Source organism: Hibiscus syriacus, unplaced genomic scaffold, assembly GCF_006381635.1.
Source record: "Hibiscus syriacus cultivar Baekdansim isolate YM2019G1 unplaced genomic scaffold, ASM638163v2 tig00000778_pilon, whole genome shotgun sequence".
In the NCBI taxonomy this organism is placed as follows: domain Eukaryota; kingdom Viridiplantae; phylum Streptophyta; class Magnoliopsida; order Malvales; family Malvaceae; genus Hibiscus; species Hibiscus syriacus.
In genome coordinates, this window is record NW_024061825.1 from 1,167,506 (window position 1) to 1,409,186 (window position 241,681).

At 35.1% G+C, this 241,681-nt stretch overlaps 11 protein-coding genes, 2 long non-coding RNA genes and 12 pseudogenes across 14 annotated transcripts; 19 read left to right on the top strand and 6 right to left on the bottom strand.

The window, feature by feature from the left end:
* Nucleotides 1-52,356: 52,356 nt before the first annotated feature.
* Nucleotides 52,357-53,201, top strand: LOC120219362 (auxin-responsive protein IAA14-like). Its single transcript, XM_039216179.1, has 3 exons — nucleotides 52,357-52,654; nucleotides 52,746-52,956; nucleotides 53,039-53,201. The coding sequence occupies exons 1-2, from the start codon at nucleotides 52,429-52,431 to the stop codon at nucleotides 52,889-52,891; spliced, it is 372 nt and encodes a 123-aa protein (XP_039072110.1). The 5' UTR covers nucleotides 52,357-52,428; the 3' UTR covers nucleotides 52,892-52,956; nucleotides 53,039-53,201.
* Nucleotides 53,202-68,453: 15,252 nt separating this feature from the next.
* Nucleotides 68,454-69,424, top strand: LOC120114434 (uncharacterized protein At2g34160-like). Its single transcript, XM_039135361.1, has 5 exons — nucleotides 68,454-68,795; nucleotides 68,870-68,918; nucleotides 69,025-69,087; nucleotides 69,164-69,231; nucleotides 69,336-69,424. Exons 1-5 carry the CDS (start codon nucleotides 68,523-68,525, stop codon nucleotides 69,405-69,407), a joined length of 525 nt encoding a protein of 174 aa, XP_038991292.1. The 5' UTR covers nucleotides 68,454-68,522; the 3' UTR covers nucleotides 69,408-69,424.
* A 239-nt stretch (nucleotides 69,425-69,663) lies between these two features.
* On the bottom strand, nucleotides 69,664-71,747 carry LOC120114442 (annotated as a pseudogene).
* An 18,311-nt stretch (nucleotides 71,748-90,058) lies between these two features.
* LOC120114450 lies at nucleotides 90,059-100,508 on the top strand (annotated as a pseudogene).
* A 534-nt stretch (nucleotides 100,509-101,042) lies between these two features.
* Nucleotides 101,043-119,149, top strand: LOC120114489 (annotated as a pseudogene).
* On the bottom strand, nucleotides 105,189-107,197 carry LOC120114458 (annotated as a pseudogene).
* Nucleotides 113,624-115,348, top strand: LOC120218849 (annotated as a pseudogene).
* On the top strand, nucleotides 115,621-117,051 carry LOC120218860 (annotated as a pseudogene).
* Nucleotides 119,150-119,229: 80 nt separating the features above from the next.
* LOC120114529 lies at nucleotides 119,230-120,017 on the top strand (annotated as a pseudogene).
* A 219-nt stretch (nucleotides 120,018-120,236) lies between these two features.
* On the top strand, nucleotides 120,237-121,858 carry LOC120114517 (1-aminocyclopropane-1-carboxylate oxidase homolog 1-like). The gene is made up of 3 exons (XM_039135401.1): nucleotides 120,237-120,863; nucleotides 120,961-121,282; nucleotides 121,362-121,858. Exons 1-3 carry the CDS (start codon nucleotides 120,334-120,336, stop codon nucleotides 121,608-121,610), a joined length of 1,101 nt encoding a protein of 366 aa, XP_038991332.1. The 5' UTR covers nucleotides 120,237-120,333; the 3' UTR covers nucleotides 121,611-121,858.
* On the top strand, nucleotides 120,263-132,509 carry LOC120114549 (annotated as a pseudogene).
* LOC120114481 lies at nucleotides 122,821-124,236 on the top strand (annotated as a pseudogene).
* Nucleotides 124,362-125,106, top strand: LOC120114538 (1-aminocyclopropane-1-carboxylate oxidase homolog). Its single transcript, XM_039135407.1, has one exon. It carries the CDS (start codon nucleotides 124,576-124,578, stop codon nucleotides 125,089-125,091), a length of 516 nt encoding a protein of 171 aa, XP_038991338.1. The 5' UTR covers nucleotides 124,362-124,575; the 3' UTR covers nucleotides 125,092-125,106.
* On the bottom strand, nucleotides 125,328-136,168 carry LOC120114559. Its single transcript, XR_005515405.1, has 3 exons — nucleotides 136,051-136,168; nucleotides 132,752-132,756; nucleotides 125,328-125,364 (listed from the first exon to the last, which is right to left on the bottom strand). It is a non-coding gene; the product is annotated as an uncharacterized LOC120114559 (long non-coding RNA).
* Nucleotides 133,518-134,927, top strand: LOC120114469 (annotated as a pseudogene).
* LOC120114500 (1-aminocyclopropane-1-carboxylate oxidase homolog 1-like) lies at nucleotides 135,035-137,604 on the top strand. 2 transcript variants are annotated; one of them, XM_039135395.1, is made up of 4 exons: nucleotides 135,035-135,520; nucleotides 136,374-136,643; nucleotides 136,741-137,062; nucleotides 137,142-137,604. In XM_039135395.1, exons 1-4 carry the CDS (start codon nucleotides 135,267-135,269, stop codon nucleotides 137,388-137,390), a joined length of 1,095 nt encoding a protein of 364 aa, XP_038991326.1. In that variant the 5' UTR covers nucleotides 135,035-135,266; the 3' UTR covers nucleotides 137,391-137,604. The 2 variants fall into 2 exon arrangements, with proteins under 2 accessions (XP_038991326.1, XP_038991320.1); XM_039135389.1 differs by lacking the exon at nucleotides 135,035-135,520 and having other exon boundaries at nucleotides 136,000-136,643.
* A 17,223-nt stretch (nucleotides 137,605-154,827) lies between these two features.
* Nucleotides 154,828-155,214, top strand: LOC120219373 (ethylene-responsive transcription factor ERF096-like). The gene has a single exon (XM_039216189.1). It carries the CDS (start codon nucleotides 154,828-154,830, stop codon nucleotides 155,212-155,214), a length of 387 nt encoding a protein of 128 aa, XP_039072120.1.
* Nucleotides 155,215-171,702: 16,488 nt separating this feature from the next.
* Nucleotides 171,703-172,266, top strand: LOC120218870 (ethylene-responsive transcription factor 1B-like). The gene has a single exon (XM_039215774.1). The coding sequence runs from the start codon at nucleotides 171,742-171,744 to the stop codon at nucleotides 172,264-172,266; it is 525 nt and encodes a 174-aa protein (XP_039071705.1). The 5' UTR covers nucleotides 171,703-171,741.
* A 2,411-nt stretch (nucleotides 172,267-174,677) lies between these two features.
* LOC120218881 lies at nucleotides 174,678-176,108 on the top strand. Its single transcript, XM_039215782.1, has one exon. It carries the CDS (start codon nucleotides 174,678-174,680, stop codon nucleotides 176,106-176,108), a length of 1,431 nt encoding a protein of 476 aa, XP_039071713.1.
* A 422-nt stretch (nucleotides 176,109-176,530) lies between these two features.
* LOC120114566 lies at nucleotides 176,531-178,764 on the top strand (annotated as a pseudogene).
* A 2,988-nt stretch (nucleotides 178,765-181,752) lies between these two features.
* Nucleotides 181,753-183,625, top strand: LOC120114580 (serine/threonine-protein phosphatase PP1-like). Its single transcript, XM_039135432.1, has 5 exons — nucleotides 181,753-181,994; nucleotides 182,362-182,921; nucleotides 183,018-183,239; nucleotides 183,354-183,433; nucleotides 183,485-183,625. Exons 1-4 carry the CDS (start codon nucleotides 181,820-181,822, stop codon nucleotides 183,375-183,377), a joined length of 981 nt encoding a protein of 326 aa, XP_038991363.1. The 5' UTR covers nucleotides 181,753-181,819; the 3' UTR covers nucleotides 183,378-183,433; nucleotides 183,485-183,625.
* A 460-nt stretch (nucleotides 183,626-184,085) lies between these two features.
* Nucleotides 184,086-186,555, bottom strand: LOC120218890 (annotated as a pseudogene).
* Nucleotides 186,556-188,866: 2,311 nt separating this feature from the next.
* LOC120114588 (malate dehydrogenase-like) lies at nucleotides 188,867-191,537 on the bottom strand. Its single transcript, XM_039135442.1, has 7 exons — nucleotides 191,427-191,537; nucleotides 190,704-190,862; nucleotides 190,404-190,579; nucleotides 189,775-190,040; nucleotides 189,541-189,676; nucleotides 189,349-189,460; nucleotides 188,867-189,056 (listed from the first exon to the last, which is right to left on the bottom strand). Exons 1-7 carry the CDS (start codon nucleotides 191,467-191,469, stop codon nucleotides 188,962-188,964), a joined length of 987 nt encoding a protein of 328 aa, XP_038991373.1. The 5' UTR covers nucleotides 191,470-191,537; the 3' UTR covers nucleotides 188,867-188,961.
* Nucleotides 191,538-206,278: 14,741 nt separating this feature from the next.
* LOC120219380 lies at nucleotides 206,279-206,899 on the top strand. Its single transcript, XR_005525298.1, has 3 exons — nucleotides 206,279-206,328; nucleotides 206,555-206,639; nucleotides 206,880-206,899. It is a non-coding gene; the product is annotated as an uncharacterized LOC120219380 (long non-coding RNA).
* Nucleotides 206,900-213,039: 6,140 nt separating this feature from the next.
* On the bottom strand, nucleotides 213,040-219,222 carry LOC120114599 (casein kinase 1-like protein 10). Its single transcript, XM_039135453.1, has 14 exons — nucleotides 218,576-219,222; nucleotides 218,454-218,494; nucleotides 217,643-217,712; nucleotides 217,377-217,525; nucleotides 217,194-217,289; nucleotides 216,903-216,973; nucleotides 215,114-215,175; nucleotides 214,941-215,004; nucleotides 214,764-214,848; nucleotides 214,490-214,616; nucleotides 214,237-214,310; nucleotides 214,075-214,138; nucleotides 213,805-213,929; nucleotides 213,040-213,688 (listed from the first exon to the last, which is right to left on the bottom strand). The coding sequence occupies exons 1-14, from the start codon at nucleotides 218,649-218,651 to the stop codon at nucleotides 213,407-213,409; spliced, it is 1,386 nt and encodes a 461-aa protein (XP_038991384.1). The 5' UTR covers nucleotides 218,652-219,222; the 3' UTR covers nucleotides 213,040-213,406.
* Nucleotides 219,223-241,681: the final 22,459 nt, after the last annotated feature.

Below are 241,681 nucleotides of genomic sequence, written 5' to 3' on the forward strand. Positions count from 1 at the left end.
GAATTTTTATTTTAAATAATGTTTGAATTTGTTCTAAATTCTTAACTGATTATCAGGAAAAATTGAGCGATAAAAGGGTAGAGTATGAAGGTACGGCTTCATCCCATGCTTCTATTAATGCGGACGAGATTGAAAATCAAGTTATTGCTAAAGTTTTTGGTTCTGAAAGATATGGTCGAGTTCGTTCTCAGGGATCATTCGTTACTCCAACCAAATATTTTGGATCCAACTCGTCTTAGTACATGTCATCACACAGTCAGTCTTCTCAACAAGAATTTAATTGATTAAAACAACAATTGAGTCAATTTGATGAAAAAATTACTCAAATGAAAGCTGAAGCTGAAGCGAGAGAAGCAGAGACAGAAGCAAAGAGAGCATCGAGAGAAGCAAAGAGAGCATCGAGAGAAGCAGAGAGAGCGAGAGAAGCAGAGAGAGAAGCAACATTTTAGAAAAAAATATGCAGAACTTCAAAATAAAATTGAAGCTGTGTAGCATATGATGCAGCAGAATCAAATGATGACTTCATCATACTAGGTGTTTTCTTAGGTTAATGCTTTGTTTATGTTATTAAAAAATGTTGAACTACATTATATTTAACTTGGATGTTTGTAAACTTTGATTTATTTATGTTTTTATGTATTATTACTTAATTCGAATCGTAATTAAATTTAAGATGATTATTGGATATTGTTAAAGGTTAAATTTGGGTAATACAAAATAGGAAGAAGATATGTTGAAAACCAGTTTCGATTAGCGGCGTTTTAGGGGCAAAACGCCACTAACGGAGTGCATATTTGGTGGTGTTTCCTCCTAAAAATGCCGCTAAATGACCAACCTATTACGGCAATTGTGCACGGAACGCCGCTAAATGTCAAATCTGTTGCGGCAGTTGTCACTAAAAACGCCACTAAATAGCGAACCTGTTGCGGGAAAACACCTATAAATATCAAACCCATTGTGGCGTTTGTGTCCAAAAATGCCGTTATACGGCGAACATGTTGCGACGTTTGTATACTAAAACGCCACTATATAAGCTGACCTTTAGCGGCATTTTAGTATACAAACGCCGTTACATAACTTGGCTTTTATTGGCTTTTATTAGTAGAAAATGCCACTAACAATTTCGGCGTTTGTATTAGCGGTATTTTTTGTGGCTTTTTTTTTGCATGGGCATCATTTTTTGGCGCTTTTAAACGTCGCTATAGACCAATTTTGTTGTAGTGATAATAATAATATATATTATTTTATAATCTTTCGTATCAAATATATTTTTATTTTTTAAAAATTATTTGATTAAATAATGGATTATCTTGTAATCGAGAGAAAATAATATTAAACCATTAAATGATTATTAAAAGGTGATACTAGATGTCATTGAACTATTACCAAAGATTGTGATTAACTAGCAGTATATCATAAAAAGGGAATAAAACATGTATCATTTTATTATTCATCACATTGTTAAAAATATATAATAATTATAATAGTAATAAATTATTCATTCACTTTTACACATTTATCGGGTTAATGTTCGATTTGGATTATTTTCAGTTCGATTTTTTTCCGGTTCAGGTTAATATCGGTCCAGGTTACTTTTGGATCGGTTTATATTTAGTTCGAGTTACTTTCAGTTTGAGTTACTTTTAGTTTGTGTTATTTTCGGTTCGAGTCAAATTGTATATGGAACCATATTAGTCCAACTAAATTTTGGATCGATTTTGGTTTAGTTCATGTATGGTTTGGATTTAAGATCAAAATTAGTCAAGTTCGAGTCTATATCGACTATCATATCAAGTAAATTGGTTCGAGTAATTGCGTTAATATCAAGTAAATCGGTTAGGATCAAATTTTCAAGTCTAAACAAATTGAGTCATGTTAATTAAAAATTCAAATATTAAAAAATAAAATAATTATTTAATTAATTATTGAGGGCTAAATTTGAAGAAGAAACCCAAGGTGGTGGCGGACACTACTTCGACTCCACAGTGTTCGACGGTGCTAAAAGAAGAGACGAGAATCGCAGGTACGTAGTTGTTTCAATAGCGTTTACGGCTGATTTTAGAACGATAACTTTACGTAATAATAATATGGCTGATCATACATTAGTGTTGAGAATACAATCGGCAACTTCAAGAATGTCGGTTTTGATGTTACGCAGATAGTCGTGCTGCGATGTTGAAAAGCCGATTTGCAGACACTATTTCCAAAGCTCAACAGACGTTGAACAGATCGAAAACTGTTAATCCCCTGAAGAAAAAGCAGCAAAGGAAAAAGATCATCGAAACTGCAGAACCGAAGACTCGTGTTGGACTGAAACAACGGGAGAGAGATAGAGAAACTGCTCGGACCGCATTGGAAAGCATGAAAAACACAGCAGGGATTGAAATTAATTTAGATGCTGAAAGGGAATTCAATTTCCTCGTAGGATCTTCTTCTTCCTTAATCCATCGGAAGAGAGATAGAGAAGCTGCTCGGATGGCATTGGAAAGTATGAAAAACACAGCGGGGATTGAAATTAATTTAGAGGCTGAAAGGAAATTCAATATTCTCATAGGATCTTCTTCTTCCTTAATGCATAGGATAGGTGGGTAGTTAGTAAGGGTAATGCATTGTATCTTGACGTGGACCTTATTGGAACATTTTTTTCTGTATTGTCAGGTGTTTTGTAATATTTTCTTCCACTTAAGTTTATAAGAGAGATTTTATTTTGGCCATGACTGATTATATTAATAGAAATCATATTTACTAAGTAAAAAGAAAATAATGAATATTTCTATGTTGTATTATCATCAATGAAACATTGTTTTTAACTTGTACATTCTTATACAATTCGACCCCTCAAAAAACATTAATTAAAGGTGAGAATCATCAAAAGATAATTCATGGATTAAGTTGTTAAAACTAAAAACTAATGATGTCAAAATAAAAAATTTAACTTTAAATTTTGAAACAAAGAATATAATTAAACTAAGGAGGACCGACAACATAATTACCCAATTTATTTAAACAATGCACGAATCCAATCTGAATTGTCCAATCCCTAGCGGCTCAAGATCAAAATAACACCATTTTATAGGCTCTTAGTTACCCAAAACGACGTAGTTTTAAGGTAATATTTAAATTCCTTTTTTTTCATTTTCTCTTTTTTTTCTCCTTTTCTCCCGATTTGCGTAAAATTAAAGACGAAAATTATTTAAAAATTTTGTTAGGTTTCTTTTATGTTATATGTGTAATAAACTTGTTATCCCGCTTTCACAATGTTCAACTTTTCTCGTAAAATATGGTATCCTTATATTTCCAATTTAATTTCTAAATTGAATTTTGTAATTTTATTGTTGTTCTCAACTTCTCTCGTTTTAATATCTTTATCATTATCATCGTAATCGTCACAAGGGAAAGGGATTAGGTTAATTTTTTGGTCGGGTCAACTTTCGGGTCAGGTGATTACCAGATCAGAGTTTTTCAGGTTAGGTCAATATCAAATCGATTAATTTTCGGGTCATATTAATATCAAATAGTTTAGTTTTCGGGTTGAATCAATATCATATCGGTTGATTTTAGGATCGGGTCAATATCGATTGGGTGATTTTTGGTTCGTGTCAACCTTTGGATCGACTCAATTTGAATTGTATGAATCTAATCGAGTTTATATAGAATTATTGATATATTCTTGTAAAAATATGTCTTTTTATTCGTCAATCTTATCATTTGACTCAATTTTAACACTAAATCATTGATTATTTTGAATTAAGTTATCATTTAGAGACGACAACTTAACCCAAACTCACTCCTATAAAGCATATTAGAATTTATGATCTGAATTTTCTATTGATGTGGTTCGAAAGGTTTATAGTGGGAACTATTTGGTAAAGAAATAAAATTTTCTATTATAAATATAATAGATAAGTGAACGTTTTAATGTTTTTATTATAAATATAATAATTTTATTATTTTTCAATTTAATTTAATTTTATTTATTATTCAAAAATAATTTTCATCGTTTGAATTAAAGTAAGCTTTCTTTTATACGTGTTCATGAGGAGTTTTCTTTAATTTTGGTGTCTAGGCTGCCTTGTTGTTTTATATAATTGTCTTTCGATGCTTTGTGGTTTGAGTTCTGATTGTTGTTGTTATTATGTGTGTGGTGAGTCCGCTAGAATTTTTCAATACGGCTAGGAGTTATTTTTTTTTTTTGTCAAATGGATGGTGTATTTTCAACGTATTTGTACCAATTATATTGAAGTATAATTTCATTTATATAAAAAAATTATATATCAATATAATAATAATAATATATATTCTTTTATAATCTTTCATATCAAATATATTTTTATTTTTTACAAATTATTTGATTAAATAATGAATGATCTGTTAAACGAGAGAAAATAATATTAAACCATTAAATGATTATTAAAGGTGATACTAGTGGTCATTAAACTATTACCAAAGATTGTAATTAACTAGTAGTATAACATAAAAAGGGAATAAAACATGTATCATTTTATTATTCATCACATTGCTAAAAATATATAATAATTATAATAGTAATAAATTATTCATTCACTTTTACCTATTTATCGGGTTAATGTTCGATTTGGATAGAATTTATATTATTTTAAGTTTGATTTTTTTCGGTTCAGGTTAACATCAGTCCAGGTTACTTTTGGATCGGTTTATATTTAGTTCGGGTTACTTTCAGTTCGAGTTACTTTTAGTTTGTGTTATTTTCGGCTCGAGTCAAATTGTATATGGAACAATTGGTCCAACTAAATTTTGGATCAATTTTGGTTCAGTTCATGTATGGTTTGGATTTAGGATCAAAATTAGTTATCATATTCGAGTCTATATCGAGTATCATTTCAAGTAAATCGGGTTCGGATCAAATTTTCAAATCTAAACAAAATGAGTCTTGTTAATTAAAAATTCAAATATTCAAAAAATAAAATAATTATTTAATTAATTATTGAGGGTTAAATTTGACATTTTATCTAAAATTTAAAGCAATACATGTTTTAAACAAATTGAAATAGTTCGAATGAAAATGTATTTCTTGAGCTTGAAGAAAAAAAGTATTTTAAAAGGGTTTCTTGAAATATTTATAAACCTAAAATCCTAATTGTCATCGAAAAATCATTAAACCCTACATCGTCAGAAAGTTAATTATTGCCATGCAGAAGATGAAAGCAATTGTCGATACACAATCTTCCGACTTCAAGAATTCCAAGCGCAGACCAGAGGCGGTGGATGGAGTCGGTGGTTCGTTGAAGAAGAAACCCAAGGTGGTGGCGGACACTACTTCGACTCCACAGTGTTCGACGGTGCGAAAAGAAGAGACGAGAATCGAAGGTACGTAGTTGTTTCAATAGAGTTTACGGCTGATTTTAGAGCGATAACTTTACGTAATAATAACATATGGCTGATCTTACATTAGTGTTGAGGATACAATCAGCAACTTCAAGAATGTCGGTTTTGATCTTACGCAGATAGTCGTGCTGCGATGTTGAAAAGCCGATTTGCAGACACTATTTCCAAAGCTCAACAGACGTTGAACAGATCGAAAAGTGTTAATCCCCTGAAGACAAAACAACAAAGGAAAAAGATCATCGAAACTGGAGAACCGAAGACGCGTGTTGAACTGAAACAAAGGGAGAGAGATAGAGAAGCTGCTCGGATCGCAGTGAAAAGTATGAAAAACACAGCTGGAATTGAAATTAATTTAGATGCTGAAAGGGAATTCAATTTCCTCGTAGGATCTTCTTCTTCCTTAATCCATCGGAAGAGAGATAGAGAAGCTGCTCGGATGGCATTGGAAAGTATGAAAAACAAAGCGGGGATTGAAATTAATTTAGAAGCTGAAAGGGAATTCAATATTCTTCAAGACACTAAAATCCGCCCATCATAATACATACATATATATAATATCATATTATAAATTATTAATCCTTGAATTTCTGTTACAGGCCCAACAATAATGGCCCAAATCACAAGCCCTACAATAGGGACTCAAGAACCGTTCTAAAAATCAGGGTTTCTAAAAAACCCTAGCACACCGTCGCTTCTTGCATCTCATCCAGAAGCCCCCGAAGTCCCCTGGTTCATCACGTCTTCCTCAGCCGCACTTCATGGATCCAATGTCCCCGTCAACGTCAACAGCTCCGAAGCACCCGGCGAACGAAACCCATTCGTCACCAACAAACACAAACAGATTGCATTAGTGTTTTATTCGGTTGTAAATACCTAAAAATAGGATTTTTTTATTCCTATAAATATATGTAATCAGAACCCAAAAAACAGGAAAAAAAGAGGCAGAGAAATTCACAATAGCAACCAAAAAGAAGGTCCAAGCACTTGTAGAATATTTCGAGAAGGAAATAAAGGAGGTAGTTTTTTTTACCTTGTTCTTTTCTCCGACTCCCTTGCATGTTGTTTTCCGTCGCTTTTGGTTCAGATCGGACCCAAAAAAAAAACGTTTTTAGCCGAGGAACAAAAAGGGAGTTTCGGATCTTCTTTTCTAGATCCACAGTCCTACGAGGCTAGTTTTGAAAAAACGTTTAGATTTTTGAGTTGTGGGTAAAAAAAATAGTTTATAAAAATACATTTTTTTGAGATTCGTCGCCGATGAACGACGGCCGGCGCCGTTCAACGAAGGCAGCGAGGCGGCGCTGGAGACCGGTTTCCAGAAAATGTGACCCTTGTTCTTCAAGCGAAGAACATTTCAGAGAAATGTTTAGAGAGGGGGGGTGTCCCTCGGCTTGGAGAAGAGAGAAATGAGTATTTTGAAGAAAATTTTGAGTTTTATACTTAAAACATCCGCGTGTTCCTGTCTAAAATAGGGTAAACTACCCTTTTGATCCCTCGTTACCTTTAAAAGAGTCGTTTCCCCCCCCAAATCGAAATTAACCCTTAATATTGCTTTGGAATTTTGACCTCTAGCTTGTAATTCTTTCAATTTAATCCTTTTTCGGGATTTTAATTTTAATTATTTTTTATATTACATTATATTATTTATATATTTTATATTATTATTAGTTTTTATTACATTCGTATATATATATATATGTATTATTAGGATATTATTATTCTACTCATATGTTATATTATATATATATATATATGTATACATCTTGCATTTTATCCTATTATTTCTTTACTTTTTTTATTATTATATTTATCTTCATTATTTAGTTTTTTTTCTATTATTATATACATATTTTCTTTTTCTCCCTCTCATATTTAGCTATTATATATATATGGTGTTAATATTATTATATGTTTTTACTAACTTTATTTATTTTACTTTATACGCTATTATTTTACATTTTTTTTATAATTTTTCTATTATTATTATATATATTTTTTCCTCCCTCTCATATTTAGCTATTATATATATATGGTATTGATATTCTTATATGTTCTTATTAATTTTATTTATTCTACTTTATACGCTATTATTTTACATTTTTTTTATATATGTACATATGTACATTTTATCTAACTCTCATTATTTTACATTTGTATATATTATTTTATTTCACTTTTATTATGCTTTCCCTATTTATTTTTTTTCTTTTTCCATTTTATTGTGTCTTATTCTCTTATTTCTTCATCCTTGCATTTTTTTACCTTATCATATGTTGTCATACTTGTCTTCATTCTTATTTCCTTCATGTTCTATATCTCCATGTTGATTATGTTACCTTTAGTGTATCATTTATTGTTATTTTGTTCTTCATTTCGTTTTCTTTATTTTTCAATTTTAATTTATTTTCATCGCCTTTTCTAATACATATTTTGACTCTTAAAGGGTTCATTTTCAAATCAATCAATTGTAAGTAGTCGAGATCGCTATTTTACCTCTTAATTTAAATTTACATTTTTTCTTAACCAAAGACAACTGGAAATTACGTAGTACCGAAAGGGCAGTTCAGGGGTGCTAACCCTTCCTTAACTGTAACCGACTCCCGAATCCGACGCATCTTTGGTAAAACGCAGATCAGGTAAGAAATAGGGTATCCGATCAACCCATTTATTTTTAAATAAATGATTGGTGGCGACTCCAATCCACATTTTTCAAGTCGAAGCCCAATCCCGGGGCCCAATCGAAATACGGTTGCGACAGATTGGCGACTCCGCTGGGGACGTAAGTGAGTCAGGCTAAGGTAATTTCCAGTTGTCTTTTTAACGAAAATGGTAAGTTTAAATTTTAAGGTAATATTTCGATCCTTTTTACTTACTTTTGATTATATTTTCGAGTAAATAGTTGGACTAATCGTTTTCTCATGATTTCAGACTTCAAAGTTTTTTTCCATTTAAGGCTCTATACCCGAGCTCCAATTCCTATTTTAAGTGGGGGTGAAAGCGACGCCTTCGTGTGAATTTATTCACCGTGCGGGCCTAGCAAGTAGCCTTCGGGATTCATATATCTTATGTCTTCGTGTGAATTTATTCACCGTGCGGGCATAAGGGAATGTGTCCCCTCGAGTTTAACTTAGTCCATACAAGCCTGTGATGGGTTTAGGACTAAGGGTCTGGCAAGCCCAAGGGGGCACCGACAAGGAGAACTCGGGTACCGTTTTTTAAAACCTAAACCGGGAGACCATGAAGAATTAGAGCCTACCCCGAAACCACGTTCCAAAACTTAGGATATTTTTACCCTAACCATGTTTTTGTTGCGCTTTTTCCTTCCGTCATTTTTTTTATTTGTATTTTTATTTTACTAACGTTTTTGCCTTTGTGTTTGTTTTCTAGCATTTACATCATTACAAGAGGCTATTGATCCCTAAAAAGCATTTGTTATACACAAAATAATTCGAATTAATGGACAAAGGTGTTGTAATACAAGAGATTGAAAACGCTGAGGCACGACTATGGTCCGAGAAGGCTCAGAAAGAGAAGGGAGACAGCCTTCAGGGAAACTATGTGTCAGAACTGGTTAGTTATGCCGCTGTCAGCTTGAAACAGAATAATGTCCAAGAGCTGTGAAACATTTGGGACAGTTGGAAGAATGACAGAAAGCAGAAATTCAGCCAACGATATGGTGATATCGCCCTCTTGCTCCATGTCAAGACTGATGAGCCCTTACTCCGAGCATTAATTCAATTATGGAACCCTGGATATAGTTGTTTCACCTTTAACCAGGAAGACATGGTGCCTACTATCGAAGAGTATACTACTCTACTGCACTACGAAAGCATCAAACTAGAAAGGGCATATATTAAACATATCAAGAGTCAGCCCTTCAAGAACGGACTGGCCAAGATTGCAGGGGTTGATGAAAAGTGGGTGACTGATCGACTCCGGCACAAAGGTAGCGGGGAAGGAATCGAGTGGATCCATATAAAGCAACTAATGAAAAACCACCCTGATGAGTGGAAGACTATAGACCTTTTTGCACTGGGTCTGTACGGTTTGATCATATTTCCGAAGGCTTTGGGGTGCATTGACGCTGCCGTGGTGGAACTATTTGAGCAACTTTCTAAACGAGTTAACCCAGCACCGGCCATCTTGGCCGAGACCTTTCGATCGCTCAACCATTGCCGAAGAACTGGCGGAGGAAGATTCACCGGGTGCATTCAGCTCCTTCAAGTCTGGATTCACAGCCACTTCTGGAAGACTGACGGGGTTGCCTACCGCCGTTTCAGCACCACCTATTCACCTCTAGGTGAATTTATTACCTTAAAATGGCATGAAGGCGCTTCGAAAGAAAAATGGATGAAGGTCTTTACGCATCTTCAAGACCAAGATATCGTCTGGAGAGCCCCTTGGTTATTCCTCAGTGATGTTCTTTTTCGATGTGGTGACTCCGACACTGTGACCTTACTTGGACTTTGGGGAGCAGTCGGGTATGCTCCGCTATTAGCACTTAGACAGTACGGAGAACGTCAGTTTGTCCCAGCAACATGCGGGTTGGCTAGGTCAGAGTTTGAGTATCACGGCGACAGCTATAAGAAGATGATCAAAGAAGCAGCTGATTCGTGGAGGAAAGTATTCCGGATGGATGTTGTAGCTGCCAGAAGCATGCTCACTCCGGATTATGTGGAGTGGCGAAGATTAAGAAAGAATGACAACATCCCTGTGCCAGACTGTGATGACACCCGGACCATGGAAGAACACCTCATGCATGTCCCTTCTGAACTCGAGATAGCCAAGACCGAGTTTGAAGCCGTGAATAATGAGCTGAAGCAAAGGATAAAGGAACTTGAAGCTGAACGTTATCAGTGGAAGCTTGATGCTGACTCTCAGAAAGATCGGGCAGAAAAATTGGAAAAAGAACAAAAAAGAGTCCGTTTTGAGCTCGAAGACTTGAGAAAGGGGTATCAAGATAAGGTCAAGGATAACTCCAAGTTGAAAGTAACCTCTGAATACTGGAAAGACGAAGCTCATAGCCTGAAAAGGAAGTTTGAGGGGCCTGATGAGAAAGCTTGGAGGGAACAGATGAAGACTGCCCAAAGACGCTTGGCAGATAGTCAATATCAGAACCAACGCTTGAGAGTTCGGATAGCTGACTTAGAAAAACGACATGAGAAAGATGGCAAGACAATAGCTGAGTTAGAAGCTATTGTAGATGGGTTCAAGAGGCAAGCAAACGAGCTTCAGATGGTGCCCTTCGACGGAGGATTACAATGGCGTTTCCGTTGGGAACAAGCACAGCGAAGGGTGAGGGCCCGAGACGCAACCATCCGAGATTTCCTGGATCAAGTGCAAAAAGCAGCCCGTCATCTTCACGGCCTAGCAAGGGAAGCTGGTGTGGTTCGACAAGGCATTCTACCAGTGACAGAGGAAGGCAGAAGACTTGTCAACCTACTGGAAGCTGTTCGGGGTCTAGAGGACTTAGTTCGAATGTACCTTTAATCTGTTTTTATGTCTCTTAAAAGATAAGACATTTTTGTCTGAACAAGGGTTATTTATAATAATGAACACTTTTCTGGATCAATGCCTCCAATTGCATACATCATGCATTGCATTTCTTGCATTTTATATTTCATGTCTGTTTATTTTATGTTTTTCCATGTTTTTACATTCGTATTAACTAACAGAACATCTCTCAGACACCGAGCTTACCACCACAAGCATCAGATACACATCACCCGCACAATACTCGAGCAAAAAAGAGACAAATGGAAGCCATAATGGAGAAAATCGAAGAGCACATGGCAAGACTTCAAAAGGAACTAGAAGATAAGATGGCTCAGAACAGTGAAAGTACTATTGAGTCCATCAAGAAAAATCAGGAGTCCTTGGTCGACCAAATCGTAGCCAAGTTGTCAGGTCTACAGCAAGCTAGTGCATCAGGGGGCATCTCTTCCGAGGGGGTGGCCATACCACCAACCCCGCAAGTGGTTCTCTCACCCGGAATATTACCCGGGGACGCATCTGCTACTAAAGGGAAAGCAGCACTACCCGGGGACTCATTCGCTACCAAAGCGAAAGTTGCACCTGTTGTGAAGATACAAACTTCTACAATCATCCCTGATGATCATCCGGATGATTATCATGTCCCAGACTTTGACGAGGAAGATAAAGCTAAAAAGATGGAAGAAAAGATAAAAATATTAGAAGATCAAATAAAGATGGTCCAGGGAGACCATGATTATTATGGAGTGGACGCAATGGAGCTGAGCCTAGTTCCAGACTTGGTGCTTCCACCAAAGTTTAAAGTTCCTGAGTTTGAGAAGTTCGACGGGAACAGTTGCCCTTCAGCCCATATTACTATGTTCTGTCGAAAGATGACAAGATATGGCGGGAATGACCAACTCCTGATCCATTGTTTTCAAGAGAGCCTGTCCGGTTCAGCTATTCGGTGGTACAACCAGCTTAGCCGAACTCATATCAAGACGTGGAAAGACTTAGCCAAGTCTTTCTTGGAGCAGTATAAGCATATCAACGATATGAGACCAGACCGGGTCATGTTACAAAGCCTAGAGAAGAAACACAATGAGAGTTTCCGACAGTACGCACAGAGATGGAGAGATTTATCTGTGCAAGTTCATCCACCCTTAGATGAAAAGGAAACAAGAAAGCTGTTTGTACAGACCTTGAAGGCACCTTACTTCGGGCACTTGGTAGCAATCACGTCGGGAAGTTTCTCAGATTTAGTCATGGCTGGTGAAATGATCGAGTTGTCCATTAAACAAGGAAAGATTGAGGGAGGACACTCCAGTAAAAAACCTCCCATGAAGAACAAAGAGCGAGAGATCAACAATGTAAACACCTACAGTGTCAGCAAGGGAGTTACGATCTCAAGCTCAAATTCCACAGCAGCTGTACCATCCGGTACTTCTAGACAGAACCAGAGAGAACCAAGAAGAGAAAGGGAAAGGGAGCAGTTTGACCCCATTCCCATGACGTATAAAGAATTATACCAACAGCTCTTCGACACTCATGCAGTGTCGCCTTATCCTATGAATCCAATAAATCCCCCTTACCCGAAATGGTATGACGAGAGCGCTCACTGCGAATACCATGGCGGTGTGCAGGGGCATTCGATTGAAAGTTGTCTCGCATTCAAGAGACTTGTGCAACGAATGCGTAACAAGAATTGGATCACTTTTAACTCCGGAGCACCAAACGTCGCCCAGAATCCCTTGCCCAATCATCAGGAAACAGGAATCAATGCCGTTACTACCGAAGGGGGCAGGAAGGTTAAATCGAGTGTTTCAGATATCAAATCTCCTTTGGCTTGGGTATGGAGCCAAATGGTGAAGGCAGGGCTTCTTGCACCATATCCAGATACGACAGAAAATGAAGATGGCAACCATTGTTATTACCACAACGAAGAAGGACATAAAGTACAAGATTGCCCAGAGTTCAGATCGTTAGTCCAACTCATGATAAACCAGAAAGAGCTGGAGTTTTACGAAGAAATTCTAGATTCTTTGGAAGCAGATGTTTGTGCCATCGGAGAATCATCAGATAGAAAATTTGGTAGGGGTAGTCCTTTGATAATTACCCCTAAGGCAAGCATGACAGTAACAACACCAGCCAAGGTGGTAATCTCCGCACCTCGGCCTTTTCAATATAAGGACAATCGGCAAGTGCCATGGAAATACGAGTGTCAGGTGAGTACTTCCGGAGGAGGTAATAGTAAAGTGGGGCAGAGACCACTGGAGCCGTTCAAAGAAGATGTGCTAGTCGTCAATGAACCTATAAAGGAGGAAGAAGCTAAAGAGTTCCTCAAGATCTTGAAGCACAGCGAGTACAATATTGTAGAACAGCTCCACAACTTACCTACACGTACTTCAATGCTAGCACTATTTTTAAGTTCGGAAGCACACCGAGAAGCGTTGTTGAATGTCCTTAATCAAACGTTTGTGCCACAAGACATACCGGTCAGCAAGATGGATCGACTGGTGAACAATATTCAAGCTGATAATCTCATCTCGTTTTCAGATGATGAGATTCCATCAGGAGGAAGAGGCCGAACAAAGGCGTTACACATTACTACCTACTGTAAGGGGCACGCTTTACCAAGTGTCTTAATCGATAATGGTTCAGCCCTGAACGTGATGCCTTCGATTACATTGAAGAGGCTACCAATAGATACCTCTCATATGAGAGCTTGTCAGAATGTGGTCCGAGCATTTGATGGGACCAAAAGAGAGGTAATCGGAAAGATTGAGGTACCATTGACCATCGGACCAGCCACCTATGATGTTGAGTTCCTTGTGATGGATATCATGCCGTCCTATAGTTGTCTTTTGGGAAGGCCGTGGATTCATCAAGCAGGTGCAGTACCCTCCACGTTGCACCAGAAAGTTAAATTTGTCATTGACGGGGCCTTAGTAATCATCAACGCTGAGGAAGATATCGTGGCAAGCGTGACCACGGAGGCTCCATACATCGAAGTAGACGAGGAAGCAGTAGAATGTTCGTTCCGCTCCTTGGAGTTTGTGAATGCCACATTCGTGGCGGAAGGAAAGAGAATCCCAAGACCTCGACTCTCCAAATGCACAAGGATGGAGATCAAGCAAACCCTGGGCCAAGGCGCCAGAACTGGGAAAGGTTTTGGGAAATATTTGCAAGGGATGTTCAATCCTGTCCTTCCAATCTCAAAATTAGACCAATTTGGGCTCGGTTTTCAGCCCAGTTATCATGAAAAGAGAAAGGAGATCCAAAAGAACCGGGAGAGAAGGTTGGCCAGATTGACTGGAAACGAACTCCAATGGAAGCCTATGACATTCCCGCCGCTCTTTAAAACATTCAAATCAGGTGGTTATGTGTTTGAGACCACCATATCCGAGTTAGAAACGGCTCTGGAAGATCTGAACGTTAATGCCATGACCACAGAAGATGTTGACAACGGAGATGGATCCAGGATATGCCCTCTGCCACATGGGTTTGTACCTAGCAGTTGGTCGGTGGAGGAACTACCTGTGGTTTACAAGAATCTTTCAGAGTAATATTTGAAGTATCCCTATTTGCCTATACCCGGGGCAATAGGTGATCTTTTGTAAGGGTAAATAAACATTTGGTTTAAGTTTAATAAAAGATGCATTCTTCTTTTCCAAGGCAAACAAACCTTTCTTTTATTTTTGAATTCATTCTCTATCTCCTTCATTCCAGTACTTCATTTCCAGTTACTCTCAAAGTTAATTCTTGTCCGTTCCGTGTGGGATATTGTCCTCTCACACATGCATATCTTCTTCCTTTCAGGTTCCCAGATAACGATAATGTGGGCACTGATGATCCTGATCCAAAAGTGGATTTTGAATCAACCATTTGTCTTGAGGAATTTGAGGAATGCAATAATGAAGAGGAGTACAACTTGCCTACCGAATTGTTGAGAATGATAGAAAGAGAAGAAAAGCAAATACTGCCACATGAGGAGGCGATCGAAATCATAAATTTGGGCACTGTGGAAGATCGAAAGGAGGTTAAAATCGGCACAACTCTTTCAACTGAAGCAAGAAAAAACCTGATAGTCTTACTTCAGGAGTACAGAGATGTGTTTGCTTGGTCGTATCAAGACATGCCGGGACTAGACACAGATATGGTAGTTCACAAACTGCCAATCAAACCAGAATTCAAACCTGTGCAGCAAAAACTGAGAAGAATGCGACCAGAAATGCTCCTTAAGATCAAGGAAGAAGTCAAGAAGCAATTTGATGCAGGTTTTCTCCAAGTAGCCAAATACCCGGAGTGGGTGGCCAACATAGTGCCTGTGCCGAAGAAGGACGGGAAAGTACGCATGTGTGTCGATTACCGGGACCTTAACAAGGCAAGTCCCAAGGATAACTTTCCTCTTCCACACATAGACACTCTGGTGGACAATACGGCCGGGAACGCCTACTTTTCATTCATGGATGGATTTTCTGGGTACAATCAGATCAAGATGTATCCCGAAGACATGGAGAAGACCACTTTCGTCACAATGTGGGGAACTTTCTGTTACAAAGTGATGCCTTTCGGATTAAAGAATGCTGGGGCAACATATCAGAGAGCTATGGTGACCCTGTTCCATGACATGATGCATAAAGAAATCGAGGTTTATGTCGACGACATGATTGTCAAGGCACAGACCGAGAATGAACATGTCAAGAATCTGAGGAAGCTCTTCCGGAGATTGAGAAAGTTTCAACTGAGACTAAACCCTAGCAAGTGTACCTTCGGGGTAACATCTGGAAAACTATTAGGCTTTATAGTCAGCAGGAGAGGCATACAGGTCGATCCTGATAAGGTTAAGGCTATCCAGAATCTACCTCCACCACGAACCCAAAAAGAAGTCCGAGGTTTTCTGGGCAGACTAAACTACATAGCTCGGTTCATCTCTCAGTTAACAGACAAATGTGACCCCATCTTTCGTCTCCTCCGAAAGAATAGCCCTGGAGCATGGGATAAAAACTGTCAGATTGTATTTGAGAAGGTAAAAGAGTACTTATCTCGCACTCCTGTCCTGATGTCCCCTATCCCAGGAAAACCTCTGTTTTTGTATCTCTACATATTCGAGAGCTCCATGGGGTGTGTCCTGGGTCAACACGACGAGTATGGGAAGAAGGAAAGATCCATCTACTACTTAAGCAAGAAGTTCACCGATTGCGAGGTCCGATATCCTCCTATTGAGAAGGTTTGTTGTGCCCTGGTATGGGCTACAAAAAGACTTCGACAATACATGTTGTATCACACCACTTGGTTGATTTCCAAGTTAGACCCACTAAAATACATGATGGGTGTACCTGCTCTATCCGGAAGGTTAGCCCGATGGCAGATGCTTTTGTCTGAATTTGACATTGAATATGTGAGCCAAAAAGCGGTAAAAGGCAGCGCCATATCCGATTTTTTGGCAAGCAGAACTGATGAGAGCTATGAGCCGCTGGACTTTGATTTCCCAGACGAAGACTTAATGGTCGTATCTTTAGAGGAAGCAAGCATTTCAACGGACAGTTCCTGGAGAATGCACTTTGATGGGGCATCAAATGCACTAGGACATGGCATCGGGGCAATCCTAGTCTCCCCAGAAGGGAGTCACTACCCATTTACCAGCAGACTGAACTTTGATTGTACCAATAACATGGCAGAATATGAAGCCTGTGTCTTGGGAATTCGGGCTGCACTGGGGCAAAATATAAAGACTTTGCGGGTGTATGGAGACTCAGCCTTAGTAATCTATCAGCTCCGAGGAGAGTGGGAAACCAAGGATATAAAGCTGTTAGAGTACCGAAAACTAGTGTTGGATCTGCTCGAAGAGTTCGACGAAGTCACCTTCCACTACGTGCCTAGAGAAGAAAATCAGATGGCTGACGCTTTAGCTACATTGGCAGCCGCATTCAGGGCTGGTGGGGAGTCTGAAATGATGCCAATCAACATGCAGTTGTATGAGTACCCAGCTCATTGTTACCAAATTGAAGAAGTGAAAGACACAAAGCCTTGGTATTACGACATTCTGCAGTATATCAAGCATCAGAGTTATCCAGAAAAAGCCACCGAAACCGATAAGAGAACCCTTAGAAGGTTGGCAGCGGGATACGTCCTTGACGGAGAGGTTTTATACAAGAAAAGCCATAATCAAGTTCTATTAAGGTGCGTCGATGCTGAAGAGGCAAAAATGATAGTGGAAGAAGTACATAATGGAGTTTGTGGAGCACATGCAAATGGGCATATGATGTCAAGACAAATAATGAGATGCGGATATTTTTTGTCCACACTGGAAAGTGATTGCATCAACTATGCCAGAAGATGTCATAAATGTCAGATTTATGGAGACAAGATAAATGTTCCACCTCATCCGCTTCAGGTAATGACGTCACCATGGCCTTTCTCTGTGTGGGGCATGGACGTTATCGGGCAAATCCATCCGAAGGCTTCGAATGGTCACCGTTTCATTCTCGTAGCAATTGACTATTTCACGAAATGGGTAGAGGCTGCGTCATACGCCAGTGTCACTCAATCCACTATTTGTAAGTTTCTGAAGAAAGAAATTATATGTCGGTATGGTCTACCTGAAAGGATTATCACCTATAACGCAACAAACTTGAATAACAAGATGATGAGTGCTGCTTGCGAACAGTTCAACATAAAACATCACAATTCCACTGCTTACAGACCAAAGATGAACGGAGCAGTAGAAGCAGTAAACAAAAATATTAAGAAGATAGTGGAGAAAACAACTGAAACTTACAAAGACTGGCATGAGAAGTTGCCTTTTGCTTTGTTCGCTTATCGAACCTCGGTACGAACTTCGACTGGGGCAACTCTATTTTCATTAGCCTATGGAATGGAAGCGGTGCTACCCATTGAAGTCGAGATTCCGTCCCTCAGGGTCTTGTCAGAAGTTAAACTGGATGATGCAGAGTGGGCACAATCCAGATATGATCAGCTTAATCTGATAGATGAAAAAAGACTCAAAGCCATTCATCACGGTCAAATCTATCAGAAACGAATGATCCGAGCACATGACAAAAAGGTGCGCCAAAGAATATTCCGCGAGGGAGATCTGGTGCTAAAAAGAATTTGGCCAGTCCAGAAAGATGTCCGAGGAAAATGGACGCCAAATTGGGAAGGACCTTACGTCGTGAAAAAGGCTTTCTCCGGAGGAGCCCTCGTCCTAGCTGAAATGGACGGACCTGAACTGCCACATCCCATCAACTCGGACGCAGTCAAGAAATACTTCGCTTAGGATGAAAACCCGAGAGGGCGTCCTAAGTTGAAAAAAAAAAGGAAAGAAAAGAACGTTTAGGGTGAAAACCCGAAAGGGCGCCCTAAATTGAGAAAAGAAAAAGAGGAAAAAAGAACAAAAGAAGAGAAAATAAGGTGGGTTCAAGATGAAAACCCGCAAAGGGCGTCTTGCAACCAAGGATGAGTCCAAGTTGAAAACCCGGCAAAGGCGATTTGGATATTAATAGTGGAAACATCCCGGCACAGGAATCTTCTACAAACTCAATAAATCGGAGAAATGTCGCACTCTCCCGAACGTTGTCGCATTTTCAAAAACCCTTTGGCAAAGGCTGCATTCAAGGTCACCAAACGACTTTTCAGCTCAGAAGTGCCCACATTATCGAGATCTAAGACGTTCATTTACACATCATCGTGTATTCGTTTTCTAGAATGTTTGCCATATATTATTTGTTCTTCTCCTCCTTCATGAATAAAGATCATCTTTCCTTTCGAGCATCTTGAATTAGATTTAAACCTAATGGTTTATTTATTTTTTATGAAAGATAATCGCATATTACTGTACAAAGATTCATTGAAAAGTACAGGTACCCAAAAGCCGATCAAGGCTCATGCGCATGTTTGAGATAGTTGAGAAGCATCTTCAAAAAAAAATCATCAAACATTTGAAGAATTCAAGATCAGAGATTGGAACTTCAAGCTTTCAAAATCAAGAGTCAACAACGACAGGCCACCGGAGATCGAGATTACTCTCCAGAGCTCAGAATAACATATGTTGCATACGCATTTTAGGCATACCTAAGAGCATGAAATCCATAACATCACATATATGCATATCTTTGCAGGTTTTACCCATAGCCAATTTCAACTTCACAACGAAGGATATTGGACTCCAGACAACGCAAGTTCAACTTCACGACGAAGGGACCGCTGGTTGTCAACAAACATTTCTCAGATTCAGAGTCAATTTCAACTTCACAACGAAGGATATTGGACTCCAGACAACGCAAGTTCAACTTCACGATGAAGGGACCGCTGGTTGTCAACAAACATTTCTCAGATTCAGAGTCAATTTCAACTTCACAGTGAAGGATATTGGACTCGAGACAATGCAAGTTCAACTTCACGACGAAGGGACCGCTGGTTGTCACCAAACATTTCTCCAATTCAGAGCCAATTTCAAAACGAAAGATATTGGACTCCAGACAACGCAAGTTCAACTTCACGACGAAGGGACCGCTGGTTGTCAACAAACAATTTCCCAATTTCGGAGCCAATTTCAACTTCATAACGAAAGATATTGGACTCCAGACAACGCAAGTTCAACTTCAAAACGAAGGGACTGCTGGTTGTCAACAAACAATTTCCCAATTTCGGAGCCAATTTCAACTTCATAACGAAAGATATTGGCCTCGAAACAGCACAACTTACTTGGATCTAAACTTCACAACGAAGGATTTATACTCAGAATCTTCCAGTTTTGACTCAACCTCACGACAAGGGAGTCATTTCTTGATCAAATTTCAACTCTGTGACAAAGGATAGTTGATATGGACGAAGTTTGTGTCTTTTAATCTTTGCTCTATTTTCATTACACGATAATGAGCAAAGAGGGGCAGCTGAAGACACTAAAATCCGCCCATCATAATACATACATATATATAATATCATATTATAAATTATTAATCCTTGAATTTCTGTTACAGGCCCAACAATAATGGCCCAAATCACAAGCCCTACAATAGGGACCCAAGAACTGTTCTAAAAATCAGGGTTTCTAGAAAACCCTAGCACGCCGTCGCTTCTTGCATCTCATCCAGAAGCCCCCGAAGTCCCCTGGTTCATCACATCTTCCTCAGCCGCACTTCACGGATCCAATGTCTCCGTCAACGCCAACAGCTCCGAAGCACCCGGCGAACGAAACCCATTCGTCACCAACAAACACAAACAGATTGCATTAGTGTTTTATTCGGTTGTAAATACCTAAAAATAGGATTTTTTTATTCCTATAAATATATGTAATCAGAACCCAAAAAACAGGAAAAAAAGAGGCAGAGAAATTCACAATAGCAACCAAAAAGAAGGTCCAAGCACTTGTAGAATATTTCGAGAAGGAAATAAAGGAGGTAGTTTTTTTTACCTTGTTCTTTTCTCCGACTCCCTTGCATGTTGTTTTCCGTCGCTTTTGGTTCAGATCGGACAAAAAAAAACGTTTTTAGCCGAGGAACAAAAAGGGAGTTTCGGATCTTCTTTTCTAGATCCGCAGTCCTACGAGGCTAGTTTTGAAAAAACGTTTAGATTTTTGAGTTGTGGGTAAAAAAATAGTTTATAAAAATATATTTTTTTGAGATTCGTCGCCGATGAACGACGGCCGGCGCCGTTCAACGACGGCAGCGAGGCGGCGCTGGAGACCGGTTTCCAGAAAATGTGACCCTTGTTCTTCAAGCGAAGAACATTTCAGAGAAATGTTTAGAGGGGGAGGGTGTCCCTCGTCTTGGAGAAGAGAGAAATGAGTATTTTGAAGAAAATTTTGAGTTTTATACTTAAAACATCCGCGTGTTCCTGTCTAAAATAGGGTAAACTACCCTTTTGATCCCTCGTTACCTTTAAAAGAGTCGTTTCCCCCCCCAAATCGAAATTAACCCTTAATATTGCTTTGGAATTTTGACCTCTAGCTTGTAATTCTTTCAATTTAATCCTTTTTCGGGATTTTAATTTTAATTATTTTTATATTACATTATATTATTTATATTTTATATTATTAGTTTTTATTACATTCGTATATATATGTATTATTAGGATATTATTATTCTACTCATATGTTATATTATATATATATATATATGTATACATCTTGCATTTTATCCTATTATTTCTTTACTTTTTTTATTATTATATTTATCTTCATTATTTAGTTTTTTTTCTATTATTATATACATATTTTTTTTCCTCCCTCTCATATTTAGCTATTATATATATATGGTGTTAATATTATTATATGTTTTTACTAACTTTATTTATTTTACTTTATACGCTATTATTTTACATTTTTTTTATAATTTTTCTATTATTATTATATATATTTTTTCCTCCCTCTCATATTTAGCTATTATATATATATGGTATTGATATTCTTATATGTTCTTATTAATTTTATTTATTCTACTTTATACGCTATTATTTTACATTTTTTTATATATGTACATATGTACATTTTATCTAACTCTCATTATTTTACATTTGTATATATTATTTTATTTCACTTTTATTATGCTTTCCCTATTTATTTTTTTTCTTTTTCCATTTTATTGTGTCTTATTCTCTTATTTCTTCATCCTTGCATTTTTTTTACCTTATCATATGTTGTCATACTTGTCTTCATTCTTATTTCCTTCATGTTCTATATCTCCATGTTGATTATGTTACCTTTAGTGTATCATTTATTGTTATTTTGTTCTTCATTTCGTTTTCTTTATTTTTCAATTTTAATTTATTTTCATCGCCTTTTCTAATACATATTTTGACTCTTAAAGGGTTCATTTTCAAATCAATCAATTGTAAGTAGTCGAGATCGCTATTTTACCTCTTAATTTAAATTTACATTTTTTCTTAACCAAAGACAACTGGAAATTACGTAGTACCGAAAGGGCAATTCAGGGGTGCTAACCCTTCCTTAACTGTAACCGACTCCCAAATCCGACGCATCTTTGGTAAAACGCACATCAGGTAAGAAATAGGGTATCCGATCAACCCATTTATTTTTAAATAAATGATTGGTGGCGACTCCAATCCACATTTTTCAAGTCGAAGCCCAATCCCGGGGCCCAACCGAAATACGGTTGCGACAATTCTCATAGGATCTTCTTCTTCCTTAATGCATAGGATAGGTGGGTAGTTCGTAAGGATAATGCATTGTATCTTGACGTGGACCTTATTGGAACATTTTTTCCTGTATTGTCAGGTGTTATGTATTCTTTTCCTCCACTCAAGTTTAAGGAAGTTTTTCACGAGACATTATACTTTTGCAACGGCTTTATGATTAGAAATCATATTTACCAAGTAAAAAGAAAATAATGAATATTTCAATGTTGTATTATCATCAATGAAACATTGTTTTTTACTTGTACATTCTTATATAATTCGACCCTTCAAATTCGATATCAATTGAAGATTTGATACTATTATCATTATCATTATCATCATAATCATAATTGTCACAAGGGAAAGGGATCGAGTTTATTTAGAGATCAAATTCGATATCAATTGAAGATTCGATTTTTGTTCGATCTTCTTTGAACCCTTTTTGATAATTTTTCTTTTAGCATCACTCTATAAATTTATAGTGATAAACCCTCTTTTTAGAACATGAATAAGGAGAGAACCAGTATTTTATTTCTCCAAGAAAGTAAACATGGAAGTCTCAAGAATATTATTATTAAAATCGTTCATAATATCGAATTTAACCGTAATGTTTAAACAAATAGCCATTTTAATCCATATTATTTTTGAATTATTTTATCCATAACATTTTATTTCCCCCCAAAATAACCACTTTTAGATGACAACTATTAGTTAACTAACAATTAACACAAAAACTAACTTAAGAGAGTCAAGTAGGATGAAATGTTGACATAGCAAAGTCTTGTATGTTGTATGATAAATCAGGTTGTATAAGATATGGTTTAATTTTGTTCGGGTGTATGGTAAATCGGGTCGGGTCGAGTCGGGTCGAGTCAATTTTCAGGTCGGGTTAATTTTCGGGTCGGGTGATAATTGGATCGATTGTTTTTCGGGTCGGATCAATACAAGGTCAGTTGATTTTCGAGTCGAGTTAATATCAGACCGATTAGTTTTCGAGTCGGTTGAAAATAGTGAATATTTCTATGTTGTGTTATCATCAATGAAACAATGTTTTTACTTGTACATTCTTATACGATTCGACTCTTCAAAAAACATCAATTAAGGATGAAAACTCTCTAAAATATGTATAATAAATAAACTTGTTATCTCGCTTTCACCATGTTTTCTTTGCATTTCCAATTTGATTTTTAAACTCAATTTTGTAATTTCATTATTGTTCTCAACTTCTATAGTTTAGAGACTATTTTCAAAGCCCAATAGACGTTGACAACTCAAAAATTATTAATCCTACGAAGACAAAACAACGAAGGAAAAAGATCGTTGGACCTGCAGAATCGAAGGCGCGTGTTGAATTGAAAATACAACGGGAGAGAGATAGAGAAGTTGATCGGATCGCATCGGAAAGTATGAAAAACACGGCGGGGATTGAAATTAATTTAGATGTTGAAAGGGAATTCGATATCCTCATAGGATCTTCTTCGTTAATTCATCGGATAGGCGGGTAGTTAGTAAGGGTAATGTATTGCATCTTGATGTGGATATTATTGGAACTTTTTTTTATTATCGAGTAGAATGTAGAATTTTTATTTTAAATAATGTTTGAATTTGTTCTAAATTCTTAACTGATTATCAGGAAAAATTGAGCGATAAAAGGGTAGAGTATGAAGGTACGGCTTCATCCCATGCTTCTATTAATGCGGACGAGATTGAAAATCAAGTTATTGCTAAAGTTTTTGGTTCTGAAAGATATGGTCGAGTTCGTTCTCAGGGATCATTCGTTACTCCAACCAAATATTTTGGATCCAACTCGTCTTAGTACATGTCATCACACAGTCAGTCTTCTCAACAAGAATTTAATTGATTAAAACAACAATTGAGTCAATTTGATGAAAAAATTACTCAAATGAAAGCTGAAGCTGAAGCGAGAGAAGCAGAGACAGAAGCAAAGAGAGCATCGAGAGAAGCAAAGAGAGCATCGAGAGAAGCAGAGAGAGCGAGAGAAGCAGAGAGAGAAGCAACATTTTAGAAAAAAATATGCAGAACTTCAAAATAAAATTGAAGCTGTGTAGCATATGATGCAGCAGAATCAAATGATGACTTCATCATACTAGGTGTTTTCTTAGGTTAATGCTTTGTTTATGTTATTAAAAAATGTTGAACTACATTATATTTAACTTGGATGTTTGTAAACTTTGATTTATTTATGTTTTTATGTATTATTACTTAATTCGAATCGTAATTAAATTTAAGATGATTATTGGATATTGTTAAAGGTTAAATTTGGGTAATACAAAATAGGAAGAAGATATGTTGAAAACCAGTTTCGATTAGCGGCGTTTTAGGGGCAAAACGCCACTAACGGAGTGCATATTTGGTGGTGTTTCCTCCTAAAAATGCCGCTAAATGACCAACCTATTACGGCAATTGTGCACGGAACGCCGCTAAATGTCAAATCTGTTGCGGCAGTTGTCACTAAAAACGCCACTAAATAGCGAACCTGTTGCGGGAAAACACCTATAAATATCAAACCCATTGTGGCGTTTGTGTCCAAAAATGCCGTTATACGGCGAACATGTTGCGACGTTTGTATACTAAAACGCCACTATATAAGCTGACCTTTAGCGGCATTTTAGTATACAAACGCCGTTACATAACTTGGCTTTTATTGGCTTTTATTAGTAGAAAATGCCACTAACAATTTCGGCGTTTGTATTAGCGGTATTTTTTGTGGCTTTTTTTTTGCATGGGCATCATTTTTTGGCGCTTTTAAACGTCGCTATAGACCAATTTTGTTGTAGTGATAATAATAATATATATTATTTTATAATCTTTCGTATCAAATATATTTTTATTTTTTAAAAATTATTTGATTAAATAATGGATTATCTTGTAATCGAGAGAAAATAATATTAAACCATTAAATGATTATTAAAAGGTGATACTAGATGTCATTGAACTATTACCAAAGATTGTGATTAACTAGCAGTATATCATAAAAAGGGAATAAAACATGTATCATTTTATTATTCATCACATTGTTAAAAATATATAATATATAATAGTAATAAATTATTCATTCACTTTTACACATTTATCGGGTTAATGTTCGATTTGGATTATTTTCAGTTCGATTTTTTTCCGGTTCAGGTTAATATCGGTCCAGGTTACTTTTGGATCGGTTTATATTTAGTTCGAGTTACTTTCAGTTTGAGTTACTTTTAGTTTGTGTTATTTTCGGTTCGAGTCAAATTGTATATGGAACCATATTAGTCCAACTAAATTTTGGATCGATTTTGGTTTAGTTCATGTATGGTTTGGATTTAAGATCAAAATTAGTCAAGTTCGAGTCTATATCGACTATCATATCAAGTAAATTGGTTCGAGTAATTGCGTTAATATCAAGTAAATCGGTTAGGATCAAATTTTCAAGTCTAAACAAATTGAGTCATGTTAATTAAAAATTCAAATATTAAAAAATAAAATAATTATTTAATTAATTATTGAGGGCTAAATTTGAAGAAGAAACCCAAGGTGGTGGCGGACACTACTTCGACTCCACAGTGTTCGACGGTGCTAAAAGAAGAGACGAGAATCGCAGGTACGTAGTTGTTTCAATAGCGTTTACGGCTGATTTTAGAACGATAACTTTACGTAATAATAATATATGGCTGATCATACATTAGTGTTGAGAATACAATCGGCAACTTCAAGAATGTCGGTTTTGATGTTACGCAGATAGTCGTGCTGCGATGTTGAAAAGCCGATTTGCAGACACTATTTCCAAAGCTCAACAGACGTTGAACAGATCGAAAACTGTTAATCCCCTGAAGAAAAAGCAGCAAAGGAAAAAGATCATCGAAACTGCAGAACCGAAGACTCGTGTTGGACTGAAACAACGGGAGAGAGATAGAGAAACTGCTCGGACCGCATTGGAAAGCATGAAAAACACAGCAGGGATTGAAATTAATTTAGATGCTGAAAGGGAATTCAATTTCCTCGTAGGATCTTCTTCTTCCTTAATCCATCGGAAGAGAGATAGAGAAGCTGCTCGGATGGCATTGGAAAGTATGAAAAACACAGCGGGGATTGAAATTAATTTAGAGGCTGAAAGGAAATTCAATATTCTCATAGGATCTTCTTCTTCCTTAATGCATAGGATAGGTGGGTAGTTAGTAAGGGTAATGCATTGTATCTTGACGTGGACCTTATTGGAACATTTTTTTCTGTATTGTCAGGTGTTTTGTAATATTTTCTTCCACTTAAGTTTATAAGAGAGATTTTATTTTGGCCATGACTGATTATATTAATAGAAATCATATTTACTAAGTAAAAAGAAAATAATGAATATTTCTATGTTGTATTATCATCAATGAAACATTGTTTTTAACTTGTACATTCTTATACAATTCGACCCCTCAAAAAACATTAATTAAAGGTGAGAATCATCAAAAGATAATTCATGGATTAAGTTGTTAAAACTAAAAACTAATGATGTCAAAATAAAAAATTTAACTTTAAATTTTGAAACAAAGAATATAATTAAACTAAGGAGGACCGACAACATAATTACCCAATTTATTTAAACAATGCACGAATCCAATCTGAATTGTCCAATCCCTAGCGGCTCAAGATCAAAATAACACCATTTTATAGGCTCTCAGTTACCCAAAACGACGTAGTTTTAAGGTAATATTTAAATTCCTTTTTTTTCATTTTCTCTTTTTTTCTCCTTTTCTCCCGATTTGCGTAAAATTAAAGATGAAAATTATTTAAAAATTTGTTAGGTTTCTTTTATGTTATATGTGTAATAAACTTGTTATCCCGCTTTCACAATGTTCAACTTTTCTCGTAAAATATGGTATCCTTATATTTCCAATTTAATTTCTAAATTGAATTTTGTAATTTTATTGTTGTTCTCAACTTCTCTCGTTTTAATATCTTTATCATTATCATCGTAATCGTCACAAGGGAAAGGGATTAGGTTAATTTTTTGGTCGGGTCAACTTTCGGGTCAGGTGATTACCAGATCAGAGTTTTTCAGGTTAGGTCAATATCAAATCGATTAATTTTCGGGTCATATTAATATCAAATAGTTTAGTTTTCGGGTTGAATCAATATCATATCGGTTGATTTTAGGATCGGGTCAATATCGATTGGGTGATTTTTGGTTCGTGTCAACCTTTGGATCGACTCAATTTGGATTGTATGAATCTAATCGAGTTTATATAGAATTATTGATATATTCTTGTAAAAATATGTCTTTTTATTCGTCAATCTTATCATTTGACTCAATTTTAACACTCAATCATTGATTATTTTGAATTAAGTTATCATTTAGAGACACAACTTAACCCAAACTCACTCCTATAATGCATATTAGAATTTATGATCTGAATTTTCTATTGATGTAGTTCGAAAGGTTTATATTGGGAACTATTTGGTAAAGAAATAAAATTTTCTATTATAAATATAATAGATAAGTGAACGTTTTAATGTTTTTATTATAAATATAATAATTTTATTATTTTCAATTTAATTTAATTTAATTTATTATTCAAAAGAATTTTCATCGTTTGAATTAAAGTAAGCTTTCTTTATACGTGTTCATGAGGAGTTTTCTTTAATTTTGGTGTCTAGGCTGCCTTGTTGTTTTATATAATTGTCTTTCGATGCTTTGTGGTTTGAGTTCTGATTGTTGTTGTTATTATGTGTGTGGTGAGTCCGCTTGAATTTTTCAATACGGCTAGGAGTTAATTTTTGTTGTCAAATGGATGGTGTATTTTCAACGTATTTGTACCAATTATATTGAAGTATAATTTCATTTATATAAAAAAATTATATATCAATATAATAATAATAATATATATTCTTTTATAATCTTTCATATCAAATATATTTTTATTTTTTACAAATTATTTGATTAAATAATGAATGATCTTGTAAACGAGAGAAAATAATATTAAACCATTAAATGATTATTAAAGGTGATACTAGTGGTCATTAAACTATTACCAAAGATTGTAATTAACTAGTAGTATAACATAAAAAGGGAATAAAACATGTATCATTTTATTATTCATCACATTGCTAAAAATATATAATAATTATAATAGTAATAAATTATTCATTCACTTTTACTCATTTATCGGGTTAATGTTCGATTTGGATAGAATTTATATTATTTTAAGTTTGATTTTTTTCGGTTCAGGTTAACATCAGTCCAGGTTACTTTTGGATCGGTTTATATTTAGTTCGGGTTACTTTCAGTTCGAGTTACTTTTAGTTTGTGTTATTTTCGGCTCGAGTCAAATTGTATATGGAACAATTGGTCCAACTAAATTTTGGATCAATTTTGGTTCAGTTCATGTATGGTTTGGATTTAGGATCAAAATTAGTTATCATGTTCGAGTCTATATCGAGTATCATATCAAGTAAATCGGGTTCGGATCAAATTTTCAAATCTAAACAAAATGAGTCTTGTTAATTAAAAATTCAAATATGAAAATTAAAATATTCAAAAAATAAAATAATTATTTAATTAATTATTGAGGGTTAAATTTGACATTTTATCTAAAATTTAAAGCAATACATGTTTTAAACAAATTGAAATAGTTCGAATGAAAATGTATTTCTTGAGCTTGAAGAAAAAAGTATTTTAAAAGGGTTTCTTGAAATATTTTAAAAACCTAAAATCCTAATTGTCATCGAAAAATCATTAAACCCTACATCGTCAGAAAGTTATTGCCATGCAGACGATGAAAGCAATTGTCGATACACAATCTTCTGACTTCAAGAATTCCAAGCGCAGACCAGAGGCGGAGGATGGAGTCGGTGGCTCGTTGAAGAAGAAACCCAAGGTGGTGGCGGACACTACTTCGACTCCACAGTGTTCGACGGTGCGAAAAGAAGAGACGAGAATCGAAGGTACGTAGTTGTTTCAATAGAGTTTACGGCTGATTTTAGAGCGATAACTTTACGTAATAATAACATATGGCTGATCTTACATTAGTGTTGATGATACAATCGGCTACTTGAAGAATGACGGTTTTGATCTTACGCAGATAGTCGTGCTGCGATGTTGAAAAGCCGATTTGGAGACATTATTTCCAAAGCTCAACAGACGTTGAACAGATCGAAAACTGTTAATCCCTGAAGACAAAACAACAAAGGAAAAAGATCATCGAAACTGGAGAACCGAAGACGCGTGTTGAACTGAAACAAAGGGAGAGAGATAGAGAAGCTGCTCGGATCGCAGTGAAAAGTATGAAAAACACAGCTGGAATTGAAATTAATTTAGATGCTGAAAGGGAATTCAATTTCCTCGTAGGATCTTCTTCTTCCTTAATCCATCGGAAGAGAGATAGAGAAGCTGCTCGGATGGCATTGGAAAGTATGAAAAACACAGCGGGGATTGAAATTAATTTAGAAGCTGAAAGGGAATTCAATATTCTCATAGGATCTTCTTCTTCCTTAATGCATAGGATAGGTGGGTAGTTCGTAAGGATAATGCATTGTATCTTGACGTGGACCTTATTGGAACATTTTTTCCTGTATTGTCAGGTGTTATGTATTCTTTTCCTCCACTCAAGTTTAAGGAAGTTTTTCACGAGACATTATACTTTTGCAACGACTTTATGATTAGAAATCATATTTACCAAGTAAAAAGAAAATAATGAATATTTCAATGTTGTATTATCATCAATGAAACATTGTTTTTTACTTGTACATTCTTATATAATTCGACCCTTCAAATTCGATATCAATTGAAGATTTGATACTATTATCATTATCATTATCATCATAATCATAATCGTCACAAGGGAAAGGGATCGAGTTTATTTAGAGATCAAATTCGATATCAATTGAAGATTCGATTTTTGTTCGATCTTCTTTGAACCCTTTTTGATAATTTTTCTTTTAGCATCACTCTATAAATTTATAGTGATAAACCCTCTTTTTAGAACATGAATAAGGAGAGAACCAGTATTTTATTTCTCCAAGAAAGTAAACATGGAAGTCTCAAGAATATTATCATCAAAATCGTTCATAATATCAAATTTAACCTTAATGTTTAAACAAATAGCCATTTTAATCCATATTATTTTTGAATTATTTTATCCATAACATTTTATTTCCCCCCAAAATAAGCACTTTTAGATGACAACTATTAGTTAACTAACAATTAACACAAAAACTAACTTAAGAGAGTCAAGTAGGATGAAATGTTGACATAGCAAAGTCTTGTATGTTGTATGATAAATAAGGTTGTATAAGATATGGTTTAATTTTGTTCGGGTGTATGGTAAATCGGGTCGGGTCGAGTCTAGTCAATTTTCAGGTCGGGTCAATTTTCGGGTCGGGTGATAATTGGATCGATTGTTTTTCGAGTCGGATCAATACCAGGTCAGTTGATTTTCGAGTCGAGTTAATATCAGACCGATTAGTTTTCGAGTCGGTTGAAAATAGTGAATATTTCTATGTGTGTTATCATCAATGAAACAATGTTTTTACTTGTACATTCTTATACGATTCGACTCTTCAAAAAACATTAATTAAGGATGAAAACTCTCTAAAATATGTATGTAATAAATAAACTTGTTATCTCGCTTTCACCATGTTTTCTTTGCATTTCCAATTTGATTTTTAAACTCAATTTTGTAATTTCATTATTGTTCTCAACTTCTATAGTTTAGAGACTATTTTCAAAGCCCAATAGACGTTGAACAAATCAAAAATTGTTAATCCTACGAAGACAAAACAACGAAGGAAAAAGATCGTTGGACCTGCAGAATCGAAGGCGCGTGTTGAATTGAAAATACAACGGGAGAGAGATAGAGAAGTTGATCGGATCGCATCGGAAAGTATGAAAAACACGGCGGGGATTGAAATTAATTTAGATGTTGAAAGGGTAATGCATTGCATCTTGATGTGGATATTATTGGAACTTTTTTTATTATCGAGTAGAATGTAGAATTTTTATTTTAAATAATGTTTGAATTTGTTCTTAATTCTTAATTGATTATCAGGAAAAATTGAGCGATAAAAGGGTAGAGTATGAAGGTACGTCTTCGTCCCATGCTTCTATTAATGCAGACGAGATTGAAAATCAAGTTATTGCTAAAGTTTTTGGTTCTGAAAGATATGGTCGAGTTCGTTTTCAGGGATCATTCGTTACTCCAACCAAATATTTTGGATCCAACTCGTCTTAGTACATGTCATCACACAGTCAGTCTTCTCAACAAGAATTTAATTGATTAAAACAACAATTGAGTCAATTTGATGAAAAAATTACTCAAATGAAAGCTGAAGCTGAAGCGAGAGAAGCAGAGACAGAAGCAAAGAGAGCATCGAGAGAAGCAGAGAGAGCATCGAGAGAAGCAGAGAGAGAAGCAACATTTTAGAAAAAATATGCAGAACTTCAAAATAAAATTGAAGCTGTGTAGCATATGATGCAGCAGAATCAAATGATGAATTCATCATCCTAGGTGTTTTCTTAGGTTAATGCTTTGTTTATGTTATTAAAAAATGTTGAACTACATTATATTTAACTTGGATGTTTGTAAACTTTGATTTATTTATGTTTTTGTATTATTACTTAATTCGAATCGTAATTGAATTTAAGATGGTTATTGGATATTGTTAAAGGTTAAATTTGGGTAATACAAAATAGGAAGAAGATATGTTGAAAATCAGTTTCGATTAGCGGCGTTTTAGGGGCAAAACGCCACTAACGGAGTGCATATTTGGCGGTGTTTCCCCCTAAAAACGCCGCTAAATGACCAACCTATTGCGGCAGTTGTGCACGAAACGCCGCTAAATATCAAATCTGTTGCGGTGTTTGTCACTAAAAACGCCGCTAAATAGCAAACCTGTTGCGGGAAAACACCTATAAATATCAGACCTATTGTGGCGTTTGTGTCCAAAAACGTCGTTATACGGCGAACATGTTGCGACGTTTGTATACTAAAACGCCACTATATAAGCTGACCTTTAGCGGCATTTTAGTATACAAACGCCGCTACATAACTTGGCTTTTAGTGGCTTTTATTAATAAAAAAATGCCACTAACAGTTTCGGCGTTTGTATTAACGGCATTTTTTACGGCTTTTTTTTACATCGGCATTATTTTTTGGCGCTTTTAAATGCCGCTATAGGCCAATTCTGTTGTAGTGATAATAATAATATATATTCTTTTATAATCTTTCGTATCAAATATATTTTTATTTTTTAAAAATTATTTGATTAAATAATGGATTATCTTTTAAACGAGAGAAAATAATATTAAACCATTAAATGATTATTAAAAGGTGATACTATTGGTCATTGAACTATTACCAAAGATTGTGATTAACTAGTAGTACATCATAAAAAGGGAGTAAAACATGTATCATTTTATTATTCATCACATTGTTAAAAATATATAATAATTATAATAGTAATAAATTATTCATTCACTTTTACACATTTATCGGGTTAATGTTCGATTTGGATTATATTTAGTTCGATTTTTTTCCGGTTCAGGTTAATATCGGTCCAGGATACTTTTGGATCGGTTTATATTTAGTTCGAGTTACTTTTAGTTTGAGTTATTTTCGGTTCGAGTCAAATTGTATAAACCTAAAATCCTAATTGTCATCGAAAAATCATTAAACCCTACATCGTCAGAAAGTTATTGCCATGCAGACGATGAAAGCAATTGTCGATACACAATCTTCTGACTTCAAGAATTCCAAGCGCAGACCAGAGGCGGAGGATGGAGTCGGTGGCTCGTTGAAGAAGAAACCCAAGGTGGTGGCGGACACTACTTCGACTCCACAGTGTTCGACGGTGCGAAAAGAAGAGACGAGAATCGAAGGTACGTAGTTGTTTCAATAGAGTTTACGGCTGATTTTAGAGCGATAACTTTACGTAATAATAACATATGGCTGATCTTACATTAGTGTTGAGGATACAATCAGCAACTTCAAGAATGTCGGTTTTGATCTTACGCAGATAGTCGTGCTGCGATGTTGAAAAGCCGATTTGCAGACACTATTTCCAAAGCTCAACAGACGTTGAACAGATCGAAAACTGTTAATCCCCTGAAGACAAAACAACAAAGGAAAAAGATCATCGAAACTGCAGAACCGAAGACGCGTGTTGAACTGAAACAAAGGGAGAGAGATAGAGAAGCTGCTCGGATCGCAGTGGAAAGTATGAAAAACACAGCTGGAATTGAAATTAATTTAGATGCTGAAAGGGAATTCAATTTCCTCGTAGGATCTTCTTCTTCCTTAATCCATCGGAAGAGAGATAGAGAAGCTGCTCGGATGGCATTGGAAAGTAAAAAGAAAATAATGAATATTTCTATGTTGTATTATCATCAATGAAACATTGTTTTTAACTTGTACATTCTTATACAATTCGACCCCTCAAAAAACATTAATTAAAGGTGAGAATCATCAAAAGATAATTCATTGATTAAGTTGTTAAAACTAAAAACTAATGATGTCAAAATAAAAAAATTTAACTTTAAATTTTGAAACAAAGAATATAATTAAACTAAGGAGGACCGACAACATAATTACCCAATTTATTTAAACAATGCACGAATCCAATCTGAATTGTCCAATCCCTAGCGGCTCAAGATCAAAATAACACCATTTTATAGGCTCTCCTTTACCCAAAACGACGTAGTTTTAAGGTAATATTTAAATTCCTTTTTTTCATTTTCTCTTTTTTTTCTCCTTTTCTCCCTATTTGCGTAAAATTAAAGATGAAAATTATTTAAAAATTTTGTTAGGTTTCTTTTATGTTATATGTTTAATAAATGTTGCGGAAGACGGCTATCGGATAGAGCAAAATCGCAACTGATAATTTGAGAAAATAAAAATGAAGATAAAAGAGACACAAAATTTACGTGGAAACCCCATAAAGATTTAGGGTAAAAACCACGGGCAACGGTAGAAGAATTTCACTATGAGAAAATAGGAATTACAACCTCTCTCGATCTACCAAGGAGAAAACAATGATAATTCTCTCTCGGTAAAAGGAGAAAACAACTCTCAAGAAACTCTCTAAATTCTCTCTAGTATTGGAAGAAAGCTAGAATGCTTTGGGATGATTTTGAAGCTAAATGAGCTAGGGTATTTATAGTTTAAACTTAAGGACTAATCTTATAAATACCCTAAAGTTTAGTGACTAAAGTTTATAATTTACCCATTTAATTTTCAAACATTATTGCACCTAATTTTGACATTGTTGCACCTAATTTTGACATTGCAATATTAGGTGCCTAACTTGAACCAATTTTCCAAGCTTTGACATTTCAATAATCTCTCACTTGAAGATTTGATTGGAACAATCATATCTTCACACCATTCTTTCTACCTTGTACCATCATGTTGCTTACGTCTCTGACAGGCCACAAGAGGATCGACACCAGGTAAATTTATCAGCATTGATTGCCTTCGTCATGAAATCTGCTATGTTGTCTTTGGTATGGATCTTCTGTATATCTACCGTTCCTTCTTCCACCTTTTCACGAATGAAATGGTACTGAACTCGTATGTGCTTAGTCCTTGAATGAAATGTTGGATTCCTTGCTAGATGCAAGGCGCTTTGACTGTCACAAAACAGAGAGACATACTCTTGATTGTGCCCAAGCTCCTCCAATAGCATCTTCAACCAAATTGCTTCTTTACTGGCTTGTGTAGCTGCTACATATTCTGCCTCTGTTGTGGACGTAGCCACAACTGACTGCAATTTTGAAACCCAACTTACAGCTCCACCAGCAACTTTGAACATATATCCTATAGTAGATTTGCTTTTATCCAAATCCCCTGCATAGTCAGAATCTACATACCCATTAATTAGTAAGTTTAATCCTCCGTAACATAATGCAATATTTGAGGTCCCTTTGATGTATCTTAGGATCCTCTTTACTGTATTCCAATGCTCTTTGCCTGGATTCGCCATGTACCGACTAACCACTCCCACTGCTTGTGCAATGTCTGGTCTTGTGCATATCATAGCAAACATCAAACTTCCCACTGCTGATGCATACGGTACTCGAGACATCTCCATCCTCTCTTCTTCACTGCTAGGACTCATACTGGAGGATAATTTGAAGTTAATAGGAAGAGGGGTAGAAATTGGCTTACAATCTTGCATGTTGAATCGTGACAAGATCTCCTTCAAGTAATTCTTTTGTGAAAGCCAAATCTTCCTATTACTTCTGTCTCGGTGAATTTGCATCCCTAGAATCTTGTTTGCTGATCCCAAGTCCTTCATTTCAAATTCCCTAGCCAGTTGTGCCTTCAATTCTTCAATATGATCTTTGTTGGGTCCTGCAACCAACATGTCATCCACATACAACAGCAAAATAACAAAATCATTATCACCAGACCTCTTGAAATAAGCACAAGGGTCTGCATTAAGTCTGTTGTATCCAAGGCACAAAATGAAGGAATCAAATCTCTTATACCAACACCTCGGCGCATGCTTTAGACCGTACAGAGATTTGTTCAACCTGCAAACCAAGTTCTTCTTTTCGTCTTCTTTAAAACCTTCAGGCTGGAGCATATAAATCTCTTCTTCAAGATTTCCATGAAGAAAAGCTGTTTTAACATCTAGCTGTTCCAGATGTAAATTCAATGTAGCACACATTGCCAAGACTACTCGAACTGTTGTTAGTCGAACCACAGGAGAAAAAATTTCATTGAAATCAATACCTTCTTTCTGAGCATATCCTTTGACCACCAGTCTTGCACGATACCTCTCCACTTGATCGTCACCATTTCGCTTGATTTTGAAAACCCATTTGTTACCAATTGGCTTCCTTCCTTGTGGTAGTGGCACAAGGTCCCATGTATTATTTTTATGAAGGGCTTCGATTTCTTCTTGCATCGCCATCATCCACAGTGAAGCATCTGAGCTGTTTATTGCCTCCTGGTATGTTGATGGCTCATCGTCCTCTGTTAAAAGGCAGTATGCAATATTACCTTCTATAACATAATCTGAGTGCCAATTGGGACGTCTTCTCACACGATCTGATTGACGAGTTGTTGGAGCTTCAGAACTCTCTGGTTCTTGTTCATCATGTGCTGGTTCTGCTTCAGAAGAATCTCCTTCTTCAAACTCTTTTTCCACATGTATCTGAGTAGTCTCTGACTTTTGAGCGCTATCATCGTCTTCTTTTCTTTGTAGTTTATCTTCTACAAAGATAACATCCATGCTAATGATCACTTTGCGGGCAGTGGGATCCCACAAGCGATACCCCTTTACTCCATCAGCATACCCCAATAATTTGCATTTTCTGGATTTTGGATCCAGCTTTGAAATTTCTTGGGCGTTGTACATCACATAAACAATACTTCCAAATACATGGAGGTTTGAATAATCAATTGGTTTACCAGTCCACATCTCCATTGGTGTCTTCAGCTCTATTGCAGTTGATGGAGCTCGATTCACCAAATAACAGGCGATATTGACTGCTTCTGCCCAGAATGATTTTTCTAGGCCTGCGTCCCTCAACATTGCTCTTGTTCTTTCTAACAAGGTTCTGTTCATCCGCTCTGCCACTCCATTTTGTTGAGGAGTGTTCGCCACTGTGAACTGTCTTTTGATGCCTTCTTTCCTGCAAAAGTCATCAAATTCTTCGCTTGTGTATTCTCCTCCATTATCTGTTCTGAAACACTTGATCTTATTTCCAGAATCAAGTTCCACCCGCGCTTTGAAGTTTTTGAAAGTTAAAAACACGTCTGACTTCTTCTTAATAGGGTGCACCCAACATCTCCTGGAGTAGTCATCAATAAATGAGACAAAGTATTTTGCTCCACCTAGGGACGTTACTGGTGCTTGCCATACGTCAGAGTGAACCAATTCTAGAACACTTTTGCCTCTAGAATTTGATGTGTTGAATTTCAACCGGTGCTGCTTACTTGTTATGCAATGCTCACACAAAGGAATTGATACCTTTGTTAAGCCTGGAAGTAGCTTTGCTCTACAAGGACTTTCATTCCTTGTTCTGACATGTGTCCAAGTTTCTGATGCCATAGCATTGCCGAATCTAAACTACATGAGGCAACAGAGGCTTCTGCTTCTACCAAAGTCTCTCCCTTCAGCATGTACAAGTTTGCAGCTATTTTTTCGCCCTTCAGTACCACAAGCGCTCCACGGAACACTTTCATGATTCCTTTCCGTGTTTCAATCTTGCTTGCATTATTATCCAACAATCCGTAGGATAATAAATTTTTCTTCAGGCCTTTCACGTGCCGCACATCTCGAACAACTTTAATTGTTTCATCATACATCTTCAATTTGATGGTTCTCACGCCAACGATCTCTAAGGCATGATCATTGCAACTATACACAGATCCTCCTGAGACAGGTTCATAATGATGGAACCATTCTCTTCTTGAGGTCATGTGATATGTTGCTCCCGAATCAATGAGCCATATGTCTGCAAATCGTTTTCTTCCTTCCACGGTGGTTGACGCTTCACAGCATAGAGCATCCCCATTATCTGAAGTGTTTGCGGTATTGCCTTGGATTGGAGTTTTTATTTAGACTCCAACAATCCTTCTTCAAGTGACCCTTCTTTCCACAGTGGTAGCACTTTAAATTCTTCTTGCTCCTCGACTTCGATCTACCATGTTTATGACTGCTGCTTTGGCCACGTTCTGTTGATCTCCCTCTCATCGTTGTCAACGCTTCTGCTTGTTGCAGATTTACTTGTCTGTTTTCCTTATTCTTGCACCGATTTTCTTCTGTAGAACAGCAGCTGCAACGTCATCGAAGACTAGACTGGTGACATTACTGTTTGTCAATTTGATGATGAGTTGATCGTACGAATCCGGTAAACTTTGAAGTAGAAGTTCAGCACGTTCTTGTTCTCCTATTTTACAGCTTAAGGATGTAAGCTGAGAAAATAAGGTGTTCAGTGTATTTAAGTGCTCCGTCACTGAAGTAGATTCTGGCATACGGAGAGTGTACAATTTCCTCTTAAGGAAAATTTTATGTGCAACGATGTGGCCTCATACAGTTTGGTGAGATGATCTCATATCTCCTTAGCTGTCTTTTTCTCCTCGATACTTGACAATACTTCATCTGCTAATACTAGATGAAAGTTTGCCATAGCATTTCCGTCCATTTCGATCCATTTGTTGTCGTCTGTGAAATCTACTGGCCTTTCGCTGATAGCTGCTAGACAACCGTCTTTCCTCAGGATGTCCTTCATCTTCAATTTCCACAATGAGAAATTTCTCCCATTGAACTTTTCAATATCAAATTTCGTTGCCATTGTTTCGTTTACGGATAGCTCCCACTATTTCACTATCGTGAATAGTTCTCTGGAACCTTCAAAGAATGGGTAATAACTTCTTAATTTCTTATGTTGGAGGATCCACCTTTTGGTGGTAACCACAAAGACAATAAGCAGATATTACACACTCTAATCTAGCTCTCATACCAATTATTGCGGAAGACGGCTATCGGATAGAGCAAAATCGCAACTGATAATTTGAGAAAATAAAAATAAAGATAAAAGATACACAAAATTTACGTGGAAAACCCCTAAAGATTTAGGGTAAAAACCACGGGCAACGGTAGAAGAATTTCACTATGAGAAAATAGGAATTACAACCTCTCTCGATCTACCAAGGAGAAAACAATGATAATTCTCTCTCGGTAAAAAGGAGAAAACAACTCCAAGAAACTTTCTAAATTCTCTCTAGTATTGGAAGAAAGCTAGAATGTTTTGGGATGATTTTGAAGCTAAATGAGCTAGGGTATTTATAGTTGAAACTTAAGGACTAATCTTATAAATACCCTAAAGTTTAGTGACTAAAGTTTATAATTTACCCATTTAATTTTCAAACATTATTGCACCTAATTTTGACATTGTTGCACCTAATTTTGACATTGCAATTAGGTGCCTAACTTGAACCAATTTTCCAAGCTTTGACATTTCAACAATAAACTTGTTATCCCGCTTTCACAATGTTCAACTTTTCTCGTAAAATATGGTATCCTTATATTTCCAATTTAATTTCTAAATTGAATTTTGTAATTTTATTGTTGTTCTCAACTTCTCTCGTTTTAATATCTTTATCATTATCATCGTAATCGTCACAAGGGAAAGGGGTTGGGTTAATTTTTTGGTCGGGTCAACTTTCGGGTTAGGTGATTACCAGATCAGATTTTTTCAGGTTAGGTCAATATCAAATCGATTAATTTTCGGGTCATATTAATATCAAATCGTTTAGTTTTCGGGTTGAATCAATATCATATTGGTTGATTTTAGGATAGGGTCAATATCGATTGGGTGATTTTTGGTTCGTGTTAACCTTTGGATCGACTCAATTTGGATTGTATGAATCTAATCGAGTTTATATAGAATTATTGATATATTCTTGTAAAGAATATGTCTTTTTATTCGTCAATCTTATCATTTGACTCAATTTTAACACTCAATCATTGATTATTTTGAATTAAGTTATCATTTAGAGACGACAACTTAACCCAAACTCACTCCTATAAAGCATATTAGAATTTATGATCTGAATTTTCTATTGATGTGGTTCGAAAGGTTTATAGTGGGAACTATTTGGTAAAGAAATAAAATTTTCTATTATAAATATAATAGATAAGTGAACGTTTTAATGTTTTTATTATAAATATAATAATTTTATTATTTTTCAATTAATTTAATTTAATTTATTATTCAAAAATAATTTTCATCGTTTGAATTAAAGTAAGCTTTCTTTATACGTGTTCATGAGGAGTTTCTTTAATTTTGGTGTCTAGGCTGCCTTGTTGTTTTATATAATGTCTTTCGATGCTTTGTGGTTTGAGTTCTGATTGTTGTTGTTATTAGTGTGTGGTGAGTCCGCTTGAATTTTTCAATACGGCTAGGAGTTATTTTTTTTTTTTTTTGTCAATGGATGGTGTATTTTCAACGTATTTGTACCAATTATATTGAAGTATAATTTCATTTATATAAAAAAATTATATATCAATATAATAATAATAATATATATTCTTTTATAATCTTTCATATCAAATATATTTTTATTTTTTACAAATTATTTGATTAAATAATGAATGATCTTGTAAACGAGAGAAAATAATATTAAACCATTAAATGATTATTAAAGGTGATACTAGTGGTCATTAAACTATTACCAAAGATTGTAATTAACTAGTAGTATAACATAAAAAGGGAATAAAACATGTATCATTTTATTATTCATCACATTGCTAAAAATATATAATTATAATAGTAATAAATTATTCATTCACTTTTACTCATTATCGGGTTAATGTTCGATTTGGATAGAATTTATATTATTTTAAGTTTGATTTTTTTCGGTTCAGGTTAACATCAGTCCAGGTTACTTTGGATCGGTTTATATTTAGTTCGGGTTACTTTCAGTTCGAGTTACTTTTAGTTTGTGTTATTTTCGGCTCGAGTCAAATTGTATATGGAACAATTGGTCCAACTAAATTTTGGATCAATTTTGGTTCAGTTCATGTATGGTTTGGATTTAGGATCAAAATTAGTTATCATATTCGAGTCTATATCGAGTATCATTTCAAGTAAATCGGGTTCGGATCAAATTTTCAAATCTAAACAAAATGAGTCTTGTTAATTAAAAATTCAAATATTCAAAAAATAAAATAATTATTTAATTAATTGAGGGTTAAATTTGACATTTTATCTAAAATTTAAAGCAATACATGTTTTAAACAAATTGAAATAGTTCGAATGAAAATGTATTTCTTGAGCTTGAAGAAAAAAAGTATTTTAAAAGGGTTTCTTGAAATATTTTATAAACCTAAAATCCTAATTGTCATCGAAAAATCATTAAACCCTACATCGTCAGAAAGTTAATTATTGCCATGCAGAAGATGAAAGCAATTGTCGATACACAATCTTCCGACTTCAAGAATTCCAAGCGCAGACCAGAGGCGGTGGATGGAGTCGGTGGTTCGTTGAAGAAGAAACCCAAGGTGGTGGCGGACACTACTTCGACTCCACAGTGTTCGACGGTGCGAAAAGAAGAGACGAGAATCGAAGGTACGTAGTTGTTTCAATAGAGTTTACGGCTGATTTTAGAGCGATAACTTTACGTAATAATAACATATGGCTGATCTTACATTAGTGTTGAGGATACAATCAGCAACTTCAAGAATGTCGGTTTTGATCTTACGCAGTTAGTCGTGCTGCGATGTTGAAAAGCCGATTTGCAGACACTATTTCCAAAGCTCAACAGACGTTGAACAGATCGAAAACTGTTAATCCCCTGAAGACAAAACAACAAAGGAAAAGATCATCGAAACTGCAGAACCGAAGACGCGTGTTGAACTGAAACAAAGGGAGAGAGATAGAGAAGCTGCTCGGATCGCAGTGGAAAGTATGAAAAACACAGCTGGAATTGAAATTAATTTAGATGCTGAAAGGGAATTCAATTTCCTCGTAGGATCTTCTTCTTCCTTAATCCATCGGAAGATAGATAGAGAAGCTGCTCGGATGGCATTGGAAAGCAAGAAAAACACAGCGGGGATTGAAATTAATTTAGAGGCTGAAAGGGAATTCAATATTCTCATAGGATCTTCTTTCCTTAATGCATAGGATAGGTGGGTAGTTCGTAAGGATAATGCATTGTATCTTGACGTGGACCTTATTGGAACATTTTTTCACGAGACATTATACTTTTGCAACGGCTTTATGATTAGAAACATATTTACCATGTAAAAAGAAAATAATGAATATTTCAATGTTGTATTATCATCAATGAAACATTGTTTTTTACTTGTACATTCTTATATAATTCGACCCTTCAAATTCGATATCAATCGAAGATTTGATACTATTATCATTATCATTATCATCATAATCATAATCATCACAACGGAAAGGGATCGAGTTTATTTAGAGATCAAATTCGATATCAATTGAAGATTCGATTTTGTTCGATCTTCTTTGAACCCTTTTGATAATTTTTCTTTTAGCATCACTCTATAAATTTATAGTGATAAACCCTCTTTTTAGAACATGAATAAGGAGAGAACCAGTATTTTATTTCTCCAAGAAAGTAAACATGGAAGTCTCAAGAATATTATCATCAAAATCGTTCATAATATCGAATTTAACCTTAATGTTTAAACAAATAGCCATTTTAATCCATATTATTTTTGAATTATTTATCCATAACATTTTATTTCCCCCCAAAATAACCACTTTAGATGACAACTATTAGTTAACTAACAATTAACACAAAAACTAACTTAAGAGAGTCAAGTAGGATGAAATGTTGACATAGCAAAGTCTTGTATGTTGTATGATAAATCAGGTTGTATAAGATATGGTTTAATTTTGTTCGGGTGTATGGTAAATCGGGTCGGGTAGAGTCGAGCCAATTTTCAGGTCGGGTCAATTTTCGGGTCGGGTGATAATTGGATCGATTGTTTTTCGGGTCGGATCAATACCAGGTCAGTTGATTTTCGAGTCGAGTTAATATCAGACCGATTAGTTTTCGAGTCGGTTGAAAATAGTGAATATTTCTATGTTGTGTTATCATCATGAGACAATGTTTTTACTTGTACATTCTTATACGATTCGACTCTTCAAAAAACATTAATTAAGGATGAAAACTCTCTAAAATATGTATGTAATAAATAAACTTGTTATCTCGCTTTCACCATGTTTTCTTTGCATTTCCAATTTGATTTTTAAACTCAATTTTGTAATTTCATTATTGTTCTCAACTTCTATAGTTTAGAGACTATTTTCAAAGCCCAATAGACGTTGAACAAATCAAAAATTGTTAATCCTACGAAGACAAAACAACGAAGGAAAAAGATCGTTGGACCTGCAGAATCGAAGGCGCGTGTTGAATTGAAAATACAACGGGAGAGAGATAGAGAAGTTGATCGGATCGCATCGGAAAGTATGAAAAACACGGCGGGGATTGAAATTAATTTAGATGTTGAAAGGGAATTCGATATCCTCATAGGATCTTCTTCGTTAATTCATCGGATAGGCGGGTAGTTAGTAAGGGTAATGTATTGCATCTTGATGTGGATATTATTGAAACTTTTTTTATTATCGAGTAGAATGTAGAATTTTTATTTTAAATAATGTTTGAATTTGTTCTTAATTCTTAACTGATTATCAGGAAAAATTGAGCGATAAAAGGGTAGAGTATGAAGGTACGTCTTCGTCCCATGCTTCTATTAATGCGGACGAGATTGAAATCAGTTATTGCTAAAGTTTTTGGTTCTGAAAGATATGGTCGAGTTCGTTGTCAGGGATCGTTCGTTACTCCAACCAAATATTTTGGATCCAACTCGTCTTAGTACATGTCATCACACAGTCAATCTTCTCAACAAGAATTTAATTGATTAAAACAACAATTGAGTCAATTTGATGAAAAAATTACTCAAATGAAAGCTGAAGCTGAAGCGAGAGAAGCAGAGACAGAAGCAAAGAGAGCATCGAGAGAAGCAGAGAGAGAAGCAACATTTTAGAAAAAATATTCAGAACTTCAAAATAAAATTGAAGGTGTAGCATATGATGCAGCAGAATCAAATGATGAATTCATCATCCTAGGTTTTCTTAGGTTAATGCTTTGTTTATGTTATTAAAAAATGTTGAACTACATTATATTTAACTTGGATGTTTGTAAACTTTGATTTATTATGTTTTTATGTATTATTACTTAATTCGAATCGTAATTAAATTTAAGATGGTTATTGGATATTGTTAAAGATTAAATTTGGGTAATACAAAATAGGAAGAAGATATGTTGAAAATCAGTTTCGATTAGCGGCGTTTTAGGGGCAAAACGCCACTAACGGAGTGCATATTTGGCGGTGTTTCCCCCTAAAAATGCCACTAAATGGCTAACCTATTGCGGCAGTTGTGCAAAAACGCCACTAAATATCAAATATGTTGCGGCTTTTGTCACAAAAACGCCGCTAAATAGCGAACTTATTGCAGAAAACACCTATAAATATCAAACCTATTGTGGCGTTTGTGTCAAAAAACGTTGTTATACGGCGAACATGTTGCGACGTTTGTATACTAAAACGCCACTATATAAGCTGACCTTTAGCGGCATTTTAGTATACAAACGCCGCTATATAACTTGGCTTTTAGTGGCTTTTATTAGTAGAAAATGCCACTAACAATTTCGGCGTTTGTATTTGCGGCATTTTTTGCGGCTTTTTTTTTTTGCGTCGGCATCATTTTTTGGCGCTTTTAAACGCCGCTATAGGGAAAAAAACGTCCCTATAGACCAATTCTGTTGTAGTGATAATAATAATATATATTCTTTTATCATCTTTCGTATCAAATATATTTTTATTTTTTAAAAATTATTTGATTAAATAATGGATTATCATTTAAACGAGAGAAAATAATATTAAACCATTAAATGATTATTAAAAGGTGATACTAGTGGTCATTGAACTATTGCCAAAGATTGTGATTAACTAGTAGTACATCATAAAAAGGGAATAAAACATGTATCATTTTATTATTCATCACATTGTTAAAAATATATAATAATTATAATAGTAATAAATTATTCATTCACTTTTACACATTTATCGGGTTAATGTTCGATTTGGATTATTTTCAGTTCGATTTTTTTCTGGTTCAGGTTAATATCGGTCCAGGTTACTTTTGGATCGGTTTATATTTAGTTCGAGTTTCTTTCAGTTTGAGTTACTTTTAGTTTGTGTTATTTTCGGTTCGAGTCAAATTGTATATGGAACCATATTAGTCCACTAAATTTTGGATCGATTTTGGTTTAGTTCATGTATGGTTTGGATTTAAGATCAAAATTAGTCAAGTTCGAGTCTATATCGACTATCATATCAAGTAAATTGGTTCGAGTAATTGCGTTAATATCAAGTAAATCGGTTAGGATCAAATTTTCAAGTCTAAACAAATTGAGTCATGTTAATTAAAAATTCAAATATTAAAAAATAAAATAATTATTTAATTAATTATTGAGGGCTAAATTTGACATTTAATCTAAAATTTAAAGCAATACATGTTTTAAACAAATTGAAATAGTTCGAATGAAAATGTATTTCTTGAGCTTGAAGAAAAAAAAGTATTTTAAAAGGGTTTCTTGAAATATTATAAAACCTAAAATCCTAATTGTAATCGAAAAATCATTAAAGCCTACATCGTCAGAAAGTTATTGCCATGCAGAAGATGAAAGCAATTGTCGATACACAATCTTCCGACTTCAAGAATTCCAAGCGCAGACCAGAGGCGGTGGATGAGTCGGTGGCTCGTTGAAGAAGAAACCCAAGGTGGTGGCGCACACTACTTCGAATCTGCAGTGTTCGACGGTGCGAAAAGAAGAGACGAGAATCGAAGGTACGTAGTTGTTCAATAGCGTTTATGGCTGATTTTAGAGCGATAACTTTACGTAATAATAATATATGGCTGATCTTACATTAGTGTTGATGATACAATCGGCAACTTCAAGAATGTCGGTTTTGATGTTACGCAGATAGTCGTGCTGCGATGTTCAAAAGCCGATTTGCAGACACTATTTCCAAAGCTCAACAGACGTTGAACAGACCGAAAACTGTTAATCCGCTGAAGACAAACAACAAAGGAAAAAGATCATCGAAACTGCAGAACCGAAGACGCGTGTTGAACTGATACAACGGGAGAGAGATAGAGAAGCTTCTCGGATGGCATTGGAAAGTATGAAAAACACAGCTGGGATTGAAATTAATTTAGATGCTGAAAGGGAATTCAATTTCCTCGTAGGGTCTTCTTCTTCCTTAATCCATCGGAAGAGAGATAGAGAATCTGCTCGGATATCATTGGAAAGTATGAAAAACACAGCGGGGATTGAAATTAATTTAGAAGCTGAAAGGGAATTCAATATTCTCATAGGATCTTCTTCTTCCTTAATGCATAGGATAGGTGGGTAGTTAGTAAGGGTAATGCATTGTATCTTGACGTGGACCTTATTGGAACATTTTTTCTGTATTGTAAGGTGTTATGTAATCTTTTCCCCACTTAAGTTTGGTCTTGGCTTTATGATTATATTAATAGAATTATATTTACCAAGTAAAAAGAAAATAATGAATATTTCTATGTTGTATTATCATCAATGAAACATTGTTTTTTACTTGTACATTCTTATATGATTCGTCCCCCAAAAACATTAATTAGATGACAACCATTAGTTAACTAACATTTAACGCAAAATCTAACTTAAGAGAGTCAAGTAGGATGAAATGTTGACATATCAGAGTCTTGTAAGTTGTATAATAAATCGGGTTGGATCAGATGTGGCTTAATTTGTTCGGGTGTATGGTAAATCGGATTGGGTAGAGTCGAGTATTAGGTCGAGTCAATTTTCAACTCGGGTCAACTTTTAGGTCGGGATTATTGGATCGATTGTTTTTCGTGTTAGATCAATATCAAGTCGATTGATTTTCAAGTCGAATTAATATCAGACCGATTAGTTTTCTAGTCGGTTGAAAATAGTGAATATTTCTATGTTGTATTATCATCAATGTCGTAACGTTTTCCGGGTGGAACAATCGTTTAATTGTTTAAAACAGTAACAACTTTAATTTTTGGAAAATCCGGTGATTTGGAATTAATTTGGGTAAAACTGAAAAGAGTCGCCATCAACCTTTGGGTTAGGTAGGTCGAATACCTAAAAGCGTCTTTTAAAAACAATTTTAAGAAAAATCATTTTTTAAGACAAAAGCTGATCTGCGTTTACCAAAGATTCGATTAAAACGAGTTCGGGAGTCGATTACGCGTGGGGAAGGATTAGCACCCCCATAGCGCCCAAAATTGGTACTGTGTCGCTTACACGTTGTCGTAATGATGGAAATCTTGAATCAAATATAAAATTAAATTATGATCAATTTATTAAAGTTAATTAATTTCTTCAAAATAATTTTTTTTTTTAAAAAAATCCTTCTCGATAAGATATCTAAAAAATATGAGCTCAAATGATTAAAATAAAACAAACAAAAATTTAAGGGATTAAATAGAAAAAATATACATTTAAATGACCAAAATAGAAAAAAATAGAAATTCGTAGAACATAATCACAAATATAAATAAAAGAGTTTCTACAGTGTAATCTAACCCAAGATATAAAATTATGATATTAAATAAATGTTTTCTTTTAGCTAAACTAATATTAAGAATCAAAGTACTAACTAACCTATCAAATCAAAACCCCACTAATTCTTAATAATTACATTCTATTCTATTTTATAAGGAAAAGTTAGCCTAATATGAACGTAGAACTTTGTGTCTTCAACATTAATTTATGGGGTCTATATGATATTATTTAATAATGTTTAATTAATTAATTAATTATATTATATGACATTAATGTCAAAATTGGAAGATAATGGCATGTGAACTGTCAGCAAGCATAATTTTCAATTCTCAAATATCATCAAATCTAACATTATTTTATTCATATTTTTTTTCTCTTATTTTTAATATTCTAATATTATAAACTATAATAAAAAAATTATTGAAGCTTAAGGACCGCATAAACTATTGAAATCAATCAATCTATTGCAAATTCTTAGATCAAATATTATAATACCTATACTAAAAGTGAAATAATCCAAAAATAAAAACCTTAAAATAAAATAAACAGAAAATTACAAGGATTAATAATAATAACCTAATGCTAGATATTGACTAAAATGAATTATTTACTAATATAGTATCTAAATTCGAATATTAATAAAAATTATAAATAAATAAATTAGGACTAAAAGAAACATGCAGAAAGTTAAAAATCAAATGTATAAAAACAGAAACTAATTACACTACTAATTAGGATTGAAATTAAATTCGGGTGGAGACAAAATTGGAACCATACAAACATTTATTCATGAACCAAGTTAAAATGCGCATAAATATGACTCTCAAATTAAAACATAAAACTAGAATTTAGGACTAAAACAACTTATAAACAAATCATGAAAAACTCGAAGACTAAATAGCCCAACACTATAATTGATACCCAAATATTAAAATGACAAAATCAGGACAATAAAAAAAACCTTATTTCTAAAATAAATCTATTAGTGACTAAAGTAAACACATGGTGAAATTATAGTGATCTTAAAAACATTAACCCTATAAGCCCTAAAGCTTTAATATAAAACCTAAACTAAAACTAAATTTAAACCTAATGTGTAAACTAAACTCTCAGCCGCATACCTCTTCTCTACTCTCCACCCCATGCGCCGTTCATCTCTCTTCACTTCTGGCTCGACCGAGAGCCACAAAGGCTCACGTCGACTGCCCCCAAGGTATCGTTTGATTCCTCTTTTAAATCTCCCCCCTCTTTTCTTTACTTAATATTTTTTTATATTGAAATCTATGGATTTTGCTTATGATTTTCGTATATGGTTGCTTGCTTTAAAGAAAATGTTAAGACACTTAATTAACATCTGGTTCTACTGCTGATTTCGGTTTAAATAAAAGAAAACAATAAATAAAGAAAATGATATATACCTTTAAAGGAAAACTTTGTTCGTATTCTATTTTTGCATGAGATTTATCTATTACAACGATTATGCTTTTCTTCAATGGATGCCGAGTAAACTGTTACAAGCGATCTCTCTAAATTTTCTTTGCACTTGTTTTTTCATCACTGAGCCCCCTTGTACTGATTTTTTTTTTTTTTTTTTTTTTTTTTTTTTTTTTTGCCCCCTTGATGTTATGGTTCTCCTTTTATGGTTTCCATCCCCACCGAATCCCCTTGTTCCTTTCCTTTTTTTTCTTACGTTTTGGTAAGATGTTGATGGGTTAGGTGAGATTTGTTGGATTTGCTGACTTTGGTGATGGTTTAGGTAGAATGTAGTTGCGTGGGTCTATAACTTCCACTAACAATTTTTTTTTAGCCTTCCATCATGCAGATAAATCCAATTGAGGATGGTGCCCATATCCTTGAATCTTGTCACTACTAGTATGGTGCACGTGATTACGGCTTGTTGGTGAATGTCGTGAAAATGCTGGGGAGAGTCTCGGGTCTGTATGTGGCATGCATCAAAATATTAATTAAATAATAAATATTTTTTTAAACCAGGTAAAAAAATGGGTGTCTACAGCTGCCCCTCTTTGCACATTCTTGTGTTACAAGAATAGGGCAAAGATGAAAAAGACAACCAGTTTTTGTCCGATCTTCCTTTTTTATTTAGCGTTTGATTTTGATATCCTCGTTGTAAAGCGTTGGATTGAACAAGTTCTTCTCATTATGAACTTCTTCTCTTGTTGGATGAGTTCTTTCATTATGAACTCTTTCACTGAAAATGTTGATCCACCTCCTTCTGTGATGAAATCGAACCAAGGTTGAACAAGTTCTTCTCATTATGAACTTCTTCTTCCTCTTTGGATGAGTTTTTCATTATGAACTCTTCACTGAAAATGTTGACCCATCTCTTTCTGTGATGGATTTGAAGGAACAAGTTCTTCTCATTATGAACTTATCCTTTAGATGAGTTCTTCTCATTATGAGCTCTCCATTGAAAATGTTGATGCGAAGTTGAACAAGTTCTCTCATTATGAACTTCTTCTTCTTCGTTTGATGAGTTCTTCTCATTATGAACTCTTCACTGAAATGTTGATCCCTCAAGCGAGGTGTCACTGATTCGAAATGTATGAATCGAGTGATAGGTCGACAGCTCTTCTCATTATGACTTCTTCCCTCTGTCGGATGAGTCTTCTCATTATGACTATCCATTGGAAATACTGATCCTTCAGCAAGGTGTCACTGATTCAAAATGTCGTGAATCTAGTGATAGGTCGAACAAGCTCTTCTCATTACTAGAATAAGTTGCTTGTCCTATTACCTTTTGGCTCCCATTGGCATAGGTTCCACAACTGCCTTCCCTCCAAAAAAGCCCTTACCAAGAGGACATATGCCACTATCCCAATTCCAAGCTCTCTGCAAGAATTTATACAATATATGATTCAAAGCAAAACAGGTATCTGAGGAACACAAAGGACTTATGTCATACCGGCAAAGCGGGAGTCTAAATATTAAGAATGATAGTTAAGTGATCAAAATAGAACCAAAATGATAGTTAAGATATTAAGTGTATAATTTACTCAAAAGTTAATGAAAATTTTGTTAATAATAGAAATTTCACAATTTTACTGAGACTTAATTTTAATTGGATTTTTTTAGAGATAGTGAGTCTAAATATTTTTAAACATAATTTTTTTCGTACTTTAATATTAAGAATGTAAATAAATACTTGTACCCACAAATTAATTTTCATTAAAAAAACTCAAATCTACTTATCTTGTGTGACGGACGACACTTTGAACAAATATTATTATGTAATTCCCTTCAACACATTTAAACATAATTAAAGTATGATTAGAATTCCTCTTTTTAAATTTAGTCGGGACTTACGTTTCTGTCTATATGCAGAGATTTTTATACAGTGATTTATTTGCAGGGATTACTTCTCATTACAGAGGTGCATATGAATGACTACATATGTAGACTGTTCAATTATGTATTATTTATTTATACATGCATTGTATTTTATCTTTATTTTTAATTTTCTGACTGTCGGAGGTCTTCTACGGAAGCTGCTCTCAACCTGGCATTGGGGGCAGCCTACTAACCTACCTCCCCCTTACCCCATTACATATGGGAATAGAATTTGTTGTTGTTGTTGTTGTAAAGTATGATTAGTACAATATATTTATAAACATATCATTTATATATTTAAAAATACATTTAATAATTTATATCACGTTAATATCTAATCGACAAACAAAAAAAAATAACACAATAAGCATACACGGATTTGAAATGAATAGATGAGATATAGATAGGTTAGAAAGGAACAAGGAGATGGGTTGGTAAGATATTGACAAGGCAAGTGCACAACTAGGGTTAGGGTTGTTTCCTTCTCGTAGGGATGTGACATGTCCCTAAGTCACCACATTGCCTTCAAAGCAAGTGCCTTCAAGAATGAGTGATGTTGACCCAAAGCTAGGCCAATTTGACCTAAAATTCTAAGATCGAGCACAATGATTTCATGGATGTTCGGACATCCACGATTAAATCGAAAAGAATATTTTAAACATATATTAACTTAAAATCATCTTAGACTATAAAAATTACCCTCAAATAGTTATATTATTAGTTTAACCCAGATTTATAAAATTGATTCAACTAAAAATTTTAAATAAAATTTGAACGATAAATGGTAGTTATTAACTCGATTAACATAATTTTTTTTAACTTGATTTGATCAGTACTTACCTTAAAAAATAACTAAAAAAAATGGTATTTTGTTCTCACTAAGAGGACAAGTTTTGCATCAATATGTCATTAATTGCCATTCCGAGGGGTAGGCAATTGGCCAGGCGTCAAATCAAGAAAGTTGTCTTTTAGCTGCAATTGATCTAAATTTTGATTTTTCTTTGGCCTTTCTCGGTTGTTTTGGTCAGTAATTCATCAACTCTTTTAGTAGTATTTAATAAAATTGGATGGTCATGGTCAGGTCCGACTTAAGATCAAGAAATCTTTCACCTGAGACCCATCCGATCAAAATAAGATTTCTTCTGATCCGAACTCGACTTGATATATAACTTAAAAACTCGATTTGATCCGAAATAATAAAAAAAATATTTTATTCAAAAAAAATAATGACTTAATTAAAAAAATATAGAGAACATTATTGTAATTATTTTAAATATAAATAAAATTATAATTTTTTTAGTCGGGTCAGGTATTTTACCCTAAATCTAAACTCGACCCGTCCGACCCGAATATCATATTTAAAAACCTTCCCGATCCAATTTTTTTAAAAATAACCCCCGATCGAGTCGGAACCCGTTGAGTTCGGATCCCATGCCCATCCCTAGTCTCATTTCATGCCATGAATTATGATTCATGTGAGATTATACATAATGGAAGGTTCTTTCATATTATACAAATTAGCATAATTAATTAAATTGGGTCTTTCATTAATTATATGCTTCTCCCAACAACTCTAGAAAAATTGGAAAAAAAAGCTTCTTAAATGCATGTGATAGTTAAACTTTTGTGACTTCTCATTATACCTACTGATGATAGTGTTCAATTTGAAAAGAGTTATCAAAATAATTAGTGGGCATGACCATTCTTTCTTAGATTAAGTCTCTGGTAAGTTTTAGTAATTAATCGTGAATCTTTTAAGTGGTTTTAATGATTAAGAAAATTTTATATTTTTTATGATATAGGTACGAATAATGAACTACTTTGGTTAAAGATCCAACGTCCCATCTTCCTCCACGTGTTGACAATCCATGGATGATGATGTGACATACACATGCATCCATACAAACCTCACCCCACAGTCTTTTATATTTGAGGGTTTCTCTTTTCTTAAATTCTCTCTCTATTTCTTAACAAACATAAGATAGTCACAGAAATCGCCACCATGCAAGGAACCGAGCGTGATTTGAACTACAAAGTGACCGAGCTGTGTCTAGGGTTGCCCGGTGGAGGTGGTGGAGGAGCCGCCGCCGCTGGTGGTGAAAATGAAGTGGAGAGTTCACCAAAGACGACAGGGAAAAGAGGGTTCTCCGGCATGGATCTGGACCAGAACCTAGGGAATGGTTCAAAAGAAACTTCATACACCAAAGATCCTGCAAACCACCAGCCAAGTATGTCCAAAAAATAAAACCACGCACAATTTCTTACATCAACATATGTTGTTTTTCCATGTTTATAAGTATATAATGGTTGGTTTTTTAGGGCACAGTATCGGTTGGCCACCAGTTCGGTCTTATCGGAAGAGCATAATGGCCAACCAGAAGAACAACAGCGAGGAATGTCAGAAAGCTGCTGCCCTTGTCAAGGTCAGCATGGATGGTGCACCATTTTGCGTAAGGTGGATCTGAAGCTGTACAACGGCTACCAAAATTTATGTGATGCCTTGGCCAAGATGTCAGTTCCTTCACCATGGGTAAACTTTACATACATTCGATAATGATAATTCTATTTTCACATCGTGTCATTATCTGATTCATTGACCGATATTTTTTTAGAAGCGAATTACGATCTCAAGGATGATAGACTTATGAACGAGAGCAAGTTGATGGATCTTCTCAACAGTTCTGACTATATGCCAACCTATGAAGATAAGGATGGACTGGATGCTCGTGGGCGATGTACCATGGGAGTATATATATATATATAATATATATATATATATATATATATATATATATATATATATATATATATATATATATCCATGTTCATGCATGTACATCTAGCAGTTTACCTCAACTTGGGCCCTATATGTACGTGTACCTATGTTAAGTGGTTGATTAAGGTTTAAACTAATTTTTTGCAAGATGTTTGTCGATTCTTGCAAGCGTTTGCGTATAATAAAGGGATCGGAAGCGATCGGGCTCATGATTAGAGCAATGGAGAAATGCAAGAGCAACCTAAAGCACTAAAGTTCATGGAATTAGGGCAACTTGTCTGGATGGTGTCTGTGTATTTTATGTGATGTTTTTCATATATGTTTTGGCAATATACAGACACGCAAATATTTGGGACATTTGTGTAATGAACAAGAACCAATGAACTTGAACTCAATTGTCTGGCTTTTTTTACTGCTAATGGGGGGAGAATTTTTTAATAATTTATCACATGTTTTTTCATAGTTTGTTGTCTGTGTGTTTTATTCTTCCCCCTTAGTTTTAATTCTAATGGTGTTTTTTTTGTTATATTTGTCTAAATTATTCATAATCTTTTTAACATACTATAAAATTTATTTCGAAAAAAAAAACATACTATGAAATATTAAACACGTTGAAATGTATAATTTTTAGATTATTGTATTGAATTTTCTGTATATATATTTGTGTTGGAATTTATTAAAAATTTAGGAGGCCATGAGAGATTGGGAACATTACCATGTGCATGTTGATGGGGCATTTCATTAATTTCCATTAATGCATTTTTTAAGGCAATTTTGGGATAAATAAAATATTAAATATTTTTATAATTTTTTGAAAATATTTATATTATCTAGATTTCTCTTTACATATAAATAGATGAGTACTAAATACTTAAGCATGTTCGATCAACCACAATGTCAATTAAACTAAATTTGAATAAAAAAAATGAAATAAAATTTAATTAGTGAAAATAAGATTATATAAATGAATAGAACTCATTAAACGACCTTAGTTGTTAATGAGAGTGTTTTTTTCATAAAAATTACAGATTCAAACAGTTATACCTGTAGAATGTGCACGTTGTTACTGACTAAGAAAAATTCTTAATAAATATTATGTAATAATTTTAGACTATTAAAAAAATTATCACAAATGAATAGACTTTTTAATGTCATAAATTACAAAATCTTAATTAATGTAATGATTAGAATTAAAATTAATTGTTATAAATATTGAATTATACAACTAATTTAAGTTTAACGAGAATAACACATTATAAATACTAAATTTTATAATTAATTTAGTTTCAACAAACTCATTACAAAATCAATTATTATAAATATTAAAATTAACGAAATAATTTTTATTATTAGTATTTGAGATGGGGTTTGTATAATAGTTGTTTATTTTATGAATAGTGAACCGATTTATTGGATCTGATAATTTATTTTTATATAATTTGTGCAAATTGGTCACGTTATATATATATACATGTACAACCGAAACATTGTGGGGCACCCAAATCTCTCTTTAATATAATTCTCACTATTTAATATTATATTAAATATTATTTTATGAATATAATTCTCACTATTTAAATATTATTTTTATCTTTTTCTAAGCCAAAGGTCTCAGTAATCGCAGACGGATATAATATTTTATATTAGAAATATAAACTTTTAAAAAATTATAACCTTAAGATACGAAATTAGATGATTAATTATATATATATATAATAGTTGAATTATATAAGAATTTAAAAATTTATGAAGTTAAACCGCCTTCTGCACCCTCGGTCCATATTATGGGATGCAAATGGAATATGATTATACATATGATTAGAGCACATATGGAATATGATTATACATATGATTAAAACACATGAGAGATTATATTAATTTGTAATTTTTTTGAATTAATCATTGGTATCCGATTTATTGACCGATTACTCTTGATCGGGTATTACAGAGACGAAGACAACCCTCTTAACCCAGTTTGCTCCATTCGCAAACGTCAGAATTCGAACCCCGACTTTGTTTAAAGGATTTAGTGTCTCATCCCACTAGACGAATTTGTTGTTGGTTAATTTGTAATTCTTAAATGGCCTGCAAGTCAGCATTGGTGGATGACCATATTGCTGAGATGAAAGCCAAGACTGAGTAGCAATACCTTCTTATTTACTGTATTTGATTTGAGGCAGAGAAAATAACTCTTTTGCATTCCGCGCCACCTCGGCCCACCACTGCTTCCAACAAGGTCCGATCCTTTCGCCCTTTCTGCTGACACGATTAACGGACACTCATGAGTACTCAAATATCATGTTTCTAACAATTGTGCATGCATACCAGCTATATGTACTTAACATGCATCATCAACAAGAGCTGGAATATCATGTTCAAAATGATGTTGCATGCATATCAAAGGAAGTTAACATTATGATGCCGGAACCCTCGACTATCATCGACGCATACATATTCATGTTCGAACATGGTCAATAGAGACAAATTACAAGAGTATAAAAATCAGAAAATTTTCAAAGGAGAACATGGCCTGTAGAGACAACAAAATATATCTAGTAATCTTCAAATTGATGGTGCAGACAAACATAAAAGAAGCAAAGAACATCTAAGAAATGATTCTAAGAAATCTTACAACCTTTTCGTTCCGGAAGGAGTCCAGCACTTTCAGCTTAAACCGGAAGAACAGAGAAATCACCGAATTCAAAATTAAGATTTTCTTCTTTACACCACATCCTACTAACAAGAAAGTGATCTAGTTCTAGTGGAAGATCGATTGGGTTTCAACGACAGTCGCAGCCAAAGTCAACGAAACCAAGGGTTTGAACCACAAGATGAATGAGAGAATGACAAGGCCTTCCATTCCATTCCCCCTCCTGGCTACAAGGTTGGTTCTGTTTATCATTTTGGAATTGTTAAGCACATCATGCTGATAATGTCGTTAAAGAACCGACAAAAGCTTAAACAAGTGTCGGTTTTTCAACAGCATTGGAATAGATCATGGCTGCCGATGTCGAAAGGCTACAACTAAAACATTGCAGGAAGGTGAGAGGAAGCTCAAGGAACATTGGACGGGTTGACAAATGTCAACAAAATCGAATTTGAATATCGGATAAGACATTGACATCTTCAACTACGATCAAACTTAGAACAAACATCCAAGGTACCTCAATGCCTCATTTATCTAAATAGAAACCAAAAGGGTAAACAAATCTCATTTCCAAACAAAATTTAGCCTCAAATATCTTCACACTAACCGCCAGATTAAGCATCCAAGCTTGCAGGAAAGAACTTCACTTCAGAGGAATGAACCTTGAAGAGTAAGTAGCACCGATACCAGGTCTACCGTGCTTAACCGGCTAGTATGAAATGGAGAACTCGGCAAGGTGACTAATCATTTCAGGCTTGATTTCAACCTGATTGAATGTCTTCCCATTGTAGACACCGATGATGCTACCGATCATTTCAGGCACAATGATCATATTCCGGAGGTGGGTTCTCACCGGTTCCGGCTTCTCACCAGGTGGAGCCTCCCTTTTCTGGTATAATACATCGGAGCAAAGATTATGTGAGCATAATAGTTTAGCTTAAACAGAACAATTAAACACAAATGATTTCGAATCGGGATAATATGCTCAAAAACTAGATTTACAACGAGAATTCAGCAACATACACAACAAAAGATCAGATGATGTTCATTATACTAAAACAACTTTAGAATCTGAAAGAGCAAAGACAATAACAAATTACCGCCTTTCGAAGTTTCTTAATTAAAGCCATAGGCTTCCTCTTGAGACCTCTCTGAAACCTACAATTACATAACAAAAACAATGAAAATGAAAATTCCATTTCATATTATTCAAGAAAATTCCATTTCGTATTGAATTTTGATTTTTGTTTCAATTATATCATTGAACCGTAAAATCATTAACGGCACGATGTCATAGTTGATGGTTGCTGTTATAGACACCTCACCAAAACGACATCGTTTTGATCCAAATGTTAATGATTTAATGGCTCAATACTATAATTGAAACGAAAATCAAAGTTTAATCTTATAATTGACAAAATTAAAAATTCAGTGCAATAAACGATAAACACCTAGGATGAGCATGAGACTTGAACCCGACAGGTTTAGACCTTATCGGTTTAGATTTTTGAAAAAGAATTCGGGTTCGGATCGAGTTGTTTAGAGATTATGTTCAGGTCGGGTCGGGTTTGAGTTTAGGGTGAAAAATATCCGATCTGACCCAAAAAATATCTTATATATTTGGGGATAATTGCAATAAGACCCCTCAATATATTATTTTTCCAATTAAATTTCTATTTTTTATTGAATAAAATTAATATATTTTATTTTTTAAAAAATATTATTTTGGATCGAGTTTGGATTTTATCTCAAAAAGTTGGGTCGAGTGTATAATTTTTAAATTTGATCAGATTGACCAAAACTCGATCTAAACCCGACCCATATTCATCCCTAACAACGCCTAAAGTTCGATGGTATCTAACGAAGTTTACCCTTATTTTTAATACAATATCTAAATTATTCAGAATTACTTTTACTCAAAAAAATTAATGTTTAAACATGCTCGAGTATATATATTTTTATATATTATGAACATATTATATTAATTTATGTCCTTTTATATAGTGCATTAACAACAATGTCAATTGAATTAAATCCCAATTAATATATACAACACCCCAAATAATCGAAATTAAAAATAAAAGTGTTTCTATTATTCCAATAAAATTTGTTGAACCATGTTTTATAATATTTTGATATAACAAATTATGAAAAAAAAGTTTTTGGACTTGATTGAATTTATTCAAAGTTTTCAAAAATAATTCAAAGCCCATTAAACTATAATTTAAGCACAAAATTATTTTTCTGGGTACGTAGTACCGATACTGTTCTTACAGTATCGATACTACATGAACAATATCGATATTGTTCATGTGGTACCGATACCAAAGGTAAGAGAAGTATCGATACTCTCTAGGTAGTATCGATACTACCGATTGTTTCTCAAATTGCTCAAATTCTAGAATGCAAAATAGGTACCGATACTCAAAGGGTACTCAAAGGGTACCAATATTACTTTACAGAGTGGTATCGATACCATGAAGCATAATATTGATATTGGTCAAACCCAATGATCTTCAACGGCTAGTTTATTTAAATATTATAAAGGTAATATCAATACTCATTAAATGAGTAACGATACTCCATGTCCTGTGCAGTTTTAGTTTGTAGAAAATTAATCCCCAAGAGCTCCAAAACATCCCCAACAGCTAGAAACAGCCACAAACTCATTCCAACATATAAAAACTCATTCAAACATATAAAAACAAGTTGTGAACACTTGAAGAATGTTGGACAACACCTATCCAAGCAATAGAGATCAAGAGAAAAGCTATTTCACTCTTTATCTTTCCTTTTCTCTTGTACATAAGTGTGTTTGAGCTAATTGCATATCTAATTGTTTTTCTTGTGAGCTTAAATCTTGTAAACACTTACCTTTGAGAGGTTTTTTGTTTACTTATTTTAACCTTGTAAAAGGGAGTTATTTTAGTTTAGCCATTGAAAAACTAAGGGTTTTGTAAAGATTACTCTTGAGCCTAGAAAACGAAAGAACAAATTAGTGAATTTGTTCGAAAATCCTTAGTGTGAAGCTAAGATATTGGATGTAGACTTTGTTTAGAAGTCGAACCACTATAAATCATTGTGCAAAATTTCCTATCATTTCTCCTCCGTACCCAAAATTTTTCAATTGGCCAATTCACCCCTCTTGGCAATTATTCGATTATTCAATTGAGTTTCATCATTCCCAACAAAATTGTTTCTAACATCCATGAAGCTAAATTTCTTGAATGATCTCTTCTTGGGCACTCCGGAAGCCGCCACCTCCGTATCAACATCTGCCTGTCGGGAAAAAGAAACGATTTTCTCCACCGTAAGAACAACAAAGAAGACGGTGAAGAAAAAGATGGAAGTAACTAACTAACTTACCATGGTCGAAATGCTTGATTCCTGAAGCTGTAGAGTTTAGGGTTTGTTTGGTAATGGTGAAACTAGAGAGAATAGCTTTGATATGATGCTTATGCATAAAGGCTGAAACCCTAAAATAAGTGACAACTTTTATTTGGATTGGGCCTTTACCATGATTTTGTTATTGTTTTGTTAGATTTGAGGCAAAATGACACCTATCTTACATGGGTTTGGGCCTAGTTCAATATTTATGCACGAACAATTATTTTTGGGTAAACCAAATCAGATATCATCGAATTTTAAGCGTAGTTTATACCACTGAACTTTCTATTTTATTAGTCATAGTATTGAACTTTGATTTTTGTTTCAATTATATCATTGAACCGTAAAATCGTTAACGACACGATGACACAGTTGATGGTCGCTATTATATACACCTCACCAAAATGACATCGTTTTGATCCAAATGTTAACGATTTAATGGCTCAATGCTATAATTGAAACGAAAATCAAAGTTTAATCTTATAATTGACAAAATTAAAAATTCAGTGCAATAAACGATAAAACACCTAGGGATGAGCATGAGACTTGAACCCGACAGTTTAGACCTTATCGATTTAGATTTTTGAAAAAGAATTCGGGTTCGAATCGAGTTGTTTAGAGATTATATTCAGGTCGGGTTGGGTTTGAGTTTAGGGTGAAAAATATTCGATCTGGCCCAAAAAATATCTTATATATTTGGGGATAATTGCAAACTCAATATATTATTTTTAATTAAATTTCTATTTTTTATTGAATAAAATTAATATGTTTTATTTAGAAAATATTATTTCGGATCGAGTTTGGATTTTATCTCTAAAAGTTGGGCCGAATGTATAATTTTTAGATTTTATCAAATTGACTGGAACTCGATCCAAACCCGACTCATATTCATCCCTAGCTAAGCCTAAAGTTCGATGGTATCTAACGAAGTTTACCCTTATTTTTAATACAATATCTAAATTATTCAGAATTACTTTTACTCAAAAAAATATTTCATATTTAAACATGCTCGAGTCTATATTTTTTATATTATGAAAATAATATTAATTTATGTCCTTTTTATATAGTGCATTAACAACAATATCAATCGAATTAAATCCCAATTAATATATACAACATCCCAAATAATCGAAATTTAAAAAATGTTTCTATTTTTCCAATAAAATTTGTTGAACCATGTTTTATAATATTTTGATATAACAAATTATGGAAAAATGTTTTTGGACTTAATTGAATTTGTTCAAAGTTTTCAAAAATAATTCAAAGTCCATTAAACTAGAATTTAAGTACAAAAATGTTTTTTATAGGTACGTAGTACCAATACTGTTCTTACAGTATCGATACTAAATGAACATACCAATATTGTTCATGTGGTATTGATACCAAAAGTAAGAGAATTATCGATACTCTCTAGGTAGTATCGATACTACCAGTTGTTTTCCAAATTGCTCAAATTCTAGAATGCAAAATAGGTATTGATACTCAAGGGGTACCGATACTACTTTACATCGTGGTATCGATACCATGAAGCATAATAACGATACTGGTCAAGCCCAACGGTCTTCAACGACTAGTTTATTTAAATATTATAAAGGTAGTATCGATACTCATTAAATGAGTAACGATACTCCCTATCCTTAGTAGTTTTATTTTGCAAAAATTAATCCCAAAGGCTCCAAAATATCCCAATGGCTACAAACGGCCACAAACTCATTCCAACATATAAAACAAGTTGAGGACACTTGAAGAAGGTTTGACAACACCTATCAAAGCAATAGAGATCAAGAGGAAAACTCTTTCACTCTTTATCTTTCCTTTTCTCTTGTATATAAGTGTGTTTGAGCTAATTGCAAATCTTTTAATTGTTTTTCTTGTGAGCTTAAATCTTGTAAACACATACCTTTGAGAGGTTTTCTTGTTTACTTCTTTTAATATTGTAAAAGGGACTGATTTTAATTTAACCATTGAAAAACTAAGGGTTTTGTAAAGGTTACTCTTGAACCTAGAAAAAGAAAGAACAAATTAGTGAATTTGTTTGAAAATCCTTAATGTGAAGCTAAGTCTAGAATTATATTTTGATATAACAAATTAAGGCAAAATATTTTTGGACTTGAATTAAATTTATTTAAAAGTTTTCAAAGTTTTCAAAAATAATTCAAAGTCCTTAAAAGTGAAATTGAGCACAAAATACGTTTTTGTACAAGTAGTACCGAAATTGTTCTTACAGTATCGATACCTAATGAACAAGTATCGATAATGTTTATATGGTACCGATACCAAAGGTAAGGGAAATATCGATACTCATTAGGTAGTACCGATACTACTAGCATTGCTCAAAATTCCAGAATGCAAAAATGCTATCAATACCCAAAAGGGTATCGATACAACTTTACATAATAGTATCGATACCATATGTGTAGTACCGATGCCATAAGGGTCAACGACTAGTTTATTTAAAATAAACAAAGGTAGTACCGATGCTCCCTTTAGGATTACCCGATACCCCTTGGTCTGGGCAGTTTTATTTTACACAAAATTGATCCCCAACGGCTCCAAACCACCTCCACCGACTAGAAAGGGCCACAACAACATTCCAACATATAAATACAAGTTGAGGACACTTAAAGAAAGGTTAGAGAACCTATCCAAGTATTCAAACACAAGAGAAGAAGTCTTTCATTCTTAGTTTTATTCTCTCTTGTAAATATTTGTTCTAAAGAGCTTAATTCTTATAAACACCTATCTTAAAGGGTTTTCTTGTTTACATTATCTTTCCTTTATTGTAAAGGGGTTGGTTCTATCTTACCGAGGGAAAAAGATAGGGAGTTGTAAAGGTTATCTCTTTATCCTTGAAAAAGAAAGAATAAATTAGTGAATTTGTTAGAAAATCCTTAGTGATGAGCTAAGGTAGTGGATGTAGACTTGGTTAATAGTCGAACCACTATAAATCATTGTGTCAATTGTTTTGACTTTCATTTTCGTTACTCCTTAAACTTTTTTATCAATTCACCCCCTTGCAACATTTTCGGTTGTCAATTTGAGCCTCTTAAAATCCCAACACTAAGGTAGTGGATGTAGACTTGGTTTAAAAGTTGAACCACTATAATCATTGTACAAATTTGTTGTAGTTGGAGAAGAAAGGGAAGATCGAGGAAAGGAGAAGGATTCGAATGGACAGAATTGGGTATGGAGGAGGAATTAGGGTTAGGGATTATGGAATGTGATTTAGGAATTGGAATGAAAGATAGAATTGAAATACGAGGAGAAATGGGATTGAGGTTACCTGGGGCGTGGAAACAGGCCGAAGATGACCAAAGCAAAGTAAAGAAGCCCAATCCGAGTGGCCCAGTACTTGCAACAGCAAACAAATGATATAGATCAGTCTGCTATGCAGTTTGTTAGCATAGAATGCCAGCTGGCATTCTTAGATTCTCTGTACCAGCTGTAACTAAATAAAACTGCTATGTAATCAACAATTTTCCTTAGGCAATGAATGAATGACTGATTTCTTCTCTCAATTCTCTCATTCTTTTCTTAAACCTCGTTCTATTTCTTCTATTCCATAACAAATTGGTAATTAGAGCAAAGATTCTGGAAAAAAAATTTGAGGGCATGCCAAAGAAGAACCAATCTATGGCAGAATCGAATTTAGTTGGGATTCAGAAACATATTACAGATCTTGCTTCTTTGGTGAAACAAGGTCAAAATGAGACTAATCCACCTAAATGGTGGGAGAATCAAGAAAACAGGATTACTGCATTGGAGGCAAGGATGGCCACGAATCACGGCTATGTGGAAGATATACTGAAGATCTTAACTGGCAGAAATGGTGAACAAGAGCAATCTGTAGGGGATCAGGTATACACTCCTAATAGCTCTAAAGATGGGGAAAAATATCTTGTTTTGGTGACTGTAGTTAAGGATAAATCAAGATTCTCTTATAAAACTGATGAACCCGGAATTTTGAAGGATAAGCCTGATGCTTGTTTAGCCCGTAAGAACAGTTCTAGGCCTGAGAATTAAATGGGTGAAAACAGTCAAACTAAACCTAGTATGTTGGGGCTGGAAACTGAAAATAGAGGACCAGGGGGTTCATTTAGCAGTTCAGGGAGTATATGGCATAGACCAAAAATTGAACTGCCATTTTTTGAAGGACTAAATCCTAGGGGGTGACTTTAAAAGTGCCTTAAGTATTTTTCCCTATGCAATGTTTCTGTAGAACAAAGTGTTAAGATGACTACTACGTATCTCACAGGAAAAGAAGAAATATGGTTTGATGGCTATATTATGCAGAAGCATCATGTAACTTGGCATGAGTTTGAACCTGATCTTTGTCATAGATTTAGTGATAGATATTTTTCTGACATTGTGGAGGAATTCACTAAGTTAACTCAAAAGGGATCTGTTGAGGATTATCAGGAGAAGTTTGAGGAGTTACAACCTCATATGCTTTTGCAGAATCCTACTTTGACTGAGGAATTTTTTGTTTCTTTTTATTAGTGGACTCAGAGATGATATTAAGCATAGGGTCAAGGCTTTAGATCCTAAGAATTTGTCTGAAGCAAGTAAGCAAGCTAAGCTCTATGAACTATCTGTGGAGTTTGAGAATAGAAGATTGAGGCCTTCTTTTAAAAACCCAACCTACCCAAACCCCACTACTGTTGCTAAACCATCTTTACTGCCAGCAAATACAAATTTTGTAGTGATACAAAATCCTAAACAGACTCTTATTGACTATAGAAGGCAGAATAATCTCTGTTTTAAATGTGGTGAAAAATACATTCCAGGTCATCAATGTAAAAACAGACAACTGAATATGATTACTGAGGAAAGTGATGCTCCTACAGTGGAATTTTTTCCTACATATTCAGAACAGTCTCAACAACCAGAAGAAGAAACCTTGGAAATCTCTATGAATGCTATTACGGGTTCTATTGGTCATACTACATTGAGAATCCAAGGCACTATTCAAGGAAAACCATTGAATATCTTAATTGATAGTGGCAGTACACACAGTTTTTTGACCTCTAAATGGGCTGATACTGGCATTCAAATTATTACCCCCTATCCTTTGGCCATTACTGTGGCTAATGTCCAATACTATTCAGTACTGCTAGATGCAATAAAGTACAGTGGCAAATGCAGGGACATACTTTTTTCCATGATTTTCGATTGCTTAAATTGGGTGGAAGTGATATGGTTTTAGGGGTGGATTGGATGAAGTTATTCAGTCTAATTTTAATGGACTTCAATAATATGACTTTAAGTTTTGATCATGAAGGAAATCAGATTTGTATTCAAGGACAACAGCCCTCAACTGAGCTGCAGTAGATTTCAGGGGATACTTTACTTAAAATGAGTGCAGGAGATTCTGATATTTTGGGTTATATTGTCCTATTGACTATAGCAGGACATCCTACTTCTATTCCTATAGAAGTACAACATGTACTGGACCAATACAATACAGTTTTTGCTGAACCTGAAGGTTTACCTCCACAGAGGTCTCATGACCATACAATTCCACTTAAACCCAATGCCACACCAGTAAATTTAAGGCCCTACAGATTTCCTCATAATCAAAAAGTTGAGGTAGAAAAACATATAACTTCTCTGCTTTCTTCTTCTGTTATTCAACCTAGTAGGAGCCCCTTTGCCTCTCTCTGCCTTCTTATTAAAAAGAAGGATGACACATGGAGATTTTGTGTAGATTACAGGCAATTAAACAATCTGACTATCAAAGATAAGTTTCCTATTCCTATTGTAGAAGATTTATTAGATGAGCTACATGGGGCTGTTTACTTTTCAAAAATTGATTTGAGGTCAGGTTATTGGCATATCAGAATTAAACCAGAAGACATCTACAAGACTGCTTTTCGAACACATTAAGGGCACTATGAATTTAAGGTAATGCCTTTTGGCCTTACTAATGCTCCTGCTATATTTCAGGCTCTTATGAATGAATTATTCAATTCTTTCCTTAGAAAGTTTGTTTTAGTTTTCTTTGATGATATATTGGTCTACAGTAGTAGTATGGAAGACCATGTTAAACATTTACAGTTAGTTTTGGAAGTTTTGCAAAGGAACTAATTATTTACAAAACTCTCCAAGTGTTTTTTTGGTCAAACTAAGGTGGAGTACCTAGGCCATATTATATCTGCTGCAGGGGTTTCTGCAGACCCTAGTAAGGTGGAAGCTATGTATACTTGGCCCAAGCCTAAATCTCTTAAATCTCTTAGAGGATTTCTTGGGTTGATTGGATATTACAGAAGGTTTATAAGAAATTATGGCATTATTAGCAGACCATTGACACATATGTTAAATAATGATGGTTTTCAATGGACTTTTGATGCTTATACTACTTTTAAAGCTCTTAAAACAGCTATGTGTTCTGCTCCAGTATTAGCTTTACCAGATTTTTCTAAGCTCTTTTATTTAGAAACATATGCTAGTTCTGGGGGTGTGGGGGTTGTTCTTTCACAAGATGGCATGTCTATTGCTTATTTGAGTAAAGCTTTGAGTCCTAGACATTCAACATTATCTATTTATGAAAGAGAATATCTTGCTATTCTCTTAGCTGTTTCTAAATGGAGACACTACTTGGAGAGTAAACCATTTGTGATTAAAACTGATCATGAGCCCTTAAAGTTTCTTCTGGAACAGAAACTAACTACTACTATTCAGAAGAAATGGCTGACAAAACTATTGGGATTAGACTATACTATACAGTATAGGAAAGGAAAGTCAAATGTGGTTGCTGATGCTTTATCTAGAAGATGGGAGGATCAAGCTCAATATTTGGTTATGGGGTGACAGCTTTGGTGCCTACTTGGGTTCAAGAAATTGAATAAAGCTATCAAGGTGATTCTTTAGCTCAGAATTGGATTTCTATTCTGACTATTAATCCTTCTGCTGACAGTAAATGGAAATATTCTAAGGCTGTTCTTAGATATGATGGGAGAGTTTATATTGGGGCTACTGGAAGCCTTAGGGTGAAGATTATTCAAACACTACATGATTCTGCTCAGGGGGGACATTTTGGGACACAAGCTACATATTACAGAATCAGGTCAAACTTTTATTGGCCAAACCTAAAATCTATGGTTGCTACTTATGTAAGATGTTGTGAAATTTGCCAGCAAACTAAGGTTGAACATGTAGCAAAACCTGGTTTGCTACAGCCCCTACTTGTTCCTAATCAAGCTTGGCAGATTATAACTATGGATTTCATTGAAGAATTGCCTACTTCCTTTAAGAAAAACTGTATTTTGGTCATTGTGGATAAGTTTACAAAATACAGTCATTTTCTGCCCCTATTACATCCTTATTCTGCAATAGAGGTAGCTAAGCTCTACTTAGACAATGTCTATAAATTACATGGTCAACCTCAAATGGCTATCTCTAATAGAGATAAGACCTTTACTAGTTTGTTTTGGAAGGAATTGATGAAGCAATTGGGTACTAAGACCTTTTTCAACACTGCTTATCATCCTGAGATGGATGAACAAACAGAGAGGGTAAATCAATGCTTGGAGCAGTATTTAAGGGGTATTTGTTTATATCAACCTAGACAGTGGGCTAAATGGTTACCCCAGGCAGAGTGGTGATACAACACCACTTACCATACTGCTTTAAAACTGACTCCATTTCAGGCTTTATATGGGTACAAACCACCTATTATGGTTTGGCCTACAGATACTACTCTACAATCAGTCAGTGAAATCATGCATAGCAGAGAACATATGAGGCAATTAGTTAAACATCAGTTGGAATTAGCTAGCAACAGAATGAAGCAGCAAGCAGATAAAAGCATATCGGAAAGAGTTTTTACTATTGGAGATTTGGTTTACCTCAAATTGTAGCCATATAGGCAGTCTTCAATTGCCCTACGAAAAAATTTGAAATTGGCGGCTAAATACTTTGGCCCCTATAAGGTACTGGAAAAGATAGGGGAAGTCGCTTATAGATTAGACTTACCAGCCTCATCGAGACTCCACCCAGTATTTCATGTCAGTCTCTTGAAGAAATTCATCGGAGACTCCTCACGTGCTGCAACAGATCCTCCTGCAATAGAAGATGATGGTCAGTTCCGAATCAAACCCTTAAAAGTTATTGGGAGACGAATCATAAACACAAATGGAAAACCAATCACTCAGCTTTTGGTTCGATGGCAAAATCTGGATGAAGCAAATGATACTTGGGAAGATTATTCGGTGTTACGAGGTCAGTTTCCTACATTTGATCCTTGGGGACAAGGCTCATCTCGTGGGGTGGGTATTGTTGTAGTTGGAGAAGAAATAGAAGATCAAGGAAAGGAGAATGATTCGAATGGACAGGATGGAGGAGGAACGAGGAGGAACGAGGGTTAGGGATTATGGAATGTGATTTAGGAATTGGAATGAAAGATGGAGTTGAAGCACGAGGAGAAATGGGATTGAGGTTACCTGGGGCGTGGAAACAGGCCGAAGATGACCAAAGCAAAGTAAAGAAGCCCAATCCGAGTGGCCTAGTACCTGCAACAGCAAACAAATGATATAGATCAGCCTGTTATGCAGTTTGTTAGCATAGAATGCCAGCTGACATTCTTAGATTCTCTGTACCAGCTGTAACTAAATAAAACTGCTGTGTAATCAACAATTTTCCTTAGGCAATGAATAAATGGCTGATTTCTTCTCTCAATTCTCTAATTCTTTTCTTAAACCTCATTCTATTTCTTCTATTCCATAACAAAATTTTCCTATCATTTTTCCTCCATACCCAAAACTTTTCAATTGGCCAATTCATCATCTCATGGTCGGTTGTTCAATTGAGCTTCATCATTTCCAACAAAATTGTTTCTAACATTAGTATATATATATTAATTTCTTATTACCATTTACATTTATTATTCCAACATTTCATACTCTAAATTTAATTTATTTTAATCCCAATTTTTTTTCTCATCAACAAGTTGATCCAAAATTCAAAATTATCTTAATTATTAGTTACTCATCAAAACTGAACCCAAAACGTTCATTTAATATCATTTTACGATTTAATTGGAAACTACTATTTTATCCCACAAACTTTAAAACTTTACGATTTAATTGGGAACTACTAAACTCATTTTAGTCCTTGTTTTAATTGGACACGTGGCAGTTATTAATTGGAAAATACCTTGTAATTTCCCTTATAAAATACATTCCCATTTCCCAAATCACAGTTCACAAGGCAACAACTTTCTCTCCATAACTGAAAACCCGACTCTTTCCCCGCCATATTCAACAGAAGAGCGAATCGAGTTGATTCAATGGAGTCGAACATTGCAGCTGAACGAGTTGAATCAGAGAGCCCTAAGGCAAAAGAAGAAGCCAGGACCGAGAAGACCATCATATCCGGCCAAGACTTCAACTTCGAGAACGGCAACAACCCAGTAGTTGCTTCCATCATTTCTCCGGCGGAAACTGTCGAATCAGCCCAGGAGATCAAGAACATGAAGAACGATAAGAAGAAGAAACAGAAGAATGAGGTGCAAGTCTCCAACACCAAGAAGCCCTTCATCTTCTATCTGAATCGTGCCAAGGTAATAATAAAAAAAGAAATATTCCTTCTTTATGGGGTTTGATCCGATCTGATCCCATGATTGCTTTGTTGCAGAGGTACATCCATGAGTTCAACGAGGTTGAACTTTGCGGCTTAGGAATGGGTACATTTTCTTTGATTCTTTACTTCAATCTATCATCAATCCTGTTATGTATGTATGTATGTATGTCATTGGAATCTTTGCTGATCCTTCTTGTTATTGTACCCAGCTATTCCTACTGTTGTCACCATAGCTGAGATTCTGAAGCGAAATGGATTCGCAATCCAGAAAGGTAAAGAGAACAGTGTTGGTTTAAAATACCTTGCTCTCTACAGGTCCCTGATTCTGGTTGTTTCGAAATGCAACAGGATTAGCGACATCGACCGTGCTCAGCACCCATGAGGATCGAAAGGGTCGTCAAATCGAGAAAGCTAAGGTTCATTACCGACTGATTCTGCATAATATAGCATCCTATTTTGCATGTCTTTCTTGTTTATGAATGGCATATATGCCTAACTCTCTGTATCTGTTTATCTGAAGATTGAGATAGTGCTGGAAAAAGCTGGGAAATTTGAGGCCATCAATGGAGTTGTAACCCCCAATGAAAGCTGATGATCACAAAGCACAAGAAATTAAACCAACAGCATTGGTAACTCACTTGTAAATAGCATTATGGATGATATTTCCATGTATTACCTTTCTGTCTCTGTATTTTTCCTTTTATCATACTCTGTTGTCTTCCAGTATCAATCTAATGTACAGTTTACGCTAAAGTTTGAAAAAATAATTGTATTTTGTGAATATCATTGAGCCAAATTCATACAGAAGCAGGAAATTGATAAAATTGTAAATATAATCAACTAGGGCGGGAAAAGAAACAGTGTTTTTTCAGATAACATTTGGAAGGGACTCGAGAGCTGCACGACATTGCTCATCCTTGATGGCAAGGGTAGCAGCATTGAAGTGACTCCGTCATCTGCCGAGAAGTTCCTTTTGCGCATTTGCTCCAAACGATTCATCGCTTTTTCAACCTCCTTTTCCCGTAAAAGTCCATTGATAACGACATTATATGAGATGGAATCGGGTAAGCAGTCCTTTTCTTCCATTTCCGTGAGCAATTTATCAGCCACCAGTGGCATACGGTTCTTGCACAGGCCGCTGAGCATTATGTTATATGTTACAACATCAGGAGACAACCCTTTCTCGGAGATTCGATTAAACATTATCCGAGCTTCTTCCAATCTTCCAGCTTTCCACATTCCATCAATAAGTATGCTAAAAGGTTTGATACTGGGCTTGTGATCAGTACTTTCAAGGGAACGGAAAAGATCAAGAGCCTCGTCGATATGGCCATGCTTGCATAGCCCATCCAACATGACAATATAGTAGATAATGGAATTTACCATAAACATGCATCTCGTCGAACATCTTCTGTGCAGAGCTCACTTGCTCTGCTTGAAAAAGCATTCCCATGAGTGTGTTGTAAGTAGCTGCAGTGGGCTTAATTCCGTCGTATTGCATTTTCTGAAAGAGTTGAAAAGCTTCATCAATCTTCCAACTCTTGCAATAGCCACTAATCATTATATTGTAGCTAAAAGCATCAAGCTCAAGACCTTTATCAACTATTGAACCAAAGAGATTGGCTGCCTCGCCTAACTGACCGTTTAAACACAATCCATTCAAGAGTGAATTATAAGTTCGTATTTCTGCCTTTGCCCCCTTTCGAATCATCAGATCGAATATACTTTGAGCTTCCCCAGTCTTTCCCTCTTTGCATAGAGAATCTATCAAAGTTGTGAAGGTTACTACATCAGGAGAAATCCCCTTTCCAACCATCAGATTGAAAATCTTCATAGCTTCTTCCCACATCCCTACTTGGCAGAAACCATGAACCAAAGTGTTATATATGACCAAATCCGGAGTCAGTCCTTGACTAACCATTTCGTCGAAGACATTAACAGCTTCTTTCAACCTACTCAAACGACTAAATCCATTGATCAAAGAACCATAAACAACAGTATCCGGAATAATTCCTTTCAAAATCATTTCCGAAAACAAACTCGCTGCCTCGTCGACCATCCCATCTTTACAAAAAGCATCAATAACGATACTATATGTCATCAGAGTCCCTTGGAAATTACTCTTTTCCATCTTCCTATGCAACTCAAGAGCCATAACCGGACGTTCAATGGAACAAAGCCCATTAATCAGAATCCCATATACAACACCATCCCCTTGAAACCCTCTTTCAGACATTTTATCAAAAACCTTAACTGCATCCAAAACCTTACCATCCCCACACATACCCTTCAACAAAATACTAACGGTAACCAAATCAGGCTCGAACCCCCTCTTCATAACATGACCAAAAACACAAAACCCAGAGCTCATCTGTCCTAACTGACAGCAACAATTCAACAAAATGCTTAAAGTATACAAATTCGGCTTAATTCCTTCAACATTCAACTTCCTATACATCGAAAACACATTCGGATTGCGTTTAAGCTTTGAGACAAAACCCAATACGATATTAAACGTCTGAATCAAAGGGGAAGGTTGGGTTGCTATTAGCTTGTCGAAATAAGTGAGTGCATCGCTGAGGGTTAGTTTACCTGATTTACATTGATGCCTGACGAAGTACTCGAAGTCTTTGGGACCCGAAAGGTGGGGGTTTTGGAATCTGGGTTTGTTGGGTATTGATGAAGAGATTAGAAGAGGGTCTTTGGCGAACAGAGAGGAGAGTGAGCTGAGGGCTCTGATTGTTCCTTGAACTGCATGGTTCGAATGAGTTTTGTTCTTCAGCAACATGAGAGAAAGTGTTGTACTTTGTGTAACAAATCCCGGGAAAGGAAGGTGATTTAGTTGACAATTGGAATAAACAAGACGAACTTCCTTGAAGAAATTTTATTCGAAAAGTTTCCTTCCAACTTGGATTTTCTGAGGCTCCGAGTTGGGGCATTTATGGGTCGGTCGCCGTCTTCAAAATGTTCAAAATTACTTGCCCAGCTTACATTTTCATTCTTTTGGATTTAGTATCCACCGTTAGTAAGATTATATATTTATTTTAACTAAATAAAAATAATTTATTAATTAAATATTAGATAAATTATATAAATAATTATTAATATTTGGTTATTTTTTCTCCTGTTTTAAAACTAACGAATTAATCACTAATATTATAATTTATAAATAATCGATCACTTATTATCAATATACGTTATTAGAAATACATAATGCTAATGTAATGTATTAAACTAGTAATCTAACATCATTTTATCACATAGGACGACACATATCGATAATTTGACTCTTTAAAACTCTCGACGGTCATTTTAAAAAAATGGTTGAAAAACAAAATTAGTTTTGGGTTCTTCTCGACTCATTTTCAACTAAATTGATCGTCACTTGTTGAAGAAAATGTTTGATCATGCTCAAATGATACAAATATAGAAAGAGAGACGACAATCGTTATCGTGGAGGTAAGTGAGAAAGAAATAAAAAATAGAAATTAGAAATTAAGCAGAAAAATTAATAAAAACGATTAAAATTACGATAATATTTGATCAGAACATGAGATACATACAAAGAATAAAAAATAAAGGGGGAATAAGATAAGTACGTTCTTTAGTCTTCTTCTTCTTCTTTTCACACAGTCTCGTATTTACATTGTTTGTGGAATCTATACAACACTTTCTAGCTTCAATTCTAATAGTATCTCTAACAATATAAAAAATCTCATCCCCCGAATAAATCTTCCATCTAAAAATGAGATAATTTCTCTCACTCCAAACATAGTAAATATGGGCACCCCAAACAATCCTAAAGACATAACCTAGCAACGACTTACCCCTCATCTAAATGTAAGCCCAAACTAGCTCATGCTCCTAATTCAATGTTGAAGGGCACTCTCCCACTTGCATTGAGAGAAGGGGCAAGCAAAAAAGAGATTACCTCTCGACTCCAAACCAAAACAGAAAACACAAAGAGAGTCAATAGTAATACCCATCCTTAATAATCTATCATTGGTATTAAGTCTACCAACAATAATTAACCAAGTAATGACAAAATGCTTAAAAGCATGCAAGAGAAACTTATGTCTAATCTTACCCCAAATCCGAGACACTTTAACTTCCTGATTGCTTAGAACCGAGGCAAATGTAAAGACAGTTTTATCCCTAATTTTAGATAGTTTTCTCAAGCTCCAATTAGCATTGATCTTACAATCACTGTTGAAAGTTTGACTGCACTTTAGGTGTAGTGTTGAAAAATTGGTAGGCAGCGAATTCGGTGCAGCAATTTTGGAAAATTTGGCAATGATAAAATTGTAACTTTAGTCACTAAACTTTAGAGTATTTATAAATTAGTATTTAAGCTTCAACTATAAATACCCTAACCCATTTAGCTTCAAAACCATCCCAAATCATTCTAGTTTTCTCCCAATACTAGAGAATTTATAGAGTTTTCTTGAGAATTGTTTTCTCCTTTTTATCAAGAGAGAATTATCATTGTTTTCTCCTTGTTAGATCGAGAGAAGTTGTAATTTCTATTTTCTCATAGTAAAATTATTCTACATTTGCCCGTGGTTTTTACCCTATATTATTTAGGGGTTTTTCACGTAAAATTTATGTCTTCTTTATCTTCATTTTTATTTTCTCAAATTATCAGTTGCGATTTTTCTCTATCTGATAGCCGTATTCCGCAACAAATGGCATCAGAGCCAGATTAGAGTGTGTAATATCTATTTATTGTCTTTGTGGTTGCCACCAAAAGGTGGATCCTCCAACATAAGAAAGTAAGAAGGTATTACCCATTCTTTGAAGGTTCCAGAGAACTATTCACGATAGTGAAATAGTGGGAGCTATCCGTAATAGAAGCTATGGAAAAAAATTTGATATTGAAAAGTTCAATGTGAGATATTTCTCATTGTGGAAATTGAAGATGAAGGTCATCCTAAGGAAAGATAGTTGTCTAACAACTATCAGTGAAAGGCTGGTAAATTTCGCATATGACAACAAATTGATCGAAATGGACGATAATGTTATGGCAAACTTTCATCTGACATTAGCAGATGAAGTATTGTCAAGCATCGATGAGAAGAATATAGCTAAGGAGATATGAAATCATCTTACCAAATTGTACGAGGCCACATTGTTGCACAATAAAATTTTCCTTAAGAGGAAATTGTACACTCTTCGGATAATAGAATCTACTTTAGTGACAGAGCACTTAAACACACTGAACATTTTTTTTCTCAGCTTACATCCTTAAGATGTACAATAGGAGAACAAGAACGTGATGAACTTCTACTTCAAAGTCTACCTGATTCGTATGATCAACTCATCATCAACTTGACAAACAGTAATGTCACTAGTCTAGTCTTCGATGACGTTGCAGCTGTTGTTCTACAAGAAGAAAATCAACGCAAGAACAAGGAAGACAGACAAGTAAATCTACAACAAGCAGAAGCATTGACAACGATGAGAGAAAGATCAACAGAACGTGGCCAAAACAATAGTCACAAACATGGTCGATCAAAGTCAAGAAGCAAAAATAATTTAAAGTGCTACAACTGTGGAAAGAATGGTCACTTGAAGAATGATTGTTGGAGTCTAAATAAAAACTCCAATCCACAAGGCAATTCCGCAAACACTTCAGATGATGGAGATGTTCTATGTTGTGAAGCATCAACCACAGTGGAATGAAGAAAAAGATTTGCAGATATATGGCTCATTGATTCAGGAGAAACATATCACATGACCTCGAGAAGAGAATTGTTCCATCATTATGAACCTGTCTCAGGAGGATCTGTGTATAGTTGCAATGATCATGCCTCAGAGATCGTTGGCGTGGGAACCATCTAATTGAAGATGTATGATGCAACAATCAAAGTTGTTCGAGATGTGCAGCATGTGAAAGGCCTGAAGAAAAATTTATTGTCCTACGGATTGTTGGATAATAATGTAAGCAAGATTGAAACACGAAAATGAATCATGAAGGTGTTCTGTGGAGCGCTTGTGGTGCTGAAAGGTGAAAAGATAGCAGAAAACTTGTACATGCTGAAGGGAGAGACTTTCCTAGAAGCAGAAGCCTCTGTTGCCTCATGTAGTTCAGATTCTGCAATGCTATGGCATCAGAAACTTGGACACATGTCAGAACAAGGAAATAAAGTCTTTGTGAGAAAAAGTTACTTCCAGGCTTAACAAATGTATCACTTACTTTGTGTGAGCATTGTATAACAAGTAAGCAGCACCGGTTGAAATTCAACTTGTCAAATTCTAGAGGCAAAAGTGTTATAGAATTGGTTCATTCTGACATATGGTAAGCACCGGTTACATCTCTAGGCGGAGCAAAATATTTTATCTCATTTATTGATGACTACTCCAGGAGATGTTGGGTGTACCCTATTAAGAAGAAGTTAGACGTGTTTTCAACTTTCAAAAACTTAAAAGCGCGGGTGGAACTTGATTCTGGAAATAAGATCAAGTGTTTCAGAACAAATAATGGAGGAGAATACACAAGTGAAGAATTTGATGACTTTTGCAGGAATGAAGTAGTGAAAAGACAGTTCACAGTGGTGAACACTCCTCAACAAAATGGAGTGGCATAGCGGATAAACAGAACCTTGTTAGAAAGAACAAGAGCAATGTTAAGAGCTGTAGGCCTAGAAAAATCATTTTGGGCAGAAACAATCAAAACCGCCTGTTATTTGGTGAATCGAGCTCCATCAACTGCAATAGAGCTGAAGACACCAATGGAGATGTGGACTGGTAAACCAGATGATTATTCAAACCTTCATGTATTTGGAAGTATTGTGTACGTGATGTACAACTCCCAAGAAATTTTAAAGTTAGATCTAAAATCCAGGAAATGCAATTCTTGGGGTATGTGATGGAGTAAAGGGGTATCACTTGTGGGATCCCACTGCTCGTAAAGTGATCATCAGCAGGGATGTTATCTTTATAGAAGATAAACTACAAAGAAAAGAAGACGATGATAGTGCTGAAAAGTCAGAGACTACACAGATACGTATGGAAAAGGACTTTGAACAAGGAGATTCTTCTGAAGCAGAACCAACACATGATGAACAAGAACTAGAGAGTTCTGAAGCTCCAACAACTCGTCAATCAGATCGTGTGAAAAGACGTCCCAATTGGTACTCAGATTTTGTTATATAAGGAAATATTGCATACTGCCTTTTAACAGAGGATGTGAGCCATCAACATACGAGGAGATAATAAACAACTCAGATGCTTCACTGTGGATGATGGCGATACAAGAAGAAATCGAAGCCCTTCGTAAAAATAATACATAGGACCTTGTGCCACTACCACAAGGAATGAGGCCAATTGGTAACAAATGGGTCTTCAAAATCAAGCGAAATGGTGACGATCAAGTTGAGAGATATCATGCAAGACTGATGGTCAAAGGATATGCTCAAAAAGAATGTGTTGATTTTAATGAAATCTTTTCTCTTGGGGTTCGACTAACAACAGTTCGAGTAGTCTTAGCAATGTGTGATATATTAAACTTACATCTAGAGCAACTAGATGTTAAAACAACATTTCTTCATGAAAATCTTGAAGAAGAGATTTATATGCTCCAGCCTGGAGGTTTTGAAGAAAAAGAAAAGAATAACTTGGTTTGTAGGTTGAACAAATCTTTGTACGGTTTAAAGCAGGCGTTGAGGTGTTCGTATAAGAGATTTGATTCCTTCATTATGAGCCTTGGATACAACAGACTTAATGCAGACCCTTGTGCTTATTTCAAGAGGTTTGGTGATAATAATTTTGTTATATTATTGTTGTTTGTGGATGACATGTTGGTTGCAGGACCCAACAAAGATCATATTGAAGAATTGAAGGCACAACTGGCTAAGGAATTTGAAATGAAAGACTTAGAATCAGCAAACAAGATTCTAGGGATGCAAATTCACCGAGACAGGAGTAATATGAATATTTGACTTTTACAAAAGAATTACTTGAAGAAGATCTTGTCAAAATTCAACATGCAAGATTGTAAGCCAATTTCTATCCCTATTCCTATTAACTTCAAATTATCCTCCAGTATGAGTCTTAGCAGTATAGAAGAGAGGATGAAGATGTCTCGAGTATCGTATGCATCGATAGTGGGAAGTTTAATGTTCGCTATGATATGCATAAGACCAAACATTGCACAAGCAGTGGGAGTGGTTAGTCGGTACATAGCGAATCCAGGCAAAGAGCATTGGAATACAGTAAAGAGGATCTGAGATACATCAAAGGGACTTCAAATGTTGCATTATGTTACAGAGGATCAAACTTACTAATCAATAGGTATGTAGATTCTGATTATGCAGGGGATTTAGATAAAAACAAATCTACTACAGGATATGTTTTTAAAGTTACTGGTGGAGCTGTAAGTTAGTTTCAAAATTGTAGTCAGTTGTGGCTACATCCACAACAGAGGCAGAATATGTAGCAGCTACACAAGCCAGTAAAGAAACAATCTGGTTGAAGATGTTATTGGAGGAGCTTGGGCACAATCAAGAGTATGTCTCTCTGTTTTGTGACAGTCAAAACGCCTTGTATTTAGCAAGGAATCCAACATTTCATTTAAGGACAAAGCACATACGATTCCAGTACCATTTCATTCGTGAAAAGGTGGAAGAAGAGATGGTAAATATGCAGAAGATCATACCAAAAACAACATAGCAGATTTAATGACGAATGTGATCAATGCCGATAAATTTACTTGGTGTCGATCCTATAGTGGCCTGTCAGGACGTAAGCAACAAAAAGGTACAAGGTAGAACGAATGATGTGAAGATATGATAGTTCCAATCAAATCTTCAAGTGGGAGATTGTTGTAAGTTTGACTGCACTTTCGGTGCAATGTTGAAAAATTGGTAGACACCGAATTCGGTGCAGTAATTTTGGAAAATTTGGCAATGGTTAAATTGCAACTTTAGTCACTAAACTTTAAGGTATTTACAAGATTAGTCCTTAAGCTTCAACTATAAATACCCTAACTCATTTAACTTTAAAACCATCCCAAATCATTCTAGCTTTCTCCCAATACTAGAGAATTTAGAGAGTTTTCATGAAAATTGTTTTCTCCTTTTTATCAAAAGAGATTATCATTGTTTTCTCCTTGTTAGATCGAGAGAAGTTGTAATTCCTATTTTCTTATAGTAAAATTCTTCTACCTTTGCATGTGGTTTTTACCATATATTATTTAGGGGTTTTCCACGTAAAATTTGTATCTTCTTTATCTTCATTTTTATTTTTTCAAATTATCAGTTGCGATTTTACTCTATCCGATAGCCGTATTCTGCAACAATCACAACCCCATAAATCATCATAAGCTGCAAGAACGAAAAGACAAACAAATAGGCTCTCATGCTTTACTGCTTTCAAATATATTATATTCGCTCCACAACAGCTGCTTTCTTTTCGTGATGATTTTATTGTGCGGTAACCTAATACAAAATTAAAAAAGAGAAAATAACCTCAATGACAAAAAATCCCAGATAATATACAATTTTGACCAACTTTTTTTGGATTTGCGAAAATGACCAACAAAATCGCAATGCGATCTCTAATTCGCGTTGCGATAGTTGAAAACCGCGTTGCGATTTTCCATTTCGCGTTGTGATAGTCCAAGTTGTCGTTGCGATTTTCCAAATTCGTTGCGAAAATTCGTTGTGATAGTTAAAAAAAAAGATTTTGTTTCTTAAGAATTTTCTCTAAAAAGATAGTATCTGCGCGGACGTGTCGAATACACGTATTACCACGACCACGACCCGAGACGAGACGAGACGGTAGCGGCGGCGGCGCGCGAGAGTCCCCCTTGTTCTCTTCCACTCAACAAGGAAGTGGGAAATTCAAGCCTTAAATACCATTCCCAATAGTGTTTCCAATACTATGTGGGATTGAGCATTACCAACACCATAAAATCTTAGTTCCCGACCACATATCAAAACCATTTGATTATTTCAGATTCATTCGATTAAAGAACAAGAAAGATATATACCAGACCACAGATTTGAGATCTCTTTCCATTATCACTTGAAAGGCATGAGTCATATCTAGTTCACTGCTACTTCCCTAACTTGACTTTCAAAAATAGTGGAGAATGAACATAGACAACTATTGTTAACTCAATCAATAACAGACGACACCGCAAATCAATCCCTTGAACCAATCATTTTAGCGATTAATCTCCAATAAGTTACTCTTGATACTCATGGATAACCATCATAAGACGCATTAAAACCACCGATCAAGTAAGATTATCTAATACTTTCACATGTTCCGCTACCATAATATTAACTGAATAGAAATGTTTCGAGGAGAAAACAACTGCCTGTACTTATTTACTATATTCTATTAGCATTTTCCTATGCAGAGATTTAGAAAAATACACATATATCAAAGAAATGCATGCTCATTACATAGTCAAGGAAGCACTAAAACAGATGCTTATGTATGCAGTTTAACAGTCCCTTTATATTTCGGTCTCTTTGATTAGTAAGTGGTGGTCGGGAACTAAGATTCTATGGTGTTGGTAATGCTCAATCTCACATAGTATTGGAAACACTATTGGGAATGGTATTTAAGGCTTGAATTTCCCACTTCCTTGTTGAGTGGAAGAGAACAAGGGGGACTCTCGCGCGCCGCCGCCGCTACCGTCTCGTCTCGTCTCGGGTCGTGGTCGTGGTAATACGTGTATTCGACACGTCCGCGCAGATACTATCTTTTAGAGAAAATTCTTAAGAAACAAAATCTTTTTTTTTAACTATCACAACGAATTTTCGCAACGAATTTGGAAAATCGCAACGACAACTGTAGACTATCGCAACGAATTTGTAAACTATCGCAACAACAACTGTAGACTATCGCAACGAATTTGGAAAATCGCAACGACAAATGTAGACTATCGCAACGCGAAATGGAAAATCGCAACGCGATTTTCAACTATCGCAACACGAAATGGAAAATCGCAACGCGAAATGAAAATCGCAAAGCGATTTTCAACTATTGCAACGCGAATTTGCGATAGTGGAGATGCAATACGAATTAGAGATCGCATTGCGATTTTGTTGGTCATTTTCGTAAATCCAAAAAAAAATTGTCAAAATCGTATATATCTGGGATTTTTGGTCACTGATTATTTTCTCATTAAAAAAATGATGAGCTTAAGGTTCAATTGAAAACGTGATAAAAAAATTAGGAAGAATATGACATTTTAAGTTTCGTCTAACTTAAATATTAAGAATTTTATCACATTTTTTTAATTGCGCTTAAGAATATTGTTTTCTAAACTTAAATTAGGTTACCGTCTCTGAAATTTTATTTTTTTCATTTACCGTAAAATTGACGTTGAAAATTAAACTACTGGAATGAAAGAAATAATACATATAACCCATGAAGGTAAAGAAAATGAGAATATATATATATATATATCAACAATTACCAAACCCCTTACTACAAACAAATTTTTTATAAATTAAAAGATAAATTTAATGATAGACTCAAAAATATTTTTAAGAATAGTTAGTGTCTTCGTTAATTTTTCCATTTCTCTTCTAACCATCTACCTCTGCAACTGTCTTCATTTCTGTTTCTATATTTGTGTTATCGAAGTTTGATCGAACTTTTTTCTTCAACAAAAAGCAACCAATTCCATCAGAAAGAAAGGTTAAAGTATATAAATGTTTAACTGGACTATACGACATTATTTTGATGAGCCTCTCGATAATTAAAATTTATAAAATGGTTCGTTGATTATAGATTACTATATTTTGGAGTCGTTCATAATTATTTATATATTCTAAATTCATCAATTTTATTTAAAATTGACTGACCTTGTATGCTAGAGGAACGTAAAAATAGGCAGTAATATGATAAAATCTAATCTTAAGATTTTTAACGACTATACGACTCACAGTTTTGAGATTAAATTTTATCATATCTCAATCAACAATTTAACATCTACCTTAGATGAACATAAAAATGAGTTTGAACATACAAATAATTAGGTGGCTATTTTGTAACTAATCGAGAGACTCAATAGAACACCATCCTATAGTCGAAATATTATTTTATAACTTTTAATAGTTACAAGACTCAACAAAATAATATTCTTTAATCGAAGGTTCATTTATATATTTTTTATCCCAGAAAAAATATTCAAGAAGAACCCAAAGGTTTAACATACCATTATCTTCAATAACAATAACGGATGATCAATTTATTATAAATTAATAATGTGACAAAACTATTATCCATTTATATAGTTTACCGACATTTTCAACCTTGTAACATTGAAAATAGCATTCATCTTCATCCTCTCCGTGCAGCTTCTCTTATTACTCCTTCAAACTCCTCATCGCCAAACATTTCACCAGTAGTAAGTTATTTTCAAAACTTTAATTTTAATATTTAAACTGCCAATTTTTATCCATTTTAATATTTAAACTTAAATTTTTTTTTCAAAACTTAATGTGAAATTTTGAAATGATAAACTTTGAGTATATTTTTGAAAAAAAATAAAAGTTTATGTACTAAGACAGACTAAAATTAATAGTTTAGATATTAAACACTAAATTTTCCCAAATTTTTAATAGAATATTAAAATAAAACATAAATTAAACATTAAATTTGATTTTGAAAAGAATATAAGATTAGATACTTGAACAAACAAAAAATTATAGTACAGGGGAAAAACACAATTTACCCAATAATTTATCAAGTACATTCTAATTTTATACGAGAGATTCTTTAGATTTGAAGAATTCAGAAACGTTTGATAGATTGCGTTCTAATGAAAAACGCTGGAAAATGAGAGGTCGAAGCAGTAAAGCACACTCTATTCACCATTGCCATAGGAATCAAGATCTGACAGAAAATAATAATGAAAAACAAATTCACTTACATTAGCTACGGTTATCGTTTCCGTGGCCTGAAAACCCAGTTTTCTTCAAGAAATCGGAGACGATCCAACGCATCTGTTTAGACAGAGTAACATGGTGGATTAAACAAAAAAATCTGTCGCAAAAGTTGAACAGAATCAAGAGAATTAATCGACCGTGATTATTCTGTCCAATCAGATGAACCGGATCTGAAATTTGAATTCTTCAATGCCCACAGAGAACTGAAAAAGAAAACATACAGAATATGAAGAAAATTTTCGGAGAAGAATGGAGATAGACGTCTATGGTTTAGGGTCGGGGGAGGAGGTTCACGTGTTGCTTGTATTTATATATGAAATGAAGGGCTGCTGGTGGAGAGAAACCCTATCTTTTGAACTAAATGATCTGACGGATGAAAATGGCTTTCCCCTCCTTTTGTGAGATAGGGTTTATGATGTTCCTGACCGTTAGATTAATCATAATCTTTTTTTTTTTTTAAAGTTGGTCTAACTTAGGGATGAGCATGGGTCGGGTTTTTGGTCCACCTGACCCGACCCGGGAACAATGAGTCATCCACTCAAAACCTGACCCGGCTCGGCCCGACCAAAACAAATTTTTACCCGACCCAACCCGATACATAACTTAAAAACCCGACCCGAAATAATAAAAAATTATTTTTATTCAATAAAAACATTGTTTTAATTGAAAAATAATATATAGATATTTATTATTATAATTATTCATAAATATTTAAGGTAAAATATATATATTTTTTGGGTTGGGGCGGGTATTTTTCACCCTAAACCCGAACCCGATCGACTAGAACATCACATTAAAAAAAACTGACCCGACCCGACCTGAACCCAATTTTATTTTTAAAAAAATCCGACCCGATCGATTCGGGTTCGAGTCCCATGCCCATCCCTAGTCTAACTAACCTTTTCTAAATTTATGTGATTATATATTTTATCATTATTATTTATATATTATATTATATTAATTTTAATTTAATAAAATTATTTTAAAGTCCTTAAAATTTGTACAACCTTCTAAATAAGTCTTTAAAGTTCAAATTATGTTAAAAATATCATTCAAACATTTTAGAACAATTTTTAAAGTCATATCTTTCTCAAAATGTTAAAAAAATATCTTTTAAAACAAGCTTTGACCAGAAGTTCCAAAACTCTATATAAGAGTTTCGAGACTTTACTACACAATAGGCTTTGGAGTTTCGAAGTTTCTCAAAAGTTTTGAAACTTTCACAAAATGTGTTGAAAAGATTGAAAAGTTCAGGGACTTATTTGGGAATATTTTATGAATAATGGTTAAGTAAATATGCGATGAAGTAAGGGTAAATTGGTATTTGCAAATGAAAGATTTTTATTTTTCCTTTATAAGGAATTAAGCACGTGGAAATGAGGGAAAGAGAGAGAGAAGTCTGGAAACTTGCTTCTTCTTCATCCTCTCAACGTGAGCTCTTCATGTCTAAGGTGAGTTTGATTTTTAGTTGTTTTCTTGCAATTAAAAGAATGGTTTTGATTGATGGAGCCTTAAGAAAGATTATGGGAACTTAAAAGGAGATAGAAAATTAAAGATAAGGAAGTTATGGAAAATTTAAAATAAGGGGTGATTAAGTGAAATTATGGAAAGAAGTTAGTAAATGAGTTTTGAGGTTAAAATTGACTTGTCAAGAATAGAAATAAGAAATTCGAAGTGTTAAAAGTGAATTTGGAACATGTTGATTATTTGGTATGATTCTTGAATTCAAGTATAATAGTTATATGGGATGTTATGATGAGTTAAAGTGAAATAAGTTAATTTGTTTAAGTTTAAAGGCATTAAAGAAGAGTAAAATAAAGAATTTAGTTGGGTAATGGTTGATTTCGAGTGAAACAAGTAAATTCTGGGCTAGCGGTATCGGTATTGTTCATTCAATACCGATACTTCAAAGAGAAAAGAAGTAGTAATTGGGGTAGGGGTGTCGATACTGGTTGAATGAATATCGATACCCAAAGGCGAAAATTCATATAAATGTTCATAAGGTATCGATATCAATGAGGAGGTATCAGTACCATAGTATAGTAGTATCGATACCATGTTAAGGGTATCGATACCAGGAAACATCGAATCTGATATTGGTATTGATACTAGAGGGGTATCAGTACCATAGTATAGAAGTATCGGTACTGTGAGGGTAGACATATACTACTTAAGTTGGAAAGTAGAAATTAGTACTTTGATTAGCTTGCAATAGTACGAATTTTTTGCAAGTAATTCGAGTTCTGATATTTATTGAATTGTGTATTCGTGTAGATAACGATCGAGAGCAAAGTCCGGACAAGTCAACAAGTAATAGTCATCAAGAAGAAATAAGGGATCGGTATTGACTAGTGAGGCCAGGTGAGTGCATACTAATGATATATGGTGTTTAATGGATATAAGACTTGTGACGAGTCTATTTCCTATAGTAGTATGCATGAAGTCATAAACATGAACATGTGTTTGATATGGGTATATGTGTTATATGATTATTATATTATTTTGTATGCATGCATGACTATATATGTTGATATGTTTTGTATGTACATGATTTATTTAAAATACTATTATGTGATAATAGGAGAACATAAAATAAGTTATGTAATTATATGATTATAAGAGACAAGCCATGTGACGAGATAATGTGATACATAAGAATGTAATGTAAGTTATGTATAAGTGATGAGTCATGTAGATATATGTATATGAGAAGACTTAAGAGAACAAAAATATAAACCACAAGATAATAAATTACGAGACTCTATGAGAATAACATATAAATTAGGGGACATTAGCATAATTATAATACGAACCTCTAGGAGAAGCATTACATGAAAGTTTTATATGATTAAAGAAAACTATGATATATGAGCTATATAACGAAGAACCATAAAACCCTATGAGAATGTAAGGATAATAAACCATGTAAATTGGTATAAAGGGAAAATGAGATAAGATAAGTAGCATTTACTTATAGGATTCATATAAGATTATATGAATATTTAGCATAAACTATACAAGGAAGACTTGGGTGTTATATGATTTAAGTATAGAAATGAACATAAGATATAGCTATATGCAATTATTATATGATATGAGTATATGACATTACTATATGGTATAAATAGGACATATAAGATTATATGCATGTGTGATAACATGAGGAAGTGAACTAAGTTCAATGATATTGAACTATATGAGTATAAGTATATGTGATATGTAACATATAATAATGAGCTATATGAAAATAAGAAATGTGCTTACATGATCACAATATATGAGATATGACATGAGATATATGAATGAAAGTTATGTGATATGTGAAAATGAACTACGTGCCTATGTGAAAATATGAAATGATATAAAAGAGAATGCCCATGTTATGTGAAATGAGAGCTAGAGGTATAGTTGGCATGCCAAGAGTCGAGGGTTGCCTATATTCTTCGGGACATATAAACAGGTTACCTATGTTATTCGGGATATATGGATAGGTCATTCGGGATATAGTTGACGTCCTTCGGGACATAGTTTTCACATGCCACTCAATGAATTATTATACGAGCTGTGGTGACAGCATATGTGTGCACAACTTCAATGTACTCGCATATATTTAGTTCTCACATGTGTATATAGGCCAATAAAAGATATGATATAAAGAAACCTTGTATGATACTATGTGCTTGTTTTGTGATATGTGTGGTGTAAAGTGTTACCAAAGTTTAAATACAAGATTATATGATTTAAAGGGATTAATGATAATGAGAATGATAATGGCAATGATATGATTAGGACAATGTTGATGTATGTGCATGTATATAGTTGTAATATGAATTATTATATGATGTTAATATTTGAAATGTGAAATGTTCATGCATAGTTAAATATCTGAAGTTTGATCATAAGTGTTATATGCATCACTAAGTCATAGACTTAGCGTGTGAATGTTTCACACGTAGGTTCCGAGAAGATTAAGGAGCAAAGGGGAGCAAGACAGGTCAGCCTCTCCTTACCAAAGATCATATCAGAAAAGAAGTGATTAGTATGTATTTTGTTTTAATGAATGTAGTTGACATGTAGTCTAACGATTTGAATTGTATAAGCTCTGATATGTTTTGTAAACTAATTGATTTTAATTAATGTAAATTATTTATTTTCTTGAATTATGAATTTAAGTTTTAACCAATTTATAAAGGAAAACGCTTTGAAAAGTCAGTGTGACACCTTGGACTCGGATCCGGGTCGGATACGGGTTGGGGGTGTTACACTTGAAGTTTCGAAACTTTGGGCTCCAATGGTCATATTATTTAATTAATCTTTCGTAGAGTTTTGAAACTTTCCTCATAGTTTTGAAAATTCCTCTGCATGTAGCCATTAATGTAAAAATTTAATGCTTCAAATGGATCTAAACTCCCTCCAACAACCATAAATGGCTAGAGTTCGAAGAGAGCACATAAAAGGGGTATTCAAATAGCCAAGTAATGACAAGAAAGTTAGTCCAACAATCAAAGAGCAAATATAGCCAAATTTATAATCTTTTGTGTTTTTCTTTCATTGAACACTATTTCAATCATTGTATTTTTCATTCTAGTATTCTTGGGTGTGTGAGAGCTTCAATTTGCAAACAACTTATCTTTGTGAGGATATTTAAAGTTTGCTTATTTGTATTTACTTATTGGGAAGGGTTAAACACTTAAGACTTTAGGGTATAAGTCTTAGTGTTGTATAAGGTTACACATTGTCCTAAAAATTTATAACAAATTAGTGAATTTTTTGAAATCCTTAGTTGGGAAACCAAGGTAATGGATGTAAAATCTTTTAAGGAAGTTGAATCACTCTAAAATCCTTGTGACAATTTCTTACTTCGTTTAAAAGATTCCAATATTTTTTTTAATTTGCCAATTAACCTCTCTCTTGGCTATTTTCCTTGATCGACTGACTCAACAAATTGGACTCTGGAACACACAGACTGGATAATGACAGGAGAAGATCAGATTTCACCATTGAACACAAAGTTGCAACGTTGTTTCCAAAGCCTCCAAATCATAATACCAAATAGATGTCTCTAGTGATAAGTATACTCCCCCATATATGCGAAAAAAATTCATATCAGAGTTTAACCAATCAATAAGGAGAAGGGAAAAGAAACTCTCTGAAAGATACGGAAGGATATCTGGGACCAAACCATACGGGCAGAGGTACATTCATGGAAGATATGAATGGTAGTTTCGTTACTGGCTCCACAGACCGAGCACCTAAGGTCCGGCGCGATGCCACGTCTCGTTCTTTCCATGACTGTCTTAAATAATTTTTGACATTTTTTTACATAAAAAGATTAAAAATTACTTCACCCGTTCCATAATTTATGTCTTATATTGACTATGCACATAGTTTTAAAAGTTATATTTGACCAATGAAAATGATAATATAATCTCTAAAAAGTTGTTGATAGATTTAATTGGTTTATTTTAATAAGTAAAAAAACAAGACATATAAAAGTTAAAAAAATATAAATGTTATTGTTTGTTGATTTGTCAAATAAAACATTTTAAATAAGATAATTTTAAAAACGAAAAAACACCAATCAATGGGATAATTGAGTACTAACAAATCGTAAAATATACAATATATCTAAATCATTAAATATTCTTGAAGAATGTAAAAATTCGACTAAAGGACCAAATTAATAGCCGTTGACTTAATAAATCTATTATTTAATAAAAAAAATAAAAAGTTCAAGGGTTAAAAGAGGTGAAAAAAAGAGTTAGAATAACCCCTTTTTAAAAAATTAAGCGCAAAAAAATTGTTAGTAGGCAAACTTTTTATTCGCTATCCTTACAACCCTATTATTCCTCATATACAAATAAGGCATAATGGCATTTGTTGCCCTCAAACCTTTGAAAAGTATCATTTTAGCCCTTAGAATTTTCACCTCTTTTGGCCCTCAAACTTCGAATTTTTTGTCAAATTAAATCAAGATATGGAAAAAAGTAACAAACTTGTTAAGTTTTCATTAGTTATTTTATCTTTCTGTCAATGTTGATATCAACTCTTTTGTCATTTTCCGTAAGAAGATAAAAAATAATATCTGAAAGTATTTTTTTTATTAAAGCTAAGGTGTTATCAAAATTGTAGATGTTCTTAGTACTTCTCCATCGTTACTCTATTGTAATCATTGGTGTTCGAACTTATAATCTCTAGAAATAACAACGATTCTTTTAATCATTGAGGTAAGTTGGTTCGTGTTAACATCTGAAAGTATTAAAACATTTTAAAATCATAATAAAATATAAAAGTAAATGTTTTTAAATTATTAAAAGTTATTAAAAAAGTTTAAAAGGCAAAATAACTAACATAAGATGAATGCACATGTTACTTCTTCTATTAGTTAATTTAATTCGATAAAAAGTTAATATCATTAAAAAACCTTAGCAACCATCTCTTTTTTCGTTTTTGTTGATTGACGGTGGTAGTCTTTGTGTTGGTTTTTGTTGTCTATCTCTTTAGATTTTCTTTTAATTTTTTATATCACATCTTTATTTATTTTTTTTAGTTTACTACAACTCTTTTTTTATGACACGTTTTCTTATACATTTATGATACGTTTTTCTCTATCTTTATGACACATTTTCTTATGTCTTTATGACATGTTTTCGATCGTTTGACTATTGTTTTAGTTTATTTTTTAAGGGTTGAATTTGATATCGACACAATTGATCAAGATGATCCTTATTTGTTATCATGTTGATCTTCTTTACTTTAGATCTTCGAATTGAATTTGGATACACGATTTGTGTACGTGAGTAGTTTTTCACTCCACTCCATTCTAATTTGCAGCAGGTTATCGATGGTATTTTAGTAGCATTATCCCCTTTTTTGTTTTGTTTGTCAATACAATTAGATCTGTTCGTATTTATCTTTTATTCGAATTTTGGTTAGATTTTTAACTTCTTCTTGTATGGTCATTGTGTAATCTTAAGTGGTTAGCTTTTGTGTTAATAGTTATAGAAAAATGTCATTGTTATATGATTAGTTTGCATTTATGATTATAAATATTCATTATAAATTTAGATATTTCACCTTCCTAATAAAAATATTCGTTTCTATTAAAAAAATTAGCAAAATATTAAATGTTTTAAGGTAAAAACTTTATTTTGACAAAAAGTTAAATGTTTAAAAGTAAAAGGTTTAATATAAAAAAGTTATCAAATTATATCATTTTCTCTATTTGGGTGCTTTTTTTGTTAATCTATATGTCTAAAGTTTCTAATATTATACTTTTAAATGTATAGTCTGTCACGATTGTTAAGTTCTTCCATTAAATGACACATAGTGCCTTTGTAAAAAAATATTTTATTTAAATAATACTTAAAATATTATTTTAAAAAACTTTTTTTCTTCATGAAATTATAAAAAAATCCAAAAATTTCTAAAATCTTAATTTCAGTCTCTTTTCCATCATCGACCGTCATCAATGTCATCAATCAATTGAACACCCAATATCCGAAATCCCGTACTCAAACATCTAATTATAGTGAAAATCCATATGTTGCAAGGTATTCAATTAGTTGTAAAATAATGGATTTTTGTCGTGGTTGGTCGGTCGGTCATATGTCATTGGGTGTTCGGTCGATAAAAAACGTTGGTGGTAGTTGCGGTGGCAAAATATTGAAATTAAGATTTTCAAAGATTTTAAACAAAACATATGTTTTAAATATGAAGGATTAAATTTATTGAATTATTTTAAATTAGAATCAAATCGATAGAATAAATAAGTTTTAAGGATTAAATTTATTAGGCTTAAGGGTGACATTTTCCTATGTAATAGACTCAATTTATCATTTTTGCCCTTATTATATTTTCGCATCAATTTAACCCTTAAAGTTGCTCAATTGCATTATTATATATCTTACCCCTAAATTATAAACTATAAGTTGATTTTAAGGTTTATGGTTTAAATGTTATATGGTTATTCTTTAGGGTTTAGAATTTATGATTTCAAGATTAAGTTAGGGTGGGGTATAGAATGATGCAATCGAACAACTTTAAGGATTAAATTGATGTGAAAATATGATAGGGACAAAAGTGATAAATTGGGTCTACAGGGGTAAAAGTTACCATTTTTCCAAATTATTATTATACCAGATCATATTAGACGTTTGTTTCAATTTATTGGCATAATGACATGTTTGTAAAAGGGATTTAATTGAGTAACTAGATCATAATTTAGAAAAAGGTGACCCATTTGCAACCCAAATAGTAATTAACTGACCTGAAATGTATTTTACCCTAACATTTTTAACCCTCAAACTTTTTAGAAGGAAATGACGAAATCTTAAAATAAGAAAGAGGTCAGTGTCCTCTCTCTTTTTGCTCTCCATTCTCTCTTTGGCTGCTTTTCTTTGTATCTATTTCGTTCTCTCACTACAGCTGCCATAGCCTCTATTTGAACCGAAAGGATCATTTCTATCAATTTCTATTACATTATCAGGTTCAACTTTCCCATTCGATCTTCACGATGACGCCTGAGCCATTTCCGTTTCTCTTCAATATGTTGAGGGTTTTCTCTTAGGGTTTGTTTTGACAGGGGTTTTGGGGGTTTTCAATATGCTGATCTCTGTTTTTTTATTCAAGGGATTAATTTGGTCTTATTTAGATAGTTTTATCAATTTGGGTCGTATGGGTTGATTCATAAGATTCTGTTTGGTGCATTTTTGAGCTAAGATTATTGATTTTATTTAGACTTGTCATATGGGTTTTAGTGATTTTGTTTTTTTAATTTTTCCGATTGTGGTTGTCGATTTTGGATAATTAAATTCGTTTTTTTATGTTGTTGAAATTTTGATAACTTTGGTATCGGTAGAATATGAACCTAAAAATCGTGTTTGTATCAGTTGGTTTTCCGGTAATCTTGTTAGTTTTATTCGTAAACGGACGTGGAAGTTTTGATATAATTGTAGTTTTACTTTTGTATTTTAGGATGCTTAGGTTAGAAAATTGGATGGTGGGTTTTGGCCTATTAGGAAATGGTGTTTCTAATGATTTTATATTTCTGAGGTACAAGACTTACTAATTTCGAGTGCTTGTGACTGTAGCGAGTGGTGTATCAAGGAGTGTGAGAAGGATTTTTAAAGGACCAAAATGGCTGGGGTTTCAAGTGAGGAGTCCGGAGTGGGAAGGTCTGCGGAGGGGACTTCGAGATCAGGGGAAATGTTGGTAGAGTGGCGATCTTCTGAGCAGGTTGAAAATGGAACACCTTCGACATCACCCCCTTACTGGGACTCTGATGACGATGATGGCAGTGGTATGCTTTTAGAACCCTTTCATTTTATGTTGATTGCTCTTTATTATTTTGAACATGTTTTTGTATGCTATATTTTATCATTGGCCGTTATAAAGTTTATTGACGTGTCTTAGATTGAAACTTCTATGTATAGTTCCAGTAATTTAAAATCTTGGATGGACATGGTTAAAAAATTGCCTTGCATTCAATTTTGGATAGTCATTTGCACGCCTTTTGCCTGTAATTTTAGCATGGATGGTTTTGTCTTGTTTATTTCCGTTTTCATGTGAGGTTATGTTTTTCAAGATCTAAATTGTTGATTGACGATTGGTTATAGACCATTAGGTACCGAAGCCTGGTTCTCATGACACATAACCTCTTAAACGACAAATTAAGAAGATATTTCTGTAACCGTTGCTCTCTTCTTTTCCTCCTAACTTTTATCTCCGGTAGCCTTAGGTATTCAAGTTGACAAGATAGTATGGAGGGATTTTGAATTTTTGCTCCCAGACTTGTAAAATTGAAGGACTAACAATATCTATTCTAGAAATTGGATACTAGGGCTAATAAATCATTTACTTAGATTTTTTTTTCTTTATTTTTTCCTTTTCTCTTTTAAATGTCTTCTGGAGCTCTAGGAGGCGTTATTGACTAGAAACTGTTTCTCCCGGTGCATAATATTTAGAGAAGTATTTTGCTTGTTCAGGACTTTTTGATTGTACTAAAACCTCAAACTAAATTGAGCAGGGAACATTTAAAGAAGTATTTTTAACCAGTGCTTTTTGTATTGCCATTTTAAGTAAGAACCATTTGGAATATATTATTGTTTTCTTCTTTTCTTTTTATGATCAAAATTTCTAAAGCTGAGTTCATTTCTTTTATAGGGTTGAAACCTCCTGACTTATATGGAAGTATACGTGGAAGATAGAGAAATTTTCACAGATTAACAAAAGAGAACTTCGCAGTAATGTTTTTGAAGTTGGTGGCTACAAGTGGTATGGAATTTCAAATAACTTTGATTGTTATGCTTCTACTTTGTTTCTCTATTTCATAATTGTTATTCTGGAATTCCTAGTCTTTCCCATCATAGTGGAATTTAATGGGGATTATATGTTGTACACACAAACATATAAATCTTGTTAGCTTAATATTTTCATAAAAAACATCTTTTTATCAAGGTATATTGTCTAGTTTTGTTTTGAGCCATTTGCCATGGTTTACAGGTACATTTTAATTTATCCACAAGGCTGTGACGTTTGCAATCATCTCTCTCTGTTTCTCTGTGTTGCTAATCATGACAAACTGCTTCCAGGTTTAATATTAGCCATAAACTACACATTAGATTTATTGTCATTACTCTTCTCTTAAGTTGTTGTATGTAATAGGGTTCCTTGCTTCTATTCTGAGACAGGTTGGAGTCATTTTGCACAATTTACAATAGCCGTTGTGAATAAAGATCCAAAGAAATCAAAATATTCGGGTTGGTTGGCCCAAATTTAGTTTAATAGTGCTAATAGAAATCGTGAGCTATGAGTAACTTGCAATCGGTTTGCAGATACTTTACATCGATTCTGGAAGAAGGAGCATGATTGGGGCTGGAAAAAGTTTATGGAGCTATCAAAAGTTTATGATGGATTCATAGAATCTGACACACTTATAATAAAAGCTCAAGTTCAAGTCATCAAGTAATCAGTAATTTATTATTATGTTGCTTCGACTCCATTTTTCTTGTCATACCCATGTCTGGATTCAGTATTTGACACATTCATACAATGATATGGGGATATGAGTGTGACTCTACAAGGGCCTTCCAAATGCATGCAAAACATGGAAAAATTAAACATACCCAAATTAGACACATACCTATATCTGACACTCATACCCAAGTTTGAGTAGCAATGTAGCATTGATTTATGATAAGCAAACTTCCGCCTATAGTTCTTCATACAATGCTTTCATGATTTTTCCTTTCTTACTGTTATTAGGTAACCTTTATGATTTATAGCTAAGCAAATCCTTCCAATTATCTTTGGCCCTTTATATAAGTAGTAGCAGCGCATATATAAACTTTAGATTCAGGGATGGCACCAGGGGGTTGGCAGCGGTCTTGGGCCTCTTGCCCCCCCCACCCACAAATGATGAAATTACTCTGTAGTACCTTTAAGTTTGTAACATTTTAAATGAGTACAATGTTAAAATTTTATTTTGCACCCCTCAAAAATGATAGTTTTGTGATTTAGTCTCTTTAAAAATTGATTTTTTTTTTAAATTAATACAATATTAAATTTACATTTTCGCTTCCTAAAAAGTTTTAACTTCCACCCCCCCCCAAAAAAAAATCTTTCATGGCTTCGTCCCTGTTTAACTTATCAACCCAAGTAATCCCAGTTTTAGCAAATTTAAGATTCAGGGTGAAACTGTACAGTGATAATTGTTTCAGTCTGCCTTTTTATTATATCTTTTATGATGGAGTTGGTTTGGTAATGAGGTTATTATAGTCAAAGAGGGTTCCTTATTTTGGAGTTATGGCCTTGGGATGTTGCAACCAAGTTGATGTGTTGTGTTACTTTTTATACCTGGTTTAATTGTTTCTCCTTCATGATCAAATTTAATGCTTTGATTTGTCTTTGTAGGGAGAAAGCAGACCGTCCTTTCCGTTGCCTTGATTGTCAATATCGGAGAGAACTTGTCAGAGTATATTTGACTAATGTAGAGCAAATCTGTCGTCGTTTTTTGGATGAGAAACGACAAATGCTAGGGAAGTTGATAGAGGACAAAGCTAGGTGGTCAAGGTAAATGCTTTTCACTTTGTACTTTTAATGGCATATTACTCATGTATAACACTGAGTACAGGTTTTGACTGTTTTTTTAGAACATATGCTTGAATGCTTTCCAATTATGGGATTTTCTAATGAATTGGTTACTTCCTATTACCATTGCCTAAATTTCTGTTTAAATTTACATTTTCTTCAAGCCTCAAATTCCATCTTGCCTTTACGTATCAAAGGTGGTTTCATTTTAACTTGGGGTCTGTTTGTTTGGCTGTAATTGGTTTTCTGGAAATTGAATTATGGAAAATGAATTACATTTTCTGGAAAATATTTTCCGGAAAATGTTTTCCAGGAAAATGAATTACATTTTCTGGAAAAAGTTTTACGATATTTGGAATATGTTGTTTAAACCTTTTTTTCCACTAGTTGATGAGTTTTTAAAAAATTATTTATTACAAATATTAAATACAATAAATAATATTATTATCATAAAACTTAATATAATTATTTTTAAAATATTAAAATAATTTATTTATTATTAAATATTATTTTTATAATTTTATTAATAAAAATATTAATATTGGTATATTTTATTGAAATAAAATATTTTAAATTATGTTAATTATTTATTAAAGTAATAGTGTTATATTATATTTTAAAAATATTAATTAGTATATTTTAAATATCTTTATTAAAATATTATTAGATTATTATATTAATATTAAATATAAAAATAATATTATTCATTATTAATAATTTAATAATATTATTTATATGAAATTAATAAATAATATAAATTTTATTAATAATTTATTATATATTATTAAAATAAAAATAATATCTTATATTATTATAATATAATTGATTATTTTATTATAATATTAAAAATAATATTATATTAGAAATATTAATAAATATATTTTAAATATTTTAATAATTAATATTTTGATTAAAATGATATTAAAATATTTTATTAATATTAAATTCATAAAATAAAATTATTTTGAGTATTTATTCTTTGAAGTGAAAAGTTCGGAAAATGACTTACGGAAAATCAGACCGTAAGTCATTTTTCAGAAAACACAGAGGAAATTCTGTAGACCAGAAAATGTTTTACGTTGACCAACCTGTTTTCCTCCAACCAAACACTGGAAAACATTTTCCGGAAAATGAATTACGTGAAACAAACACGGGATTTCGGGGAAAACCAATTCCGTAATTGGTTTTCTCCCAAACAAACAGACCCTTAGTGATTTTTCTTTTTTAAGGGCATATATTTGGTGATTATGTTTCTCATTGGGTTATCACCTGATATCTTTTTGTCGCCTTTTTTCTGCAACTATTTGTTTGCAATTATTGCAGCTTCTGTGCTTTCTGGTTGGGGATTGACCAAAATGCCCGGCACCGAATGTCCAGAGAGAAAACTGATGTTATTTTGAAAGTAGTTGTGAAGCACTTTTTTATAGAGAAAGAAGTAACATCTACATTGGTAATGGATTCACTTTATAGTGGGTTGAAGGCTCTAGAAGGCCAGAGCAAGAACAAGAAAGCAAAGTCAAAATTATTGGGTGCTGAAGAAATTCCTGCTCCAATTGCTTATGTGGAAAAAGATATGTTTTTGTTAGTGGATGATGTGCTACTACTCTTAGAAAGGGCTGCTTTGGAGCCCCTACCTCCAAAAGATGAGAAAGGTCCTCAGAACCGGACAAAGGTAAGTTTCTGTATTGATGGTAGGTTATAATAAGAACATTACATAGTTAAAATTTTGAACTTCTTTTAGATTGGTGAAAACATATTCAGTAGAATTTTTTTACTTCTATTTCACATGCAAGATTTCTTTCTTGCTGTTGATGAGAATTGATGCTTTTGCATCCCTAGAAGCTAACACTGTTCACGTGTATCTATGGGAAAGATGCTTCAAGCCCCTGACTGGCATATTTATTTTTGTTTTCCGTTTTGTTTTGTTTACAGTAACAATAAACAGAGTATTTCCCTGTACATTAATTTGTTTTTGGTTTTTGAGTATGAGATTTGCGTTTCAGCTTTTCCTTTTTCACCTAGTGTTTTCATTTTATTTAGGATGGAAATTCTGGAGAGGATCTCAACAAGGATTCAATTGAGCATGATGAAAGGCGTCTTACTGAGTTAGGTCGCAGGACAGTGGAAATATTTGTTCTCGCTCATATTTTTAGGTACCATATATTTTTTATTTTGCATTCAACAAATACTGGCATGTTATTTATAACTAGGATTAACTCATATATATATGATGACGATGATTCATGCATAAGGATTTAACCTTTTCTTGTTATTCATAATAAAATAATGGACTTGTGGGAGTGTTAAGTATTGGCTCTCTGATAAGGTGCTCCATTTGCTTTATGAAAATCATCAGAGAAAAGGATAAAAGTTGTTTACTTGCATGAAATTTTTTGATTGTACCTCAACATTTTTTGTGGAATGATGGCTTTCAAAGAAGCAAATGGAGTAAATATTTGATAACAGTTACAGTTTAACTTCAATGGATCTTTTTCACTTCTATTTTTCTCGTGAACACTTTTTCTGTGAAATGCAAATATTAAATGTTTTTTAATATATATATATATGTGTGTGTGTGTGTGTGTGTGTTTGTCTGTGTTAATATGTAAACTGACCATTGAGGTATACTGCTTTTCATGATTTGATACCTAAAAAATTTCGATTAGGTACTTGAATTTGTGTTCCGTCAACAAAGTTACTCAGGTGGCTATTGTTGTTGCATAAATGCTTATATGGGATGATCAACCAATAGTAAGTTGTCAAAGTTAATGCCATATTAGCAATTTATTTTTAATTTTTAAAATAAAATAAAATAAAATATATATAAATTTAAATTTTAATAGAAAATAAAGAAATCTGGAAAAAAGGGAGAGAGGAGAAAGGATTAGCCAAACGTTTGGATATGACATATGTGTTGGCAAGATCAGCGGCAGGTCAGGAAAGAAACAATGGAAATCCGGAAAAGTTGAAAAGAGGAAGACTGAGAGAAGGGTGGCATGAGGAGGGGAAGAAGGGCAAGTCATCCGCTGGCCTGCCTGGTGCTGTTGGTCCCCACTCCATTTCTTTTGGAAAAAATGTTCAAAACAGATTGCTTACTATTTTAAGGTTTTCTAATTTCTCGTATTAATGTGTAAAAGTTTCCATGTGTCATGTTGTTATTGTAGAACAATGACATGCTATTAAACTTCTGAGTTCTGAGCACTAGACTAATGTGGTTGATGAAGTACAGTTTGGATGTGTAATTTTACATTTTTTTCTCTATAGGTAGCAAATCATGAAATGGGGTATAGTCTTGTCAATTTATATATTAACCCATAACAGAAATCAACTTGTGATAGCACGACCTATTGTTCCCAGTAAATTTAGTTTGAGCAGTTCTGAAGTTGCGCTTAGAATTTTCTTAATGCTGACGAAAATGCATCATGGATCCAGTTTTATTTTATTGCTATTGCATTAAGATTTAGTTTAGTATGCAGTTTCTCTTATGAAATCAATGCTATAACTTGGTCACGAGGACTTAGATTTTGCTTTCTTTTACACAAGGCATCCCTATATGGCTATATCTGCATGATGTGTCCGGTTACCATGAAAATTCTCTCCAGGATGGTGACTGCACTAGTACAAAAGTAGTTTTTCTTTTGATGCGAGAGGGAGATATACTATATCTTATAAAAGTATCAGCTATCTCTCTAGAAACGGGACATTTTCTTATTTTCTGATGTTTTATGTGCACGAATTTAGGTGATGGTGCAGTTGGTCATGAGTTTATGAACCATTTTTATTGCGAGTTGAATGGAAAGATTGTATTCTTAATTTCCACGTTTCAAACTTCTGTTCTGCAATCTCCAAGAAGTATTAGTGGATGATACTGATCCTTCTTTCTACCCCTATATGCTCTATTTTTGGCTTATTATATACAGCAACAAGATAGAAGTTGCCTATCAGGAGGCTATTGCTTTGAAAAGGCAAGAAGAACTCATCCGTGAAGAAGCTGCATGGCTGGCTGAAAGTGAGCAGAAGGCCAAACAAGGAGCATCTGAGAAGGAGAAAAAGTCGAAGAAAAAACAGGTATAATCCTTTTTGTTTTCATATTTATTTTATTTTTGGGGGACATGTTAAAGCAGACATCACGATAAATACACTATCCTTTGACCACTTGAGCCAAAAAAATTTATAAAATATGGTCGACATATTTCAGACTTATTTTATTGTGTTTTAATTTTTTTTTCTAGTGATTATCAGAATGATCCTCTATTTTACTTTTGGAAGCAATTTCAAGCGTGTGTATAAGTTTTCCCTTTTGTTAGGGTGGAGAAAAAATTGTGAAGCTATTTTTTTATTCTGAATGCATCACAATTTCTGATGCTTACATTCTGCAGGCTAAGCAAAAGCGTAATAATCGAAAGAGCAAAGATAAGGGAAAGGAGAAGGCTTTTGTGGTAGCACAGGAAAAGCACCTAGAAGGCCAACCTGATGATGAAAAGGAAGCCTCTATGATGGTGGAGCAGCCAGTGCCCGAAAAGGCTGATGTTCTGGGTGATATTTCTGATGTTTCCGACTCGGTTGATGGTGCCACTGAAGTTATTCAGCCTGACTCAGAAGACAAAGATTATAGTCTTGTTAATTTTGAGACAGATACATCAGAAATTCATCAACCGACAGAATCCAGTGGCATAAGTGGACTATCATGTGTACAAAATGAAGTAACTGATAAAAAGAGCTCATCTATGATGGATGATAGTTCATCAACTCATTTAACAGACTCGGTACCATCAGTGGTAATGAATGGGCCCTCTAAAGGGAACTCATTTTCAAGCAACCAAAATAAAAAATCACCTAGCAGGTAAAGTGTTGCTCAGGTTTCTTTCCATGCTTAAAATGATTAGATAAGGTGTTTATCTCATCTGGCTCTAAATTTGTAGAGGAAAGAGCCAGCGAAGTAAAACATCAAGCGGCGGCAATAATCACATTACAGAATCTGGTAATCAGTCTTCTTGCCCTGCATTGGATGCTGAGGACCAAAACGAATTTATTGAAAGTTGTAAGGTTGGTGAATCTGAGTCTGAGGCTGCTGTTCCTTCATTGTCTGATCAGACGAAGTTGGTTGAGCAGGCTACTGTTAAGAAGGTGGTACATTCATATATTTATGTTCTCATTAAGCTGTTAACATTTTTGTTTACAATTGTACTACTTTTCCAGTTTTACGAATGATCGACATTTTTCTTGTCAATGTAATAGGAAGAAGTTTTGCCACAAAAGAAACCAAGCATCCCAGATGCAGTTGATATAGAGAGACCTAAAGAGAAGATGGTTGCTAAATTATCCTCTCCAAGAAGCCCTCCCAGAAATCTGCTCCCTTCTGCTCAGTTCAGGTCCGAATACAGGAGTACCAGCAGTGTAGGTTCTATTCCAGTTAGGACGATTGATCAACCGGCATCTTTGACTACATTCCAAATGAATGGTACAGTAAAATCTGAGACTCAGAAGGCTGCAACATCTAGACCAACTGAAAAGCCTATAACCCCACAAGAGTCTGTGATGTCAAGGCCATTGAGTGCTCTAGTTCCTGGTCCAAGGCCAGCTGTTCCTGTTGTTTCTATGGTTCAAACAACGCCTTTTCTAGCTCGTTCAGCGAGTGCAGATAGCACTTTAGGTCCCTACTCTTCTGAGCCATCTGCGGCTACTAGTTATGTTACTCAATCTTACAGAAATGCCATGATGGGTAATCATGTTGCTTCTAGTTCATCTGGTTTTACACATCCTATCTCCCCTAGATCAGGAATCAACACATTGCCAGTATACTCGCAATCACCTGCCTTGGTACCTGGACCAGCGTATATATCTCATAGCTCTGATAGGATGCAGCCAAATTCTGTCCAATCAGGCTTTTCTTTTGGCATGGTTGATCGGGATATCCTGCGAATGCACCCCAGTGGATGGACAATTCTCAGAGAAATGGCGTAGAAGTATGCACCCTGTTCCTTCCTTGATTAGTGAGATCCAAAATATTAACTTGTATAAGTCCATGTATAATGGATCCCGGGAAAACTTCTCAGATGAGTTTCCGGTTGGTACACCTGGACGTCTGACCCAAGGTGTCTCAGCAGACGAGTTTCCTCATCTTGATATCATAAACGAATTACTTGATGACGAGCACGATGTTGGGAGCACAGGTAGGGCAGGAACAGGGTTCCATGCCCTTGACAATGGGTCACACTTATTAGCCCGCCATTTTCTTTTCCATCCAATTTGGGCATGTCGGGTGAAATGGGATCCTCATGTGGCTCATGCAGGCTTGAGCGAACACAGAGTTACCATGAAGATGGGTTCCAACGAAGTTTCAGTGGCTCATCTAGCAACCATTTCGATACACCGAGGGAATATACTCCACAATCGAATCACCAACCTTATGCCAATGGACAACATGATGGATCAGTCCAAACTCAATGGCCGATGACTTCTTCCAATCTATCATTACTTCAGATGAGGAATGCAGAAGGTGATGGTTACCCCTACTATTCAAATCCATCATGTGGTGTCAATGGGTATACGACGGGATTCCGACCTTCAAACGGACACTAAAAAAGGTAAGCGATACAGAGTTCAACTGTGAATTCGATCGTTTCCTGTTCGATGTAATAATGTGTTAGTTGGGTCTTAGATTTGGAGTGAGCTTGTAGGCTTTTCAGAAGGAAAAAAAACATATTGCAAGTGTTATTGCTCTCTTTGCATCAAGCATTTCTAGTTTTATTAGAAATGAAGCTTTGGCTTAGATTTTTCTTATAAAAATTTGTTTATTATAAGGTATGCATGCATTTTGCACGTTTTGAAAGGATATATATATATATATATATTTATTTTCTATTGAATTTTCTCTGCTGGTGTTTGATTCTGGGTGGGAAAAAGATACTGCGAGCTAATTTGAAGGTTGACTGATAAATGTAATAAACTATTTTATTGAAATTCGATTGAACAATTTGAAAATAGTAAAAAAAAGGTCAGGCCTTTTTGTTTTTGAAACAAAAATTATTTTTAAAAGTATTCTTCATTTTTTTAAAATTAAATCATTTTTTGGGCATATTTTCATGCTTAATTTTTATTATAATAACATTATGGGAAGCAAAATCCTTGATATCAAGTCATAGCAGCCTCCTTTCCTATACATTTCTCAAGACCCCATTGGAGCTTTATTTTTAAAATTTTCAATTAATAAAATAAACATGAATTCAACAGTCAAAATCTTTCAAAAAATAATATAGAATAAGCCTATAACTAGTACGAGTTGGTGAAATCACTAAACCCTACCAACAACAACAACAACAACACAGACATTAGCAGCAGGTTGCTCAAAGAAACCCAGATTCTTGGCCTCCTGCAACTACGAGCACGAATCTCGGAGGGGAAACCAGGTGGGATTCTTGTACAATTAGAAGATTATCTAACGGGCTTCACTTTGCACTCCAAAGGCTGGAAATCTATTTTCTACAATCCCCCAAGGCCGGCATTCTTGGGAACAGCCTCGGCCAAGTTGAACGACACATTGTTGCAAGGTGCGAGATGGAACTGTGGGGCTCTCCAAGTCACGTTCCCCAGGCTGTGTCCTTTGGTCTATAGGTTGACGTCGAGGATGTCTTTGCTTCAACGGATGTGTTATGTTTACCTTTCGTTTCAGCCCTTCTATTTCTTTCCCATGTGGTGTTTAGCTACTGTTCCTCAACTTTGCCCCTTGCATGCCATTCCATTATACCCCAAGGTATGTTTATTTTTCGACTAATCTTCTCCTAAATGTTTCAAATTCGTTCATTTTGTCCATTTGCTTTAACCTAGGGAGGATGGTTTTGGGTCTAGTTGATAATAAATCAATTTAGGTTTTAATAGTTTTGGCAAACTACGCATTTAGTACTTAAATCACCAGTTTTGGTCCGTTTTGGTGTCTAAATTTTTATTTATTTTTAAAACCATACCTAAAGTTTAGTTTTTATTTCATTTAAGTATCCCGCCTTTGAAAATTTTAGCTTTTATTTTATTTTAGTATATCAGTTCAAAATTTAACATTAAGTTTTGAAAAAAATTGAAAGTTTAGGTACTAAAATTGATCAAAACTCATGGTTTAGGTACTAAACGCGTTAAGTTTTTAACTGATTGTACTAAAATGAAATAAAAATGAAACGTACGGCATGATTTTGAAAAAAAATAAAAGCTTAAATACTAAAACGGACTAAAACTAATAATTTAGGTATAAATGTGTAGTTTACTCTAATAGTTTTAGGTTTGGTTCGATTTGGGTTCATGAGGTCATTTGGGTTTGTGGCTCGATTTTTCTGCAGGAACGAAACTATGTAGTATATAATTTTCCGGGTCCAATTATTTTTTAGGTCCTTAATTTTAAAACTAGGAAAATTTATGCCCTGGACCCTCATTTTTCAGTGTAAATACTTCTAAAGTCCCTGCTAATTTGAAATTAGGCAAATCAGGGCAACCTCATTTTTTGGTTAAATACTTCTTAGGCCCTTATCAATTTCAAAATTAAGCAACTTAGACCTTGACTCCATTTTATTACTTTTTATATTTCGCATAATACCAAAAAATATTATAACATTGATTCATATTCTTTTTAGAGCATTTTACCATAACATTTTATTTTCGGACAAAAAGACCCATATGTGGATGAAAACTATTATTTAATAAACAGTCAATACTTCAAAATAGGGACTTTTTTGCCCTAAAATAAAAATATTGGGGGCTAAAATGCTCCAAAAAAGAATAAGGACCAAAGTAACTATTAATCAAACGTTAGTCTTTTTATCTTAAAATGAAATATTTGGGGATAAAATATTTTAAAAAAAGAATAGTTTCCAAAATGATAGTTTAATCAAACGTGAGAGATATTTTCATCTCGTTTTAAGTCATAACGGTGAATTATCCTCTGATAGATGAGATGATTTTCCGGAGGGACGAAAGTCGGATTCCGACTTCGGTTACCATTGAACACTTTCGTTGAAACGGTTTTTTGGTATGAAAAATATTTTATTTTGAAAAACATTTAAAAAAAACTAAATTGTTATGGATCATTTTAAGTTAGACATCAACGAATTCTCAACTAGATATAAATTAAAGTTCGGTAGTCGGTTGTATCTAAGGAAGATCACGTCCTTAAACTATGACTTTTATTTTAAATTAATCTCTAAACTTTTGAATGTTTTAATTTTATTCTCAAACTATGATTATTATTCTAAATTAGTTTTTAAACTTTTTAATATTTCAATTTCATCCTTAAATTACGACTCTCATTCGAAATTAGTTCCCAAACTCTTAAACATTTTTGATTTCATCTCAAACTATCTGTATACATTAATTACATTACTTGTTGATAAAATCGTTAAGCCAATCTATGTTACTATATGTTTGGGGGAAAATTAGGTTAAACTATAGTCGAAAGAAATTATATATTTGGATAAATTTTTAAAGATGAAATTAGAAGTTTAGGGACTAAGTTAGAATGAGAATCATGATTAGGAATGAAATTGTAATATTTAAAATTTTAAAACTAATTAAAATTATAATTTAAAAATAAAATTAAAATATTTAAAAGTTTAAAGATTAATCTAAAAGGACACTTATAATAGAAACATGTGATACTTATTAAGACTTGGATTGATTGTCGAATTAACAATATTTCATTCCTTCCGTTCCGTTGTTTTGATTGTGTTTCGACTCGATTGAGTTACGAGATATTTTTAACGAGGCTCGCATTTTCTTTCAAAAAAATAAATAATATTTCATAATTTTTTTCTTTAAAAAATTCAAATGTGAAAGTACAATTGTACAAATTTTAAGAACTTATATCGGTTCGAAACTCTATGAGGAACTTAATGCAGTTACAGAAAATCAAGAGGGATCAATATATTGAACAATATTATTAATATTAAATATTCGGAATATTATTTTTATTCTTAATATTTATAATTATTAATATTTATATACCTTGCATGTATAGTGCATATCCCGTTTTGAATAAATCAAAACATTGTCATTATATATATATTAAATACATGTACATATGCGTTTACTCTTATATGTATGCCCGTTGTTAGATCGAATCTAAGTTATAGTATCGATATCTTTAAATAATTGAATATCCTTATTCTCATTAAAGTTGGTAAAATAATTAATTAATCGTATTTGTTGATGTAAGTTTTTTTAAATTTTGTCTTATTTTGTATGTGTTTAACAGGGATATCAAAATAAATTATATTCGAACGTATAAGTTTTATTACAAGGACAACTAATTAATTAATTAGGTAGCGATTTAGGACGTTGTTGGAGTGCTAATTCTTCCCCTCGAGTAACCGACTCCCGAACTAAAATTTTTGATAACCCAAACTGTAAAATTGTTTTAATTAAAATTAATATTTTTTATTAAAATGACAAATATGTTTTTGGGTGCATAATCACACCCTAATCAAAGATTGGTATCAACCCCACAAACCGACTTTGTTGTTTTTTTTATAAAAAAAAACTCGAGTCCCAAATTATTTGAGGCAAATAATTTTCTACAAAATCCCAATTTTTTTAATTGACGCCAGATTTTAAAAGGAACGTCTCGACATAGTGATAACACATAATCTACAGAAGCAACTGTTTGAACTCAGAACTTTTAGAGAGAACAACATTCTATTTCATCACTTGATAGGTTCAATCAAATTACATATAAATATATTTTTATTTTTTAAAACAATGTGTTTTGAGAAAAAGTATCGATGAAAGTATATATGAGTCAAAGAATTGATAAAAGAAAAAAAATTACAATAATAAAACCAATTGAATAAAATATAAAATTGAAGGACTAAATTATAAAAAAATACATTTGTTATTTAAGCTCTATTGTGATAGAGAAATAGAAGTGAGTATTCGAGATGAGCCAGCAAATGCTATGATACTCGGATTTTCTGCAAGTATCGTATACAAGTATATTCAATAGTTTCTCATGTATTTCTAAGATCGGACACAAGAAATTCAAGAAGAAAAAAAATGACGGTACAACACCGGAAACGGGCTCGGCACCAAGCCGGAAAACTAATAAGTGGATGCCTCGGTTGTCATCCAGAAGGGAACAAAGAAGGGGACACAAATGATGAATGCTAGCTTCCCATTATACCAGTCAACATGCTATGATAAAAAAGAAACCATGTAGATTTCAGGAGTGCTCAAAACCAATGATGCTATTCATTTCGCATGTAAAAGAGATGGAACTTGTAATGAATGTACAGAGAAACATGTACACATACTTCTTTTTATACAAATCGATCGGAATTATATACGAAAGAAGTATACCTTCGGAGGCGAAAAGGTTAATCGAGTCGAAGATTTGATTACGGGAAAGCTTTTCGATGCGTATGTTGGACCTTTGGAGGTGAATGCCCTACAAGTCTCTACAGGTATTTGTAAGCTTTTAGACATTCGTAATCAATCGATGTACGCATTTCCGTATTTCATTTGCCATTCCATGCAGTCCTCGAAATCGAAACTGCTTGCGCAGTCCAGTAGCGTGTTTTGCTGATGTTCGTAACGACATATATAATTCAACCCTACGAGAAGTTCACAGATAGCTGCTTCGGTCTTTTCTCTATCGGCGAAATACAATGTCTGGAGGAGGAGAACGTTTGTCCGAGCACCGATTTGCTGCTGCTCGAAATTCCGCTCACTTTGCCATCGGATCATGTTGTGTGCCAAGGGGGCCAGCCAGCTTAGTATCCCGTCCAGAGTTCCTTTCCAATCGTGAGCCAATGGAGCATCGTATATGGCCAAGTTCTTGACATAGGACTTCAGATTAGTCCGCAGCAACAGTCTCAAACTCGTCGGTAACATCTGGTACAGATTGTCTCGAGCTTCTTCGCCAACCAAATGAGGGTAGCGCTGTAGCTTCTTGATGATGATTATTACATTGGAGTAATGCAAGGCGAGAGCAGAGCCTCCCACAGTGGAGGGTGAAGCATATATAGCTAACCTACTTTTAGGACCAAATTGTGCATTATTCAACACACTATACTTGGACTGTCTGTGATTTCCATTCAAAGGAACACCAAGTTGAGACCGTAGAAATGGGGACGCATTCCGTCCCTCTCTCATCAGCCCATCATTTGCGGCACTACAACATCCCGAAATCTGGCTATGTCGATCAACGCTCCCATTTTCATCGTTGTCATCATCATCATCGTACCTTGAAACCGAAGAATTCAAACTAAGGCAATGTGTTAAAAACCTCCCAGGACTAGTCCCACAGTGGAAACCGAAATCCTCAACCCGAAACAACCCGACCTCACCCTTTCGAGAATCAATCCCCTTATGCTTCGAACAGACTCCCTTCTTCTCCATCACTCCAAGCTGACCACTCCCAACACTACTACTCTTACTAAGACCCCGTCTCAATGGCTTCGAAACTACAACTGCCCCTCGATCACGAAAACCGCCATTAACCCTCCTACAGTCACTATCCTTTTCCAAAGCAGACTCCCCAAAAACAGCAAGAATCCTAGCAAAAATAGTACAAACAGTCCGAGCCAACAACTCGACAACCTTATCAAATGTCTGGTTCCAGAGTGAAACATTCTTAAGATGCCTTACATCTTGTCTCTTCCAAATCAATTTTTGCTCGAAAGCTCTCTTGCTTTCCTCATGTTGGCTCACATGAAACTTCTTACTAGCCTGTTCTAATTCATTCAAAACCTCCATTTCAGTATACAAATTCGCAGTGGGATTAACAAAGCTTTCCATTCTCTTAACCATTCCATCCATATCTTTGACTAAAACCCCAATTCTCTAACATCAATAACCCCACTCGAGACATCACCATAGACATGCTCGAAACCTAGTAAAGCAGGTTCATTACATTTCTTGCCTAGTCTAGAGACAACATGGGCGACCCTGTTTAACTCGTCGAGCTTTTCGGCCAAAGCAAGGGTGAGAAGATGCTTCTCATCGGAGGAAATCAAAAGGGAGATGCCTTGGGAGTTTAAGGTCTCGGATTTGAGCTTGTAGATCTCGGGCTCGGACAGGGATTTGTGGAGGTGGATGGATTTGGACATCACATTGGCGACTTCGAAAGACAAGATACCGACAGTTTCGTGTTTTTTGGGTGTTGGGTTGTTGTTCTTTTTGGAAGAAGGGTCGAGGAGGAATGCATGTTTGAGATTGGAGCTAACCTGGTTTCCCATTTTGAGTATCCAAGCTTCTGCTACCATTGCCGGATAAAGTTTCGACCTTTGTTTTTCTGCCTTTGTGGGTTTCAACTGCTGAAACTGGAATTCTCCTCGAGCATTTAAAAATGGGGGATTTTGAGTTCGTTTCAGTTTTGAGCTGAGAATTAAAAGACAGGAAAAGGACAGGGTTGAAAGAAGAGAGGTGTGGATGTTTGAAATGAAGGTGGTGGTATTTTTTTTTATAATCCTTTAATCTAATTTGCTTTATTTATTATGTAAAGATTTAATCTTTAATCATTGTTAAGAAGGTATAGTCTTTTGTTTCTTTGTATAGTCTCCGTAGTTAAATAAAATATTATTTTTAAAAGATTTTAAATTCAAATAGTTATATATGTGGTGTGTTTATATGTCGTTAAAAGTCAAGAGAAATTCTGAACCTATATTAAATTATAATTATTGTAAGGAATTCAGATTCGAATAATTATATACGTAAAATGTAAATTGTCAATGATTAATGAAAATTAAATTGACGAACAACTTATGAAACCGAAAACATCTACATTATTTAAATAAATCCCATGGTTATAAAGCTAAATAAATTTATTTTTAAAATTTAAAATTTAAACTTTATTTCTATATTAAACAAGACAATAAAGTTATGTTAGCAGCATGGGATAGGTAATTGAGATAGTACATTCATGGCATTCATTACATTGAAGGTCCACTGTTGTTTTAGGTTGATATCACCACTTAAAAGGGGAAGTTTTACCGTGCGATAATCTTAATATAAGGTTAAGGAAAGACGTTATCGATTTTGTTATTATTTTTTTAACAAATCCGGTAAAAAATTACCTAAAACATTATTATTTATACCTAAAACATTAATCTTTTTTTAAAATTTCTGGTAAAGTATCCAATAATAACAAAACCTGTAGAAAAAAATAATGTTTTAGGTAGCGCTTTACCGAATATGTTAACAAAACCGATAAAGCGCCCAATAATAACAAAACCGGTAGAAATAATAATGTTTTATGTAATTGTTTTTATAGGAATTGCCCATCTAGCTTAGTTGGTAGAGCGTAAGGCTCTTATTCTTGTGGTTGTGGGATCGAGTCACACGGAGGACAATTTATAACGGAGGTCTTTCACGGAAACTGCTCTCAACTTGACGTTAGGGGCAGCCTACTACCCTACCTCCCCTTATCCTATTATATATGGGAATATGGTCAGCTATGTAATTTTTTTATAGAATTTATTAAAAAATAATAACAAAACCGATAATGTATTTTATTAACCTTATATTAAAGCTGCGCGCCCAGAAGGTGATACCTCAATAGTACTACATATCAAGTGGATTTAACCTCTGTTTTGAAAATCGGACGGATCGGTCAGTTCAACCGGTTCAACCGGGAACCGTTGCTTAGTCCGGTTCAATCTAAACCGGTTGAACCGTGTGAACCGGCCAGAACCGTTCGAACCGGACTGAAAACCGAAAAAAACCGGGAAAAACCGGGATTTTTGTTTTTTTTAAAAAAAAAATTAAACCAAACAACGTCGTTTGTTAAACGAGCCAAGTCGAACTCGAGTATTGCTGAGCTCGACTCGAATTTGAAAACTTTAAAAGTAAGCTCAACTCAAGTCAAATTCACAAGCTAAAAATTATCAAGTTCAACTCAAACTCGAAATATAATATTGAAACTTGAACTCAAAAAGGCTTGAACTAAAAAAAAAAAAAATTAGAAGCTCGATTGAAGCCTAAAATTCGAGCTTGATTGAAGTGAAAGAATAGTTATATAATTATAGTTATATAATTTTGTTATGATTTTTTTAACCCCAAATTTATTTTTTATTATAGTTATATAATTATATTTATTATTTAATATGTTTTACCTTAAATATTATGTTGTTTGAATCATTTTGTTTCACTTGATTTTATGGTTTTTAACTTATATATGTTATGACTTGCTTTGAATATAACTTGTGATATAAAAATTATTTTTTATTAAATATTTTTGGTATTTTTATTTAATTTTTTAAATAATTATGACGTCGTCCGGTTCTTTCGACCGTCGACCGGTTCGACCGGTTGAACCAATGAACCGATAACATGACCGATTCGCTAACCGGTCCGATTCTAAAACCATATTTAACCCACTTTTTAGGTCAAAAAGGGAAGCAACCCACACAAACCAACCTGTAGTTTGACTTAATTTCCAATACAAATGTACCACATATTTTCCTTACATAGAGCATAATAGCTTTGACGTTGGTTTACATGCACACATGAAGGAAGGGGATTAGCATCCAATCCATTAATTTTAAATATATATATTAATTATTTTTAAAAGTACAAGTACTCATTTTTTATTAGTCTAGAGTGATTATAATATAACATATGTTTAGAATGTTTTAAGTCATTGACAACGTACATATATCTTATAGACATAATTACTCGAACTAGAATCGTTAGAGGGCGTTTGGTTCAGGTAATCTTGGATTACCGGGGCAATGGAATGTCCGGGAATTGATTCCCCCTTCCCTTAGGTATTTTTACATTCCCAACGTTTTGGAATAAAATGCCCTTATTTTTTTTAAAAAAATATCATTCTTCTGTCATTGAATAAAAAGAATTCTACGAATGTTAAATTGCAAATTTATCCTTAAACTATTTTAGATTGACAAAAAAAAGTTCATAATTAGAATTTATATGAAGTTTAGGGGTTAAAATAAAATTTTACCCTTTTATTAAACATATTATCTTTTTAATTTTGTAAAAAAATTATATAAATTTTATGAATTTAATTTTTTAAAGAAAATATATAAATTATAGTAGAATTCAACTTATTAAAAAACAAATATATAATAAGGACAATTTGGTAAAATATACATTTCAATAATCTTTTATTCATTTAACCAAACACTGTAATATTACATTCCTACTAAACGAACCAAACACAAAAATACAACATTCCCAGTAATCTTATTCCAACCGGTAATCTTATTCCCACCGATAATTTTATATTTCGTGAACCAAACGCACCCTTAAAGAGAACAATATTTCTTTTTATCATTGAATTCACATGATGAATTCATAAGGACTCGTTTTTAAAATGTAAAATTATTTGTGAATGATGGTCAAATTAAATAATAATGAATATAGAAAAAATAGATTAGAGTCAAACCTAATATTATTTGGAATAAACTATAGTAAAAGTCGTTTTTGTTTCATTTCCTTTCGATTTTGACTAGGTCCGATCTGACATATTAAGGACTAGGCCAGAAGGTGATGACAAGAAGATAAGTGGGGGCTCATATTTAGATTTCTTTCATCATTAAAATGGGTCCCACTAAATTATATATTTTCGAGTTTTTAAATAAAAAATGATGTTTAAATTTTTTAAATTATTGAGGCCCACTAAATTACCATATTTTCGAGTATTTAAAATAAAAAAAATATGTTTAAAATATTTTTTAATTATTAAACTTAAAAATAATTTTAAAAATGGGCCCCTCTAAGCTTGGGGCCCTAGGCGGTCGCCCCCTGGCCTATGCCAGGGTCGGCTCTGATTTTGACCAACCAACTTATAATTGTTATATTTCAATCACATATGTTATTGGTTAGTTACAATTTGGTCACTGCAACGCCTAGTCACATTCAGTGGCGGATCCATAAATATTTAATTTTACACAGATTTATGACCGTTAAATGAGTGAAAATAGACAGTTGAGATTAACTCATTGTTTTTTTTTCTCCAAGTGAATATCTTCTTATTTTCTACTATTAATCTCAACCTTTAATTTCTCTCATCCAATGATCCTCAAAGAATGTAAAACTAAAAGAGTTATACACAGTATAATTGGATCATGTCCCTTTATATATATATATATATGTGTGTGTGTGTGTATTAATTCTCTACCCGGCAAAACCCAATCAAATAGTTCCTTCCTAGAAAGGGCAAATGTAGGGTAAGGGCCTATGGAGAATGTTGGGTGTGGGACTTTCTTTTCTTAATTGGTTTAGAATGTAGGGTAAGCACCTTAATATCTATAATTCAATTTTATTTCCTAAGACCAAGAGATGGCTTTTTGAGTGTGTATATATAAAAAGTATTAATGAAAAAAAATCATTTGTATATCCAAATATTTATTATAAATAAAAGTAAATGGTTGGAAGATAATAATAAAAAAGACAAAAACATATATATTTACATTAAAAATCACAATCGAGAAACATTATAAATAAAAAGAAGAAGAATTTTATTATAGTCAAACGAATTAAAAGAGAGAAAAAAATAAAAATCTTTATTTTTATTCTAATTTATTTCTTCACTAAATGAGGTGCACTATAAACTTTTTATGTCATATAAAATAAATTTCAAATCACAAACTATAACACTAATAAAAAAAAGGTAAATTATGCATTTAATACCTAAACTATCAATTTTAGTACCTAAACTTTTATTTTTTTAAAAAAATCTTACATAACATTTAGTTTTCATTTCATTTTAGTACCACTGTTAAAAACTTAATATTTTTAGTACCTAAACTATCAGTTTTAGTCCATTTAGCACCTAAACTTTCATTTTTTAGAATTTAACAAACAGAAACTAAAGTTTTTAACGACGGGTACTGAAATGAAACAAAAACTAAACTTTAGGTGTGGTTTTGAAAATTTTAAAAGTTTAAGTATTAAAACAGACAAAAACTGATAGTTTAGGTACTAAATGCATAATTACCCTAAAAATTAATTGTCGTAATAAGGGATAGGCACATGATCTGAATCCGACCCAATCGGGTTAATTTTTTTAAAAAAATTTGGGTTCAGGTCGGGTCAAGTTTTTTTTTTGAGAATAGGTTCAAATCGGGTTCGAGTTTAGGGTGAAAGAATTCCGACCTGACCCGAAAAAAATATAAAATACCTTATATATTTAGGGATCATTGCAAGAAAACCCCTCTTTATATATATATTTTAAATTAAGTCCCTATTTATTAAATAAAATTAATAATTTTATATTATTTCGGGTCGGAGTTGGATTTTATCACCAAAGTCGAGTCAAATTTCAGGTCAGATTAGATTTCGGGTGGAGGTATAAAATTTTTGAATTGTGTCGAGTTGGCCGGAAATCGGACCCAACCCGACACATGCCCATCCCTAGCCGTAATGGATGAAAAACTGAACAAGAACAAGCCTCGTGGGTTGGCCAACCTTGACAAAAACAGGTGAAAGTAAACAAGCAAAAATTGACAAAAACAAAGGCCTGGGGATGAGATTTCAATTCAAATTCCAATATTTATCATTTCATTTAAATGATATAAAGAAGAAAAAAACATTATTAAAAAAAGACAGAAGTGAGTCATGGCGATGCTAACAGCTTATGATCTCCATATGTAAAGGGACAGGCCGACCGAGTTCAATGTTGGGGCTAATGTTATATGACAGCTATGAACATATCCCATGTTTCTTCCTATGTTTTTGCTTTTGTTGGTTCCCCTTACATCTATTCAATAATCTAATTCATATAAATCTTTTAATTTTTATATTCGATTTGATTCGTAAATAAATTTAGCTATGATTTATATACTTATATTATGTTCGAAATCGTTCTTAAGGGCCCCAAGAGGTTGAAGGGACAGGACCATTTCCCGACCCTTCGCTCCTCATTTCATATTTAAGATTTTATAATTACTACGAGACCTTAAATTCTAAATCTTAAATTTTATAAATGTGAATGTGAAACTTATTATAAAAGATATCCGAATTCGAGTTAAACAGATTCTTAAGATAGGGTTAAAAGATGTAAACTAAAGAAACAACTCGAATAAGTTAATAGTTAAACCATAATTTCAAAATTATAGGGATCTAAATGATAATTTACCCATTCAAATGGGGGCCATAGTGTAACGTATAGTCAAACCTAAGTAGTAAGCAGAGTTTAGTGGACAAGTTACATTGTTAGGAGAATCAGCAACATAAATAGTTAGTTGATGGTTACAAGTTAAACTATACGATTATATGATATTAAATATAATTAAAAAAAATTAAATGTGACAAAAAAGTATCCATAAGAAATACAAACATGATACATATACACATAAAATACAACTTGAAAATACGGATAAGTTCGTAGCTAAACAATAATTTCAAATTTTTGACAGGGATCTAAATGGCAGTTTGACCATTCTTTATTTGTTCCAATCAAATGGGGCCTATATATAGTATAAACATGGTACACAAAACCCAAAAGAAATAACTCGAATAATTTCATAGTTAAACTATAATTTAAAAAATTATAGGGATCTAACTAACAATTTGGCCATTCTTGAGCTGTTCCAGTCGTATGGAACCATAGTGTAACTTATCGTCAAACCTATGAAGTAAGCAAAGTTTAGTGGAGAAGTTGCATTGCAAAGGAGAAATCAACAAAGCATAAAATGGATGGTTACAAGTTATACACACGATTTATGATATAAATATGATAAGAATAATTAAAATATATTTAAGAAAAACAAGAATCGAGTTATCTTAATAGTAAATAAATTGTTATTATTCCTTAATGTTTTGGGCTCGAGCGATCACGAATCTAAGGGGTGTGAGCGTTCAATATCAAATGGTTGAACATATACTGCTAGGGATGACAACGGATCAGGTTAGAGTCAGGTTTTTTTATCGACCTGATCCAACCCGATATAAATTAATCATTTAATTAAAATAATAATAATTTTTTAAAATAAATTATATTATTATCCTGGGGTCGGGTCGGGGTTTTTCAGCCTCCACTCGAATTTGACCCAGCTTCAACCATTAAAAAATTCAATCCGGCCCGACTTGAACACACACATATATATATTAAAAAATTCGACACTGTCAGGTCGGGTTAGATCGAAACCCGTCAATTCGAATTAAAAATACGTGTGAATTAAGATTAATGAAATTTTATGATGATTGGTGTTTGAAAATCTTTATCAAGTGGGGATAACATTGTTTTTTAGTGTTCCCCAAAAGATTAGAATAAGTTTAATCTTTTTGACTGATTGGATAAGCAAATGGATAATTGGATTCATAATAATCAGAAACTCATCAAAGTGTAAACCACTTCTTAGTAATTAATCAATCGGTCAACGTTTTCTCTTTCATAATCAACAAATCTTTGAATAAAATATCATTTTATGTGTATTTTTCTATCTGGATCGAATCGAGTTCGAATAAATAATTAAAGAAATTTTATAATCATTTAAGTTTAATTAAGTTCAAAATAAATAAAATTTTAAAATTTGAATTAAAAGAAGAAAGAGTGATGATAACGTTTTAATTAAAATTTGAGAATAAAGAATCCCATTAATCAATACTTTGGAATTAATTAACATTTTCTTTATTAAAAGATTTTCAGTTGAAAATTGTTTATGGAATATGGGTTCATAACGGCCTTTTCAGGCCCATAAACGAAAGGAATTGGCAAGCCCAACCTCCCTTAATAAAGGCAATTCACCCCAACAAAAATATATATTAATGTGTTGAAGATGAAGCTGCATATTCAGCCTTTAAATTTGGTCAGTTTACTTCATTTGTAGCAACCAAATTTAAACGCCGATCGCCCTGGTTTCGTAGCTTACCATTTTACGTTCCGAGCCAATGTGCTCGTTAGTGAAACGACGGAACTTTTCATCCTCACCCTCACCCGCAAAACCGTCGAGCACCGGCTCAACCCCGACCTGTTCAGCTCAATCGTCGTCGCACTTTCACGAGCCAAGGCTCAGTCGACACGTGGTTCGGCTCTCGTCACTGTGTCCCACGGCAAGTTCTTCTGCAATGGCTTAGACCTCGATTGGGTCAATGCCACGGCTAGGTTCAATAAAGAAGCTCAACAACGCTTCGACCGCCTGCTCGACTCCCTCAATCCCCTTATCCTAGCCTTCATCCCCCTCCCCATGCCGACTGTCGCAACCGTCAACGGCCACGCCGTAGCTTCCGGCGCAATGATCTCGTTCTGTCACGATACGTGGTCATGAGACGTGACAGAGGCGCGCTCTGCATGAGCGAGTTGGATAGAGATATTAGGGTTCCTGAAATCTTCATGGCTTTTTTAGGGAGAATGCGCGATATGTTGTTGCGTGGGTTGAAGATAAAGGGCGAGGAGGCACTGAAAATGGGGATCGTGGACGCCGTCCACGACGGCGAGGGAGGAGTTAGAAACGCCGGAACGAAAATGGCCGGTGATTTGGCCAAAAGTAACTGGGATGGTGAAGTTTATGTTGAAATGAGAAAAGGGTTGTTTCCTGAACTTTGTGGCATGCTGGAAATGACGTCCAATGTTATTGCAACTCCAAAACTTTGATTTATATACGAGTTTATGTTAGTCGTTGAATACAATAGTCATGTTGGTATCAAACAATTTCAATCCAACAAATTTCAATATTAAGATAATTATACTAATCAAAATCTACACGTTTTGATTCGATAAAATTCTTTATACATGTAAAAGTCTGAAAAAAGTATTGATGAAGTTCCTGTTAAATTGCTTAGATGCTTAAGCCTTATGGCAGTTGTACGTATAGATGTATACATAAATGGTAATGATTAACTGTTGAATGATTTTTAAAGAGGAGTATGAACCTAAGCCTTTGGCTCAAGTGGTTAGGCCATGATCCCTTGCTCAAAGAGCAAGGCTCGAATCTCCTTTTACCTGAATCAAAGAGTGTTAGGTATGCTCCCTGGGCTAGAATATAAGGAGAGGTCTTAGGGTCACAAAATCTTGAGGGACTTATGGGATCCAAAGAGGACAAGACTGAATTAGGCTATAAATGAACCATGCTTGTAGGAAAGCTGGATCATGGTATCATGATGCTTGCATGATGAGGCATGGGGCTTTTCATATGGTGATGGGTTGTGATACCTTGCTCACCGCTGTGTTGTAAGGTATCCCTAGGTGATGTGCTAGACAACGTAGTTGCCTCAGCCCTCAAGCAATTTTCCTTTTCTTTTTAATATTTTTCTTTAATTTTACCTTTACCAGTAAGAAAGCGGATGATATAAAACTCGTATCTTCTCGATATTTGATTGTTCAACAACACGAACACTCATACATCTAAAAGAGCAGTAGATGATAGGAGATTTGGGATCTTCTTTTTCAATGAAAAACTGTTTTCTAGCTTGAGCTTTGAATATGAATTCTGGAATTTTGTGCTTGGGCTAAGGCGTGCCTTGCTTGTTTCTTCTCTTACATTATGTGTTCGTGTGTATAGGTTCAATGAATTAGGTGACGATGGGGGGCCAGCAGCGAAGGCATTGAAACCAAAAATTCAACATCTTCTCAAAGACTGTATCAGCTCATACCGGGTTGCAAGTGCCAAAATTCGATGTAAGAATTGCTATATTTCATCACTGAGATAAACTTATTTATATGTCATGTTTTTCTAACGTCATAACTCTTGGAGCTGTTATTTAAAGATAAAGTATCTAGTTGCTGCTTCTGTAGCCTTTAAAGGTGCCGGGGGCATCCTCTTTACATTTGACAGCGGTATCGGAGCTTATCTTCTGGTTCATTTATGGACTTATGTATCATTTTTAGTTCGTAGTTCGATTATCAACAAGTCTACTGATGTATTACACTATTCTACCCGTGTAGGTTCTGCAACAAATCATTGTTACTCCTATATAGTATGACTTCTACAACTATGACACAGAAAGAAAGAATTTGTTATACTTTTCACCAAATTCACACAGGTTCGTAGTCGATATATGTTCCATTTCTCCCTTCCAGTTATACATTTCATGTCGGCAATCCGTTTCAAATTATATTTTTCTAACTAAATTCCCGTTCTTCAGAACTTGGCGCTGTTAGGGGCTTTATTCTTTTTTCTTTATTAGCATGAAGAACTCAATGCCCAAGAGACGATACAAGAAAAATGCTCCAAAAACAAAAACATATTGAAGAGGAACATCTAGGTTTTTTTCGATCTCTGTCGACCTCGGTGAATCCACATATCTATTCATATGTGCTTGCACCATGACTTTGTTCCTTCAAGATTACGTGGAAGAAGAGCATGTTATTACCTTGACTGCATGATAACGTTAACTACAAAGTTTAGTTCATTGTTTTTTAATTTCCAGAAAGGGTTTGATAATTTTGATTTTAAATCTGCTGCATCTTTTTGTTTTACCCTTTTTCTTGGAATCTTTAAATCCTGGATTCATATTGCTTATTGATGTTATGTATCATAAAACATACCAACGTTGGGATCATTTCAAACCCCTGAATCGTTTTCGTTTAGTCGAAGTACGATCGAGAACACGAGAACCGTTCTCTGTAATGCTTTAACATCGTGAGTTTTTATCGGGTCTGATGTCTGGTATGATGTGAGAGAAGTTTCAGTAGATTTTGCGGTGTCGCAAAGCACCGTTGCCTCTTCCAAATGCACACTTGTGTGAATGATGTTCGTCGATTGAATTTGATTGACATGATTGTTATTATAACAATATCATTGGCGTGTTATCTTCAACGATGAGTAAGATTGGTAAGATTAGTCAAATTAGTGATAAGAATATGTCCAAAGCTAAATAAACAAAATCATTCACGTGTTAAAATTTATATAATATAATATCTTCAACGTGATTATCATGGAAAAATGAAATCACAAACATTTTCCTTGTTTATAATTTCTCGTCACCATCACTCTTTTTGTTGTTATCTTTAGTTTCCCCTTCTATTTATCCTAATTTTAGTGTTTGTCGTTCAGGCATTCACCTAGACTGTTTATACAGAGGTTACATTCAAATACCAGAGGAAAACAAATGGCGGTAGCCAAGGCAGGTGAAGTCATTTTCGAACGAGAATATGATCGAGCAAGTGAAATCAAAGCTTTCGACGAGACAAAAGCCGGTGTCAAAGGGCTTGTAGATGCTGGAACTTCTGAGGTACCTCGAATGTTTCATCAGCCACCGGATACTTCCGGGGAAACTTATGTTCCAACTGCCTCCAGTATACTATCCCTGTTATAGATCTTCAAGGAGTGAAGGAGGATCGTAGCACTCGGAAGTCGATAGTCAAGAAGTCCGTACTGCATCAAAGGAATGGGGTTTTTTTCAGATCATTAACCATGGAATACCTGTGAGTGTTCTTGAGGAGATGAAGACTAGTGTACGTAGGTTTTTCGAGCAAGATGTCGAGCTCAAAAAACAATTCTACACTCGTGATTTTACGAAAAAAATTATTCATAATAGCAATATCCATCTCTTTACTGCGCCAGCAGCTAACTGGAGAGACTCAATTTGTTGCATCATGGCTCCTGATCCTCTTAACCGGGAAGAGTTGCCTGAACCATTAAGGTATATACATATATAAACCCTGAAATTTTATGAACTTTTTACCAGTATGATTTTGGTGTAGGGATATGATGGTGGAGTACACGGACCGCATCATGAGTTTGGGTCATTTGCTCTTTGAGCTGATATCAGAAGCTCTGGGGTTGAACCTGATCATCTGCTAAAGATAGATTGTGCAAAGGGTCTCAGTCAGCTCTGCCATTACGCTCCGGCTGTCCGCAGCCGGATTGACTCTAGGGACAAGCAAGCACGCTGATAATAGCTTCCTCACGGTGCTTCTACAAGACCATATTGGTGGTCTCCAAGTTCTTCATGAAAATCAATGGATTGATGTACCTCCAGTCCCCGGGGCTTTGGTCGTTAACATAGGAGATCTTCTACAGGCAAGTCCTGAAAATTACATTAAACAATCAGATTTAGAACTGAACGACTGATCGATTTATTTTCTGATTTGTCCTGCTTTTATTTCAGCTTATATCGAATGACAGTCTTGTAAGCGTGGAGCATAGGGTGCAGGCAAATTCCGTCGGACCTAGAGTATCGGTGGGAAGTTTTTTTGTCACGAGTTTTCAACCAAACCCGAGATTGTATGGACCTATAAAGGAGCTGTTATCGGACGATAATCCTCCGAAATACAGGGAAACTACTGTAATCGAGTATATGACTCTCTTCAAAAAGAAAGGCCTTGATGGAAAGTCTGCACTGACGCCTTTCAGGATATGAACCAGCACTCTCCAAGACAAAGAAGATTATCATGTATCTGTGTATCTATGCTGCATGTACCCTGTTTATGAACATACTGTTGCTTGTTGAATGGTCATTTTAGAATTTCAACTTTTACCCTATGTCTATTATATATAATATTTATTGCGTCTGCAACCGTGATAAACAAGCAACCGGAAACATGTTCATGGTATAGAAATGTGGACAATATAATTCATGGTTGGACTTTGAGGTGTGCAACTGGTGCCAAGTTGCATCACAAGATTACAAAAATGAGGCCTAAAAGACCCCCATTAATGGTGGTGTGATATTAACCACTGCCCATATCTTCATGGGGTCCCCAAAGATAATAACATTGATACCTATCATAAAAAAGTAAACACCTCATAATCATTCATCTCCTTCCTCCTCTTTGTAATCCAACAAGAAATGGAAACAGTCAACATGGCTGGGTACAATAGAACAAGCGAACTCAAAGCTTTTGACGACACAAAATCCGGTGTTAAAGGCCTCGTCGACGGTGGAATCACAAGGTTCCTCAGATATTTCATCAACCACCAGGTAAACTCAAGAAAATCCCAGTTTCAAACGATTCCCAGTTCAGTATACCGGTCATAGACCTTGAAGGAGTGAAGGGAGATCCGACTACTCGAAAGGAAATAGTGGATAAAGTCGGGGACGCGTCAAGGAAACTTAGGTTTTTCCAGGTGATCAACCAGGGAATTCCTGTTAGTGTCTTGGAGGAGATGAAGGATGCTGTGAGGAGGTTTTATGAGCAAGATGTTGAAGTGAAAAAGCAATACTATACTCGTGATTATACGAAACCGGTGGTCTATAACAGCAATTTCGATCTGTATACTGGTTTAACAGTCAATTGGAGAGATACATTCTTCATCTTTATGGCTCCTAATTCTCCTAAGATGGAAGATTTCCCCTCTCAATAATTGTTAGTGCTACAAGATTTGAATAGTCTGTAGCACGAAAGTAACTACTCGAACGATAATATGCAAGGAGAACAATATTTGTTTCTACTATTGAAACTATAGGACGAATTCCAAGTTGAAATTAGGGGCAAGTTGGCCAGTAATAATTTAGGCACATGTGAATTTAGTAATCTAAAAGTGACAAGTTTGATTGGCCAAGTCAACTACAGAGCCGTGTGGACCTTGGGCACGTCGCTTGTCTTCTTCAGCTCTTCATCCTATTTGTAACAAATACTTTTCTTTGATCAAAAACAGCCTTACTACACTAACAAATTCAGACAATATCAACACGATGGGCTCAAAAACTGGTGAACTTCAAGCAGATTACGATCGCCAAAGTGAAGTAAAGGCTTTTGACGATACAAAAGCCGGTGTAAAAGGATTGGTAGATTCAGGGATCACAAAAATCCCTCGTATCTTCATTGATCAAGACTTTGTCCTCGAAAAACCCTCCGATTCTTCCAATTCCCAGTTCAGTGTTCCAACCATGGACCTCCAAGCCATCAAAGAAGACTCAACTCGTCGTGCCGAGTTAATAAAGCAAGTGGAAAGTGCTTGTGCGGATTGGGGTTTCTTTCAAGTCATCAACCATGGGATTCCAGCCAGTGTTTTGGATGAAATGATTGATGGGATCCGTAAGTTTCATGAACAAGACACTGAGATAAAGAAAGGGTTTTATACACGCGATCCATCTCGCAAGGTGTTGTATCTAAGCAACTACGATTTGTTCAAATCCAAAGCTGCTAATTGGAGGGACAGCTTGGGTTGTGTCATGGTTTGTGACAATCCTCTTCAACCTGCAGATTTGCCTCAAGTTTGCAGGTAAGCTGTTGTAGATTGCGCTACTCGAATTCAGGTGCGAGTTTCCGGACTTATATTCGATATAATCGATTTTTTTTTTTTGTAAATTGTATTGCAGAGATATAGTGATGGATTACACCAAGCAAGTAATGACATTGTCATTCACATTGCTTGAACTCCTGTCCGAGGCTCTTGGGGTTAACCCTGGTTGCCTTAAAGATATGGGTTGCGCTGATCTTATGTTCCTTATGGGGCATTATTATCCTCCATGTCCTCAACCAGAACTAACAATGGCAACCACTAATCACAAAGACAGTAACATCATCACCGTTCTTCTCCAAGATCAAATGGGTGGTCTGCAAGTTCTTCATCAGAATCAATGGGTTGATGTTCCCTGCAGACCCGGAGCTTTGGTTGTTAATGTTGGAGATCTTCTACAGGCAAGTTCATCCCCATGAATATTGTATCCATGACATGGTAATCATTGTATTCATGTTGTTTCTTTGTTATAATCCACAGCTCATCTCGAACGACAAGTTCAAAAGTGTGAATCACAGGGTGTTAGCGAAACGAACAGGGCCTAGGATATCGGTGGCCTGTTTCTTGAGGATGTCGGAAAATGGATCGAGACTTTATGGACCGATCAAGGACTTGTTGTCTGAGAACAATCCCCCGATCTACAGAGATATCTTGATCAAGGACTATTTGTCGGAATACTACTCGAAAGGGCTCGATGGTACCGGTGGACTTCCGAATTTCAAGCTGTGAAAATCGGTCTACATAAGATCAGTGCAGCCAAGAAACTCGAGAATTGCAGCAGAGATAATGGTTCTTACTTCTTAGTTACTTTTTGAATAAATTTTTATAGATATGGTTATAAGTGTATGATGTTCTGCCTTCTAATTATGGTAACACGATGTATAATACATAATTACACACTGACTTTGCTTTGATAATATGGCAAAATTTCGGACACACTGCTATCACTATATAACAAGCGCAATTACAAAGACGGAACGCTGTTTAAATCCCTGCTTTCAAGTCATCGTACATAGTACATACATTATAACTCAAAATTTAAACATGGTAAAAGGACCAAACTCGCGATTTGTCCAAAACTTTTACCCACCGAGCATTGAGTTTAGTTCAGGGGTCGGTAGTTAAACTGTTGAAATCATGAAAATGGAAAGTGACAATGCTTTTTTGCTGGTATTACCAAAGCTGTATAGTATTTTTTTTATTTCTCTTTTGATTTCTGGGTTTCTGCAAATTCTCAACTCTGGGAAACAGGGAAAGTTTATCATCTGAGCTGCCAATTTCAGTTTCTGGGTCTTTCTTATTCTCTTGAAAAAGTACTTTTTTTAATGAGCTATGGAGATTTAGTGAAATAATTTCTTCTAAAAAATGAGGGCATTTCCCGGAACTCCAGGGACATTGACAAGCCTAGTTTTGAGGATTATACAGTGTGTTTTTGCAGCTGGATCAATTGCTTCCATGGCTACGGCTCCAAGCTTCTCCACCATCACCTGAATTTATTTTACCAGCAATTTTGTTTTCATAAATTTCTTTAGTTTTGCAGAATTTAGCCAAGCAGATGATCTGTCAACATTAAGTTTTGTTTAGATGCTGAAATGATGGATTAAGATCTAATTACTGAATTAATCTTTCATTGAGGTTGCTAATAAAGCATTTCCAAAACATTTTTGTACATATTGTTATCTTCAACGATGAGTAAGATTGGTAAGATTAGTCAAAATTAGTGATAAGAATATGTCCAAAGCTAAATAAACAAAATCATTCACGTGTTAATTTTTTTTGGATAATTACACGTGTTAAAATTTATATAATATAATATCTCCAACGTGATTATCATGGAAAAATGAAATCACAAACATTTTCCTTGTTTATAATTTCTCGTCACCATCACTCTTTTGGTTGTTATCTTTAGTTTCCCCTTCTATTTATTCTAATTTTAGTGTTTGTCGTTCAGGCATTCACCTAGACTGTTTATACAGAGGTTACATTCAAATACCAGAGGAAAACAAATGGCGGTAGCCAAGTCAGGTGAAGTCATTTTCGAACGAGAATATGATCGAGCAAGTGAAATCAAAGCTTTCGACGAGACAAAAGCCGGTGTCAAAGGGCTTGTAGATGCTGGAACTTCTGAGGTTCCTCGAATGTTTCATCAGCCACCGGATACCTCCGGGGAAACTTATGTTCCAACTGCCTCCCAGTATACTATCCCTGTTATAGATCTTCAAGGAGTGAAGGAGTATCGTAGCACTCGGAAGTCGATAGTCGAAGAAGTCCGTACTGCATCAAAGGAATGGGGTTTTTTTCAGATCATTAACCATGGAATACCTGTGAGTGTTCTTGAGGAGATGAAGACTAGTGTACGTAGGTTTTTCGAGCAAGATGTCGAGCTTAAAAAACAATTCTACACTCGTGATTTTACGAAAAAAATTATTCATAATAGCAATATCCATCTCTTTACTGCGCCAGCAGCTAACTGGAGAGACTCAATTTGTTGCATCATGGCTCCTGATCCTCTTAACCGGGAAGAGTTGCCTGAACCATTAAGGTATATACATATATAAACCCTGAAATTTTATGAACTTTTTACCAGTATGATTTTGGTGTAGGGATATGATGGTGGAGTACACGGACCGCATCATGAGTTTGGGTCATTTGCTCTTTGAGCTGATATCAGAAGCTCTGGGGTTGAACCCTGATCATCTGCTAAAGATAGATTGTGCAAAGGGTCTCAGTCAGCTCTGCCATTACGCTCCAGCATGTCCGCAGCCGGATTGACTCTAGGGACAAGCAAGCACGCTGATAATAGCTTCCTCACGGTGCTTCTACAAGACCATATTGGTGGTCTCCAAGTTCTTCATGAAAATCAATGGATTGATGTACCTCCAGTCCCCGGGGCTTTGGTCGTTAACATAGGAGATCTTCTACAGGCAAGTCCTGAAAATTACATTAAACAATCAGATTTAGAACTGAACGACTGATCGATTTATTTTCTGATTTGTCCTGCTTTTATTTCAGCTTATATCGAATGACAGTCTTGTAAGCGTGGAGCATAGGGTGCAGGCAAATTCCGTCGGACCTATAGTATCGGTGGGAAGTTTTTTTGTCACGAGTTTTCAACCAAACCCGAGATTGTATGGACCTATAAAGGAGCTGTTATCGGACGATAATCCTCCGAAATACAGGGAAACTACTGTAATCGAGTATATGACTCTCTTCAAAAAGAAAGGCCTTGATGGAAAGTCTGCACTGACGCCTTTCAGGATATGAACCAGCACTCTCCAAGACAAAGAAGATTATCATGTATCTGTGTATCTATGCTGCATGTACCCTGTTTATGAACATACTGTTGCTTGTTGAATTGTTATTTTAGAATTTCAACTTTTACCCTATGTCTATTATATATAATATTTATTGCGTCTGCAACCGCGATAAACAAGCAACCGGAAACATGTTCATGGTATAGAAATGTGGACATGATAATTCATGGTTGGACTTTGAGGTGTGCAACTGGTGCCAAGTTGCATCACAAGATTAAAAAAACGAGGCCTAAAAAGACCCCCATTAATGGTGGTGTGATATTAACCACTGCCCATATCTTCATGGGGTCCCCAAAGATAATAACATTGATACCTATCATAAAAAAGTAAACACCTCATAATCATTCATCTCCTTCCTCCTCTTTGTAATCCAACAAGAAATGGAAACAGTCAACATGGCTGGGTACGATAGAACAAGCGAACTCAAAGCTTTTGACGACACAAAAGCCGGTGTTAAAGGCCTCGTCGACGGTGGAATCACGAAGGTTCCTCAGATATTTCATCAACCACCAGGTAAACTCAAGAAAATCCCAGTTTCAAACGATTCCCAGTTCAGTATACCGGTCATAGACCTTGAAGGAGTGAAGGGAGATCCGACTACTCGAAAGGAAATAGTGGATAAAGTCGGGGACGCGTCAAGGAAACTTAGGTTTTTCCAGGTGATCAACCAGGGAATTCCTGTTAGTGTCTTGGAGGAGATGAAGGATGCTGTGAGGAGGTTTTATGAGCAAGATGTTGAAGTGAAAAAGCAATACTATACTCGTGATTATACGAAACCGGTGGTCTATAACAGCAATTTCGATCTGTATACTGGTTTAACAGTCAATTGGAGAGATACATTCTTCATCTTTATGGCTCCTAATTCTCCTAAGATGGAAGATTTCCCCTCTCAATAATTGTTAGTGCTACAAGATTTGAATAGTCTGTAGCACGAAAGTAACTACTCGAACGATAATATGCAAGGAGAACAATATTTGTTTCTACTATTGAAACTATAGGACGAATTCCAAGTTGAAATTAGGGGCAAGTTGGCCAGTAATAATTTTGGCACATGTGAATTTAGTAATCTAAAAGTGACAAGTTTGATTGGCCAAGTCAACTACAGAGCCGTGTGGACCTTGGGCACGTCGCTTGTCTTCTTCAGCTCTTCATCCTATTTGTAACAAATACTTTTCTTTGATCAAAAACAGCCTTACTACACTAACAAATTGATGCAGGAAGATCCGAGACAGATGATGTTAAGCTGTCAAATTGCACCTTGATGGCGCTGAGATACCATGAATTGACAGATCAGCGCAAAGGCGGGAATTGATTGTGACATGTTCCTCATTGGGGTCGTTTTGAGTATGTTTCAGTCTTTTGGCCATAACTTTGGCTACAGGTGTCAAAATCGCGCATAAGACCCCAATCCGGAAAGCTCTTTTCGACGCGCACGCTCTCCACATCGAGCTATGCTCATTTGGCCTTTTTTGCAACCTCAAATTCTGCCGTTTCCCCCTCCGAATCACTAGATTTATATATTTTTTACTATTTATAGTAATATTTCGATTGTCAATTAGGAAGTCAATTTAAATCTGATTTAGGCCGGATTTTTTGGAGTTATTTTATTTCAAATTTCAATTTAGAGTGATTTTCGGGATTTTGCTATTTTTGGCAAAATTCGAATAAAGACGATTTTTGGCTATAACAGTCCGGCTTGTGGACTGATTTTGGGATTTGGGATTGTTTGATTTTATAATATTTTATTAAACCCTAGAGACTTTTTTTTTCTCTGGTTTTTTTTTGGGCGAATTTTCTCTTGTGAATCATCTGTTGGAGCGCTTGCAGGATAATCACTATTCTGTCTGGCGTCAGTTGGTGTCAGAGCTTCAACATCTTCCTGGGAAATTTCCCCAGTTTCAATGGTTGGAGGTCATGGTCGTGATCGTCGTGAGCAGGTTTTGAATGAGGAAGCCCAACGCCGTGATCGCAACGTTCAGGATGTGATGATTGCGGATTTACAGAGGCAAGTCGCAGAATTAACCTAGCGCCTGGCGGCGTAGGATTTCGAGGATCGTGAGGCCTCTGATCACGATACCAATTTCGCTTTCGAAAACCTATATCACAATCGTGCTCTATTCCGGGAACACCGTAGTCGGGAAGAGTGTCATGGAGACCTCGGTTTTCGGGTCGATCTCCATGAGTTTTCTGGTACGTTATAGGCCGAGGGATTCGTGGATTGGATTAATAAAGTAGAGCGTATTTTTGAATATAAGGAAGTCCCCGTTCGTGTGAAAGTGAAACTGATCGCCATCAAACTCAAGGGCAGAGTATCTGCGTGGTGGGAACAGTTTGCGACGTTCACGAGAAAGACAGGGCAAGGCCAAGATCATTGATTGGGAGAATATGAAGAAGAAGATGAAGGGTCACTTCCTTCCCTTCGGCTACACGTAAACCTTGTTTCAGCGACTTCATGCATTGAGGCAGGGCGCACGATCAGTCGATGATTACACGGAGGAGTTTTACCAATTGGTCGCCTGGAACGATTTATCTGAGACGGAGGAGCAAATGGTGGCTCGGTATTTGGGGGGTTTATGCCAGCCCTTACAAGATGTCCTCAGCCTTCATTCACTGTGAAGTGTTTCGGAAGCTTACCAGCGTGCACTTGCTGTTGAAAAACAGCAAAACAGGAGACCAGTGATCAGGAACGATCACAACAGTCGACCAGTTCGTCCTCAGGATTCCCGTCCTGCTCAACAGCCACCGTAGGGTAATTCTAACCCTACTATTAGATGTTTTCGTTGTGGTGAACAAGGGCATAGGGCGACTGATTGCAGGAAGCCTGCTAGTCAAAAGGGCAAAAATTTGTTGATTGAGGAAAACGCGGAAGACGAGACTGAGGAGATTGGCGAACCCGAGTATGATGATGATGAGACTGATGATGTGTTGTATGGACATGGTCATGAGACTCTGGTCGTTCGCAAGAGTCTACTTACTCCCAAGGGCGATTCAGGGGACGATTGGTTGAGAACCAATATTTTCCACACGACCTGCACAGTTGCAGATAAAGTCTGCAAAATGATCATTGACAGCGACAGTTGTGAGAATGTAGTGTCCGAGGAGGTTGTCCAGAAATTGCAGTTGAAGACGGACCGTCATCCTAAGCCATACAAGCTGTCATGGCTAAATAAAGGCAGTGAGGTAACAATTGATAGGCGATGCCTCGTGTCTTTTTCAATTTGTAGAAAATATTTTGATAATGCCTGGTGTGATGTTGTGTCTATGGATGCGTGTCATATATTATTGGGTCGACCCTGGCAGTATGATCGCAGTGTCATTCATGATGGACGGAAGAATACATATTCCCTTAGCATCAAGGGAAAAAAGATTGTGTTGGCACCCCGGCGGGAAGGAATCACTCCTACCCCAGTAACCCATAATACTACTCTGCTTTCTATGTCCAGGTTTTTAGATGAGATTGAGCATGGTGACGTGGTCTATGCCTTACTACCTTGCGAGAACAATGCAGTAGACGTGGATGCAAATTTACCAGTAGAAGTACAGCGGCTGCTAGCAGAATTCTCTAACTTGATGCTAGAGGATCTTCCTCCTGGGCTACCACCTATGAGGGATATTCAGCATCAAATTGACCTTGTTCCTGGGTCAAGTTTACCAAATCGACCAGCATATCGCCTCAGTCCCAAGAAGGCTGAAGAGTTGCAGCGACATGTGGAAGAGTTGTTGGAGAGGGGCTATATCCGAGAGAGTATGAGCCCATGTGCAGTCCCTGCTCTGCTAGTGCCAAAGAAATATGGTTCTTGACGTATGTGTGTTGACAGCCGAGCGATCAACAGAATTACAGTTAAGTACCAGTTTCTAATTCCCCGTCTAGATGATATGTTGGATCAACTATCTGGTTCTAAGGTCTTCTCAAAAATTGACCTTAAGAGCGGTTACCACCAAATCAGAATAAGACCTGGAGATGAGTGGAAGACGGCGTTTAAAACGCCACAAGGGTTGTATGAGTGGATGGTCATGCCTTTCGGGCTATCCAATGCGCCCAGTACGTTCATGAGATTTATGCATCAGGTCTTGCGGCCCTTTATGGGGAAATTTGTTGTAGTTTACTTCTATGATATCCTCGTTTATAGTCCGACATGGACTTCACACTTCGATCACCTCCGTGCTATTTTTGAGATGCTGAAAATGGAGTGCTTGTTTGTCAATCAAAAGAAGTGTTATTTATTCACTACTTCTGTGACTTTTCTTGGTTTTGTTGTGTCTACTGATGGTGTTCATGCAGATCAGTCAAAGGTAGATGCAGTCTTGGAGTGGCCAAGACCAAAGACCTTACATGACATCAGAAGTTTCCATGGCTTGGCTTCTTTTTACCGCCGATTCATTATAAATTTCAGTACTCTGATCGCCCTTATCACATAGTGCCTCAAGAGGCGTGATTTCCATTGGTCTGAGGAGGCAGAGGCCAGTTTTCAACTGGTCAAGCAAAAGATGACCGAGGCTCCAGTTTTGGCACTTCCAGATTTTGACAAAGTGTTCGAGGTAAATTGTGATGCATCTGGCGTTGGCATTGGTGGTGTTCTGAGTCAGGCAGATCGTCCGGATGCTTTTTTCAGTGAAAAACTATCGGGATCAAAGAAAAATTATTCCACTTATGATCTGGAGTTCTATGCCATAGTTGAGTCCCTGAAGCATTGGCGTCACTACCTAGTACAGAAGGAGTTTATTCTGTTTACCGATCATGAGGCCTTGAAGTACATCAATGGACAACACAAGCTGAGTAGACGTCATGCCAAGTGGGTGGCATACTTGCAAGAATTCACTTTTACGCTGAGGCACCAAGCAGGGAGTTTGAACCGCGTCGCAGATGCCCTAAGCCATCGTACCTTACTTCTCACCACCATGAGTGCTAAAGTTGCAGGCTTCGAGACGTTCACAGATATGTATGCAACTGATCCTTCCTTTGGAAGGATATTTCAGGAGGTAACTGAGGGTCACCGTCATGATTTTGTTTTGCATAATGGGTATCTGTTTCGTGGATTACAGTTGTGCATTCCAGATTATTCATTAAGGCATCAAATTATAAGTGAACTCCATAATGAGGGACACTTTGGCCGAGATAAGACCTTGGCCCTTATCTCTTCTTACTTTTATTGGCCCAAGTTGACTAGTGATGTGGCCCATTATGTGGACCGTTGTTATGTGTGCCAGCGGTCTAAGGGAGTTCTCACCAATGCGGGCTTGTACACTCCCTTACCTGTTCATGAAGCTCCTTGGTTTGATGTCAGCATGGATTTTGTACTAGGCTTACCCCGCACCCAAAGGGCCTCGGATTCTATCTTTTTTGTGGTTGACAGGTTTTCCAAGATGGCTCATTTTGTAGCTTGCAGAAAGACTATGGATGCTGACCGGATTGCCCATCTCTATTTCAAGGAGATTGTGCGTTTACATGGTGTTCCTCGATCCATCACTTCAGATCGTGATACTAAGTTCATCAGTCATTTCTGGAAGAGCCTGTGGGGGAAACTGGGAACGCAGTTGAATTTCAGTAGGGCCTACCACCCCCAGACGGATGGCCAGACCGAGGTGGTGAACCGAAGTTTGGGAAACCTCTTGAGGTGTTTGGTAGGAACGAAGCCGAAGCAGTGGGATTTGGCATTGCCTCAGGCAGAATTTGCCTACAACAGATCAAAAAACAGAACCACAGGTTTAAGCCCATTTGAGATTGTCTATGGTCAGAACTCATCCGGGGTGCTGGACTTAGCCCCTATTCCACGTATAGGTCGTTTCAGTCCTAAAGCAGATGAGATGGCAAAGTATCTTCGGGGTATCCATGAGCAGGTGAAACAAACCATTCATGAGAGCAATACCAAGTACAAGACTCGGGTTGACAATCATCGTCGTCATGTGCTTTTTGATGTTGGTGATTTTGTTTGGGCTGTATTAACTCGTGATCGTTTTCCTGTTGGTGAGTATAATAAGCTTAAGGATCGGAAGATTGGACCTTGTGAGGTCGTGCAGAAGATCAATGATAATGCTTACAGGTTGCGCCTTCCCAGCCACTTGAAGACTTCTGATGTCTTTAATGTGAAGCACCTGAGTCATTGTTTTGTGGATTTTGATGACACTACTCTGAACTCGAGGACGAGTTCTTTCCAACCCGGGGTGACTGATGCAGGGGGATCCGAGACAGATGATGCTGAGCTGTCAGATTGCACCTTGATGGCGCTGAGATACCATGAATTGGCAGATCAGCGCAAAGGCGGGAATTGATTGTGACATGTTCCTCATTGGGGTCGTTTTGAGTATGTTTCAGTCTTTTGCCCATAACTTTGGTTACAGGTGTCAGAATCGCGCATAAGACCCAAATCCGAAAAGCTCTTTTCATCGCGCACGCTCTCCACATCGAGCTATGCTCCATTTGGCCTTTTTTTCAACCTCAAATTCTGCCGTTTTCCCCTCCGAATCACTAGATTTAGATATTTTTTACTATTTATGGTAATATTTCGATTGTCAATTTAAATCCGATTTAGGCCGGATTTTTTGGAGATTGCTTATTTTATTTCGAATTTCAATTTAGAGTGATTTTCGGGATTTTGCTATTTTTGACAAAATTCGAATAAAGACGATTTTTGGCTATAACAGTCCGGCTTGTGGACTGATTTTGGGATTTGGGATTATTTGATTTTATAATATTTTATTAAACCCTAGAGATTTTTTTTTCTAATTTTTTTTAACGAATCTTCTCTTGTGAATCATCTGTTGGAGCGCTTGCAGGATAATCACTATTCTGTCTGGCGTCACAAATTCAGACAATATCAACACGATGGGCTCAAAAACTGGTGAACTTCAAGCAGATTACGATCGCCAAAGTGAAGTAAAGGCTTTTGACGATACAAAAGCCGGTGTAAAAGGATTGGTAGATTCAGGGATTACAAAAATCCCTCGTATCTTCATTGATCAAGACTTTGTCCTCGAAAAACCCTCCGATTCTTCCAATTCCCAGCTCAGTGTTCCAACCATAGATCTCCAAGCCATCAAAGAAGACTCAACTCGTCGTGCCGAGTTAATAAAGCAAGTGGAAAGTGCTTGTGCGGATTGGGGTTTCTTTCAAGTCATCAACCATGGGATTCCAGCCAGTGTTTTGGATGAAATGATTGATGGGATCCGTAAGTTTCATGAACAAGACACTGAGATAAAGAAAGGGTTTTATACACGCGATCCATCTCGCAAGGTGTTGTATCTAAGCAACTACGATTTGTTCAAATCCAAAACTGCTAATTGGAGGGACAGCTTGGGTTGTGTCATGGTTTGTGACAATCCTCTTCAACCTGCAGATTTGCCTAAAGTTTGCAGGTAAGCTGTTGTAGATTACGCTACTCAAATTCAGGTGCGAGTTTCCGGACTTATTTTCGATATAATCGATTTTTTTTTTTTTGTAAATTGTATTGCAGAGATATAGTGATGGATTACACCAAGCAAGTAATGACATTGTCATTCACATTGCTTGAACTCCTGTCCGAGGCTCTTGGGGTTAACCCTGGTTGCCTTAAAGATATGGGTTGCGCTGATCTTATGTTCCTTATGGGGCATTATTATCCTCCATGTCCTCAACCAGAACTAACAATGGCAACCACTAATCACAAAGACAGTAACATCATCACCGTTCTTCTCCAAGATCAAATGGGTGGTCTGCAAGTTCTTCATCAGAATCAATGGGTTGATGTTCCCTGCAGACCCGGAGCTTTGGTTGTTAATGTTGGAGATCTTCTACAGGCAAGTTCATCCCCATGAATATTGTATCCATGACATGGTAATCATTGTATTCATGTTGTTTCCTTGTTATAATCCACAGCTCATCTCGAACGACAAGTTCAAAAGTGTGAATCACAGGGTGTTAGCGAAACGAACAGGGCCTAGGATATCGGTGGCATGTTTCTTGAGGATGTCGGAAAATGGATCGAGACTTTATGGACCGATCAAGGACTTGTTGTCTGAGAACAATCCCCGATCTACAGAGATATCTTGATCAAGGACTATTTGTCGGAATACTACTCGAAAGGGCTCGATGGTACCGGTGGACTTCCGAATTTCAAGCTGTGAAAATCGGTCTACATAAGATCAGTGCAGCCAAGAAACTTGAGAATTGCAGCAGAGATAATGGTTCTTACTTCTTAGTTACTTTTTGAATAAATTTTTATAGATATGGTTATAAGTGTATGATGTTCTGCCTTCTAATTATGGTAACACGATGTATAATACATAATTACACACTGACTTTGCTTTGATATGGAATAATATGGCAAAATTTCGGACACACTGCTATCACTATATAACAAGCGCAATTACAAAGACGGAACGCTGTTTAAATCCCTGCTTTCAAGTCATCGTACATAGTACATACATTATAACTCAAAATTTAAACATGGTAAAAGGACCAAACTCGCGATTTGTCCAAAACTTTTACCCACCGAGCATTGAGTTTAGTTCAGGGGTCGGGTAGTTAAACTGTTGAAATCATGAAAATGGAAAGTGACAATGCTTTTTTGCTGGTATTACCAAAGCTGTATAGTATTTTTTTTATTTCTCTTTTGATTTCTGGGTTTCTGCAAATTCTCAACTCTGGGAAACAGGGAAAGTTTATCATCTGAGCTGCCAATTTCAGTTTCTGGGTCTTTCTTATTCTCTTGAAAAAGTACTTTTTTTAATGAGCTATGGAGATTTAGTGAAATAATTTCTTCTAAAAAATGAGGGCATTTCCCGGAACTCCAGGGACATTGACAAGCCTAGTTTTGAGGATTATACAGTGTGTTTTTGCAGCTGGATCAATTGCTTCCATGGCTACGGCTCCAAGCTTCTCCACCATCACCTGAATTTATTTTACCAGCAATTTTGTTTTCATAAATTTCTTTAGTTTTGCAGAATTTAGCCAAGCAGATGATCTGTCAACATTAAGTTTTGTTTAGATGCTGAAATGATGGATTAAGATCTAATTACTGAATTAATCTTTCATTGAGGTTGCTAATAAAGCATTTCCAAAACATTTTTGTACATATTGTTATCTTCAACGATGAGTAAGATTGGTAAGATTAGTCAAAATTAGTGATAAGAATATGTCCAAAGCTAAATAAACAAAATCATTCACGTGTTAATTTTTTTTGGATAATTACACGTGTTAAAATTTATATAATATAATATCTCCAACGTGATTATCATGGAAAAATGAAATCACAAACATTTTCCTTGTTTATAATTTCTCGTCACCATCACTCTTTGGTTGTTATCTTTAGTTTCCCTTCTATTTATTCTAATTTTAGTGTTTGTCGTTCAGGCATTCACCTAGACTGTTTATACAGAGGTTACATTCAAATACCAGAGGAAAACAAATGGCGGTAGCCAAGTCAGGTGAAGTCATTTTCGAACGAGAATATGATCGAGCAAGTGAAATCAAAGCTTTCGACGAGACAAAAGCCGGTGTCAAAGGGCTTGTAGATGCTGGAACTTCTGAGGTTCCTCGAATGTTTCATCAGCCACCGGATACCTCCGGGGAAACTTATGTTCCAACTGCCTCCCAGTATACTATCCCTGTTATAGATCTTCAAGGAGTGAAGGAGTATCGTAGCACTCGGAAGTCGATAGTCGAAGAAGTCCGTACTGCATCAAAGGAATGGGGTTTTTTCAGATCATTAACCATGGAATACCTGTGAGTGTTCTTGAGGAGATGAAGACTAGTGTACGTAGGTTTTTCGAGCAAGATGTCGAGCTTAAAAAACAATTCTACACTCGTGATTTTACGAAAAAAATTATTCATAATAGCAATATCCATCTCTTTACTGCGCCAGCAGCTAACTGGAGAGACTCAATTTGTTGCATCATGGCTCCTGATCCTCTTAACCGGGAAGAGTTGCCTGAACCATTAAGGTATATACATATATAAACCCTGAAATTTTATGAACTTTTTACCAGTATGATTTTGGTGTAGGGATATGATGGTGGAGTACACGGACCGCATCATGAGTTTGGGTCATTTGCTCTTTGAGCTGATATCAGAAGCTCTGGGGTTGAACCCTGATCATCTGCTAAAGATAGATTGTGCAAAGGGTCTCAGTCAGCTCTGCCATTACGCTCCAGCATGTCCGCAGCCGGATTTGACTCTAGGGACAAGCAAGCACGCTGATAATAGCTTCCTCACGGTGCTTCTACAAGACCATATTGGTGGTCTCCAAGTTCTTCATGAAAATCAATGGATTGATGTACCTCCAGTCCCCGGGGCTTTGGTCGTTAACATAGGAGATCTTCTACAGGCAAGTCCTGAAAATTACATTAAACAATCAGATTTAGAACTGAACGACTGATCGATTTATTTTCTGATTTGTCCTGCTTTTATTTCAGCTTATATCGAATGACAGTCTTGTAAGCGTGGAGCATAGGGTGCAGGCAAATTCCGTCGGACCTAGAGTATCGGTGGGAAGTTTTTTTGTCACGAGTTTTCAACCAAACCCGAGATTGTATGGACCTATAAAGGAGCTGTTATCGGACGATAATCCTCCGAAATACAGGGAAACTACTGTAATCGAGTATATGACTCTCTTCAAAAAGAAAGGCCTTGATGGAAAGTCTGCACTGACGCCTTTCAGGATATGAACCAGCACTCTCCAAGACAAAGAAGATTATCATGTATCTGTGTATCTATGCTGCATGTACCCTGTTTATGAACATACTGTTGCTTGTTGAATTGTTATTTTAGAATTTCAACTTTTACCCTATGTCTATTATATATAATATTTATTGCGTCTGCAACCGCGATAAACAAGCAACCGGAAACATGTTCATGGTATAGAAATGTGGACATGATAATTCATGGTTGGACTTTGAGGTGTGCAACTGGTGCCAAGTTGCATCACAAGATTAAAAAAACGAGGCCTAAAAAGACCCCCATTAATGGTGGTGTGATATTAACCACTGCCCATATCTTCATGGGGTCCCCAAAGATAATAACATTGATACCTATCATAAAAAAGTAAACACCTCATAATCATTCATCTCCTTCCTCCTCTTTGTAATCCAACAAGAAATGGAAACAGTCAACATGGCTGGGTACAATAGAACAAGCGAACTCAAAGCTTTTGACGACACAAAAGCCGGTGTTAAAGGCCTCGTCGACGGTGGAATCACGAAGGTTCCTCAGATATTTCATCAACCACCAGGTAAACTCAAGAAAATCCCAGTTTCAAACGATTCCCAGTTCAGTATACCGGTCATAGCCCTTGAAGGAGTGAAGGGAGATCCGACTACTCGAAAGGAAATAGTGGATAAAGTCGGGGACGCGTCAAGGAAACTTAGGTTTTTCCAGGTGATCAACCAGGGAATTCCTGTTAGTGTCTTGGAGGAGATGAAGGATGCTGTGAGGAGGTTTTATGAGCAAGATGTTGAAGTGAAAAAGCAATACTATACTCGTGATTATACGAAACCGGTGGTCTATAACAGCAATTTCGATCTGTATACTGGTATAACAGTCAATTGGAGAGATACATTCTTCATCTTTATGGCTCCTAATCCTCCTAAGATGGAAGATTTCCCCTCTCAATAATTGTTAGTGCTACAAGATTTGAATAGTCTGTAGCACGAAAGTAACTACTCGAACGATAATATGCAAGGAGAACAATATTTGTTTCTACTATTGAAACTATAGGACGAATTCCAAGTTGAAATTAGGGGCAAGTTGGCCAGTAATAATTTAGGCACATGTGAATTTAGTAATCTAAAAGTGACAAGTTTGATTGGCCAAGTCAACTACAGAGCCGTGTGGACCTTGGGCACGTCGCTTGTCTTCTTCAGCTCTTCATCCTATTTGTAACAAATACTTTTCTTTGATCAAAAACAGCCTTACTACACTAACAAATTCAGACAATATCAACACGATGGGCTCAAAAACTGGTGAACTTCAAGCAGATTACGATCGCCAAAGTGAAGTAAAGGCTTTTGACGATACAAAAGCCGGTGTAAAAGGATTGGTAGATTCAGGGATCACAAAAATCCCTCGTATCTTCATTGATCAAGACTTTGTCCTCGAAAAACCCTCCGATTCTTCCAATTCCCAGCTCAGTGTTCCAACCATGGACCTCCAAGCCATCAAAGAAGACTCAACTCGTCGTGCCGAGTTAATAAAGCAAGTGGAAAGTGCTTGTGCGGATTGGGGTTTCTTTCAAGTCATCAACCATGGGATTCCAGCCAGTGTTTTGGATGAAATGATTGATGGGATCCGTAAGTTTCATGAACAAGACACTGAGATAAAGAAAGGGTTTTATACACGCGATCCATCTCGCAAGGTGTTGTATCTAAGCAACTACGATTTGTTCAAATCCAAAGCTGCTAATTGGAGGGACAGCTTGGGTTGTGTCATGGTTTGTGACAATCCTCTTCAACCTGCAGATTTGCCTCAAGTTTGCAGGTAAGCTGTTGTAGATTGCGCTACTCGAATTCAGGTGCGAGTTTCCGGACTTATATTCGATATAATCGATTTTTTTTTTTTGTAAATTGTATTGCAGAGATATAGTGATGGATTACACCAAGCAAGTAATGACATTGTCATTCACATTGCTTGAACTCCTGTCCGAGGCTCTTGGGGTTAACCCTGGTTGCCTTAAAGATATGGGTTGCGCTGATCTTATGTTCCTTATGGGGCATTATTATCCTCCATGTCCTCAACCAGAACTAACAATGGCAACCACTAATCACAAAGACAGTAACATCATCACCGTTCTTCTCCAAGATCAAATGGGTGGTCTGCAAGTTCTTCATCAGAATCAATGGGTTGATGTTCCCTGCAGACCCGGAGCTTTGGTTGTTAATGTTGGAGATCTTCTACAGGCAAGTTCATCCCCATGAATATTGTATCCATGACATGGTAATCATTGTATTCATGTTGTTTCCTTGTTATAATCCACAGCTCATCTCGAACGACAAGTTCAAAAGTGTGAATCACAGGGTGTTAGCGAAACGAACAGGGCCTAGGATATCGGTGGCATGTTTCTTGAGGATGTCGGAAAATGGATCGAGACTTTATGGACCGATCAAGGACTTGTTGTCTGAGAACAATCCCCCGATCTACAGAGATATCTTGATCAAGGACTATTTGTCGGAATACTACTCGAAAGGGCTCGATGGTACCGGTGGACTTCCGAATTTCAAGCTGTGAAAATCGGTCTACATAAGATCAGTGCAGCCAAGAAACTTGAGAATTGCAGCAGAGATAATGGTTCTTACTTCTTAGTTACTTTTTGAATAAATTTTTATAGATATGGTTATAAGTGTATGATGTTCTGCCTTCTAATTATGGTAACACGATGTATAATACATAATTACACACTGACTTTGCTTTGATATGGAATAATATGGCAAAATTTCGGACACACTGCTATCACTATATAACAAGCGCAATTACAAAGACGGAACGCTGTTTAAATCCCTGCTTTCAAGTCATCGTACATAGTACATACATTATAACTCAAAATTTAAACATGGTAAAAGGACCAAACTCGCGATTTGTCCAAAACTTTTACCCACCGAGCATTGAGTTTAGTTCAGGGGTCGGGTAGTTAAACTGTTGAAATCATGAAAATGGAAAGTGACAATGCTTTTTTGCTGGTATTACCAAAGCTGTATAGTATTTTTTTATTTCTCTTTTGATTTCTGGGTTTCTGCAAATTCTCAACTCTGGGAAACAGGGAAAGTTTATCATCTGAGCTGCCAATTTCAGTTTCTGGGTCTTTCTTATTCTCTAGAAAAAGTACTTTTTTTAATGAGCTATGGAGATTTAGTGAAATAATTTCTTCTAAAAAATGAGGGCATTTCCCGGAACTCCAGGGACATTGACAAGCCTAGTTTTGAGGATTATACAGTGTGTTTTTGCAGCTGGATCAATTGCTTCCATGGCTACGGCTCCAAGCTTCTCCACCATCACTGCTTTCTGGTATTTACCCTGAATTTATTTTACCAGCAATTTTGTTTTCATAAATTTCTTTAGTTTTGCAGAATTTACCCAATCAGATCATCTGTCAACATTAGGTTTTGTTTAGATGCTGAAGTGATGGATTAAGATCTAATTACTGTATTAATCTTTCATTGAGGTTGCTAATAAAGCGTTTCCAAAACATTTCTGTACATATTGTTTGTGAGGTAGAAAGCATCTGCTTTCTTGCTGTTTATGGCAACAATGAGTTGAGAACAGAGAAATGTAATTAATGAGTTGATTTTTAAAAATAATAATTAAATAATCTTTTGGATTCCAAATGGAAGGATTTGTTGTTTAAGCAATGGATAATGATGCCCATAATCATGGTTATGAGTCATTTGAAATCACTGTATTTGTATTTTTCTCATGTTGGTCCCTTATGATTTAATTTTCTTATTTTAATCCTAAAAGTATAAACAAATGGATTAACAATTGTCGACGACTTTAATATTAGTATAGTAAATTAGTAATCACAATATTTTTCTAAATAGTTTCTCATAAAATTATCTCCCTCATTTTTTTTCACCATTATCCCATAATTTTGCCTCCATTCCCTACCTCATTGTGCTAAAAAAATAAAATTATAATAGAGAACTAAATCTACCAAAAATTATAGAGAAAATAACTTCAGTGACAAAAAATGCCTTATAATATATGATTTTAACCAACTTTTTTTGGATTTGCCAAAATGACCAACTAAATCGCAATGCGATCGATAATTCGCAACGCGATCTCCGGTATCGCAAATCAGTTTCCAGATTCGCAACGCGATTCTGACTATCGCATTGCGATTTTCCGACTATCGCAATGCGAATATGTAAATTGCAATGCGAGTATGACTATCGCAACGCGATTCTGACTATCACAACGAGATTCTGACTATCGCAACGCGATTCTGACTGTCGCAACGCGAAGCTGACTATCACAATGCGATTTTCAAAGCGCCATTATTATCACAACGCGTATTTTTTTCAAATTCCAAACACGAATATTAATATATCGGAACACTGAACCGTCCAAAGTATATCCCGTAATCGCAACTCATAACCTAAAACCCTAAATCACAACTCAGTCTCATCTCCATCTCTCACTCTCTAAGGCGACATCCGTCCCCAACTCCGACTAAATCAGTCCCCATCTCCGACGAAATCCGTCTATCTCCATCTCTCAGAGCCACCCTCACAATCATTCACGGTCAGAAATGGAAAATCAACGAAATCAACCACCGATAGTTAGTTTTTTTTAATTATTTTTATTTTGAAATTTTTGCATTATTATTAGGTTTTTCATATTGAAATTGATTATAAGTTTACTGGTAATTTTAATAATAGATTAACCATTTCATTTAGATTGCTTATTAAATTCATTCGATTGCTTCCAATACTGCTAAATTGTTTAGTCTTTAAACCCTCTGAATTTAGTATATGTCTTTGTTTTGTCTTTTGGTTGAAGTAATGCAATCCATTCAAGTTTCAATTTTAGTATTTGAAACCGAGAATCGCAACGCGAAATGAAAATCGCAATGACAGAATCGCAATGCGATTTTAGTTTCGCGTTGCGATTTTCATTTCGCGTTGCGATAGTCAAATTCGCGTTGCGATAGTCTTTTTCGTGTTACGATTTTCATTTTCGTGTTGCGATTTTAAGTTTCAGAAACTATTCTTCTTCTACAAATTGAAACTTGAATGAATTGCATTACTTCAACAAAAAAAACAAAGACAAATACTAAATTCACAGTGTTGCAAATTTAAGTTTGAAGAATAAACTACTACTCTTTATGTTTATTGTTCTTGGTATATCTTCACAGTGTAGTTTTTGGTATATCTAACTTGGTATGTTTATTATTTTTGTAGAACTTTTATTCGGCTCAATTGACCTTAAGAAATAAATTAAGCCTGGCCAAAACAATTGCGTCGAAGCTTTCACCTGCACAAAGAAAAATATTTGAGGATACTTGCTTCGGGCCATGGCTGAAAGTACAACATCCGGGTGGAGATGCTATGTTGACCCATCTGTTTCTTCAAACCATGACTAGCGATCTACCAGAGACTATACAACGTCGTGATGAAGAGATATGGTTTGATTTTCCACCGGCGTATACGTGTTTTGGGCGGGAGGAGTTTTGCTTAATCACCTGTCTACGCTTCGGACACGATGATGTAGGTCGGTAAACTAGACATATTAACCGCCTATTATGGTTATCCCGGGTTTTTCCTGAGCTGTCAATGGAGAAGCCGAATTTACATGTGGAAGACTTGACGAGATTATTGAATAAGAAAGATGGTTTTACTCGGATGGATGACGTCGATGTTGTCCGAGTATGCCTTCTAATACTTTTGCATGCCGGTTTTTTAGGCAGAGATGCCAGACAACCTATTCCTAATGATCTAATTAAATTGGTAGAGGACCTAAATGCATGGAACATATTTCCGTGGGGTTTGTATCTATGGAAAGCTAAATGGAATAAGTTGTCGTCTGCTTTTGATGATCGAAAAAGTTTGCGTGGCGATGGTTCCAAATACACTTTGTCAGGCTTTATTTGGGCCTTTAAGGTAAGAATTTTTATATATTATTTCCAAAATTATAATTAATTATTATTTAACAATTACTAATGTTTGTTATTATATTGTTTGTAGATTTGGATATTTGAGGCCTTTCCCACCATGCAGACATATGCATTAAAAACTTCTAATGATATTCCTAGGGCTATTTCCTGAAAGAGGAAACGGACCTTGCAGCAATGGGAAGATTTACTACCGTATACGACAATAAATAATGTAAGTTAACACAAATACTACCATATGTTTATAAACAAGTTATTACTAGTACACGTTTAACTTTGTTTGAGCTTTTATATTGTTAGGAGTCCAACACTCCATTACAGAGGCTGACACCCACGGAAGCTGAGCTTGCCACTGATTGGTGGCAAGCTAGTAAGCGTTTTTTTGATGACACGGATGATGAGCAGCCTCCACTTCGAGAGCCATCACCTCACCCAGAGCCATCACCTGATCGACCTGACTATACACCTCCACAACGAGAGCCATCACCTATTCTATCACATCATCGAGCCTCTTCTCCACCATCACCTCATGATAGGCGACCGGCAAAGATGCCACAACGTTTATCTCCATGTTCTCCACCTCCACCTCCACGGGATGAGTTAGGGGAGTTACGTGATAAGGTCAATGCCTTGCATGAGGAGGTCGGTACTTTACGCGATGACAATAGTGCATGGCGTGTTGAGGTGTCTACTTTACGTGGTGAGGTTGCCGCTCTACGTGAGATGGTAACATCGTTGTAGAATGAGGTTCATACTCTACGCAACAAGGTAAGTTTAATATTTTTCATATTTAACTTGATGATAAATTTACTCGTAATTTCACTTAGATTAACCATTTTACTTAGATTAACCATTTCACTTAGATTGCTTAGTAAATTCATTCGGTTGCTGCCAATACTGCTAAACTGTTTATTCTTTAACCCTGTGAATTTAGTATTTGTTTTTGGTTGTCTTTTGGTTGAAGTAATGCAATCCATTCAAGTTTCAATTTGCAGAAGAAGAATAGTTTACTTTCGCAACGCGAAAATGACTATCGCAACGAAAGAATTGCAATGTGAAATGAAAATCGCATTGCAATTCTCTCGTTGCGATAGTCATTTTCGCGTTGCGATAGTCATTTTCGCGTTGCGATAGTCATTCGTGTTGCGATTTTAAGTTTTAGATTCTATTCTTCTTCTGCAAATTAAAACTTGAATGAATTGCATTACTTCAACCAAAAGACAAAGACAAATACTAACTTCACAATGTTGAAAATTTAAGTTTCAAGAATAAACTACTACTCTTTATGTTGTCATTGAACCTGCACTAAACCTATATGTTGTCCTTTTAAATGTTTATATAAGTGATTACTTCTGGAATGTTATCTAATGCATTTTGTGAACAATGATAGAATAATGACTTGGGTGAATACCGTGCAAGTTTGAAATATATTTGTCTTTGTTTTCACTGTTTAATATCATGTCTGTTTATTTACTGATTTTTGTATTAATTTATTTTTAGTGGCCCGCTAAGGTGGATGCTCTACGTCGGGTTTTTCTTGCAAGACGGAGTTCACGCATCAGACGGTGTGTACATGCCATTAAGTCTCTGTTCACCGCAATAGTGCGAAGAATCCGTAAGAAAAAGCCCGACTCACCTGTCATCGTTCAAGAGGCCTCCCCTATCGTTCAAGAGGCCCCTATCATCCCTCAAGAGTCCCCTCCCACCGTTCAAGAGGCCACTGTCATCGTTGAAGAGGTCCCTCCCAACATTCTAGAGTCCGATTCACACGACATAATATATCGAATTATTGAGAAACCCCCTCAAGTGCTGGACATGATGGATGACTGGTGGCTTTCGTATAAGTTACCAGCCAGTACCATTCCGGCAGATGAAGTAGAGAGGAAACAACTACCGGAAACAATTCTGGATAATACCCTTTGGGCTAAGACCGCAGTTGATTTTTATCTACATGAGCGGAGCCAAGGGTGTTACGCTGACGTATACAAACTCAACGATGATATGCATTTGTTGATTGAACGGTCTTGGTGGGGTGTGTTATTAGGGGTTGAAGACAATGGCTATTTCGATGGGGGGTAAGTCTTATATTTCTTCTTATATTTCATTTTGAATAATTTTTTTTAATTTATGTAATTCACTAATATATGTCTTTTTTTGTAAAACAACATATTGATGCATGGGTGTCACGTCTTCTAATAGTAAGGGCTTTGAAGAAAAAAAAATACGCGACATACAATTATGCCGACGTCTTTTCACGTAGTTCACTTGAAGAATCAACGACAGGAATCATATGTGTTGGCTAATGGACAAGCTAAACTTTATCCTGCATGGTGGGAGGTCGATAAGGTTAGTATTTTTTTTAATATTTTAAAGGTATTCATAAATAAGTGCGCAATTGAATTATTACTTATGATTACAGGTGTTTATCCCTGTTTTGGAACGTACTCATTGGCTTCTCGTCGAGCTTTAGCTCCCATCCCTGAAGACAATAGTATATGACAACATAATAAATTACATATCATTGTCTGATTTGAGAGATATTATTAAGGGATGGAGCTCTTATTTGGCTAAATTCTTGGATACGATTAATTATTGGACTTATTCTGGAAACAAGAAGCCAAAGAAGTTCAATGTTATAGTTATCAGAGACGAGACCGCTCCACAACAAATGCCGGAAGCCAGAGGGGATTGTGGTCCTCTCGTATGCATGTGCTTGGAGCGTTTGACGACAGGAAGTACACAGTTTCTACCTCCCACCGATAGAGATAGAGGTGCAGTAGGCTTGTGGTTTCGGCATTTTATGGCTAGAGCGATATATTCTAGACGCTGCCTACCTGCATCCGCGTTATGAAAGTGTCCATAAACAATTTGTAAGTCAAATGCAAGTGTTGTTAAGTACCTAGAATTCAATAATAATTTGTTGTTTGTTGGTTTTAGATGTGTAGAAAGTGTTATTTGTGCAAATGTTTGGTTTCTGCAGGTTAATCCTGAAGTGAGCTGCGTGAAATTGATGTATGGGTGCATAAACAACTGTCTGGGGTATACTTTTTTTGATTGTTTAATTGATTCTTAAAAGTCTGATTTGTTTAATTGATGAGGAAAATAAGAATTATTATCATTTTTTGCTTGTTTAATTGATTTATAAAAACTGATTTGTAAAAGTTGATTTGTTTAATATTGATGTGTAAATAATTCTTATTTGTGCTTGTTTAATTAATTGAAATATAAAAGTTGATTTGTTGATTTCAATCTGCATCATATTGAAGGCAAAAAACCTGTTGGAGGTACACTTTCACAACGCTAAACTCAAAATCGCAATGCGAAAGACAAAATCGCAACGCGAAAGTCAATTCGTGTTGCGATAGTCTAATACGCTTTGCGATTTTCTCGTTGCGATAGTCAAATACCCGTTGCGATAATCAAATTCGCGTTGCGATACTCAAATTTGCGTTGCGATTTTCTCGTTGCGATAGTCAAATAGCCGTTGCGATAGTCAAATTCGTGTTGCGATAGACAAATTCGCGTTGCGATAGTCATATTCGTGTTGCGATAGTCAAATTCGCGTTGCGATTTTTGAGTTACGATAATCAAATTCGTGTTGCGATAGTCAAATTCGCGTTGCGATATTCAAATGAATGTGTAATAAGTGATAACAACTGAACATATCATAGCAATGTTCAAACTCAAGTTACTAATATATGCCTAACTGAAAATGTTAAAAGTTTACACATAAAATACACATAATAGTCAAATTCGCGTTGCGATATTCAAATGAATGTGTAATAAGTGATAACAACTGAACAGATCATATCAATGTTCAAACTCAAGTTACTAATACATGCCTAACTGAAAATGTTAAAAGTTTACACATAATACAACGTTTGCATTTAAAAATCACCTAAGTTAATAGTCCCAAAAGGTGAAGCCGGTTGTGATTGGGATTTTGATTTTGATTGCGATTTTGATTGCCTTTTTCTTGACACCATATGCGATTTGGATTTTGATGAGGATCCATATTTTGGTAGAGGAAAAGATGATTATGATGGCACTGGTGATCCACATGTCAACCTTGTATGACCACTTTCCTTGCACCGACTACATGTCGATCTCTTCTTCTCTTCACCCTTAGACGGTATACGATCATGACTTTTTGGTCGGCCAGGTAGCCTTTTGTCCATGGCTGGTGGCAAAACTGTTTGTAAGTCATCTGGTATGTCCTACTCAGAAGGATATGGAATAGGGTAGATAATCTCGGCATAAGTCTGTCGATATACTTCTGTAGTGTAGCAATCCATAACGTATGCGCTTGAATCATCTTGGTTTAGATGAAGAGCAACTTTTATAACATTCCCACACGGATAACCAGATGTTTGCCATTTCATACAACTACACGTCTTTGCATTTAGATCGACAAGCCCATTTATGTTATTATCTAGTACTTCAAACAAAGTGTTTAAACATGGTTCAACTCTCCATGACGTTGACTTCACAACACGTTTCGTTATCTTTTTTTCAGTCTATGGTGTAACACGATGTTCCAATGTTCCTGTAAATTTAAATAAATAATACTTAGTAAAATATATGATAAGTTATGAATTTAAAGAAATAATACATGCATGGTTTCTTTTCTTGTAGTACCACTGTTGAATAGAGGCTCGAAAAAACTCCATTAACATAGTAATGGGTAATTTCCGGGAATGACGACTTAGAGCGTTGATTGATTCTGCACTATTAGACGTCATGAAACCATATCTTGCTCCAAGTTGATGTACTCTTGACCATCTTTCAAACCCGACATCTTCTAGTGTTTGAGCACACTGAGGTAAAACACGTCTTAAACAATTTATATGCTTATTAAAATCCACTTCCCGATAAGCTTTTACAGCCTTCCAGTATGTCCATTTGTGATTTTTTATACCAGCAGACCTTGATTTTAGATTTCTATATAAATGAACACCACAAAGTCCATGAAAAGCATCTGTGAAACACCTTCTAACAACGTTGTCAATTGAGTTTGCCCTATCGGATATGATTGTCAGATTGCTAATATAACCTATGCAATCCCTAAGATGCCTCATAAACCATGTCCATGAATCAGAGGTTTCAGATTTGCCAACCCCGTAAGCTATTGGCAGTATCCCATTGTTAGCATCCATGGCTACTGCTAATAAGTTTACTCCAAGGTATCGACCTTTTAAATGTGCTCTGTCAACTATAATAACTGGGCGCATGCAAGTAATAAACGAACGAATCTACAAAATCATATACACAAGAAATATAATCATTTAAATGTGAAATACATGTAACTAACAAAAATGAGTCAATAAAATTATATTGATTTACTAACCGTAGCACCAATGGCGATAAACATCAACTCAAAGCGTCCATCTCTATCTGTTTTGATATGAGTTACCGACCCAGGATTTTTCAGCTTTAAATTGTGACAATAAGCCGACAGTTGGGCAAACGATGCTTCTGGCGACCCCCTCAACAATTCCAAGGCATAATATTTGGTTCTCCAAGCTTGAGAATATGAGATACTAATCTTGAACCGAGCATTCATGTCAGTCATAATTCCATGTCCCCGATATACCCTGCCATTCAAAAACATTAACTCAGCCAGAAAACCACCCAACACCTTTTTGTTTGCCTGTCTATGGTGAGGAAAAACTTGGGTTCTTGAACATGTATATTTATCAATAAAAGTCCTAACTTGAAATATTTCGCAATCTTTTATCCTCTGTGCAATCATACGCCACATACAGTTTTTGTCAATCATACACCTTGTTTCGAAACGATATTTGCTTGATTTGTTAACTTTTAGTTGATAGCCATCTTCCACACATTTCGTATACAAAACTATCTTCAAGTCTTCATTTGTATCAAAACAATCATCTTTCTTTATACGAATAATTTTTGTGTAACAATCAACTGCTATTTTTACCAACTATTCTTCCGGTATCTGAAGTAATTATGGCATATTCCAGTTATACTCCCGTGGCATTTTCTTCGGGGACTTTTCTTCGGGGATTTCTTCTTCTTCTTTTTCTTCTTCAGGGTTATATGAATTACAGAATGGATGTTCAACATGTTCATTCACAGTCGTAACTTCCTCCTCATTATCATCAACAACATCTTCCTCGGCAGTGGCTGTTTCATCATCAAAATTCGGGTATTGATCAATATCAAAATCATTACACGCAGGGTCTGTTTCTTCTTCTGAAACATCATCAAAATCCGAGTATTGACCAAGATCAAAGTCTGGGTATTGACAAAGATCAAATTTTGAATACCGACTAGTACTCACAATTTTTTTCTGTTGGCTCATCATCGTCTAACTGGTTAATACGAAAATCGGAATTTGGTGCTGAAAGTTGATTGGGATTTGGATTAAGGAAAGGTTGTGGGTTTTGAGATTATGTTTGGTATTGGAAATGTGGTGAAACAAAATTTGCTTGGTGATGAAATTGTGGTAGAACCATTAAATTTTGAGCACCATAAACTGGGGTTGAAAAACTTAGTTGATTACTACCCGCTACTGACCCAACTTCACTACTTCTAGGTTCAACAACATACAATGTAACATCATCTTGCGAAACACTAATGTAAGTAATGAATCGTTCAACATCTTCATTGTCAGTTAACAAATAAACTTTACATTTTCTCTGATAAGATAACCTAAATCCATTTAAGGACTCTAAATTCAATTTATTTGCAACACGTAACATTAGAGTTTCATAAGTAAACTTTTTTAATGACAGTTTTAGTTGAAGATTCATGGGTAAAAGCATATATTGTAAAACACCATGAACATTCTCTCATGACCCTCCAAAACACAAATATATCCAAACATGATCAACATTAGATGATTTCATTATTGTAAATTAATTTACTAAACAAACGAGCTGCGAAACTAAAACTTGTTGCCGGATGGGGAAGGTTGTCGTTGGATATAAGAACGGATGTCGCCGGAGAGAGTGATAGATGGAGATGGAATGAGTTGCGATTTAGGGATTTAGGTTATGAGTTTCTTCTGCTGCGTAGTTATATACCCAAAATATTTGTGTTGCTAAACTAAAACCTGTTGCGAATTTGAAATTCAGTGTTGCGGCAGTCAGAATCGCGTTGCGATAGTCAGAATCGCGTTGCGATAGTCATAATCGTATTGCGATTTACATATTCGCATTGCGATTTACATATTCGCATTGCGATAGTCAAAATCGCGTTGCGAATCTGGAAACTGATTTGCGATACTGGAGATCACGTTGCGAATTATCGATCACATTGCGATTTAGTTGGTCATTTTGGCAAATCCAAAAAAATTGGTTAAAATCGTATATTATAAGGCATTTTTTGTCACTGAGGTTATTTTCTCAAAATTATATTATAATGACCTTTAGTAATTAAAATTATATTAATTTTATATCATAAAAGAATTCAAATAAAATAAAATTATTAAATGAATTTAGTAATTAAAAGTATGTTAATTTTATAGAGGTTCTGAATTTGAATAGTTGCATTGTACTATGCAATCATCATAGACTATTTATTTATTTTTATTAATTTGAAGTATAAGACAATATTTATTCAAAAATAACTATCAACCATTTGACAATCATCATAGACTATTTATTTATTTTTTATTAATTTGAGATAAGTATAAGACAATATCTGTTAAAAATAATTCTCAACCATTTGACAATCATCATAGACTATTTATTTATTTATTTTTATTAATTTAAAGTAAGTATAAAACAATATATGTTTAAAAATAACTCTCAATCATTTGAGATGAACTCTCACCCCCTCACATATATAGTACTTGAACTCGAGACCTAATAACACTAATTTTTTATCACTAAAGTCATTTGGTTCATGGATCAATATAGATTATTTTAAAAAATATATAAGTAAATAATATTTTTTCTCAATTCCAAGATAAACAATTTTATGTCACAAATGTAATTAATTATCTATCAATACGATTTGGAGACGGACATCGATGCAATCGATGTCTAAAACATGGCTGCAATTCGGTATTCTTCTCAGCTTCCCATCTTCTATGAACACGTTCAAACAAACGGGGCATTCATCGTCTTCACCATTGTTGTTTTGTTCATTATTTTTCTTGAATCGAAATATATGGATTGACCTTATCACGGATACGTCCAGCCCTCGGTGCTCGACCGCCGCCGTTAAACCGTCTTCGGGTCGTGTCCGAGACAGCGAGACACGGTGCCGGTTGAGGCAGCACTTGATGACGAAGATGTAGTAGCTGACTAACAAGAACCCGGTGGCTAAAATGCCGATGACGGCGATTGCTATAATGGGGAAACTCGTGTCGGACGAATGTGAACGGGAGCCCAAGATCGAGTTCCCCGGCGTTGTGATCGGCTAAATTGCTCGTTGTGAGACTCGGATCGTGTTGGAGTAGCTTTTACTTGCAAGATCCATTAGAGACAAAAAAGGAGATTAAAGATGAAATGGAAGATAATTTTCCTTTCCCCCCAAGTCCACGTGCGTAGAACTACCACTGCTCACTAGAAGAATGAGTGGCTTCAGCCCATATTTGTTTGAGTTCTATGGCGCCGAAGATCATCATCGAGTAACTATGGCTTCTTTTAGGATGGAAGGAATTGTGAAACGATGGTTTCGTTGGATGTAACGATGCCAACAGTTCATGGGGTGGAATCATTTTGTGGATGCGATTAAAAGGAGCTTTACTACCACGGAGATGGAATCGTCGGAAGGAAAATTGGCCAAAATTATGCAGACAACTACAGTGGGAAACTATCAAAACAAATTTGAAGAAATGGCCTTACAAACCTCTCACTCACCAGAAGCATTTATGATCCAATGCTTTATATCTGGCTTACGACCTGAAATCAAAAATGATGTTCTCATACATCATCTAACCACCATTGGCTAGATTGCAAGAAGCAACGAACTTTGAGACACGAAAGATAATGCGTCGAGGATCAATTCAGAAGCTATCGGCTTTGTTGGCTATGCCTACGATCACTTTAAATGGGTCAAACAGATCGTCAGGCCAACCCCCGCCAATGGATACATGGTTACACAATCCTACGACTACGAGTGCACAACCACATCGTATTTCCATAGCAGAAGCTCATGCTAGGAGAGAAAAGGGCCTTTGTTATTACTGCGATGAAAAATATGTAGTTGATTATTAATGTAAAGCACCACAATTATTCCTGTTAGATGTTTATATCCAGGAAGGAACAAGTCTAGAGGAGTCAAACCAAACAAACTTGTGTGGGAACAAGAAATCCTAAATTACAATTTAGATAACATTCGATGGTGTCGTTCAATGCTTTGGAAGGTTGTTATACACCTAATACATTGCGAGTAAGTGTAATTATAGGGCAAGAGATCCAAATTCTCATAGATGGTGGTAGCACTCACAATTTTATCTAAACAAGAGTAGCGAGACATTTGGGGTTATCGATAACAGATGCTCCTCATTGGTAGAGATGTGGAAGCAGATGAATGAATGTTGCTCGTTGTGAAAGCGGAAGGATTTGAATGGAAGAAGATAATGGAATTGTAGAAGATGGAGATATATGGATAATTGTCCTATCGAACTCTCCTAGTTGCAATGAAAATGCAAACTTGATAACTGACTCTAACTAGCATTTCTAATCGCAATGGAGAGGCAAACCAAAGTGTGAAGATCTCTCTCACGAAGAACTTGAAAAGAACTTAATTAAAAGAAGCTACGAAAACACAAATAATCAACGCTTGCAAAAATAAAACTCCCGTTTTATTATTAACCAAAGAAATATATTTTACAATGATGGATGAAGCCTCATTTATATAATAGAGGAGTTTTATCAGTCCTAAACAACTAATGAATAAAATAATAAGAAACTAAACATATTTTAATTCTAATTCCTAATAATAATAAACTAAGAATAATGTTTTTACTCGATCTTAATTCCTAATAAAATAATAAATGTAATCCTAAAAGATAATGCATTATCCTATATTAAATTATATTATAAATAATCAATAAAAATATTAAAAATTCGTAATATTTTATAAAATCCCGTATTAATCCGTATAGGAATTTCTGCATGCATTGTCTTTACAAAAATGAGTGTATCTTGAGTTCTCGATATCGGATTGATGCGATAACTTGAAGAAGAACTTAATACATGCTCAAGTCATGATGAAAAACCAAGCTAATAAGAAACAACGAGAATTAGAAATACCAGAGGGTAGCTGGGTATTTATCTGTTTGCAGCCTTATCGATAACTCTCGTTACGTTTACAACAATCACAGAAATTGGGTCCAAAGTTCTTTAGACCGTATCGAGTTGTGAAAAAAATGGGACAAGGCTGTTGAAGGGTGGGTTTGAATTATTTTCGATATTGTCGAAGTCGGTGACAGTTGTCGACGAGTTTGATTTGATTGTAATTTTATTTTATTTTCGTACCACATACATATATTTTTTATTTTGATTAATGTGGAGTAAGTACAAAACAATATTTGTTCAAAAATAACTCTCAATCATTTGACTAGTACCATATAGATCAAATTGAAAGAATTTAAAATATAAGAGACTAAAATGAGAACTTCAAATTTTTTCAATAAGATTACATGTAACATATCCTTATAAATAACGATATATTTATGTACAAAAGAATTGAATTTTCAAGTCTAACATATTAAAAAAAAGGAAGGAAGTTCAAATTTTAAACTATATTTATAGTTCAAACTCCAAAATTTAATTCCTGCAAAATTCATGTTTTATTCTCTATACTTTCATTTCCTTCCATTTTGATCCTAAAATTATTTTTTAAAAAAAGCAAAATCGTTACATTACAAACAACTTTATTAAAATCGTTTTTAACTGTTGATGACTTTATTTATTATTATAACATTAATTTTATTTTTTAAATATTTTTTCATAATTTTTTTAAAAAAAATTTCAACATCATTATTATTTACATTAGTTTAATCCAACAAAATTCACTGAAAATATTTTAGACTTCAAAGCATTTATAAATTTCAAGCCACTCATTTAGCATGAGTGACGTGGATTGGAACAACAAATCAACAAGTGACGTGTACAAAAATTCAAAGATTTGACGTATCAGATCACGTGGGAGCTCACGTTGGATGACGAAATCGCGTGAGGTTCTGAGCTGGAAATCAATAAGAAATCTAAACAATTTTCAGTCTTTTTAAATAAATAATATAAAAAAAGAAAAATACGTTTAAAACGTCACTACATAAGGACTATCAGATGCGTTTAGAACCGACCATTGTTTTAGATCCTTAAATTATTATTTTTTTTTAAAAATAAAAAAAATTTATCATTAAAGTCAAATTAAAAATAGGTAAATTAGCTGAGTTAGTAGAGTACAAGGTTCTTAACCTTGAGGTCGTGGGATCGAGTCCCACGGAGGACATTTCATAATTCGGAGGTCTCTTACGGAAACTGCTCTCAATTTGGTGTTGGAGGTAACCTCCTATCTTACCTCTCCCTTACCTCATACATATGAGAAAAAGGGACATGCATTTTTATTTAAATTAGCTGAGGCTTGAAAAGTAATTTGACTTTCGTAAAAAACTAAAATCAAGTCAACAATAAGGTATATTCTCTTTCCTCTATTTATAAAAAAAAATGGTTGGTCCTTGTTTTCATATGTAATGGGGTAATGGGAAGGTAATATAGTAGGCTGCCCCCAACACCAGGTTGAGAGCAGCTTCCGTAAAAGACCTCTGAATTATGAAATGCCCTCAGTGTGACTTGATCCCACGACCTCAAGGTTAAGAACCTTGTGCTCTACCAACTTAGTTGGCTGGTATGTTTAGTAAATTTTTTTAACGAGAAACTTACGCTCGTTTTATTTTATTTGATTTTTGTATCTCTGAAATTTTATAATTTTATGGTAAATTATGTATTTAGTACCTAAACTATCAGTTTTCGTCTGTTTTAGTACTTAAACTTTTAAATTTTTCAAAATTATACATAATGTTTAGTTTCCATTTCATTTTAGTATCCGTCATTAAAAATTTAATGTGTTTAGTACATGAATCATAAGTTTTGGACCGTTTTAGTACTTAAACTTTAAAAAAAATCAAAACTTAATGTTAAATTTTGAATGAGAGTACTAAATGAAACAAAAATTAAAGTTTTTAACGTTGGAGTATTAAAATGAAACAAAAACTAAAACTTTTAGTATGATTTTGGGAAAAAATTAAGTATTAAAATGGACAAAAACTAGTAATTCAAGCACTAAATATGTAATTTATCCAAATTTTAACATGAATTCTTATATATGTATACTCATTGCATAAAATTATACTCGTCCCTTATTTTTAGTAAATTTCATCTACAAACTTTGAAATAAGTATTTTTTTTAAATACGAGTAATGTTTCTAAATTTAAATTTTAAGATTTATATATTTTTATCCCTTTAAAATTCGTTTATAATTGTTGATTGATTTTTAATTTTATTTTTGAATTTTAACTGAAAACATGATTATTTCTAATTTAAAAGTTCACAAGATTATATGTAATTTAAGAAATTGGGTAAAGTACACAAATGGTTCCCCGACTATAGAATACTACTTTATTAAGTTCCTAGACTATTAAAAGTTATAAAATAGTCCTTCGACATAGAATGTTACTTTGTTAAGTCCCTAGACCCATTAAAAGTTATAAAATGATCACATGACTATTTATTATGTTTCAAGCTTGTCATTTTTCGTTAAAAAAATTGACGGTTGTCTAAGTTGGACGTTAACATGGTGACTGAGATATGATAGTCGTTTGAGATTCTGATATCAAATTTTATCATATCACATTAAGCAGGTTAATATTCAACTCGTAATACCGTCATTTTTTTAATGGAAAATGACGAGTTTGCAATATAATGAGCAGTCGGGTAACCATTTTGTAACTTTTAATAGTCGAACAATTCAACAAAGCAACACTCCATAGTCGAATGATGATTATATAACTTTTAATAGTCAATGAACTTAATAAAAAGTACCCTATAGTCGGAGGACCAGCTGTTTACATTACCCTAGAAAATTCTATGTGTATCTTTACGCGAAGAAGACAAAAAGAAAAGGAAAAATGAGAATAAATAACATCGATTTGGTCGGTGATGATGAATTGAAATAAAAATTTCAATACTCGCTTTGGGCGGTCAAATCAAAATGTTTGAACATGTCAAGAAATTTATGCCTCATTGCTTCTTTAAGGTTAGTACAATCTGATTTTACTTTTATTAATAAGCTTTAAATAGGAAATAAATATATTCAAATTTTTAAAAAATAAAGGACGAATTTTTAAAAAATAATAGGAAATTGGGTTGAAATAACAATAAATCGTTTTGGTCATTCGTTGTTAAAAAATTAACACAACTGTTGACATTATATTTTATTTTTCAATGATGATGTAGCATTATCTTATGATGACATGTCAATGTCATCATTAAATTCTTAATGACGGGTGACCAAAATAAAATCAAAACTTAACATTAGCGAAAAAATAGCTGAATGACTAAAACGAAACCAAAATGATAGTTGAGTGATTAGATACGTAGTTTACCCTATAAGTTTTAAGCTTTTATGACTAAATGTGAACGACCTCTTTGAAAAACTATATACCACCCGAAATGAGTGTCAATTAAACCCAACAAATTGATTCCTTTCTTTTTGTACTTGTCCGACAAGTATTCGGACTCCAAAATTGAATTGATTTCGAATAAAAATATTTTATAATTTAAATTAAAGCAATTAATTATTATTTTATGTCAAATATAAGTAAAAATAAAATGATTAGTCGTGGAATATTATGGATTTTTTTGCATGGTATATAACTAAAATCAAACGTGTTAATAAGAAGTGACACCATAGCCATCACCTTGACCATCGAGATACATTGGACAAAGAAAGTCCTTGAAAACCACGTGGGATCAATTCTCAGCCAAGAAATTTTCCACGTGTTTTAATTTTGTAGGACCTATAACGCGTTTTAAAAACCTAAGCCATGCAGATAATACGAAGGCGCTGCTATGGAGGGTGCAGGTGCATCTAAGGGCAAGGAAGAAGGGTCCGAGACGACTCGGTACCGGGGCGTACGGAGGCGGCCGTGGGGGAAGTTTGCGGCCGAGATACGCGACTCGAATCGGCACGGCGCTCGTGTTTGGCTAGGGACTTTTAACACCGCGGAGGAAGCCGCCCGAGCTTACGATAGAGCCGCTTATGCAATGAGGGGTCACCTGGCGATCCTCAACTTCCCGCAGGAGTATCCGATGGGCAGCGGCGCCGGCACGGCTGCTGATGCATCTTCTTCTTCGTCGTCTTCAGGGAAACAAGTCCTCGAGCTGGAGTACTTGGATGATAAGGTGCTTGAAGAGCTCCTTGATCAAAATGATGATAAAAAGGAGGAAAAGAAGTGAAATTCAAGAATAATAACTTCACATCATCCCATTATTTAGGGCATGATTTGTTCATCTTGGACCTACCAAGTGCATTCTTCTTGTTCAGATTTTCACATTGGTTAATGAGCTTAGCCTTCTTGATTTTACTATTCTTGTTTGTTTTTACTAAACTGTCACAACTCACTGTTACAAATTAGTGATAATAATATTCAAGAATAGGACATAAAGGAAGATAGTTCTATTTTCCCATTGCCATTGTTGATTGGAGTAGTAAATTGTGCTTACCAGAAAGGATTGGGCAAAATATACTATTGAAGAAGATAAAGTAGGAAACTATTATTCAAAACTCCTAAATGTTACACGAATCAAGTTACTTCGGTAATAAAAGAATTATTATAAAGAAATAAGTTAAAAAGAATTAAATTTGAACTTTAAAAATATCCGCTTCGATCTAACCCAAGACAAATCCACACGTTTGGATTCTTCTTCAGCAAGGGTTTTTTTTAATATTATTACGAGCTCAATTTTTTTTCTAATATTTATTATTATGAGTCTACTTTTATAACTTTTCTAATATTTATTTAAGTGTCCAATTTTTTGTCATATTTTTTAATATTTGTTACTAAAGGCCCAATTTTTTAATACTTGAGCCCAATTTTTTCAGTACTTTTTATAAATGTCTAATTTTTTCAATATTTGTTTATTATGAGCATACTCCTAAAATTTACTTTTCTTTTAATATTTGTTTTTAGGAACACTTTTTTTCAATATTTGTTATTATGGAACTAGCCTTAAAGTTTATTTTTTCAACACTTGTTATTAGAAATAATTACTTAAATAACGATATTTAACCACAATAATGACCATTATGCAGTGATAACGATATCGTCTGAAACTGCGATATCCACAATTGTTATGTGCACAATAGCATATGTTATTAAAAAAAATCACAATCACGATACTTGTAGTGGCTGCAATATCATCCTTTATGCCAGTAATAACAATAAACGCAAAGCGGTCAAAAACATGAATAAAAACTGTAATTTAAATCCTTGATAGGGGCCTAATTTTTTGGTTCATCCAAAGGTGACCAAAATCTCAGAAACGGGCCTGCCTATTCGTTTGGCCAACACCCGGTGTTCACGCTTTTGAACTTGTCGTTGGAGATGAGCCGCGGATTATAACACGAAAACAACATGAATACAGTGGTTACCATGTGATGGATACAATATTCATGGGGATGGACTTGCCTATAGAAGATCTCCAACATTAACAACCAAAGCTCCGAGTCTGCAAGGAACATCAACCCATTAATTATGATGAAGAACTTGCAGACTGCCCATTTGATCTTGTAGAAGAATGGTGATGATGTTACTGTCTTTGTGATTGGTGATTCATAATGTCAATTCTGGTTCAGGACATGGAGGATAGTAATGCCCTATAAGGAACATATAGTCAGTGCAACCAATGTCTTTAAGGCAACTAGGGTTAACCCCAAGAGCCTCAGACAAGAGTTCAAGCAATGTGAAGGACAATGTCATTACTTGCTTGGTGTAATCCATCAGTATATCTGCAATACAATTTACAAAAAAGAATCGGCTTTATCGAATATATGTACGAACGCTAGCATAGTTTATAACCACTTACTTGCAAACTAGAGGCAAATCTGCATGGTGAGGAGGATCATCACAGACCGTGATACAAATCAAACTGTCCCTCCAATTAGCAGCTTGTGATTTGAACAAATCATAGTTGCTTAGGTTGTTGAGAATGCTCCAAAACTGGGGAGTTGAATATGTCAATCCAGAAGAAACGGGCCACAACCCCACGTTTCAGTTTTTTGAATTCATAATGCCTATTTGTTCTCTTTATTTGTTAGTCACGATGGGCCATACTCCTATTTTTAGGAGGTTGTTTTTTCTTCTTTAGTTGTTTGAAGCCTATAAATAGGCTTGTCTAACTTGAATAAAACGTGTGGCAAATTATTTCAATTATTGAGTATCCCTGTTTTTATGTTTTCTTTTGCATCTGTGTTTTTTAAAAACTAACAGTCTGGTATCAGAGCAAGGTTTCGTCGATATCAATTGGGCGTGAAAGAGAGAATCACGAGAGATTGAGAGAGTATGGAAACAAATTCATCCTCATTATCGTAACTGCTAATTCCTCTGTTTAGCGGTGAAAAGTATCAGTTTTGGAGTGTAAAGATACAAACCTTATTCAAGTCCCAAGACTTGTGGGAATTAGTTGAAGAGGGCATTGGCGAAACAGATGATGCTGCTAAGATGAGGGAAAATAAGAATAATGATGCAAAGGCTCTTTATCTACTACAACAGGCAGTCTATGATGATATTTTTCCAGCCATCTTAAGTGATTCTTCTTCCAGAGAAGCATGGTTGACGCTACAACAAGAGTATCGAGAGCACAGCAAGATCATAACCGTTAGATTGCAAACTCTTAGGCGAGAGTTCGAAACATCGATGATGAAGAAGGATGAAACAATACAAGACTTTCTCTTTAGAGTTAAGTAAATTGTGAGCCAGATGCGAAATTATGGAGAAAAATGCAGTGATCACATTATTGTCACCAAAGTTTTAAGAAGTTTAACTTCACGATTTGATCATGTTGTTGCAGTAATAGAAGAATCAAAGGATTTAACTCAGATGTCTTTTGATGAGTTAATGGGATCTTTACAAGCACATGAAGCAATGATCAATCGGCCTTAAGAAAAAATGGAAGAGAAGGCATTTCATGTTAAGGGGGAGTATACTTCAGGAGCAGAAGACTCAAAGCGAGCAGACGAATAAGTGTATGGCAGAGGCTGTAGAAGAAGCACTAGTCGAGAACGAGGAAGAGGAATAACTCAAGGAATTCAATGCCACTATTGCAAACGATATGGCCACGTTCAAGCAGTTTGCTGGAGGAAACAGAATCAAGCAAATTATACTGAAGAAGATGAATTTGATGGAGGAGAAGAGGATTGCGGGGCGTTCATGGCATGGGTTGATCCAAAAGCAAATAACCAACAGGTCTGGTTCCTGGACAGCGGATGCTCTCACCACATGACAGGAAATAAAAGTCTACTCTCAGGTCTAGACGAAAGCTACAAAAGAATAGTCAGGCTTGGAGACAGCAAACAATTACAAGTTGAAGGAAAAGGGACTGTGGCCATGCAAAATAATCATGGTAAAATCAACTACCTTTACAATATTCTTTATGTGCCTAATTTGTCTCAAAATTTGCTGAGTGGGGACAGTTGTTGTGAGTGGTTTCATTATTACCTTTGACAAGTCTTCGTGCTTGGTAGCAAGTAAAGCATCTGGAAAAGTTTTGGTGAAGGCAAGCATGACACAAAATAAATGATTTCCTGTGGATCTTACAAGGATAGAGACATGTGCATTGATAGCACAAAAAGAGGAAGTTAAGACTTTGTGGCACAAAAGATATGGTCATGTCAACATCAATAATTTAAAGATACTGCAGTAAAAGGATATGGTCAAAGGATTACCTATGCTTGGAACTTTAGATATTTGTGAAGCATGTATTTACGGCAAACAAAGTAAGAAGTTATTTCCTACAGAAAAGACGTGGAGGGCAACAAAAATTCTGGAATTGGTTCATGGTGATCTGTGTGGACCAATGCAAACCGAGACTTTTGGTGGGAGTAAGTATTTTTTACTATTCACTGATGACTTTAGTAGAACGGGTTGGGTACTCTTTTTACAGAAAAAGGATGAAGCATTGGATCATTTTAAAAAATTCAAAAACTTAGTTGAGAAGCAAAGTGGAGAACCGATCAAAGCTCTTAGAACTAATAGAGGAGGAGAATTTACCTCGAAAGATTTCTGGATGTTTTGTGAAGAAAATGGTATTCACAGGGAGCTTACAACACCTTATACTCCAGAGAAAAATGGAGTGGCGGAGCGCAAAAATCGAACAGTAGTGGAAATGACAAGAAGCATGTTGCAAGAGAAGGGGATGCCAAAACACTTTTGGGGAGAAGCTGTAGCAACAGTTGTGTATCTTCTGAATATTTCATCAACAAGAGTTGTACCAAACCGAACTCCCTATGAAGTTTGGACAGGTAGAAGACCTAGGGTAAGTCACTTAAGGATTTTCGGTTGTGTTGTATATACCCTGCTTAATTCTCTTGTTCGAAGAAAGTTAGATAACAAAGCATTAAAGTATGTTTTTGTTGGTTATTGTAACAACTCAAAAGCATATAGATTATTTAATCCTGTGAGTGGAAAGATTGTTATTAGTAGGAATGTGATATTTAATGAAGAAGGAATGTGGGCATGGCGTGAAAACAATGAAGGAGTTGTTCAAATTGAAGAATTGAATGATGACAATCATGCTGAGGACGTGGCGTCCATTACCGAAAGTGAATCAATCAGTCCTAAAAATATCAATAATAATTCCAACAGCTCTTCACATGTTCAATCAGGTACAAATACTCCCTCAAGCATAGAAACAATTTCTGAATCATCCAGTACAAGTGAAGATACAAGACCACGTGGGTATATATCTCTAAATGAAATATATGAAGCAATACAAGCCTTATATGTGGTTGACCCAAATTCATTTGAAGAAGCTGTCAACAAGGATGAATGGAAGCAAGCTATGGAGCAGGAACTTGCAGCTATCAAGAAAAATCAAACATGGGAGTTAGCAGACCTGCCTGAAAATAAGGAAGCAATCGGAGTAAAATGGATCTTCCGGACAAAATTCAATGCAGATGGAAGTATTCAAAAGCACAAGCTCGATTGGTGGCTAAAGGCTATGCTAAAAAACGGAATAGACTACGAAGAAATATTCTCACATGTTGCAAGGTTCGAAACTGTAAGAATTCTTCTATCCCTTGCTGCCCAATTAGGATGGTCTATCTATCAATTTGATGTAAAATTAGCATTTCTTAATGGATAGTTGGAGGAAGAAGTGTTTGTAACACAACCTGAGGGTTTCATAATTAAATAAAAGGAGGAAAAAGTTTACAAGTTGAGGAAGGCGCTTTACGGTTTAAAGCAGGCACCTCGAGCGTGGTACGGGAGAATTGATGCTTATTTTATGAATGATGAGTTTGAAAGAAGCAAAATTGAGCCTACACTTTACATAAAGAAAAGAGGTAAGTATATGTTATTTATGAGCTTGTATGTGGACGATATGATATATGAGTTCTTCTTCCTTGATGATTGATGAGTTTTGAGTTAGCATGAAGAAAGAATTTGATATGATCGATTTGGGGTTGTTGTATTTTTTCTTGGAGTGGAAGTGAAACAGGCGGATAATGGTATCTTTATTTCACAGAAAAAATGCAACTGATTTACTTAAACGTTTTCATATGTTTGGTTGCAAAGAAGCAGGAACACCAATGAACATGAATGAGAAATTACAACAGGAGGATGGGACAGAAAAGCTAATGGCCAGCTGTATAGAAGCCTAGTAGGAGGGTTAATCTATTTAACCCACACTAGGCCTGATATATCTCACGCTGTTGGTGTAATCTCCAGATTTATGAAGAATCCTTCAAGACATCATTTGGAGCAGCAAAGAGGATTTTACGATATATAGCAGGGACTCTTGATCTTGGCATTTGGTACGAACATGGGATAAGATATAAGTTGATTGGTTATACTGAAAGTGATTGGGCAGGATGTATGGAGGATCGAAGAAGCACCCCTGGTTATGTTTTTAGTATTGGTTCAGGAGTTGTTTCACGGAGTTCGAAGAAGCAAGCAACAGTTGCGTTATCTTCATCTGAGGTAGAATATATAGCTGCTTCAGCAACATCATGTCAAGCAATTTGGTTAAGAAGATTACTTGGAGAGCTCAATCAACAACAAAAGGATGCAACAGAAGTACTTTGCGACAACAAGGCTGCAATTGCAATGTCTAAGAATCATGTTCACCATGGAAGAACAAAACATGTGGACATTAAAGAACATTTTATTAAAGAGCTGGTGGCTGAAGGAGAAATTTCTATGCAATATTGTGAGTCAAAGCATTAACTTGCAGATTTATTTACGAAGCCTCTAGCCAAAGACATGTTCATGCATCTGCGTGGACTACTTGGAATCTGCGAATTCGGAGCAAGGGGGAGTGTTGAGAATGCTCCAAAACTGGGGAGTTGAATATGTCAATCCAGAAGAAGCGGGCCACAACCCCACGTTTCAGTTTTTTGAATTCATAATGCCTATTGTTCTCTTTATTTGTTAGTCACGATGGGTTACTCCTATTTTTAGGAGGTTGTTTTTTCTTCTTTAGTTGTTTGAAGCCTATAAATAGGCTTGTCTAACTTGAATAAAACGTGTGGCAAATTATTGAGCTTCTTCAATTATTGAGTGTCCCTATTTTTGTGTTTTCCTTTGCATCTGTGTTTTTTTTAAACTAACATAGGTACATCACCTTGCGAGATAGATCGCGTGTATAAAACCCTTTCTTTAACTCAGTGTCTTGTTCATGAAACTCATGGATTCCATCGATCATCTCATCCAAAACACTGGCTGGAATCCCATTGTTGATGACTTGAAAGAAACCCTAATCCGCGCAAGCACTTTCCACTTGCTTTATTAACTCGGCATGATGAGTTGAGTCTTCGTTGATGAGTCGGAGGTCTATGGTTGGGACAATGAGCTGGGAACTGGAAGAATAGGAGGGTTTTTCGAAGACGAAGGCTTGATCAATGAAGATACGAGGGATTTTTGTGATACCTGAACCTACTAGTCCTTTTACGCTGGCTCTTGTGTCGTTGAAAGCTTTTACTTCGCTTTGTCGATCGTAATCTGCTTGAAGTTCACCATTTTCTGAGCCCATTGTGTTGATCTTAGTCTGAATTGTTGGTGTAGTAAGGCTATTTTTTATCACAAAAAAGTCCTTCTCTGTTACCTATAGATGAACAACTGTCGAGGAAATATCACACCTTCCATTAATGGCAGACTTTGTAGGTCTTATTTTAGCTTAATATAATTTTAGCTGTCTAAATTATATCTCAAATTGAATTTCGCCTTCTAAAGAAATTTTCGCTAAAATAAGTGTATAGTATTTCCATTGTTACCTTTTAGGTACCTATTTTGTAACGTCCGTTAAATTTAGTCATTATCTAATACGTGTCACACGTATAAAATTTCAAAAAAAATATTTTGAAAAAGATTTAATATTTAAGTTTTATTAAAAGAATAAAAAACTTAAAATTCTACCGTCGATCGACCACTGTCAGCTCGTGGCCATCACTATTGAAACTGCGCTGATCGTCGTGAAAATCACTATGAAGGGTCGTCGGTTTTCTAAGTTTTCTTTTATTGGTTTTCGACAATTCTGACGACTATAGTTGGTTGTACGTTACACGACCGCCACCATTGAATTTCTCGTTTTGCTACGAACAAAACTCAGTCGGTGGTGATCCTTCGTCACCGTTGAAAATGGATTGATGAGCGGGAGAGGGACAACGTGGGGTTTGAATTTTTTAGTATTTTTTTAAAAAGAATATTTTTATTATTAAAAAATAAAAATAACAACAGACTTAAAAGAGTAAAGGAGAAAACATTACACACTTATTTTTAATGAAAAGATTTTTTAAGCACCAAAAGTTAAAATCATGTATATTTAAGCACTTAAAACTATATTTAGCGGCCTTATTTGTTTTTAATATTGTGATGCAACTTGGCACCAGTCGTACACCTCAAAGTTCAATCATGAATTTTTTTTATTAAGTTAAAGTGAATTAAAAAATATATGTTTTAAATATTTCTACCATAAATTATCATAAACTAAAAAATCAATATTATTGTGAATAACGACTGGTGATAAATGACGATTCGATGTTATAACTGGATTAATTAAAATTTTAATGATATAAACGATATAACTAAAGAAAACTAATATGAAAAACAATTATTTTCCCAATAGAGCAACCTAATAAATGAGGGAATTTGGACACCTTGACTTTTAATTTGGGATCTACAACATTTGCTATAATATTGGGCGAACTCTCGTCGCCTCGAGGTGACAAGTTCCTTGAGATATATTATTTTAATGGACCCAAATGAGTGGGCCCCATGTGGGCCATTAATTTAATGTATTTATAGGGAGTCGTCTGCTCGAGATGATGAGTTCCCTTGAATTAAAAAAGTTAGTCGTTTTGTAGTTGTTGGTCAATGGTCATTTGGGCAACGGTCACAAGGGAACTCGTTATGCCAACGTGACAAAAAGGCTAAAATCACTGAGTCCCAACTGGTATTCCGACACTCATGGAAATCATTTAATGAGTAGATACCGAGTGTGCACAAAATTACCAAATTTATCTGGTAATAATCACTCTGATCAGTTGAAGAAGATATGCTCATGATGTAAATATAACATTCTCGATAGAGTCATTCGTCACTTGAAGTTCGAACTTCAACCACGTCATCCATATCTGATAGCCGTCCATGATCTCAGATGGTAGTTATCTTCCCAAAACTTCATGGAATAAAGCGATGGGGTTGTAATCGTTCCATTTGACAACGGTGACACCATTGATAGGAACACCGAGTTGGTAAACAATGTCTTCAAAAGTAATCATCGCTTTACCACTCAGGAAATGGAAAGTATGTGTCTCGGTGTAACACCCTAAACTCATATGGGCCTAAATTACGCATTGGGCCACCGAGGCAACCCCTAATTTTCAAAACCTATTTATTTTCTTTCAAAACATACTATATGGTATCAATGATAAACATAAATATCAATTATAAAATATTATAAATTGGAGCTCTATGACATAAATCAAAGAATACAAACTCTTTCTCATAAATCTGAATACATGAGTAAGGTTCTATGAATACATATGCTCACTAAGCTACGATACAATACTCTGAAGTAGTTATTGGAAGTCCCTCTGTGACGGTGCTCCACGATCTGCTAAAACTAATGACCTACCAATGGAAAACATCTGAAGGTTGAGCTTACAAAGCCTAGCAGTATAATCGATAATCTAGAACAGTATTAAGAGCTTCATAAACACAAACATGCCGAAGATATAATACTAATTCGTAGGTATATGCATGATCTAGATCAAGTGCTACCTATATAAGGCTTAATTGTTCTATCACTGAAGTATGATGTCTCACACTTCCCTTAATCCTATGCTAAGGGCTTCGCCATGAGTACACCTCTAAGGGGCCACTAACCCTAACGATTATCTCTACTGTGCATTATCTAAATGCAATATTGATGCTCTTGTCTACTACTTAAATGCAATATTGACTCTACTGTGCATTATACACTAGTTGCGGTAGGCGTCATGATGTGGCTGAGGGACTGCATCTCAGAGCACACATTCGTTTAGCCTACCACTGTCACTATTGTATGACACACAACATCAAACAAACAAGTTATGGTAGGTGTCATGGTGCAGTTGAGGGTTCTACATCTCGAAGCTCGCGTACTCCTCTAGCATGTCTGAATACTCTCAGGTACTCTAGGGTGAGATCAAGAGTTGCATCGGAAACTTACACCCCTCCAACTTAATCCGTCGAGTCGTGGGGCATCTGTGCCTATTTGGCAAGAGAAGTGCCTTGGCACTGACTGGTATATACCTGGGTATCATAGCAAACAAGAAAATCATCCTACTGCTAAAATAACTCGGGTGTCCTGACTGTTTCCCGAGTGTCACACACAAAGACTAGTTTTATAACATTATAGTTATTACTATTTCTAGTTTCTTTTGAGTTGTTGTTGATCTCGTTTATTGGTCTTTTTAGTTGTTATCTAGCTCGTTCTCTCATCTAGAATGTTAAGCAAAGATTTATTAGTCTGTCACTACTGATAATCTATGTCGATCTGGTTGTACGTTAATTTAGGGCATTTTAGTCACTACTCTAACTCTAAATAAGTCTCTACTCATTCGTGACTTCACGATGAATACGATGTTTACTATTTATTGACTGTGATACTAGTTGGCCTGATACCTGACTCAGGTTTATTTCTAGGTAGCGATACTCTCTTCATTCCTAGTACTTTTTCCCTCAATTCACTATTGAATTAAAGGGACAAATGTGTGTCCATCACTCTCTGTAGTTCTTATGGTGAACACTTTTGTTGTTTATAATTTGATTTCTAGGTAGTACCACTTGTCGGTACAATATCTGCAATAATCCTTTATTTTTAAACATCCTCTATGTGCTCAACTAAAGATACTTGGACATATTACACATGCTATGGTTACTCTGGTTGTAACTCCCTCCTCAGAGTGTCTCTGGGCCCCTTTAGCTATTTACATCCCATATAGACTAAGTTCTAGCATTACAGAGCATCCTTAGCTCTTACAGACCTTAACCGAGTCGAAACTAGTCATCCAATGTAGGTAGTATCGATATTTTACTTGTAGTATTGATACCCCCATGAGTATCAGCATAAAAATGTATTTTGTTGCTGAAATTATGGCCCGGTCTCGAGACCATCACTCTTGGTCTCAAGAGTAAGGGGTAGTATTGATACTATCACAACAATATCGATATTCCCTGCATGAAATCCTTAATTTTTGCCCCAAATCATCCAATATTGATAATGTTCATCATAATATCGATACTATAACCCAAAAATATTTTATTTAGGCTTAAGAAAATGTCTAAAATCACTCATAAGGCCATAGTTTGGGTTTTAATTGTAAATTAAGGACCAAATTGTAAGATTTCATAACTTGTAATCTATTTTACCATCTATAGGAAGTTCATGGACTTAACCTTGAATTTCCTCATTTTTCTGGTCAGTAGAAAAAAATGGAGTTAGTGTTGTAGGGTATCGAACTTGTGTCCTTCGAGTATGGTTGTCCATGCCCTAACTGTTTAGGCTAGTGTACTGTTATAAAAAAAATTAATTTAAAATTCCTTTTAACGTTTTAAAAGTCAGGGTTAACCCCTAAAAATCCCCAATTACCAAACTCAAAATCCCTAGTCACTCCCTCGTCGTCTCCTCGATTCTTCGTCATCAGACCGTCATTCAACTCGCCACCACCCTCATTTGAATCACCATCAACCGGCGACCAAAATTCGAACACCCTATCGCCGTGTAACGCCACGAATCGACACTCAAATGTGTGACGGAAAACCCACCCTGATAATCAATTTTCCGTCAATTCCTGCCGATTTAGCCACCCGTTTGCCTCATCGGCGTCGCTACTAAACTTCTTGTCCCCATACGCTCGAGACCCAACTGATTGTGTCCCCTCGTTGTTGCTCCGCCGTTATCACTCGTCGGTCACTGTTGGAAAAAGTTTGAACATTTTAAAATTCCACACTCCGCCGTGTTTCGTTGAAAAATAACACATGCACGAGACTTTTGAGGTATCAATCTACGATTCTAGAAAATTTCAGGTCAAACCGATGACCGGAGCATCCGCAGGCGCCACATGCGTCACTTCCTGTGCGTGGGCATCGTCTGTCAGCCTAGGGAGTGTGCTAACAGATTGAACCGATCTGAACTGGCTGGATCGATATAGACCGAACTGCCTAGACCGAGCTGAGCCTGGGTGAGCCGTTGATCATTAACCCAATCGTTGGCCATTGATCAGACATTGATCGCTGTTGACCGATCATCGACTTTTTCCAGGAACATCTATCCTGATGTTTTGCGACGTATTGAGTTCATTTTTAGGTCTGTTTTGTCAAATTCGAACCTCACTGATTAACCTCCTAATTCGATCCATTTTTCACAAATAACTCCGTTTATGATGTAATTTTTGTTGATATGTATCTGAGATATTATTGGACGTTGGATTCAAGTTCCAGAGTGATCAAATACAGTTTAAAGGTGTGATCGATGTAGTTCGAGAATCGAGGTAATACTTTACTATACTATGTTAGTATTGCTAAGTGCATATTGGAATATGTTTCATCTCATTTTGTATATTTGATTATTTCTAAATTCGATTTGAATGCGGTAAAAAAAAGTAACTGAATAAAACTCTAATGGCTTGTATAAGAAATTAGAAGATTTATAAGGAACAATTCCAAGTTTTATGGTTTAACCTAATAATTACTCGTAAAATTTGATTACTCTTGTTAAAAATTGAAAACATTGAAAACACTTAAGTGAGAAATTACAAAATTACCCTTGAGAGGTAAAAACAGCCCAAATTATTGATTTAACTGTTAAGTTTCTATTTTGTTCAGAATATTTCTGATAATCAATTCATAACCTCTGAGAAGGCACTAGACCTAGAATTTATGATTTATGAGCAATCACCCGAAGACTAACTTATCGAAAGAACTTTCATTGTCAGAATTGTTTGAAATGGCTGAAATAAATGACAAGTTTAAATTAAATAGAAATATTAGACGGAAGGAAATGAATGAAATACCCTTGAACTATGAAATGAATAAAATGCCCCTAAAGTGTGAAATAACCTAAAATACCCCCAAGCTCTGGAATGACTGGATACCCTTAAGCTATGGAATGAATAAATCTACCTCGAATACCAAAATGACTTAAATACCCTCATGACTTGGATTAAGAAAATGTCTTTGGATAACTTTTGAAGATACCAGTGAAACTTTAAATGCTATAACACCCTTGAGGTTTATAGAGTACGACCTAAGTAGGTCGATCATCCCTAATACTAGTATAATACAGAAAGTAAATAAATACTACTTAAATACCTGTTCATTTCCTCATAATCCGTTCAAAGATGGTTCTGAAGGTGATCAATTCGATTATGCAGTGCATCTAGTTTTAAGAAATGAATATTCGTAAAGTTCTCTACCTACATAAATTATAAGTGTCACATTTACAGGAATTATACAGTGCGATTGGAATTGAAAACCCGTTAAGATGATTGAAATCTGAAATTCTGTAAATCGTTGCACTCCTTTGTTAAACTGAATTACCAAAATTTCTCATAAATCAGATAACTAAAATATCCTTATAATCCTGATTGATGGAATCACTTTAGGAATGTCTGAATCATAAATAAATTTTTATGCGATAATTCCTGAATACATTGTTGATTTATCTTAATACTATGGTCTTAATAAATCACTTCCTGAATGACTGATGAATCTGTTGGCTATCAAAACCTTTTTTTATAGGGATATTATTTTTTAAATTCAATCAGTTTGTAGAAGGTTCGTGTTTTTCCCTCTTGATAATTTCTAAGCACTTCTAGAAAATAATTGGATCCTCTAGTGTGTTCTCTATGTGATATATGATTATTTTATTTGTCCTAAAATGTGATTTACCAAAGTTACTGATTTACTGTTTATGACCTATGGTTACATGATATGTGCTCTATGATTACCTGTTTTCACTGGAAAATATAATCGTTCCTGATTTATGGATCATAGAATCTACTGTTTATTGTATGAACCTATTATTGAGATACTATCTGGGTATGATTCTAGAGTATGGAGGTTCAGTTCTGATCAAGTTGGTAATTCCTTTCGGACCTATGGTGACCTTGGGTAAGCTCTGAGGCCCCAAGGTATTTCCTTGGGTAGGCTTTAAGGCCCCAAGGTACTTCATTGGGTAGGTTCTTAGACCCTAATGTACTTCCTTGGGTAAGCTCTTAGGCCCTAAGGTACTCCTTTGGGTAGATTCTCAAGCCTCAAGACATTCCTTTAGGTTGACTCCTACGCCCATTGGGTCTAGATTAAGTCCTTATGGATACAGTTCTGGGGAACTACATATCGATGTTCGGTTGGAGGGTGTTACTGTGGTTTTAAAATATGTTCTAAACTACTATTATTTTTAAAGGATCTATACATATTTCTCTGTTATGTTGGAACACATCAGTCTCCCCAATTCAATCTTCTGAATCTGTCTCTCTCTAAATACTTCATTCAGACCATAATTCTTGTTTGTAACTAAATACTTAGTTAATGGAATCTGAATTAACCGCTAAAATATGATGATATATGTCCCGCTAAGGAATTTATGCTTTACGTTATACCCGGTGGCCTATTGCATTCATCTGGTAGTTTTGTATTACTGAGCTTCCTAAAGCTCACTCTTTACTCATCATTTCAGGTTAAAAGAATCAATCCAATGCAGCTATCAACTTCAATATTAGGAGTTCCTTCGACTTTGCTTGCAGAGTACGGTACAATGTGTAATTAGGGGGCATGTAGGTCACATTTGATTTTTTTATATATACTAAGTGTGGAACTTGTATGATTTTAATTCTGTTTGTAATATACGAGTGGCTTTCTGAACTTATATTTTATTTATAAATTGTTTTATGATTTTACATGTTTTAACAAAAATTTTAATTTTTCCTAGATTTTTACTGTGGGTCGTTCTGGTGGCTCTAATACAACACCTCGGATTGGATCGGGTCACTCGTTTCGGTCTGAGGGTATTACATAAACTTTCAATTTTTTTAAATCATATCTAAAATTTAATTTTTATTTCATTTTAGTACTCGTCGTTAATAACTTTAGTTTTTTATTTCATTTTAGTACCCATTCAAAATTTAACGTTAAGTTTTAATTTTTTTTGAAATTTTAGGTACTAAAACAAACCAAAACTAATAGTTAGGTACTAAACGCGTTAAGTTTTTAACAACGGGGTACTAAAATAAAATAAAAACTAAACATTATATATGATTTTGAAAAAAAAGTTTAGGTACTAAAACGGATCAAAACTTTAAAATATAATTTTAGAGGGTAACTTAAACTTATATAATTTTAGAGGGTAAACTTAAACTTATAAAATTCTAATGAGTCAAAAATAGATTTTCAATAGAAAACTTTAAAATATATAATAATTTTTCAGGGACGACTGTCCTCACCCATCCCACATCCATATCTGATTATATGTATCCACACAAAAATGGTCCACCCTTTCCTAAAAGTTCATATGAAAATGTTGAATTATCAAAGATACCTTGGGGGAATTCAACAAGAAGAGTCAATGTCATTTTCAAACACACTATCCACTCTTTTTAGACATTTCCTAAAAGTTTCATATGAAATTGTTTGTGACTTGGGAAATAATTTTTATGAATTTACTTTTAGGGGACATGTATCTACCTATTATTTTAGAAAAGGAAAGTAATATTTAAAAGATTGGAGATTAAAAATTCAAAACAAGGATAATGATTTTGATTTTAGAAAAAGTAAATTACTTTATAGATCATCAAATTATGAGGTCAATTCTCTTTTTACTTAAACTTTCAATTTTGTTATAATCAAACGAAATTTCATATAATAATACATTATATTCTATCGATTTGATTACAATTAGGATAATAACATGTTTAACAACTGAACTACCGGCAATAATTTAGATAATTATTTTATATTATAATTAGGGATGGGTATGGATCGGTCGGATTTCTGATCAATCCGATTCAATCCAAAAAATATATATCCTCCCACCTGAAACTTGGCTCAACCTAAATTTAGGGGTGGCTTCATCCGAGCCGAACCTAACCCGACCTTTTGAGATAAAACTTGAACACGATCCTACCTTACCCGACTCGAAATAAATATATTTATATAAATATATTATTTTAATTCAATAAAAATAGAGATCTAATTAAAAAAAGATTATATATAGAAGGTTACTATTGTAATTATCTTTAAATATATAAAGTAAATTTATGTTATTATTTAAATCGGATCGAATATTTTTTATTTTAAACTTGAATTTGACACGAACGTATTTTCTAAAAGTATCTGACCCGATTGGACTTAAATATATATATATTTTTAAAAACATATCCGATCAGATCAAAATTCATCGAATTCGAATCTCGTGTCTATCCCAATTATCAACTTTGTTCCTAATTGTCTTTATCGTCCACGAGGGATGACAAGGTGGAGAATGGTCTCCGCGCTTGCCTCGTATTAGGGATGGGCATGGGTCGGGTTTTTGGTCCACTCGACCTGACCCGAGAACAAGAGAGCCTCCACCCGAGACCCGACCCAACCCGACCAAAACAAGATTTCACCCGACCCTACCCGATCCTAATATATGACATAGAAACCCGACCCGACTAGACCTAAAATAAAAAAAAATATTTGTATTCAATAAAAACAGTGACTTAATTGAAAAAAATTATATATAAAAAGGTATTATTGTAATTATCTCTAAATATATAAGGTAAAATTATATAATTTTCCGGGTCAAGTCGGGTCGAATTTTTTTCCACCCTAAACCCGAACTCGACCCGACCCGAACACCGCATAAAATATCTGACCTGAACCTGATTTTTTTAAAAAAAATCCGACCCGATCTGGTTAAGTCAAAAACCGTCGGGTTTAAATGCCCATCCCTACCTCGTATCCAAAAAAAAAACTGATGTCATCCACCCACGTCACTTACATAACTTCGGTCATCACGCCGAATTGACCCACGTGTCCATTAAACCTTATAGTATGACCTTCAATATAACGAATTAGCATTATAATACCATGTCAGCATCCTTCGCCATTTTTCAAAAATGTTTTAATTACAGTTAACCCCCCTTGGATCCCTCTCGTTTATAAAAGGTTCTTTCCCCTTCATCTCAACACTTGCATAACAGAGTGAAAATCAGAGAAAACTCTTACATAAACCTTAAAGAACACGATGGATTATTTCCTTTTTCACTCTCCGAATTCGAATTGTTCATCGGAATCTTCATTAGGGTCATCGGAGTTTTTCCCGTTGGATCACAGCTCCCTTCCTTTCAACGAGAACGACTCCGAGGAGATGCTTTTGTACGGGCTGCTAGCGGAGGTTAAACAAGAGATGCCGGAAGTTAGCTCGACGGAGGCCGAGATCGCGACGAAAGAAAAGGTTTACCGAGGCGTGAGACGGCGACCGTGGGGGAAGTTCGTGGCGGAGATAAGGGATTCAACCCGAAACGGGATAAGGGTTTGGCTGGGAACGTTCGACAGCGCGGAAGCAGCAGCCATGGCTTACGATCAGGCGGCTTTCGCGATGAGAGGCTCGGCAGCGGTGCTCAACTTTCCGGAGGAGAAAGTGAGGGAATCATTGAAAGAAATGAAGTGTAACCAAGACGAAGGGTGTTCGCCGGTGGTGGCTTTGAAGACAAAACACTCGATGAAGAGGAATATGATGAGCAGAAGCAAGAGAGAAAGAGATGATTAATTTTTCTTTTTCTTTTTGCCTTCAGTTTTTTTTTACAACCTTCATTTCCAATTTGTAAGTGTAAAGAATTAAGGTTAGCATTTTAATTTTGACTTTTTTTTATATAAAATTCATTGTAAATTTAAAAAAATAATTAAATCGGAATCATTTTAATAAAATAAATTTACCATCCATATTTATGACATTATAAATACTACGATTGCATCTACAATTGTATGTAAATAACATTTTAAGATTAACACGATCAATAAATTACGTCACACACAGTGATCGATGACTAATAATTATCACACACATTATAAATATAATTTGATGACTTAAAAAGAGAACTTAAAAAAACACAATCTAAAAAGAAAAAAAGAGAGTAGAAATGAGAATTTTTTTGTGTCAATTACGTCACACACAGTGATCGATGACTAATAATTATCATACAGTGATTAAAAAATATCGATAATGAAAAAAAATATTAGATTAATTTTATAAATAAAAATGCTCAAAATGCAGCAATTTTCTATTGTAATCACATAACCGTTGGTTTCGTGATTAAAAATAAATTTTGAAAGTTGGTTGGTAAAGTTAAAAGAGAATAAGTGACCAAAACAAAATATAATAAAATCTGAGTGACTAAATGTATATTTTACTTATATATTTATTGTGATTATCATAAATATAAGGAATACTTTTGAGAAATATTTTTCTTCTGCTTTCGTCATCACTGATTGTTGAAATTATAATAAAATTTTCTCTTTTTTTTTCCAGCTCATTATGTATGGTTAAAATTATATAATTATTTTATCCTAAAATTTCTATATTTTTATAAATAAATTCAAATAAAAATATTTTTTGTCGATGGTGGTAGCTAAGGAAGACAATCCAATTATCAATAAATTAATTATTTATTTTCATAATTTATTTATTTATTTTACGTGATTGTTGATTGTGACAATTAAAGCCCAAGACATTGGTCAGAATCTAATTTAGTCAATTCGAAAAAAGATATTTGATTTAATGAAATTCCTGATAAAGTGTTAAAAGTTCACGATTTAAATAATAATATATATATTTTTTATTAATATATGGTAAGTACAAGGTAATATCTATTAAAAAATATTAACTATTTGATATTAAATATTTATACATATGATATTCTTTATTCTCGAACTCGAAACCTCAAGAGATAATAACAATTTCTTTACCACTGAGATCACTCCATTCATATACATAATAATATATTTTATGTTTCAATTTCATTGTATAATGGTTAAATGAATTTGGTCCTACATGCTAAAGATTTGAACTTTTAAAGAATTGTGTTTTTAAATAATTTTGGTTCGAGCAGATGTGTCTATAGAGTATATATGTTGTTTAATAGTTAAAAAAAGATTATAAACAAATATGATCTTATAATCATCACATATTAAAAAAACTCTTATCAAATTAACAATTATAAAATATAATTTATTTGAAAACTAAAATATATTCGGATCTACCATCATCTTGGTCACCCAAAGGCGAGGAAAGTAGTTGTTGCTTGCTTCCCAAAAAACTTCAAAATCATAAAGAGTACAAATATATAATACCGCATGTATCTCATCACCAGATATTTATATCATAATCAGATATATATCAAATCACTATAAACATAAAGATCAATACGAGTACAATTATATGATTTCTCGTGTATCCCAAAACTTGGCATTTACATCAAATTTCAACATATCCTAAATTACTCTTCTAATATAACTACAAAATTATCCCCGTACTGTAAACCCAAAAATAACAACAATTAATCGATTTGAGTTTGATGTTATTTTAATAACGATTTGAGTTCCATCTACCATTAAAATTTTAGATAAAATAATAATAATAATAATAATATAATAATAATAATAGTAAGGTTTAATTAAAAAATAAGTGCTTAAATTATATTTCTTATTTACTTTAGGTGTTTAAAGTTTTTTTTGTTGTTAAATAGGTGTTTATCATTTTCAAAGTTACTATTTTAAGGTCATTTTGTCACAATATTAAAAAAATCGTTAAAAGTAATTAACAAACAAATATTTGACACGTGACCTAATGTTTAAGTTCTTTTGTTTTTAAATTTTTCTAAAAAATAAATTTCATAAAATTTAGAAAATCTTGTAGAATATTGTTTATTTCTTATCAAATACTCCAAAATCATATGTCTTAAAATTCTAAAACCCTAAAGATTTTATCCTTAATCCCCTAATCTCATATGTTACCACCGAAATCAACCATCACTAACGCTCTTCCATGAATGGTATAAACAAAAAGAAAGTCAGCAGTGTAAAAGGGAGAAGGAGAAGAGTGACGACGTTGATTTTCCAATTGATGCATGCGAGGGGATAACATGGGTGAGCGAAATGGGAGTGCATCAATGACAAGATGTGATGAAGAGTTTGTTTGGCGACGAATTTTCAAGAGATGAGAGAACGAGTGGTTGGAGTGGAAAGGGATTAATGATTTGGGTATTGGACATTTGGTCGGTGCAAGGGGTGATTAAGCAATGCCTACGAGCTCAGGTGGGAGATGACACTACTATTCTGATCTTCTTGGAGCATTGGGTCCCACAATTTTCACCAGCTGAACTTCTTCAATCATGTATGGATCCTGGCAAATTGTCCACGGTCTCTGATCTGATAGATCCTTCTTTGGGAACATGGCGGGTTGATGTGGTTCAGGCTCTTTTTCCGGCGCCAGTGGCTAGTGCCATATTATCGCTTCCCTTACCTGTGGATCGCTGGTCTGATCATATGGTTTGGAGGTTGGAGCCTCATGGACGTTTCACTGTCAGAAGTGCTTATAATTTTCTTCTATGTCTCGATGCGCAACGAGAGACTACAGATGCCAGGGACATTCGTTTCTATAAAATGCTTTGCTCACAACCGCTCCTAAAGAAGGCTTGGATTTTTATTTGGAGGACGTTCCATAACCTTCTTCCTTGTTATGTCAATCTATACCTGAAGCATGTTGTTCCTGACAAGCATTGTTTTCAGTATGGAACTGGCCAAGAGTCTGTTTTGCTTGCTCTCATTGGTTGCTCCCAGTTGCACTCGACGTGGGGGTTGTTTGGTTGGGAGCAGTTCACCCAGGGTCACGAAAGGGACTTCCGGGAATGGATGGTTTATGTGTTGTCTCATCTCTCCATACCTGAAACCCACAAGCTATTTCTGCTTTGTTCTCTCTGGGTTGCTCGAAACTATCAGCTTTACCAGGGTCATATTTCCTCGGATGTGGAGATCCATGGGTTTGTGACTACCTATCTAGAGGAGCTTTCTTTGGCGTCGGTTCGCCCAGATGTGGTTCCTGTCCCGATTGATCGGCTTTGGACTATTCCCCCGGTTGGTTTCATCAAGGTGAATGTTGATGGCTCGTATGACAAAGACCTGAGAATGGGAGGTATCGGTTGTGTTTTACGAGATTCCACTGGTCAACTCTTAGCAGGCTATTCAAGTGGGATTCCTCATGCAATGGATGCTTTCCATGTGGAATCTTTAGCTTGTGTGGAAGGGCTAAATCTGGCTTTGAGTCTGGGGTATCGAAGTTTAGTTGTCGAAGGAGACTCACGTTCTGTCATATCCAGAGTTGCTTCATCACAGGTTGACTGTTCCTATGGTGGTTGCATTACTGATCAGATCTGGGATCTTGCAACATCCTTTGACCGTTGTATCTTTCAGCACGTGGGTCGGGATGGTAATAGGGTCACTGATGTGTTCGGGCGTGAAGGCCTATCGCGAGTCTCTCCTATATGCTTGTTTGGTAGTCCTCCTCCGTTTGCAGTTCCCTTGTTCGCTTCAGACCAAGCTGCTTTGTTTTCATAGCTTTGCTTTCTTAGCTTATGTTTATGTTTGCTTTCATAGCTTTAGTTTATGTTTTCATAGCCTAACTTTTGCATGGGAATGAAGTTTCACATTTTTCTCAAAACAAAAAACGTTAATTATTTATTTTAACTAAATAAAATTTTAAATACTTGAAAAATAAGAAGTATAATTATATATATATGGGGTTGATCTGGGTAGTTGAGATGCAAAAACAATATGAACATAGCAGTAGCAGATCTTGCTTCTTTGGTCCTATCGCCATTGTTCTGTTTCATGTCCGAAAATAAAAGCTTAGTGACGAATTCTACAAGCCTGGAAAATTGTTGGCAAGACAAAAGCCAAGCTCTTTCTTTGTTTTAAACTCATCTTCCCCCGCCATCGATACCCCAAATTCCTTTCTCAATCTCTTCATCAATTTTCTTTTGTAGCTTTCTTTTTCTTTCTCATAAATCTCTTGATTCAGAGCACATTTGATCAAGAAAGTGAAGAAGAAATGGCAGGCATTGTTATATCAGGTTCTTGTTCTTCATGCTTGCTGTTTAGAAACAAAGAAGATGGAGCTTCTATGGCTCAGTACGATGGGCTTAGAGCTATGGAGAGCATGCAGCTGCCTTCGTCTGGGATTACTAGACTGTCTTGTTCAGGTGTTCGGATCATCCCTTTACCTTGTTTCCATCTTCTTTCCTGATCAGAGATTTTAATTAGGGTTACGCAGTATTTCGATCACTTTACGTTTATTATGATTGCGGATAAAATTGTGTGATAGGTACGAAACTGGTACCTTAGAGGTCTAATGGAATCTCGGTTTTCGGCAGTGACATTGATCACTTCTATAACAAACTTCTTGCCGGTGACAGTGGTATCACACAGACTGATAGGTTTGATGCTACAAGTTATTCAGTCCGATTCGCCGGTCAAATTCGCGATTTTTCGTCGAAAGGATACATTGACGGGAAGAATGATCGTCGTCTCGTCGATTGCTGGAGATAATGTTTAGTTGCTGGACGAAGGCACTCGATGACGCCAACCTTGGTTCTCAAGTCCTTGAAAAAGCAAGTATTTTTAAGTTTCTTTGGTAAACTACACCAATACCATTGAAATTTCCATTGTTGTGATAACACGGAGAAATAGGATCAGAGTATTGATTTTGTCATTAATTTTTTAAACAATTAATTTCTTCTCAATGCATTGTTTCAACTATTTCGACAGTCAATCATCCCCTATCACCGGTCTTTTTTTTAAATGAGATCTATTAAAAAAAACGTTTACATTTTACTCTTCTTTCTTATTCTAGGATTTGTTTTCTGTGAAATAAACTTAAAATCAACGAAAATTTATTTAAAGGTTTGACGAACTAGTATTACAATCACCTTCGATTGTTGTTTGAGAATACTAGTTTGGAGGTATGTTATTCGTCTTCTCGAAATAGTACTTTTGTCCATTAGGATTTACAAACAAACACCTCAAATGGTGATTTTTTTTGTTTAATTTTGTTGATTTGAGCGGGTTTTACAAAAAATCAATCCTAGGAGAAAAAGAAAAGTGAAATGATAACGTTTTGATATCAATCTTGTCACGAAAGAGGATCGAAAACATATGGTGATTGACTATCGACGACAGCCGGAAAAGTGCAATGACAAAAAGTGAACGGTTTATAGTTTAGTGACAAAATCGATATATTATTAAAGTTTACAGAAATGTGTTTTATCCATGTTATCGTTAAAGTTTAATACGTTGACAAGAACTAAACGAACCATTTCGTTGCCATAGATGGATAAAACTCGAATCGGAGTGCTGGTGGGCACGGGGATGGGAGGGCTTACAGCATTCAGCAATGGAGTGGGAGAAGATCACTCTATTTTTCATCCATTACTCCATCACCAACATGGGGTCAGCACTACTGGCTATATACACCGGCTTAATGGGACCAAATTATTCCATCTCAACTGCTTGCGCAACAGCAAATTACTGCTTTTACGCAGCCGCAAACCTTATTCGAAGGGGTGAAGCCGACATCATGGTAGCCGGTGGGACCAAGGCTGCTATCATGCCGACCGGGATTGGCGGGTTCATAGCCTGCAGGGCATTGTCTCAGATAAATGACCAACCCCATAGAGCATCCAAGCCCTGGGACAAGGACCGTGATGGTTTCGTCAATTGGATGGCTGTGGCATACTTGTCATGGAGAGCTTGGAACATGCTATGAAAAGAGGGGCTAACACAATTGCCGAGTACTTGGGCGGTGCTGTTACGTTCGACGCGCATCATATGACCGATCCCCGTTCCGATGGACTTGGAGTTTCGTCCTGCATAATCAGGAGTTTAGAAGATGCCGGAGTTTCCCCCGAAGAGGTGAACTATGTAATGCACATGCAACATCAACACTGGCAGTAGATTTGGCTGAGGTTAATGCAATCAAAAGGGTGCTCAAGGACACTTCTGAGATCAAAATGAACGGGACAAAGATGATCAAAACAACAATTTTTTCTTTAATTACAAAGCTTAACGACTAAAGGGTTCGATTTGTTTCGAGTTTCAGTCGATGATCGGGCACGGACTCGGAGCTGCAGGGGGATTGGAAGCCATAGCAACAATAAAAGCAATAACAACTGGATGGCTGCATCCCACCATTAACCAAGATGTAAAAATCTCATAAACCATGAAGAAACACCCCTTTCAAAAAAAAATATATTAACTAATTCGGTAAACTACAAATTTCATCATTAAACTTTCTTTTAATTTCTATTTTGGTCATTAAAAATAATTTTTTTTAATTTAATCACGAAAATTTATACGTTAAACCTTTCGGTAACTTTTCTATTTTCTAAACTATTGTTTGATGACATGAATTATTTTAATATTTTTTTAGCCATGCAGACACCAATTCAGATTCAATCATCCTAGATAATCTCATTCAAAATATTTAAGTAATTATATCATGAAAAATATTAATTTTAAAATTATGAATACCTCAATTATTTTTACAATATAATTATTTTAATAAATTTAAGTAATAATAATAATAAAATTAATAAGACAAACTATTTTTTAAAAATAAATTCTTTATCAAAATGATCAAATTATAATATCATTCAAAATTAATATAAATTTTATTTTCCAAGGTCAAGGATTCGAATCCTGACACTTGTAAATGAAGAAAATTAGGTTAAAATAGTTGCCTTCGTAAATAATTTCTACAAAACTCAATCTAAATTAATTAATTAGTAAATTGGATATCAATAATTAATTAAGTGTCTTTGCTTTATGTTGATAATATTAATGAGTTGGCTTCTTCTTTGCCACAAGAATTAGATCCTCCATTAAAATCAAGTAGTGGGTTGGATTACCCATCATCATCATCCTCATCTCCTTTCTTTTGTGGGATTCCTCTCCCACGTTTGAAACCGAATAATGTCCAATAATTTTTTTAATAGTTTGACGTAATTATAAGATATTGTTTATCTAAAAAAAATTAATCATTGACAACGTATACATATATTGTAGACACAATTGTTCTAACTCGAGCCCTTTAGGGAGAATAACCCCTTCTTTTTCGATTAAAGTCACTCAATGAGTTCATATCCGATAAGACTTCTACTATGACCTAATTTTAGTATCGACTATAATGTGATATCCATTTCTTTGTACAATTGGGTATCTAGTTTTCTTTTTTAATGGTGCAATTAGGTTGTTGATTTTTTTAATTAGGTGTGTTAACATCCAAAAGTTTTTTTATTCGTCTGTGCGATTACAAGCGCAGTATTTGTTTGAAAAAAAAACTCACAATTATTTAACGATGAACGTTTAAACATCCCTGCAAGTTGCAGACGACGTGCTCAACTATTTTACGTTAAAATTTAAATATGAACACATGTAATTTTAGTTGTGTCAAAGTAAATAAAAGTTGGGTACCTAATATTCGACGTTAAAATTCTAAGGATGAACAATTGAAAAATTAAGAAAATGTATTAGGTACTTAATTGTACCGAAAACAAATAAAAATTTGGTACGTGCCTATTTGCACACATGAATGGAATGGTTTTGGATTATGTGTTAGAGACTAATCTAATTGAAATTACTTTATGATAAAACCAAATTAATTAAATTTTTAATCAATGTTGAGTTGATCAATTTTAGACCACAATTCATAAAAGGTGTCCTAATTTGGTGTAGATTATGCACCCATTGACTTAAAAGGAAGTCCTAAAATAAATAAAAATGTCTTATTGGTAAAGGATAAACAATGCTAAACATGTGGGCAGCCTCACTGCCTCATATTGTAAAATAATTAAATTACCAATAAACTATTGGAATCCTCCCTCACCTTCAACTATCATCCTATGCCACTTGTAAAAGTTTTCCCTACCTATGTTTTTTTTACATGTTTTCCGTCTTTATTGTCGGTCATTTAACTATTATTTTCGTTTATCTTTTTTTTAAATTGAACTTGACATTGTCACAATGATTAAGATGTTGTTTATTTTTATCATACTGATCTTCCCTACTTTGAACTCTCAGATTTAAATTTTGATACGTAATTTACATTCGTGAATAGTTTACCCACATCGCTCAACTTTGACTTGCAGCTATCGGTGGTCTTTCAGTAGTTTAATCCTTTGTTTTTTTCGTTTGTAATGCAGTCAGATTTGTTAGCGTCAATCTTTTGTTCGAGCTTTTTTAAATGAGTTAACATTTTTCTTAATGATATTTGTATGATCTCAAGTGACTCGTTTATTGTGTCAATAGTCATAAAAAATTCTAATTATGTATATGAAAAATTATTATTTTATATAGGTTCAAAGATAACTCTCAATCATTTGACATTGAAAGGTCATACCCTTGACATTTATGATACTTGAACCTGATACCTCAAGGAATAACCATAATTCATTTACCACCGAGTTCCTTTGGTTCATATATATATATATATATATGGAAAATTATTATTTTATTTTTTATAATATAACGCATTTCATTCAAATATTTTATTGTTATTGTTCAATTTTTAACATTTAAAATATTTTATTACTTTATATTCCTATTGAATTACATTTTGTAAAAATTTTAAACTAAATTAAAAAAAATAGAAAATTTTCAATAAATATTAGTAATTTTTATTTATATTCATTTTAAAATTCATTCTAATTTAAATGATTTAAATTTATATAAAAAGCATATCTTATTGTAAAATATTTCTTAACTATATGAAATATTTTTTATTATTTTAAAATTAAAATTTGATATATAAAGTCTAATAAATATTGAATTACAGCTATATTTTTTTAATTAATTATCATAAATGAATAAATATCTACTGCATTACATTAATTTCATCAGCTGCATTATTTTTGTTATGGGTCCATTTTACCTACCTTGTACACTTCTTTTGCTTTATCTGGTTTTTGTGATACAGCCTCTCTTATTGTTCTTCTTATCATTCTTTTCCATGATTTTTCTTTTTCAAAAGAAAGTGGGAAAGAACTTGAAGAATATGTTCTCATGGCTGTTATCTAATTCAAAGAACCAACGATCCACCGTTCTTTTCTGCACCAAGAACAACCATTATATTCTTCAAAAAGAAAGAAAGGGAAAAAAAATACCCTTTCACGTTCAAAAGAAGAAGAACCATTCTTTATTCTCTCTCTTTGCCTTCTAATAATCTTCTTAGCTTCCTGTAATTGTTCTTCTAGTTGTTGTTGTTTTTGGGGAGTATGGAAACAAGGGTTCTTGATGGTATAATCAATAGGTTGCTTGAAGTTAGAGGCAAACCAGGGAAGCAAGTCCAGCTCTCTGAGTCTGAAATAAGACAGCTTTGTCTTGTTTCTAAAGACATCTGCTTGATGCAGCCGGTTCTGTTGGAGCTTGAAGCACCTATTAAGATCTGTGGTATCTTCTTCTTCTTTTCACTCTGTTTAAAGTTTGATTCTTTTCGAAGTTGGTTGCTCCTTGTTTGTGTGTTTGAATTTGTGAAGTAGCTTGTTTTTGGTGTGTTTTGTTGTATGTTTTGTCACTGAAAATGTTATGAATTTGGCATCCTATGACCTGTTAGTTGGGGTTTCTGACTAATGTTTATGTTCATGAATTTGAATTCATATAGACTTTCTGCAATGTTTGATCTTTTCAGTTCTTTGTTCGAGTTTCAAAATCTTTAACCTTGATGTTTAAATCGATGCTATTGTATGAATCAATTGAATTAAGCTCCGGTTTTAAAGATGTTATGGCATACTGAATCTACATCTTCACGAATTACCAGGAGACATTCATGGCCAGTACTCGGATCTCCTGAGGCTGTTCGAAAATGGCGGCTTCCCTCCTCGTGCCAATTACTTGTTCTTAGGGGACTATGTCGATCGGGGAAAGCAAAGTCTCGAAACCATCTGCCTTCTCCTTGCATACAAGATCAAATATCCCGAGAACTTCTTCCTGCTCCGGGGCAACCATGAATGCGCATCCGTGAGCCGTATCTATGGTTTCTACGACGAGTGCAAACGGAGATTCAATGTCCGGCTATGGAAGGTGTTCACCGATTGTTTCAACTGCCTCCCCGTTGCTGCCCTGATCGAAGAAAAGATATTCTGCACGCATGGAGGACTGTCGCCGGAGCTACGCAATTTAGACCAGATTAGGAAGTTAAAGCGGCCCGTGGATGTTCCGGAATCCGGCTTACTATGTGATCTCCTATGGTCAGATCCTAGTAAAGACATTCAAGGCTGGGGGCCTAATGACAGGGGAGTTTCATACATATTTGGTGCTGATAGGGTGATTGATTGTCTCAAGAGGCTTGACCTTGATTTAATTTGCCGTGCACACCAGGTTTCATACGCAGTTTGCATTAAATCATTTGGTATAAAATGGTCATAGTCTCGGGTTCTTTTATCTCGTTAAACCGATCTACACGCTTGCTTGCAGGTCGTCGAAGATGGATACGAGTTCTTCGCTAATAGGCAACTTGTAACCATATTTTCAGCACCAAATTACTGTGGAGAATTTGACAATGCCGCTGCCATGATGAGTGTGGATGAAACATTAATGTGTTCATTCCAAATATTAAAGCCTGCAGATAAGAAACCGAAATTCGGGTTCGGGACATTGACTTCAATCAAGTCTCCTACACCTCCATCTAGAATCAGGGTATACACAAAATTCCTTGTCCATAGTTTCAACAATTACTCGTGTCGGACACATATTCGTACACGAAATCGATAGTTCTCTTACTTGGTGCTTGAATTTTTTCTGTTTTGCCAGTCATTTCTTGGAGCAAAAGTATAATAAGAGGCTTCAAACTGATGGAGATATCAAGAGCAAATTGGCTGCCATTGATCAAAGGGGATATTTGGAAGATTTTACAAAGTAAAACTCTTATGAAATCTGGTGATTTCTGGGACCTTTTGTTGTATATTAGTTTCAATATAATCTAACAAAGTCCTCTTTCCCTCTCATCATCTTTGTATTTAACCTCTGGTTTTTTTTATTGTAATCAATGGATGAAAGTGAAAGAGTGATTGGTGATTTACTCATATGCTGCATTATTTCTTATGAATTAGTTTAACACACTTGTGGCCGGAAAGATTATCTTGATGTTTGGAGCATTCCCGGCTTTGATCACGTATTACTGGTGCATGAAAATGCCCGAAACCGCTAGGCACACTGCCTCGGTTGCCAAGAAAGTGAAACAGGCTGCAGCAAATACCTTGAAAGTTCTTCAGGTTGATTGGAATCAGAACCAGATAAACTATAACAGAACAAAGGGAACAATTTTGGGTTGTTCTGCGTACAATTTCTTCGTCGACGCGGACTTCACTCGCTTGGTACCGCGAGCACTTGGTTCTTGCTAGACATTGCCTTCTACAGTCAGTACCTGTTCCAAAAGGACATCTTTAGTGCCATCGGTTGGATTCCAAAGGCAAACAATTGAAGAAGTTTACAAAATTGCCAGAGCTGAAACACTCGTTGCACTATCCACAGCACCGTTCCTGGTTATCGGTTCCCTTTTGCATTAATCGATAAAGTCGGAAGATTCAAGATCCAATTGATGGCGTTTTTCTTCAAGACAATGTTCATGTTTGCACTGGCAAACCCATACCACCATTGGACTCCACCGGACAACCGGATCGGATTCAATGACATGTATTCGTTACTGCTGCTTTCGCAAATTTTGGACCAAATGCCATTTTTTCTTGAAGTCTGTTCCAAGTTGATCTTTTCTTGCCATGGTCGGTTGAGATCGGACGATTCGTACTTCTGAAAAGGTCTGCAATCGGATAAAGAGCTATACTGAGGAACGTAGAATGACTTTCTGCTATTACTCAGCCTCTTGGATGCTGAAGATTCAGCCGTTGAGCATAAGTCTTCTTTTCTTCCTGAGGTCCCCGCTCTTTCTTCGGTTTATCCGCATTCAACGTTTCTTCTTCTGCAGGTTTTGCTCTTTCTTCCTATTCAAGGAACCGTTGTAGCAATTCCAAGACGATGGTGCCCTTTGATCATTAGACGAATACGTTGGACATGAAGAAGTTTCCTTTAGGATGACTTTCGGGATGGAAATAGTTTCGATACTATCAGCATTATCAAAAACTTCTTCATTCATCTGATCCGAAGTCGCGGATTTTGCAGCTGCTTCCATTTCCCACATTTTGAATATAGCTTCTCTCAGATGTTCCCTAGCTGTATCTATGTCTATTATGGGCTCCGGATAGTTTAATCCCAACTCTACACCTGCAGCTTTAAGCACAGTAAGAGGTGCATCCCATGGATGATGGATCCACTCGGTCGGCATTCTTGCCAACTCCGGCAGCCATTGCCTCACATATTCACCTTTGGGTCGAATTTCGAGCCTTGAATCTGACTTGAAAAGTAACATAAAATGAGGTTCAAAGATTACAATTGACAAGATCCGTCTCTATTTTACAGTTAATTAGTAGGGAACACAACTCACCTGAGGCGAGTCTAATCGTTCAAGCGCTTGACCGTCCGGTAAGCTCCCGGAGATGTACTGCCAACCAAGAATATTACATTCCAAATCTGCATCCAAAAGTGTGTCACAGAAATACTTCATTCCCCATCTCCATGGGAGAAGAAGAAACTTCACTGCAAAACTCGAAACGATCACTCTTATTCTGTTGTGCATCCAACCAGTTGCCCAAAGCTCCCTCATGCCTGCATCGACCAAAGGATACCCCGTCCGACCTTGTCGCCAAGCCTTAAAGCTGTTCGCATCAGCATTTCAAGGAAAATACTTCAGGCTGCTCAACAACGAACTCTCTAGAGCGAATGGGAAGTTGAAACAAAGATAACGAAAGTATTCCCTTAGCCCAATGGCCTTAAAAATTAGAGTTACACTCTCTTCCCCTCGAGATTTCTGTTCTCCTCTCCATTGTATTTGTTTCATATGTACGCGCCGGAAAACTTTCCTGACACTTCGCTCTCCGAAACGAAGATATGGGGACAAAAATGATGTGGAGTTGCCTCCAACCTCTAACCGACTCTTCGAATATTCGAACAGATTCCATTCGACAAACTCGGTTAAAGCCTTAACGGCATTGCTCCAACAGTCCTTGTCACTAATAAGGGTTCAGCAACTAGTTACTCATTCTGTAATGTGCATATACATATATATATATACATGTCAACTTTCCTTTTCTTAAAATCTATACATACATAAATACGTATAAATGTACATCATGCGCGTTTTGGACGAACTGCGTTATATACATTCATACATACATATATGTATACGTATACATCACTTAATTACATAATGTTTGGTTTAAATTTACCTGCAGCAGGCACCAATCTCCATGGTGGAAGTGAAATGGGTTCCATTTGCATGTTCAAGCACTTATCCCAATATGCATCCAAGGTAGTAAAAGCTCGTCCCTTCTCATCATATATCTCCCATGGTTCATATAACAAATCTCCATTATACGTTTGCATCGAGACGCTGAACTCTTTCAGTTTCTCTTTGACGTGATGATCGCGGACCAGCGAGACGGGATCTGGCAAAAGGACAGGGAAACATGACACATCTTAATTTACAAATATCTGAGCATATGACTATAATCTCAAGTGTTTCACATGTTAACTGAAAATATTGCAGTGAATTCGGCATAAGCAGATTCGATCGACTGAACCGGAGCATACCGTAGATATGATTGAATACTACTTTCGTCGCCTCAGTAGCTTTGATGCAATCCAAAAGAGCTGAAAGTGTACTCTGTGTCTTAACCAGCACAAGTTCAGCCCGGAGAGACTTCAAGGACTGCTGCAATTGAGCAAGAGATTGCTTCAGCCACCATCGCGACACTCGACCGGGATAGAACTGCCCTTCCTCTTCGGGGCACCATATGTAGATCGGAAATACACTGCCATCCCTTTCAGCAGCAGCTAAAGCAGGATTGTCTTCAATCCTGAGGTCCCTCCTGAACCAGACTATAGTCTTAACGCCACTCATGTTGAACTAACGTGATCTTTCGCATACAACCAGAGTGTTCGAATTCGTAAATCTCACAGCAAACTCTTTCAACAAAACAAATACAAACTCAGATTTATCAAACACTCTGCTAATATCCCAATCAGACCAACAACACGAATCTAAGATATCCAACCAAACCTAACTTTCAATCACACCTTCCCTACCTGTCTCGTTCGATCACCCGATTCGGCCAATCAAAGTATACTATTTTTCCCAAAATATCTCCAAATTCAAGACCTTGATGCATACCTGCACTAACTCCACACGAAAAAAAGCAATACCCTCCACTGTCATTTTGTCAACAACCTTTTCCAACATGAACAACATTCTTCATGAAGCTTCTAATGCTCTACAGACAGTGGAAGAAGATCAGATTTTTCAACAAAAAATAAAGATCCAAGCTCCCCAAAAAAGTAAAATAAAGTTATTCCTTAATAATTCACATTAAAGAATGTTATCCACAAACAATGACAACTAAAACACACACACTTGATGTGTGTTTTTGTTTGAAGTAAATTTGTTGAATTTTTACCCCATTGTTGCTAGAAACTCAGCAAGAACAGACAAAAGAGCTTGAAACACATGCAACCGGCAAGACCTTTATGGCAAGTGAGATTGTCGTGTGTATGAAGATCACGTGGGAGCGAGGTGATATTGTCTGCTTTGTGGATCCACTGCAAATTTCTCTCAAAGATGGGAGATATGGAACAAAAATGACAGAAGAAAGCTTGGGTACATGAACAAATGAATTTGGGCAAGTCCATCCCCTACAGCATTTGGTTCTTTTCCCATAAACTCGAGTCACTTAGCTGCTGAGTCAGCATCTGGTTCTTTTCCATCATCAATCATCAGCAGCAGCAGCATTTAGATCAACTGTGTTTCTAATTATTGTGGAAACATCATATTAGTGTCCATGAATGAACTTTCAAGTTTAGTTTAATCACTTTATGTTGGAAGGTTTAATGTTAGTTGGATAATGCAGTGTGTTTAACCAGCTGAGCTTGGTGAAATTCTATGTCGTTGATGTTCCAATTGAGAACGGTCAATAAGTTTGGCTGTTGCAGGCATACATGTCAATAAAGGTTGAGTTAATTGCATCACATGTCCCCAAACCATGACTCATTTTAAACTGGTCCTCAAACATTTGAATATTTCATCCTCAAATTATGACTCATTCTAAATTAGTCCTTAAAACATTCCAATTTCATCCCCAAACCATGACTCATTTTAAATTGGTCCTCAAACATTTGAATATTTCATACTCAAATTATGAATCATTCTAAATTAGTCCTTAAAATATTCCAATTTCATCCCCAAACTATGACCCTCGTTCTAACTTGGTCAAACTTTTGAATCTTTCTATTTCATCCCCGTATTCATCCAAATATGTAATTAGTTTTAACCGGAGTTTAACCTAAATTTTAACTTTTTCAAACATATAGTAATACAGTTGGCCTAACAATTTTATTAAAATGATATATGATTAGCATATACCTATAGTTTGGGATGAAATCGAAATGTTCAAAAAGTTTAGGAACCAATTTAAAATAAAGATATAATTTAAGGATAAAATTAAAATATTTAAAATTTGAGGGCAAATTTAAAATGAAAGTCGTAGTCTAAAATGAAATTGGAATATTCAAAACCCTACCTTTATTTGCTGCGGGTATTCCCCCGTCTCACCATGATTATGCAAATGCGTTACACCTTCCATTTGTCTTCGCAGAAATCAATGGCGCAAAAATGGTCATGGCGAGGATGTCTCAAAAGTACACATAATTGAGATAATTATTCCGATTTAACAAAGGCTGCTTTAATTCAGAGTTCGACGGGATGGTAAACTTTGTTCATTGCTGTACTCATATTAATCCCCTTAGAAGTCCTTTAATTCGGCATCTTCTGTTGCAGATGGTAGACCTGATTTCAACTCGGCTCGGTCTACGGATGGAGGCTTAACCGCCCATGGCCTGTGAGCGTGCACATCCTTTGCATAAAACCAGGGAACCAGGGAAACATGAGAGAAAAACCGCCTCATCCACAAGAGACGGGAAGAGAACCAGGGAGCGAACAAGATTTTGATGATGAAGATGATCCTGATATGAGCTTAACTTTTGGTAACAATTGAGGTTAATTCTTAATATCTTATTTAGTAGACAATAGTGTTGCTTATCCCATTTCAAATTGAAGCTAACATCGGGGATTATCGAATAAAAGATCCAAAATATCCATGATCGAATAACATTTATGACAAAAATATCGATCTGAGGATGCAGCTAACCGATCACAGCAGTTCATATGAAATGCTTTTTATTCAAAACTGCAGCTAACCATACCAAGGCAAAACACTCGCCTCTTTCAAACACATTATAGAAGTGATAAATGCATTCATGAGAGGCACGAGTATGCCAACTCCTTCTCCTCAGTGAGCTCCGCTCCGGTCAAGTCCAACTTCTTCCTCGAGAACTCATCAATAGCCAGCCCTAAGAAAAAGTTGAAAGAAAATAAATAAGCGGAAAAAACTCGCATTTGCATATGGTATCAGTAAATCTCCAACTTCCTAAGAAGTTGTACAGATTAACTAAAAGTGGCAAAAGCTTAGTAACAAATGATGGCTTATGCTTTTGGAATCGGAAGATGTTCGAAAGTGAGGCACGCAAAAAGTGAATAGATGGTCAAAGGCGTTAATACTAATTCATAATAGTTAACATAAGCCAGCATAAGACTAGCCAAAATTCACACAAATAGCAGGGTCGCATTTTCTTGCATTCTTACCTTGGACAATTGTCCATTCTCCATTCTTACAAGTAACCGGGAAGGAATAAATGACCCCAGCAGGAACATTGTATGAACCATCAGAGTAGACCCCCATAGAAACCCATGTGCCCTAATAAAGCAAAAAAGCCAATCAGATTGTGATCATATCAAATATCATAAGAAAAACAACCGATAAACAACTTAGCCAACCTCAGGAGTTCCAAGGACCCAATCACGTATGTGATCACAAGCAGCACTAGCAGCAGATAGTGCACTTGAGAGTTTCCTTGCTTTGATGATTGCAGCACCCCGCTGTTGGACGGTGGTGATGAATTCTCCATTCAACCTACAACAAATCAATAGTTTCGGTATGAGGTCTCAAAAATCTCAGTTAGAATATCTGTTTCGTCAGTTAACCAACTCTTTTAGTATGTCTCTACTTACCATTCATCATCCTTAACAAGCTCACGAACAGGCTTGCCCACAGCAGTTGCATGATTGACATCAGGATACTGAGTTGATGAGTGGTTACCCCAAATAATTACATTCTTAACATCAGACACTTGGACATTTAGTCTCTCTGAGATTTGACCTAATGCCCTGTTATGGTCCAGCCTTGTCAAACAGGTAATGTTCTTTGCAGGGATTGAAGGTGCGAATTCCTTCAGGATCAATGCATTAGTGTTGGCAGGGTTAGCAACAACAAGAACCTGAAAAAAAATGAAATGCACAAAAGCGTGTGAGGTTGAACTGCAAACGAAATATTAATCCACAAATTTAGCAACCTTAGAAAACAAAGTAATTCATTTAATACAATTTAAGAAGTTATAAGAGAAAATGATTGTCCATTCCTGGCCAAACCAGTAACAAACTAACAAACTACAAAATACAGTACCGACAGTTTGAAGGATTCAAGACACTGCTTCATAATTGCAGCAAATTATATTGCCCCAATCTTTATAGGTGAAGAAGAATATCTTGTGCAGGAAACTAGAGTTCATGTAAACTGAGATTTTTCATTTCGCAGGTGACCAAAATGCTAGAAAATTAATGTTGAAACATTATTTTCTCACCTTGCAGTTTTGAGCTGCATGCAGTTCCAAGGCAGAAGCCTGAGACTTGTAAATAGACGCGTTCTTGGACATAACATCTTTCCTTTCCATTCCTTCCTTCCTTGGGAAACCACCAACCATTACAGCAACATTGACTCCAGTGCATGCCTCAACAACATCGGTTGTAGCAACAACACCTGACCAAAACAACACAAGGTTAGATCACAAACCATACAACATGTTCATACAAATTCAAAAATTTTAAGTACTGCCCGACGACAACATTCAAAACTCAAACATCGCGATCATGAACACATATACCTTTTAGAAGCGGAAATGCAGCATCCACCAACTCCATTTTGACACCATTTAAAGCCTCTGCTGCAGGAGGGATATCCAGCATGTGAAGGATAACGGGCTGGTCAGCACCCAACATGATTCCCCTAGCGATCATGGGTACAAGAGCATAGCCAATTTGTCCTGCAAACACAACAACAACAACAACGATTTTTAATGTCCGAGTTCAGTTCATCTCCCAAGTACTAACTTTTAATGTCAGTTATACATAGCAGATCCCTCTATTTTCAAGCATGAAAATAAAAACAACGCGTATCTCATTACGGAGCATGTAAAATACACTTTTATTTATAGATTGATTTTTTTTTTGTTTGTTTATGATCTTAGCAAGTCAACATATTTATTTTCCACACTAGCAAAATATTAAAAAAAAATTAAATTTTAAAGCACTTCTTCCATCGCTTACAATATAAGCTTTTACAGTCACTACTTTGAGCTACTAAGAACAGATCCGTGGCAGATTAAAAACTATTCAGTAAAATCCTAATTCTGGATCATTTTTTTTTAATCCAAACAACAATCAGATCAATCGGAACATCTAAAAAACAGTTGAAGTTTAGATAGCTATTAGCTAGATCTGGAAAATAGAGATCCGGTTCATCCAACTAAAATCACCAGATCTGAATACTAGATTTCAACCGATAGATGTTTAAGTAAAGGATATGGTCAGTTGAACCATAACAGTACCTGCAGCTCCAGTAACGAGGACGCGAACTGGTTCTTTCGCCATTGATGAAGATCGGGGGATAACAAAAAATCGATGTCGTTCAATAAGCTGAGGGGCAATGGATGAGAAGATTACGCGAAGAATCGACTTTATTTATAAGCCAGTAAATGATCATACCAAGGGAAATGATGATAAAACCAATGGTCTAATTATAGTTTTAGTCCCTACACTATGTTATAATGTACAACTTATATTTTTAGTTTATCATAATTTAATCATCTATTTTTATAATGTTACGTGTTATTCTTAAAGTGGTCAAAATTGATTAAACATGACTTATCAGACTTTTACATAACTCTATCTATGTTATCAAATAACCATAAATGTAATTTTCATACATTATTTTAATGATAATAGCTATCAATGTTGTCTATTTGGACTTCATATCAATATAAACATAGAAAGAATGAATTATGACAATTTGAAGTACAATGATTGAAATTAAAATTGTAACATAAAATAGGGACTATAAACGGAATTCGACCTAAAAACAATAGGGTTTTGAGTTTTGCAAAACTGTGTACTTAACGTCGTCGTTTGGAGGTGAGAGAGAATAAATGACGTTGGGATGCATGCGGGCGGATAAAGTTTATATAGCCCCACCGCATAGATAGCGTGACAAAGTGGGGACCATCATGCTTGTTACCGTTAGAACTACGATGGTACAAGGTAGGTTGGATCGAACCAAATTAAAATATTAATTTATTTAAATTTGATTCGAATATAATATTTCTCTATTTATTATTCGACCCGTATTGAGTTTAGGGAAGAGTTATTCAATCCGAAATCTAATTTATTTTTTAAAATAAAAATTTATATCTAACTCGTCTCGATATAAATATATATAGTACTATTTTTTTATTAGATAAATAGAAATTTAATTGATATATATATATATAGGGATATTGTAAAAATTATTTCTAAATACAAAAAAATTAATTATATTATTATTTTTAGTCAATCAAATTAAGTATTTTTCGCTTTAAATTTAAACACGATTTATATTGATATTATTTTTAAAAATTCAATATCAACCCGAATTTTAAAAGAACGATTGTATATGTCGCAACCGTCTTTCGGTTGGGCCCCGAAATTGGGATTCGACTTGAAAAATGTGGATTGGAGTCGCCACCGATCATTTATTTAAAGATAAATGGGTTGATCGGATACCCTATTTCTTACCTGATCTGCGTCTTAGCAGAAATATGTTGGGCTCGGGAGTCGGTTACGGTCAATGAAGGATTAGCACCCTTGAACCGCCCTTTCGGTACTACGTAATTTTCAGTTGTCTTAATTAAGAAAAATAACAAGTTAAATTAAAAGATAAAATAATGATCCAAAATTACTTACCTTTGACGGATTTACAAATATACCCTTTAAAAGTTAAAATATGGGTTAGAAGAGATGAATAAATGATAAATAAAGTAAAACAAATAAAATAAGGAGATTAAGAAAGAAATAAAGTAAATATAAAATGAATAGAATATATAAAATAAAAAAATAATAACACTAATATATGCATAGCAAACAACTAAATAAAAATAAAATGATAATGCAAATAAATAAATAAAACAAGTAAAAGAATATAAAAACATAAAATATAGGATAAATATAAAAATAGATAAATAAATGAGTAAAATATATAAAAAAGTAAAAGCATATATATATATAAGTAAAATAATAATTAAAAAAAAAAAGAAAATCAAAAGTAATATACATATATATACATGCAAAATAGGAAATATATAAAAATATATATATAATAACACTAATAAAAAAAACATATATACATATATAATAAAATTAATAGGAAACATATATACATACAAGAATAATAAAGTAGGAAAAAAATGATTTAGGGGGGAGAATTAAATATTTTAAAAAATGAACACGCCTCGGAGGTGGATCTAGGTTCGAAACTTCGAAATCCCACCCCTTTTTAGTCATCGGCGCAACCCACGTTTTGGGTTATTCGAACCAAATCTCAAGAAAAATAACGTGCACATGCGAGAAATGAACGAACCAATGTAAAAAAAGATGCTACCTTTTATTTTCTTTTCGAATCGTTTACAACAACTTTGTCTTTGTATTTTCCGTGCTTTCCTCTGTGTTTTGTGTGTAAAATCGTGTCTTACAATGGTGAGTTACAATGGCTATTTATAGTGCTTGTGGATCCTATCTTTAGGAATTTAATATATAACTCTATCCTATTTTTAGGAGTTTGAATCCTAGCAAAATTTTATCCTATTTTTAGGAGTTTGAATCCTAAAATTCTATCATATTTTTAGGAGTTTGAATCCTAGTAGGACGAAAAATGTGTGTTGACAGCTGCCTCTCTTTGCCCATAGTCGTGTAACGGGGATAGGGCAAAGATTAAAAGACACTTTTCGTTCAGTGGAGTTGAAAATTAACTCTGAAGTTTCAATAACTCCCTGTCGAATTGAGTTACGGATGACTCCTCCATCGTGAAGTCGAGTTCATCTTGAAATGATATGAAATTAAAGCCGTAGTTCGGAATTTGAATCGGCACGTGGCTTCCCGTTACCCTTCGGTCTTCTTCTCGGTTTAAAGACCTTGGATCGGAATCGAACTCAGAAATCTTCATTGACAGATAGCTTTTTCTTGACTTAAGCTATGCTGTTTGAAAATGGTTGCTTGTCACTAAGGCACGGCTAACCCAGGTCTTCTTCTCGACTTGAAAACCTCGACTGCAACCGGAAGGTAGTGCGATTGATGTGTCATCGAGCTGAATGGAGTCGAACTCGACAATTTTGATGGCAGATAATCCTTCTTTGAGTTGGATATCCTTCGTCGTGAAGTTGAAATCCAAGTAAGTAGCATTGTTCCAAGTCCAATATCCTCCGTCGTGAAGTTGAAATTGGCTCTGGAACCGGGAAATTGTTTGTTGACAACCAGCCGTCCCTTCGTTGTGACGTTGAACTTGTGTTGTCTCGAGTCCAATATCCTTCGTTGTGAAGTTGAAATTGAATCTGAATGAAATTTTGTTGACAAGCAGCGGTCCCTTCGTCGTGAAGTTGAACTTGCATTGTCTGGAGTCCAATATCCTTCGTTGTGAAGTTGAAATTGGCTCTGAGATTGGGAAGTTGTTGTTGACAAGCAGCGGTCCCTTCGTCGTGAAGTTGAACTTGCATTTTCTGGAGTCCAATATCCTTCGTTGTGAAGTTGAAATTGGCTCTGAGATTGGGAAGTTGTTGTTGACAAGCAGCGGTCCCTTCGTTGTGAAGTTGAACTTGCGTTGTCTGAAGTCCAATATCCTTCGTTGTGAAGTTGAAATTGGCTCTGAAATTGAGAAGTTGTTGTTGACAAGCAGCAGTCCCTTCGTCGTGAAGTTGAACTTGCGTTGTCTGGAGTCCAATATCCTTCGTTGTGAAGTTGAAATTGGCTCTGAAATTGAGAAGTTGTTGTTGACAAGCAGCGGTCCCTTCATCGTGAAGTTGAACTTGCGTTGTCTGAAGTCCAATATCCTTCATTGTGAAGTTGAAATTGGTTCTGAAATTGAGAAGTTGTTGACAAGCAGCGGTCCCTTCGTCGTGAAGTTGAACTTGCGTTGTCTGAAGTCCAATATCCTTCATTGTGAAGTTGAAATTGGCTCTGAAATTGAGAAGTTGTTGTTGACAGGCATCGGTCCCTTCGTCGTGAAGTTGAACTTGCGTTGTCTGGAGTCCAATATCCTTCATTGTGAAGTTGAAATTGGCTCTGAAATTGAGAAGTTGTTTGTTGACAACCAGTTGTCCCTTCGTTGTGAAGTTGAACTTGTGTTGCCTCGAGTACCACGATATCCTCCTTCGTGGAGTTGAAATCGCAGATGGCCCCTTCGTTGTGAAGTTGAGCCTTGACTTGAATATCCTTCGTCGTGAAGTTGAAATCCAAGTATTGTATGTTGCGGGTGGACACAATTCCCTTCGCCGTGAAGTTGAAACCGTGGAGACCCCTTTATTGTGAAGTTTGGCTTCGAGCTAGATATCATTTGTCGTGAAGTTGAAATCCACTCTCGAGCAAATCGTGTCGCTTTGAGTTCAATATCCTTCGCCGCGAAGTTGAAATTGACTCTAGCTAAAACCTGAAAAAGTTATGCATATATGTGATGCTATGGATGCAATGCTCTTAGGTGTGCCTAAAATGCATATGCAACATATGTTATCTTAGGGCTCTGGAGAGAAATCTCGATCTCCAATTGCCCGTCTGGAATCTTGATTCTTGAATCTTCAAATTTTGATCCCTGATCTTGAATTCTTCAAATGTTCAAATCTGATGTGCACATTCTATTTTTGATTTGAGAAATGCTTCTCGACCATCTCAAGTATGTGCCTGAGCTGAGTGTAACGGTTCAGATGATGCTTCATAAGAAGTTGTCTTGAAAGAGATAGAATTCGTTTCAAGGGAAATGATCTCAAAGATATCTGTTGTTTCATGAGAAACGGTCTCAAGGGAAACAAAATTATGTTTTAAGGGAAATAAATTTGAAGATTTTGTGTTTCAAGAGTAACTGTCTCAAGGGAGAAAAAATTTGTTTTAGGGGAAATAAATTCAAAGGTTTTGTTTCAAGGGAAACCGTCTCAAGATAGACGAAAATTGTTTCAAGAGAAACTGTCTCAAGAGAGACAAAACTTAGTTCCAAAAGAAACTGTCTCAAGGGAGACGGAATTTGTTTCAAAGAAAACATATTCAAATATTTTGTTTCAAGGGAAACTGTCTCAAGAGAGACAAAATTTATTTCAAGGGAAACTGTCTCAAGATAGACGAAATTTGTTTCAAGAGAAACTGTCTCAAGAGAGACAAAATTTGTTTCAAGGGAAACTGTCTCAAGAGAGACAAACTCTTATAGTGAAAACGGTCTCAAGCGAGACAAATCTTGTTTTAAGAAAAACAATCATGAGTGAAATAAATATTCTTTCGAGTAAAACAGTCCCAAGTGAGACAAAGTCTGTTTTAAAAAAGCAATCTCAAGTGAGATAATCATCTGCATTAAATGAGACTGTCTCAAGCGAGACAGAATTTATATTGGAAATGTCGAATCTGAAAATGAATGTCGATCTTTCTATCTGTCGAGTTGGTTGAAGTGTAGCTTCTTGCTGCTGAGCTAAGCAACCGACATCAATCTGTAAAGGTGCTTTTGAATCGAGTATCCTTCGTCTTGAAGTCGAACTTAACTCTAAAGCTGTAAAAATTATGTACATGGAAAGAAAATGATAGATATGACGCTCTAAAATGTATGCATAAGATGCATATAACATGAATTGGTTATATTTTATCTCCTGAAAAAGGTATGATAATTCGCATTAGGATGTTGAATCCCCAAAGATGCCTCAATATCCAAAATGCCCCAATATTTGATGTTGAATATTCAAAGATACCCCAAATGTTCCTCATTTCTTGCTTCATCATTGATTCTAAGCATGAGCTTTGTGTTTGAGAGTCACATGTCATTTACCAAGATCCACTCTAGAGAGACTGTCTTGTTTGAAAAAAAAATGTTTTTCTTTCTCTTTTATTTTCAAAGTCATGAAAATATCAATTAAAAGAGTTTCAAAAATGTTTAATCTCAAGTTTTAAAAATATTGCCCCTATCACGGTTTTACAATTGAGACGAATCATAAAACTAGAGTTCATCGGATATCAAAGAATTAATTACAATGTTAATCCTTCAATAAATTATAGCTATTTGACAACTGCCATGATCCAAGCTATCTTTGGAGATAGTCAAGTAAGGAAAGGATAAAAAGTCTCAGGTTATTGTGTTTGGTCAAAGGTTTGGCATTTGATGCTCAAAGGTTTGACATTGGATGCTCAAAAGATTGATGGGGTAGCTTGCATGCTCCTCTGCTGGAAGTGTTCCCTGACTCCCAACCTTTGTTGTCACACTCGGATTGTGCGATGCCTTATCAAGGAATTTACGTGATCGCCTCAGTTGCACAATTTTTATATTCGAGCCGCCTTTTCAGGTTTTCAACTCGAACCCTCCTTTGGTTTCAAGACGTTATTCAGGATTTACGTCTTGAACCCCCCTTTGTTATTTTTTCTACCATGCATTAATTACATTGTTTTTTTGCAAACAAAGATTAATCCTGATGGGCGGGATGAAATCTGAAGATAGTCTCTTCTGTTTAGAAATCCATGTATGATTAGAAGGGACTTTTAAGGCACGTAATGTAGGCCAAGGCTCATGGTTATGAAATAAAAGGATAAATATGCCCAAACAAGTGTTTCAGGGTGTTGAACCAAGGATCAATTCATTCTGATGCCTTCAATCCTGTCTTGCTCAATTTGGATCTGCTCATATGTGTTTCTCTGGATTTTCTCTGGATGTTCCATGATCTTCGAGTGAAGTGATTCAGAGATTCGAGAATGATTGTGCTTGATCAATCTCATAGTTTGAAGTTTGATGTGCCATTTGTCTTTAGGGAATCTTTGCATGTGCTTTTTGTCCCTTTTTCTTTTTGATTTTTGCTCTTTTTTCCTTTTGTTCTTGTTTCTCTTTTTCTTTGTTTTTTTTTTGCTTTTTTGCTTCTTTCTTTTTGTTCTTGATTGGATCTTCGCACTTGCCATTTGGTCCACCTTTTGGTGTCTCCTTTTGATTGATGTCTTCACTCATGTGAGCAGATTTCTTCCACCTTGCCCCCCAATGTGGAGGGTGATCCTTGGTTAGGGTTGAATCAGAAGAAAAATACTACAGGCTCAAAAGGGGACACAATGGATATATATTTTCTCCTGTTGTAAAGGGATAAAGAAAGAAAGTCGTTCATCATTTCATACATGGAAGTCCTCACAGAAGAGGTATCCCCAGGGGGATAGATTTTCAGGATTAATTTCATTCACATGAAAACAGTGTAGTTAATGCGTGATAGAATTATTTCGAATGAATTGTTTTTTTTGCTCATTGCTCCCAACATATCTCAATGTTCAGGCTCTCAGCGAGATGCCCCAAATTGTGTCTTAGAAGAATGCTCATGTTCAAATGAACAACTCAATGCCTTGGGTATTAAAATGTCAATTGTGAGTTTAAAAAGATAATGGTATGACTTTATTTGACTCAAAGAAAGGTATGGGTGTATCAAAAAGATAAAGACAATGTTCAAGAATTTCAAAGGGAATGTATGTCAAAATTTGGTCTTTTTGGTAATGATCAAGGTATTTTATTTTGGGGTTTGAGACATGATAAGAAAGGTCTAATCTTGTCATATGTCAAAAATCTATAATTCTTGAAGAGTTAAAAGAATCCTTAATTCATTTAATATTCGAAGAACTAAAGATTAAAATTTGTTCAATTGTTCCCCCTTAGAAAGTAGCATAAATTCAATCGTTTAAAAGATTAAGCAAACATGAAATATCAGTGACGTGTTCAAACAAAACAATCCTCTAAGTGCAAATAGTATACGCTATGCCCCTTCTTCGGCTGTCAATGCCCCTGAATCCATCAGGTTTTGGATCTTGCGCTTCAGCGCCTTATAGTTCTCAGAGGAATGTTTGGAGCATCCTATGTGGCAACTACAAATAGCTTCAACATTGTAGCCCTTAGGATATGTGGACTTTTTTCTCAGATCATCTTGGCAGGTTTAGTCGTACAACCAGCTGATTGGGCTCATTCGTTGTGATAGTTTTTTTATGATGTTACAATCTTGCTTCCATGTGGTGTCATGTGGTTAAAACCACTTCATCGAATTCTCCATGAAGAGATTTCATGTTTATGAAAATACTTAAAAAATGAAATGTATATGCAAAATGCAAAAATGCATTAAATGTTCGAGGCATTGATCCAAAAACATGTATGTTATCGTAAATAACCTTTATTGGGACAAAAGTGTTTTATCTTTTAAGAGACAATAAACATATTTAAAGGTACATCCGGACTAAATCCTCTAGGCCCGGAACCGGTTGACTAGTCATTTGCCTTCGTCTTTCACCGGTTGAATAACCTGTCGAACCGCTCCGACCTCTCTGGATGAACCGTGAAAATGTTGAGTTTTTTTGTATTGGTTCCCAAAAAGTGTCGAATGACTTCATCTCTGGCTTTCATCCTTTGCTGAATCGGAAATTCCATTGAAATCCTCCATCAAAGGGATTGTTCGAAGTTCATTTGCTTGTTTCTTGAATTTGTCGACAGTGACTTGCCATCTTGTTCTTGTTGTCTTTGAATGGACTCTCGAGGTCAGTAACCTTTTTCTCGTCTTGCCCCTGCCACCTTTGTCAACCCATTTTTGAAAAGTTAACTTTTGATGTACTTGATTGTGGGCACCATGAATGTGACACATAGTTGTCTTGCAAATTGTCCTCATTTTCTTTCTGAGACCTTTTCGGACCATAGCCGGACCCCTGCGTTCTTATCTCTTGTATTACAACCCCTTTGTCCATTAATGCAGATTATTCATGTTTTAACAAACAAGTTTTTGGTGGATCAACACCTTTTTTAAATGATGCAAATAATGAAAACAAAATAAAAGAGAACAAAAGTAAAAAAGAGTTAGTGAGATAAATCAAAACAATAATAAAAACGAAAAATCCTACCCCACATGATATCTACCCCGCATGCTTTAATTCCTACCCGGACATGATCTCTATCCCGCATGCTAATTTCACACAAATCCTAACCGCATATTTGTCTAGTTCGCATGCTTTGAACAGAAAGTAAAGCAGGAAATAATTCCGGCATCCTAGGGTTTGAAATGAGGTTTTGGGGTGGGCTCTAATTCTCCATCATCTCCCGGTTTAGGTTCTAAAAAACGGTACCCGAGTTCTCCTTGTTGGTGCCCCCTTGGGCTTACCAGACCCTTAGTCCTAAACCCATCACAGGCTTGTATGGACTAAGTTAAACTCGAGAGGAAACATTCCCTTATGCCCACACGGAGAATAAATTCACACGAAGGCATAAGGTATATGTATCCCGAAGGCTACTTGCTAGGCCCACACGGTGAATAAATTCACACGAAGGCGTCGCTTTCACCCCCACTTAAAAGGGTTCGGAGCTCGGGTATAGAGCCTTTGGATGAAAAAGTTTGGAAAGCTGAAATCATTAGAAAACGGTCAGTCCAACTATTTACTCGAAAAAAAATATAACCAAAAGTAAGTAATAAGGATCGAAATGTTGCCTTAAAATTCAAACTTACCCTTTTCGTTAAAAAGACAACTGGAAATTACCTTAGCCTGACTCGCTTACATGCTTCCCCAGCAGAGTCGCCAAGCTGTCGCAACCGTCTTTCGGTTGGGCCCCGAAATTGGGATTCGACTTGAAAATGTGGATTGGAGTCGCCACCGATCATTTATTTAAAGATAAATGGGTTGATCGGATACCCTATTTCTTACCTGATCTGCATTTTAGCAGAAATATGTTGGGCTCGGGAGTCGGTTACGGTCAAGGAAGGATTAGCACCCTTGAACCGCCCTTTCGGTACTACGTAATTTCCAGTTGTCTTAATTAAGAAAAATAACAAGTTAAATTAAAAGATAAAATAATGATCCAAAATTACTTACCTTTGACGGATTTACAAATATACCCTTTAAAAGTCAAAATATGGGTTAGAAGAGATGAATAAATGATAAATAAAGTAAAACAAATAAAATAAGGAGATTAAGAAAGAAATAAAGTAAATATAAAATGAATAGAATATATAAAATAAAAAAACAATAACACTAATATATGCATAGCAAACAACTAAATAAAAATAAAATGATAATGCAAATAAATAAATAAAACAAGTAAAAGAATATAAAAACATAAAATATAGGATAAATATAAAAATAGATAAATAAATGAGTAAAATATATAAAAAGTAAAAGCATATATATAAGTAAAATAATAATAAAAAAAAGAAAATCAAAAGTAATATACATATATATACATGCAAAATAGGAAATATATAAATATATATATATAATAACACTAATAAAAAAAACATATATACATATAGAATAAAATTAATAGGAAACATATATACATACAAGAATAATAAAGTAGGAAAAAATGATTTAGGGGGAGAATTAAATATTTTAAAAAATGAACACGCCTCGGGGGTGGATCTAGGTTCGAAACTTCGAAATCCCACCCCTTTTTAGTCATCGGCGCAACCCACGTTTTGGGTTATTCGAACCAAATCTCAAGAAAAATAACGTGCACATGCGAGAAATGAACGAACCAATGTAAAAAAAGATGCTACCTTTTATTTTCTTTTCGAATCGTTTACAACAACTTTGCCTTTGTATTTTCCGTGCTTTCCTCTGTGTTTTGTGTGTAAAATCGTGTCTTACAATGGTGAGTTACAATGGCTATTTATAGTGCTTGTGGATCCTATCTTTAGGAATTTAAATAATAGTATAACTCTATCCTATTTTTAGGAGTTTGAATCCTAGCAAAATTTTATCCTATTTTTAGGAGTTTGAATCCTAAAATTCTATCATATTTTTAGGAGTTTGAATCCTAGTAGGACGAAAAATGTGTGTTGACAGTATAATATCAAATTCAAATTAAATACTCATCCTTAATTGAAACTTGAATTTAATTTAATTAGGGATAAATATTTTACGAATTAATTGCTAAATTTTATTTCGATCTCTATTAATTCATGAACTTGAAAACTTTTTTTATTTTTAGTCTGTTGATTACTAAAAATGGTCAAAAATCCAAATTTAAGATTCCATTGGAGAAAAAGTCAGGGACCAAGTTAGAAAAATGTTAAGTTTAGGGATTAAAATTTATTTAATCCCTTTTTAAAATAAATAATTTTTTTATGTTTTAAAAGCTATAGAAAAGTAATGGCTTGAAACTGATAGTACAAACCAGCAGGCCCAACGAAATTAAATTATGGCCACAGATGTGAAATAATTGGCTTAGATACTTTTAAAGTTAAAATTATTTGGGGGGTGGGGGCCTTTGACTTGCATTATAATAAAATTTAATTATAGGGTGAGTCTAAATATATTAAATAATCTATTAAACCTATCAATTTTAGTGTAATTATTATTTTTTTTATTTTTATTAAAAAAATTATCATTATGTAATCATTACTTCTTTTTTATTATTAAGTCATAATTATTTGTTTTTAAATTTTTATTATTTTTTTACTTATTTAATTATACATACATATATAATTTTATATTTTATGTTGTTTAATATTTATGTTTTTAAGTCAGTAACTGTGCCAAATTATTTTAAAAGCTTCGATGTTTGAATAATTTTATTTTTTATGTTGTACATATTAAGAAATTTTAATAAAAATTTGGACGTTACACAAGGATACTTTAAAAATATAATATTTTATTTATTTTTTATATTTCCTCTTCAAAATATAAAATCTATTAGTTAGTTTAAAATAATATTTTATCTATTAAGTTTTCTATTAAAGCATTTTTCCTTTATTTCTTCTATTAAAGTTATTTTAATCAATTTTAAACTTTTAAATTGAATTTAAATTTGAATTAGTGTTGAGTGGGGGCCGCATGTTGAGATTGCAAAACATGGAATGGGGAAGTGTTGAAGAAGATGACAAGAAGACAAGTGGAGGCCCACACCTAATTCCCCTCCCAATCATCGAAAATGGTGAGTTGAGTGTTATGCAGGTGAGTTGACTTGATACATTTAGTAGTGTTCTTAATTATATAATTGTTTACTTTTCATAGAATAAAGAATAAAATAAAAATATTTAATTATTTAATTGATTTTCAAACTTTTTTAATAATTAAATATATGTTATAAAATTGTTTTTGTTTGTGTTCACTTGGTAATTTTCCGGGCTCTTTCTTGGATTATGATTCAAAAGTTGTTTCTCTTGGTTACAAGGGTATTATGCGCATCCGTGGTCGTATGGATATCCGATCATCACTTAAAAGACGAAAGAAGTTACTCTTGACGAATGATAAGCTCCATTACGTTCGTTTTGAATATGAAAAGCTCACCTTATTTTGTTTTATGTCATGGTGAAAATTTCTGCCATGTTAAAGTTGCTGAAGGTGCAGCAAACGTTACTCGTGTTTGGGATATCTCACTCTGAGCCCCACTTCGACGAGCCACATCGTCGCCAAGCATTTGGTTGAGAGAGTCGATTGCTTAGGATTCACGTGATTCATGGGATTCTTATGGAGCAAATCGTGGTGCTAATCATGGAGCAAATGAAGCTGCCCAAAATTTAATTACATCTGACTCCACGAAATCAAATCCCACAGATTTGATGATTGGGGGTATTGAAGGAAAGTCAACCCAATTCCCTCATCTATACTCATCTTACAACATGGAACCACTTGGGCCAACTCACGATTCATGGATGTATTCATGGAACTAATTGGTGAGGACAACCCTCTTGAGCCCACTGAAGGGACCGAACGTCCAAGAGTCCAAGCTATTACATCAGGAGTCTCTCGTAAAACAGATTCAAACGATGACCCTTCTTATTCATCGGTAGGCCTTGATCTACAGGCCAACTGCTCGCAATGAAAATAATGAGTTGGAACGTCCGTGGTTTGGGGAAGCTACGGGCTGTCAGACGTCTCCGAAACAACCTGAGAGAAATTTGTCTCTAAGTTTTGTTTCTTATGGAGAAAATTACCTGCTTAACGTATGGAGAATGTCAGGAGAAGGTGTGGTTTTCATCATGGGATAGATATTGGTGCTGAGGGGTCCCGTGGTGGTTTATCTTTACGTTGGTCACAATATATTATGGTCACGCTCACTAATTTTTCTTCTTTGCATATAGATGTTACTATTTCTGTTTCAGACCAATCTAACATTTGGAGGCTCACCGAATTTTACGAAAGTCCGAGTACTAGTCAGAGGGAAATGTCGTGGAATTTACTTCGTTCTTTGGGTAATGACCAGAGTATGCCTTGGTTGGAGACTTCAAAAAAAATTTACTTGCAAGTGAAAAGAATGGTGGTCAAGCTTGTTGTACCAGACAAATGAATGCTTCTTGTTTCGCCTTGGATGTCTGAGATTTAACTGATTGGGTTATACCAGATAAATTCAAAGACTTAATTACTGCCTATGAACAAGCATCATGTCAGCTTGTAAATTTTAATAAATCTACCATTTATTTCAGCAGTAATGCTTCTGATGTTCTTGTAAATTTCATTGGTAATCTTTTCAGAGTTCGTGTCTCGACAAACCCTGAAAAATACCTTGGTTTACCGAATATGGTGGGACGTGAGAAGAAAGAGGATTTTGTTGGCTCATGTGATCAACCGAACAAGAAAATTTATAGCTGGAGTATCAAACATGTATCGATGAGAGGGAAAGAAATTTTTATTAAATCAGTTTGCAGGCTATTTCAATTTATGCTATGCAGTGTTTTTTATTTCCAAAATCTTTATGTAGAGAGATGAAGACTATTATGAACAGATTTTGGTGGCGTAATAAAGCTACAAAGAAAGAGATTCACTGGACAAGTTGGAGCATTCTTAGTTTACCAAAAACAGCTGGTGGAATGGGTTTTCGCGATCCTGCGAAATTCAATATAGCTTTGTTAGCTAAACAAAGGGTGAAACTTGATTAAAAAATCCAGACAGGTTATTGGCCAGAGTTTATAAAGTCAAGTATTACCCAAATGAAAATTTTCTCTCAGCAAGCTTGGGTTCTTACCCTTCATACACTTGGAAAGTATATGGTGCTCACGAGGCCTCCTTGAGCAAGGCTTGGGTTGGAGAATTGGTGATGGTATGTCTGCCAATATTTGGAAAGATGTTTGGATTGCAGTAGCTGGCAATGGAAAAGTCAATGGAGTGGTTCTAAATACATGTTATTCAAGGGTACTAGAGTTTATTGAGCCACAGAATCATACCTGGAAGAGTGATCTCATTGTATCTTTGTTCACAGCTCAACAAGCAATTCAAATTCTTTGTATTCCTCTCTCTTCTTGTCCATCTCCAGATTTACGTTTTTGGAGGGAAAATCCATTTGGTTTATACTCTGTCTGCAGTGGTTACAGTGGCTTATAATGCTGATTTAGGATCCTCTGGTGATCCTAATGTTATTGAGGAGACCTGGTACAATAAATTGTGTAAATCTCTCTGGTCTCTTTCTCTATCCCCCAAGATTAAAATCTTTATTTTTTGGCGTTTCATCCACATTTACTTCCCACTTCTATGAACCTGCTTTGCCATTCTAACGAAGAATCTACTACACACTTTGTGTTTTTGTGCATCAAACTCTTTTGGGATTAAATCTTTCTACCAATGATATTCGTGATGATCAAAATTTCAATTAATGGGTTGTCAACCTTTCTGAGTCTTTTTGTTCCAGTAAACAACGAAAGTTCGTAGTGATTTTATGGGCTATTTGAGGCGCCAGCTATTACAACATTGGCAGAGGAACAGAAGGATGCTTGTAAGTACATGACTACCATAACTAATACAACATTAGGTTTAGTTATTTTACTGCAGGTAATATTTGGTTTACAAAACAATTAAGTTGCCGATTTTATTTCTCTTATTTTCCATACTTCACGCTTTGTTTGATTTTGTCGGAGTTCTCAAGTCTTAGATTTTACTGCTACTACTTTTCCTTGGAAATTCTAAAAACCCAAAAGCCTCACCACTTTATCCTGCCTAATTCATAAATGGGAAGATTTTTTCTGCTTCTGTTGAAATAGCAAACGACTGTTGCTTGAACATTTTAATGTTGTGATACTTCAGGCTTGTTCTACAGTTGGTACACCTGACAAAATTGCACCAGAGGTTTTCCTGAAGTCAATGATGAGTTGGACACTCAAAATTTTGAGAAGTTTGAAGAGGTAGATTAGTATTACGATGATTATAAATATGCAGAATGGCCTGTTTATACATTTTCTTATTGCTTTCGTTTCTTTGATGCACCAGGCTGACAGCCAAATTCCATCCGCAGCAAAATCTGGTCCATGGAGAAAGGTTAGGACAATTTCATGTATTTTCAATCGACAGTTTCTTAGCCAAGTTTGCTAGGAATTTTCTTTACTGAAGTTTTCGAAATTGAATGGCACCAGCACCATTATTTTGGGGTGGCAATTTCTTTCAGTTCTTTTGTTGCACCTATACTAATGTTCTATCAAATGAATTCTTTGATGCACCTATACTAATTTTCTAGTCTATTTATTTATTTTTCCCTTTGATGCAGATGCTTTCATCCAAAGATGTAAACTTTGTGGGTTGCACACACAAGAACTTTGAAATTGTAAATGATAATCAGTTACCTGGCATCGGTATTTTTCTTCCTCGATTTAGTGTTTACGTTTGCCGCTTCTGCTTTCCATTCACGAAGTTTATCTAACTACTCAAATACTGTATGCATCTTTTTGATGATCACTGCTACATGCTTTTCTAAATCGATCTCTGTTCTCCTTCCCCGTCTAGTTATTTTGAATGTGGGCTTTATCCCCTGCAAATTTCCAACCTGGCAAATATATTTGTATTGGACTGTTTTTTTACTTGTTCCATTGCAGCTGAATTAAAGAAGAAGAGTGTTATGATTGAGGATGAAATTTAGAAGAATTTTAGGGTTTTCAGAAAGAGAGAAATTTAGATACAGAAAATGTGCTTCATTCATCAGATAAATCCTCAAAAGATCGGTACAAATTATATATCTACAGTACCAGCTGTCAAACATAATCTCTAACAAAATAACCACCCTATGCTGACTCACCATTCCCTCTTCTTTCCCCATACTCTTCTAACATACCCAAGCCCAACTTAAAAGCCCAACAATAATTAAAAGAAAATTATCATATAGACCCATTAACCCCTCATATACCTCAGCCGACTCCCCTAATCTCTTCAAATCCCAATTCCTCAAATACCTCGATCCCTAGCCTTCCAGTAAAATCCCTAATTTCCTTCGAGATTTTCCCCAATCTCTGTTGTTGCTTCCCAACTCTTCCCTTCGCGATTTTCCCCAAATCAACACGATCAAACCATAACCTTCCTGTCATCATAACAATACCCCTTTCTCCAGATGATTCTTGTCCCCAAGGATCGAACTGAGGGAATTGTTGTCTCAATACTGTATAATCCTCCCAAGTTGCCTCTGTCTCTCCCATATTTGTCCACTGAATGAGCAGTTGAATGACTGCGCGATTCTGTCTTGTAATCACTCGTTGATCCAAAACAAGGGCTGGATAAATCTTCAATTGTCCATCTGATGCGACCTCTGGAGGATCGATCGAGATAAGTCCTTTGTTCCCCACTTTTTTCTTAAGTAAACTCACGTGAAAAACTGGGTGGATCTTCGAATTTGCTGGCAACTCTAGTTTATAAGCAACTTTACCAATTCTGCTTTGTATCTTGTAGGGTCCAAAATAACGAGCAGCAAGCTTCAAATTTCTTTTGAGGGCCAGTGATGTTTGTCTATAGGGTTGAAGTTTCAGGTAAACTTCATCGCCAACTTGAAACTCCCTGTCTGTTCGATGCTTGTCACTCATCTGCTTCATTCTGTTAGAAGCTTTAAGTAATTGTTCTCGTAGTAGTGAATTTAACTGTTCTCTGTGTTGCATGACATCTTTCACTGCTTCCACCCTAGATTCTATTGTCAATGTCACATTAGGAGCTTTATACCCATATAAAGCTTCAAATGGTGTCATCTGTAAAGTAGAGTGATAGTTAGTATTGTACCACCACTCAGCCTGAGCTAACCATTTGGACCAAGTCTTTGGTTTCAAGAAACACACACACCTCAAATACTGTTCCAAGCACTGATTCAACCTCTCTGTCTGGCCATCTGTCTCAGGATGATAGGCAGTACTAAATAAAGTAGTTGAACCCAATTGCTTCATTAATTCTTGCCAAAACAGACTAGTAAAAGATTTGTCCCTATCAGAAATAGCCACCTTAGGAGGACCATGTAACTTGTAAACCTGATCAAGATAAACTCTAGCAACCTCCACTACTGTATAGGGATGAGATAATGGCATAAAATGAGCATATTTAGTGAATTTATCAATCACCACTAAAATACAATTATACTTTGTTGAAGGTGGCAATCCTTCAATGAAGTCCATTGTAATCACTTCCCAAGCATTGTTTGGAACTGCAATAGGTTGTAATAACCCTGGCTTAGAAATATGTTCTATTTTAGTCCTCTGACAGATATCACACTGCTGTATATGCTCCTGAACTTGAATTTTCATCCTTGGCCAGAAAAAATAAGACTTAATTTTCTGATAAGTAGCTTTAATACCTGAGTGACCTCCTTGTGGTGAATCATGCAAAGCCATAATTATATTCTGCCTCAAATTCCCTTTGCTGCCCACATAAATCCTATTTTTGAAATACAAGACTCCTTTCAGTAATTTCCAGTCCTGTAATTGATCTGGGTTAATAACCAGAATAGGTTTATTTTCTTGAGCTAGAGCATCTTCTTCATAACTCTTTTCAATATCTTGTACCCAAGTAGGAGTTATAACAGTAACTCCCATTTGAACAAATTCACCAGAATCCATTTGTTGTCTAGAGAGTGCATCTGCAGCTTTGTTAGACTTACCCTTCCTGTACTGAATAGTTGTAGTTAACTTCTGTTCAAGTAAATGTTTCAAGGACTCATGATTTGTTTTAATGACAAAAGAACTATTCTCTAGATAATGCCTCCAATGGGAAACTGCCATCAAAATGGCCAAATACTCCTTCTCATAGATTGAGAGATCTGTATGCTTAGGACCTAAAGCTTTACTCAAATAGGCTATAGGTCTTCCTGCTTGAGAAAGAACAGCTCCAATCCCTTTAGAACTAGCATCAGTTTCCAAAAAAATTTCTGCTCAAAATTAGGCAAAGCCAAAACTGGAGCATTACACATAACTTCCTTTAGCTTTTCAAAGGTTGTAATAGCTTCTTGAGACCAATAAAACCCATCCTTTTTCAACATATTGGTTAAAGGCTTACTCAGTTCCCCATATCCTCTGATGAATTTTCTATAGTATCTAGTTAAACCCAAAAATCCTCTTAAAGCTTTCAGATTTTTAGGCAAAGGCCACTGCTGCATGGCTTTAATTTTGGTAGGATCTGTAGCCACCCCATCAGCTGATATTAAATGCCCTAGATATTCCACTTGCTGCTGTCCAAAGAAGCACTTACTTCTTTTAGCATATAACCTGTTTTTCAACAGCACCTCCAACACTGTTCTCAGGTGTTGTTTATGCTCTGCCAAGCTAGGACTGTAAACCAAGATATCATCAAAAAATACAAGAACAAACTTCCTTAAATATGCTCCAAACAAATCATTCATTAAAGCCTGAAAAGTAGCTGGAGCATTAGTAAGGCCAAATGGCATTACTTTAAATTCATAGTGTCCTTGATGAGTCCTAAAAGCAGTCTTGTAAATATCTTCCTCCTTGATTCTAATTTGCCAATATCCAGACCTCAAATCAATTTTCGAGAAGAAAGCAGCCCCATTCAATTCATCTAACAAATCATCCACTATAGGAATAGGAAACTTATTTTTAATCGTAGCAGAATTAAGTTTCCTATAATCCACACAAAATCTCCAAGTTCCATCTTTCTTTTTAATAAGTAAACATGGAGAAGCAAAAGGACTTTTACTCACCTGAATAATAGAAGAGGACAGCATCTCAGCAATCTGTTTTTCAACTTCAGCCTTATGATGATGAGCAAATCTATAAGGTCTAAGGTTTACTGGTTGTGTTCCCTGTTTAAGGACAATTGCATGATCATGTTGTCTACTAGGAGGCATTCCTCTTGGTTCTTCAAAAACTTCTTTAAACTCTTCTAATAGGTCTTCTAATGGTAAAGGAATTTCACTGCCTTCTACTTCAGCACTTAACAAATAAATCTCCCCATTCAATTCAGTGTCCTTTTCTGCTAATTTCTGTAATTTCTCACCTGTGATAGATCTGATTAATGGCAGCTTCTGAGACCCTTTTATAACTACAATTTCTCAATTCTTCTCAAAACTGATAGTTTTAGTTTTAAAATCCATCATTATAGGGCTTAATTCTTCCATCCAATCCACTCCCAAAACCATATCACTACCTCCCAAAGCTAATACTCTGAAGTCATGCTGAAAATCATAGCCTTGCATCTTCCAGCTCACCTTATTACTCTTAGCATTACTGAACAGCTTCTCACCATTAGCTACTGTGATGACTAATGGTTGGGTATGTACTAATTCAACCCCTTCCTTGGCCCATTTAGGAGTTACAAAACTATGGGTGCTGCCACTATCAATTAGCACATTAATAGGTTTTCCTTTGATAAAACCTTGGATCCTCAGGGTAGTATGTCCCACATTCCCTGTAATAGCATTAATAGAAATTTCCAAGTTCTCTTTAGCTTGATCTTCCCCCTCTCCAGTCTCTCCTTCTATTAATTCTTGTTCAACAGAATTAGTAGGTTCCTCTTCTTCCATACAGTTGAGCTGTCTCACTTTGCACTGATGTCCTGGAGCAAATTTTTCCCCACATTTAAAACACAAGTTATTGGCTCTCCTGTAATCCAATAAACTCTGTTTGATACTAGTATTAGGAGGAACTGTCTTAGGCAAAAATTCCTTATTCCCACTGCTCTGTTGAATATTTGAGGGATTATAAGAAAAAAATTTGTTAGCCACTTTATACTTCTTCCCTTCAATCTCATTAGCCAATTCATAAAGTTTTGCTTGCCTGTAAGCTTCAGATAAATTCTTGGGCTCTAACACCTTCACCTTATGCTTTAATTCTTCCTTGAGACCACTAATGAAGCTGGAAACAAAATAAGCCTCCCTCAGATGCATGTTTTGTTGCAGTAAATAGGGTTTTAGCTCTTCAAAATTTTCTTGATATTCCTCTACACTCCCCTTCTGCATCAACTTATTGAATTCTTCAATAATATCAGAATAGTTTCTGTCCCCAAATCTGTGACACAAATCAGCCTCAAATTCCTGCCAAGTAACTCTATATTTCTGCAATATATAACCATCAAACCAGGTTTCAGCCTTCCCTACTAAGTACATAGTAGTTATTTCCAGTTTTTGCTCATCTGGAATTCCAAACAGATTAAAGAACTTCTAACATTTCCTAATCTAGCCCCTGGAATTGTTACCATCAAACATTGGTAACTCCAATTTGGGTCTCTGTAACACAGCACTTGTATTCCCAAAAGGGTTTTTACAGTAGCTTCTAGTATCAACATATTCATCTCCTTCCCCCTTAGTCTCACTAGAACTACCCATCCTATTTCTTCTTGCAACTTTGAATTAACAGTTTGATGACCAGTAAACCCCACAGGTTTAGAAGCTAATATTCCTGGTTCATTCGGTTGAAAAGTATATTTCTCGTGCTCGCTAAGAACCTTAATCAAGCAGGGTTGTTTACCTCCATTTTTGTCCTGTTTCTCAACTGTTGTTGGTTGGTTCTTCACTGACTGAGGTGAATCCTTCTCCTCAGCTGCTTCATTGACCATCTGCAAGATTCTCTGCAAATACCCCCTGTTCTCAATCAATCCTTCTTCTACTGATTGAATCCTTCCTTCCAACTCAGTTTTCTGCTCGGTCCACCACGATGGTAAAGATTCCTCTTTCCCTTCCATGGTCTGTTCTGGTACCTCATTGGTTCCAGTCTTCTGCATCTTCCTTGTCTTTCCCAGCGTAAACTACTTGATTTTTGGATCACAAAACACAGCTCTGATTACCAATTGTTATGATTGAGGATGAAATTTAGAAGAATTTTAGGGTTTTCAGAAAGAGAGAAATTTAGATACAGAAAATGTGCTTCATTCATCAGATAAATCCTCAAAAGATCGATACAAATTATATATCTACAGTACCAGCTGTCAAACAGAATCTCTAACAAAATAACCACCCTATGCTGACTCACCATTCCCTCTACTTTCCCCATACTCTTCTAACAGACCCAAGCCCAACTTAAAAGCCCAACAGTAATTAAAAGAAAATTATCATATAGACCCATTAACCCCTCATATACCTCAGCCGACTCCCCTAGTCTCTTCAATTCCCAATTCCTCAGATACCTCGATCCCTAGCCTTCCAGTAAAATCCCTAATTTCCTTCGAGATTTTCTCCAATTTCTACTGTTGCTTCCCAACTCTTCCCTTCGCGATTTTCCCCAAATCAACACGATCAAACCCTAACCTTCCTGTCATCGTAACAAAGAGCACGAAACCCTAACGACCCTCCATCAAATCCCTTTTTGGTAGGATCTTGTCACACTGTTATATGTTTTTGGTCGGTGCACTCGATTGTTGTTCAGCAGCTTTGCTGCAAAAAGTAGGTTGTTTATTTCAACACATTGCAAGCACTAAATATTTTATATTTATTCGGATCAATAGGCAATTTTATCATGGGTGGATACCATACACGAATGCTTTAAGAAAAATGACGATTCAAATAACTGCCCGAGCAAAGCAAAGGCATCAAACTGTTAATGCTGTACACACTTCCCTTTACTTTTGAATCATATCAACATCCATTTTTCTTATAGTTGTTACAACTTTAGCTTGGTCGGAGGTCCTTTGTTCGAACCAAGAGAGTCGTACTTTCGAGGGACAAAGCCTTGAAAGGATTGGTAGATATTCAAAGAGAATAATGATTTCAGAGTAAGCAAAGATATAGAGAAAGCAGATGACACATAAAGCCAGAAAGTCTTTGTTATAGTACTATACTTAGGCATTCTTCTTGTTTACATCTGATGAAATAAAAGAAACATCAAGTGTTTTTATTACAGCTAGAATTAATAGTTGAAATATATGAACAATTTTCATGAGGTGATGACAATTTTATCATTTCTTTCTTTAATGACACACTAGAGGCATGATAATGGCAAGAATACCTGACAAAAGGTGCACGAGGAAGGAGTTACGATGAGTTTTTCCCCGAGGTGAAACTTCTTTGGGGGAGATCGTTGAAGTTGAGGATGGAAACAAATCAAGGACGCAGATATACAGAGTAAACTGTTTGAAAATACAGTTATAGTACCAAGATCTCCTTCATAACTCGCAAATCCTTAGTACTACCAGATGTGCATGCTGTCTATTTCCTTCCCCCGCTTCCAATTGTCAAGAAGTCAAAGCTCCGGAGGGCATCAATACGACCACCTTTCGTGGCTGCAGCACGAGTGAAAGATGATGATTTGGACTCGAATCCAGGTTTGACTTTCTGAGTGGTTGACAGGTGACTGCTGCTTGGGACCAATCTGCTAGAGCGGTTTTCACTAGGCTCACCAGAGGAGCCAGGTTGGCTGCTAGAAACAGCAGGCCTCTTTGAAGTACTAACATTTCTCGAGGAAGACTGAGCCCTATCAGAATCAGGTTGCTGAAGGAGAGAAAAAGTTCAAGAGAAAATCATAAGATAACAAGCAAACTGGCGCTCATCGAAAACAATAGATGAAAATCCATTAAAAAAATGCAGCAGCAGGGTCGGTCACTCACCACGTCCTTGGATGATGGCACATCATCTGAAGATCTGTATCGAGACTGATCACCATGTCCAGATGCATTCCGTCTTGCAAATGCCTCAACAGCACCAGAGAACCTTTCACGAATCTCTTGGCCAACTAGAGCAAATAAAGAAATGTGCTAAAACCGTAAGTTGGCTAACTTAAGTAAATCAAGGTCAGTCAATGGTCAAGTTTAGGTGTCTTAACCACAATAGTTAAATTTTCATATATTCTCAAACCAGGTTCTGAAAAGGGAACACACCTGAATGCTTTTCGGTTCTTTCAGCAGATACTCCTGGGGGATTTAAACCGGGTTTTGGGTTTGGCTGTTCAAGAATAAAACGAAACAGAGTATAAGCATCTTTAATGAAGAAACAAAATTAATATTTCCACGAAAATCAAGTCCAAGTTAAAGATCACTGACCCATGCTCTTGAGCTAGAGCCAACCTGTGGATATCTCAGCATGGTCCAATCAAATACATAGTCAAACTGATAACCTGGCATCGGATTGTTGTAAAAATAAATCCTTTCGAGAGTTCAAAAAGTAGATTTCATAATAAAAGTTCTATAGAAAATTTATGATGAACTAGTTGTAAGACTGATTCAATATTCAAAATTAAACAATTTCAAAAAGGTAAGCAAAATTTGAATGTGAGAATTAGAATAGCAAATCAACCCTCTCGAATGAAAAGGTCCCGGAACAGCCTCTTCAGGTACGAATAATCCGGTTTGTCTTCAAACCGTAGTGATCGACAGTAATGGAAGTATGATGTGAACTCAGAAGGATATGATTTGCAAAGGACCTAAAAATGCCATATTACTTGTCAGACATACAATTAATCTTTGAGTACTAGAACATGAAGAGAACTAGCATGATTTTTTTTGAATACTTCAACTATTTATTTGTAAAAAAATAAAGAATTCACGAGTATCAATATAAGTAATGCTACCTCTATCGGGGTAAGCATCTTCTTTTCGCTAATCCTGTCGTACTTCTGCTTTTTGTTGCCAGCTTTCAAGCCCTGCCATGGAAGGCTGAGACGTATAACAAAGAAAATAAGTTAACAGTGTGACCCAAACATTTAAAAGAGTTGTGAAATACGCAACCAGATATGTGTTCAACCAACCTTCCCCTAAGGAAGTACATAAACACGTAACCAAGAGATTCGAGATCATCCCTTCTGCTTTGCTCTGCAAATTAAGCACATTGGATCATCCATAAAGCCAAAATAATCCAAAGTGACAAGTGTTCACTGAAAGTAAAACCCATATCAATATAAAATGCAATAAGTTCACTCACCAACTCCAAGATGAGTGTTAACACTTGCATATCGAGCTGTTCCTGTAAGGTTCTTGTTTTCCCTATTATAAAAAAATGGATAACTTAAATGAGAATCCATAGGCAGTAAAAGGGTTTATATAAAGAAGGGAAAATAGTGCAAGATGAGGTCTTTGTGGAACATATTAAATGACTTCACCAAAGAAACATACATGCAACAGACAAGCTATACTAATTGGAAGAATTGACAATTGATACTGCAACTAAAAGCAGAAACAAGTATCAAGATTTTGTAAAAATAGTTAATTACAAGACCAAACTGTTTTTGAGGCACTCTAAGTCTAGCATCGAAAATGGATGTCTAGGGTAGGGGTGAGCATTCGATCAAGTCGAGTAAAAACATTTCGAGTTATTCGAGTTGACGAGTCGTATTTTACAACTCGAACTTCACTTGAAATATTTTCGAGTTGAGTCGAGTTTAAGAAATTCGATTCGAGTTTTTCGAATCGAATTATTTGAGTTTCTACACTAATTTTATTATAATTATTTATAGTATTATGGCAAGTATTTTTTTTCAATTTTTTTACTTTCTCTAACCATATAAGATATAGATATTTTATGTTCTTTTCACGTTAAAATGTTATTTAATATATCAAATACAATCTAAAATTATGAAATATATTCATAATATTATATTTTCAATAAAGTATTTTGAGTGTAAAATATTGATAAGAGTATAAAGCAGTCAAGGAATTGATGGGAAGAACGAATTTGCAAACAATTGTAGTCAAAAGACAAAATTGAGTAAAATGCAAAGTTAAGGGACTAAATAAATAGAGATATATTACATTTTTAGTAAAAAAAGTATGAATTGAAGTTACATAGGTATTCTATTGTGGTATATGAGCATGTGGTTCAAATTTAGTAAAAACGAACTTAAAATAAAATGAATTGAAGAAATAAGAAAATTATGAAAAATTGAGGGAAGTTGAAAAATAAAAATTTTGGTATCAAAAAGAGGAATTGAAAGTACATATATATTCTAAGATGGCTTAGGAGCATGTGGTTCAAATTTGGTAAAAAAGGGGCTTAAAATAGAGGATGAATTGAAGGAATAATAAAATTAAGGACTAAGTCGTAAAACTGTCAAAATACTTAGTCAAATTTTTGGTTTTTCAAGTAACTCGAAATTTCAAAATTTCAATTCGACTCGAGCTCAAAAACCGAATTGAAAATTCGAGTTGACTCGAATAATTCAAATAACTCAAAATTGAAAAAAAAAACCGATTTTTCGAGTTGAGTCGAATTTTGCTCAACCCTAGTCTAAGGTACGCTAACGAGCTACAATCATAACCAATGAAAATTTTAACCATCTTCCATGCTAACTAGCCTTTCCATGAGAATTTGTGGTCTTTAAACCTATTATCAAAAGAATTAAGTCAAGATTAGAGTTCTTTAAGTTGGGTCAATTGATTTATTTATTTGCAAGGATAACTTCCCATTATAGACGCGCATATGAAGACTGCATATGAAGACTGTTCAACTATGTATTTATTTATTTATTTATTTATTTATTTCATTATTTATACATACATTGTATTTTATCTTTATTTTTAAATTTTTCTGACTGCCGGAGGTCTTCCACGGAAGCTGCTCTTAACCTGGCGTTCGAGACAGCCTACTACCCTACCTGCCCCTAACCCCATTACATATGGGAATAGGGTTTTGTTGTTGTTGTTGTTGTTGAATTGATGATCAATCTACAAGAGGAAACATCAAATGGCACACATAAATACATCAAAAGTATTACCTGTAAGGTATGTGCTTGTGTGTTTGAAGATCTCTATACTTTTTCGCAAGGCCATAGTCAATTATATATACCTGCAGAGAAAATGTGGAAAACAACATTGTTAAAGAACACATACTAGGACATCTTGTTGAACAAGTGAGATACAATTATTTCAAACTAAAATTTCAGTTAAGGGAAAGCGATATTTCAAATGGTATATAAAATCATGTAAAAATCTCATCAACATGATCTCATGCCTCATCATCCATAAACAAATCCATGAATATGTGGGGTATAAACAGAAGAACATGCCTGATTTGCTTTGCGCCCTAAACCCATCAAAAAGTTATCAGGCTTTATGTCACGGTGAAGAAAACCACGAGAGTGCATATACTCAACTCTATTTAACTCAATTACCAACAATGAAAGAACAAGTATCAGTAAGGTAGCCAACTAACAAAACTAAAGTTCCCTGAAAAGAGGCAGAACACTCACTAGCTGATCTGCAAGCATCAAAACCGTTTTTAAAGAAAGCTTCCGATTGCAATAGTTGGATAGATCTTCCAGACTTGGCCCAAGAAGATCAATTACCATGACATTGTATTCACCCTCCACTCCAAACCATGTTAAATGAGGAATTCCAGCTGCACATGAACAGAAAGTAAGAAAAAAAAAGACTCGCAGACTCCAACTTACCATAAAGCATAGATAAACACATTAAAGACAGAGAGAGAGCGAGTGAAACAAAACTGAAGACTTACTCCCTCCTTGAAGAAGCATGTACAGCTTTGACTCATAGTGAAGTTGAGGATGCTTGGTCTTGACAGGTTCCTGCACAAACAAGGAGAGCAATACAGCATATATTGATAACCAATTCAAAACTTCAAGCAGCAACAAAACAATATCATATCCCTATATTAGATTATCGAATGGAATAATAGAAGCATAACTACAACCTAACGACATAAGTTCTAGAATAATTTTGTAAGCACTTAAGCAGATAACCTAAAGCTATCAGCTTAAATAATTGACGGATACATCCCTATATCAGCAACAAATGTCACGCGCTCCAATTCTAAGAATACTCAAAATAAATCTCCAGCAACGCATTTATGGCTGAATATTATCTTCACATCAAACTTTAACTAATTGCATACATATAAATTCCAACTCAGTGAACTAATAATAAAAGCAGAAAATTCATTGTTTGGTTTTGTTAAATTTCAATGGCATAAAAGAACTGTTTGGGTTTAAACAATCCTAGGTGCCACCCGATCTCCTTTTACAAGGTAGCTCTACAAAAATTACATCTAGCGTCTACATCATAGCACATGTATACACATGAATTAATGGCTTATTTTTACACTCCCTAAAAACAATGGCATGATCTAAAGTACTAGCCATCCAAATGAAACACAAAGAAATACATCAGGGCATAACATCGAAGGCAAGTGCAACAAGTTGAACTAAATCAACCATTCCTTATTACATATCCACTGATCAACTAATACAGTCTAACAAAAACTCCACCAACTGATGTTGTGGGAGATATAGTAAAACGACAAACATTACCAGCTTAACAGCCACTTCCTCTCCACTTTGAACATTAGTGCCTGCAAAACAAAACAAAAAAATGATATCAATGATAAAAATGTAAAGAAAAAACAAAGAAAACAAAGCCATTATCATAATACCTAAATAAAGTTCGCCAAATGATCCATTCCCGATCTTTCGACCAAGCTTGAATTTTCCACCAATAATATGTTCCATGCTCTAGTCTTGATGAACTTTTTACACTCAACTATAGCAAAATAAAGGGAAAGCAAAACACCCCTGCCCTCTTATTTCTCTTTGCTAATATTGACAAATTGACTTATTACCCTTCTCTTTAAAGAAACTCTCAGATCCATTAAAATTCTAATTTAATACCCAGTTTTAAAATCCTCATAAAACCACCCTTGTAGAAAAACAAACAATCCTTTAACTTCTTTACTCTTTAGTGACTAGAGGGATAAACAAAGGGAGATATTTTGACTGAGAAACTACTGAATACCCATTAATCAGTGAACCAAAACAAACGTTTTCATACCATCAAGCTGCATTTTTCTAGTTAGGGAAAAGTAAAGAGGAATTTTTAAGGAGATCAAAGCTTAGGAATATAAAAGAAAGAAAAACAAAAAAGGGGTATATTTGATTGCCCCGGTAAAGGGGAATATGGGGGAGAGAATCTAAAAGTAACGAATTTATGGGCAAGAATTTTGGGCGATGTTCCTTAGATCTGGGTTTGAAGACGATGATTTAATTTCCTCGGAAAAATTCTTTTGAACGAACAAAAATGATTTCTTAGGTAAAAAAAAACGGATGATTATATAGAGAGTTGAATTATTCAATTGATAATTATACTATTGGAAAAAAATATTGATATTATGCCCAAATTTATAAAATTTATATAAAATTTATATAAAATTTTAAAATAAAATTAGCATCAAATATTGTTTTTTTTTTGGATAATTTTTTATTAGCATCAAATATTAACACTGTTTTAAAAAATAATACAAACTAATTAATTTTTTTTTTGATATTATAACTTTGACTTTTTTCATTCTATTTTGTGTGTGAGTATGTAAAGTGTGAGTTTGTATCATAAAAATATGTAAATTATTAATTTGTGAATAATATATGAGAAAATCGCCTCAGTGACCAAAAATGCCTTATAATATACGATTTTAATCAACTTTTTTTGGATTTGCCAAAATGACCAACAAAATCGCAATGCGTATCCGTATATCGCAACGCGTATCCGTAAATCGCAACGATAATCCGTAAATCGCAACGAGAATCTGTAAATCACAACACTGAAATTTTGGGTATATAACTACGCAACAGCAGCAAATCATAACTAAATCCCTAAATCGCAACTCATTCCATCTCCATCTATCACTCTCTCCGGCGACATCCGTTCCTATATCCAACGACATCCTTCCCAATCCGGCAACAGGTTTTAGTTTCGCAGCTCGTCTGTTTAGTAAATTAATTTACAACCATGAAATCATCTAATGTTGATCATGTTTGGATAGATTTGTGTTTTGGAGGGTCATGGGATAATGTTCATGGTGTTTTACAATATATGCCTTTACCCATGAATCTTCAACTAAAATTGTCTTTACAAAAGTTAACTTATGAAACTCTAATGCTACGTGTTTCAAATAAATTGAATTTAGAGCCTCTAAGTGGATTTAGGCTATCTTATCAGATAAATGGTAAAGTTTATTTGTTAACCGACAATGAAGATGTTGAACGATTCATTGCTTACATTAGTGTTTCACAAGATGATGTTACATTGTATGTTGTTGAACCTAGAAGTAGTATTGTTGGGTCAGTAGCGGGTAGTAATCAACTAAGTTTTTCTCAAAACCCACAACCTTTCTCTAATCCAAATCCCAATCAACTTTCAGCACCAAATTCCGGTTTTCGTATTGACCAGTTAGACGATGATGAGCCAATAGAAAAAATTGTGAGTACTAGTCAGTATTCGAAATTTGGTCTTGGTCAATATCCGGACTTTGATATTGGTCAATACACGGATTTTGATGATGTTTCAGAAGAAGAAACAGACCCTGCGTGTAATGATTTTGATATTGGTCAATACCCGAATTTTGATGATGAAACAGCCGTTGTCGAAGAATGTATTATTGATGATAATGAGGAGGAAGTTACGACTGTGAATGAACATGTTGAACATCCATTCTGTAATTCATATAATCCTGAAGAAGAAAAAGAAGAAGAAAAAGTCCCCGAAGAAAAGAAAATGCCACGGGCGTATAACTGGAATATGCCAGAATTACTTCAGATACCGGAAGAAGAGTTGGTAAAGAAAGCAGTTGATTGTTACACAAAAGTTATTCGTATCAAGAAAGATGATTGTTTTGATACAAAGGAAGACTTGAAGATAGCTTTGTATACGAAATGTGTGGAAGATGGCTATCAACTAAAAGTTAACAAATCAAGCAAAGATCGTTTCGAAACAAGGTGTATGATTGACAAAAACTGTACGTGGCGTATGATTGCAAAGAGAATAAAAGATTGCGAAATGTTTCAAGTTAGGACTTTTATTGATAAACATACATGTTCAAGAACCCAAGTTTTTCCTCACCATAGACAGGCAAACAAAAAGGTGTTGGGTGGTTTTCTGGCTGAGTTAATGTTTTTGAATGGCAGGGTATATCGGGGACATGAAATTATGACTGACATGAATGCTCGGTTCAAGATTAGTATATCATATTCTCAAGTTTGGAGAGCCAAATGTTATGCCTTGGAATTGTTGAGGGGGTCGCCAGAAGCATCGTTTGCCCAATTGCCGGCTTATTGTCACAATTTAAAGCTGAAAAATCCTGGGTCGGTAACTCATATCAAAACAGATAGAGATGGACACTTTGAGTTGCTGTTTATCGCCATTGGTGCTACGGTTAGTAAATCAATATAATTTTGTTGACTCATTTTTGTTAGTTACATGCATTTCACATTTAAATGATTATATTTCTTGTGTATATTATTTTGTAGATTCGTTCGTTTATTACTTGCATGCGCCCAGTTATTATAGTTGACGGAGCACATTTGAAAGGTCGATACCTTGGAGTAAACTTATTAGCAGTAGCCATGGATGCTAACAATGGGATATTGCCAATAGCTTACGGGGTTGGCAAATCTGAAACCTCTGATTCATGGACATGGTTTATGGGGCATCTTAGGGATTGCATAGGTCCTATTAGCAATCTGACAATCATATCCGATAGGGCAAACTCAATTGAAAACGCTGTTAGAAGGTGTTTCCCAGATGCTTTTCATGGACTTTGTGGTGTTCATTTGTATAGAAATCTAAAATCAAGGTCTGCTGGTATAAAAAAGCACAAATGGACACACTGGAAGGCTGTAAAAGCTTATCGGGAAGTGGATTTCAATAAGCATATAAATTGTTTAAGACGTGTTTTGCCTCAGTGTGCTCAAACACTAGAAGATGTCGGGTTTGAAAGATGGTCAAAAGTACATCAACTTGGAGCAAGATATGGTTTCATGACGTCTAATAGTGCAGAATCAATCAACGCTCTAAGTCGTCATTCCCGGAAATTACCCATTACTATGTTAATGGAGTTTTTTCGAGCCTCTATTCAACAGTGGTACTACAAGAAAAGAAACCATGCATGTATTATTTCTTTGAATTCGTAACTTATCATATTTATATATTTTACTAAGTATTGTTTATTTAAATTTACAGGAACATTGGAACATCGTGTTACACCATGGACTGAAAAAAAGATAACGAAACGTGTTGTGAAGTCAACGTCATGGAGAGTTGAACCATGTTCAAACACTTTGTTTCAAGTACTGGATAATAACTTAAATGGGCTAGTCGATCTAAATGCAAAGACGTGTAGTTGTATGAAATGGCAAACATCTGGTTATCCGTGTGGCCATGTTATAAAAGTTGCTCTTCATTTAAACCAAGATGATTCAAGCGCATACGCTATGGATTGCTACACTACAGAAGTTTATCGACAGACTTATGCCGAGATTGTCTACCCTATTCCACATCCTTCTGAGTGGGACATACCAGATGACTTACAAACAGTTTTGCCACCAGCCATGGACAGAAGGCTACCTGGCCGACCAAAAAGTCACGATCGTATACCGTCTAAGGGTGAAGAGAAGAAGAGATCGACATGTAGTCGGTGCAAGGAAAGTGGTCATACAAGGTTGACATGTGGATCACCAGTGCCATCAAAATCATCTTTTCCTCTACCAAAATATGGATCCTCATCAAAATCCAAAGCTCATATGGTGTCAAGCAAAAGGCAATCATCTTTAAAATCCCAATCACAATTGGCTTCACCTTTTGGGACTGTTAACTTAGGTGATTTTTAAATGCAAACGTTGTATTATGTGGATTTTATGTGTGAACTTTTAACATTTTCAGTTGAATTAATGACTCAGGCCAACCATTTTGACTTAACCAACTCTTGTTATTCAGTTGTTATCACTTATTAGGCATGCATTTGACTATCGCAACACGGAAATTACAATCGCAACGAGAGAATCGCAATGCGAAATGAAAATCCCAACAAGAAAATCGCAATGCGGAAATGAAAATCGCAATGCAAAATGAAAATCGCAACGAGAGAATCGCAATGCGGAAATGAAAATCGCAATGCGAAATGAAAATCGCAACGAGAGAATCGCAATGCGAAATGAAAATCGCAATGCGAAATGAAAATCGCAACGAGAGAATCGCAATGCGGAAATGAAAATCGCAATGCGAAATGAAAATCGCAACGAGAGAATCGCAATGCGGAAATGAAAATCGCAATGCGAAATGAAAATCGCATTGCGATTCTCTCGTTGCGATTTTCATTTCCGCATTGCGATTTTCATTTCGCATTGCGATTCTCTCGTTGCGATTTTCATTTCGCATTGCGATTTTCATTTCAACATAATGCAGATTGAAATCAACAAAATCAACCATTACATTTCAATCAATTAAACAAGCACAAATAAGAATTATGTTCGCATCAATTACACAAATCAACTTTTACAAATCATCTTTTACAAATCAATTAAACAATCAAAAAATAAGCAATAATTCTTATTTCCAATCATCTACTATTGAATCAACTTTTACAAATCAATTAAACAATCAAAAAACAATCAATTAAACTATTGAATCAACTTTTGCAGCCATACATCATTTTCACGCAGTTCACTTCTGAGATTAACCTGCAGAAACCAAACATTTGCTCAAACAACACTTTCTACACATCTAAAACCTACAAACAACAAATTATTCTATTCTAGGTACTTAACCAAACATTTTCAAACCAAAAGTCTATAAACTTACCAATTATTTATGGACATTTTTATAACGCGGATGCAGGTAGGCAGCGTCTCGTATATATCGATTTAGCCATATAATGCCGAAACCACAAGCCTACTGCAGCTCTATCTCTATCGGTGGGAGGTAGATACTTGGTGCTTCCCGTCGTCAAACGCTCCAACGCCAAGCATACGAGAGGACCACAATCTCCTCTGGCTCCTCCCGTTTGTTGTGGCGCGGTCTCGTCTCTAATAACTGTAATATTGAGCTTCTTTGGCTTCTTGTTTCTAGAACGAGTCCAATAATTGATCGCATCCAAGAATTTAGCCAAATGAGAGCTCCATCCCTTAATAATATCTCTTAAATCAGCCAATGATATGTAATTTATCATGCTGTCATACACTATTGTCTTAAGGGATGGGAGCTGAAGCTCGACGAGAATCCAATGTTTACGTTCCAAAACAGGGATAAACACCTGCAATCATAAGTAATAATTCATTCATTTGCGCACTTATTTCATAAAACCTTTAAACTCAATCTAAAATAAATACTAACCTTATCGACCTCCCACCATGCAGGATAAAGTTTAGCTTGTCCATTGCCCAAATCAAATTATTCATTTCGTGCATTCTTCAAGTGAACGGCGTTAAAAGACGTCGGCATAATTGTATATCGTATATTTTTATTTTTCTTAAGTTTTCTTATTATTAGAAGACGTGTCACCCACGCATCGATATGCTGTTTTACAAAAAAAGACATATATTAGTGACTTACATAAATTTAAAAAAAAATAATCAAATTGAAATATAAGAAAAATATAAGACTTACCCCCCCATCGAAATAGCCATTGTCTTCGACCCCTAATAATACGCCCCACCAAGACCGATCAAGCAACAAATAGATATCATCGGTGAGCTTGCATATGTCAGTGAAACACCCCTGGCTCCGCTCATGTAGATAAAAATCAACTGCGGTCTTAGCCCAAAGGGTGTTATCCAGAATTGTGTCCGGTAGTTGTTTCCTCTCCTCTTCAGATACCGGTATGGTACTGGCCGGTAACTCATACGAGAGCCAACTTGAATCCATCATGTCCGGCACGTCAGAGGGTTTCTCAAGAAGCCTACATATGACGCCATGTGAATCGGGCTCTTGAATGGTGGGAGGGACCTCTTCAATGATGACAGTGGCCTCTTGAACGGTGGGAGGGGACTCTCGAGGAATGATAGGGGGGCCTCTTCAACGATAGGAGTGGACTCTTGAGGGATGACAGGTGAGTCGGGCTTCTTCTTGCGGTGTCTTCACACTATTGGGGTGTACGGAGACTTAATAGCACGTGCACGCTGTCTGATGCGTGAACTCCGTCGTGCAAGCATAACCCGACGTAAAGCATCCACTCTATCGGGCCGCTAAATAATTAAATACAAAAATCAGTAAATAAACAGACATGATATTTAAACAGTGAAAACAAAGACAAATATGTTTCAAACTTGCATTGTATTCACCCAAGTCATTATTCTATCATAGTTCACAAAATTCATCAGATAACAAAGAAAAATATATTTCAAACTAATACCCTGAAGTTAGTATTTGTCTTTGTTTTGTCTATTGGTTGAAGTAATGCAATCCATTCAAGTTTCAATTTGCAGAAGAAGAAATAGTTTACTTTCGCAACACGAAACTTAAAATCGCAACGCGAAATGAGAATCGCAACGAGAAACCAAAATCGCAACGCGAAACCAAAATCGCAACGCGAAATGAAAATCGCAACGACAGAATCGCAATGCGAAATGAAAATCGCAACGAGAGAATCGCAACGCGAAATGAAAATCGCAATGCGATTTTGGTTTCGCGTTGCGATTTTGGTTTCGCGTTGCGATTCTGTCGTTGCGATTTTCATTTCGCATTGCGATTCTCTCGTTGCGATTTTAAGTTTCGTGTTGCGAAAGTAAACTATTTCTTCTTCTGCAAATTGAAACTTGAATGGATTGCATTACTTCAACCAATAGACAAAACAAAGACAAATACTGACTTCAGGGTATTAGTTTAGCAGAATTGGCAGCAACCGAACAAATTTACTTTCAACCAAAAGACAAAACAAAGACAAATACTATTTCACAGTGTTAAAGAATACACAGTTTAGCAGAATTGGCAGCAACCGAACAAATTTACTTTCAACCAAAAGACAAAACAAAGACAAATACTATTTCACAGTGTTAAAGAATACACAGTTTAGCAGAATTGGCAGCAACCGAACAAATTTACTTTCAACCAAAAGACAAAACAAAGACAAATACTATTTCACAGTGTTAAAGAATACACAGTTTAGCAGAATTGGCAGCAACCGAATAAATTTACTAAGCAATCTAAGTGAAATGGCTAATCTAAGTGAAATTACGAGTAAATTTATCATTAAGTTAAATATGGAAAATCTTAAACTTACCTCGTTGCGTAGAGTATGAACCTCATTCTGCAACGATACTATCATCTCACGAATAGCGGCAACCTCACCACGTAAAGTTGACACCTCCACACGCCATGCACCATCGTTATCGTGTAAAGTACCGATCTCCTCACGCAAGGCATTGACCTCATCACGTAACTCATCCCGTGGAGGTGGAGAACAAGGAGATAAATGTCGTGGCCTCTTTACCGGTCGCCTATCATGAGGTGATGGTGGAGAAGAGGCTCGATGATGTGACGGGATAGGTGATGGCTCTCGTTCTAGAGGTGTATAGTCGGGTCGATCGGGTGATGGCTCTGGGTGAGGTGATGGCTCTCGAATTGGAGGAAGTGGATGCTGCTCATCATCCGTGCCATCAAAAAAACTCTGACTAGCTTGCCACCAATCAGTGGCAAGCTCTTCCTCCGTGGGTGTCAGTCTTTGTAATGGAATGTTGGCCTCCTAACAATATAAAAACTCAAACAAAGTTAAACGTCTACTATTAATAACTTGTTTATATATTATATGAAAGTATTTGTGTTAACTTACATTATTTATTGTCGCATATGGTATTAAGTCTTCCCAATCCAACAAATTTTTCCTCTTCCAGGAAATAGCCCTGAGAATATCATTTGACGTTTTTATTGCATATGTACGCATGCTGGGGAAAGCCTCGAATATCCAAATCTACAAACAATATAATAACAAAATTAGTAATTGTTAAATAATTAATTATAATTTTAGAAACATTATATAGAAATTCTTACCTTAAAGGCCCAAACAAAGCCTGACAAAGTGTATTTCGACCCATCGCCACGCAAACTTTTGCGGTCATCAAAGGCAGTAGACAACTTAGTCCAGGTAGCTTTCCATATATACGAACCCCACGGAAACAAATTCCATGCATTCAGGTCCTCTACCAATATTATTAGCTCCCGAGGAATAGGTTGTCTGGCCTCTCTGCCTAAAAAACCGGCATACACAAGTAGTAGAAGGCATACTCGGACAACATCGACGTCATCCATCCGAGTGAAACCAGCTTTCTTATTAAACAATTTCTTCAGGTCGTCGACGTGTAGGTTCGGCTTCTCCATTGACTCATCCGGAAAAACCCGGGATAACCATGATGGGCGGGCGATATGACGAGTGTACCGGCCTACATCATCGTGTCCGAATCGTAGACCAGTGATTAAGCAGAACTCCTTCCGCCCAAAACAAGTATACGCTGGTGGAAAATGAAACCATATCTCTTCCTCACCACGTTGTATACTGTCGGGTAGATTTGATGTCATGGTCTGAAGCCACAAATGGGTCAAATTAGCATCTCCACCCGGATGCTGTACTCTCAGCCATGGCCCGAAGCAGGTTTCCTCAAACAATTATCTTTGTGCAGGTGAAAGCTTCGAAGCAATTGTAGTGGCTAGGCTAACTTTATTCCTTAATGTCAATGAAGCCGAAAAAAATTTCTACAAAAACAATAAACATACCAAGTTAGATATACCAAAAACTACACTGTGAAGATATACCAAAAACAATAAACATAAAAAGTAGTAGTTTATTCTTGAAACTAAAATTTGCAACACTGTTTTGTCTTTTGGTTGAAATGAAAATCGCAACGAGAGAATGACTGTCGCAACGAGAGAAATGAAAATCGCAACGAGAGAATCGCAACGCGAAATGAAAATCGCAACGAGAGAATCGCAATGCGATTTTGGTTTCGCGTTGCGATTCTCTCGTTGCGATTTTCATTTTTCTCGTTGCAGATAGTCATTTTCACGTTGCGATTTTCATTTATCTCGTTGCGACTCTTCTACAAATTGAAACTTGAATGGATTGCATTACTTCAACCAAAAGACAGAACAAAGACAAAGACAAATACTAACTTGAAAATCGCAACGAGAGAATAGCAACGCGAAATGAAAATCGCAACGAGAGAATTGTAACGCGAAATGAAATCTAAGTGAAATGGTTAATCTATTATTGAAATGACCAGTAAACTTATCATCAGTTTCAATATGAAAAACCTACAATAATGCAAAAATTTCAAAATAAAAATAATTAAAAAAACTAACCCTCGGAGGTTGATTTTCCATTTCTGAATATTGTGAGGGATTTCTGACCGTGAATGGTTGTGAGGGATTTCACCGGAGATGGGGACGGAAATCTTCGGAGATGGGGATGGATTTCGCCGTAGAGAGTGAGAGATGGAGATGGGACTGAGTTGTGATTTTAGGTTTTAGGTTATGAGTTGCGATTACGGGATTTTGTCTTAATATTCGTTTTTGTAATTTGAAAATAAAATACGCGTAGCGATTATAATGGCGCTTTAAAAATCGCGTTGCGATTTACGGATACGCGTTGCGATTTTACGTATTGTCGTTGCGATTTACGGATACGCGTTGCGATATACGGATACGCATTGCGATTTACGGATACGCGTTGCGATTTACGGATACGCGTTGCGATTTACGGATACACGTTGCGATTTACGGATACGCGTTGCGATTTATGTGTTCGCGTTGCGATTTTCATATTCGCGTTGCGATTCTGGAAAATCGCAATGCGAATTTGTACTATCGCATTGCGATTGTCAAGAATCGCGTTGCGATTTTGGAAACTGATTTGCGATTCTGGGGATCGCGTTGCGATTTTTATTTCGCGTTGCGATTTTGTTGGTCATTTTGGCAAATCCAAAAAAAGTTGGTTAAAATCGTATATTATAAGGCATTTTTGGTCACTGAGGAGATTTTCTCATAATATATTTTGGTAAATGGGGCCTTTTAGTTCAATTATGTACTTAAAATTAGGATATGATTTAAATTAGTATTTTAATTTGATTTGTTAATTTAAATCATTACTCATGGTTTTTTAATTCTATTATGTATTTGAACTTGATTTTTAAAGTTTAAATTGCTATTTGAATTACGTATTTAAAATAAAAATATTTGTACTTTATGAAAGTTTAAAATCATTTGAATTCGCAAAAATCAAGTGGCCTTCGTGCTAAAATGAATTGTTGTTGTTCCTTGAGGACTCGATTCTTATGAGAGGCAAAAATAAGTGGCCTCCGGGAAAATATTTGAACTTTTTTTTAATTATATTATTCTTATGAGAGGCAAAAACAAAGTAGTTCTGCTTGAGGAGTATCGATACACATGGTAGAGTATTGATACTTTGGTCCCAGTTTCAAAACCACATGTCTGGTATTGATACCAATTTTCCAGTGTGTATTTTAGTAGCGGTACTTTGTAAGAGTATCAATACATGGATCCCGGTTTTGAGACCACAGGGTTGGTATCGAGCCCGATTTTTCAGTGTGCATTTTTGGTATTGGTACTCACAGAGAGTATCGACATCAAGGGGAGAGTATAGATAATCATAACTCTGTATCGATACCTAGAGTCCTAGTATCGGTAGTATCATACTTTTTAGGGAAAGAGATTAAAGGGTGTTATAAGAGGCATTGAGGTTCCCCAAGAACTCCATATTTTCTTTCAATAAAATTGTAAGTGAGAACGATAATTATAATTAAATAAAGCTAAAAACAAGATGGATAATCTGATAGAGTTATTTAGATTCTAGAAGGATTTCCTTGAATTCTTAGGTACCAAACTCAACTTCAGCACTTTCTACCCCTAGACAGATGGATAATCCGAGAGAGTTATTTAGATTCTAGAGGACATGCTTAGGTGCACTATCATAGATGTTGAGGGTAACTGGGATGACCACTTACCCCTAGTCGAGTTTGCTTACAACAACAATTACTAGTCTAGCATCCAAATGGCTCCGTACGAGGGTTTATATGAACTCAAGTGTAAGACTTTGCTTTGTTAGACAGAGCTTAGTGAAGTAAATATAGTGGGTCCAAATTTGATTAGGGAAACTGAAAAGAAAGTCTGATTAATTCAAAGTCAATTGAAGGAAGCTTCTGATAGTCAAAGGTCATATGCAGACTTGAAATGTAAGGATATTAAGTTTGTCGAGGGAGACAAGGTATTCCTCAAGGTGTCTCCGTGGAAGAAGGTACTCCTGTTCGGACGAAAAGAAAAGTTGACACCGTGATTTATAAAGCCTTATGAGGTACTTGAGAGAGTTGGGCATATAGCTTACTGCTTGGACTTACTGCTAGAGTTAGAGTACATTCACAAAGTGTTCTATGTGTCCATGCTTAGGAGATACCGCTTCGACCCTTCTCACGTCATAACCTTGGAATAAGTCGAGTTAAGGTATGACATGACTTATGAGGAGGAACCGATAAATATCTTAGCGATGAATGTGAATAAGTTAAGAAATAAGAGAATTCCCTTAGTGAAAATATTGTGGAGGAACCATGGAGTCGAGGATGCAACTTGGGAAACTGAGAAAGACATGCGGTTTTAGTATCCACACCTTTTCTACCTAGGTAAATTTCGAGGATGAAATTTCTTATTAGGAGGGGAGAGTTGTAACGGCTCGAATTCCATGTTAGTAGTTCAAGTTAACCCGAGATTTATAAAACAAGCTCAATAGACTTATAGGATAACTTACACCAAGTTGAATTGAAAGTGGGCTTGAGTTAGGCCCAAATGATAGAGATTGGGATCATTTTTAATATTGGGTTGGAAGAGGGATGACTAGAAGTGCAATTATACCATCTTGAAACAAAAGCTGAAAACCATTAAAATGTGGATGATTTCATATATACCCTTTTCTTCACCAAACACTCTTCCTTGTCTTTTTTATTTTCTTCTTCTTCTCCAAAGTTGGAAGCAAATGTGAAATATTTTTTATTTGTCAGCTTAGTTTGGTTTTATAAAGGTAAGAATATTAATCTGCATCCCTCAAGCTTTGATTTAAGCTCTTAATATCAAGTTTTGGTTATAGTTTCTTAAAATGGGTTTTTAGGGAGGCTTAAGAGAATCAAGTGATTCTAGCTCATTTTTAGTGGATTCAAGTTATAGGGATTGTTATTAACTTCAATCCAAGCACCTATTTAATTTAATAACTTATTTTCTTGCCCTTGATTAGTGAAAGAAATGGGAGATAGCTCCAAGGCTAGAGGAAAGGAAAAATTGGTCCTTGGTTGATTTGGAGGAGTTTCCATCAGTTACGAATCTAAGGTAACACATTCACAACTCTTTTATACCATTTGTGAGTCATTAAAATGTATTCTAGCTTAAGAGTGGACTTATGAAGCTTGATTGAGCATTCATGGTAGATTTCATATTTTGGTGTTTTAGCATGTTCTAAAGTCGTTTTTATGACCCTTATAAATCAAATAAGATTTTAAAAATGTTTGGGGACCTCAATGGGGTTTTTGGGTATCTTAGAAGGTGATTCTCATACCTAAACAAGGCATTTGTGGGTGTCAGTCTCGATATTGGAAGAACAATATCGACAATGTTCTTATGAGAGACAAAAACAAAGGAGTTCTACTTGAGAAGTGTCGATACTCATGGTAGAGTATCGATACTTTGGTCCTGATTTCAAAACCATAAGTCTATATCGATACCAATTCTTCAGTGTTTATTTTAGTATCGATGCTTTGTAAGAGTATCAATACTTGGGTCCTAGTTTCGAGACCACAAGGTTGGTATCGAGACTAATTTTCTAGTGTGCATTTTTTGTATCAGTACTCACGGAAAGTATTGACACCAAGGGGATAGTATCAATACTCTTTATAGGAGTATCGATACTTATGACTCAGTATTGATACTGAGAGGCCTAGTATCGGTATCATCATACTTTTTAGGGCAATAGATTAAAGGGCGTTATAAGAGGTATTGAGGTTCCCCAAGAACTATATTTTTCTTTCAATAAAAATTCAAGTGAGAACAATAATTATAATCAAATAAAGTTAGAAAAAAGATCAATTAGGATCTCATAAAACTAGCATTGATTAATGCTCGGGAAACTACAATAACACTCGAGTTACTTTAGAAAGTTATATCGGTGTCGAGAAATAGAATTTTCTGGATATCCATAAGTAGTGTGGGGCACTTTAAACTAGACTAACTAGGGTGCGAGGCCCGACACTCTGAGGGGTGGGTTAATTGAGGGTATTGTGTCCGATGTAGAGATTTAAGACCTCATCTTAGGTAAACTAAAGGGGTGAGTGATCTCCAAGATGCATAACTCTCAGTTTCACCATGATATCTACACTAAACTAGAGAGTGAAGTATACGAGTATACTCGTTATTTTTATTGCACTTAATAGCATGAGCATTTGATGAACACGTTTAGTATAAATCTGTTGTTAATGTGGCAATGGGCTAGTGAGCTCAGCATTCAAATTTTGTTTTCGTGCGCATGCCGTTAGGAGGAGTATTCGGGGAGCACATCATAACCGAGGACATCCCTAACATTCAGAGTAGCAGAGTACGTCTTTTGTGTTCTTTTAGAGGGCATGTGTTATTATAGATTCTTGTTTTGTATTTGAGTCGTAACTTTATATTAAACTCATGCAAGTATTATTTTGAAGCATTATTTTGGGGAGCTCCAGATGTAAACCATATCAGTAAAATATTGGTATATTTTAATTAAATGACTTTTTAAATGTATGATTATGATGACTTTTTAAATGAATTTTTTTTGGGTTAGCCGTTGTAATACCCCAAATTTTCCCTAAATTAAAAACCCTAGAAATTGGGAATTTTTCAGTAAAACCCTAAAATTTTGGGAATTTTGACATAAAATTTTAATTCGTAATCAGTGACCAAATTACAAATTTTAAAACTTTGGAGCTGATTTCGTGAACCTTGGGAAGTTGTGTTGAGTTAATCGATTGATGAAAATGGCCAAGAGGGGGGTGAATTGGCAATTAAAATTTTGGTGGAAGCTTTTGCAGAAAATTGAAAATATTTGCACAACGATTTAGAGTGGTTCGACTTTCTCAACCAAAGTCTACGTCCACTACCTTAGCTACCCACACTAAGGATTTTCCAGCAAATTCACTAATTTGTTCTTTCTTTTGAGGACAAAGAGTAACCTTACAACTCCCTCAAGAATTATACCCCAAATTCTTGAGCACACTATTTTTCAAAGAGAAATACACAAATTTGCAAACTTACAAGAAAAACCTCACAAGGTAAGATGTTTGCACAATTCTAGAACAAGAAAATAACACTAAAAAATAATTACAAATGAGCACAAATGGTGTTCTTGAAAGAAAAATGAATATTGAAAAGAAAATTGGCTTGATTTGCACAAACTTGGTGTTTGGTGCTTTCTCTCTTGTTTCTCTATAATTTCTTGTTGATCAAAGGCTTCAGAACTTGTTTAAATACTCCCTCAATTGATTCTGAACGTTGGGGATGATTAGTGGAGTCAATGGAGCTGTTTAAGTGTGAAAACCATTAATAAAACAACTTGGAGCGTGGGGGAATCGTACCCCCTCATGGGGAATCGGTTCTCTAAGTGTAAAATTCAAATATTTGATCATTGAACAGTGGGGGAATCGATACCTCCTGGGGGGAATCGGTTCCCTCCGAGCACACTGTTATTTCTCGGAGCAAAACCATTCAAAAGGGATCGGTTCCCTCTGGATATTCTAGAATTTTTGGCTTTGAAACGGTTCGAAATACTTTGTAAAATTATTTTGAAATAATTTTAAGATTAAAACTTAATTTTACACTTGAGTAAGGATTAAAAATGACTTTTGAAATATTTGGAGTAATATTTTGATATTCGAATAATTATATCGAATATACTTAGAAAATCTTTTTGGAAAATCTTAAAATTCATTTATCTTAATTTGTTATATCGAAATATCAAAATGTTTTCAACAATCTCCCCCTTTTTGATATAACAAAACATTGTAGTAATTTTAAGATTTTGAAATCAAGTTTTGAAATTACTCCCCCTTACTCTAACACTCCTCCCCTTTAAAAACACTTTAATATTTCTCCTCCTTTTTGTTAAATCAAAAAGACCTTTAAAAGATTTTAAACAAGTTTTTTTGAAAAACAATTAGCCAATTGATAACTAAATATAGCGTAAGCTGCTAAGATCATAATCAAGAGAAAGATTAGCCATTAGTTCCATAATTCAATATTCATAAACAATGTGAAATGGCAAAAAATTGGTCATAATGCAACTAATATGTAAATGATGCAAAAATAAACATTAAGCTCAAAATGAAAGTGAAAATCAAACCAAATATATAAGCATGTAAGTTCAAATATCCAACAAATTCAAACACCCAAAATAAAATAATCCATGAACATCAAAATGTTTCACAATTAAAAGTTATGAGTTCGGGACGATAAACCCATTGATCCAAATACCGAGTTTGATAAACAAATTACTAAAGAGACAACTATAAACCAAGGTTTTTATATTCTTGGAAGGAACAATGTTTATGGAAACTCACTAAAGATGATTTGTGGCAGATTAATCTTCTTTTTATGTTGGATACAATATATCCACCATATATCTATGTTCCTAAGGGAGGAGTACCTACCTCCGGATGGTCTAAACCACCAAGAGATCAAATAATGAAGTAATCTATCACGATGAGTTCTTAGGGTACTCTCATTATCCTTAGACTTATAGGGTGAATCCATAGTCTCTTTTTCATTAAACTTGAGTTATCTAGTCCAAAATGGGTAGCGATTGTGCCGGAGTCAATAAAAATTAATTGTCCTAAAAGATAAGATCGAATTCCTATAGTTTCAAATCGGCGCTCGTTTTGGACACATACCACATTAGAATAGAAAAATGCAGACTAATTGATGATAAACCAAAGGTTTGAGTTTAAAGAGTTTATCAAACTTCTAGAATTTAAGAGTAGGAAGATATTTGAAGTCCATATCTTCTATAGCTTGGATCGAAGGGATACGCTCTTCCCAGATTTTGTATGACTCAAAACAAGCATGGTACATATGGTATAGATCTTGTCCACAACCAGGTACGTTGAAACAAGAGTTCATAATGGTCATATTTGGGTTATTTGGATTGGGTGGAGGAATAAGAGGTTGATTTTGACTTGAGCTACTAGACAATGTCCTAGGTCATTTAGGATTTGACATGGTTTAAGAATCAGAAAAGAATATGTAACATGCAAATTTAAACACATGTATGCAATATAATCAAACCCAAAACTCAAATGAGTCCTCAATATTTCAAGGTTCTCTAAACCGAATCCTAAAAGGCAATGTTTTGAAAAACTATTTGGAAAATAATGTTTTAAAATCATAATACGTATAGTTTTTATGAAAACATAATTGAATCAAAAACATCAATTAAAACAACAATTTTCGATTTTTTTTATTTCGAAATTAAAAAAAAAGTTTTGAAAAATTGAGTGTTTTTGACGAAATTGGTTGTAAAATCATCATATAACCAATGTTCGATGTAATGTTAATCTTAGAACTAATCAAAACTAGTCCTAAGTTCAAAAATCAATGAAATAGAGGATTTTGAAATATTACCATGAAAATTTGGATTTTATGAGAATGTGATGTTGTTTGCAAGGATTAGAAGTTGAAGAACGATCTAATTCCGACTTGTATTTGATGATTTTAGCAAAAATGGAGATTTAGAGAGAAAGAGAGGATGAACGACGTTTAAGAAAGAAGAGAGGTTTTGAGAGAATGGGTTTTCTAGTCGTGATATATTCAGAACCCATGGGGGTATCGATTCCCTCAAGGAGGGAATCGGTTCCCATTCAAAGGGGGAATCGGTTCCCCTTCAAGGGGGTATCGATTCCATCTGCACTAAAACTGCTAAAATTTGATTTTAAACACTCAAAATGCTAAATTAATTTTCTCTAGTGGTATTGGCAACTCATATATTGAAAATTAATTATGTTTAATCAATCAAATTTATCATTAAAAATTATTTGAACATAAAGTTAATTTTCACCAAGAATCATAAACTCCCCCTAACTAAAAGCAATGAATACAATCAAAAATTACTATTATATGTATTTTTCATTTATTCTTAAAAGTGCTAAATTTATTTTAAACACTAAGTGAAGATAGGTCAGTTAAACCTAATTCTCTTCTAAGTGTCAAAAAACGTTCATTGTCTAAAGGTTTTGTAAAGATATCCGCTAATTGATGCAAAGTATCAACGAATTCTAGAACTACATATTCCTTAGTGACATGGTCTCTAATGAAATGATGTCTTATTTCAATATGCTTAGTTCTAGAGTGTTGGATGGGATTTTTAGTGAGACAAATAGCACTAGTATTGTCACACTTGATATGAATGGTATCTACTTCAATTCCATAATCAAAAAGTTGTTGTTTCATCCATAAAACTTGTGCACAACAACTACCAGCTGAAATGTATTCGGCTTCAGTGGTAGATAATGCAACACAATTTTGTTTCTTTGAAAACCAAGAAATCAGCATATTTCCAAGGAATTTGCAAGTATCGGAGGTGTTTTTCCTATCTAATTTGCATCCTCCATAATCTGCATCAGAAAAGGCATGCAAGCTAAAGCTAGAGTCTCTAGGATACCAAAGTCCTAAACTAGGAGTGTCCTTTAGGTATCTAAAGATTCTCTTAACAGCTAGTAAATGTGATTCCTTAGGACATGATTGAAATCTAGCACATAAGCAAACACTAAACATAATGTCCGATCTACTTGCAGTTAGATAAAGTAAAGATCCAATCATTGACCTATATAATTTAACATCTACACATTTACCTCCTTCATCTAAGTCAAGCTTTGTTGAAGAGCTCATTGGAGTGTCATGAGGCTTGCCATTTTCCAGTCCAAACTTCTTGAGCATATCTTTGACGTACTTAGCTTGATTGATGAAGATGTCATCTTTTCCTTGCTTGATTTGGAGTCCCAAGAAAAATGAGAGCTCCTCCATCAAGCTCATTTCGAATTCGCTTTGCATTAGCTTAGAAAATTCTTGGCAAAGAACATCATTAGTAGAACCAAACATTATATCATCAACATAAATTTGAACTACTAATAAATCTTTACCTTTATGCTTTAAAAACAATGTAGTGTCAACATTCCCTTTTGAAAAACCTTTTTCAATTAAAAAGTTTGACAATATTTCATACCAAGCTCTAGGAGCTTGTTTTAAACCATAAAGTGTTTTTGTCAATTTAATAACATGATCTAGAAATTTTGAATCTTCAAAACCTGGAGGTTGTTCCACATACACTTCTTCTTTTATAAAACCATTTAAAAATTCACTTTTAACATCCATTTGATATAATTTAAATTCATGAAAACATGCAAATGCTAATAACATTCTAATTGCTTCCATCCTAGTTACGGGAGCGTATGTTTCATCATAGTCTATGCCCTCTTATTGAGTATACCCTTGAGTAACAAGTCTAGCCTTGTTTCTCACTATATTACCACTCTCATCAAACTTATTCCTAAATACCCATCTAGTACCTACAGTAGATTTATTACTAGGCCTTTCAACTAATGTCCATACTTCACTTCTCTCAAATTGATTTAACTCTTCTTGCATAGCCATAATTCAATGTTCATCATTTAATGCTTCTTTAATATTCTTAGGATCTATGCATGAAATAAATGCAACATAATTACAAATATTTCTAAGAGAAGATCGAGTTGTTACCCCTTTGGATGGATCACCTATAATCTCACCATCCTTGACATAGTTGTACTCTCTTGGATAAGATACTTCCCTTTCTTCAATGGTTGGATTCTCGAGAGGATCATGAGTTTCCTCATCTTTCGTTTCTTCCTTTGATGATGATTCTCCAACGTCATGTCTAACGTCATTTGTATTTATAATACCTACATCACCATTAACACAAGAATCCTTCCTCAGAATGAGATTATCATCGAAAACAACATGTATAGACTCTTCTACAACTAAAGTTCTTTTATTAAATACTTGATAAGCTTTAGAATTTAAGGAATAACCCAGAAAAATTCCTTAATCACTTTTAGCATCAAATTTGCCAAGGTTTTCTTTACCGTTGTTTAAAACAAAACATTTACATCCAAAAGGATAAAAATAGCTAATGTTAGGCTTTTTATTTTTGAAAATTTCATATGGTTTTTTCTTTAAAATTGGCCTAATCATTACTTGATTTACAATATAACAAGTGGTATTTGTGGCTTCCGCCCAAAAATATTTTGGCAAATTATTTTCACAAAGTCTACGTCCACTACCTTAGCTATCCACACTAAGGATTTTCCAACAAATTCACTAATTTGTTCTTTATTTTGAGGACAAATAGTAACCTTACAACTCCCTCAAGAATTATACCCCAAATTCTTGAGCACACTATTTTTCAAAGAGAAATACACAAATTTGCAAACTTACAAGGAAAACCTCACAAGGTAAGATGTTTGCACAATTCTAGAACAAGAAAAGAACACTAAAAAATAATTATAAATAAGCACAAATGGTGTTCTTGAAAGAAAAATGAATATTGAAAAGAAAATTGGCTTGATTTGCACAAACTTGGTGTTTGATGCTTTCTCTCTTGTTTCTCTATAATTTCTTGTTGATCAAAGGCTTCAGAACTTGTTTAAATACTCCCTCAATTGATTCTGAACGTTGGGGATGATTAGTGGAGTCAATGGAACCGTTTAAGTGTGAAAACCATTAATAAAACAACTTAGAGCGTGGGGGAATCGGTTCCCTAAGTGTAAAATTCAAATATTCGACCGTTGAACAGTGGGGGGGAATCGATACCCCCTGGGGGAAATCGGTTCCCTCCGAGCACATTGTTATTTCTCGGAGCAAAACCATTCAGGGGGAATCGGTTCCCTCTGGATATTCTGGAATTTTTGGCTTTGAAACGGTTCGAAATACTTTGTAAAATTATTTTGAAATAATTTTAAGATTAAAACTTAATTTTACACTTGAGTAAGGATTAAAAATGACTTTTGAAAGATTTGGAGTAATATTTTGATATTCGAATAATTATATCGAATATACTTAGAAAATCTTAAAATTCATTTATCTTAATTTGTTATATCGAAATATCAAAATATTTTCAACAAGTTGGATAACCAACTTTATAATTAACCCATTTTTATTTTGATATCAACTCTTCCCCCTAGTTTATATCAAACTGTGCGCGCCCTTCTCCTTTATTTCTCAAATCCTAGCACCACTTCTCGCCCTCATCGTCGATTTGTTGTTTGGCCATATAGGAGATTCTGAATTAGGAATCGAGTTACCTACTCCTACGCCGTTACCCACAAACTTTGAATTGAATTGTATAGCTCATGTCGATCGTACTGATTCGGATCAACCTTCTGCTTGAGTTGACTGTGGTAGAGGTTATTACCGTCTTTAGCTATTCGTCGTGATGTGTCTCGAGCTAGGGTGAGTTGGTACTTGGAGTTCAATATTATCCTGATTTCATTATTTTTATAGTATGACATTTATTCAAACTTCTTATTCATTATTTATTATTATTTTATTCAAAAAATGTTTATTATGTTAAATAATTTTGGGATATTAGACTTTGTTTCGGACTTTGAGGATTTGATTTTGAATTTGATAAACATTTTTTTGATTATTACTGATTTATTTTTAGTTACTCTAAGTATTTGAAAACAATAAATGCGAGGGTTGATTTTTAATTTATTTAAAATAATATTGGATTTGATTTTGGGGAAATTAGTTAATGGACCTTCTGGATCTGGCATGTTTCGATTAGGTCGGGTAAGGGAGTTACAGCCGCTCTGGTGGCTCGTATGGCACTATCTTCGGCCGACTTTGTGTCATATCAGATTAGGGTGTTACAAGTCCATTTTAGTCCCTAAACTTTCATTTTTGTTTTCCAAAACGTAGCATTAAATTTTGAACGGTGTATTAAAATGAAAAAAAATTAAATTTTAAGTATGCTTTTGACAAATTTAAAAGTTTAGGTACTAAAACATATTAAAATTGATAGTTTAAGTACTAATCGCATAATTTACCGTAGTTTTTTTATACCGTATTTGTATCCTGTAATGTTCGAAGTTACACGTATACTTATTTCCTTCGGTTTGAACCAAATGTCAATTCTAAAATGAAATAATTAAAATATAATGTTTTGGTAGATGCTTGAAGGCTTGAAATAATTGAAGTTCTAGGCTATAACTTTGACCTTACATTATTTTGTCTCACATGGAAACTTAATTGTTTATCCACAACTTGAAATTATCATTACTAAACATTATAAGATTTATTATTAAAATTATTTTATATTAATATTTGAATATTATAATTTTACTTGAATAAAATAAATTTATTGCTAAATAATAATTAAAGTTTATCGACATAAGTATTGGAGTTCCATCGACGTTCTTTCGGAGTACGATGCATGTGATTAGGGGGCATGTAGGTTGTATACTATTTTTATTTAATTAACGCGTTTAAGGAATAAATTATAATGAATCATGAATAATTTGGGAATGAAATTAAAACGTTCAAAAGTTTTAAAACCAATTTAAAATTAGAGTTATATTTTGAAGACATATTATATAATTAACTCTTAAAAGTATATAAATTTTAATATATTAATAATTTACATCATATCACCTTTTACATATTTTTATGGTAAACTACACATTTAGTACATAAATTGTCAGTTTTGATTCGTTTTAGCACCTAAGGTTTCAATTTTTTCAAAATCACACCTAATATTTACTTTTGTTCGTTTTAGTACCCCATTGTTAAAAACTTAACGCGTTTAGTACATAAACTATCAATTTTGGTCCTTTTTAGTACCTAAACTTTCATTTTTTCCCAAAACTTAACGTTAAATTTTGAACGAAGTACTAAAATGAAACAATAAATAAACTTTAGGTATGGTTTTAAAAAATTAAAATTTAGATATTAAAATAGACCAAAATTGATAATATAGATACTAAAATCGATTTACCCTATTTTTTATATCGTATTTGTTTCATGTAATGTTCGAAATTACACGTAATACTTGTTTCATTCAATTTGAACCAAATGCCAATTCTAAAATGAAATAATTAAAATATTATGTTTTGGTAGTTGCTTCAAGGCTTGAAATAATTAAAATTCTAGACTATAGCTGTGACCTTACATTATTTTGTCTCACTCTGAGACTTAATTGTTTACCCACAACTTTAAATTATTATTACTAAAACATTATAATATTTATTAAAAATATTTATATTAATATTTGAATATTTATAGTTTTACTTAAATAAAATAAATTTATTGCTAAATAATAACTAAAGTTAAAATTAGAATTATCTTAATTATATTTTCCTTGTTAAAAAAATCTCACCATGAAAATGATTGATATACATTGAAGCTTTTCTTGTCTTGGACAAATAAGTTATTGATTAGGTGGAATAGCTAATCAATGCCAATAATTAAAAGTTGTCCATTATATATATATATATATATATATATATATATATATATATATATATATATATATATATATGTGTGTGTGTGTGTGTGTATATATGTGTGTATATATATATATATATATATGTATTATAATGGGTGATTTTTTAGTTGAGATAGGTTGTCTTGGAGGCATATATGGCCTATGGGAAAACAATATCTTCATGGCTAT

Excerpts from the sequence above, each read along its gene's own strand:
- LOC120219362 (XM_039216179.1), top strand. The coding sequence starts at position 52,429 with ATGCAAGGAACCGAGCGTGATTTGAACTACAAAGTGACCGAGCTGTGT. Across the intron at positions 52,655-52,745 it reads TCCTGCAAACCACCAGCCAA|GGCACAGTATCGGTTGGCCA; the intron begins GTATGTCCAAAA and ends TTGGTTTTTTAG.
- LOC120114434 (XM_039135361.1), top strand. The coding sequence starts at position 68,523 with ATGGAGTCGAACATTGCAGCTGAACGAGTTGAATCAGAGAGCCCTAAG. Across the intron at positions 68,796-68,869 it reads TCTATCTGAATCGTGCCAAG|AGGTACATCCATGAGTTCAA; the intron begins GTAATAATAAAA and ends GCTTTGTTGCAG. Across the intron at positions 69,232-69,335 it reads GTCAAATCGAGAAAGCTAAG|ATTGAGATAGTGCTGGAAAA; the intron begins GTTCATTACCGA and ends GTTTATCTGAAG.
- LOC120114517 (XM_039135401.1), top strand. The coding sequence starts at position 120,334 with ATGGGCTCAAAAACTGGTGAACTTCAAGCAGATTACGATCGCCAAAGT. Across the intron at positions 120,864-120,960 it reads GATTTGCCTCAAGTTTGCAG|AGATATAGTGATGGATTACA; the intron begins GTAAGCTGTTGT and ends ATTGTATTGCAG. Across the intron at positions 121,283-121,361 it reads ATGTTGGAGATCTTCTACAG|CTCATCTCGAACGACAAGTT; the intron begins GCAAGTTCATCC and ends TATAATCCACAG.
- LOC120114538 (XM_039135407.1), top strand. The coding sequence starts at position 124,576 with ATGGAAACAGTCAACATGGCTGGGTACGATAGAACAAGCGAACTCAAA.
- LOC120114500 (XM_039135389.1), top strand. The coding sequence starts at position 136,114 with ATGGGCTCAAAAACTGGTGAACTTCAAGCAGATTACGATCGCCAAAGT. Across the intron at positions 136,644-136,740 it reads GATTTGCCTCAAGTTTGCAG|AGATATAGTGATGGATTACA; the intron begins GTAAGCTGTTGT and ends ATTGTATTGCAG. Across the intron at positions 137,063-137,141 it reads ATGTTGGAGATCTTCTACAG|CTCATCTCGAACGACAAGTT; the intron begins GCAAGTTCATCC and ends TATAATCCACAG.
- LOC120219373 (XM_039216189.1), top strand. The coding sequence starts at position 154,828 with ATGGAGGGTGCAGGTGCATCTAAGGGCAAGGAAGAAGGGTCCGAGACG.
- LOC120218870 (XM_039215774.1), top strand. The coding sequence starts at position 171,742 with ATGGATTATTTCCTTTTTCACTCTCCGAATTCGAATTGTTCATCGGAA.
- LOC120218881 (XM_039215782.1), top strand. The coding sequence starts at position 174,678 with ATGAAGAGTTTGTTTGGCGACGAATTTTCAAGAGATGAGAGAACGAGT.
- LOC120114580 (XM_039135432.1), top strand. The coding sequence starts at position 181,820 with ATGGAAACAAGGGTTCTTGATGGTATAATCAATAGGTTGCTTGAAGTT. Across the intron at positions 181,995-182,361 it reads AGCACCTATTAAGATCTGTG|GAGACATTCATGGCCAGTAC; the intron begins GTATCTTCTTCT and ends ACGAATTACCAG. Across the intron at positions 183,240-183,353 it reads CACCTCCATCTAGAATCAGG|TCATTTCTTGGAGCAAAAGT; the intron begins GTATACACAAAA and ends CTGTTTTGCCAG.
- LOC120114588 (XM_039135442.1), bottom strand. The coding sequence starts at position 191,469 with ATGGCGAAAGAACCAGTTCGCGTCCTCGTTACTGGAGCTGCAG. Across the intron at positions 189,677-189,774 it reads CTTGTTAAGGATGATGAATG|GTTGAATGGAGAATTCATCA; the intron begins GTAAGTAGAGAC and ends GATTTGTTGTAG. Across the intron at positions 189,461-189,540 it reads GGGTCCTTGGAACTCCTGAG|GGCACATGGGTTTCTATGGG; the intron begins GTTGGCTAAGTT and ends TTGCTTTATTAG.
- LOC120114599 (XM_039135453.1), bottom strand. The coding sequence starts at position 218,651 with ATGGAACATATTATTGGTGGAAAATTCAAGCTTGGTCGAAAGATCGGG. Across the intron at positions 217,290-217,376 it reads TGATGCTTGCAGATCAGCTA|TTAAATAGAGTTGAGTATAT; the intron begins GTGAGTGTTCTG and ends TTGGTAATTGAG. Across the intron at positions 214,139-214,236 it reads GCTCTAGCTCAAGAGCATGG|CCAAACCCAAAACCCGGTTT; the intron begins GTCAGTGATCTT and ends ATTCTTGAACAG.